Source organism: Heterodontus francisci, chromosome 2 (assembly GCF_036365525.1).
Source record: "Heterodontus francisci isolate sHetFra1 chromosome 2, sHetFra1.hap1, whole genome shotgun sequence".
NCBI classification, from domain to species: Eukaryota; Metazoa; Chordata; class Chondrichthyes; order Heterodontiformes; family Heterodontidae; genus Heterodontus; species Heterodontus francisci.
Window position 1 is genome coordinate 84,283,123 of NC_090372.1, and position 288,358 is coordinate 84,571,480.

The 288,358-nt window shown below is 44.0% G+C and overlaps 3 protein-coding genes across 7 annotated transcripts in view; 2 read left to right on the plus strand and 1 right to left on the minus strand.

Moving 5' to 3' along the window:
* Positions 1-95,213: 95,213 nt before the first annotated feature.
* On the minus strand, positions 95,214-116,617 carry oxsm (3-oxoacyl-ACP synthase, mitochondrial). 4 transcript variants are annotated; one of them, XM_068059897.1, is made up of 4 exons: positions 116,140-116,617; positions 115,019-115,390; positions 111,382-112,448; positions 95,214-97,198 (listed from the first exon to the last, which is right to left on the minus strand). In XM_068059897.1, exons 3-4 carry the CDS (start codon positions 112,362-112,364, stop codon positions 96,796-96,798), a joined length of 1,386 nt encoding a protein of 461 aa, XP_067915998.1. In that variant the 5' UTR covers positions 112,365-112,448; positions 115,019-115,390; positions 116,140-116,617; the 3' UTR covers positions 95,214-96,795. The 4 variants fall into 4 exon arrangements, with proteins under 4 accessions (XP_067915998.1, XP_067915988.1, XP_067915971.1 ...); XM_068059887.1 differs by lacking the exon at positions 116,140-116,617 and having other exon boundaries at positions 115,019-115,773; XM_068059870.1 differs by lacking the exon at positions 115,019-115,390 and having other exon boundaries at positions 95,215-97,198.
* Positions 116,010-222,905, plus strand: ngly1 (N-glycanase 1). Its single transcript, XM_068059858.1, has 12 exons — positions 116,010-116,660; positions 121,112-121,226; positions 136,738-136,980; positions 159,894-160,056; positions 167,336-167,555; positions 186,657-186,778; positions 189,333-189,478; positions 207,500-207,610; positions 213,045-213,218; positions 221,198-221,383; positions 222,168-222,345; positions 222,466-222,905. Exons 1-12 carry the CDS (start codon positions 116,563-116,565, stop codon positions 222,639-222,641), a joined length of 1,932 nt encoding a protein of 643 aa, XP_067915959.1. The 5' UTR covers positions 116,010-116,562; the 3' UTR covers positions 222,642-222,905.
* Positions 222,906-261,415: 38,510 nt separating this feature from the next.
* Positions 261,416-288,358, plus strand: part of top2b (DNA topoisomerase II beta) — a 251,137-nt gene continuing 224,194 nt past the window's right edge. For both annotated transcript variants that reach the window (XM_068059910.1, XM_068059917.1), the window contains exon 1: positions 261,416-262,198. In XM_068059910.1, the coding sequence (XP_067916011.1) occupies positions 262,157-262,198 (42 nt within the window). In that variant the 5' untranslated portion in view covers positions 261,416-262,156. The remainder of the gene's footprint in view (positions 262,199-288,358) is intronic.

Genomic DNA, 288,358 nt, shown 5'->3' on the forward strand with positions numbered 1-288,358 from the left:
TGATGGGCGTGCGCACCAAGGTGTTTGAGGCATTGGCAGGCCTACCAAACAGCCTCCTGTCACAAATACGAAAGCAAACTACTGCGAATGCTTGAAATCTGAAACAAAAACAGAAAATGCTGGAAATACTCAACCGGTCAGGCAACATCTGTGGAAAGAAAAACAGAGTTATCGTTTCAGGTCTGTGATCTTTCATCATCATAGTTCTGAGTCGCATTCTTCAGTTTTGTCTCGGCACCTTGCAACAAACTGGTCAATGGACTCGTCTTGCCTTTGGCAGTAGAACATAAGCTCAAGCTTGTGTAAATGGAAATTTAACCACCTTGCATTGCTGCTCCAGGAATATCCATAGCTTGCTAAGGTCCTTCTGATCCTCAGCTGACAATCCTGCTGTGTTGATCCATTGCAGGCTTTTGTTGCCCAGTGCGATCTTGATTTTTATAGCTTGTTTCTCTGGTTCGCTCACTTCTTGTTCCAGGAAGAACAATTCCATTCGCTGTCGGAACAGGTTAAATTCAGATGCTATTTCTGACTCTTTCCAATCTACAACTGCTTATTTGAAAGCCATTGTCTTAATGATTCTGCTTTTTGGCAAATATAGGACTTTTTACAGGTTTTTGTTTTTACAGGCATACTTCTTTTTTCTTATTTGGACAGATTTGTTTTCTTTAGGCCTGTCCCTTTAAGAGTGAGACGCTGCAGCTGCTTCCTGTTTGCACAGCTCATTTTTTAAACTGGAGCTGCTTTTGTTAAACTGAGCTTTTTTTTAAAGAGGGCTGCAGCTTGCAGTACTGGGAGCTGCCCCAACCAGCCTTTTACTTTGTGCTGGACCTCCAGTGGCAGTGTTGGGTTCTTCCTGCTTGTTTCCCACAAAGCACAAAAACCGTAATGGCTTCAGCTACTGCTTTTCAGATTTTTCGACCCACTGCTAGACCAGTTAAAAGCTCTGATCCCCTGGTAAATTGCCTGCTGTACGCATAGAGTTTCAACACATCCCGGGGCCCTGTCAGTGATCCTAGCTCACTGCACTGTTGTGGGGACTCCTGCCAACTCCTCTCCAGGATCATCAGCCACTCCAGGTAGGCAACCTGCTGTTCTTTGTTCTCTCTCTTAGTGCGTTCTTCGGAAAAAAAGTAAATGTTACCACAATAGAATATGTGGTGGTCTTCAGAAAAAATAAATCCCAAATGTCACCACTATATAATATCACTTGTTCCTTTGGAATGTGAACTATTGTAAGACTCACAGACTACAGGTAATATCAAAAGAAAACATGGGTTTTTATTATAAATTAATAGAACATATATATACAAACAGTTACGGCAGGAGCCACATCTAAACACATCTCACTCTGTCGGGCTACACCCATAACTCCATGGTGATGTGTGAGGCAACATCATTTTCTCCAGGGGACCTTTACTTACAGCTTCTTAAAGTGGTCTGCTCTTAAGGTCGTCCCACAACACCTTCCACTAGCTGTGCTGCAGTCGCTGGGGTAGCACTGCATAGGAGAACTAAGATGGGCAAAGGCACCCTCAGACAGGCATTAAGGAATGAACAAGGTTGATTAATTCATTGTTGTTTGTATCGTTGCACCACTGGGAAGCATCACTCGAGGCAGCACTATGTGAATCAATTTCTAGCCCATCATGTTCACACAATATTAATTTGAACATAATGTGAAATTATGTTATATTCTAGGGAAAGTATTTATTAAGTAGCAGTATGGCTTTTAATAAATAAGTGATCAAACAATTGTTTCTCTCTGATAAGTTAACCTATTCATTCTAATCACTTAAAACTGTAAGTTGTGCCTCTAACTAGAATTAAAGTAAATTAGTTGGAGAAAATGCTGAATCCCCATTTGTAACTTGGTCTGAGAATCATCTGAATACCCAACATAGACTTCCTCTGAATGCCAGTGGGGATATCGCCAATGTTGGTGGATGGGACTCAAAATTATCGGGGCGGAGCGGGGTGGCGGGGTGGCGGGGGCTCAGATCAATCCCAGGAAACACACGGGATAAATGAGGTGCGGTGTCGTTAAGGTTTATAATCGGGGGAGGGGAGAGGCCTAGGGCAGCAGAGGCCCAACATATCCTTGGGGACATTAAATGCAATCCTGTACATCTGGGCCACAAGAACCACATAAAAAGTGAATGAAAATGATCTTACCTCGGCCTCCCACCCACCACCAGAATTTGCTGATCCGTTAGAGACTGTGTGGGTCTTCTATGGTCTGCATTTAAAATGTCATGCAGATCCCAGTGATGTCATTGCATACCTGGAAACAGGCATGTTATGGTTGTGGGGCAGTGAAGGGGGAGGGTGTGGGAGGAGGTGGGAATGCATCAAGAATGCAACACAAATACCTCCACCACTTCCGTCCCCCCCCCCCACTGCAACCCCTGCCACCTTAACCGTCACCTATACAATACCAGCGGAGCCAGAGGGTTAGGGGGCTTGGTGGTTAAAATCACATGGCCCAAACACTATTTGGGACATTGGCTTTTATAAATCATTTTCAATAAGAGGTCATTCTGGGAAGGGACGTTACAGAGGATAACAAGATTGAGGATATCAAACGAATCGAGAAACATCTGTCAGTGACAACAGGCAGAATTTTTGTTCCTAGATCCCGATCCTGCCGTCAGGATGAAATGCGGGTGGGGAACCTGGAAATGCTGGCGGCAGGACACCAAGGGAGTATTTGGAGGAGGCAGCTAATTGAGATGTCGCTTCCGGGAGCCCGGTCCAGTTACAGTTGGTGGGCAGGCTCCCAGGTCTGGAGGGACAATGGGAGCACCCGATGCTCTGGGTGGCTGCTCACCCCACCAGGAGAGGTAGGCGCTGCCGCCATAGGTGGGGGACCGAGACGGTGTCTCCACAGGAAGGCCTGCAGCCCCAGCTGTGGCCCTTGGGCAATTGCGGCTGTGGGAGTGGGGGTAATTCAAATGAAGTATCACTAGCCCCCTGGCCTATCGCTAGGAGTCCGCCTCTTGATGGGCATGGTTATGGTTATACAACAAAGAACAAAGAACAAAGATAATTACAGCACAGGAACAGGCCCTTCGGCCCTCCAAGCCTGCGCCGATCCAGATCCTCTCTCTAAACATGTCGCCTATTTTCTAAGGTTCTGTATCTCTTTTCTTCCTGCCCATTCATGTATCTGTCTAGATACATCTTAAAAGACTCCATCGTGCCCGCATCTACCACCTCCGCTGGCAATGCGTTCCAGGTGCCCACCACCCTCTGCGTAAAGAACTTTCCACGCATATCCCCCCTAAACTTTTCCCCTTTCACTTTGAACTCGTGTCCTCTAGTAATTGAAACCCCCACTCTGGGAAAAAGCCTCTTGCTATCCACCCTGTCTATACCTCTCATGATTTTGTACACCTCAATCAGGTCCCCCCTCAACCTCCGTCTTTCTAATGAAAATAATCCTAATCTGCTCAACCTCTCTTCATAGCTAGCGCCCTCCATACCAGGCAACATCCTGGTGAACCTCCTCTGCACCCTCTCCAAAGCATCCACATCCTTTTGATAATGTGGCGACCAGAACTGTACGCAGTATTCCAAATGTGGCCGAACCAAAGTCCTATACAACTGTAACATGACCTGCCAACTCTTGTACTCAATGCCCCGTCCGATGAAGGAAAGCATGCCGTATGCCTTCTTGACCACTCTATTTACCTGCGTTGCCACCTTCAGGGAACAGTGGACCTGAACACCCAAATCTCTCTGGACATCAATTTTCCCCAGGACTTTTCCATTTACTGTATAGTTCACTCTTGAATTGGATCTTCCAAAATGCATCACCTCGCATTTGCCCTGATTGAACTCCATCTGCCATTTCTCTGCCCAACTCTCCAATCTATCTATATTCTGCTGTATTCTCTGACAGTCCCCTTCACTATCTGCTACTCCACCAATCTTAGTGTCGTCTGCAAATTTGCTAATCAGTCCACCTATACTTTCCTCCAAATCATTAATGTATATCACAAACAACAGTGGTCCCAGCACGGATCCCTGTGGAACACCACTGGTCACACGTCTCCATGTTTGTTTCCCGTGACTCCCGACAAAATTGCCATCCTACAACGAGCACTCAAGTGGCTCGTTAGCAGTTTTGGGCATTTCCATCAAAATTGCAGGACCATGTGGGAAGCTGGCACACCACTCGGGGTGCAAAATTCCCAGCATGCCTCTCTCCAGTCCTGCCTCCTCAGCCGAACGAAAATTCAGCCCAACGTTTGTCAATCATGGAAGAAAATCTTTCCAGATATTGAAAACTTGCAGTTTCAGGATATGAACTTTCTGTGAATTTATTCTCTGATTCAAGGTGCTGTTAAAATGAATGAGTATGAAAGTTCTGGCTCTATGACCTGACGCACTTGCACCCTTTGCCTCATAACAGCAGATGAAATAATATATATCGTACATTGAATAAACCAAATTTTATGGTTTACACCATGTGAATTTGCTCTGAAAAGAGTAGTTGTTACCTTAAAGGAGAGGAGTTCTTCGAAGCACTGGCAGCCTCGACGTTTCGGGCAGTATTCTGTTTTTCAGAGCAAATTCACATGGTGTTAATTGTAAAAATTGTCTCACTCAAGATATACTGCTCTCACCATGAAAACCTTTAAACAACATTTAATACACACCATACTGGCCGAATAGAAAGAACTGAGCCCTGGTGTTTGGCAAAGCATACTCGGTTGTTTAGTCTAACAAGACACCTACTTGAGCAGGAAAATTAATAAAGCATTCCATTTTGCAGAAAATACACATCATGCGGATCATTGCGCTGTTGGTAGCTGAATCAAAGATGCTGAATTAATGCTGTTTTTTTTGTCAGACTCTACAGCACAGCATTTGAAAAACACTGTCATTCCCATTTTTAAAAATGAAATAGATGAATAAATTTCTTAGGTTAATCGCTTAGGTGGGAAAAGATTTTCCTTGTGCCTGGGATTCCAACTTAATTCATCAAATAGCCATTGACAACATCACCACGAATGTAGAGGCCAAGATGCCATGCACTGTATTAATGCACACCTCCAAAAGGGAATTATTGAGGCAAGAATGATTTCTTAATTTCCCAACAAAACCTATTTTGTTCCGAAAACACTGTCACATATATTTATACCAATTAATGGCCACTTAAGGGCAGCTTCCCACCTCCAGTCCCATTTTACTGAAGTCGGAGGGGCTTGCCGCTGTGTGGAAGCACTGGCAGATGAGACCTGGCCAACTCCTAGCGGGCTTGGGTGGGGGGTGTGGGTCCCTCATCCAAAGGAAATCCATGGCCCCCAGAGGGCCTTCCCGGAGGCAACAGCTGTCCCCACAGCAAGACCACACCCCACCCTTACCAACCACCCACACCCCTCACTGGGGCCTGCCTGACTAACACGTGCAACCGAAACCCCACTTACCTGCATTCCAGGGTCTCTGACATCACCACAACAGGACCTCCTACAATAACAGCACTGGCCACTGGTCCTGGTGGCACTGCTGGTGCTGCAGTGCTGCCAGCCTTCTGATTGGCCAGCAGCTCTGGAGATGGGAGCTCATCCCTTAAAGTGAAGGTGTCCCCGACAGTGGACAGTTTATTGGCTGCCAGTCGTGCAATTCCACCAGGGGTCCAACAGAAGGCCGAAGCAGGTCTCCCCTGGCCTTGCGGCCCACTGCCGGGATCCCCATCACCGGGATAAAATCCGGCCCATAGAAATAACATTTCTGGCTAAAGATACAGGAGTACCATTCTACTTGATTATTAAACTTTAATTATATAGGTGCTTGACTTGCGAAGTATTGATAGCATAATTACAATATTAACTGTTTTACCTGAAACAATGTTAATTAAAGAATGCCAGTGGTTTAGGGAAGTTTTGGTAACTAGTCCAGTCACACATCTGGCAAACCTTTACATTGGTCTACACCTGTAAATCCATGCTGACTATCTTTTATCATCCTGTGGGCAGGATTTCATTGTGAAGGCACTGGTCCTGTCGTCAGGACCAGAAATGGGTTTGCGGCACATCGGGGGCAGGTGCAGTTGGCCAATTCAGAGCCTTGAGGCGCAGAACCCGACCAGTTGTGTGGTCGGAGTCGGTTTCGGAGGCGGAGAGTCCAGCATCAGCTGACACCTTGGCAGGTGCTGGTGCCAGTTTTAAAGGGCTGCGAGTCCTGCACATAATCTTGCAGTTTGTAGGTCTGGGAGAGGAGGAGGTCATAGACACTGCAGACTGATGATGGAGAGTACACTCTGGGCAGCCCCACGCTTCACTGATGCCTCCCTCCAGGTGCTCCTGCAGGCTGCCAGGGAAAGGAGGCACATTCTATTCCCGAGGGACAGGAGGAGGAAACCTGGCAGCCTCACCAAACAGGCCATGCTGCAGACAGCTGAGGAGGTCAGTAACTGTGGGGTAACCAAAAGGAACTGATATAGTGCCATAAGCGGCTCAATGACCACATCCAGGCAGCAAAGGTGAGTATCTCTTAAAGCCTTCAGCTCTTGGGTCTTGCATCTTACCAAGAGGTCTGGCAATATCTGACAGAGATGCCTGACGCAAAGCATACCCAAGTGTGGATGATGGAGGAGTCCATCCAGGCCTTGAGCTCGGCGTTGGCTCTGACTGGAACACGAGTGGTGTCCTCCATTGAGAGATTGGTAGCTCTCCTGGAGAGCCACATCCAGCAGAGTGCTCAGTGTCTGCAGGACATTCGTGCAGATCTGCATACCCTTGTCTTTGATGTAGTATACACTTAAGTTGGTGTGGTTATGTTTTCTGAATACATTGCTGGAGGGGAACTGATGCAATGTATCATGTGACTCAGACTCTGTCTCAGTCTGCTGTGAGGGAGCGACCAGATCAGACATGTGTACATATTCTCCTACTTTGCAATGCTGCTACCAACTCTTCAACTCCTTAATAAATGAACCGACATATTTGTGTATTAACCAATCCCTTATGCATCGTTGCTGCCTTGGTGTTTATTTGTTTAAAGCACAAGAAGAAGAAATCACAACAGTCGACAATGGGTGCAAGGCAGCAGTGACAAGGCGGTAGGGTGATAAGGAAACCGCAGTCATCACCAGCTGTTCTCCACTCTCAGGTCAGCAGGGAGGCAGAGGTTTGCCTCGCTAGGGTAGAGCAACAGCTGCTTCCCGCAACTGGAGGCCCCTCTCAAAGTGCTCCTAGTGCAGGCAGCTGCTGCTCTGCCCCTCTGCCAGTGACACCAGATCCTCCTTCATCCCAGATGACAGAAGGTGGTACTGCTTCTGTGCAGGAGACCCTCAGCATGTCAGGGACTACCAGCCTAGGCATCCAGAGGACAACCGCCAAGGTCATCCCTAGCCAAGGGGCAGCAGGTAAGCAGCCAGCCTCAACCTCAGCTGACTGCGCAGGGGGAGCACCTCATAGGAGTTCTCGTAAGAAAATAAAGAAGTGCACTTAGAGTTATCACAGGTGAGTGTGTGCTTCTCTTGCAAAGGGGATGGTCTGCTGTAATGTTGAATAAGTAATTTCTCTAAAGCATAGATGACCTCCCTCCTCTTCTGTTAGGCCTTTGGCCCTTCGTTGCAACCCAGCCCCTATGAAGAGGCTGGAGGTGAGGGGTCAACTCTGGAGCATGGCCAGCAGAGTTCTGTGCCAGCGTTCAATGAACAAGTGCCTCCTGAAGGAAGGAAGGCAACAACATGGCTGCATAAAGGTAACTCTTTACAGGTCAAGCTACAATTGGCAGTACGATCTAAGAAAACACTAATGTATAAGGGCATCGCAAACCTCCCTTGCACGTATCTCATGACTATTCTCCTGTTGTCCCTGGGATCCTTCATTTGGCCTGGCTTGCTCATCTTCCCTTCCACATCCTCATCATCTGAGGAGGCAGTCCACTCCTCACTATCCTCGTTGCTCATTGGTTCCCCCTCTGAAAAGCCAGGTTATGCAGTGCACAGCAGACGACTACGATATGTGAGACCCTCAGTAAGGCATACTGAAAGGCTGCACCAGACTGATCTAGGAACCTGAATCTCATCTTCAGCAGAACAATGGCCTGCTCTATGGTCGCTCAAGTTGTCTCATGGCAAGTGTTGTAGCTCTCCTCTACATCTGTGTGTGGGCTCCTCACAAGCGTCAGTAGCCATGTCATCGGTGGGTAGCTCTTGTCTCCAAAGATTCATCCCTGAAAGCAGGAAGGCGGAAAAGCTCTGACACCTGGGACTGCCTCAAAATGTAGGCATCATGGCAACTGCCCAGGAAGCATGCACAGACCTGCAGAATCTGTTTACAGTAGTTGTAGACCAGGTGTACATTGACGGAGTGGAAATCCTTCCTGTTGATGAAGCCACTGGCTGGTATTCAGGAGCCTTGATGGCCACATGCAATGACACCCTGCACCTGGAGGAATCCAGTGATGGCCCCGAAACCAATGGTCCTCTCAGCCTGAGAATTGGGATCTGTCCAGAAGCGCGCATAGTCTCTGGCCCTCCTGAAAACGGTATTGGTGACCTCCTTGATGCACCAATGGGCCACAGACTGTGAGATCCCACATGTGTCCCCTGTGGATCCCTTGAATGATCCGGTTCAGTGCCACGCTGATCTTCAGCGCCACTAGCATTGGATTTTCGCCAAGTTCCCTGGGGCACAGCTCGCCCTACATCATAGCACATAGGTCAGTGACAGCCTCCCTGGAGAGCCGGAGTCTTCATTGGCACTGCCTCTCAGACATCTGCAGGTAGTTGAGCCTCAACCTGTAGACCCTCTCTGGAAGGTACCTCCTTCTACGTAGGGCAGCTCCCTCTCTCTCTCCTCTGTGCCCTTTTCCACTCCTGTCACCTCACAGATCATTGTGGTACCACTGCAGGTGCCTGGCTCTCCCTCCCACTCTGCTGCACGTCCACTTCAATAGAGTCCCCAAAACCTGGATGAATGAGGCTCATGATAGGCGGCCTCTCCCTAAATGCTAGTCCTTCACTGCCAGTGGCCCCCCTCCTTCCCCCCCACTTGTGAGCTCTGATGTGGCAATTGCCCATTGCCCCCCTTGCAATGGCCCCCCCTCCGCAGTTCTGAGACCCTTGCCCTCACTCTTCACACAAATGTGTGATGCCCTCTCTTCGCCATCCTGCCTGGCAGTCGATGGTTGCTCTCCCGATGGCCTCCCCTTGCAGCCATGGAAGTGCCGCCGCCAAGCCCCCATGGTATTATGCACGGGACCTATTTAAATGGACGGGGCGGAGCGGCTGCCCCGATGACATAGAGGGGGCAGCCGCCGCGCAGGCACCAGTGCCATTTTTAACGGGGTTTAAGCCCTTCAGTGACATTTAAATGTTTAAAGGACCCAGTCTCCAGAAAATAAAAATAAAATTTTAATTCAACTTTAAAACCCGTCTCCCACCCTGCAATGGGTAATCTATATACAAATTGCTCTCTCCCCCAGAAACAACTTCTATTGATAGCCCAAACTCCCTCAACAAAATTTGTTCCCTTTGACCCTCAATCCCTTTCCACCATTCCTGCAACCAATATTAAATGTTTTCCCCGCTTCCCCTCCCCCACCCTCGCCCTGATAATTTTATTCCTCCCCCCTCCCAACCTGTGTCTCGCCTCGGAACTCCAATGGCGTGCGAGTCATGTCCGGTTAGCCGTAAAATCTACGTGGGACGGCCGCCGTCAGCAGGCAAGTTTATTTGAATATTATCCTCATTTTAATATTGTAATGAAGGCCCTGCTGGGTATTAGCAGCAGTGGCAGCAAGGCCTCGGTGCGGCTCCTCTGCCGCCAAGCGGCATCATGGGTCGAGGTGGGCCGCTCCCACTAGCATTTTACAGGCCTCCCCGCCGCGACCTGCGCCATCGAGGGGCTGATAAAATTCAGCCCAGTGATAGGAAGCGGAACAGTGGACCAGGATGGTCAACAAGTTAGCATCTGGTATTTTACAGCAACTACCTCTTTTTCTGGTGGGGGTGGGGATGGTCTTGTTTACAACAAACTGTTGTCATGTCATAACGAATCATCTAGGACTGTATGCATAACTTGAGGCCTATGAAGATCCTGAGCTTTCCTTCATGGTTTTTAGAGAAGAGACAAGAACAAAAGATTCAATTAATGTGAGATCTTTACCCAGAGGGAAAATGTAATTGAGTTTATTTCTCTGTATCACTACTGCTTAGAGACACTGGCCAGGAAACTATCCGGGCAGTGGAGGTCTCGAAGTCCGGAAAAGGCGATGCTGAGAACCTTGTGTCACCACCTCTGTGGGAGGCCCGCCAAATCTAGCACCAATTGGGCACTTAGGTGTACAGTGGTGGGCCTTCCGCATGATCAAGGACCCCGGTGATGGAAGTCCCGCCCTTGTGGAGCTGTCGGCCAATCAGAGAAGGGCAGCGCTTTAACTGAGCAGTGCCACCACGGAGGCAGTGGTTGTTGCCGGTGGAGCACCTACTCGAGGCCCAGGAACAGCACTGAACCCAGGCCACTGGTAGGTCAGGGCAAGAAGGATCTCAAGGGGTTGGGGTCACGGGGGAGGGGGGGGGGTAGGGGAGTAAGTAGCATGGGTAGAGGGGTGGCTCTCAGCAGGCTACCCCCCTTCTCAATGCCAGGTCCCTTGTTCAGACACTAAGTGCCTTTTAATGAGGCACACTCCCCCCATCCCCCCCCCCCGCAACCTGGAACCGGCAAGCAACCCGCACAGTTTATCATGCCGTGCTTCCCATGTGGTGACAGGGCTGCCCCCTGCACAGCTAATGGTGGCGGCAGCAAGATGAAGCCCTTAATTGGGCATTAATTTCTCAGTTAATGGCCTCAATTGGCAGCTGGGCGGAAGTAGGAAGTTGGCTGGGTCCCCTTCCTGCCACCATCCCACATGATTATATGCTCTCCCCACCTCCAAACCCACCACTAGGGAGAGCATAAGTGTGTTAAGACTTGGTGGAACACAATAAAAGATTTACATTGCAAAAATATTTGGTGACAGATTCAAATTCTCTTATATGTGTTACTTCCTTATTCTCTATATAGAAAATAGAATCTTGTAGCCTTTGATAGGTATTGATGTGCCACATTGTAGTGTATCTCAAATGGAAAATAATGAATCTACCTGTGCAACAATGATCTTCGCAAATATAATTCAGCAGCATCTTATGTAGATAATTGGTTTCTTCCTGCCAGAATGGAAGAGAGGTATTGGAGAAATATGCTGTGGTCAGTCATATCAGAGGTTGCAGGGAGGTTGAGAAGACAGGGAGAGATAGTGTACTATGGTCACAGTCATAGAGGATGTAATTTGTGACCTGGACTTGTCTGGGGATTTGGGGCTTTCCTAAAGTACAGCCTTGAAAGAGTATCAAAGACCATGGTGGAGTTCCGGCACCTGATGACGATCCAGTGACACCCCTACCCCAGGTTGAAAGTTGACCAGCTTTATAGTAAGTTATGTTGAGGGAAAAATAAATATCACCATGATCATAGAAAACCAAGTTTATTGGAAGCAGTTTCAGCATTGTAGGAAATGTGAAATTTTCTTCTGATATAAGAGAAGACAGTAAGGCCTAGAAAGGTAATGGGTGAAGGAGGATTAAGGATGCAAGCTGTTGGTTAGACTTGTGAGAGGCATGAAGCTACTGAATCTGATGAATTAAAAGAAATACAATTGTCCTTGCTCTATTCAAGGACATGGAGGACAGCAACATGCACTGACTCAGTCATTGCATTGTGAAAGGACTGGAGGATGTGAGCACTGAGGATGTGTGAGCTGAAGGAAGTTAACAAATGTAGAATGAAACACCAGCAAAAGAGTAGTGGGACAGTAGATGTCACTGATATGAAGAAAGAACAGAAGGAATAGGAGGAGAGAGCTCTAGAGAACCCCTGAATTTATGGGAAACTTACTGCTCTAGAAAGCCAACACGCATACATTCCAAGAATTCGTCCTCGCTAGTACTAATTAGGTTTACCTAGTCTATATGTAGATTGAAATCCCCCATGATTACTGTATTAGTCTTATTATATGGGCCTCTGATTTCTTGATTTATACCATGATTTACTTACCACTGCTGTTTGGTGACCTATAAACTTCAATATTTTCTGCCCCTTGCTGTTTCTTAGTTCTACCCAAACTGATTCTACGTTGTGATGAAAACCCCACATGCCAAATGGAAATATTAATTTCATCATATGGAACTTTGCCCGAGACTTTTACTGGAAATTGTTACAAATAACTTTTAAAACAGAACAACTAGCAGCCACACACAATTTGCATATGAAAGAACCAAAGGATTAGGCTGGAGACAGATGTGATTTATTCAGCCAAGCCAGAACAATGGGGTGCTCTCTGATTCACTTGTCAATGTTGGTCATCAAAAGCCATCGACACTCATTGACTTTGAAAGAGCCAAACACCTCCAAGTGTGACTGAACAGCTTAAGATGTGGCTCCTTAAATCTCAAAGAATTTTCCAGAAGGGCCTCACTAACCCAACAAAGAGGTTTAGGAATATCATGACTACTGTGCAGCTTTGGAGATGCTAAGTTTTGTCAGTCAGAGGCAGACAGTAACTGAGATCCAGCAAGGGAACATCTCTCTCCTCTCTCCCTCCCTCCAGAAAAGACCCAGAGAAGCCTCAGCTGCAACTACTAAGCCTAAAACCTACAGCTCAGCACAGCCAGCAACTATGGGACAAGGACAAAGCCCCTTTTCTGCTTCTGGAACCTGAGAAGCAAGCCTGAACTGTGCATATGGCCCAGTGAGGACTTCAGAACTACGATTTCAACCAAGAACTCTGGGATTAAGATTTAGTATTTGAACTCCATTTATTGCAGCCTCTACTCCATCCTCCAAATTCTGTTTTTCCCCTCTGTAATCTATTTGTGTGTGTGTGTGTGGGAGGGGGGGGGAGGGTGGGGGGCTCTTGTGTGAATGTGGAGCATGGATGCGTTGCATATTTAAGTAATTTTAACCTATTTAGAGTGGTAAGGTTAATAAATTTACATCTTTCTTGTTTAAACTCAAGAAAACCTGTTTGATTGGTTTATTTGCAATTATTTTAGAGGAACAGGAGCAAGTGCTCACTGAGGTGGTAAGCTAAATCACTGTGTTAAAAAAAGATAAACCTTGTCACGATCAAACCAGAGAAGGGGCGAAAAGGGAGACTTACCTGGAAGGAGTGCCTGAGATGCCTCCTCACCAGATCGTAACAATGTCTTGATCTTTAGAACTAAGGTCATCGCTCACTACAGTACTAATGCCCTCTTTTATTAACAGAGCTAACCTACCTTTTCCCACCTTCCTGTCCTTCCTGAATGTCATGTATACTTGGATATTCAGGTCCCAGCTTTGGTTTCCTTGTAGCCACATCTCTGTAATGGCTATCAAGTTGTACATATGAATTTATATTTGAGCTGACAATTCATCTGTTTTATTGCAAATGCTTAAACAGTGCCCCATGTTCTAGATTCTCCAGCCAGGGGAAACAACCTCCCAGTGTCTACCCTGTCAAGTCCCTTCAGAATCTTGTACGTTTCAATGAGATCACTTCTTCTTCTTCTAAACTCCAAAGAATACAGACCCAATTTGTTCAGCCTCTCATCATAGGATAACCCTCTCTTCCCAAGAACTAATCTAGTGAGCTTTGCTGCACTGCCTCCAATTGAAGTATATCCTTCCTTAAATATGGAGCCAAAACTGTGCACAGTACTCCAGGTGTGGAATCACCAAAGCCCTGTACAATTCTAGTTACACTTCCTTATTCTTGTACTCCGATTCCCCTTGAAATAAAGGCCAACATGCATTTGTCTCCCTAATTGCTTGCTTTGCCTGAATGTTAACTTTCTATGTTACCTGTACGAATACACCAAAGTGCCTCTGACCATCAACATTTACAAGTTTCACACCTTTCAAAAAATATTCTGCTTTTCTATTCTTACTACCAAAGTGAATAAGCTCACACTTCCCCACAATATACTCCATCTGCCACCTTGTCGCCCACTCAATCAGCCTGTCTATATCTCTTTGCAGCCTTTTTATGTCCTCCTCACAGCTTAATTCCCACTTAGCTTTGTATCGTCAGGAAACTTAGATACATTATTCTCGGTTTCTTGTCGAAGTCATTAATATAGATTGTAAATAGATAAGGCCCCAGCACTGATCCTGAGCTTTCTACTAGTCACAGCCTGCCAACTTGAAAATGCCCCATTTATCCCTACTCTCTGTTTCTTGTCCATTAACTAATCTTATTTCCATGCTAATATATTACCCCCAACTCCATGAGCCCTTATCTTGCGTGTTAACCTTTTGTGTGGCACGTTATCAAATGCCTTTTGGAAATACAACTATACTACAAAAACCGGTTCCCCTTTATCTGCCCTACTCGTTACATCCCCAAAAAATTCTAATAAATTTGTTAAACACAATTTCCCTTTCATAATTCCATGTTGACTCTGTCTGATCATACTCTGATGTTCTAAATGCATTGTTAAGACTTCCTTAATAATAGCTTCCCGCATTTTCCTGACTACTGATGTCAGGCTAACTGGCCTGTAGTTTCCTGTTTTCTCTCTCTCTCTCCTTTCTTGAATAACTGTGTTACATTTGCTAACCTCCAATCTGCTGAGACCGTTCTAAAATCTAGGGAATTTTGGAAAATCATAACCAGCGCATCCAATATTTCTGAAGCTACCTCTTTTACAACCCTAGGATGTAGGACATCAGGTCCTGGGGATTTGTTGGATTTTAGTCCCTTAAGTTTCTCCAATACTTTTTCGCTACTGATAATAATTACCTTAAGTTCCTCACTCTTATTAACCCCTTGGTTACCCTTTAATTTTGTCATGTAATTTATGGAGGCTAAGTCATTGAATGTATTCAAGGCCGAGTTGAACAGGTTTTGAACTACAGCGGAGTCAATGGTTACGGGGAACAGGCAGAAAAATGAAGTTGAGGCCAAGATCAGATCAGCTATGATCTAATTAAATGACGGAACAGGCCCGAGGGGCCAAATAGCCTATTCCTGCTCCTATTTCTTATGCTCTTTGTAAAGGAAGCCAGCTTTATATGTTCAAAGGAAAAGTGATGCAGCTTTTGAAAGTTGAAAATACATCCCATTACTGAAAAGTTGAAATTAATTTGAGTGTTTTAAGTCCCAAAAGAATTCAAAGTAACCCTGTCAGAACAGAACACTTACTGCATTTCACATTGTGTGGTTTCCCTTGAGGACTGCAATAGCTTCCAAAGCAAAATAAATATACACAAGCACAATGTCAGCATTCCTTTATCCTTAGAAGCCTGTAAATCAATAAATGTTGCCCAATTCTCTGCATTTCTGATCATTTTCAGCTGTAGAAATGCAGTACAAAATGATTTTACAGGTTCTAGGTGACATAAAAAATGTAATTTCTTAAAAACTGCAAAGGACCATCCACTTCTTACAAACAATTGCACACACTCAGTGCATGCTGAGCAAGTATTCTTCAAAAAAAAATTTTTTAATTGCCTTCCTCTATTATGTTGGAGCCATATTGGGCAGAATTTTATCAGCCCTCTAGGGATGGGCAGGTTGGTGTGGGGGCCCATAAAATAGTCAGGGAAGGCATCACCATGGTGGAGTACCCATCACCTTCCCAACGCCATTCAATTTTTTCAGGGGCGGGGCAGGCAAGGCCAAGGACAGCCTGCCCACCCAGAGTCCAATTGAGGACCTTAAGTGGTCAATTAATTGCCACTTAAGGGCCTCTTCCTGCCACCGTTGGTATTTTACCAGCAGCTGGTGGGAGCCCTACCACATGGGAGACTGCTATGTCACACCAGGTGGCCTCCCTGTGGGCTGGGGGCTGGGAGCCCTCCTGCTTGGACAATCTGTGGCTCATGGAGGACCTCCCAGTGGCAAAGGCCATCCCTAGGTCAACACTCACCCTTCCACCCTCAACAACCCACCTGCCTCACCTCTCGCAGAGGCCTGTCAGACTGGCCCTGGCAAGCCCGTTCCCACTTATCAGCAGTCCGAGGCTCCAGCTCTGCACCTGGCCCCAGGCCTCCTGCAGTACCAGCGGTGCCCAATACTCCCAGTGGAGTTGCTGGGACTGCTAGGCTACTGTCCCACTGATTGGCCGGCAGCTCTTGGAGGCAGGACACCTGTCCTTAAAGGCATGGGGACCCTGGCGCCAGGCAGTTAATTGCCTGAACACCATTAAATATGGTCGAGGATTTCTCAGAACAGCCATGGCAGGGATTCCACTCTCATTTTTGGCCCGGTATCAGGACTCCCGTCACCTGCATAAAATCCAGCCACTATGTACAAATTAACCAAACATGCTCCTGGATAAACAAAGCAAGCAGATGAAGCCCTGCAATGAAAATACCAATATTCAATTCCTTGGCTTTTGTATGTGAGGAAGTTCCTTGCTGTGCTCAGTCTGGTAAATTGCTGCCACCTTTACGGGAAAGCATTTGGAAGCAAACATAAAGAATTGACAAATACGCAAAGCGGTTATGTAAAGCACATCAAATCACTTGCATGTGATCTGATTGTGATGGAAGCACTTCTTGCTTTTTTATCTCCCCAATTAGTAAAAAAATTGCCAAGCATTTTTATACCTTGGTGGATCCATTCTTTACAAGAGAGGTGTTCACAGTCACCTGTTCAGCAGAAGGTAGCCCTCCATTATCACTCATCAGAAAAAAATAAGGATGATTGGTTAACAGAGCATCTCACAAGTCAGAGTTCTCCTGAGGATGCCTTCAATTATGGGCCTGATTTTGGTCAGTTAACCATGAAAATGCAACATTCATCCAATCAGCAGTCTGTACTTTCAAACACCATATTCAAATTATAAGAATGCAGCTTCTGGATTAATCTAAGATGTCAGCCTTGCCATAGTGGTGGCATTCTTGCCTTTGAGTAAGAAGAATGTGGATTCTAAATCCCACTTGGAGACTTCTTCAAAAGCTGTACGATTCCACCACCTGAACAGCTGAGAGATCAATCGGATTGGGTCTTAAGTTGGATCACAGATATCCTGGAACCTGCTCTCCTGACAAGCCCAAGTGGCAAAAGAATTGCCAAACATTTTTATACCTTGGAGATCCTTTCTTCATGATAGAGGTGTTCGCAGGTGGTAACCGCCAGCTTAGAGGTGAGGGTGGTGTGGGGGGGTTGGTTGGGGGGGTGGGGTTTGGGTGCAGTTGTGCATGGGGAATGGAACATTTTGCCATACTATATGATAGCAACACTTCTGTACCCTTGTGATTCCCTGAATCAATGCATACCTTCAGGTAAAAAACATTTCAGATAGGAAGTAGGGGAATACCTAGTATGTAGGCATTTCTGTAAACCAATAAAACTATAATGCTATTTGAAATCTTGTGGGCAGAGAATTCTTCTGTAGTAGCTGGTGATCCTGCAGTGTGAGTTCACATGAATGTCAATTTTGGTATTTGGACAGATGCTGTTGATTTTAGAAAGGACTGGAACAGATGTGAACATGATTGTTAATGATGGAGAACACAGATTGTTCAGGTGCAGTTCTATTCAATGAATTCTGGTTGAAGGCACCTGTTGGCCCCCTCCCTCTTCCTCACCTTCCTCTATGTCCTCTTCCTCATCATGCTGAAGTTTCTCATTGAATCATGGCTTCACATCTTGTCTTGGTTGCAGAGCTGTATTACAGGAAGCCACCAGACCTGTCCAGACATCTGAATTATTGCTTGACTGGATCTACTTTTAGAGGAGTTCAGCAGCTGAGTGTGGCTTCCTGGAAGGAATCATCAGTCCAATGTGCAGGAGATACCTCTATCTCCAAACATCCAGCCTTTAACTTGCTGTGCAGAGAAGAACAGTCAAGTAATGGATGACTGATGCAATATAAAAGCACCATGGCAACTACAGGAAAGCAGGGAGACAGATCTGCATGATGCACTGCTGGTCGTCACACACCAATTTCACAGTCATAGAATGGGAGCCTAGCGTATCAGGAAGGCAGTCACACTTTGTGAAGAAGCTTGCAGGTTGATATGGTTGCAGTCAATGATACCCTGGGGTTGGGGGAATCCTGAAATCTGCGCAAACCCTATCCTGCAGCTTCCAGATGTTCATGGAGATAGTGATGAATGTGATTTCTGTAGGCATCAGTCAATTGCTTAATACAATACTGGACTTGTTGATATCCCTTATGGCAGCTTAGAATGAGCTGCAGTGGCCTTGACTGTAACAGATAATACTGTATTAGTTGCAGCAGTTGGCTGCAGGATGTGACACTCTCTGTAACTATCTCCTTACAGAATCAAAGCCTTCTGATACAGTGCTCCTCAGAGAGATGTTCTCCTGGGCTATAAACTCTGTTGGGAAGGTAAGGATTCGTCTGAGCATGCTTCCTTCTATCTGTTCCACTGGCAACTGCATTTGTTCTTTTCTTTTCCTCCCTGAGGAAGATTCCTGGAAGGATCCCTGTCAACTGCAATGCCAGAAGTCCCTTATCAATTCAGAACCTAAAGTAGTGACTATAAGCACTTCAAAACCTTTGAGATCAAAACCCCAGAGGCTACTGCAAGGAAAATGTCTCAAAAATCCTATACAGTTTTACCTGAGCAGCTGAGGATCCCTTTAAAAAGTGTTTGAAATGGTTGCCTCAGGACTTGAAATGCCCATGGTTGGTGGGTGAGAGCAGGAAGTGACATTAGGTGGTAAGGTCAGCGTTGTAATGGCAGCACTTGACCATGATTCGAATGTATTGATAAGACTCCCACCTGCTTCACATAGCAGCTCCAGCTACCAGGATTAGTATCTTCAGAAAGTCAGAATATCTGTAAAAGCAGCAACAACTGAAAGGAACAGGGTTGTTATGTTCCGCCTCCTACCTCCTCATTTTTTTAGCACAAGCGAGGCAGTGATGAGACAAAAAAACATACCCAACATCTTCATGTCAGGGGCACAATTGGTGACAAAAATATTGCAAACACTTAGCTGGAGTCTGGGCCAACCAAAAAACAATCCCATTCTATTCCATGAGGAAAAATAATTATTTAAAATATAGAGATGTAGTGATGAGGGCTATTATTTTCTTCATTGCTGCACCTGTGCTATCTCCCTGACTTAACATCCATCTTGCAGTAAAACATAAGCACAAAGTATACGTGTGAACTTCTTGCAAAATTAGTCAATAAGCTAATATCCAGTCTAAAATTCAGAATTAAGTTACCTACGTGATTTTATTGCAAAAAAATGAGCAGTGGTTCAATAAATCTACACTGGCAGATATTATAATGAGCAGATACTGGAAATATTATTTTTTTTACTTATATATATTTTTAAGTTATTAGGAGAGTGAAGAGGGAGCGTGAAAAATTGCTGGCGGGCAAGATAAAGGAAAATCCGAAGGCGTTTTTATAAGTATATTAAGAGCAAGAGGATAACCAAGGAACAAATAGAGCCCTTTAGGGACCAAAGCGGCAATCTTTGTGTGGAGCTGGAGGGCATAGGTGAGGTTTTAAATGATTACTTTTCATCTGTGTTCATTACTGAGAAGGACGATGTAGGTGTAGAGATCAGAGAGGGGGTTGTGATATACTTGAACAAATTAGCATTGAAAGGGAGGAGGTATTAGCGGTTTTAGCAGGTTTAAAAGTAGATAAATCCCCAGGCCCAGATGAGATGTATCCCAGGCTTTCATGTGAGGCAAGGGAGAAGATAGCAGGAGCTCTGACACAAATTTTCAAATCTTCTCTGGCCACAGGAGGGGTGCCAGAGGATTGGAGGACAGCGAATATGGTACCATTATTGAAGAAGGGTAGCAGGGATAAACCAGATAATTACAGGCCAGTGAGTCTAAAATAAAGTGGTTGGGAAACTATTGGGAAAATTCTGAGGGACAGGATTAATCTCCACTTGGAGAGGCAGGGATTAATCAAGGATAGTCAGCATGGCTTTGTCAGGGGGAGATCATGTCTAACAAACTCGATAGAATTTTTCGAGGAGGTGACTAGATGTGTAGATGAGGGTAAAGCAGTTGATGTAGTCTACATGGTCTTCAGTAAGGCTTTCGATAAGGTTCCGCATAGGAGATTGGTTAAGAAGGTAAGAGTCCATGGTATCCAGGGCAATTTGGCAAATTGGATCCAAAATTGGCTTCGTGGCAGGAGGCAGAGGGTGATGGTCGAAGGCTGTTGTTGCGACTGGAATACTGTGACCAGTGGTGTACTGCAGTGATCAGTGCAGAGACCCTTGCTGTTTGTAGTGTACATTAATGATTTAGTCATGATTATAGGAGGTATGATCAGTAAGTTCGCAGATGACACGAAAATTGGTGGTGTCGTAAATAGTGAGGAAGAAAGCCTTAGATTACAGCACGATATAGATGGGCTGGTAAGATGGGCGGAGCAGTGGCAAATGGAATTTAATCCTGAGAAGTGTGAGGTGATGCATTTTGGAAGGAAAGGGAATATACAATGGATGGTAAGACTCTAGGAAATACAGAGGGTCAAAGGGACCTTGGTGTACTTGTCCATAGATCACTGAAGGCAGCAGCACAGGTAGATAAGGTGGTTAGGAGGTATATGGGATACTTGCCTTTATTAGCTGAGGCATAGAATATAAGAGCAGGGAGGTTATGATGGAGCTGTATAAAATGCAAGTTAGGCCACAGCTGGAGTACTGTGTACAGTTCTGGTCGCCACACTATAGGAAGGATGTGACTGCACTGGAGAGGGTGCAGAGGAGATTCACCAGGATGTTGCCTGGGCTGGAGCATTTCAGTTATGAAGAGAGAATGGATAGGCTAGGGTTGTTTTCCTTAGAGCAGAGAAGGCTGAAGGGGGACCTGATTGAGGTATACAAAATTATGAAGGGCATAGATAGGGTAGATCGGAAGAAGCTTTTTCCCTTAGCGGAGGTGTCAATAACCAGGAGGCATAGATTTAAGGTAAGGGGCAGGAGGTTTAGAGGGGATTTGAGGAAAAAGGTTTTCACCCAGAGGGTGCTTGGAATCAGGAACACACTGCTTGAAGGGGTGGAAGAGGCAGGAACACTCACAACATTTAAGAAATATTTAGATGAGCACTTGAAACACCATAGCATACAAGGCTACGGGCCAAGTGCTGGAAAATGGGATTAGAATAGACAGGTGCTTGATGGCCGGCACGGACACGATGGGCCATAGGAGCTGTTTCTGTGCTGTATAACTCTATGACTCTATGACTATAATCTTTAAAAGCAAAAGTAATTAATTCAATTATAGTTTTGGAAATAAAGATAACAAGTCTGGTTCCACCAGCAATTTGATCTGCAAATTTACAAAGATTGCAAATGACACAAAAGTTCAAATATATTGTGAACTGGAAAGATTATGTGCAAAGAAAATGTCGCACTGTGAACAGGCCTTCAAAATCCAAATTACTGATGTGAATTGCCCAATAGACATCCATCACTTCTTTCCCCTCTCCCTCACCCTACCAACTCTCCATCTAAATTATTCCATATAGCCCTGACAGCCAGACGAGCTCAAGCCTAAAATCACACACCAGAGGCTCCTGTGATGGATTAAAAAAATAATCGTTTTAAAATGGAAAATTTAAGGTAGCCAATCAAAATTTAAAACCCAATTAAAATGTAGAACCTATTATACAATGTAACGGAGACAAATATAGAACTCTACCTAACCTGGCCATTTTTAGCTACGAAAAAGGAGTATTTTATTAAAAGTTTCTAAAAATGTGTGATCATATATCTTAAAGCTGCAGGTAATTCATTTCCCATTTTAGATTCTTGAAAGCAGAGGAAGATTTAAGAACCTGTTTCCTAATAGCAGACAGTAAACATCCAGATTTTGTGAATCAATCTTGTGAATGCTCTGTGAGGTTCTGTTGCCTTAAGCATTTTGTTTGCTAAATTATCTGGTGCTGCGTTATTGCAACATTAATGAAACAAAATTGAGGTCTGATGTTTTACCAGGTTACTAAACAATACCACTTGCAATTGTTTGAACACACTAGTGATAGGAATTTGCATATAAATTCAGCAGCATCTTACATCCCTTTAGAATTGCACTATTTCTTTCACTAAAGTTTGTCATGGCCTGGAAACTCTATCGGGGTTCTCCTGATCTCATGTCATACCTTTGGTGGGAAATAAGCAGAACTCCCAGAGAAATGGCAGAAACAGTGGTTTTCAGCCATTTGGCCACAGGTTCTGTTGATTTCCTACTAAAGTTACAACTTGAAATTAGTGTGGAATTTTAGGGCCCATATAAGTGTTGTCAAAGCCAAATCAGTGCAAAAGGTCAGGGAATTTTAAATCTATGAGTTACAACTTCTCTGATCGAGAAAGGGAACAATTGAACCTGTGGAGTTTCATTCCTACAGGTAGCAAATTGTTCTTAGAGATTTTTAAAATTTAAGATTTAAATTTTTACATTTTTTTCTTCCTTTTCCCTTCTGGCTCTTTTTTTTCTTTATTAAAATTCTAAGCTCAAGAAAAAAATAAAGGCAACACTTCATTAAAGAGGTAACTGGAGCCCTGTTTCATCAACACTCATCTACATCCATTTCGCAGTGACTAGCAGCAGCAATATGACATTGAAGACATTTTTTAAGGAATAATTAATGGAGATAGAGTGCAGGATTTTCCCTGCAGACTTCAGAACCCTGCCGTCAGGCTGAAATGTGGCTCAGAAGCCCACACTTTGGTCTGAATCTTGTAGTCCCGCCACCACTCCCGGCAGCGGGTATAAAAAATGGCAGCTAGCCGCACGCCGTCACGCCGCCGCGACCTTAACCTCTGCGGCTCATTATCATATGCAGGGCGGCCACCACCATCCCCCCCAATCACGTGGTGGGGGCAGCCTCAGCGATGCCGTGAACGACGTCAATTGTTTCTGCGCAGGTGCCATTTTTAAAGGGCTGCCACCCCTGCGAAGAAACTGCAAAGTTGCCCCCGTCTTCCCCAACTACAGTACCACTGCAGAGTTGACCCCTTCTCCCCTCACTACTACACTACAAATGCAGAGATCTCCCCTTCCCCACCTTGGTGGTGCCAGCTTTCCCTGGACGGGAAAGCGAAGGCACGTTAATGCCACACATCATGCTGAAGATCCGGAACTGCAGGTAAGATCACTCCGGTTTTCATTTTAATTCATGCAAACAGGTAATTTAAATATGTAAAGTCGGGTCCTGTCGCAGAGCAGTGGAGGGCCCGCCACGCAGCTTCCCCGCTGCCGGGAACAGCAGGCCCAGCAATCCTGGCATCGGGTCCCGTGGCAGACCTCTGTCACTCTGATCCTCTGGCCCCGGCCACCCCCACCACCCCCCCAACCCCCACCCCCCACCACGAAGCCCGATGTTGGGAGGAGAACAAGATCCTTGCCGTGGTGGGAAATAGTCACATCTTGTGATTTTCCCTGGGGCGGTCAGTTAATGATCAGAGGGCAGGCTTGTCATCCAATTAAGGATGGCAAGTGGGCTCTATAAGCTGGAGGGCCAATCAGAGGCCTTCCAGCTTGAAAGGAGCGGCAGACTGTGATGGCAGGTGAGTAAGGGAGAGGGCGCTTCAAAATGGAAATGCCAATCTTCTTAATATTTTAAAATTTAAAACATCAGTTTTGCAGGAAGGCCACTAAGTTGGGTGGTTGAGGTCGGGTGGGGTGGGGGGGGAACCTCTATACAGGTGGCCAGTGGCTGCTGCTCTACCCCGCAGGCAGGGAGTGACTCTAGACCTGCCTGGAGCACTGGCCTCCCGGCCTGTCAACTGAAGGCTACCTCCAGGCACCGAAATTAGTCCCACTGCCTCCGGGAACTTGGAGGCCACTTGGAAAATCCCAGTTAGCCTCCTTTAATTTGCTTTAAGTGGCCCTTACTGAGCCGTGTTGACTACCAGCTGCATGTGGGTGGGTAGCCGAACTGCCCGCGACCCCTCCAACCTATCTCTGCAAAAATGGCTCAGGATGGGATGGAGTCGGGGAACCTGCACGCTGACCAGCAGGGCTGTTTTTAACTCCTGACCGCCTCCAATCCCAGCCAGGGCGAAAAATCCAGCCCACATAATTGCTTACCCTGTTCACTCAGATTCCAAATGCCCTGTTTATATTTCACACTTCCAGCAATTTTCAGTGAATAATATCGTCAATATTAAACAGGCAAGGGCAAGTTTAACAAACAATAGGTGCTCTTTGTTGGCCTGCCACACCAATTTTTGTTCAATTAAAGCATCATTGAGATAGAAATAAAATTTATTTCTGGAGAAAGTCTCTTTAACTTCTTTCATTCAGATTTTCAACATTAAACTGAAAATGGGAGAAAAGATATTTTTGCCTGTAATTAGCAACCTACTGCAAAATTGAAAGAACTTGCAGCTTTGAAATGAGGAATCTCTGAGAGTGTGATTTTGTTAATGGGTCTTTACACTTCAGGGCAGCACAGTGGCGCAGCGGTAAGCACCGCAGCCTTACGGCTCCAGCAACCCACGTTCGGTTCTGGGTACTGCCTGTGTGGAGTTTGCAACTTCTCCCTGTGACTGTGTGGGTTTCCGCCGGGTGCTCCGGTTTCCTCCCACAGCCAAAGACTTGCAGGTTGATAGGTAAATTGGCCATTGTAAATTGCCCCTACTGTAGGTAGATGGTAGGAGAATTGAGGGAAGGTGGGGATGTGGTAGGGAATATGGGATTAATGTTGGATTAGTATAAATGGGTAAAAGCAAAATACTGTGGATGCTGGAAATCTGAAATAAAAACAAGAAATGCTGGCAATACACAGCAGGTCTGGCAGCATCTATGGAGAGAGAAGCAGAGTTAACATTTCAGGTCAGTGACCTTTCACCAGAACTGAAGGGTCACTGACCTGAAACATTAACTCTGCTTCTCTCTCCACAGATACTGCCAGACCTGCTGAGTATTTCCAGCATTTCTTGTTTTTATTATAGTATAAATGGGTGGTTGATGGTCAGCACAGACTCGGTGGGCCAAAGGGCCTGTTTCAGTGCTGCATCTCTCCATGACTAGATATTTCTATTATTTCAGCGTGACCACTACTTCCAGAAGCAGACCTCGCATTTCCTACAATGTGGAATATAGCTTCACCTGCCCAATTTCTAAGTAAACGGTGGAGAGATCAAACAGAGATCTCTTACCATTGTTCAGCAGCTTATTTCACAAACTTTGCAATATACACTCATATATATCTAAAATATACATATGTACCCATATGCATATCTGACACAGTTCCTCCATTGGTTGGAGACTACCTGCAGACCTCACTCAGGCCCTACTGCAGTAAGTCAAGGACTACAGCCACGGACTGACACTCCTCCCTCTTCACTGACCTACTTCAGGATCCTTTGAAGGCATATCAGAGTAAAAGGGCCCAATAAATTAGCATCCTTCATTACTTAAAATTGGATTTCTATTCATTGACAATAGCATTCCTACCAGTTGATACATCTGTGATAAATGGAACTAATGGCCTCTTTCAACCAGTCATGAAAAATGTTATAGTACAGATAACAGTCAGTGGGCTAAAAATTCGATAAGGCCCATTAGCATGTGGGAATCGCAATGCGTAGTTACACTGCACCTGATCAGCGTAGTGCAGGCCACACACAAACTTTGTGCAGCCTGCTCTTTACCATGACTGTGATGTGCAACCCAGTACATTCATTCTCAAACACTCGATTCTCAAATTCACAATGCCATTGCTAGGCTCTGGTTTAATTTTTATTTTGGGATGATTCTGTGTTGAGTTAGACTCTGGACAATGCATTAGCCATCACATTGTTTTTTCTTGCAATGTGGGTAGTTTTTAAGTGGTAGGGTTGTAAAAGCAGGCTCCATTGAAATAGCCTTGCATTTTGTTTTTTGAAATCAAGGTGAACCCAAAGATGTTTTATCAATATATTAAGAGTAAGAGGATAGCTAGGGAAAGAGTAGGGCCCATAAAAGACCAAAAAGGTAACACATGTGTAGTGCGGAAGATGTTGGTATTGTTCTTAATGAATACTTAGGGTCTGTCTTCACAAAAGAGGGGTATGATGCAGATATTGTAGTGAAGGAAGAGGGGTGTGAAGTATTGGATGTGATCAACATAGGGAGAGAGGACGTATTAATGGGATTAGTGTCCTTGAAAGTTGGTAAATCACCAGGGTCAGATGAAATGTACCTCAGGCTGTTAAAAGAAGCAAGAGAGGAAATAGTGGAAGGTCCGAACATCATTTTTCAGTCCTCACTGGACATAGCTGTGGTGCCAGAGGATTGGAGGACTGTTAACATTGTACCTCTGTTTAAAATGGGAGCGAGGGATTGACCGAATAATTACAGACCAGTCAGTCTAACCTCAGTAGTGGGCAAATTATTGGAATCAATTCTGAGAGAGAGGATAAACTGTCACTTAGAAAGGCACAGATTAATCAAGGACAGCAGCATGGATTTGTTAAGGGAAGATCTTGTCTGACCAAGTTGATTGAATTTTTTGCAGAAGTAACAAGGAAGATAGATGAGGGTAGTGCAGTTGATGTGGTCTACATGGATTTTAGCAAGGCTTTTGACAAGGTCCCACATGGCAGACTGGTTAAAAAGATTCCCATGAGATCCAGGGAAATGTAGCAAGGTGGATATAAAATTGGTTCAGTGGCAGGAAACAGGGTAATTGTTGACGGGTATTTTCGCGACTGGAGGGCTGTTTTCAGTGGCCTTCCACAGGGCTCAGTACTGGGTCCCCTGCTTTTTGTTCGGGTTCTGAATGAATGAGAGAGATGTATATGCATGTTCCTTTCCTTATCTTCTGTCTAGTCCCTTTTAATGAAATGTTTTTTTTTAACAAGTCCTTTCTTCACTCCAACAAAAGTTTAAAATCAATGTTCATATGACAAAATTAATATGCGTCATTCTTGGCAGGTGGGGTCTGCATGACACCTCCACACCCAGCGGAATGAAATGCTCTTTTTCAAAAAACCCTCTCACCTGATCGTAACAGAAGGCATCTGGAATCCTTTCCTTTATTAGCCGAGGTGTATAAGAGCAGGGATGTTAGCTGGAACTGTATAAATCATTGGTTAGGCCTCAACTTGAGTACTGTGTGCAATTCTGGTCACCTCATTACAGAAAGGATGTAATTGCTCTAGAGAGAGTACAGAGGAGATTTACGAGGATGTTGCCAGGACTGGAAAAATGCAGCTATGAGAAAAGATTGGATAGGCTGGGGTTGTTCTCCTTGGAACAGACGACGCTGAGGGAGATCTGGTTAAAATGGACAAAAGTTTGAGGGGCCTGGATAGAGTGGAGGTGAAGGGCCTATTTACCTTAGCAGAGAGGTCAGTGACCTGGGGGCATAGATTTAAAGTGATTGGTAGAAAGATTAGAGGAGAGATGAGATGACTGTCCTTTTTGTCCTCTTTGTGCTAACTGCCAATGCTTGTCTGTCCCCTTGCCGGCTGTGATACCTTTTTAACATGTTAGTGTGGCACAGCCTTTACTTTTTCCTTCGGCCTGGGGTTTTAATTAAATAATTTACCTGGCTAATCCTTTTTGCTACTCGGTATGGGCCACTGAACCGGGATTTCAGGGGTTCACCCTAAATTGGGAGTAGTACTAGCATATGATCTCCAGACCCAAATGTTCTGGCCTTGGCATGTTTATCTGCCTGCCTTTTCATAGCTGTCTGGGAGGTTTTTAGATGTTCCTGCAACGCTGCACAGGCTTTCGTGAGCCACTCCCAGAACTTGGAGATGTAGTCTAACATGGAAAGCATTTATTACCCATCCCTAATTCCCCTTTAGAAGGTGGTGGTGAGCTGCCTTCTTGAACCACTGCAGTCCTTGAGGTGTAGGTACACCAACAGTGCTGTTAGGATGGGTGTTCCAGGATTTTGACTCAGCAACAGCGAAGGAATGGCGATATAATTCCAAGTCAGGATGATGTGTGGCTTGGAGAGGAACATGCAGGTGGTGGTGTTCCCATGCATCTGCTGTCCTTGCCCTTTTAGGTGGTAGAGGTCACCAAGTTGAAAGGTGCTGTTGAAGGAGCCTTGGTGCTTTGCTACAGTACATCTTGTAGATGGTACACACTGCTGCCACTGTGCGTTGGTGGTGGAGGGGGTGAATGTTTGTCGATGGGGTGCCAATCAAGCGGGCTGCTTTGTTCTGGATGGTGTCAAGCTTCTTGAGTGTTGTTGGACCTGCACCCATCCAGGCAAATGGAGAATATTCCATCACACTCCTGACCTGTGCCTTGTAGATGGTGGGACAGGCATTGGGGAGACAGGAGGTGAGTTGCAGAATTCCTAGCCTCTGACCTGCTCTTGTAGCCACAATTCTTATATGGCTACTCCAGTTCAGTTTCTGCTCAATGGTGACCTCCCAGGATGTTAATAGTGGGGGATTCAGCGATGGTAAGGCCATTGAAGGTCAAGGGGAGATGGTTAGATTCTCTCTTGTTGGAGATGGCCATTACCTGGCACATGTGTGGTGCGAATGTTATTTGCCACTTAACAGCCCAAGCCTGGATGTTGTCCAGGTCTTGCTGCATATGAACATGGGCTGCTTCAGTATCTGAGGAGTCACGAATGGTGCTGAACATTGTGCAATCATTAGCAAACATCCCCATTTCTGACCTTATGATGGAGGGAAGGTCATTGATGGAGCAGCTGAAGATGGTTGGGCCTAGGACACTACCCGGAGGAACTCATGCAGTGATGTTTTGGGACTGAGATGATTGACCTCCAACAACCACAACCATCTTCCTTTGTGCTAGATATGACTCCAACCAATGGAAAGATTTCCCCTGGACTCCTATTGACTCCACTTTTGCTAGGGCTCCTTGATGCCATACTAGGTCAAATGCTGCCTTGATGTCAAGGGCAGTCACTCTCATCTCACCTCTGGAGTTCAGCTCTTTTGTCTATGTTTGGACCAAGGCTGTAATGAGGTCAGGAGCTGAGTAGCCCTGGAGGAACCCAAACTGAGCATCAGTGAGCAGGTTATTGCTGAGCAAGTGCCGCTTGATAGCACTGTCGACGACACCTTCCATCACTTTACTGATGATTGAGAGTAGACTTATAGGGCGGTAACTGTCCAGCTTGGATTTGTCCTGCTTTTTGTGGGCAGGGCATACCTGGGCAATTTTCCACATTGCTGGGCAGATGCCTGTGTTGTAGCTATACTGGAACAGCTTGGTTGGAGGGTACAGCTAGTTCTGGAGCACAAGTCTTCAGTACTATTACCAGGATATTGTCAGGGCCCATAGCCTTTGCAGTATCCAGTGCCTTCGGACATTTCTTGATATCACGTGGAGCGAATCGGATTGGCTGAAGACTGGCATTTGTGATGCTGGGAACCTCATTAGGAGGTCAGGATGGATCATCCACTTGGCATTTCTGGCTGAAGATGGTTGCAAATGCTTCAGTCTTGTCTTTTCCACTAATGTGCTGGGCTCCCCCATCATTGAGGATGGGGATATTTGTGGAGCCTCCTCCTCCTGTCAGTTGTTTAATTGTCCACCACCATTCACGACAGGATGTTGCAGGACTGCAGACCTTAGATCTGATCCGTTGGTTGTGGGATTGCTTAGCCCTGTCCAATGCATGCTGCTTCTGCTGTTTAGCATGCAAGTAGTCCTGTTTTACAGCTTCACTAGGCTGACACCTCATTTTTAGGTATGCCTGGTGCTGCTCCTGGCAATACCCTCCTGCGCTCCTCATTGAACCAGGATTGGTCCTCCGGCTTGATGGTAATGGTAGAATGGGGGCTATGCCAGGCCATGAAGTTATAGATTGTGGTTGAATACAATTCTGCTGCTGCTAATGGCCCGCAGCACCAGTTTTAAGTTGCTAGATCTGTTTGAAATCTATCCCATTTAGCACGGTGGTAGTGCCACACAGCACAATGGTGGTGATCCCTAACTGCCCAATTACATTCCTCAACTCTTCAATCGATAGAGCATTTAGCCTGACCCAAGTTACTTCACTCTGGTGTAGGAAGGTACTGACCTCGAATGTGGACATGTTCATACTCTAGCAGCAAAATCACGTAAAAACTTGTGTTGAAGTTTTTTAATTTTTGATAGGGATCAATTTGGTTTCCCACGTCCAATTCCTTGTTTCTCTTTGGGTAACGACCACAGACTCAAGCCCCCAAATTCCTGTTATGATCAGGTGAGGAGGGGTCACAAGGCTCCCCTCTTGTCCTTCTCCCTGTTTGACCACAACAGGGCTTATTCCTTTTAAAACAGTGGGTGTACTCACTACTTAAGTGAGTGTTTTACCTTCTTCCTTTGTTGTGATTGTAAAATAACCAATCAGACAGGTTTTCTTGAGTTTAAACAAGAAAGAGGTGAGTTTATTTTACTTAAAAGAACTAAACCCGATCTAGATAAAATAATAAAACTGTGCTACACTTTCACTCACACACACACACGAGAACCACATGCACAGATAGAGTACAGAGTGATAAGAAATAGTCTGGGTTGGATTAGAGTCCAGAACAAGTAAAAAATAATGTACAATCTGTGGGGTTGGGTAATTCCATTGTCTTCCGACTGAAATTGTGATCTTGAAGTCTTTGGCTGGAGGAAGTGCACTTTGTGGCTGGCTCACCTGGTTCAGGATTTTTCTTGGAGGCAGGCTTGTAGGTGGCTTTCCTCCCTGGGGTCTCTGTCTGTAGCAATGATAGACTTGGTGGTTTTACAGATTCAGACAGGTTTCAAACTTGCAATGTTTTCTGGAGGGGTCTTGCCTGGTTAGCACTCAAATCTTGTCTCCTTCAAGGTCTCAAGAGCTTGTCTTTTTGCAAAAGACTGCTAGTTTTTTCACAGATTGGGGGGTAGTCACATGATTGTCCTGTCTCCTTGTTTGCAATTTTATTAGATTTGAGTCTAGGTATTTTCAATCTCTCTTGCGTCTCGTTGTTTCAATGTTCACCCCCTGGAGACATGACTCCACTGTTAATGTTCCAAGATGGCTTTGAATGTTTTGCCATTAGAAGGGAAGCTGTTAGCTGTTTCCAAATTCAGGAGACATTTTCCTGGATGCAATCTCATTAGACATGTGACTGCAATTCAATGTCCTGGAATGTTAGGTATTTCAATGCAAATTGTGGTGACCACCTTGGCTGCCAGCTTTTTAAAAGTTAACTGTAGGATCCCATCTCTTTTTAAAAGTTTAATGTAGTTTTCCAACTGATGAATTAAAAATCCTCATTTGGTATGGCATGTCTTCTTGACAGTCATAAAGTCTTTCTCCCATTTCTTTGGTAAAAGAACAATTTTAATTATTATGTCTTATAATTTAGACATTTTGTTTCAAATAGGATGGAACCAAAATAGACCAGTCCTTCGCCTGGATATAAAAAATGGATAAAAAGCTCTGCTCTTGATTTTAGTGTAGTTGTGTAAGTCTGACATTGAAATCTGCTTTCGAACTTACTAAAACTGACAGACCAGTCAGCTATAAAAATCCATAACCTGCAACAACTGATGAAAGTCTAATAATCAATCTTACACAGTTGACTGTATTAAATTTATGAAAGGATTTCTAATATCAATATTCACAGGAAATGTAAGCTCCTTTCTGCTGCAAAATCTTCTGACATTGTTACTAACCTTTTACTGATATAATTGTGGAGTAGGTCAATCTTCCAGTTTTAGTTTGCAGCAAAGATAATTTCCTGCTAGCATTACATAAAGCCTGTCACAAGTATGTGACAGAGTATATTAAATATGCAGAATCTGGAGTTTATGAAAGAATGTGTGCTGCAAGGCCATGGCACACACAAAGGGTTTGAATGTCATCATTAATTGTAATTTCAGTGGTCCTGAGCTTTTCTGTGTAGTTTTATGTCATGTATGGGGAAAGTATTTTCTATTAGGAATCAAACCGAATCATTGCTATGAGTTGTACTAAGTTAGCTGATCTCAGCCTGTTGGCAGAAGCACCATGGCAGCTGGCCTCACCGTTGCTAATCTAAGAAAAGAGAAAATCCACCAGGATTCCTGCCCTCGATCATGATCCAGTGGTAAAGATTTGAACTCACACTGTGAATGACCTGCCATTATATATCGGTCGATAGCATTTAAGGGCAAGCTTGATAAATATACAAGGGAGAAAGGAATAGGAGGATATGTTGATAGGGTGTTGCTGACGTAGGGTGGGAGGAGGCTCATGTGGAGCATAAACACTAACATGGACCTGTTGGGCCAAATGGCCTGTTTCTGTGCTGTAAATTCTACATAATTGTAGAAACTGCATGACTTTCTTTTCCGTTGATTTCATCTTCCCTCTTGACTCTTGCTGGAAAGTGCACGTGCTTCGACATCATGTGAGGGCAGGAGTGGGGTTTGATGCGATGGCCCCCTGGTGAATTAGTCTCAGATCAGACATTAAAAAATGACAAGATGTCAGCTGGCATTCACGGAACAGAGATGACTCAGCACTTTCAGAGGAGGAGAGAACTGAGTCACTTGAGAGGAAGGTGCAGTAATTTTTAGTCTCCTGGCACAGAGCTTCAGCCCCAGGAGAATACATTGGGAATTTGGAGCAAACAAAGCTCTACATTGGGAGTGCTAAAGATGAAAATTTATTTCAACAAGTTTTTATTGAGAAATTAAGTAGATAGATAGACAGACAGGTAGACAGTTATTCATACCTAAGTTGTAAACCCTTGCGCCTTCCAATGGACTCCCACTGTTACTCCATAAGGCATGCAGACAGATATGTCAGGTGCTGACATTGCCCAGAAGTTTCCTGTAGCTTTCGGTGGAGGTGGAGACTCTACCTGCCCCAAACAAGGCCATTGATGCAGAGAGGCAGGGCCAGAGTAAAGGACCTCCTAAACCTGGGAGTTCTTGAATGCCTGGCCTCTCAGAGGCCTGGCAGGTCATTGGTGACTGGCAAACCTAGTAAAAATAGGTATACTGGCTAATGTAATAATACATTTGGGGACCGGTTGACTGTCCAAGACTGAACTGTGGCTTGGAAGTGGCAAATTGCAGTCCCCTTACAAAAGGAGATGAAGGAGGCACTTTTAATTCCTTTCTTTGGAGTCCCAACACACATCTATCCAGTGTCAGCAACAGTGAGTCATTTTCTGGCCTCTTTACCAAAGTGAGCACCTGAGCTATGTCCTTGGGTTGTGGGCACTTGCGGGGCCTATTTAAATACGATGGTGCCCAGCAAATTCTGCAAGAGTCAACACGGGGTTCACCAATGAGAAGGATCCCAGCATTGTTTCCAGGATTGCTGGCCAACACATTTACTGGGTCATAATAAAGATTTTACAATTCAGTGTGTTGTCACAATTTCCTGTAACATGTTTTTGTAACACTTCCTGTAATACTATTCTGTAACGCTCCTTAGTCATAATAAATCACAGGTAACATTTATTCTAATGTAGGAAAATTTATTCTGTGACACCTGATTGAGTCATTCTTCCCATGTTGTTGATTCCAGCCCAAGTCCTCCTAATCCTGACCTTCAGTTTCTGAACAGATTCAGAAGACTGCAGAGAAGTAAATTAAGACAAACTAAAACAATTGGTGTCAGGTCAAGTGTAAATATTGGGTGTGACGCGAGACACATGTTGGTTGTAAGTGTCTGGTGTATGAGTCATGGGATTCATCATGTGACTGATTAGATGATTCCTTTGTTCTTTCTCCTCTGGTGTGATTCAGTACACAGCAAACACTTGCAGTTCCTGAAACTACTGTGAGTTCACTTGTTATTCTAGGTGCCTAAATAAAACACTGATGCTCTTTACAAAAAATCACAGCTACGTCTCCTATGTTAAAGAGGTATCAACACAGGGCAATTTAATTTTTTTAAACAACGATTCAAGTTACACTTTCAACTACTTGCACAATGTTGTCTTTCTTACAGATGCAAGACAGCCATAAAGTACTCTATGTTTCAGCTCCCTACCTCCAAGGACAGAAGATTTTTTTAATGATAAGAAGGGCAGTGAGAAACCTAATTGCACCAAATCAGCTGATAGCGGAAACATAAGAATGTGCACATACAGGCAGCCAGCAGTACATTCCAGACATAGAGTTACAGCCTTTAACGTTCTTTGATGGGTAAGGACGTAAGTGTTCCACAGAGTCGACAAATTCTTAACTGACCTTCCAATCAAACAAAGCTAGAATTCTGACCTTTGGCCTGACCTGTAACTGATCCCAAGCTTTCATTGGAAACATGCAAAACAGTTACAGCTCCTATCCTTAAAGAGACGCACACCTACATTCCATTTTACATGGTATAACCTTCCTAAAAAACAGAGCATAAGAGATCCACCAAAGTGCATAATTTCTGAATCATCCTGATTGCCTCTAAATTGAAGTTCATATCACTGAAATTCCTATTGCGTCTTGGTGCCAAAACTGTGCAGTTTGGATGGGAGGGTGGGGAGGGGGATGGACTCACTGGTGAGAAAAGTTCAGGTTCCAGTGGGTATCCACCTCTTTCTGTCTCCGATGCATAAATGAGACAAGACAGGGGAAGAAGTATATGCCCCATTGTCATGGATGTGATGGTACTGGTGGAATGTCATTCCCCACCAGTTTTGTCTATCATATGGCTGACATCATATGCTTACCTGACATAAATACACCTGCCACACAACAGGTACAAGCGTAGCCCACATTGCTGTTTCCCCAGAGCAACTGATTTCAAAGAAGCCAATTCCCACTTTGAAAGCAGCAACTAAACCACAGCAGACTCAAGGAATGACTACAATCACCAACCTCCCGCTCGCTGCCCCCAATAGAGTGAACACCCAGGATACACTGTAAATAGCACAGACTTTTATGCTAATGACCCCATGTCAAGGATTTGGAATGAGGCTCGGTACTAGGGCAGACAGATGGACAAAAGTCCTGTCCCACCACACTACTGGTGGTACCGGGTAGGAATATCCAGGCTATTTCAAACATTTGACTCCTAACATTGTCAACAGTGGGGGTAAAATTCAGCTTGGGTGAAAGTGCAAAATGGGTACCAGTGAACCAGCCCCTGTTATACACCCTGGCCAATTTTTCTTTCAATTTGAGGTCAATACCCTCACAAGGAAGTATGGGAAGTGCCAGCGCAGACCAGGGCCTGATATATTGGAGTCCTGAACTTGTACCCAATCCTTGCACCACACTCCTGCCAGTTGCAGTGGGAATGCAAAGGCAAGACCAAACATTTTAGTCCCAACAGTTCCACAACCTCTGTCGCACATGAATTACTCTATTCTATAGAGTATTTTATCATCTTCATCTATATTTGTCTTCATTTTTAACATTTATTTGCCTAACTGTTTTTAAAGGAGTTAATCAACAAAACATTGGCCTGTTTTTACAGCAAATTTATTGTACATATAAGTGTTACTCTGCAGGGGGAACATTTCATGTAATTTCTGATCTCGCTTGAGGCTTTTTAATTTTGTGCTGATGTCCTTTAACTCCACGACAGCAGTTTAAAATTAAATACCAGTTTTACTTTACATTACACATGCTTTTCATGTTAAAGGCCTGAATCATATTCCTCCCAATTATCTTTTTTCTAATGAAAATAACTTTAGTTCTATGAGTCTGCCTTCATAAATTATAACCATATAGGTCATATCTTCCAAAAGGGTGGTCGGGCGGAATTTTATCTACCCACCCGAATGAAGATTCCTCCAAAATTTCGAAGGTCAGCTTAATTGTCATATTGATGGTATTGTCAATGCTTCTCACTGGGAATGGCCAGTTGGGAATGTGCTGCTGGAAGACTTAAACTCCTGCAATATCTTAACTCCTGCAATACCATAAAGGGTCAGGCACATTGAAAACAGGCTTGAACCAAAAAAAACTTCTGTTAGTGCTGCAGATTGGTACTGAGACAGGAGACTCTGTTTGAGATCAGTGTAGAGAAAAACCTCAAATAGATCTGTTCAGGCTCAGCAGAAGGAAGTGACCTGGGCAATCAATGCCAACTCCACAACCCCACAATTCAGCAGCTCAGTGATGCAGTGCGGCTTTATTGTGTCAAGCAAAGCAAATGTTGCCAGTGACAACTTCTGACAATGGACTTTACTAAGTATAAGAACATAAGAGCATAAGATATAGGAGCTGGAGTAGGCCATTTGGCCCTATAAACCTGCTCCACTATTCAACATGATCATGGCTGATCTATCTTTCAACTTTCCCCATATCCCCTAATTCCCATATTACCCAAAATTCTATTGATCTTTGTCTCGAATATACTCAATGACTGAGCATCCACAGCTCTTAGGGGTAGAGAATTCTGAAATCCACAACGCTTTGAGTGTAGAAATCTCTCCTCATCTCGATCGTAAATGGCCGACCCCTAATTCTGAGTCTGTGATCCCAAGTTCTAGACAACCCAGCCAGGGGATGCATCTTCCCAGCATCAACCCTATGAAGTCCTTTCAGAATTTTATATGTTTCATTCTTCTAAATTCCAGGCAATATAGGGCCAATCTACTCAGTCTCACCTCATTGGACAATCCCCTTATCCCAGGAATCAGTCTAGTGAAACTTCATTACACTCCCTCAAAGGCAAGCATATCCTTCCTTAGGTAAGGAGAACAAAACTATAACCAGGTGTGGTCTCATCAAGACCCTATACAATTGCATTACTCTTGTATGCAATCCCCTTGTATTAAAGGCTAACATACCATTTGCCACTTACAATCACATCCCCCTTGTAATGAGCTTAGACTTGCAAATTGAGTGCTTTTCGTACTTGATTTTTCAGGTCTGATTTCCACCAGTTCTGAACCACTTAGAACTTGCTGAGACCTGAAAATGAAAACCAACTGCTTAGCTTTCCTAGTGCAAAAGCAAATTACTGTGAATGCTGGAAATCTGAAATAAAGTTTTCATCTCTCCTACTTAACAGCATACAAACTCAGAGCAGGAGTAGGCTATTCGGCCCCTTTAGCCTGCTCCGGCATTCTATAAAATCATGGACTCAACTTCACTTTCCTGCCTACCCCCGATATCCTTTGACTCCCTTGTTTGTCAAGAATCTGTCTACTTCTGCCATAAAAATATTCAATGACCCTGCCTCCACCAGTCTCTGGGAAGGGAATTCCACAGATGCACGACCCTCTGAGAGAAAAAATTTCTCCTCACATTTAATGTCTTAAATGGGAGACCCCTTATATTAAACTGTGCACCCTAGTTTTAGTCTCTCCCACAAGGGGCAACATCCTTTCAACATTCACCCTATCAAGTCACCTCAGGATCTTATAGCTTTCAATAAGATCACATCTCTAAACTCCAATGAATACAGACCCAACATGTCTAACCATTCATCATAAGATAACCCTCTCATCACAAGAATCAGTCAAGTGAACCTTCTCTGAACTGCTTCCAATGCAATTATATATTTTCTTAAGTAAGGAGACCAAAAGTGTACACAATACTCTAGATGTGGTCTCACCAATGCCCTGTACAACTTTAGCAAAACATCTCTACTTTTATATTCCCATTCCCCTTGCAATAAATGACAACATTACATTTGCCTTCTTAAATCACTTGCTGAAACTGCATACTAACTTTTTGTGTTTCGTGTACTAGAACACCCAGATCCCTCTGCATCTCAGAGTTCTGCAATCTCTCTCCATTTAAATAATATGTTACTTTTCTACTCTTCTGGCCAAAGTGGACAAGTTCACACTTTCCCACATTATACTCCATCTGCCAAATCTTTGCCCATTCGCTTAATTTATCTATATCCCTTTGCAAACTCCTTATGTCCTCTTCACAACTTACTCTCCTACCTATGTTTGTGTCATCAGCAAATTTAGCTACCATGCATTCTGTTCCTTCATCCAAATCATTGATATAGATTGTAAATAGTTGAAGCCCCAGCACTGATTCCTGTGGGTCTCCACTAGTTGCAGTTTGCCAACCTGAAAATGACCCATTTATGCCAACTGTCTATTTCCTGTTAGCTAACCAATCCTCTATCCATGCTAATATGTCACCTCCTATACCATGGGCTCTTAGTTTGTTTAATAACTTTTGATGTGGCACCTTGTCAAATGCCATCTGGAAATCCAAGTACACCACATGCACAGGTTCCCCTTTATCCACGTTGCTTGTTACTTCCGCAAAGAACACTAATAAATTAGTAATCCTGCCTTCCACCCTATCACAGAACATTCCTGGTGTTCTTTTTCCCACCCTTCTTCTTTGACTGCCTCTGTACTTGCTTAAAATCTGTTACATCTCTAACTTTTGCCCAGTTCTAATGAAAGGTCACAGTCCTGGAATGTTGGGCTGGATTTTGTGCATTCGGAGGGGTTCCTGGTGCTGGACTGAAAAGGCTGGGAAAATCCTGCCTCAACCTTTCGAGCCCTCCACAGCCCCCTCCCTCCCCCCACTCCCGGTGCAATCCTTCGTTGTTCTGGAGGCGAGTTTACAGCGCCGGGATCTCTGTCCTTTTAAAGATAGAGATCCCTCCTCCAAGAGCTGCTGGCCACTCACAGGACCGACAGCTCAGCAATATCGGCAGCGCCACCAGAAACAGTGGCCACTGCCAGTATTGTAGAGGTCTTAGACCCAGGCCCAGCGCTGGAACCACAGACCTCAGGTAAGTGACGCGGGGTCGCCGGGGTTGATCCGGATGACCCCAGTGAGGGGGGTGGGAGGGTGGGCATTTAGTACAGGGATAGAGGGTCCGTGGAGCTGGAGGTTTTGCCAGCAGGCATCCTAAGTGGGCCACAGATTGCCCACTGAGGAGGGACACCCCCCAACCCCACAGGAAGGATATCTCGTATGCCAAGGCACCCTCCCCACGTGGTAGAAGAACCCTCCTCCACTACTGGTTAAAGCCCAGTGGCATTTAGAAGAGGCCCTTAAGTGGCCGTTAATAGGCCGCGTAAGGGTCTCCATTGGGCCTGTGCCCTACAGAGGACCACCAGGAGCACAAGCCACCCCCACTGGAGCACCTCCCCCCGCCCTCCTGAACAATTCCCAACCCCCTCACCAGGGCCCATCCAATTGTCCCCGATGAGTCCTAAAACCTCACATCTTTATGGAGGCCAACACCCAAGGTCCTCTTCTGGCGGGGTGCAGTGGCAGCAGAGCCCACTGCTTCCGGTGGCGCTGCTGGGACTGAGGAGCTGCCGGCCCACTGATTGGCCAGCAGCTCTTGGAGGCAGGACTTCCTGCCTCAGGTGGTGGAATTTCCACCCAGGGCAAATTAAGGACCTGGGCCACACAAAATTATGGCATGGCTTCCAGGCCCGGCGGAGGCGGGCTCACCCCCAACTTTTTGGCCAGTGGGCAGGACCTCCACCAGAAGCAGACATAAAAGTCTGGCCCATGGCTCCATGTTTTTGGATACATGAAACTTCTCCAAAGCTCTAACTTGGCATCAACGCAAAACATAGCTTTGACGTGTGTCTGTTTATTTGTTTCAACTTGATCTTTACAACTTTTCTGCTTTTTGCTAAACATTCCATAGACTTAAATGTATTTTTCACCAGTGACAGTTTATCTGTAATGGAAATAGCTTGCAGCTGTTAACTGGTTACTTTAGCTTGAAAATCCCTTTTGGTCTTCGCAATGCATTCAGTCAGTTTTCTGTACACCTGTATACAGCATTGTTTCCTGTATTTCATTTAAACTATTGACACTGCTGGGTTAGACAGTCTCACAAGTCCCAAACTCAAATTTCAATTAAAATAATATTACCGTCTCTTACAAAGTGGAAACATTCTTTCTGTGTCCACTCTATTAAAATCTTTCATAATTTTAAAGACCTCTATCAGCCCTTCTTTTTTCAAGAGTAAAGAGACCCAGCCTGTTTATCCTTTCCTGTTACGTGTACACTTGCATTTCTGGTATTAGTCTTGCAAATCTTCTCTGCACCCTCTCCAGTGCCTCGATATCCTTTTTATAATATGCCTACCAGAACTGCACGCAGTACTCTAAGTGCAGGCGAACCAAGTTTCGATACAGATTTAGCATAACATCCCTACTTTTCAATTCCATCCCTCTAGAAATAAAACCAAGTGCTCATTTTTTTTTACAATGATGGAAACAAAAGACATGGCCACATTTAATGGTAAAGAGCTTGTAGAGCAGGGAGGCATATCCCATGATAAGCTAAATCAATTATGTACTGAAGATTGAAAAGCTCTAGCTGCCCAGGTGTGAGTCAGGTTCAAACAAAAAACAAAGAAACCTGCAATCCTTAAGAATCGAGCTAGCCATTTTAATTTTGCCTCAGACCAGAAGAAGCAAGCATGGAATCTGAAACCAAAAATATCGCTTTAGCTAATATTTAATTGGAAACCCAGAAACTGAAATGACAAAAGGAAAAAGAAGAAAGAGAATTGCAGATTCAACAGGAAAAAGAGGAGTTTCAGATTCACAAGGAAAGAGAGGAAAGAGAGTTTGAGTCAAAAGGGGAGGAGATACAATTGCAAAGAGAGGAAGAGGTGGAAAGAGGTTAGAAAGGCTACAAGCACAAGGTGAGAGTGCCACCAGCCACTCAAACCTTATCCACAATTCAGAGAAAATCTTTGATGTAGTAGGACACTCAAGGTTAGTGTTAAAATTTAATGAGGAAGAGGTCAAGAGGTCTATTGAATGGAGTGATGCAATAGTTGTGCCATGTGCAGGAAAAACTAATGGCAAATTTAAATATTGGTTGAATACTCATGATGATGGTCAAGAAGTGAGGTCCAGAGACTGGCAGAATGGGGTGAATGCATAGAGTGTAAGAAAGTGCAGTGCAAGTATTGATAGTGAGTCTGGAAGTGACTCTTGCATCAAGAAAACAGACATGTACCAGAGAAAAACCATCTGATCGAGCAAGAGGGTGATCTCGCAGTCATAGTCCCAACAGACATCGAAGTGCTAGTAGAGACCACAGCTTGAATAAATTAGATGATGAAATAAAGGCCACAGAATACTCTCAGAACAGAACTAGAAGTGTTGATGCTTGTGAAGTTTTGGTTGCTGCCAATACCCTGAGGATAAACTAACAAGAGAGGCAAAACAAAAAGAATTAGATAGAGAGTTCAAAGTTTATTCTGAGGTATCAGATAAGGGGCAACCAGTTTTGTCGCATAGGTGGATTTGTACTGAAAAGGTCCTTGCAGATGGGACTTATAAAGCTAAAGCAAAGCTAGTTGCTAGGGGTGTGGAAGAGCGACTGGATAATTGGAAAAGTAATCTTGACAATATTTTTAGCTCTTTTGGCCACATATTCATGGGAATGTAGATCAATCAACACAAAAGCCGTGTTTCTGCAGAGCAATACTTTTCAGAGAGAAGTGTTCCTGAAACCGCCCAAAGAGGCAGCAGGTTCAAAAGCAAAACTATGGAAACTAAATAAATGTGTATATGGCTTGCATGATGTTTCCAGTATTTGGTATTTTTCAGTGAGAATTGTTTTGCTGAAAATAGGTTGTGTTCAACTAAAAGCAGATCCACAATGTTTGATTGTATCTTAAGGGAAACTTTCAGACATCTTCATGATGCATGTTGATGATGTCTTATGGGGTAGTACTGCGGAATTTGAGAAATGTGTTATTAATAAGATCAGAGTAGAATTTAAAATAAGGAGTCAGGCTTTTAAATATATTGCTTTAAATATTAAGCAGAGTAGGTCTGGAATAACTTTAAATCAGCAATTCCATTTAGAGATAAAAACAGTAACTGGTGGAAATACTCAGCAGGTCTGGCAGCACCTATGGAGACAGAAGCACAGTTAACGTTTCAGGTCTGTCACCTTTCATCAGAACTGGCAAAGGTTAGAAATGTAATAGATTTTAAGCAAGTGAAGCGGGGGTGGGGGAGGAAGAGAAAAAAAGGGAAGGTTTATGATAAGACAGAGGGCAGGAAAGATTACCTGACAAGGAGGTCATGGGGCAAAGGCAAAGGAAGTGTGCTAATGGTGTGGTGAAAGACAAAGCATTAGTGCAGAGAGAGTGTTAATAAATAACATCTTGCAATGTAATGCTTTGTCACACTCACAGGAAGTTCAGTGATGGAAATACAAAATAAGCTAAAGAGTTACAAAAATAGAACACTTTAAAAAGACTGGTACACTTGCCTTCAACATGATGGAGGACCTAGTCACAGGACAAATGCCATCTCCTGCACAAAAATACACATCCGTGTCTGCTAAGAATTCAAACTCATTAACCCCATCTGCATGGAAACAAAACAGCTCATCACACATGGATGTGAGCTATCCACAAAACAAGCTGAAACAAAGATATTCACAGACTCTACGTCTCCAGCTACACTTACCACAATAGTGTGTGAACAGCCCTCAACTTATCAAAATGGGCTGAGATCAGAAGCCATTGCATAACCCCTCAGGAACCAAAAACCTAAAGTCACATGGGTGAAACTACCACTTTATGAATTTACCTTTAAAGGTAACCTTTTTGGAGAACAAAGGAAGTCACCAGTCATTCAAGGCACCAGAACATCAAGATCATCAGTCTGGGATCTCCAGCCACAGAGAGAACATCAAAAGCCATCTTTAATTCCAGCACAAGGCAGAGAGCATGGGAGAGATCAATTCCAGCTAAGACATTTGAACCCTGCTGAGACAAGTTGGCAACCAACAGCAGCAGAGAAGTAAGAGGATGCCTTTTGAACAACCCTTCCACCTGTTAAAATTGAACTAGGCGATACCAGTACCATCTTCAACCTGAAGTGTTGTCTACCAGGAGACTTCAGCAACCCAGCAAGGCCAAGGCCAACACACAGGCCTGCAACTTTAAAACTCACCTTCTAAGAGGATCACACAGGTTTTTCCTCAAAACAGCAGACTTTTACACCTTGAACTCTTACCCTCTACCTTCTATCTATCCTATCTTGAGTAGGCATGAGAGAGAGTGAGTGCATGCATGGCTGGTGTTGCAAATATTCTGGATGATTATTGTTTAATAAATACTTAATCTTCTTTTAAACTCATGAGAAAACCTGTCACTATCTGTGTATTTGGACAACAAAACAGGGGCTGAAACACTCATTTAAAACAAAACATTAGCTGTGGTCAGTTGGGAGGTGGCCAGTAGAAACCAGCCATGTCACCAGTAGAAACCAGTCATGTCATTTCCCAATTATCCATTACATTTTGTACACAATATGGAGGCTTTCAATTTAATTTGCATTGAAATTTTGCTTGTGCATAGTGTCAAGAAAACCTGCTATGCCAAAGGGGGATTTTTTTAATTCATCAATTGGAAACCTACATTAAACGTTTAATGAAATAGAAAGAGCTGGAATTCTAAAGTTAACATTTTTTTTTTTAAATGCTGGCAGGCAAGATGGTTACAACAATTTGCATTTGAACACCTTGTATATTCCAAGGCCTCAAAGAGGAGACATATGTCTGATGACCCTGTACCCAAAACAATGGCTTACTCTATTGAGTGAACCACAGGAGCTTGCTTTCATTAGCAAGACATTCAAAGCCATCTTGAAACATTAACCTTGGAAGGACCAACCCTTCCAGGTGTAAACAATAACATCCTGAGGCCTGAGGGACTGAAATTCCTAAACTTGAATCGCATTAGAAGGTTCCAGACAATACACTGAGGCAGTCATGTGACTGTCTGTCCATCTCTGTGAAAGCTGGGAGTTTTCCCTTGGACAAGACAGACAAGCCAGTGACTCATTCTGTGCAGAAGCCAGAAGAGGTGTCTCTCTCTCTCTCTCCAGACGACCTCATGTGGGGACGTGCGAAACCTAGCTGCTGGTTGCTGGATCCAAGACAAAGACACCAAGGGAAGAAAGCCACCTGCAATTCTGCCTACAAGAAAAGCCTGAACCAGGTGGGCCAGCCAAAAACTGCACATTTACCAGCCAAAGACTTCAGGAACACAACTTCAGCTGGAAGACAACAGAATCATCCAACCCCACAGACTGTGTATCAATTTTTATTTGTTCTGGAATCTAATCCAACCACAAATCTACCCCTCATCACTATGTAATCTATTTGTGTGTGTGTGATTCTCGTATAATTTTATTATGTTTTTTAGATCAGGTTTAGATTATTAAGTATAATAAATTCACCTTTTTCTTGTTTAAACTCAGGAAAACCTGTCTGATTTGTTCTTTTACAATCACAACAAAGGTAAAAGGTAAAACACTCACTCAAGTGGTAAACACATCCACTGTTTAAAAAGAAATAAACTCTGTTGTGGTCAAGTAAGAGGAAGGACAAGAGGGGAGCCTTGTGACCTCTCCTCACCTGATTGTAACAATATTAACTCTAACTTTTATTTAAAGAGAGAGAAGGGAATCAGTTAATTGTATATTAATTGCATTTAAATGTAGGCATGTTGTGGGAATTATCTGGGGATTTACTCACACCCCTATAAATAGAGAATAAAACTGGTTGTTGGATTTGGAGGTGTATACTTGTAATGTGTAACTCCGTAAATAAATATAAAAGATTGGCTCCAGTTCTATCCTTCACCAACTAGCTTTGTAGTAGAACATCCACAGGTTCTTCTCTCTGGGCTCCTGCCCTCCCCAGGTTCCTGCACGCTCTGTGACCCTGCCAAGGATAATGCAGACTTTGCAGTGAGATGCAGACACACCCATATCACTAATATCTATAAGTAAATGCCTGTTTTCCTAAAAACATTAGTAAAGTACTTCACGTGCAGCACTTTCATATTAGGAGTAGTAGACAGTATTGTAATTTAGATAGGGGCTCCGTGATTCCTAATCCATTTGAAAAGGGGCCCATCAACCAAAAAGTTTGGGAGCCACTATCAAAGGCCACCATTCATCCTCTGCCTCCCAAGCATCAACATTGAGACATCTACCTGGGGACAATTGATAGTGTACCAGAGAAAATTGCATAGAATGATGTACAGAACATAGTGGACAGGAGGAAGCATGCAAGAAGGAAAGCGAGTGTGTCAAGTTGCATGGCCCCCTCAGCTGAACAGGCTGGAAACCCAGATCTCACAGATCTTGCTTTTAAAAGAAGAATTCTTTCAGAGCAATATACATGCAGTGGAGGCTATCTACGTCTGAGTGCAACAGGTGACCCTAATGGATGACTCTGTAGTACTGCCCTGGGCAATGTGGAACCTGCAGGCTAATCTACAGCGGATGCCTTCAATGGCCCAAAAGACAGCTAACACTTCTTCTATGTGTGTTCATACTGCTACTGTAGAGTCTATTTGACTCCAGATTGTCTCTTTCAGCAGCTGAGTGATATGGATAAAAACAGAAAGTGCTGGAAATACTAAGCAGGTCTGGCAGCATCTGGCAGCATTCATCTAAGAAAGGTCACAGACCTGAAACGGTAACTCTGTTTTTCTCTCCACAGATGCTGTCAGACCTGCTGACTATTTCCAGCACTTTCTGTTTTTATCCCAATCATTCAGCTGGAGGGTAGAATAGATAATAGATTACAGCTAGAGTTGTTTGGAGGGGGATAAAAGAGAGGATTGGGGTAGAGGGATGGTACAAGAGGGGGGGGGGGACGGATCAAGAAGGTACATTGACCAGGGTGACCGAACCTGGGGGTGGGAACCACAGCCCAACGCTCGCCCACACCATCCAAGGGCATTGATCCAGCTCCCAGGATAGCCACACAGCTTGGCTCTGGCCACCACTCATTAGTCTGGCTACCACAGCCCCCATTACATAGAACATAGAACATAGAACAGTACAGCACAGTACAGGCCCTTCGGCCCACGATGTTGTGCCGAACCTTTAACCTACTCTAAGATCAAACTAACTACATACCCTTCATTCTACGATCATCCATGTACCTATCCAAGAGTCACTTAAATGCCCCTAATGTATCTGCTTCTACTACCAACACTGGCAGCGCATTCCACGCACCCAACACGCTCTGTGTAAAGAACCTACCTCTGACATCTCCCCGAAACCTTCCTCCAATCACCTTAAAATTATGCCCCCTGGCGATAGCCCTTTCCACCCTGGGAAAAAGTCTCTGACTATCCACTCTATCTATGCCTCTCATCATCTTGTACCCCTCTATCAAGTCACCTCTCATCCTTCTTCGCTCCAATGAGAAAAGCCCTAGCTCCCTCAATCTTTCTTCGTAGGACACGCCCTCCAGTCCAGGCAGCATCCTGGTAAATCTCCTCTGCATCCTCTCTAAAGCTTCCACACCCTTCCTATAATGAGGCGACCAGAACTGAACACAATATTCCAAGCGTGGTCGAACCAGGGCCTTATAGAGCTGCAGCATAACCTCACAGCTCTTAAACTCAATCCCCCTGTTAATGAAAGCCAACACACCATACGCCTTCTTAACAACCCTATCAACTTGGGTGGCAACTTTGAGGGATCTATGGACATGGACCCCAAGATCCCTCTGTTCCTCCACACTACCAAGAATCCTGTCTTCAAGCCTGTATTCTGCATTCAAATTCGACCTTCCAAAATGAATCACTTCACACTTTTCCAGGTTGAACTCCATCTGCCACTTCTCAGCCCAGCTCTGCATCCTGTCAATGTCCCGTTGCAACCTACAACAGCCTTCCACACTATCCACAACTCCAGCAACCTTCGTGTCATCGGCAAGCTTGCTAACCCAGCTTTCCACTTCCTCATCCAAGTCATTTATAAAAATCACAAAGAGCAGAGGTCCCAGAACAGATCCTTGTGGAACACCACTGGTCACCGAGCTCCATGCTGAATACTTTCCATCTACTACCACCCTCTGACTTCTATGGACCAGCCAATTTTGTATCCAGACAGCCAACTTTCCCTGAATCCCATGCCTCCTTACTTTCTGAATGAGCCTACCATGGGGAACCTTATCAAATGCCTTGCTAAAATCCATATACACCACATCCACTGCTCTTCCTTCATCAATGTGTTTTGTCACATCTTCAAAGAATTCAATAAGGCTTGTGAGGCATGACCTGCCCCTCACAAAGCCATGCTGACTGTCTCTAATCAAACCATGCTTTTCCAAATAATCATAAATCCTGTCTCTCAGAATCCTCTCCAATAATTTGCCCACTACCGACGTAAGACTGACTGGTCTATAATTCCCAGGTTTTCCCTATTCCCTTTCTTGAACAAGGGAACAACATTTGCCACCCTCCAATCATCCGGTACTACTCCAGTGGACAGTGAAGACGCAAAGATCATCGCCAAAGGCGCAGCAATCTCTTCCCTCGCTTCCCGTAATATCCTTGGGTATATCCCGTCTGGCCTCGGGGACTTATCTGTCCTCATATAATTCAAAATTTCCAGCACATCCTCCCTCTTAACCTCAACCTGTTCGAGCATATCAGCCTGTTTCACGCTGTCCTCACAAACGACCAGGTCCCTCTCACTAGTGAATACTGAAGCAAAGTATTCATTTAGGACCTCCCCTACCTCCTCTGACTCCAGGCACAAGTTCCCTCGACTATCCCTGATCGGCCCTACCCTCACTCTGGCCATCCTCTTGTTCCTCACATAAGTGTAGAACGCCTTGGGATTTTCCTTAATCCTACCCGCCAAGACTTTTTCATGTCCCCTTCCAGCTCTCTAAGTCCATTCTTCAGTTCCTTCCTGGCTACCTTGTAAACCTCTAGAGCCCTGTCTGATCCTTGCTTCCTCAACCTTAAGTAAGCTTCCTTCTTCCTCTTGACTAGCTGTTCCACATCTCTTGTCATCCAAGGTTCCTTCACCCTACCATCCCTTCCCTGCCTCATCGGGACAAACCTATCCAGCAGTCGCAGCAAGTGCTCCCTAAACAACCTCCACATTTCTGTCGTGCATTTCCCTGAGAACATCTGTTCCCAATTTATGCTCCCCAGTTCCTGCCTAACAGCGTTGTAATTCCCCCTCCCCCAATTAAATATTTTCCCATCCCGTCTGCTCCTGTCCCTCTCCATGACTATAGTAAAGGTCAGGGTGTTGTGATCACTATCACCGAAATGCTCTCCCACCGAGAGATCTGTCACCTGGCCTAGTTCGTTGCCAAGCACCAAGTCCAACATAGTCTCCCCTCTAGTCGGCCTATCTACATATTGAGTCAGGAAACCTTCCTGGACACACCTGACAAAAACTGCTCCATCCAAACTATTTGCACTAAGGAGGTTCCAATCAATATTAGGGAAGTTGAAGTCACCCATGACAACAACCTTGTTACTTCTGCACCTTTCCAAAATCTGCCTCCCAATCTGTTCCTCCATGTCTCTGTTGCTATTGGGGGGTCTATAGAAAACTCCCAACAAAGTGACTGCTCCTTTCCTGTTTCTGACTTCCACCCATAATGACTCAGTAGTCAAACCCTCCTCGACGACCTCCCTTTCTGCAGCTGTGATACTATCCCTGATTAACAATGCTACTCCCTTGGACATTTCGGCTGAGCAGCCATTTTCCCTTCAACCAACTATCACAGGATAACTGTGTGCAATCCAAGGACAATCCAGGAATGTTTGGGGCTGGGGAGGGGGTGTTGGGGGTTGGAGTTGGGGGCAGAGCATGTGCACTGTGGCCACAGAGCACGATCTCTGCAAAAGTTAAAGTTCTGCAGTGAGTCCACTGCTTCTACTAATTGAAAAGAGAAGGTTGACGTCCCTCCCACCAATCAAAACCTGCCCCGCTGCACAGCCTCGCCCACTTTATTGACCAACTGCAGGGTAGCTTGGGTTCACATGGCTTATGATTTGAACCTGCACTGTTGTTAATAGGGTATTCTTCGGGGATGAGTTTCATGAACCGGCGACTCTTCCAGGAACATGCAGGGGAATTTTAACCTGCCAGGGTAAGCAGATGTCAGTACGTGGGGGAGGTTAAAGAAACAAAAATGCCAGCGTGTTAGGAAGCAGGAGGATCCCACGCTTAACTCACCATAAACACAAGTTAAACTCTCATGGGACAGGCATGTCTGTGGTTAACATATGCTAAAACTACATCTTTAAACTTGGATTCTGGGCTTTAACAGCCAGCACAGGGTATCCCTGACTGTCTAAACAGGTTGAACAAGGGGAGAGGACAGTGGAGCTTGATGGAGCTGAGCAATTGACAGGCTGGACAGCCTTTAAATACTGAGATCTGACAGCTGCTTTTTTGCCTTATTGAAAGGCTTTTGTTCACAGAACTTATTCTGCTTTTCACTGCTTTGTAAGCTATTTCCAAGTGTCATGCAGGCCCCCACCTTCCAAGAATGAGGCACATTAATTTCTCCGCATAGACATTAAATTTCAAATTGCTGCTGGGAAGAAGAGAAGGCCTGTTACAAGGGGTTGCCAGGCCCCTGGCTGGAAAAAACATTTTTGCATATTAACAGACAGTTTTTGGAACAAAGAAGCTGTCCCCTGCTCCAATACAATCCACAAACAGACATGGTCAAACCAGTTAATCACATGACTAACCTGCTTGGCAGTCTGGGTTTTTTCTGAACTGTGCAGTTTGAACTGAGAGTCTGCAGAAAGCAGCATGCTCCTGGACTGAAGAAGACCATCTATCTCCTGCCTGCTCCCATCTCTTTCTCACAAGCCTCTGAATCCACTGAAGACACATGAACCCCAAGAGAGAAAAGTCTCCTACAGCGCACAAGGTTTAAGAAGAATACTGGGCCCCACGAAAATCAAGATCTACCTGCAATCAAGGGCTCTGCAGTGATCTCGAAGAACCGTAACAACAACTCTTCAGATATTGCCTCAAACCTTTCCACTTTATTTCTCTTCTGCTCTTTTCTGTCTCTATTTGCATGTGTGTATCACGTATGCAGGCTCGCGAGGGGCATGGCGTGTATCTATAGGCGTTAATCGAATTAGAGTTTAAGTTTAATAAATTTCAACTTTTCTTCTTTAAACCTAAGAAAGCCTGTTTGTGCTGGTTTCTTTGCCTTATAATTGGAAAGCGGGGAACAAGGATTCACCAAGGGGGAGCTAAAAACACGGTGTCTTTAAAAATTAAACCCTGTTACAGTAAGACCAGGTGACGGCTGAAAGGGACCCCTAAACCTCTTTCTCACCTGGTCATAACACCACGACTGATGACACCTGCGAGGGGCCCAGGAAAGGTACAACAGAAGCTACATGAGCACAAGAGTGGTCATTGAGCAGGACATTGGGATGCTGAAGAATCGATTCGGGTGCCTGAACAGATCTGGGGGTGCCCTTCAGTCTGCACCAGCAAGGGTGCCCAGACTGGTTGTGGTCTGCTGAACCTTGCACAGCATAGCGCAGCAGAGAGGACTGGAGCTGCAGGAGGATGAAGGAGAAAGAGGAGGGAGCGGAGGAGCAACAGGAAGAAGAGAAGAAGGAGGAGAAGTCTGATGTGGCCAGGGTACCTGCCGCTACAAACTTAGCTGTCAGGCATGCACAGGATGGACTCTTTCAGGCAAGCTTCAGCTGATCTGAGGCTATGCAGCCATAGGTAACACCAATGCTGAACCCACTGTGCCCACCAGTCTGAAGGCCACTTGAGAGGTGACAGGCAACGACAGGGATGACTGGACAATGGAGCTTTGAAATAAAGTTTATGATGCATAAACATTGACAATAAAAGTGAGAATGTAACAAACTTCTGAACACCCAAGTCATTTCCCATGTGAAACTACAAGGTCTTTGGGCTGAATCTTGTGCTCATGGTGGGACTCTCAGTGCCAGGCTGAAAAGGCGGGGAATACTGCCTTGGCCAGCAGGAGCCCCTCCCAGAGCAATTCTACAGTGCCAGGCCAGTTAACAGCCCGGCTCCAAGATCCCCGTTCTATTAAAGATGGGGATCCCATCTTCAAGAGCTGCTGGCCAATCACAGGGCCGGCTGTTCAGTATTAATCGGCAGTGCCTAAAGAAGAAGTAGCTACTGCTGGTACTGCAAGAGGCCTTGGACCCAGGCCCAGTGCTGGAGACCCAGACCTCAGGTAAATGAGGCGAGGTCGTGGGGCCAGACTGGCAGGTCCTGGCAAGAGGAGTGAGGGTGAGCGTTTAGTGCAGGGGGAAGGGGGAGTTCAGGTTTGATGCAGGTTTTCCCGGAGGGGGCCCTCCATGGGCCACAGATTACCCACAGAGAAGGGCCACCCTCATTTTACTGGGCAACCTCCCCATGTGGCAGAGGCCCTCCCCACCCCCGCCACAGATTAAATCCCAGCGGCAGCAGGAAAGGCCCTTGACTGGCCATTAATAGGCCACTTAAAGGACGCAATTGACCACTGGTGAGAAGGCCGTTATCAGCCTATCCCACACTTGCCAAAATTGCGTTACAACTGGGAGGCTACAGGCCCTCCCCCACCACCTCCCCTCACAATTCTATGGGCCCCCCCCCACCTCCGAATCTCTGAAGCCATCTCAGGGGGGCCCACACATTTCAGCCCTTTCTGTTCCTTTTCCTATTACTGTCACATGATGCTAGCCCTGTGGCTTCAGCAAAGCTAAAGGCAGGCTTTTTCCACCTGTCCGCTGGGAACAGTATTTCTCTACAGACCTTTAAAGCTCGCAGCATGATGTCCAGGGGTGCCTCAGAGAACTGGGGGTGGAGCAACTTTCCCTCATTGAGACTCCATCACTTGAGTTGTTATCTCTCACTTGCCAGTTGTAGAATGGTTTCATTCTGTCCATCGCCAGGGTCCCTTTAAATGCTGCAGCTTCAATAGTCATGTGCAGGTTGTGATCATGCCCACTTGCTCCAATTGGTCAGGAAACCCGGAAGTGGGGTGTTAATGCCATGGCTGAGTTAAAGACCCACCGAAAAACCTGCTCCATGAACTTTCAGATTTCCGGCCCTCTGCCAGCTTCCCTAGCAGCGAGAAGATCCAAACGTTAAAATTCAACCTATTGTTTGCCCAGGGCACAGTACCTTATCCAGGGACTGTCTCCAGAAAGCTGGGACATATGATCACCTGAACATTGGGGTTAGGGGTCGGGGAAGGTAAAGTAGAGTTTGAGTGGAGGCAATTAAAGGCAGCAGACTTAGAGGTTGTAGAACAGGGTGAAGGGAAAAAGGGAGACAGTGAGAGTGGAGATGAATGGTGTCAAAAAATGGGACCAAGGAGACTAGAAGAGGGAAAACATCAGAGAATATGTTTAAAAACAACCTGAAAATTTATCTAAAGGAAATGGATAAGAAAGTAAATAAACAATTGAAGAATCTTACTATATAATCGCTGTATGAAAGCAAATCTGTGACTGGCAAGATGTGGCAGAAGACTCTATCACAGCACCACCTACAGGATTAACAGCCACTATAATGGGTTCCAATATGATGAGCAAGCTTCAGTGAAACATGTGCCTCACATAGTGAATATACATATTTCCCAAACATTTAAACATATTGCAAATGATAGAGGTCCCAGACAAACCTCTGTATAATCGCAATAGTCATTTCCCCAAGCAGAGATGTTTGATGATTTTCTTTGAAGTAAGATATTCTTTAAAACAGATTTTCTTTGATGAACAGGGAATGTTATATATGTGAAACCCATCACTATGTTTACAGATTACAAAATCAAGGTGCTGCAAAATGGACACAGATTCTGCTTGTCCAACATGGAGTGCACATTCGCTGGCTGTAGGGATACATGTCAATTACCTAAGCCCAAAAAACTTAAACAGAAGTTGTCAACAGGCAAATCTTAGGGACCCCAAGTGTGCACAGCCATACAGCTTGAGTTTAACCTGCTAAAACCATGCAGCAGTAGAGCTGGTTGTTCCTGCTTAGGGTATTGGTTTGTAGAAGAATAAGAAGAATCAAAACCTGCAGTGACAAATCTATCCCTTTAGATGTTATTAACAATGCAGACAGGCTGGTAAGCTATTAACAATGTCCTGTAGTACTACAGAGCTGCGTCGTTTACCCATTCAATTGTTGAGTCTGCTGTGGAGAATTGACTAGTTTCCACTTTCCCAGGTTACTAATATGGAGCCAAATTAGCTGCAAAGTGACCCCATTTACCTTTGTGCACCATGGAGAATAGTCACAATAAGTTATTAGAATACTGAGAAATGCAGGTTTGAGCATAAAGCAAATACTAGAAACTGCCCAGGAGTGATATGATGAAGAGCACAACTCTTTAATTCATTTGTGAGTGCAATGTCAGCAGCCTCTTGACTATGTCATGAGTGTACATCACACACCAATCAACAGTGGCACTATGAATTGGAGGTGCAGAATTTCAGCCCCTGTTGCATGCTTCCCTGGCATTAACCATTGGAACCATGAACACAGTCTCATAAGCAACTGCCACAAAATGCTTTCCACCAGCTATGGTACCCAGCCTTACGAGTTTACCCATCAGCAAGACATCAGATATTTGCTTTCAGCATGATGCAAGGACCTGCATAGGACAACTGACATCTGTCAGCCATCTTGTTCAATGTTGCATACCAGACTTATTCATCACCAACAGCTTAATTTAGGTCTTCATAGACTTCGTTGCTAAAGAGACCTGGCCACAGGACTTCACACCCATTGGATAGCCATCACTCACTGAGTTTTTCACTTCATCAACGAATTTGAATAGACTTGTGAGTCGTGACAGTCTGACTACTTCTTACTTCCTTTGTGCTCATTACCAAACAGAAAATAATATATTTTCAATCAAACACTGATGCACTGTCACACAGGCCAGCAACAGAAGTATTGTGAAACCTTAGTTTCCTGTGATATGTTCAATGTTGTCAACTTCAAAAACACAACCACCGTCATTTGGCACATCAAAAAGCATATTCATTTTCAATAAGATATTGGTATTTCTGAAAAAACGCTGAATAGTAGTTTAGGCACGGTGATTGAAAAGATTCCAGGACACAGCAATTTTTTTTATTTGTTCATGGGATGTGGGCGTCGCTGACTAGACCAGCATTTGTTGCTCATCCCTAACTGCCCTTGAACTGAGTGGCTTGCTAGGCCATTTCAGAGGGCATTTAAGAGTTAACCACATTGCTGTGGGTCTGGAGTCACATGTAGGCCAGACCAAGTGAGGACAGCACATTTCCTTCCCTGGAGGATATTAGTGAACCAGATGGGTTTTTACAAAGATCGGCATGGTTTCATGGTCACCATTAGACTAGCTTTTTTTAAATTCCAGATTTATTAATTAAGTTCAAATTTCACCATCTGCCGTGGTGAGATTTAAACCCATATCCCCAGAGCATTAGCCTAGGGGTCTAGATTATTAGTCCAGTGACATTACCACAACACCACGGCCTGCCCTTATGTTACGTCAATTTAAAATTGTTCACTAGTATTACATGTTTGATTCTGTATTCTGCCACTTTACTGAATCTACCAGAGAGGTCCTTAGACTCTAGCATTTAAATATTAATATTTATTTCATAAAAACTACATACACTCCACACTAACCTGTGTATCTCCTTCAAAAGCCACACTGTATCTGTTCTCGAGTCTGTCCCACATGATCTCTTACATTATCACGGTGAGCGGTGATCTTTACAATCTCTCACAAGATTAACCCTATCATACCCTTATACTACAACTAGAATAAGTTCAAACTTAACAGTTGAACTTTCACACTTCTTCCAGTAAAGCCTACTAATGTAATGAAATGTAATGCAAACAAAAAAAATCAAGGCATCTGCAAGGTAGGATAATGCGATAATAAATGCAAAATACTGTTGTTTCCAGCACTTTCAGTTTTTATTTAGGATAATGGTATCTTGGGGAAGGGTGGCAGTTCCCCTTTGCAATTGATGGCATTATCAGAACCTTTAGATTATGATTTATTCTTCTTGCAACTGAGCAAAGACACCTGCTTTGCATTTGATTCCAGATTTCATCTCAGCTGAATTCAAGTCAGAACTTCTATTATTTGCCATTGTGAGTTTTGTTATTGTTTAATCGGATGCTTATATTCCTAATGAGGAGTTTAAGATGATATAATTTCAACCTTGAACTGCATAAGATGGATACTTCTCTGCGATGTTAAATTGATTTCACCATCACCATTGCTAAGCACGTTCATTAACTATAATGATATGAATGGATGAAGTGACAATGTGGTACTATAAATGTCAGACAGTCCTAAGTACACCCAGACTTCATTTTAGTCTCTTGGATATTTTGGAGTCAAGGAATTCTCTCTTAGCATGGGTCACTTAGCTGTAATAGAAATTGGACTGATGGAAGGGAATCCAAGGAACAAGAAATGTGACATTATCAGAGATATTATTTCCTCACAGAGGAGCACTGATTAAACCAAAACGTTAGCAGGACCTTGCTGGGTCTGAAGTGGGGCTTTAATTAGGTATTCAATGTATTCTGCTCAAGAAGCAGTTACAGAAGACATTTTATTTAAGATTAAATAAAAAATTTTAAAAATGATTTAAATGCTGATTGCCTTATGGTACTTTTATATCCCCTTGCTGCTGCTTACCTAGGTCGTGTGTTATTTTCAACTTTTCACTGCTAGAAGCTAAATTCACGCAGTCCGTGGTTCCTTTATCATCCTCCAATGTGTTGAAATCAATCATGCTTTCTGTTCTGATGATTTTGTGCTTTCTGTTCTGGTGATTTTGTGCTTTCTGTTTGGGGAATCGTGCTTATAGCTTTCTCGTTCATTTTCAGTTGTTCTTATGTTGGTAGTTTCAATCAATAATGCAACCAGTTTTTCCTCATTACAGTTTGTGACTGCAAAAGCTGAGAAACAAAGTTTCATCTTCAGGTGCTCCTGATACTGGGTCTCAGACCTTATTTATATAAGCTGCAGATACCTGTTGGCCCACCCCAGGTAGCTCGCCAGTGAAGAGTATTTACATTTTTGGCTGTTGGCTCTTGGAAGGGAAGAGAGTGATCAGGATGGAGAAGGGCGACTGAGAGAGGGAAGGAGGTATCAGGAGAGACAGGGGGGTAATCAGGAGGGAGGGAGGGAAACATAGATGGGAAAAGCAATCAGGAGGGAGGGGGGGTGACTGGGAAAGGAGGGAAGAGATTGCAAGGGAGGGAACCCAGGAGCAAGGGACTGGGATGGCCTTGATGGACCAGCTGATCTTTTCATATCCCTCTTCTCATCTGTTTATGTGTATGCTTGAGTGCTACATTGTCAAAGGAGTTGTCTTTTGGATGAGATCAAGTGAAGTCTTGTCTGTTGGTTCAGATGCAGATTAAAGAAACCATGGCACTATTCCTGTGAAATTTAATTGTTTCAGTGTTCTGGCCAACATTTCCCTCAATCAATGTCACTTAAAGCAGATTATTTGGCCAAGTATTATCATAGTCTTGGTATTGTTAATTCTCAGAGTAGCTGTAGCTAGTTAATTAAATAGCTAGCTTGAACTGGTTTCTGATATCCAGCATAGCTGATGCATCATTGTTTACAGAGAATATAAATTCAGGGGTCTCAGAGTGATGCTTGAGTGCACAGAGTGTGAAGAAGGGGGTTTGCTAAGTGAGGGAGTTCGGTAAGGAGAACTATAAATTAATTAAGAAAGATCGATTTAATTTAATTGAGAGAGAGAGAGCGAGCAGGAATCAGCGAGAGAGGAGCAGGGCTAGCTGCTTCTGCTGCTGCGGCCAGTCTGCCGGCATTCGGAAAGAAAATTCGAGGTGTGACATCAGGGGGAAGAGGGTAGGTGTTTGGCTGGGTGAGAATGCGGAGCTACAAACAGCACGAAAGGGGGTAAGAGAACAGCAAGGCACAGGGAAATAGTTGGTGAGTATTTGTTGGCTATTTTCTTACTTTCTTTTTCTGCTGATTTTTATTTTTTCTATAACATCCAAAGCCTATCTACTAAGCAGAAGCTAAAACACCAGTAGTTGGTAGGTGGTTACTCATTTGTTTGTTCTATTTATAACCATTTTATTGTGTTTATGTAACTTCCAATTTTAGTGCAGCAAATAAATAATTCGAGGTATGGCAGGGCTCCTCACACCTGTCGAATGCACATCCTGTGCCATGTGGGGACTCCAGGACCCTACCCATATCCTGGACATCTACATGTGCAGAAAGTGCCACCAAATGCAAAAACTCAAGCACCTGAATCTTGGAACTCGAGAAGCAGCTAGTATCACTGAAGTGCATTCATGAGGATGAGAGATACGTGGGTACTAAATTTCAGGGGGTGGTCAACCCGCAGCTTAAGAGAGCGCAGGCAGACAGGGACTTGGAACTGCCAGACAGACAAGAAGGACAAGGCAGGTAGTGCAGGAGTCCCCGGAGGACATCCTACTTTCTAACCTGTATTCAGTTCTGAGTACTGATGGGACAGAGGGCTCCTCTGGAGAGTACAGCAAGAGTCATGACCAGAGCACCATGGGTGGCTCAGCTGTGCAGGGAGGGAGGAGAAAAGACAGGAGAGCAATAGTGGTCGGGGATTCTATAGTTAGGGGAACAGACAGTCATTTCTGTGGTCGCAGGTGTGATTCCAGGATGGTATGTTGCCTCCCTGGTGCAAGGGTCATGGATATCACCGAGCAGCTACAGAGCATTCTGGAGGGCAAGGGTACACAGCCAGAGGTCGTGGTCCACATTGGTACCAACGATATTGGTAAAAAAAGGGATGACATCCTGCAGGCTGAGTTTAGGGAGTTAGGAAAGAGATTAGCAAGCAGGACCTCAAAGGTAGTAATCTCTAGATTACTCCCAAGGCCATGTGCTAGTGAGTACAGAAATAGGAAAATACACCATATGAATGTGTGGCTGGGAAGATGGTGCAGGAGGGAGGGCTTCAGATTTCTGGGGCATTGGGACCGGTTCTGGGGAAGGAGGGACCTGCACAAGCCAGACAGTCTACATCTGAACAGGACCGGGATGAATATCGTTGCAGAAAAGTTTGCTAGTGCTGTTGGGGATAGTTTAAACTGGATTGGCAGGGGGATCGGAAACTGAGGTCAGTTTCAGATAAGACAAATTCAGAGCAAGGAACAGGAGGTTTTATGAGCGAGGAAAATTAGCGAATGACTCTGAAAGACAGAAGAAGCAAAGGTTAAAAAGTGTGCAGCACAGGAATTTGGCAGTGTTAAAAGGTGTTTATTTAAATGCAAGGAGCATAGCAAAAAAGTCGATGAGCTGAGGACACAGGTAGACACATAGCAATGTTATCATGCTGCCATAATGGAAACTTGGCTTAAAGGGGGGCAAAAATGGCAGCTCAACATCCCTGGATATAGAGTTTTCAGGCAGAATAGAAAGGGGGATAAAAAAGGTGGTAATTCTAGATTTAGTCTTAGGAAATGAAGCTGGCCAAGTGGATGAAGTAGCAATGGGTGACTATTTTGGAGATACTGATCAAAATACAGTTAGATTTAGCATTATTATGGAAAAGAACAAAAATAGAACAGGAGTAAAAGTCCTAAATTGTGGGAAGGCAAATTTTACGAAGCTGAGAGGTGATCTAGCGAAAGTGGACTGGATACAGTTACTTGAAGGAAAATTAGTAGCAAACCGATGGAGGCATTCAAAAGCAAGATTCTACGGGCACAGTGTAGACATGTCCCCATAAAGAAAAAGGGTGGTACTGCAAAATCTAGAGCCGCCTGGTTACCTAGAAGCATGCTGGGTAAGGTAAAGCCAGAAAAAGAAAGATTATGACAGTCACAAAAAAATTAATACTTTAGAAAGCCTTGAGGAGTATAGAAAGTGCAGGGGTGAAGTAAAAAAAGGAAATTAGGAAAGCAAAGAGAGGATATGTAAAAGTATTGGCAGGTAAAATCAAGGAAAACCCAGAGATGTTTTATCAACACATTAAGAGCAAGAGGATAACTAAGGAAAGGGTAGGGCCTATCAGAGATGTACAAGGTAACTTATGCGTGGATGCAGAAGATGTGGGCAGGGTTCTTAATTAGTACTTTATCTCTGTCTTCACAAAGGAGAGGGATGGTGCAGAGATTGTAGTTAAAGAGGAGGAGCGAAATAACCCCCTGCTTCAATATAGAGTCAATTTCCTTCTTTACCTTTAGCAAGAGTGGGTGATGAACTTTTCTTGGTGTAAACAGGTACACTGGCTTCGCTCCTGGATGTAGAGTTATTTGGTCTGTTGTCTTCAGCTTTCCTAGTCCTGCAAACAGCTGTAGGAATTCAGCTCTGAAGCTTTTGCGTTGATCTACTCGGCTTTCCAGTTCCTCTACTCTGCAAATCAAATGCAAGTTGGTCCAGGCCTTCCTGCTCAAAAGTGAGCATCTCTGGTTCTGTGATTTCTGTGATTTCTTTTTCTCGATATTGGAGGGTTGACTTCAGTTCTCCTCTAACCTTGAGTTCTATCCCTCCTGGCCCGTATATGACTGAAGAGATCTTTTCTCTAACCACGGTTCAGCATCAGGAAGAACTGAAACTGCTGCACCGGTGTCCAACTTAAAGTGCATCTTTTTTCCCTCTACTCGGATCTCAGCACTCCAGCAACTTCTGCTTGGTTCCTGGATCTCTCCAAGGAAAGCCACCTCCATATCATGGATATCATCTATTTCATGGATCTTGCCATCTTTCACAGGCTTCCCTTTGTGTGTATTCTATACAGGCTTCTTGCTATAGCACACAGTCTGGAATTGGCCCACCTTTCCACGTAAATGGCATTCAGCCTTTTTGGCAGGGCAGTTTTCCCGCCTGTGTTTTTCTCTACACACCAATTACAGTTAAGCTGTTGATGGATGCTCTTCCAGTCTCCCCTGCTTTCTTACGATAGCTTTCCCTTTTTTATATCAAAGTGTCTCTTGAGAACGCAGAACGATCGCCAATGTCAGTGCATCCGAACATTTGCCAGCTTGCCAGTATGAATCCCCACATGCACACGGCAATGCCACCATGTAGTGATGTCAGATGTATTGATCTCCGAGCATTGCCTCCCACTCCCTCCCTCAATCGCCGCCTCAATCACTGCTTCTTATCCCCGCGATCGCTGTTCCAAACTACCGTTTCCTCCTGCCACTCCAGACTGCTCGCCACTCACTCCCCACCTCACCACACCCCCGCATAACCGCTCACATCCACTCGCTCTCTCCTCCCTGCCACTTCTCCAGGCAGCGAGGTGGGGACCGAGCGGCAGGAAGGAACAGCAAGCAGACAGGAGCGGCGGGAGGGAATGGCAAACTGAATGCAGCGATTGCGGGAGGGAGCAGGGTACTGTTAGGAGGGATGGAGGCGATGATCGCAGCCATTGGGGATGGGCGGCTTGGGTTCAATTCATTTTTGTGTGTCAAATTGAGCAGCTCCATCTTTATTACTGGCGGCTGCCTGAGACGTTGCAGACAGTGATGTTTCAGTCGATGAGGCTGCATTTATGCATCTGCCAGTACTGCACCACCTAGTGGTTGTGTCATCAGCAAATGCAGCCTTTTTAAATTTGACATAAGCTACTGAGTCAACTGCTTTTGAGATGGGACTCTCCCTGTCACCTTGAACCACAGATCGATTCTGTTTCCTGACCTCAGCATGTCTGCTCAGTTGGATTGCCTTTTCTAAGGTTAGATCATCTCTTGACTGCAAGTGGTCAGACAAGGCACCATCCAACACTTCCACAATGATTCTGTCTCTGATCAGTTCATCTTTCAAGCTGCAAACTCAAAGTCCTCTGCAAGTCTATCCAGGTCAATTATGAATGTATCAACACTTTCCCCTTGACGCCGGGTATGTTTGTTAAATTTAGCCCACACAACAATGGTATTCTTTCTCAGATTGAAATATGTATCAATTGCTTTGATTACTTCATCATACATAGTTTTCTCCTCATCGATACTCTGCGTGACGAGGAAATCAATCACACAGTCACCCATCGTATATAACAGCATAATGTCCTGCTCGCTGCTCGCCTTCGCAGCGAGGCCTGACATGGTGCGATATCAGGCAAATCTCCGATACCATTTCAACCATGTTCTCAAAGCTTTCAGGCAATGGTAGAGACTTCCCCATCACTATTTTCCACCAGCTGCCACCATATAATATTCTCGGTATTGTTAGACTAATACGGGATACTTAATGAGTCTGCAGAGGTATATGAAACAGGAGTTTTATTGGAACACAACTTACAGCTCTGGCTTACATTTTCCACGAGGCTGTACGAAAGACCAAAATGTTGCATCACTTCCTCTGATGATGTACACAGTATATGATTAGCATATTAAACAATTAGAATTAACCCATTAACAACTTAATATCCAATATAACACATCGTACTACAGTTATCTAATTTATTTTTTGTAGGACCTTGTTTTATGCAAATTGTCTTCCATGCTTACCTAAACCAGAACAGTGGCTAATTCTTAAAAAAAGGTAATGTCTTGGGTGGGGATGTCTTTAGGATTTGCTATGTTTCTTTGAGTGTAATTTATTTATTCTGAATTTGCTAAATTAAATTATTTGGCAATGTCATTTGATGAAATCTACATAAAATAGAGAAGCTCAAGATTCTTCAGCCGAGGTGCATAACAATTAAGCTGCTGGGCACAGGTTACAAGTTATTGAAACTAGTGCCCACTTTGATAGGGTTCCATGAAAAAACTGGCTCAACATTGGCTGGGATTTTCCAGGCCCTTTGAGGATGGGGGTGGGAGACAGGGATGGTTGGGGGAGGGGGGGTGCAGCTTGGCGGGGGTGGCGGGGGTGGCGGGGGTGAAGTGGGTGGGATGACAGAATATTGCGACAGAAGACTTCGGAATGGAAGTCCATCGTCTTTACGTCAGATCTAGATTTTCCAAGGTGTGGAAAGCATGGTAGGATGGCAGCACACCTTGACACTTCAAACAGGTAATTGAGGCAATTAATTTGCCAACTGAAAGCGATTTTAAGCAGTTTTTGAATTTTGCCAACGGTGCATAGGGTCCATGGGCTGTCAGAATCCTGGCAGGTATATGAAGGCAGCAAGCAAGCAGAAGGTGAGGGCTGGCTTCAATCAGCAGCCATCGAGTGAGCTAGTGTGCTTTGGAAGGGAGGATAGAACAACACGGGTGTCAGATTTTGCTGCCAGGGCTAAGGCTAAGATGCCTGCACAGTGGGTGGAAGCTGCCAGAGTGCCATCTGGGAACTGGCACTTGTGTGCTTCAAACAGGGAGGAAGAGAGGGTGCGTGGTGTAGATGGAGGACATGCCAGGGTCATAGACCTTGTCAATTCAAGAGTGCCCACCTGCCATGGGCATCGTGTACTCAGGAGGCGGATACTCTGGTGAGGAGGATGAGCAGAGAGGGAGAGAGCTGCAAACACAGGCAGTGGGACTGCAGCAACCTGAGGGTGGGGACGAAGGAGAAGGGCGCAGAGAGCACCGCAAGCAGCCTCCTGCATGCAGAAGAAGGTACCCTGTTGGGAGGGTCTACTGTCGGAGGATGAACTACCTTCAGTGCAGTGCCGCCAAAGACTGCGTCTCTCCAGAGGCCCAGCCAGTACATCCATTGTCGCACTGATCCGGATAGTCAGGCTGAGAGAGCCATTGGGTTTGGGGCCATTGCAGGATTTCCCCAGGTGCAGGGTATGATCAACTGCATGTGTGTGGCCATCAAGGCTTCCGCAGGCCAACCAGAGACCTTCAAAAGGAAGGGATTCCACTCGCTAAACGTACAACTGGTCTGCGACGATTGCAAATTGATCCTGTAGGTGTGCACGGTTCCCGGGAAGCAGCCACGATGCCTACATACTAAAGCAGTCCCAAATGGCGGACCTTTTCACGCACCCCCGTGCACCTTCAAGGATGGATTCTGGGAGACTGGAGCTACCACAGATGGCTACTTGCTCCTGTGAGGATTCCAAGCACGAATGCAGAGGAAAGGTACTACGCATGCCTTGGGGCAACCCAAGCGACCTTTGAGAAGGCCAGTGGTGTACTGAAGATGCAATGCCATATAAGTACTGTAGCTACAAGAGCAGGTCAGAGGCTACAAATTCTGTGGTGTGTTGCTCACCTCCAGACTCCCTGTACCATTTAGTCTATTTTGTCTCGCCCTTTCCCTTTTGCCAAAATGCATCACCTCATATTTCTCTGTAATAAATTCCATCTGCCACTTGTCTGCCAATTCTGCTAACTTATCTATGTCCTGTTACAGTTGATTGGTGTCATCCTCACTGTCAGACTTCCAAGTTTGGTATCATTGGAAAATTTTGAAATTTTGTAATTTTACTCTGTATTCCAATATCCAAGTAATTTATGTTTATCAAAAAAAAAGTAGTGTTCCCAGCACTGAACCTTGGGGAACACCACTGCCTACCATCCTCCAGTCTGAAAAATGACCATTTACCACAACTTACTGTTTTCTGTCCTTAAGACAATTTTTTTATCCATGGCAACACTGACCCTCCTATTACATGAGCCTCAATTTTGGTAACCAGCCTTTTATGTGATTTTTTCAAAGGCTTTCTTAAAATCCATATAAACAGCATTCATTACTTTCCCTTAATCAACCTTCTCCGTTACTTCATCAAAAAAATCAATTAGGTTAGTCAAGCATGATCTGCCTTTTACAAATCTGTGCTGGCTATCCTTAATTAACCCAAACCTCTCCAAGTGTCTTTTGATTTTTTTCCTGATTTATTGTTCATAAAACCTTCCCACCACTGATGTTAAACTGGCCAGCCTGTAGTTACTAGGAATATCCTTATACCCTTTCTTGAATAAGGGTGTCACATTTGCCACTCTCCAATCCTGTGGCACTTCCCTGTATCTAGGGAAGATTGGAAGATTATGGCAAGCCCTTCCACTATCTTCACTCCCACTTCCTTTAGCAACCTTGGATGGAAGCCATCCAGACCAGGCAACTTATCTACTCTAAGCATAGCAAGCCTTTCTAGTCCATCCTCTCTATCAATTTTCACCTCATCCATTACCTCTACCATCTCTGCTTCTGCCAAGATTTTGTCAGCATTCTCTTCCTTAGTAAACACCCATATAAAGTACTCTTTAAGTATTCGAGCCTTGCCCTGCACCTCTAAGCATATATCACCCTCTTTGTCCCTAATACACAACATCCCACCTCTTACGACCCGCTTACTATATACATGCCAGTACAAGATTTTTGAGTTCTCTTTTATGTGATCTGCCATTCTATTCTCATATTCTCTCTTTACCAGTCAAATTTTCCTCTTCACTTCCGTTCTCAACTTATTATATTTGGCCTGTTTCTCGCTTGAAGAATTCACCTGACATGCATCTTACACCCTGTTTCTTTGTTTCATCATATTCTCTATTTCCCTTGTCATCCGGGAGTCCTGGCTTTGGTTCCCTTAGCATTTGCCCTTGTTGGAATGTCCCTAGCCGGTATCTGAAACATCACGTCCTTAAAGATCACCCATTGTTCCGTTACAATTTTTCTTGTCAATCTTTGGTTCCATTTTACCCTGGCTAGATCCCCTCTCATCCCATTGATGTTAGCCCTCTTCCAATTTAGAAGTTCTACTTTAGATTGTTCCTTGCTCTTCTCCATTGCTAATCTAAACCATATGATACAATGATCACTCTTATCTATGTGTTTCCCCACAGACACTTGGTCCACTTGCCCCCCTCATTCCCCAGCATCAGATCCAGCAATGCAGCTTTCCTAGTTGGACCGAGACATACCAGTAAAGGAAGTTATTCTGAACACATTTCAGAAATTCCTTACCTTCCTTTCCCTTTTCTCTAACTATATCCCATTCGATATTTGGGTAAAGTCCACCAATATCACCACTCTATATTTCTTGCACATCTCTGTCATTTCCCTGCAGATTTGCTCCTCTATCTCTCCCTCTCTCACTCTTTGGTGGCCTACAGTATACCCCAAGTAAAGTGATCATCCTTTTTTTGCATCTCAACTCTAACCAAATGGATTCTGGCTTTGCCCCCTCAAGGACATCCTCTCTTTTCAACACGACAATGTCTTCCCTAATCAGTACTGCCACCCCACCTTCCTTTTTTTCTTCCCTATCTTTTCTAAATACTTTGTATTCTTGAATATTAAGCACCCAGTCCACCTTTTCAAAGCCATGTTTCCATTACTGCCACTACATCATATTCCCACACGGCTATTTGTGCTTGTGGCTCACCAATCTTATTCACCACACTTTGTGTGGTGTTGTTTAGGGAAGGAAATCTGCTGTCCTTACCTGTCTGGCCTACGTATGATTCCAGACCCACAACAATGTGGTTGACTCTTATGTGCCCTCTGAAATGGCCTAGCAAGCCACTCAGTTGTATCCAACCACTACAAAGTCAATAAAAAATGAAACCGGATGGACCACCCGGCATCGACCTAGGCATTGGAAATGACAACGGCAAACCCAACCTCGTCGACCCTGCAAAGTCCTCCTTACTAACATCTGGGGGCTTGTGCCAAAGTTGGGAGAGCTGTCCCACAGACAAGTCAAGCAACAGCCTGACATAGTCATACTCATGGAATCATACCTCACAGACAATATCACGGACACTGCCATCACCATCCTCGGGTATGTCCTGTCCCACTGGCAGGACAGACTTAGCAGAGGTGGCGGCACAGTGGTATATAGTCGGGAGGGAGTTCAACATCGACTCCGGACCCCATGAAGTCTCATGGCATCAGGCCAAACAGTGAAACATAGAAACATAGAAAATAGGAGCAGGAGTAGGCCATTCGGCCCTTCGAGCCTGCTCCGCCATTCATTATGATCCTGGCTGATCATCCAACTCAGTAACCTGTTCCCGCTTTCCCCCCATACCCTTTGATCCCTTTAGACCCAAACTCCTTCTTGAAAACATACAATGTTTTGGCCTCAACTGCTTTCTGTGGTAGCAAATTCCACAGGCTCACCACTCTCTGGATAAAGAAATTTCTCCTCATCTCAGTCCTGAAAGGTTTACCCCGTATCCTTAGACTATGACCCCTGGTTATGGACTCCCCCACCATCGGGAACATCCTTCCTGCATCTACCCTGTCAAGTTCTGTTAGAATGTTATAGGTTTCTATGAGATTCCCCCCTCACTCTTCTGAACTCCAGCGAATATAATCCTAACCTACTCAATCTCTCCTCATACGTCAGTCCTGCCATCCCAGGAATCAGTCCGGTGACCCTTTGCTGCACACCCTCCATAGCAAGAACAACCTTCCTCAGATAAGGAGACCAAAACTGCACACAATATTCCAGGTGTGGCCTCACCAAGGCCCTGTATAATTGCAGCAAGACATCCCTGCTTCTGTACTCGAATCCTCTCACTATGAAGGCCAACATACCATTTGCCTTTTTTACCGCCTGTTGGACCTGCATGCTTACCTTCAGCAACTGGTGTACGAGAACACCCAGGTCTCGCTGTATATTCCCCTCTCTCAGTTTATAGCCGTTCAGATAATAAGCTGCCTTCCTGTTTTTGCTACCAAGGTGGATAACCTCACATTTATCCACATTATACTGCATCTGCCATGCATTAGCCCACTCACTCAACTTGTCCAAATCACCCTGAAGCCTCTCTGCATCCTCCTCACAACTCACCCTCCCACCCAGTTTTGTGTCATCTGCAAATTTGGAGATATTACATTTAGTTCCCTCATCTAAATCATTAATATGGGCGGCACAGTGGCACAGTGGTTAGCACCGCAGCCTCACAGCTCCAGTGACCCGGGTTCAATTCTGGGTACTGCCTGTGTGGAGTTTGGAAGTTCTCCCTGTGTCTGTGTGGGTTTTCTCCGGGTACTCCGGTTTTCTCCCACCACCAAAAGACTTGCAGGTTGATAGGTTAATTGGCCATTATAAATTGCCCCTAGTATAGGTAGGTGGTAGGGAAATATAGGGACAGGTGGGGATGTGGTAGGAATATGGGATTAGTGTAGGATTGGTATAAATGGGAGGTTGATAGTCGGCACAGACTCGGTGGGCCGAAGGGCCTGTTTCAGAGCTGTATCTCTAAATAAATAAAATAAATAAATAATATATTGTGATCCTTGCAGTACCCCACTAGTCACTGCCTGCCATTTGGAAAAAGACCCATTTATCCCTACTCTTTGTTCCCTGTTTGCCAACCAATTTTCTATCCATCGCAATACACTATCCCCAATCCCATGCGCTTTAATTTTACATGCTAATCTCTTAAGTGGGACTTTGTCGAAAGCCTTTTGAAAGTCCAAATAAACCACATCCACTGGCTCCCTATCATCAACTCTACTAGTTACATCCTCGAAGAGTTCTAGTAGATTTGTCAAGCATGATTTCCCTTTCGTAAATCCATGCTGACTCTGCCCGATTCTACCACTGTTCTCTAAGTGCTCTGCTACAAAATCTTTGATAATGTACTCTAGAATTTTCCCCACTACCAACGTCAGGCTGACTGGTCTATAATTCCCTGCTTTCTCTCTGCCTCCCTTTTTAAATAGTGGGGTTACATTAGCTACCCTCCAATCTGTAGGAACTGTTCCAGAGTCTATAGAATCTTGGAAGATGACCAACAATGAACCCACTATTTCTAGGGCCACTTCATTAAGTACTCTGGGATGCAGACCATCAGACCCTGGGGATTTATCAGCCTTCAATCCCATCAATTTTCCCAACACCATTTCTCTACTAATACTGATTTCTTTCAGTTCCTCTCTCTCACTAAGCCCTGTGTTCCCCAACATTTCTGGTATGATATTTGTGTCCTCCTTTGTGAAGACAGAACCAAAGTATGCATTTAGTTGGTCAGCCATTTCTTTGTTCCCCATAATAAATTCCCCTGTTTCTGACTGTAAGGGACCTACATTTGTCTTCACCAATCTTTTTCTCTTCACTTACCTATAGAAATTTTTACAGTCAGTTTTTGTTCCCCGCAAGCTTGCTCTCGTACTCTATTTTCCCCTTCTTAATCAATCCCTTGGTCCTCCTTTGCTGAATTCTAAACTGCTCCCAATCCTCAGGTCTTTTGTTTTTTCTAGAAGATTTATATGCCTCTTCCTTGGATCTAATGCTATCTCTAATTTCCCCTGTAAGCCATGGTTTGGCTACCTTCCCCGTTTTACTTTTGCGCCAGACAGGGATAAACAATTGTTGCAGTTCATCCATGCGCTCTTTAAATGTTTGCCATTGCCTATCCACTGTCATCCCTTTAAGTAACGTTTCCCAATTCATCATAGCTAACTCACGCCTCATACCTTCTTAGTTTCCATTACTAAGATTCAGGACCCTAGTCTCAGAATCAACTACGTCACTCTCCATCTTGATGAAGAATTCAATCAAATTATGGTCGCTCATCCCCAAGGGTCTCGCACCATTAGATTGTCAATTATTCCTCTCTCATTACACAATACCCAGTCTAGGATGGCCTGTTCTCGAGTTGGTTCCTCAACGTATTGGTCCAGAAAAACATACCGTATACACTCCAAGAATTCCTCCTCTACGGTATTATGACTAATTTGATTTGCCCAATCTATATGCAGATTAAAATCACCCATAATTACAGATGTTCCTTTATCGCATGCATCTCTAATTTCCTCTTTAATGCCATTCCCAACATCACCACTACAGTTTGGGCGTCTATATACAACCCCCACTCAAGTTTTTTGCCCCTTAGTGTTTCTCAGCTCTACCCATACAGATTCCACATGGTTAGAGCTAAAATCTTTCCTCACTATTGCGTTAATTTCCTCTTTAACCAGCAATGCAACTCCACCGCCTTTTGCTTTTTGTCTGTCCTTCCTAAATACTGAATACCCCTGGATGTTCATTTCCCATCCCTGGTCACCTTGCAGCCATGTGTACGTAATCCCAACTATATCATACATGGGCAAGGAAACCTCCTGCTGATTACTACCTACCGCTCTCCCTCAGCTGATGAATCAGTACTCCTCCATGTTGAACACCACTTGAAGGAAGCACTGAGGGTGGCAAGGGCGCAGAATGTAATCTGGGTGGGGGATTTCAAAGTCCATCACCAAGAGTGGCTCAGTAGCACCACTATTGACCGGGCTGGCTGAGTCCTAAAGGACATAGCTGCTCGACTGGGTATGCAGCAGGTGGTGAGGGAACAAACGAGAGGGAAAAACATACTTGACCTCGTCCTCACCAATCTGCCTGCCGCAGATGCATCTGTCCATGACAGTATTGGTAGGAGTAACCACCACACAGTCCTTGTGGAGACGAAGTCCCACCTTCACATTGACGATACTCTCCATCGTGTAGTGTGACACTACCACTGTGCTAAATGGGATAGATTTCAAACAGATCTAACAATGCAAAACTGGGCATCCATGAGGCACTGTGGGCCATCAGCAGCAGCAGAACTGTACTCAACCACAATCTGTAACCTCATGGCCCGGCATATCCCCAAATCTACCATTACCATTAAGCCAAGAGACCAACCCTGGTTCAATGAAGAGTGCAGGAGGGCATGCCAGGAGCAGCACCAGGCATACCTCAAAATGAGGTATCAACCTGGTGAAGCTACAACACAGGCCTATCTGCGTGCCAAACTGCATAAGCAGCATGCGATAGACAGAGCTAAGTGATCCCATAACCAACGAATCAGATCTAAGCTCTGCAGTCCTGCCACATCCAGCCGTAAATGGTGGTGGACAATTAAACAACTAACTGGAGGAGGTAGCTCCACAAATATCCCCATCCTCAATGATGGGAGAGCCCAGCACATCAGTGTGAAAGATAAAGCTGAAGCATTTGCAACAATCTTCAGCCAGAAGTGCCGAGTTGATGATCCATCTCGGCCTCCTCCTGAAGTTCCCAGCATCACAGATGCCAGACTTCAGTCACTTCAATTCACTCCATGTGATATCAAGAAACGACTGAAGGCACAGGATATTGCAAAGGCTATGGGACCTGACAATATTCCGGCAATAGTACTGAAGACCTGTGCTCCAGAACTTGCTGCACCCCTAGCCAAGCTGCTCCAGTACAGCTACAACACCGGCATCTAGCCGGCAATGTTGGAGATTGCCCAGGTATATTCTGTACACAAAAAGCAGGACAAGTCCAACCCGGCCAATTACCACCCCATCAGTCTACTTTCAATCATCAGTAAAGTGATGGAAGGTGTTGTCGACAGTGCTATCAAGCCGCACTTGCTTAGCAATAACCCACTCACTGATGCTCAGTTTGGGTTCTGCCAGGGCCACTCAGCTCCTGACCTCATTACAGTCTTGGTTCAAACATGGACAAAAGAGCTGAGCTCAAGAGGTGAGAGTGACTGCCCTTGACATCAAGGCAGCATTTGACCGAGTATGGCATCAAGGAGCCCTCGCAAAACTGAAGTCAATGGGAACCAGGGGAGAAACTCTTTGCTGGTTGGAGTCATACCTAGCGCAAAGGAAGATGGTTGTGGTTGTTGGAGGCCAATCATCTGAGCTCCAGGACATCACTGCAGGAGTTCCTCAGGGTAGTGTCCTAGGCCCAACCATCTTCAGCTGCTTCATCAATGACTTTCCTTCAATCATAAGGCCAGAAATGGGGATGTTTGCTGAAGATTGCATAATGTTCAGCACCATTCGCAACTCCTCAGATACTGAAGCAGTCCATGTAGAAATGCAGCAAGACCTGGACAATATCCAAGCTTGGGCTGATAAGTGGCAAGTAACATTCGTGCCACACAAATGCCAGGCAATGACCATTCCCATCAAGAAAGACTCTAGCCATCTCCCCTTGGCATTCAATGGCATTACCATCGCTGAATCCCCCACTATCAACATCCTAGGGGTTACCATTGACCAGAAACTGAACTGGAGTAGCCATATACAGACCGTGGCTACAAGAGCAGGTCAGAGGCTAGGAATCCTGCAGTGAGTAACGCACCTCCTGACTCCCCAAAGCCTGTCCACCATCTACAAGGCACAAGTCAGGAGTGTGATGGACTTTTCTCCACTTGCCTGGATGGGTGCAGCTCCAACAACACTCAAGAAACTCAACACCATCCAGGACAAAGCAGCTCACTTGATTGGCACCCTATTCACAAACATTCACTCCCTCCACCACCGACGCACAGTGGCAGCAGTGCGTACCATCTACAAGATGCACTGCAGCAACGCACCAAGGCTTCTTAGACAGCACCTTCCAAACCCACGACTTCTACCAACTAGAAGGAAAAGGGCAGCAAATGTAAGGGAACACCACCACCTGCAAGTTCCCCTCCAAGTCACACACTATCCTGACTTGGAACTATATTGCCGTTCCTTCACTGTCACTGGGTCAAAATCCTGAAACTCCCTTCCTAACAGCACTGTGGGTGTACCTACCTCACACGGACTGCAGCGGTTCAAGAAGGCAGTTCACCACCCCCTGCTGAAGGGCAATTAGGGATGGGCAATAAATGCTGGCCTAGCCAGCGATGCCCACATTGCATGAATAAATTTTAAAAAACACATATGCATTGTAAACCTGTCTTTGTATTCCTTGTAGTCCTTCTTAGTTCGCTCCCATCTAATATGATACTACTTCCTTCTCTAGTATTATTCAACATTTTCACTCCTTTATATACCTTATTCCTCTTTCCTGCTTCTATATGCTGGTGTCCATCCCCCTCCAACCTAGTGACCCTCCCCTCGAGGCCATTGGTCCCAGTCCTGTTGAGGTGCAACCCGTCCCTTTTGAATAGTTGCCTCCTGCCACAGAACTGGTCTCAATGACCCAAGAATCTGAAGCCTTCCCTCTTGCCCCATGCTTCAGGCCACACATTGATCCTCCCTATCATCCTATTTCTGCTCTTGCTTGCATGTGGCACTGGGAGTAATCCAGAGATTACAACCTTCAAGGTCCAACTTTTTAACTTCTTCCCTAGCTCTTGAAAATCTGACTGTAGGACCTCAATACCTGCTCTCTCTATGTCGTTGGTACCAATGTGTACCACAACTTCTGGATCACTCCCTTTCCCCTGCAGAATATGATGAACCCTCTTCATGCTGTCCTTTAACCTGTCTCCAGGAAGGCAACACACCATATGGGACTCACAATGACAGTTACAGAAATGCCTGTGTGTCCCCCTGATGACAGATCTCCAATAACAACTGCATTGCTACTCTTTGCTGTTCGCTCCTATGCAGTCTGTTGCCCATTGGTGCCATGTTCTGGACTGCACTCCTTCAAGGTCTCATCATTCCCAGCAGTCTCCAATGCTGAGTACCAGTTTGAGAGTGTCACACATCCCAAAGATTCCTGCACTTTCTGCCTCTTCCTAGTCTTCCGGATGGCCACCCATCTATTATCCTGAACTCTCACTGCCTGTGGGGTGACCACCTCCTGGAACATATGATCCAGGAATCTCTCCTGCTCCACAGTGATTCCAGCTGCCCCTCAAGCTTGGAAATCCTGAGCTCAAGCTCTAGCAGCTGGAGACACTTCCTACACACATTGTTTCCTAAGCAACATGAAGTGTCCTAAAGTTCCCATATGACACAGGAATTGCAAGCAACAGATCTCTGCTGCCCATCCATGATCTAAGAAAAATATCCCTCTCACCTCTTTTATAATCTGGTTACTACTTTGCATAAACTTAATTTTAATGAAAATGCCTCTAGATCTGCTCTGTGCTAATACACATTAATTTAGTTACTGTTATACCTACCCTGATTGAAATTCAGTTAATTAATCTAAGCTGTAAATTTAATACAGTACTTTATAGTTTCCCAGTGCTAGTTTAAACAACTACCCTAGATTAGAGAGAAAAAAAACCTTAAAAACTCACCAACCAATCACTTACCTGCTATCCCCGACATCACTCCTCACTTTTTCTGGAAAACACTGTGGAAGGTCCACTCTTTCCCCGCTGTAATGTATCAGCCACTGCCGCTGCTGCTGCTGCCGGCTCTCGCTGTCTCCCACTCCCTCACTCGGATCACTCCTTGTTTTGTAAAAGTCGAGTGCAGAACCTCTTTCCTCACTGCGCCGAATTTCCTCACTGGCCAAATTCCCTGAGTTACATACTCTGATGCAGCAGTACTCCATCAAGCTGGACTTCATGTGTGAGCAAAAAACCTCCTGTATTTATACTAGCAGAAATTCCAAGACCTGAGTCAGTCCTGCTGACCAGGTAACCAGTTCTAACTAGCCACCTAATTAACTAACTGTGCAGCTGCCACTTGCAGGCAGCATTTTTACCTCTAACACTGTGGCAGAAACTACAAGTTAAGGTTAAAGTTAAGTGCTAAATGCAAAACTTGACTAGATTTTGAGTTACATACTATGTTGCAGCAATACTCCATTGAACTGGACTCTGTGCTGCTTACTTAATAGATTTTTAGGTACTAAGGGAATTAAGGGATACGGCAGAGTGGAGTTGAGGTAGATGATCACCCATGATCTTATGGATCAGCAGAGTAGGCTCGAAGGGCTGAAAGGCCTACTCCTGCTCCCATTTCTTATCTTGTGTTCTGAATCAGACAAAAATTGACACCAAGCCAAAGAGAAAGATATTAGGATGGGCATATTAGGACAGTCTAGCATCTTTTAGCCTGTTGGTTCCCTAGGTATATGCACCTTCTGTTGCATGATTGCCTTTAAGAGTAATGTCCCCTTAAGATTTCAGTATGCTAATGAACTAAGTACCAGGATGCAGTCATTTAACTACAAGCCAGAGTCACTCTGCAACTATAACACCCAGATGAAGGTTCTGTAGATAGTTTGCTCTGTACTGTATATAATAGTTTCGCTGTAATAACCCTGTTAGAGATCTTCAGCATAATTGGACTCCATGCATCTCATTTATGTTGCACAAGACAAAATAAAGAACTCCAGTGTAGTACTGGGCCACCCAGAGCCCACAGCTCTCAGTTTCAATCTATGATTTATTCTTTGTTAACTTCTAAACCACTACAATTAGTCTTAATGACCCTGGTCAAGGTAGGGAGAAAATTTGGCTTGGATTTCCACTTTCACCATTGCTGGAAAATGAGGTCAAACTGCACATCTTTGATGACTTTTTTAATACTGAGAGGGATAAAAACCGAAAGAGTTGCATGCAATTTTTTGCAGTGATGTTATCCCATGTAAATAGCAGAATGATATATTTCAATGTGATTTACATTTCTGGAATCTGTGCTTGCAAGCAAATGAAAAGCAGTTTGCACATTTGTGAAAACAGCCATTTGTGCCATTTCTCCAGCATTTCAACCAATCTGCTGCCAAAGTTACACAAGAAATTTAAACTTTACACTGAGAGCCCACAGAAAAATGGGTACCACGGCTTTTTTTTCTCTCTGATGGATTAATGGGTGCAAAATTTAAATGAGTTAAGTGAATATCTGGTTAAGAACCAACTGAAGGTTATAAAATATGTATCGGTTTAGATAATGAAATACTGTGCAACATTATGGTTTATATTTTGGAAAAATTAAATGTAATTTGAGGATTGCAGCAGGTCAGTTTTAAATAATATGAAGTAATTCTAATATAACATTGATATCCTGACGTTCTTGCTGAATTGCTGCAATGGGTCAAGAATATTTACTCCTGGTTATTCACATCCCTCAGGAATTCAGTAGGTTGAGGCTTATTGATAGCCATTTAGATTAGCCATGAGCTGTTGGCAGAAGTAGACCAAAAGGGCTTTTCCTGTTCCATGGGCAGGATTTTACATCAGGTGGATGGGAGCTGACCACCGACGTAAAAGTCGGTGATGAACCCACTTCGGCCAGGCCCGGGGATCCGACCCGCATAGTATGGGTCCCGGGGCTTTAATTGTTCCGAGGTGGACCTCCACCCGCTTGAGGGAGGAAGTCCCACCTCATTGAGCTGCCGGCCAATCATTGGACCAGCAGCTCTTAGTCGCAGCAGCACCACCGGAAGCGGTGGCCACTGCTGGGACTGCAGCCCAGCCGAGGACGTGCAGCCAGGACTGCAGGTAAGTTTGGGTTGCCTCACTGGGCTAATTTGTCGCGCCCCGGCAAGGCAATGATGGTCATTTGGGGGGAAGGGGGGGCGGCTCAGGTCCTGGGGGTGGTTGGGAAAGCAGGGGTGGCTCTCAATCGGGCACCCTGGGCCCGTTTATCCAGGACCACCCCCCACCCCCCACCCCCGGTGCGCTGAGATGCCGCCAGGTTTCACTGGGCAGCCTTTCACATCTCCTGGATGCCTGTTTGCCACGGGTAAAATCCCCGTGGAGGCAGGTAAAGGCCCTTAAATGGCTGTTAAGTGGCCACTTAAGGGCCTTGATTGGCCTGGTGCAGGCGGCCCGTTTCTCACCCGTACCCCCCCACCCCCCGCCCCTGCCCACATAAAGTGGGGCGGAGGTGGGAGCAGGTCGGGAAGTCCTCCTGGACCCTCCCGCTCAATGTTATGCCACCACCCCACCACCATCCGGCTCGCTGGTGTGGCGTAAAATTCTGGCCCATGTTTTGTTCCATTCTCACTTATGCTCTTGTACCGTATTAGTCACAAGGTCAAAGCATCCTTTCCTCCATTCAACCAAGGTAAGCACAATTGATCAACTTATCAGTCAAATCTTGATGCATTTTACTCTTTTAAATTCTATATCCACAAAACTAAAGATATTTTTGCCTATTTTAATGAGTTCTTCATTTTAATGAAAACCCCAGAATTTATAAAAATGCAAACTAAAATTATAGGAGGTTGTACAATTTTAAGTTTAAGCATCAGCAGCAGATACCTTCTATTTGCTGCTTGGGTCAACCAAGGCTTCATTGTGCAGACAGCATATACTTAATTAATTGATTAATTATTGGCATTAAAATTTCTTCAAGCTAAATGCTGTGAAACATTGTTTCAATTTTTAAACTTTGACAAAGCAAAAATTTCCTACTACCTAACTTAGTGAACAAGTAGCTTTATTGGCTATGGCCAGAATTTTACGACCCCCACCCCCTCCCCCACCGCCCAACAAGCGGGCTGGTGGCGGGGGAGCTGCAAAATTGATTGGGAGGTGGGGGGGGGGAGCCATTCTCGATGCCTTCCCACCCCCGCTGCAATTTTACGCGGGGCGGCAGTGGCTAGAAATGGCCCGCCCACAGTAGGCCAATCATAGAACCATAGAAAGGTTACAGCAGAGAAAGAGGCCATTGTGTCCATGCCGGCTGAAAAAACTAGCCAACCAATCTAATCCCACCTTCCAGCACCTGGTCCATATCCTTGCAAGTTACAGCACTTCAGATGCAGATCCAGGTACCTTTTAAATGAGTTGAGGGTTTCCGCCTCCACCACCGTTCCTGGCAAAGAATTCCAAACATCCACCACCCTCTGGGTGGAAAGGTTTTTCCTCATATCCCCTCTAATCTTTCTACCATTCACTTTAAATCTGTGCCCCCTGATAATTGACCTGTCTGCTGGGGGAAACAGGTCCTTCCTGTCTACTCTATCTAGGCCCCTCATAATTTTATACACCTCAATTAAGTCACTCCTCAGCCTCCTCTGTTCTAAGGAAAACAACCCTATCCTATCCAGTCTTTCCTCATCACTGCAATTTTCAAATCCTGGCAATATTTTTGGTAATCTCCTCTGTATTCTTTCCAGAGCAATTATGTCCTTCCTGTAATGTGGTGACCAAAACTGTGCGCAATACTCCAGCTGTGGCCTAACCAGGGTTTTATACAGTTCCAGCAATACATCCCTGCTTTTGTATTCTATACCTCAGCCAATAAAGGAAAGCATTCCATATGCCTTCTTCACCACTTTATCTACCTGTCCTGCCACCTTCAGGGACCTGTGGACATGCACTTCAAGGTCTCTCACTTCCTCTACCCCTCTCAATATCCTCCTGTTTATCGTGTATTCCCTTGCTTTGTTTGCCCTCCCCAAATGCATTACCTCACACTTCTCCACATTGAATTCCATTTGCCACTTTTTCACCCATTCAACTAAACCATTGATATCATTTTGGAGTCTACAGCTATCCTCTTCACCATCAATTACATGGCCAATTTTTGTGTCATCTGCAAATTTCCCAAACATGCCTCCCACATTTAAGTCCAAATCATGAATATATATACCACAAACAGCAAGGGATCCAACACTGAGCCCTGTGGAATGCCGCTGGAAACTGCTTTCTATTCACAAAAACATCTGTCGACCATTACCTTTTGGTTCCTGTCACTGAGCCAATTTTGGATCCAACTCACCACATCCCCCTGTATCCCATGGGCTTTTACTTCTCTGATCAGCCTACCATGTGGGATTTTGTCAAATGCCTTACTAATATCCATGTAGACAACATCCACTGCACTACCCTCATCAATCCTCCTTGTTACGTCCTCAAAAGATTCAAATAAGTTAGTAAGACACGACCTTCCCTTAACAAATCCATGCTGACTATCCCTGATTAATCCATGCCTTTCTAATCTCTATCCTATCTCTCAGAATTGATTCTAATTATTTGCCCACCACCAAGGTCAGATAGACTGGCCTATAATTATTTGGTCTGTCCCTCGCAGCATTTTTAAACAATGGTACAACATCCAAGACCTCCAATCCTCTGGTACCTCATCTGTATTTAATGAAGATTTGAAAACGATCCTCAGAGTATCTGTTATTTTCTCCCTGGCTTCCTTTAACAGCCTGGGACACAATCCATCTGGCCCTGGTGATTTCTCCACTTTCAAGGATGTCAGACCCTCTAGTACTTCCTGTCTCATGCTTAAAGTATCGAATATTTCACACTCCTCCTCTTAAACTAAAATATCTGCATCATCCCTTTCCTTTGTGAAGACAGAGACAAAGTACTCATTAAAAACCCTGCCCACATCTTCTGCATCCAGGCATAAGTTACCTTGTACATCTCTGTTAGGCCCTACCCTTTCCTTAGTTATCCTCTTGCTCTTAAGGTACTGGATAAAACATCTTTGGGTTTTCCTTGATTTTACCTGCCAATATTTTTACATATCCTCTCTTTGCTTTCCTAATTTCCTTTTTTTACTTCACCCCTGCACTTTCTATACTCCTCAAGGCTTTCTAAAGTATTAATTTTTTTGTGACTGTCATAATCTTTCTTTTTCTGGCTTTATCTTACCCTGTATGCTTCTAGATACCCAGGGGGCTCTAGATTTGGCAGCACCACCCTTTTTCTTTGTGGGGACATGTCTACACTGTAGAATCTCACTTTTGAATGCCTCCCACTGGTTTCCCATTGATTTTCCTTCAAGCAGCTGTATCCAGTCCACTTTCATCAGATCACCTCCCAGCTTTGTAAAATTTGCCTTCTCCCAATATAGAACTTTTACTCCTGTTTTATCTTTGTCCTTTTCCATAATAATGCTAAAATTAACTGTATTATGGTCATTATCTCCAAAATGGTCACCCACCGCTACTTCATCCACTTGGCCAGCTTCACTTCCTAAGAGTAAATTGAGAATTGTGCCCCCTCTCGTTGGGCTTGTTATGTGCTGGCTAAAAAAGTTCTCTTGAATGCAGTTCAAAACTTTCGTGCCCTCTGTGCCCTTCACACTGTTTGTGTCCCAGTTGATATTACAGTAGTTGAAATCCCCAACTATTATTGCCCTATTGTTTTTGTACTCAGAAATTTGCCTACGTATTTGTTCTTCTATCTCCCTCTCACTATTTGGGGTCTGCAGTACACTCCTAGTAGTGGGGCTGCCCCTTTTTTACCTTTCTGAGCTCAACTCATATTGGCCTCATCTGATGATTCATTTAACATATTATCCCTCCTCCTGGCTGTAATTGATTCTTTAACCAATAATGCTACACCCCCTCCTTTTTATCCCTCTCTCTATCCTGCCAGTAAACTCTATATCCAGGGATGTTGAGCTGCATGTTTGCCCTTCTTTAAGCCAAGTTTCTGTTATAGCAATGACATCATTGCTATGTCTCTATCTGTGCCCTCAGCTCATCGGCTCCTTGCATTTAAATTAATACCTTTTAACACTGCCAAATTCCTGTGCTGTACACCTTTTAGCCTTAGCTTTCTTCTGTCTTTCAAGAGATACTTGCTAATTTTTTGCCTCCCGTTCCTTGCTCTGAATTTGTCCTATCTGAAACTGCCCTCAGATTCTCAACTCCTGACAATCTAGTTTAAACCATCCCCACAACACTAGCAAACCTTTCTGCAAAGATATTTGTCCTGGTCCTGTTCCGGTGTAGACCATCTGGCTTGTACAGGTCCCACCTTCCCCAGAACCAGTCCCAATGCCCCAGAAATATGAAACCCTCCCTCCTGCAGCATCTTTCCAGCCACACATTCATCTGGTGCATTTTCCTATTCCTATACTCACTAGCACGTGGCCTTGGGAGTAATCCAGAGATTACTAGCTTTGAGGTCCTGCTTGATAATCTCTTTCCTAACTCCCTAAACTCAGCCTGCGGGACCTCATCCCTGTTTCTACCTATATCATTGGTACCAATGTGGACCACGACCTCTGGCTGTGCACCCTTGCCCTCCAGAATGCTCTGCAGCTGCTCGATGATATCCATGACCCTTGCACCAGGGAGGCTACATACCATTCTGGAATCACGTCTGCAACCACAGAAACGCCTGTCTGTTCCCCTAACTATAGAATCCCCGACCATTATTGTTCTCCTGTTTTTTCTCCTCCCTCCCTGCACAGCTGAGCCACCCATGGTGCTCTGGTCATGACTAACGCTACACTGTCCAGAGTATCCCTCTCTCCCATCAGTACTCAGAACTGAATACTGGTTAGAAAATGGGAGGCCCTCCAGGGCCTCCTGCACTTCCTGCCTTGTCCTTTTTGTCTGTCTGGCAGTCACCGGGTCCCTCTCTACCTGCACCCTCTTAAGCTACATGGTGACCACCTCCTGAAACATGCTATCCACGTATCTTTCATCTTTGCGATTGCACCTCAGTGACACCAGCTGCTCCTTGAGAACCAAGATTTGATGCTCAAATTTTTGCATTTGATGGCACTTTCTGCACATGTAGTTGTCCAGCACATGGATGGGGTCCTGGAGTCCCCACATGGCACAGGAAGTTCATTCAAAGGGTGTGAGCAGAGCTGTCTTGCCTTGAATTATTTATTTGCTGCACTAAAATTGGAAACCAGCTCCTTCCACTGCACCGAAGAACCAAATGCTGGAGGGTTAAAAAAGTAGAAAAAAGGAGCACCTGCTCCTCACTTCACCGAATTCGCCATTCACCAAACTCGTATCTCCACACTCTGCTTGCAGTCTGCACACCGTTTGCAGGCTGCACCCAGACCTCTGTATTGATACTTTTTGAAGCTGAAACAGATCAACGTTTTCTCGAAGCCGTATTCCATAGAAAACATTGGGAAAATTCGCTGCTGGATCTGAACCACACGATCAGATCAATGATAGTTAATATTTTTATTGATATCAATTGGAAGGTTTCAGGCCGGAATTTTATGTTGGGCAGGAGGCTCCACCCACTGGCCAAAAGGTCGGTGGCGAGCCCGCCTCCGCCGGGCCTGGGGAGCCACACCAGGATTTTACAGCCCTCAGGCCCTTAATTGGCCTTGGGGGAGACTTCTCACCCTCTGAAGCAGGAAGTCCCGCCTCCAAGAGCTGCTGGCCAATCAGTGGGCCAACAAGTCTCAGTCCCAGCAGCGCCACTGGGAGCGGTGGCCACTGCTGGGACTGCACCCAACTTCAGCAGCAAGAGCGACACCGGCACAGGAAATATGGTAAGTATCTGGAGCCTTGCCATGCCATGGGGGGGGTGGGGACGATTGTGTAGTGGGAGCAGGTGGGCTGTCCTGCGGGCCCTCCATGGGGCACAGGGTGCCCAATCAGGGGGGCCACCCCCAACCTGCAAGGAGACCGCCAGGTTTTAATTGGCGGCCTCCTGGGGGGCCTTAGCTGCCCACCTGCCGCTGGTAAAATACCAGCGGCAGCAGGTGGAGGCCCTTAAGTGGCAGTTAATTGGCCACTTAAGGAGCCTTGATTGGCTTGGGGCAGGTGGGCTGTTTCACGCCGCTGCTGCCCCTCATAAATTTGCAGTGGGGGCGGGAAGGTGTCGGGTAAGGTACCCCCGCCTCTCGCTCAATTTTAGGCACCCCACCCCAATGCCACCAGCCTGCTCCTGTGGGTGGTGTAAAATTCTGGCCCTAGTTGCTAATAGTGAGGGGGTGCTGGTAAAATGACATGAGCCTGTGTTGGGTTGTTTCCCCAATGCCTTCCTGCCACCAAACAATTTTACCAGGTGCAGGCGGTGGGACAGATCAGTGGTTGACAGATCGCCGGCAGGCAGGTAATTAAAGTAATTAAACAACCAGTTGATTTTACTGACAGTGTACGGGATGCACAGTCACCACTGTCTCAATGGAGGTCGCCACCATTGGGATAGGGTGCATGTGAACTGGGCACCTCAATGTGGATACTGGTGCTGCCTCATGCATGGGTCTACCACATCTCATATTTCATGGGTGCCTTTTAATTTTGTTGGGCTTCGATTTTCCAACTCTACACTCCACTCACCTTTCCAGAACACGGCAGGTCATTAAATCTCTTACTGCACTGGATCCGGGTTCTTGTAACAATCCCTCAACTGCTTACAATATCTGGCACCTCCAACCATGCCTTCTAAGTCAGGCTTCCTGGCCTTCTCCTCCCGTCTGCAGGACGTAGGACCTCTCTCCTTTCTCTGACTGCTTGCAGGAGCGCCTCCAGAAAGGCACTGCTGGATCATAAAGCAACTGTTCCTCATTCTGCTGCCATTCCTTCACTGCTTTTTTTGCTGTTAACCCCCTATTTCTTTCCTGTGTCTTCAGTCTGGCTGACTGCTGCACATGTGCTTTTGAAAATGGCACCTCCCTCATCTGCCAGCCTTTAATTGGCTCCTGCTGGTAAAATCAAGTAGGAAGTCCCGCCACCCACATTTCTGCCCGAAGTCAGACATCCACTGGATCGGTAAAATTCAGGCTAATAATTTTGATAAATTCCACCAGGAGCCATAATAATGAAATCAGATTACAGTGATGTTGTTTCAATGAATAGTTACTTTTTTGGTTATATTTCCCACAGCTACTGTTTTGAGCATATTCCTTGCAATAGCTTAATCCAGCAGTAAATAATTCCCCACTGAGAATTGAAATATCAAGTCATTTTTTTTTAATTTATTAAAACGACCTAGATGTTCACATTTAAATTATCCACTAAGATGTTTAAAGTTTTCTATACTGACTGTCAAGGAATACATGGCTCGAATGATCAAAAGATTTGTACAGTGTGACTCAATTCAACAGTTTAGAAAGCTTTCTATACGTACCTGTTGGTGCAACATGACCTTATATATATATATAGATATATGTAATATATGTAATATATATCAGACTTTGTAGGCGACCATATAAAAAAATAAAAGGAAGCCTAAATCAGTGGTCATCGAACTAGGATCCATGGACTCCTGGGGGTCCATAGAGAACTTCCGGTGGCGGGGAGGTCTGTGAAATAATTGACTGGCAGCTGGAGATGCAAGCCTGGAAGCAGAAGCAAATTGTGACTGCAAATTGTGCAATGGGCTGGCTGTCTTACCTAGGAGGGGAGCACATATGGGGGAGTGCTGACAGCAGCACAAAGATCGCCAGCTGGGTGTGCAGCTACCAAGCCTGGTGGTGGGCATTTGGTAAGTTCTGCCTTGTTCAAGAGAAGGGAGTTATTCAAATATTTATGTACTACATACCATACAATGAGAAGCAGTCATACTCAGTGACATCTGTAAGTAAATATCTGTTTTCTTAAAAGCATTATTAAAACAGTATTATAATTTACATTGAGGGCTCCGTGATTACTAATCCAGTTGAAAAGGGGCCCTTCAACTAAACCATTGGCATAACCAAACTCCATCATATGAAAGACAAATACTGTAGCTATCAATTAGTAAAATTAAATATGAATTAAAAAAATTTTAATATTACTCTTCAAAATATAAGCATTCACATTTTGAAGTTTCCTCCGTGTAACTCCATATTTTCTACTTTTAATCAGTGGCGCAGTGGTTAGCACCGCAGCCTCACAGCTCCAGCGACCCGGGTTCAATTCCGGGTACTGCCTGTGTGGAGTTTGCAAGTTCTCCCTGTGTCTGCGTGGGTTTCCTCCGGGTGCTCCGGCTTCCTCCCACATGCCAAAGACTTGCAGATTGATAGGTTAATTGGCCATTAGCAATTGCCCCTAGTATAGGTAGGTGGTAGGGAAATATAGGGACAGGTGGGGATGTGGTAGGAATATGGAATTAGTGTAGTGTAAATGGGTGGTTGATGGTCGGCACAGACTCGGTAGGCCGAAGGGCCTGTTTCAGTGCTGTATCTCTAAACTAAACTAATCAGATAAATACTTGAAGGGAAAAGGTTTGCAGGGCTGTGGAGTAAGAGCAGGGGAGTGAGACTAATTGGACGGCCAAAAGGGTTGAATGGCCTCCTTCTGTGCTGTATCATTTTATGATTCTATTCTATGAGGAAAAGCAAGTGCTAACTGGTCTGAACACAGTGCCATCAAACTGACATCCAGTGATAGGAAACATTCCCATAGGGAGTATTTGGTCTATAACAGCTCAAGACATCTACTTCATTGTTGGCTGATGAAATTCAGAACAACTGGAACATTTATGCAGGAGCCCTTCAAATATGGATATTCTGAAAATAATTTTTTCAGTAAGCACCCATAGGCAAACTATTTGAATGTGGCTAATGAGTTATTTCAGTAATGTTTGAATCTATCATAGAAGGAAGTTCTTCCACATGAATGATTTTCAAAAGTGAGCAGACATTACTCCATGCACAACAAAGTTTCAGAAAACTCTTTACTAAATGCTTTAGACCCCAGTAGGATTCTCTAATCAAACAATGTTTTTCTTTCAACCACTTATGCATGCATTATTCTGTTCTAATATATCAAAAAAGCTCCCCAATTTTGTAAATTATTTTCTCTCCTGTTTTAGGCCCCCACACAAAGTTCTGGCTAATTGTGTGACAACTATTGAGTGGCAGAATATTCGTTTGTACCTGTGATCCAGTCATAGTGAGTAAATGATCCTAGACATGTTGCCATAGGGAGGTATAGAGCTGATGTGAGGCACTTTCCCACATATAGCAAGAGACGACTGGAGTGAAAGATCCCAGGCTGAGCCTTTTACAGGATGGTGCAAGAGTGACACCGATGTAAGCTTAGGAATGGGTCACCCTTCTGCTCACTTAATTAATTGTGGTGTAGGGAGACTCAAGAAATGGGAAAAGGAAATGAAGAGATCAGTTAGTGCAGCCAGGTCTCACTGCCTGTGCCACTCTTCAAACAGATATTAGATGAAGTGGGAGAGTGTTATTAGTTAATTCACTCCTTGATTTTCCTTCCATCGTCCTCATAACCACTTATTAGTTACCCCAGCATGAGGAACTCAAATATGTTGAATTGCAGTGGAAAAAATATACCTACAACTTGCAATTCACTCAGTTGTCACTTTTAACGACATCAAGCTGTTTTTCCCAAGATGTGATGCAACCCAACATTCCCCACAAAAAAAAATGGGCTGCAAGTCAATGCCCCTCCTGGGGGTGGTGTGGTGTGAAATTGGGTAGAATGGCAGGGGTGCATTCCTATCGCCTACCCACCCCCAAGGGTATCTTACCAGTGGCAGGGTAGGTGGCAGTTGGTTAATTGAGACTTTTAAGTGGCCAATTAGTGGTATTTTACTAGCGGCGGATGGGCACTTCATGAGCTGAGGAGGCTACCCAGTAATAGCTGGTGGCCTCCTTGTAGGCTGGGCGGTGGGGCGAGGCCTCCTGATTGAGACCCCTGTGCCCCTCGGAGGAACCCCCAGCAGCACGGGCCACCCCACTGGAACAACCCCCCGCCCTCTCCCCCGCCCTCTCCATCGACCTTCCCCCCTCGCCGGAGCCTAGCCGATTGGCCCTGGCGAGCCCCAACCCCACTTACGTGTTCCGAGTCCAGCGTCCATGGTGGCTGTTTCACTGGGCTTAGTCCCAGCAGTGGTCATCGCTCCTGGTGGCGATGCTGGACTGAAGAGCTGCCAACCCTCTGATTGGCGGAAGCCATGACTGCAAGCAATTAATTGCCTGACCCATTCAAAATAGCAGTGTGGCTTCCAGGGCTGGTGGAGGCGGACTCACCCCTGGCTTTCCAGCCGGTGGGTGGGGCAACCACTTCAATGTGAAATTCTGGCTATGAACCTGGCATCTGTGGAAAACCTACCTTTCTGACCAAGTTAGCAATGTACTGTGCTTATAAGTGGAAAGCACTAACAGATGTGAATCCATTTCTGTTGGTTCATTCTATCCAGGCCTCTCCTATAAATTCCAGCAATCCTCCACCTTCTCATTACCAAATTGTAGAATCACTGAATGAACAAAAAGGCTCTAGCAAACCTTGCCCATATAAACGACTGCAAGGACCACAGGCTGCCCAAACTTTACAAAGGCCCAGTGACTATCTAGGCCCTTGACAAATACCCACCCACTTGTCCTAAGCCTCCTGCCAAGGAAAAACCTTTGTCCAAATGTACAGAACTGTATAAGATCCTTAATGTACATATTTGCAAGTAATGTACCTTCCACCCAGAAATGTAGAATGAAGCAGGAAAGTGTGTAACTTTGCTCCATTTACTTAAAGAGTGTTGTAAGCAAAATAAACAGTAATGCCTTGGTCCTATGTCTTGCGACCTTTTCACTGTTCAGTATGTATTGTATAATATAAAGTAACAAACTACCAAGGAGTGAATTAAAGCTCCCAGAAAAGCATTTTTTCTTTGTCAAGGAACACAAAGCACTGCGTTATTTCCAGTACAAAAATATCATATCGAAAATGCATTTTTGTATTGTTTTCGTGTAAAATTATCAGAACCCTTTCCAAATTTCCAAATTCACTAATTCCTTCCAGGTTTTATCCTCAAAACAAGAATTCCCCTTTAATTCCCATAGAATCATGGTTTTAATAACATTCAAAGATTGTCTGAATCTCGCCACATGGTTTAGGAAAAAAATTCAGCATAAGAATCTATTCTGGGACTTGAGAATTAGGATTCCATCTGTATTCTTTGATATGAAGCACTCTGTATTACATTTACACATAACTAAATTATAAAAAAAGATTATTTCCACATGGGAGTGTGTGCAGATTATCAAAAATCAAGAATGTATTTCATCAATCATTTTTGTCCTTTCTCATTTTGTAGACTTTCACTTACTTTTGAAAGTCATGTGGGGAATTTGCCATTTTTAATATATGATCTTATGGAATAATCAATTAAATCTGCTCTTTTCATAATTTCTGCACCAATATTGATAGATTGGAGACCTTGGTAAACTTTGTTCAGCTCAGACCATGGTTACCTAAGCTGCCATGTTGGCCTGGGAAAAGACAAATGCATAACTTACCAGAATGTTTTAGAAAACCTAATCTCAGAATGAGACGGCAAAAGGTCATTAAGCTGAAATGTTAACTGTTTCTGTCTCCACAGATGCTGCCTGATCTGCTGAGTGTTTCCAGCATTTTCCATTTTTATTTCAGATTTCCAGCATCTACAGTGTTTTGCATTAAGCTTTAGTGTTATGCTTCTTTGTTGCCTGAATCCTGCGTTACCTGTCGACCTAACAAAATTACATTATTCCACATTTATATTATCCTGCCTACCCAGCTCCAGGTGCTGCAAGGTTTCTATGTGATTCATCCACTGATAACTTTTACTCCCTCACTCCCCTCTCTGTCTCCCAACAGCATGACCATAGAATTTTCCTGGTGGAGGAAGTCATAGACTGGATATGCATAAGATTTCAGTACATTTTTCCGATGCAGACACTTTTTTATCTTCTAAAATTCTGGCAGTGACATAAAAAGAGGAATTGGCCTCCACAGTCCGAGCAAATATTTGGGGCTGGACTATAGTGTGGAATGTTGGAAAATTTGATCCTTGAGGCATACTATTGTCTCATCACCTGACTGAGAATTCCCTTTCCCTTCTTCCCCAAACCACCATGTAAATGGTGGTGAGGGGCCTGGGGTCCTAGTGGACATATCTGCTCTCTGCCACACATACCACCACTTCCGGTGACTGCTGTGTGGAGGTGGCACCAGGAAACAGGAAAAACTGCCCAAATGAAGAGCGAGGGCCTCTTGGTGGCCTCCTCCCTGCTTATTGCACCAGGTACTAAAGTTTTAGTCGAGGCCTTGTTTCAATCTACAATGTTCTCCTGATGCTTTAAGTCTCTTGTTGGATCTTTGGTGCTGCATCGCTATTGTTCGAATTTCTTGGTTGTTTCTGGCAGACTCCCTATTGATGGCTGGAATCCCACTGGGATTCTTATGAGCTGGAATGCAAAGATAAGCGTTGGCTTCTTTTCTGTACTGCAAACTGTCTTCTTAAATACTCCCCTTTCTCCTCCACCCTTACCTCCAACAATAATTGCAAGGAGCTCATGGACTTCTTTGTCACTAAGATCGAGACCATCCAAACAGCTGCCTCGACCGTGTTGTTCCCTTCCACTAGCCGACTGGACCAAACTTCCTCTAAAGATCCCCCTGCCCCTCCCCAGCCCTGAACTTGCATTTTTCTCCAGTGTCTCTCCTATCTCCCTTCATGTCTCTCTGAGCTCATCTTGTCCATGATACTCACCTCATTCTCCCTCAATGCTATTCCCACTAAATTGATGAACCACCCAACATCCCCTCCTGGTCCCCACGTTAGCCAATATCGTTAATGGTTATCTCTCTTCAGGTGTTATCTTTCTCTCCTTTAAATCTGCCATCATCACCCTCTCCTAAAAAAAAAACCAACCCTTGATCCCACCATCCTTGCAAACTACTGTCCCATCTCCAACCTCCCTTTCCTCTCCAAAGTCCTTGACCATCTTGTCACTGTGCCCATCTTTCCCGGAACTCCATGTTTGAATCCCTCCAATCAGGTTTCCGCCCCACTCTTATCAAAGTCACAAATAACATCATGTGACTGTGGCAAAGGTAAACTTTCCCTCCTCGTCCTTCTCAACCTGTCTGCAGCCTTTGACAGGGTTGACCACACCATCCTCCTCCAATGCCTGCCCACTGTTGTCCAGCTAGATGGAACTGCTTTCACTTCGTTCCATACTTATCTATCTAATCATAGCCAGAGAAACACTTGCAATGTCTTCTCTTCCCACTCCCACACCAACTCTAGTGTCCTCCAAGGATCTATCCTTGGCCCCTCCTATTTCTTGTCTACGTGCCACCCCTCGGTGACATCATCCGAATGCCCAGCACTAGTTTTCACAAGTACGCTGACAGTACCCAGCTCTACCTCACCACCACCTCTCCAGACTCCTCCACTGTTGCTAAATTATCAGACTGCTTAGCTGACATCCAGTACTGGATGGGCAGAAATTTCCTCCAACTAAATATTGGGAAGACTGAAGCCATTGTTTCTGGTCCCGTACCAAACTCCATTCCATAGCTACTGACACCATGTTTCTCCCTGGCAGTTGTCTGAGACTAAACCAGACTATTCACAACCTTGGTGTCATATTTGACCCTGAGATGAACTTCTGACCACATATTCACGCCATCACGAAAGACCCCCTATTTCCAATTCTGTAACATTGCCCAATTTCATCCCTTCCTCAGCTCATCTGCTGCTGAAACCCTCATTCATGTCTTTGTAACCTCTAGATTTGACTATTCCAAAGCTCTTCTAGCTGGCCTTCCACATTATACCCTCCATAAGCTTGAGGCCTGTGTCCTGACTTGCACCAAGCCCCATTCACCGTTCACCCCTCTGTTCATTCACCTACATCAGCTCCAAGTCAAGCAACATCTTGATTTTAAAATTCTCAACCTTGTTTTCAAATGGTTTCATGGCCTCACTCTCTTTACCTGCATAATCTCCTCCACCCCCACAACCCTCTATGATATCTGCGCTCATCTAATTCTGCCCTCTTGAGCATCCCCAATTTTAATCACCACCATTTGTGGCCTTCTGTTGCATAGGCCCTCAGCTCTAGAATTCCCTCCCTACACCTCAGCATCTCCACCTCATTTTCCTCCTTTAAGACACTCCTTAAAACCTATCTCTTTGACCAAGCTTTTGGTCATCTAACCTAAAGGCTGGAATTTTATCAGCCCCTTGGTGATAGGCTGGAAGGTTGGCAAAATCGGAGGGCATGCCTGATGTCTTCCTGCTGTCATGTCTTTTTGTCAATGGCAGGAAAGCTGGCAGACATCCCACCAGCCAGGAGCCCAACTGAGCCACATGAGTGGACAATTAAGGGCCTCTTCTCTCCTCTGCGGGCATTTTACCAGTGGTGGAGAGGGTTTGCCGCTGTGTGAGGAGACCATCCAGTGCAACCTGGCAGCCTGCCATTGGGCTCCAGGGGGTGGGTGGGGGGGAATCTCTCCTTTTTGGCCACTCCATAGCTCACAGAGGAACCCTCCGGTGGTAGTGCCCACACCCCCCCAACCCACCCCACCCATGGCAATGACGCAGCCTGCCCTCAGTGATCCTCCCACCTACCCACTGATCTCCAGGGCCTGCCTGCCTGGCCCCTGGTTCTGGCATACTCAGATCCCACTTACCTGACTTTGAAGGTGCATATGGCCATTTATGTGTGCTCATCCTGCAAGTGCAGCCCCAGCAAAGGTCACCACTAACAGTGGCGCTACTGAGGCTGCTGAGCTGCTGGCCCTCTGGTTAGGCTGGCAGCTCTTGGGGGCAGGCCGCAGTCCTTAATTGGGATGACTGCCCCAGTGGCAGCCCCTTAATCGGCCAATTAATATGCCTCCCTGGGTCCCACCGCCAGCTGAAGCGGGCTTGCTTCCCGCTTTAGGTCCCAGCAGTGGGACTTCAGCTGCCATCATGAAATTCAGCCCAATATCTTCTGATGTGGCTCGGTGCCATATTTTGTTTTATAATGTTCCTGTTTAACACCTTGGGAAGTTTTATTACGGTAAAGGTGGTATATAAATATAAGTTGTTGTTGAGCCTCGACCAAGGAAAATGCTGCAGCAACTTTTGCCTTACCAAGCCCTTCTGTCCAATCTCTAGAGAGGAAAATCTGTCCCCAGAAGTTCATACATATTCATTCTGCTCACTGCTACATATACACTCAGAAGGTATCCTGTTAGAGGACTAATAGTGCTCACTTCAACATCAAAGATTTTACTTCCAGGACAGTGTGCACTGCTCGGCCATCTTCAGACAGTGAGCTTTTTCGGCTTTTCTTTGAGTTCCTAACTGGAGTAGTAACTGGAAGTATGCTAGGTCCTCTTAGGTTGGGGAAGATGGAATGGAAAAGACAGAAAAAAATTAAACTCCTAGCTTTCTCCACTTCATTTCTGATGTTTATAAAAAAAAGTCCATGCCCCCAATTTTCTACCCTTGTCGAAAGTAAAGTATTACATCTGAGGAAGAGAGGGAGCTGAGACATTTCCTTCTCTCAAAACTTGGATTGCTCTGGTTATTCAATTTGCAGTTGTGAAGAGGCCCATGGCATATAATGTACCACCCTTTTAGCCAAAAACTTATTGAAAAGTGCGGTGTTGATACCTCCATCATAAAGGTATGTTTCAATCTTGTTCAGAAAAGGTGGTTAGAATATAAAATTCCCTGTCACAAACCATTGTTGGCGCAAAGTCTATCAATTATTTGAAGTTGGAATTAGATACCTGCTTGAAAAAGGGGACTATTAAATTGTCTGGGGAGCACACAGGAGTGTGGAATTAAAATAGGCGGCTCATGCAGAGAAAAGCACCAGCATAGATTTAATGGGCTAAATTATCCATTTCTGGACTGTAACATTTGATGATCCTATATAACCATTTAGAAGATGGATAGTGACCACCGGGTAAGATATATTATAAAGTAGACTACAATGGGATCTATCTTTACCAACCCTTTCTCCTCCAAGTCAATTGCCACTATATTGGAAATCCCCAAAGTGGAGATTTAGGTCAAAATATTTTGGTTCAGTCAATCCAATGTGCAGCATAACTCTGCAGTTTGTCTCAGAGGTAGATAGCTCTGGTGACCCAATGGAAACAGATACATATATTGACTGAAAGTGACTTTTGGTTCAGTGGACACAATTTCCTTTCTCTGTGCAAGAACTACTGCTTCAATTTTAACAGAACAAAACCCTGTCAGATTGATCGTCACTACCACAGTTTACAATAGCCACATTTTGCTGCCACTGTTTTGCAGCCAGTGAAATGCAGGTGCAGGAATGTCAGTAGCAAAAATGTGAAGCAGAACTTTTTGTCACTGAGACATTTGAGCTGAAATTGTGTGGCTCCTCTGGTCTTCTCCAGCCATAACTCAGATGGCAGTCCAGTGGAAAGCCCACAAACTCTACATACTCTTGGCCTTGGACAGGAGTTCCCATGGGTTCTAGTAAGGGAATAAACCTCCCTTTGGCCCTTACTTGTACACCCACATCAGAAAGCATGGAGTTTTATATATCGAACCAGAATCGGATGCTGATGCCAAGGGACAGCATGTAGATGAGAAACTGGAGGAGGCTTTGGGGATACCACAGGAAATAGTGCAGAAGCAGGAAGCGAAGCATTGCAGATTTTCTGACTACAACTGGATAGATAAGAATGGAACCAGTTGAGTATAGTCCCATCCAGCTGGATGACAGTGAAGAAATCTGCATTCCTCCAATTCTGGCCTCTTGTTCATCCCCAATTTTAATTGCTTCACCATTGGCAGCCAGATCTTTGGCTGCTGAGGCTGTAAGCTCTGCAATTGCCTCCCTATATCTCACCACACCTCTACCTCCTTTATCCTCCTCTAAGATGCTCCTTAAGCTTTGACTATGCTTTTGGCCATTTTCCCTCGAATCCTCTTATGTGACTCAGTGCCAAATTTTGTTTGATAACGCTCCAGTGAAGCGCCTTGACTTTTTAACTACGTTAAAGGTGATATATAAATGCAATGTTATAGTAGATATCTCAAAATTTTGAACACACAACGCTGAGGAAAAGCTTATATGTGCACTGGGATAATCACAGAGATTCCCACCCCAGCTTATTCAACTGCCTGATGAAGTAGTTTCAATAATCAATACTAATAAACAGTAATCAATATGAACTACTTCTAACTGAACTTTGCTAATTAAAATAGTTCACTTGGAAAGAGGTATTTAATCTTCCTCCAAACTGGCAATCTGCATATTCATATATAGAGATCGGCTGACCTCAGCAAGCAGTAACCAATTTAAAATGAGCATCAGTTGTCCAGCTGCCAAAAGTTCACATTATAAAGAGAGAACCTTATACACTGACCATTTAACATCAGTCGGGATCAGTGCTACTGACTCATATTTAATGGCTCCATATGATAACAGGGAGACTAAACTCCAACAATGTAATGTAATAAAGGTGGTAATGTTCCAAACTTCTATCGATTCTGGAACAGTTCCTGCAGATTGGAAGGTAGCAATGTAACCTCACTATTTAAGAAAGGAGGGAGAGAGAAAACGGGGATCCACAGATCTGTTAGCCTGACATCAGCAGTAGGGAAAATGCTAGAATCTATTATAAAGGATGTGATAACTGGACACTTAGAAAATAATGGTAGAATTGGGCAGTCAACATGGATTTATGAATTGGAAATCATGTTTGACAAACCTTTTAGAGTTTTTTGAGGATATAACTAGCAGGATAGATAAGGGGAAATCAGTGGATGTGGTGTATTTGGATTTTCAGAAAGCTTTGGATAAGGTCCCACACAGGAGGTTAGTAAGCAAAATTAGAGCACATGGGATTGGGGGTAATTTACTGGCATGGATTGAGAATTGGTTAACGGGCAGAAAACAGAGTAGGAATAAACAGGTCGTTCTCAGGTTGGCAGGCTGTGACTAGTGGGGTACCGCAAGGATCAGTGCTTGGGCCCCAGCTGTTCACAATATATATCAATGATTTGGATGTGGGGACCAAATGTAATATTTTCAAGTTTGCTGATGACACAAAACTAGGTGGAAATGTGAGCTGTGAGAAAGATGCAAAGAGGCTTCAAAGAGATTTAGACAAGCTAAGTGAGTGGGCAAGAACATGGCAGCTGGAATATAATGTGGAAAATGTGAAGTTATGCACTTTGGTAGGAAAAACAGAAAGGCAGAATATGTCTTAAATGGTGAGAGATTAGGAAGTGTTAATGTCCAAAGGGTCCTGGGTGTCCTTGTTCATGAGTCACTGAAAGCTAACATGCAGGTGCAGAAGGCAATTAGGAAGGCAAATTGTATGTTGGCCTTTATTGGAAGAGCATTTGAGTACAGAAGAGGTCTTGCTGCAATTGTATAGAGCCTTGGTGAGACTGCACCTGGAGTATTGTGTACAGTTTTGGTCACCTTACCTAAGGAAGGATATACTTGCTATAGAGGGAGTGCAATGAAGGTTCATCAGACTGATCTCTGGGATGGCAGGATTGCCCTATGAGCAGAGATTGAGGAGACTGGGCCTATATTCTCTAGAATTTGGAAGAATGAGAGGTGTTTTCATTGAAGGATACAAAATTCTTACAGGGCTCAACAAGGTTGATGCAGGAAGGATGTTTCCCCTGGCTGGGGGTGTCTAGAACCAGGGGACAGTCTCAGAATAACAGGTCCCGCGATCACCGCCTTTCTTCCCCACACTGGGGAAGTGGGGGAGAATGACGATAGGCAGTGGAGGGGAGGGAGACCACGAGCAGGAGGGAACAGGGAGCAGAAGTGGGAGGGAGCGGGGAGCGAGTGGCCAAGGGGGGGGAGAAGTGGCGAGGTGGGGAGTGAGCGGCGAGCAGACGGGTGCGGGAGGCAGCAGCGCAGATAAGCGCAATGGCAGGAGGGAGCGGGGTGCTGTTGGGAATGGGATGGAGGCAGCGATCGCAGTCACTGTGGGGATTTGAGTTTCCTTTGTTTTTGTTTTTGTGATAAATTGAACAGCGTCATCTTTACTACCGGCAGCTGCCAAAAATATCGCAGACAGTAATATTTCAGTGCATGAGGCTGCATTTGTGCATGTACAAGTACTGAGCCAACTAGTGGTTGTGTTGTCAGCAAACACAGCCTATTTAAAAGGCTGTCAGCCCTGCATATCGTCTCTCTGAGCATTCAGCAGCAGTGTATTACAGAAATGCCTGTGTTTTGAATTAAATAGCTCAATCAACAAGCAAGCCGCCAGGCAACCATGTCAGATGTAAGAGTAAGGGTGGCCCCATGGTTCAATGATGCCTCCCTGATATTTGTCAATTTTTGCTCTGCAAGATTGCTGCAGTGGCTCTATAGTTGGCATTAATGTTAATCTAACAACTTTTCCAAAAGTGTGAGCCGTCACAACCATGCCGACATTATTTAAACTACCCTCTAATGGCCCCACAGACAAACATTGACGGAGGTCCCCCTCTTTCACACCCAGACCCCTTGCAGAATTGCCAGCCCCCCATCCCACCACACACACAATTCCCTTGCAGCTTCAGCATGGCACAATGTCTGCTGCAAACCCTACTTCCCCTAAAAAACTACTGTGAATTTACCTTCCCTTTTGAGGCACTAAGGACTCTTGTCTCAGTGGCACCAGCTTTTAAAATTTGAGAAAATTAAGGCATGTGAGTGCCATATGTCAAACACAAAATTGAGAAAGCTTCATTGGATCACAATGAATAAATTCCAATGCATTTAAATCAGTATGTAAAACATTTAAATGATGATGCTGTTGCGTTGGGGCATCAGTGCCACCATGGTACTTCCCTGCCTCCGACAAAATCGGAAAAAAGCATTATGGCACCAGGTTTGATGGTGGACAGCTCCATGGGGATTCTCTGGCCCTCCATGCCAATGATCCTACCTTCAACAGGAGCATAATATTCTGCCCTTGTGTGTAGGAAGTGTCTCCAGCTGCTTGAGCTCAAGCTCAGGATTTCCAAGCTTGAGGGGCAGCTGTAGTCAATACAGAGCATCAGGGAGCAGGTGAGTTTCCTGGATCATACGTTTCAGGAGGTGGTCACCCCAAAGGGAGTGAGAGTTCAGGATAATAGATAGGTGGCCATTCGGAAGAGTAGGAAGAGGCAGGAAGTGCAGGAGTCTTCAGGGTATGCGCCACTAGCAAATTGGAGACTGCTGGGAGTGATGACATCTTGAATGAGTGCAGTCCAGACCATAGCACCAATGGGCAAGGGATTGCACGGGAGGGAACAGCAAAGAGTAGCTTTGCAGTCATTATAGAAGATTCCATAGTTAGGGGGGCAGACAGGCATTTCTGTAACTGCCATCATGAGCATGGTGTGTTGCCTCCCTGGTGCCAGGGTAAAGGACATCATGGAGAGGGTGCAAGGGTGCATAATATTCTGCTGGGGAAAGGAGTAAGCCAGAGATTGTTGTACATGTCAGTATCAATGACATAGAGAGCACAGGTATTGAGGTCCAATGGACAGATTTTCAGGAGCAAGGAAGGAAGTTAAAAAGTAAGACCTCGAAGGTTGTAATCTTTGGATTACTTCCAGTGCCACATGCTAGTGAGAGTAGAAATAGGAAGATAGGGTTCAGACAAGTATTTTCCCTTAAAGAAAAAGGGTGGAGCTAACAAATCTGGAGCCCCCTGGATGTCAAGGGGCTTAAAGGAGAAGATAAAGAAAAACCATGGAAGCTTATGACATATACTGAGAGCTCAACACTGCAGAAAACCTAGAGGAGTATATATCAATGATTTGAACTTGAATGTACAGAGTATGATTAAGAAGTTTGCAGATGATACAAAGATTGGCTGTGTGGTTGATAATGACAAAAAAGCTGGTGACTGCAGGAGGATACCAATGGACTAGTCAGGTGGACGGAACAGCGGCAGATGGAGTTCAGTACGGAGAAGTGTGATGTAATGCATTTGGGGAAGGCTAACAAGGCCAGGGAATACACAATTAATGGTAGTATACTGAGAAGTGTAGAGGAACAGAGGGACCTTGGCGTGCATGTCCACAGATCCCTGAAGGTGACTGAACAGGTATAAAAGGTGGTCAAGAAGGCATACGTGATACTTACCTTTATTAGCCAATGCATAGAATACAGCAGCAGAGAGATTATCCTGGAACTGTATAAAATATTAGTTAGGCTAAAGCTAGAGTGCTGCATTCAGTTCTGGTCACTGCCCTATAGGAAAGATGTAATTGCACTCGAGAGGGTACAGAGGAGGTTTATGAGGGTGTTGCCTGGACTGGAGAATCTTAGGTATGAGAAACAATTGGATAGGCTAGGGCTGATTTCTTTGGAACAGACCTAATTGAAATTTATAAAATTATGAGAGGTCTAGAGTGGATAGGCAGACACAATTCCCCTTGATTCAGGGGCCATAGATTTAGAGTAAGAGATAGGTTTCGAGGGGATTCAATGGGAATTTTTTTCACCCAGAGGGTGAGATGATAGGAATTTGGAACCCATTACCTGAAAGGATGTTAAAGGCAGAAACCCTCATAACATTTAAAAAGTACTTGGATATGCACTTGGAAGTGCCATAACCTAAAAGGGTACGGACTAAGAGCCGGAAAGTGGGATTTAGGCTGGATGGCTCATTGTCGGCTGCCACAGATGTGATTAGCCAAATGGCCTCCATCTGTACTGTAAATTTCTATGATTCTATGTAACTACCTCCTAAGTGGGTGTATTCCTACAACATAAAGCTGATTTGGTACTAAATTGGCAATCTGTCTGACAAGGATAAAGAGTCATGATGGCTGATGGAGGAGTTGAAATGTCTTGATCTCATGCAGCTGGATGGCTCCTCTGAGTTTGAGGCAGCAGCACATTACTGAGCAGAGCTAAAGTTGCTTTACTGTGGCTGCAGATACAATATACTTGACCTGAAAGTGCTTGATGCTAGAGTAAGATCCAGAACGTGTTTCATTTCTCAGATCAGACATCCCTTACTCTCAAGACAATAAAATTCATTATTGAATAAAAAGGTATCTTTTTTTTTAACTACAAATTTCACCAATTGCTTTGAATAAAAATACCCTTAATGAATACAGTTTTAGCATTCTTGGTTCATAGCTGAAGATTTCTGCCTTTATCAATGAGACAATAAATGAAGATATACAGTATAGCATTGCTAATCAGTGCCATTAACAAGTCTTTCTGTCATGATGGTGGAGCTCCTTTGGTAGACACTTTTGTACTGGCCACTTGCAGCTTTTTCAGATGTGATGTGCTTCCCCAAATGTATAGCCAGACAACACAAGCTTTCAATTATTTATTATAGAAATGATGACTAGACACTCCCCAAGCAAAGTGTTGCATTCGTGCCTCCAAATCCAAATGAATTAGACAATGCAATACGTCTTTTTGAAGTTTTCCACTCTTGAGCTGTTATAGGAACGTAATTCAAATCAAAATCAGGGTCTGTCTTGTCAAGATTTACAGTAGGGGGAAAGATCCCATGAAAGCAGGCGAGTGCTGTAAATGCAGTTTCAATGGCCCCAGCTGCCCCCAGGAGGTGACCAGTGGCTCCTTTAGTGGAAGAAACAGCAAGAGAATGTGAGTGTTCTTTGAATAATCTCTTGATGGCTTGATTTTCAGCTGCATCCCCTAGTGGTGTGGATGTGGCATGGGCATTGATGTATGTAACATCCTCTGGTATGACTCCAGCATCATTCATTGCAGCAGACATAGACCTGAGAAAAATCACAGATAATGCAAAATTATATTCATACAAGCCTGAACTCAGATTAAACAAAATATTAACCTACAAAGAAATACATGCAATGGTATGCATTTGATAAAGGCTCACTATTGGAATGCTAACCTGTTTTTTTCCACTCCAATATGCCGTTGGACCTGCAATGTTTTCCTAGCAGTTGTGCTTTTTGTTTATATTAAGCACTGTATTGTAGGTGGTAAACTGTACTACTAGCTGATGTACTGTACTTTAGTGCCTCCTTAAAATTCTACTCTTAGTTTAATTGGCACTGCGAAAGGATTGTGACTGTCACAATTTGGGCTCTCACCAGACATTTTTCCTCATACCCAATACAAAAGGCCACTCACATTGGCAGTCCTTGGTTCCCACAAACCAGTATCCCATAATATAGTGTGTCTAGGGTAAACAATTAACCTCTTAGGCTACTGATAAATGGAAATAATACAAGCTGCCTCATAGTCTCTCTGACAAAAAAATCTGTCAGAGTAGTGGGGATGTTACTAGGTACCTAGAATAATGATCCAGGAGGCAGGAGTTCAAATCCCACTGTGATTTTGAACTGAGTTGTTCATCTCATTAAAACAAATAAATGTTTTAGAAGACTTGACAGGATAGATGCTGAAAGGCTGTTTGCCCTAGCTGCAGAGTCCAGAACAAGTGTTGGCCAATTAAGACTGAGACGCGTAGATGTTTCTCCACTCAAAGGGATGTAAAACTTTTGGAATTGTGAATGTTTAGAAGACGAGTATATTTAAGACTGTGATCAATAGATTTTTCAGCAGTAAGGGGTGTAGGTATTCAGCCGTGATCTTATTGAATGGCGGAGCAAGCTCATTGGGCCATGTGGCCTACTCCTGCACCTATTTCTTACGTTCTTAAATAACAATTTGACAGAGTCTGCATCTCAGGCTATAAGCAATTGAGTAAAATTAAACAACTGGAGCAAACACAGACAACTTAAAATTCTCCTCATGGTTTCCAGCCCTATCTCTGAAGTCTCCGCCAGACCTACACCAAAAACATTAGAATTAAAACATTACAGCGCCGTACAGGCCCTTCGGCCCTCGATGTTGCGCCGACCTGTGAAACCATCTGACCTACACTATTCCATTTTCATCCATATGTCTATCCAATGACCACTTAAATGCCCTTAAAGTTGGCGAGTCTACTACTGTTGCAGGCAGGGCGTTCCACGCCCCTACTACTCTCTGAGTAAAGAAACTACCTCTGACATCTGTCCTATATCTATCACCCCTCAACTTAAAGCTATGTCCCCTCGTGTTTGCCATCACCATCCAAGGAAAAAGACTCTCACTATCCACCCTATCTAACCCTCTGATTATCTTATATGTCTCTATTAAGTCACCTCTCCTCCTCCTTCTCTCCAACGAAAACAACCTCAAGTCCCTCAGCCTTTCCTCGTAAGACCTTCCCTCCATACCAGGCAACATCCTAGTAAATCTCCTCCGCACCCTTTCCAAAGCTTCCACATCCTTCCTATAATGCGGTGACCAGAACTGCACGCAATACTCCAGGTGCGGTCTCACCAGAGTTTTGTACAGCTGCATCATGACCTCGTGGCTCCGAAACTCGATCCCCCTACTAATAAAAGCTAACACACCATATGCCTTCTTAACAGCCCTATTAACCTGGGTAGCAACCTTCAGGGATTTATGCACCTGGACACCAAGATCTCTCTGTTCATCTACACTACCAAGAATCTTCCCATTAGCCCAGTACTCTGCATTCCTGTTACTCCTTCCAAAGTGAATCACCTCGCACTTTTCCGCATTAAACTCCATTTGCCATCTCTCAGCCCAGCTCTGCAGCCTACCTATGTCACTCTGTACCCTACAACATCCTTCGGCACTATCCACAACTCCACCAACCTTAGTGTCATCCGCAAATTTACTAACCCACCCTTCTACACCCTCTTCCAGGTCATTTATAAAAATGACAAACAGCAGTGGCCCCAAAACAGATCCTTGCGGTACACCACTAGTAACTAAACTCCAGGATGAACATTTGCCATCAACCACCACCCTCTGTCTTCTTTCAGCTAGCCAATTTCTGATCCAAAGCTCTAAATCACCTTCAACCCCATACTTCCGTATTTTCTGCAATAGCCTACCATGGGGAACCTTATCAAACGCCTTACTGAAATCCATATACACCACATCCACTGCTTTACCCTCATCCACCTGTTTGGTCACCTTCTCGAAAAACTCAATAAGGTTTGTGAGGCACGACCTACCCGTCACAAAACCGTGCTGACTATCGCTAATGAACTTATTCTTTTCAAGATGATTATACATCCTGTCTCTTATAACCTTTTCCAACATTTTACCCACAACCGAAGTAAGGCTCACAGGTCTATAATTACCAGGGCTGTCTCTACTCCCCTTCTTGAACAAGGGGACAACATTTGCTATCCTCCAGTCTTCCGGCACTATTCCTGTCGACAATGACGACATAAAGATCAAGGACAAAGGCTCTGCAATCTCCTCCCTAGCTTCCCAGAGAATCCTAGGGTAAATCCCATTTGGCCCAGGGGACTTATCTATTTTCACACTTTCCAAAATTGATAACACCTCCTCCTTGTGAACCTCAATCCCATCTAGCCTAGTAGCCTGAATCTCTGTATTCTCCTCGACAACATTTTCTTTCTCTACTGTAAATACTGACGCAAAATATTCATTTAACACTTCCCCTATCTCCTCTGATTCCACACACAACTTCCCACTACTATCCTTGATTGGCCCTAATCTAACTCTAGTCATTCTTTTATTCCTGATATACCTATAGAAAGCCTTAGGGTTTTCCCTGATCCTATCCGCCAATGACTTCTCGTGTTCTCTCCTTGCTCTTCTTAGCTCTCCCTTTAGATCCTTCCTGGCTAGCTTGTAACTCTCAAGCGCCCGAACTGAGCCTACATGTCTCATCCTAACATAAGCCTTTTTCTTCCTCTTGACAAGCGCTTCAAATTCTTTAGGATACCACGGCTCCCTCGCTCGACAACATCCTCCCTGCCTCACAGGTACATACTTATCAAGGACACGCAGTAGCTGCTCCTTGAATAAGCTCCACATTTCGATTGTGCCCATCCCCTGCAGTTTCCTTCCCCATCCTAAATCTTGCCTAATCGCATCATAATTTCCTTTCCCCCAGCTATAATTCTTGCCCTGCGGTATATACCTGTCCCTGCCCATCGCTAAGGTAAACCTAACCGAATTGTGATCACTATCACCAAAGTGCTCACCTACATCTAAATCTAACACCTGGCCGGGTTCATTACCCAGTACCAAATCCAATGTGGCATCGCCCCTGGTTGGCCTGTCTACATACTGTGTCAGAAAACCCTCCTGCACACACTGGACAAAAACTGACCCATCTAAAGTACTCGAACTATAGTATTTCCAGTCGATATTTGGAAAGTTAAAGTCCCCCATAACAACTACCCTGTTACTCTCGCCCCTGTCGAGAATCATCTTCGCTATCCTTTCCTCTACATCTCTGGAACTATTTGGAGGTCTATAAAAGACTCCCAACAGGGTGACCTCACCTCTCCTGTTTCTAACCTCGGCCCATACTACCTCAGTAGACGAGTCCTCAAACGTCCTTTCTGTCGCTGTAATACTCTCCTTGATTAACAATGCCACCACCCCCCCCCCCCCTCTTTTACCATCTTCTCTGTTCTTACTGAAACATCTAAATCCCAGAACCTGCAACATCCATTCCTGCCCCTGCTCTACCCATGTCTCCGAAATGGCCATTTCCCAGGTACCAACCCATGCTGCAAGCTCACCCACCTTATTCCGGATGCTCCTGGCGTTGAAGTAGACACACTTTAAACCAGGTTCTTGCTTGCCAGTGCCCTCTTGCGTCCTTGTAACCTTATCCCTGACCTCACTACTCTCAACATCCTGTACACTGGAACTACAATTTAGGTTCCCATCCCCCTGCTGAATTAGTTTAAACCCCTCCGATATACATCTTGTATATTGGACCTTTGATGCAATAAAACATCCCAATGTGTTTCACAGGAATGTTATCAAACAAACTTTGACACTGAGCTACATTAAGAGATATTAGGACAGATGACCAAAACCTTGGTAAAAGAAAGAGGTTTAAGGAGCGTCTTAAAAGAGGGAAGAGAGGCAGAGAGGTTTAGGAAGGGAAGTCCAGCGCTTAGGGCCTCAGCAGCTGAAAGCACAGCCGCATATGGTGGAGTGATTAAAATCAGGAATGCTCAAGAGGCCAGAATTGGAGGAGTGCAGATATCTGAGGGTTGTAGTACTCGAGGAGACTACAGACATAGGGTGGAGTGAGGCCACAGAGATATCTGAAAACAAGGAAGTGAATTTTAAAATTGAGACCTTGCTTAATCGGGAGGGCAACGAGCTCAGGATTGGTGTGTGAACAGGGCTTGGTGCGAAATTAGGACATGGACAGCACAGTTTTGGATGACCTTAAGTTTATGAAGGGTGGAAGATGGAAGGCCAGCTAGGAATGCATTGGAATAATTAAATCTAGTGGCAACAAAGACATGGATGAGTATTTCAGCACAGATGAGCTGAGACACAGCAGAATCAAGCTATGTTACAGAAATAGGCGGACTTAGAGATGGTACGGATACACGCTCGGAGACTCATCGAGTCAAATATGACACCAAGATTGTGAACAGACAGGTTTAGTCTCAGACAGTTGCCAGGAGGTGGGATGGAGTTGATAGCTATGGAACGGAGCTTGTGGATTGTGAAGATAATGGCCTCAGCCTTCCAATATTGCTGCTCTTCCAGTACAAGATGTCAGACAATTTAGAGACAATGGAGGGGGGAGGGGGGGGGGGTCAAGAGATGGTGGTAAGGTACAGGGTACAGCTGGGTGTCGTCAGTGTGGAATCTAACTCAGTTTTTAGATTCAAAGCGATTCTTGACAACGCAGCCGGCGGGGACGTCATCAGAGTCCACCAACCTGCGCACATGTGCAAACGGGCCCCTGCTCTCTGCACGTGCGTTGCGTTCCGCATTGCCAGGAATGGTACACGCATGCCCAGATGACGTCATCGCATAACGCGGGAGAGCGTGGGGGGGTGGAAGTGGGGTGTGGGGGAGAAGCGGGGTGCGGGGGAGAAGCGGGGTGCGGGAAAGAGAGCGGCGGGGGAAAGCGGGGTGTGGGAGAGAGAGCGGGGGATGGGAAGCAGGGAGAGAGCAGGTGGGGGAGAATTACCCCCACCCTCGCTCTCTCCGGCCATTCCCCACCCTCACCCCCCGCCTGCTCTCTCTGGCCATTCCCCACTACCCCCCCCCCCCATCTGCCCACTCTCTCCGGCCATTCCCCACGCCCCTCCCCCCCACCCGCTCGCTCTCTCCGGCCATTCCCCACCACCCCCCGCGCCTGCTCTCTCCGGCCATTCCCCGCCACCCCCCGATCTCTCCGGCCATACTCCAGCCAGCTGATCTCTCCGGCTATTGTGTGCTGCCTTGTGTTTACATTGTCTTTGTGTGATTATTTGAGCACTGTGACGTTTTAGGCGAACAGGCTGCATTTGCGCATGTACCAGTGCAGCGCTATCCAATGGCTGCATTGTCAGCAAATGCAGCCTTTCAGATTATGTTGCCAAGGGGCAGCACGTAGATGAGAAACAGGAGGGAGTCAAAGATGATTATGTTTTTGATTGGTTCTTGGGGGGGTGTGTCACAGGCAAGGCCAGCATTTATTGCCCATCCCTAATTTCCTTGAGAAGGTGGTGGTGAGCCATGTTGTGTAGGTATACCCATAGTGTTGGTAGGGAAAGAGTTTCAGGCTTTTGACCAAGTGATAGGGAAGGAATGGCAATATAGTTCCAAGTCAGGGTGGCGAGTAGCCAGTAAGGGAATTTGCAGGTAGTGGTGTTCCCATGCATCTCCTGCCCTTGTCTTTTTAGGTGGTAGAAGTCACAGGATTGGAAAATGCTGTTGAAGGAACCTTGGCGAGTTGCTGCAGTGCATCTTGTAGGTGGTACACACTGCTGCTACTGTGCACTGGTGGTGGAGGAAGTGAATGTTTAAGGCAAGTGGGCTGTTTTATCTTCACTGGTGTCAAGCTTCTCGAGTGTTGTTGGAGCTGCACTCATCCAAGCAAATGGAGAATATTTCATCACACTCCTGACTTATGCCATATAGATGATGGAAAGGCTTTAGGGAGTCAGGAGGTCAGTTATCACAGAATTCCTGGCCTCTGACCTGTCCTTGTAGCCACAGTATTTATATGACTGGTCCAGTCAAGTTGCTGGTCAGTGGTAACCCCCAGGATGTCGATGGTGGAGGATTCAGCAATGGTAATGCTGTTGAATACCAAGGGGAGATGGTTAGATTCTCTCTTGTTGGAGATCATCATTACCTGCTTGTGTGGCTTGCATATTACTTGCCATCAGCCAACCCTGAATGTTGTTCAGGTCTTGCTGCATACAGGCACAGACTGCTTCAGTATCTGAGGAGATGCAAATGATACTGAATATTGTAGAATCATCAGCTAACATCCCCACTTCTGATCTTATGTTGGAGGAAAGATCATTGGAGATGCAGCTGAAGGTGGTTGGACTTAGGATACTAAACTGAGGAACTCCTGCAGCAATATCCTGGGGCTTTGTGCTAGGTATGACTAACTAGTGGACAATTTCCCCCGATTCCCATTGACTTCAATTTTGCTCTGGTTCCTTGATGCCACACTTGGTCACATGCTGCCTTGAGGTCAATGGCAGTCACTCACCTCACCTCTTGAATTCAGCTCTTTTGTCCAATTTTGAACCAAGGCTATAATGAGCCCTGGAGCAGAGTGGCCCTCGCAGAACTCAAACTGAGCATCGGTGAGCAAGTTGTTGCTAAGTAAGTGCCACTTATACCACGGTCAACGACACCTTCCATCACTTGGCTGATGATTGACAGTAGACTGATGAAACAGTAATTGGCCTGATTGGATTGGTCCTGCTTTTTGCGGACAGGACATACTTGGGCAATTTGCCACATGGTTGGGTCGATGCCTTTGTTGTAGCTGTACTGAAACAGCTTGGCTATGGGTGCAGCTAGTTCTTGGGGAACATCAGAGGTAACTAAGACAGCAGGAAGATAGGCCCCTGCTGTTAATTCTCTGGCTACAATGGTAACAATGGAACCAGGTGAGTGTGACCTAGCTAGACAACAGGGGAGGCATCTGCACTCCTCTAATCTGGCCTCTTGCAAATCCCTGATTTGAATCACTTCACCATTGGTGGCCATAACTTTAGCGACAATGGCCCTAATCTTGGAAATTCCCTCCCTAAACCTCTACATATGTTTACCTTTTAAGGAGATGCTCCTTAAAATCGACATCTTTTTTCACGTTTTTGGTCATCCGCCCTAATGTCCCCTTATGCAGCTCGGTATTACATTTTGTTCGATAATGCTCCTGTGAAGCACCTTGGGACCTTTTACTGCATTAAAAAGTGCTACATAAATGTAAACTTGTGTTGTAGATATCTCAAATTTGAACATACAACTCTGAGGAAAAGTTTATATCTGAACTGGAATAATCACAGTTCCCCACCTGAGCTCATTCAACTGCCCAGAGAAGAAGTTTCAATAATCAATAATAAACAATAATCAATACAAACTATCTGTAACTGAACTTTGTGCCTAACACTAATTAAAACAGTTCACCTGGACAGAGATGATTAATCTTTCACGGAACTGGCAGTCTGCATATTCATATTCAGAGATATGCTGATCTCAGCAAGCAGTAACCAAATTTAAATGGTCATCAGCTATCCAGCTACTAAACACTCACTTTATAAAGAGAGAACCTTATACACTGACCATTTAACATTAGTGCTACTGAATACTTGAACCCCTCTGGACAACTTGTTTGATACATGTTACACTTTCAGACAAGATGGCTCCATATAATAACAGGGAGACTAAATTCCATTAAGGTAATCACTCCTTTCCAAATATTAATCATGAGCCCTTTTCTCATGTCATTCAGCCGTTTCCAATTTCTCTAATCAAATAACTTATGCTCAGTTACATAGGTAACTTCAGTAAAAGTGATGCAGAACTCAAAAGAACTACTCAGGCAATTTTTTTTCCTGCTCAAACTATCAAATATGTAGAACAAATTCCTGGCAAAGGCAAATAGTACTGCATTAATTAACTAGTTCTAACAAGAGCTGGATTCATGCCTCGTCAGGAATGGAACTGAAGGTTATAACGGTGTTTACATCTTTAGAGAATGGTTCTTCTGCCAGTTGCTGAGTGGATACAGGAAAGGCTGAGTGTCCCAAAAACAGACAGCTACAATGCTGAGGACTTGTGCTCCAGAACTAGCCGGACCTCTGGCCAAGCTGTTCCAGTACAGCTACAACACTGTCATCTACCTGACAATGTGAAAAATTGCCCAGGTATGTCCTGTCCACAAAAAGCAGGACAAAATCCAATCCGGCCAATAACTACCCCATCAGCCTACTCTCATTCTCAGCAAATTGATGGGATGGTGCGTCAACAGTGCTATCAAGCGGCACTTACTCAGCAATATCTGCTCACCAATGCTCAGTTTCAGTTCCATTAGGACCACTTGACTCCAGACCTCATTGCAGCCTTGGTCCAAACATAGACCAAAGAGCTGAATTCCTCGGGTGAGAGTGACTGCCCTTGACAACAAGGCAGCATTTGACCAAGTTTGGCATCAAGAGCCCGAGCAAAATTGAAGTCAATGGGAATCAGGAAGAAAAATCTTCACTAGTTGAAGTCATACCTGGCAACAAAGGAAGATGGTTGTGGTCATTGGAGGCAAATGATCTCAGCTCCAGGACATTGCTACAGAGCTCCTAAGTCAATGTCCTAGGCCCAACCATCTTCACTTGCTTCGTCGATGACCTTCCGTCCTTAAGGTCATAAGCGTGGATGTTCACTGATGATTGCACAGTATTCAGTTCCATTCCTAACTCCACAGAAAATGAAGCAGTCCATGCCCATATGCAGCATTTAGATATGGGCAGGTAAGTGGCAAGTAATATTCGTGCCACGTAAGTGCCAAGTAATGACTATCTCCAACAAGAGAGACTCTAACCATCTCCCTTGATGTTCAACAGCATTACCATTATCAAACCCCCTATCATCAACATTCAGAGGGGTTACCGTTAACCAGAAATTAACTGGACCAGCCATATAAATACTGTGGCTACAAGAGCAGGTTAGAGACTGGACATTCTGTGGTGAGTGACTCACCTCCTAATTCCCCAAAGCCTTTCCACTATCTATATGGCACAAGGCAAGAGTGTGATGGAATGCTCTCCACTTGCCTGGGTGAATGCAGCTCCAACACTCAAGAAGCTCGACACCATCCAGGACAAAGCAGCCTGCTTGACTAGCATCCCATCCACCATCTTGAACATTCACTCCTTCCACCACCGGCGTACAGTGGCTGCAATGTGTACCATCTCGAAAATAAACTGTTGTAGCTCACCAAATCTTTTTCGACAACACCTCCCAAACCCGCAACCTCTACCGTCTAGAAGAACAAGAGCAGCAGGCGCAAGGGACCACCACCTGCCAGTTCCCACCAAGTCATAAACCATCCTGACTTTGAAATATATTGCTCTTCCTTCATCTCGCTGGGTCAAAATCCTGGAACTCCCTACCTAACAGCACTGTGGAATACTTGAACCACACAGATTGCAGCGGTTCAAGAAGGAAGCCCATTACCACGTTCACAAGGGCAATTAAGGGTGGGTAATAAATGTAGGCCTTTCAGCGGCACCCACATTTATTTTTTATTTTATTTATTTAGAGATACAGCACAGAAACAGGCCCTTTGACCCACCAAGTCTGTGCAGACCAACAACCACCCATTTATACTAACCCAACAGTAATCCCATATTCCCTACCACCTACCTACACTAGGGGCAATTTACAATGGCCAATTTACCTATCACCTGCAAGTCTTTGGCTGTGGGAGGAAACCGGAGCACCCGGCGAAAACCCACGCGGTCACAGGGAGAACTTGCAAACTCCGCACAGGCAGTACCCAGAATCGAACCCGGGTCTCTGGAGCTGTGAGGCTGCAGTGCTAACCACTGCGCCACTGTGCCTGAGAATGAATAAACAAAAAAAATCAAGAAACACTGTGGAAATTCATCTCCAATGTGTGTAAACTGCATCCCATCATGCTCAAAGGCCTTGAGCTTATATGTGTAAAGTTAAGCATATAAATGCTTAATGTGCTCAAATTCCTTCACCTGCTACTTTAATTGGCATATTATAATAGGTTATTGCTTGCTATATGAACAGAATATATGAATGCATTAATAATTCATACACGAATCTTCTCAGTGTATTTTCAAACCGCAATGATTTCTGTAACAGCTTTATTACCTAAATGAGAATGAAGTTGTTGGGAGCGCAGTCTCTCTTGCACATAGACTGGTACTCATCCTTTCACACCAGATGAAATGTTGGTTGCTCAGTGGGATGCATTTCATGCAGCATATTTATACTGAAAGCCTCTGTTTTTTTTTTTAAAAAGGTGAAGGTTGTTCCTGATTAATAAGTGAAAATCTGTGGTCCAGTCAATCTGAATGGTTTCACTTGCCATGAGGAACTGGCCCTCCTAATTATTGGGGTGGAGAGGGAAAATTGAGGAATCGTGGCAACTGAACTGAACAAGTCATCCTCTTGCTCGCCCTTAAAATTCAAGCAGAGAGTCACATACAGGGAAATTAGCCCCAGCACACAGCATTGTAGCAACGCAAAATACTGCAGATGCTGAGAATTAGAGATTAAAAACAGAAAATGCTGGAAAGTTTCAAGTCGACCAAAGTATTTGTATAAGTTGAAAATGAAGTGCTATCAGATTATACTGTTGTGCATGTACCTATTTGTCATAAAACATTGAGGGAAGACAAAATTATGTGGAACAGTGTGAGCAACAGGGATACTAGATGTTAAAAAAAAAATGGCTTTATACACGGAAGCTAATTTGAGGCTCTCCAGGTGCGGTCCCACTAATGCCTTGTACAGTTGCAGCAACACTTCCCTACTTTTATACTCTTCCTTTAGCAATAAATGCCAAAATTCCATTTGCCTTCTTTATTACCTGCTGTACCTGCAAACTAGTTGGCTGCGATTCATGCACGAGGACACCCAAATCCCTCTGCACCGAAGCACTCTGAAGTTTCTCTCCATTTAGATAATTTGCCTTTCTCGTCTTCTATTCCATTTGTAAATTTCTTATTTCTTTATTGCAACTTACTATCCCACCTATTTTAGTGTCATCTGCAAATCTGACTATGGTACCTTCTATCCCTGCATCCAAGTCATTAATATAGATTGTAAATAGTTAGCATTAAATGTGGCCATTTCTTTTGTTCCTAGCACTGTAGAGGAAAACAGAAGAGTACAAGAAAACCTGTTTGTTTACCCTTTCACAATTTAGAGGTCAATTTTCCCTCCCGTTTTCCAAATTTCCCGTTTGTCTGGCAGTTCAGATCCCAGACAAGCCCCCAATTGGTTACGGCCACCTGGTGAGGGTGGTTTGCACTGTTCAACTCCCACCTGACTGCAGCAAGTATTTTTTGGTTATGAGGGTATAACCCTAACTTGTTTTATTTGTCAAATGAACAGCTGCCTTGTGGGCGTCTCGGGAGAGACCACGGCTAAGGGAGTAAACCCTAACAGAAAATCCGGAGTGGAACCCCGTAGGCGGTCATGTGTCACCTTTGGCATGTTTCCGGCAGTTCCTGCAGCCATACCGGTGCCAAACGTCGTGCTCTGCACTCCTTTGGACCCCACCAGAAAGGCCGAGAGGGGGGTTTTGACGCTTGGGCAACTCTCAACCTCCATACATTCGCCCAGGCATGCGCCATGGAGAGGTCACTCCATAGTTGCCTCACAGCGACTGACACCACTGACCACCTCTAGGCGCTTACCCATTGTCTCTCGAGACAAGGAGGCCAAAGAAGAAAGATCCTTGTGTTCGTTCTGCACCTCTGCTAGATATTATGTTCCAGGAACAAAAAAAAAGACTTGCACTGCTCCAGGATTTTGAAGTCTGATACAACTGTAACATTTGTCTTCATAGCCAGGCACTCACCGTTAAGTACAAACATCCCTTTAATTTTGATTGGAAGCCAAAAATTTTGCTTGCAACATTGGGCTTATGTCTCTGCTCAGGTCAACACTGAGCAGATAAATAGGCATAATGATACTACAAATTTGAGGGCAGTTTGGTCAGGCTATTGTGTCAAGAGTACAATTTCAGGGCCTTAATGCCCACTACCTGTAAAACATTTTAATTAATTAAATCATTGGGGTCAATTTTAACCTCCTTTGGACGGAAACAGCGTGCGAGCGGAATTAAAACCAGTCAGGTCCACTTAACAGCCCTAGGTTACACTATACCACTACAGGCAGGCAAATGCCGAATTAAATTGGATCAGTCACTGCCCAATGTTCTTAGTGACACAACGCTACTTGTGCTGCAACTTAGAGGGCAGTCCAGCCTGGTGGCAAAGCTGCCAGAAGAGGCCATGTTACATTTTCGTTTTATCATTTATGAGGTTCCTTGGGGACCCAGAGGAGCACTTGTGCTTCTACAGGTCCCAGCAGGAATTCTTGGGCCTCCCCTCCCCACACTAGGGTTATGAAACTCCCCCAGTACCATTCTTATGCCAGGTATCATACCTTTTGGTCCCCAATTAGAAAAATGTGAAAGGCCCCAAAAAGTTGGAGCTGAACCCTGGATGTTTCCCACAGCACTGTAAATAGAATGCAATGATCATGTACATGTGATCCACAACTTGCACAACAGGTAGTATGGAAGTAATAAATACAACATCCATTTTATATAGAAGTGAAGCTCATTTTACAGTTTAAAAAATGCCAACAGGCCAAATCTAGAGGCTCCAAAACCTCTGTTAGGATTCCCTAGAGGATCATATCCAGAAACCATCACAAATAAGGAATCCCTTCTATATGTTCACTGACAATACACAACTTTACCTCTCCACCATGCTGATCACTGTTATGCTAACTGACACCAACCTGTAAACGATTCACAATTTATTCTGGCTCAACACTGGTAGTAGAACCTTCAGCCCCTACACTCCTGGACTTCTCTTTATTCACTCCTACCCACCCCCCCCCCCCCCCACCCTTCTCTATATTTTCTCACTCTTCCTTGGCTCCCCTGCAAGTGTCACTAGACATTTTAAGTGAAAGGTGCTATAAAAATGCAAATAGTTCTTGTTGCAGTAGAGATCCAAATCACAGATGAGGACTCACTAGATATACATGAGGAAGACAATGTGACTCATCAAATTTGTCCACCTGGAAAGATCCTAGTTACCTATCATGGCTCCCAACTGTTTTTTTTACATTATTTCAGAATTATTGCTTCCATTACCCAATCCAGAAGTCCTAGCCACCTGTTGCTCGCTCCATGTGTCAACAACTTCCTGACATCAGTGCTAAATTTATTTTTACAACTTTGAACCTGGGATCCACTTGCCCTAATATTATGAATTAGTTTGAGATGATGTTCTGCATTTTACCTTTTCTATACCTTTCACTATCTTGTGCACTTCTATAAAATCGGCTTTCAGATGCCAAATTTCAAACTGAAAAACCCAGGTTTCTCCAGGCTTTCCTCATAATTCAATCCTCTGAAGCTCTCCTAGGGGATCGAACCAGAAAACCCCAAACCTGCACTGTAGAATCTTTAAAATAACAGGGGGGTGAGTTTCCGCTGCGTTCTCCTGATCGTCTGCTGCAATTTCAGCAGAACCACAGAAACCCTATGGTGTTTATGTAATTTTCAAGGTTTCTGTGATCCCCCACTGATGTTACATCATGTGAGCAGGAGAACCCCTACAAAAATTTACCACCAATATTTAGGGCTACTGATTAAAAGTAATTAAGTCAAATTCTATTTCTTTATATGGATGCTGGGAGTTTCAGTATTTTGGCAATCAATTTCCACATTTCCATCCATAAATCATCAATCATTTTGATTTATATCCATATGCCTAAACCATCTGGTGAGGAAGAGAGGGTTTCAAATCTGTTTCCAAACCTGCAGTTTGGTACCTCTAGTCCCGATCCTGATAAATTTGCTCATATCCTTCATCAGATAACAAAAATTTACCTAAATGCTCCATCTCCTCCAGCGCTGGGAGCAGTTATATGAGTGGCATCCCCACAGAGTCCATAACCTAGTATTTCTGCATAGATTCGTGCTCCTCTCGTTACAGCATGTGTATATTCCTCCAGTAGCAGCACTGATGCCCCCTCTCCCATTACAAACCCTTCTCTGTCAGGGTGGAATGGACGTGAAGCCAGTTTGGGAGTAGAATTGCAGCTGGTGCAGAGAGCATGTGCCCTTGCAAAGCCTGCGATAGATAAGGGGGTGACAGAAGCCTCGACTCCACCAGCCAGCATCACCTCCGCGTCGCCATGGAGGATAAATCTTGAAGCATCCCCTATAGCATGCATTCCAGTGGCACATGCAGTCGATACTGCATGATTCGGGCCTTTAAGTTTATATTTAATACTGATCTGTCCAGTTGCCATGTTGGAAAGAATTCTAGGAATAAAAAAGGGACTCACTTTTTTATAACCTTTTGTTCTAAATGTCAAAGCAGTGTTGGTAATTTCATCGAGTGGGACCATACCCATACCAATAGCTACTCCAGTGGTGACCTGGTCCTTTTCAGACTGTGGGTACCAGTCGGAATCTTTAAGCGCAAGATTTGCTGCTCCTATTGCCATTATTGTAGCAGACGACATAGACTTTGCCTCAGATTTTGAAACAAATTTTTCTTCATTGAACTCTCCCTCCCCATCACCACGAGGCACACAGGCAGCTACTGTACAAGGCAAGTCTCTGTATTTTGATTCGTCTAAAGATATAACACCACTGTCTCCTTTCAAGATTCGGTTCCATGTGAGCTGAGTGCCGACTCCAAGTGGAGACACTAAGCCAATCCCAGTAATGACAACTCGCCTTAGATGTTTTGGAAGGGTTGTGCTAGTGAAACAGCGGGTGTTTAATTCTGTATTTATATATTTAAGATTGAACAGCCGATACTTGAAAATCTTCATGAGCAGCTGCTTCCTTTGTGGCAACATATTACCGGATCATCACTTTAGAAGGAAAAGGCACTTGGTTTCACCTTGAACAGTAAAGATGCATAGGAAAATCCTAAAACATACCTGTAAGAGGTAAGCATATATTTTTTAATGAAAAATTGACTTTAAACTTCTTGTACTATAACTTTGCTGGAGGACAAAATGCATACTCACAGCAATAATGTCTAACTACAAAGGAACTCACAGAATGGTCATTCATTCCATTTTAAAGTGCAATTTACCATTTAAAAAGAGGCCACAAATTCAGCTCTAACCAATAGATTCTGTCCTTGACTCTCTAGAACATCCTCTCTCTCCAGCACTGTAATATTTTCCTTAATCAATACTGCTACCCCAACTCCTTTCTTTCCTTCCCTACCTTTCCTCAACACCTTGTATCCAGGAATATTTAGTTTCCAGTCCTGCCCTTTTTTGAGTGAGTTATCGCCAGGACATCATATTTCCACGTGGCTATCTGTACCTGCAGCTCACCAACCTTACTGACCACATTCTGCACGTTCACATACACGTGCAGTAAACCTAACTTAGACCATATTACATTCAGTCTTCCTCCTCCCCCATCTAATACCTTACTATTTCCTACTCTAGTGCTAACAGTCTCTCCCAATTCTCTGTGCACCTTGGTTTTCCTCTCTATCATCTCCTGGTTCCCACACCCCTGTAGTTTAAACCCTCCCCAATAGCACTAGCAAATTGCCCCGCAAGGACATTGGTCCCAACTCTGTTCAGGTGCAACCCATCTGGCTTGTACAGGTCCCATCTTCCTCAGAACCAGTCCCAATATGCCAGGAATCTAATGCCCTCCCTTCCTGCACCATCTCTCCAGCAACGCATTCATCTGCTCTATCCTCCTGTTTCTACACTTACTTGCACATGGTACTGGGAGCAATCTGGAGATGATTACCTTTGAGGTCTTGCTTACTAGTCTCGTTTCTAGCTCCCTAAACTCTGCCTAAAAGACCTCATCTCTCTTTCTATCTAACGTTGGTACCGCTATGCACCACTACCACTGGATGAACCCTCCCTCCTCAGAGTGCTCGGCAGCCAGTGACATCCTTGACCCTGGCACCAGGGAGGGAACATAACATCCTGGATTTGTCTGCGGCCACAGAAACGTCCGTCTGTTCCCTTACCGAATCCCCAATCACTATTGTTTTTCTAATCTTCCTCTTCCCCCACACAGTATCACTGAGCCAGCCAGGGTGGCATAGACTAGGCTCTGGTTGCATACCTCAGAGGAACCATCACTCTCACCAGTATTCAGAACAGCATTCTGGTTGGAGAATGCAATCCACTTAAGGGATTCCTGGATGACTTGCCTGGTCCTGCTTGACTGCCTAGCTGTCACAAATTCCTTCTCTACCTACACAGCTTTAAGCTGTGGGTGACCACATCTATAAACATGTTATTGACAAAACACTCAACCTCACAGATATGTTACGGTGATGCCAGCTGCTGCTGAAGCTCTGAAACCCGGAGCTCAAGCTACTGCAGCTGATGACACTGCCTGCACGTGATTATCCAGGACATGAGAAACGTCCTGGAGTTTCCACACGGAAACAGTGGGCGGCACAGTGGCGACCGCAGCCTCACAGCTCCAGTGACCCGGGTTCAATTCTGGGTACTGCCTGTGTGGAGTTTGCAAGTTCTCCCTGTGTCTGCGTGGGTTTCCTCCGGGTGCTCCGGTTTCCTCCCACAGCCAAAAGACTTGCAGGTTGGTAGGTAAATTGGCCATTATAAATTGCCACTAGTATAGGTAGGTGGTAGGGTAATATAGGGACAGGTGGGGATGTGGTAGGAATATGGGATTAGTGTAGGATTAGTATAAATGGGTGGTTGATGGTCGGCACAGACTCGGTGGGCCGAAGGGCCTGTTTCAGTGCTGTATCTCTAAATAAATAAAAAATAAATAAGAAATAGGAGGAGTAGGCCATTTGGCCCCTCAAGCCTGCCCCGTCATTCAATAAAATCATGGCTGATTTGCCACAGACCTCAATTCCTCTTTCATGCCAGCTCCTCATAGCCCTCAATTCCCTGATATTTCAAAAATCTATCTACCTCCTCTTTAAATACTTTGTGATCTAGCCTCCACAACTCTCTGGGGTAGAGAATTCCAGACATTCACTCCCCTCAGAGAAGAAATTCCCTCACAACTCAGTTTTAAATTAGTGTCCCCTTATTCTGTAACTATGCGCCCTAGTTCGAGATTCCCCCACTAGTGGAAACATCTTCTCAACATCTACCCTGTTAAGCCTCCTCAGGAACAGGATGCACATGTCACAGGTCTGAGCTGCCCTGCCATGCCTTGATTTATTAGACTATTAAACTTACTACTTAAAAATAAAGACTCACTCAGAGCTGCTTCTCCTGTGCATTATCACATTATTTTATAGGAAGGTTAACTGAAATATCTTTACTTAGCTATTGTCTGAAAATCTTAGATTTTAATTTCCTAAAAAATTCAGACTTCTTTCATTTTACTATTCTCTATTAATTAGAACTTTATCCCCTAGATCTTACTGATAATTGAGCACTGATTTTAATTATATCAAATTGGCTTTAGTTTTTATACTATTTAATCCATCCAAGTCTTACTGTATTGTAAATGAATTTAGATGAAATTAAAAGCTTACCAGAAAATTCACAAGTGACTCCTACTCCTGTGACATCACTTCCTAACTTTTTTTCTCCCCTCTCGTTCGGTTCAGACTCACAGATCACAGCCTGATCTACTGCTGGTCTACTTCGCACAGCTCCACTCCCAGCCCGCTTTGTACTGCTCCACTCTTCTCCCGGCCTGCTGCGCACTGCTCTTGGCCTGCCTCATACATCTCTGCCCCGCTGCGGGCCCGCTCCGCACTGCCCCGTTTCGCTTTGAATGGCCCCGCCTCGCACGGCTCCGCCCCACACCGCGCCCACTTGGCACAGCTCCACCCCACGGCCCCTTTCCGGGCCTGCTTCGCACAGTTCCTGGTCTCATAAATCAAGTGGAGAAACAGCCGTCGCTTTGATGAAATATAAATACAGTGTGAGAGAGGGACTGAAAGAACAGAAAATGCTAGACATACTCAGCAAATCAGGCAGCATCTGTCAAGAGAGAAACAGAGTTAATGGCTGGAATTCTACATCCCCCCAAACGAGCAAGTTGGTGGCAGGGGCGTTACATTGAGTGGGAGGTGCAGACCCCCTCTCACCCCGCTGCCCTGCAATTTTGCACTGGGTGACAGCAGCAAGAAACGGCCCAGCCACCCCAGGCCAATCAAGGCCTTTAAATGGCCAAGTAACTGTCACTTAAGAGGCTCCTCCAGCCTCCGTGAGTATTTTACCATGGGCAGCCAGATGGCAATGGCCCAAGAAACCCACCAAGGGCCGCTCCCGAAGCCCCAACCGCCCAACACCCTCCAACCATACCCTCCTTGCCTCACCGGGGCCTGGCCAATTGTCTCCTGGGGCCGAGCCTCCAGTTGCCTCCGATGGCTGGGTGTAGTCCCAACAGTGGCCACCTCGCCCATTGGCGCTACTGGGACAAAGAGCTGCCAGCCCTCTGATTGGCCGGCAGGACTTGCTGCGTCAAGCCGGTTGGAAGTCCCACCCAAGAGAAATTAAGGGCCTGAGGAGCGAAAAATCCCAGCCTGCCTCTCCAGCTCCGGCCGAGGCGGGCTCGCCACCGACTTTTCAGCCGGCCAGTTTGCCGAACGTAAAATTCCAGCCGATACTCCAGGTCTGTGGCCTTTCAGCAGAGCAAGAGACCTACCAGTTGCCAAAAGCGCAGACGCAAGTCACCGACGAGTCAGTTTTAACCCGCCCCACCTCCCATAACGTCACAGGGTGGGCGGAGTCGGAGACAGCACCCAATAACAAAGAGCACCGGCGATCGATACCAAGAGCGGCGCTGTAAAGCTCGCGTCATCATTTTCCTGTCTTGTGTTGCCCTCTCTCCCAGGATTGCTGGCGTGATTCTGTTAGCTTATTATTAAAATATCCAGCGCATCATTGGCTTTCCGGTTATTTTTTTTGCCAGCCAATTCGGAATTGTGAATTGCGGGCTGATTGAGCCGGTGTGACTGGCAGCCGTGCCTGCGATTCACCGAAGAAGGAGAGATAAACCAGCGCAAACCCGGCCCTGCTCTTGGGCTCAATATCCAGGGCTGTGTGGCCCGTCCTCCACTGATCCGCCATGGCATCAGCGGCTGTGACCGAGTTGAGCCAGAACCCGGAGCAGATCTTCCTGGACGCTTCCGAGCTGCTGCTGAGATATGCCGACAACATCCTGCGGTAAGGACTCAGCCCAGGGCGGGGGTGAAGGAGGAGGTTCAGCCGCCGGCTTCGCTTAGATTGGCACAAAACTCGGGGGGGAGGGGGGACGGTGAGAATGATTATTAAAGGTTAAAGAAAATATTCCCCCCCACTCCCTTGTTGGTCTACCCACCCTCTATCTCGGTGCGTCAATTCAGTCCCCGAAACACTGACTTTATTATAAATACTAAAAATCGGCCATCGTGCCTGTGTGGCTCTTTGAAAGAGATGTTCAATTTAGTCCCACATCCCAGCTTTTTTCCAGGACCCTACAAATTAATCTTTCCTCAAATACATGTCCAGTTTCCTTTTGAGACTTGCCATGGAATTTGATGATTTCATCACAGTTTCAGGAAGTGTATTCCCGATCTCAACTCCTCTCTGCGTAAAGAAGTTTCTCCTCATTTCTCTAGTTCTCTTACCGATCATTTTAAATCGATGGCCTTTGGTTACAGACCGACTTGCTAGAAGAAATCGTTTCTCCCTATTTGCTCTATACAAACCCCTCATAATTTTCAATACCTCAATTAAGTCCCCCTTTATCAAGAAAGCAAATGCACATGGGATACAGGGTAACTTGATAAGTTGGATTCAAAATTGGCTTAGCGGTAGGAGACAGAATGTGATGACAGACGGTTGTTTTAGTGACTGGAAGCCAGTGTCCAGTGGCGTACCACAGGGATCTGTGCTGGGTCCCCTATTGTTTGTCATTTATATAAACCACATAGATGACTATGTGGAGGGTAGGATCAGTAAGTTCGCGGATGACACAAAGATTGGCCAAGATATAAACGGGATGGTCAAATGGGCAGAAAAGTGGCAGATGGAATTTAACCCTGAAAGTGTGAGGTGATACACTTTGGAAGGAGTAATGTGACACGGAAGTATTCAATGAATGGCCTGACACAGGGAAGTTCTGAGGAACAAAGGGACCTTGGCGTGTTTGTCCATAGATCTCTGAAGTCGGAAGGGCAGGTTAATAGGGTGGTGAAAAAGGCATATGGGACACTTGCCTTTATCAATCGAGGCATAGATTACAAAAGCAGGGAGGTCATGTTGGAGTTGTACAGAACTTTGGTAAGGCCACAGCTGGAGTACTGTGTGCAATTCTGGTCGCCACATTATAGGAAGGATGTGATTGCATTGGAGGGGGTGCAGAGGCGATTCACCAGGATGTTGCCTGGGATGGAACATTTAAGCTATGGAGAGAGGCTGGATAGGCTTGGGTTGTTTTCGCTGGAGCAGAGAAGACTGAGGGGGTGACCTGATCGAGGTGTACAGGATTATGAGGGGCATGGACAGGGTGGATAGGGAGCAGCTGTTCCCCTTAGTTGAAGGGTCAGTTACGAGGGGTCACAAGTTTAAGGTGAGGGGCGGGAGGTTTAAGGGGGATTTGAGGAAGAACTTTTTTACCCAGAGGGTGGTGACGGTCTGGAATGCCATGCCTGGGAGGGTGGTGGAGGCGGGTTGCCTCACATCCTTTAAAAAGTACCTGCATGAGCACTTGGCATGTCATAACATTCAAGGCTATGGGCCAGGTGCTGGCAAATGGGATTAGGTTGACAGGTCAGGTGTCTTTAATGCATTGGTGCAGACTCGATGGGCCAAAGGGCCTCTTCTGCACTGTATTATTCTATGATTCTCTGCTCGAAGAACAGTCCCAGCTTCTCCAATCTCTCCACATAATTGAAGTCTCTCATCTCTGTTGATGTCCTGGTAAACCTCTTTACCCTTTCCAGGGCCTTGAACTCCTTCCTAAAGTATGCCCAGAACAGTCCACAATATTCCAGCTGAGGCTTCTATCCCTTAGCCAATTTCATACCTAAGTTATCATCGTCCCTTTATTATTGTGTGCTTCTATTCCCCAAACAAGTCTGTTATGTGGTACTTTTGAAATTTCATTTATAACATTTGTTGTACTAGTGTCATCAACTCTCTTACTTCAGACAATTTGATCAGGTCAGTTGGACAAGACTTGACTTTAACAGATCTGTGCTAGTTGTCCCTTTGTTAACCCATGCTGCTTCAAGTGAATAATAGTTTTGTCGCTGGTAGTTTTCCCACCCCTGATTGACCTGTAGTTACCAAGTTTATCCCCCTCACCTTTTTTGAATCGGGGGAGGTGAATAACAATGGTAATCCTCCAACCCTCTGTCACCACTCGCCATATCCAAGGAGGATTGAAAGATTGTGCTGTCTCCACCCTAATTGCCTACATGATGGGCTGCATCCAAGGGTTTTAAAAGATGTAGATGCAGAGGTGGTGGATACTGGTTATGATTTTCCAAAATTCCCTCGATTCTAGAACCGTCTTAATGGATTGAAAGTTAGCAAATGTAACTCCGCTATTCAAGAAAGCAGGGAGAGAGAAAACGGGGAACTACAGGCCAGTTAGCCTGACATCAGTCATCAGGAAAATGCTGGAATCTATTATTAAGGAAATCTTAAATGTATTTAGAACATCACGGTATGATCAGACAGAGTCAACATGGTTTTATGAAAGGGAAATTGTGTTTGATAAATTTATTTTTGAGGATGCAACTAGTAACATAGATGAAGGGGAACCACTAAACGTAGTACACTTGAATTTCCAAAAGGAGTTCAATAAGGTGCCACACAAAAGTACGCAAGATAAGGGCTCATGGAGTTGGGGTTAATATATCAACATGGATAAAGGATTGGTTAATGGAGAGGAAGCAGAGAGGGGATAAACGGGGCATTTTCAAGTTGGCAGCTGTAACTAGTGGAGGGCCACAAGGATCAGTGCTGATGCCACAGCTATTTACAAAGAGACTGGAGGCAGTACAGTGAAGGTTCACTAGAATGGTTACTGGGATGAGAGGGTTCTATGATGAGAGGCTGAATAAATTAAGCCATACTCTTTGAAGTTTAGAAGAATGATTCTGAAGGATAGACACTGAGAATTTGTTTTCCCCGGCTGAGAAATCTAGAACACAGGAGCACATCCTCAGGATAAGGGTGTCGATCATTTAAGACTAAGATGAAGAGTAATTTATTCACTCAGGGTTGAGTCTTTAGAATTCTCGACCCCAGAGAGTTGTGGATGCTCCATCATTGAGTATATTCAAGACTGAGATTGATAAATTTTGATCTCTCAGGGTATTCCAGGAATATGGGGAGTAAGCAGGAAAGTGGAGTTGAGACTGAGAATTAGTCATGATCGTATTGATTGACAGAGCAGGTGTGAGGGGCCAAATGGTCTAGTCCTGATCCTGTTTCTTACATCCTTATGTTAACTTACCTCAGCAACCTAGGATACATCCCATCTGAACCAGGTGACTTGTTAACTTTACCAACTTATTTAGCACCACTTTTCTACCTATTTTTAACACATCCAATATCTCTACTGCCCCCTCCTCTACTGCAACTTTAACTTTATCTCCTTTTGAGAAGATAGATGCAAAGTACTCATTCAGTACCTCAGCATGCTCTCTGCCTCCAGAAGAGGAAGATTTGTCCTTAATTGGTCCCATCATCCCTTTAACTAGCCTTTTTTATATGTTGGTAAAAGATTTTTGTGTTTCATTTTGTTACCTGCTAATCTTTTCTTGTACTATCTCTTTTGCCTTCTTGCATCCTTTTTCAATTTTCCCCTGCACACTTCATGTTCTGGCTAATTTTCAGTTGTATTCGGTATCTGCCATTTGTCATAAACCTTTTTCTGTTTTATTTTAACCCCTATTTCTTTTGTCATCCAGGGAGTTCTAGCTTTGGATGCCCCATCTTTCCTCTTTATGGAAATATGTTTGATTAGTACCGAAAATATCTCTGCCTTGAAGGCCTGCTATTGCTCACTTACTGTTTCCCTGGTGAATCTTTTTTTCCAGTCCACCTGTGTTAGATCCCCTCTCAAATCACCAAAATTGGCTTACTTCCAGTTGGATATTTTCTCTTGATTTTTCATAGTCATGTTAAACAGTGTCCCTAATATGTTGTGCATTACATGGCATAACACCCTTACATCGCATTCCAGATGTTATACTTGTATAAAATACCAACAAATCTCAATTGAACAATCCTTAAAAACAAAATACATGACAAATACGCAGTTGGTTCCTGCTGTTTTTTTCCAGCGTGGGGATAATTTTTCCAAAAAAAGGCAAACTGCTATCAATCCAGAGAAACTTTCAACAATAATAATGGCTTCTAATTGAATTCAGGTCCTGACCACAGGGAGTACAGGAGCAGGAGTGCAGTTGCCTTAAAAAGGCAGGCTGGGTTAGCAGATGCACATTGCAGCCATGTTCCCTACCCTAGGCAACGTAAGAAATGACACAAAAGATCAGTTGCTCTACCAAGAATAAATGCTGTGTGATCTCTTTGAAAAAACATCTTTTCGTCAGTCAAATGAGGAATATTCTGTTCAATACTTTAGTACTTTGTCATGTGATGCTCTCCGTCTTTAACAGGAACCCAAATGAAGACAAATACAAATCAATTAAGATTGGAAATCAAGCTTTTTCAAACAGACTGCTGCCAGTCAAGGGAGCTGTTGAGTGTCTCTTTGAAATGGGATTTCAAGAGGTACAGTAATTTTTGATTAAAGTAAAGCTAATCACTTCTTAAATAGTTGCATTAGTGATGCAATAGAATAATTTGATGGGAGGAGGTCAAGATGTTGGTGTGATATGCAATATTTTCCTACACTTTTCATCTAGTGTTAACCTCACATACCAGGCACATTTGGGATAAAGTTTCTTCTCTGTTCCAACAATGTGATTCAACCCCAGTCTCAGATAAGCACCCTCAACTGATTAAATCCCATCAATAATGGGATAGTTCAAGTTAAAAGAATCTACCTGTAATAGTTTCAGGTTTTTCTCTCTATAAGATTTACATATCTGGTCTAGATCTATTCACAGATTAACAGTTATTAATGGAGGCTAGGCCAATTCTGGCTGGTTGGTAGGCTCCATCATAATGGACTTGCTTCTGCACGAGTCTTTCCCCTGTGGTAACATCGTTTTAATGTTTTCTGACCCACCTGTGTCCCATTTTCAATCATTTTTGCCGTCTTACTTTTATGCCATATGCCCCGATTTACGTCTCCAGAAATGCAACTAATTGTTTCAAATGTATTAAGAGACTTTGTACCTAGTGTATACTTTAAATATCCCAGCCATGTTTACAAGATAAAGTTCATCCACTATCCCAACAATGTGTTTTTGCTTCAGTAATCTTCCCTAGTAACTTGAACAAATCCATTATCCTTTGTATGATAATAAAAGATTTGCCTGAGATCCTGTTTAATTTTTAATTGAACCTTTTTATCAAAGTGAATAATTTGCCTAATCAATTCCCTTCGTGACCATCTAGGCATCATTTTTTCCAAAAAGCACAAATTCAACTTGTTTAACCTTTAGGGATAGTTTTTTGCAACAATACGTCCGAGAACCAACAAGGGGGCATGCCCTTATTCGATTTAGTAATGAGCAAAATTTAGTTAACAGCCTAATGGGCATGAATATTTATCAAGCAGCGATCATAATATGATTGTATTTGACGTAGTGTTTGAAAGGGAGAAACATGAAACAGATCAGATTCTATATTTAGGTAAGCCTGACTTCAGTGGAATGTAACAGTCTTCCACAGTAAACTGGTAAACTTAAACGACAGAAGATCAGTGGGAGGTGTTCCAAAAAGAAGTTGTTATGGAGCCAATTAATACCTTTAAAGGGCAAGAGATCTACTTCTAAAATATGGATGGACAACTAAAGAGGTAACAAACAGCTGTCAAGAAAACATGCTATGCTAAATGAGGACTTTTTAATTCATCGACTGGAAACCTACATTAAATTTTTTAAAAGGAGCTGGAATCCAACATTTACCTTTTAAAAAGCTGGAAGCCAAGATGGCCACCACAATTTGCATTGAAATACCTCACATTCCAGGACATCGAATTGGAGATGCATGTCTAACGAGGCTCCCATCCAGGACAATGACTTGGACAGCCGAGTAGATTATCCAGTATCAACCTCAGTGGGGCATTCAAAGCCATCTTGGAGCTTTCACGAGTGGAGACGTACCTCCAGGCAGTAAACACTGACAATACAACCTGAGAGAGATTTGGGTTTTAGACTTTGGACATCATTTAAAACAAAAGGTATGGAGAGAACCATGTGACAATCTCCCCAGTTTGTGTAAAATTTGGTGTTTTGTTACACACAGACAAGCCTTTGAGGCTAATGTGCAAGACATCATTGGGGGGCGTCCGCCCGCTCCTTCCTTGGCGCACCTGCCTGCTTCATTGGCACACCTGCCTGCTCTCCCCAGATAACATTGCAAGTTCAAAGTCTGTCTGCCTGTGGAACATCCAAGCCTACCATTGCTACAGACAAAGACCCCGGGGGAGAAAGCTACCTATATCACAGTCTCCAAGAAAACCCTGAGCCAGGTGGACCAGCGACAAGTGCGCTTCTACCAGCCTGGTACTTCGGAACCACGAATTTAGCCGGAAGACAACTGAATTAGTTGACCCCACAGACTATATTATTTTTACTTGCTCTTGGTGTGTGTGTGCTGGATCGTAGTTTTATTATTTTACTTAGGGTTTAGATATTAAGTACAATAATCTCAGCACTACATGAACTGCTATGCCTGTGCTGGGACGAGGGAGCAGTACCCCAGGACATGCGCGATGCCACTATCATCACCCTCTATAAAAACAAAGGTGACCGCGGTGACTGCAACAACTACCGTGGAATCTCCCTGCTCAGCATAGTGGGGAAAGTCTTTGCTCGAGTCGCTCTGAACAGGCTCCAGAAGCTGGCCGAGCGCGTCTACCCTGACGCACAGTGTGGCTTTCGTGCAAAGAGATCGACCGTTGACATGCTGTTCTCCCTTCGTCAGATACAGGAGAAATGCCGTGAGCAACAGATGCCCCTCTACATTGCTTTCATTGATCTCACCAAAGCCTTTGACCTCGTCAGCAGACGTGGTCTCTTCAGACTACTAGAAAAGATTGGATGCTCACCAAAGCTACTAAGTATCATCACCTCATTCCATGACAATATGAAAGGCACAATTCAACATGGTGGCTCCTCATCAGAGCCCTTTCCTATCCTGAGTGTCGTGAAACAGGGCTGTGTTCTCGCACCCACACTTTTTGGGATTTTCTTCTCCCTGCTGCTTTCACATGCGCTCAAGTCCTCTGAAGAAGGAATTTTCCTCCACACAAGATCAGGGGGCAGGTTGTTCAACCTTGCCCGTCTAAGAGCGAAGTCCAAAGTACGGAAAGTCCTCATCAGGGAACTCCTCTTTGCTGACGATGCTGCTTTAACATCTCACACTGAAGAGTGCCTGCAGAGTCTCATCGACAGGTTTGCGGCTACCTGCAATGAATTTGGCCTAACCATCAGCCTCAAGAAAACGAACATCATGGGGCAGGATGTCAGAAATGCTCCATCCATCAATATTGGCGACCACGCTCTGGAAGTGGTTCAAGAGTTCACCTACCTAGGCTCAACTATCACCAGTAACCTGTCTGTAGATGCAGAAATCAACAAGCGCATGGGAAAGGCTTCCACTGCTATGTCCAGACTGGCCAAGAGAGTGTGGGAAAATGGCGCACTGACACGGAACACAAAAGTCCGAGTGTATCAGGCCTGTGTCCTCAGTACCTTGCTGTATGGCAGCGAGGCCTGGACAACGTATGTCAGCCAAGAGCGACGTCTCAATTCATTCCATCTTCGCTGCCTCCGGAGAATACTTGGCATCAGGTGGCAGGACCGTATCTCCAACACAGAAGTCCTCGAGGCGGCCAACATCCCCGCTTATACACACTACTGAGTCAGCGGCGCTTGAGATGGTTTGGCCATGTGAGCCGCGTGGAAGATGGCAGGATCCCCAAAGACACATTGTACAGCGAGCTCGCCACTGGTATCAGACCCACCGGCCGTCCATGTCTCAGCTTTAAAGACGTCTGCAAACGCGACATGAAATCGTGTGACATTGATCACAAGTCGTGGGAGTCAGTTGCCAGCGTTCGCCAGAGCTGGCGGGCAGCCATAAAGACGGGGCTAAAATGTGGCGAGTCGAAGAGACTTAGTAGTTGGCAGGAAAAAAGACAGAGGCGCAAGGGGAGAGCCAACTGTGCAACAGCCCTGACAAACAAATTTCTCTGCAGCACCTGTGGAAGAGTCTGTCACTCTAGAATTGGCCTTTATAGCCATTCCAGGCGCTGCTTCACAAACCACTGACCACCTCCAGGCGCGTATCCATTGTCTCTCGTGATAAGGAGGCCCAAAAGAACAATAATCTAACCTCTTTCATATTTAAACTCAAGACAATCTGTCTGGTTATTTTATGATGGCAGATACTATCTAAATTGGTAAGCACATTCACTGTTTAAGAGAAATAAACCCTATTGCGGTCAAACAAGGAGCAGGATAAGAGGGGAGCCTTTCAACCCCCTCCTCTCCTGATCGTAACACAGCATAAAACCAAAAGAACAAAGCATAGAAAAATGCCAAAAATACCCCAAATCCTGGCAAATGGGAAAGATACAAAGAGCAGCAAAGGATGATTGAGCAGATAAAACATTCAAAAAAGGAGTATGAAAGGAAACTTGCAAGGGATATCAAAATTAACATACAACATTTTTACAATTAGGAAAAAGAGGGTGGTGTTACGGCCATGTGGTGCGATGTGGGTGGTTCCCATTGCTCAACTCCCCACCTGACTGCAAGTTTTTTTTTATTGGTGTTTCATTTTTCACAGACAGGCAGTGACAGGTTTTCTTGTAGATTTAAAAAAACAGAAAATCAATTGTTTATTCTTCAGTGGCTAATTTGGATCATTATTCATTTTTTAAGATAAAGGTTCATTTTTAAAAGACAAAGTCGGTTTTTCATAACTCTTCAGAGTTAGCCCATAATTTATATTATCGCACTTCCGGTGTGCGTGACAGTGGTCGTAAGCAATGTGGGCACCTTGAAGACTTAAGTGTTGTCAATGAAGGCAAGGAAATGGGGGACATGCTGAATAATTACTTTGTGTCAGTATTTAGCGTAGAAAGAGGTCAGCATGCCAGATATCCCAAGGAACCTATTATTGAATCAAGGACTCAACAGAATTAACATAAGCAAGATAACAGTAATGAAGAAATTAAGGGCATTAAAGCGACAAAGCCCCAGGTTTCCATCCCAGGGTTTTTGAAGAACTAGGTGAAAACATTGCAGATATCCTAACTATAATCTTCGAACGTTTTCTAGATTTGGAACCGTTCCTTTAGATTGAAAAGTTGTGCATGTCACTCCACTATTTGAGTGGTGAGAGATGGGGAAATGAGGGAATTGTAGGCCAGTTAGCTTAACATCTCTTGTCAGGAAATTGCTAGAGTCTATAATTATGATAGGGTGATTGAACACAAATTTTCAGCTGATCGGAGGGAGGCAGCATGGAATTAAGAGCAGTTTATACCAGAGGAATATGAATTTTTTGAAGAGGTGACTAATGTAGCGGACAGGGGAACGTAGGCGCAAGAGTAACCCATTCAGCTCATCAAGCCACGACATTCAATAAGATAATGGCTGATTATCCACTTCAGTGTAAGGCACTGCAACGCCCTGTTGGATATCCTTATAGGTGTGGTAAAAGTCGGCAAAGGAAACCCGACCGAGCTCGAATGCTGGACCCGGAAGTGCGACCTGACCTGACCCGAACAGACTCGTCGTCTGGTCCCGTTGTGTCGGGTAGCAGGCCTTTACCCATTTACTGATGTAAAGGCCTGCTGCCTGACCCCGACGACGTGTTGGGCTCGGTCGGGTTTCCTTTGCAGATCTTTACTTCAATGCCTTTTTCCACACTATCCTCATATTCCCTTATGTCATTTGTATTTTTAGAAATCTGTCAATCTCTGCTTTAACCATACTCAATGACTGAGCTTCCACAGCCCTCGGGTAGAGAATTCCAAAGATTCACAACCCTCTGAGAAAAGAAATTTCTCCTCATCTCTGTCCTAAGTGGCTTCCCCCTTATTTTGAAATTGTGTCCCCTGGTCCTAGACTTGCAAACCAGGGGAAACATCTTAGCTGCACCTACCCTATCCATCCCTTTAAGTATTTTGTAGGTTTCAATGAGATCATCGCTCATTCTTTGAAACTCTGGGGAAACTGGGCCAGTATTCTGTAATCTCTCTTCATAGGACAGTCCCGTCATCCCAGGAACAAGTCTGGTGAACCTTTGTTGCATTCCCTCCGTGGCAATAATATCCTCCCTAAGGTAAAGGGACCAAAACTGTATGCAGTACTCCAGGTACAATCTAACCAAGGTTCCATAAAATCGAAGCAAGACTTCACAACTCCTGAACTTGCATCCTCTTGCGATAAAGGTGAACATACCATTAGCCTTCCTAATTGCTTGCTGCACCTGCTTGTTGGCTTTCAGTGACTTATTGAAAAGGACACCCAGGTCCCTTTCATAAATCCATATTGACTGTGCCTAATCAGATCATTATTATCCAAGTGTCCATTTATTATGTCCTTTAGAATAGATCCTCTCATTTTTCCAAACCACTGAAGTAAGGCTAGCAAGTCTGTAATTCCCGGTTTTCTCTCTCCCTCCCTTCATAAATAGTGGGATGACATTTGCTACCTTCCATAGGAACCCTTCCAGGATCTATAGAATTTTGGAAGGTGACCACCAATGCATCCACTGTCTCCATAACTACATCTTTCAACACTCTGGGATGGAGAATATCAGGTCCTGGGGACGTATCAATCTTCAGCCCCATTAATTTCTCCAATACAACCTTCTTACTGATACTAATTTCCTTCAATTCCTCATTCTCCCTAATCCCTTGGATCTCTAATTCTGGGAGATTTCTTGTCTGTCTCCACTAAGGAAGGTACACCAAGTAATCATTTAGCTTCTCTGCCATTTCTCTATTCCCCATTATAAATTCTCCTGACTCTGCCTGTAATGGACCCACATTTCCATTTTACATACCTATAGAAGCTATTACAGTCTGTTTTTTAGTGTTTTTTGCTAGTTTACATTCATATTCTATTCCTTTCTTCATCAGTTTCTTCATCCTCCTTTGTATTCTAAAATCCTTCCAATCCTCAGGTTTACTACTATTTCTGGCAACTTTATAGGCCTTTTAATATTATACAATCCTTAACTTTCTTTCTGATCCACTTTTTGGGTTTTTGTGCCTTAAAGGAATGCATAGTTGCTGTAAACTATGTAATATTTCTTTAAAAGCTATCCATTGCCTATGTACTGTCATTACCCTTTAATGTATTTTCCCAATCCTCCCCTGCCAATTTGCCCCTCATACCGTCATAATTTCCTTTGTTCAAATTTAACACCCTGGCTTCAGATTGAGCTACCTCACTTTCAAACATCATGTAAAATTCTATCATATTATGGTCACATCCCTAAAGTTTCTTTTACAACAATTATTAATTAGCTTTTCTCATTACGTAATACTAGATCTAAAATAGCCTGTTCTGTAGTCGGTTTCTCAACATACTGCTCTAGAAAACCATCCCCAACACTCCAGAAACTCGTCCTCCACAACATTAGTGCTCATTAGGTTTACCCAGTCTATATGCAGATTGAAATCACCCAGGATTACTGTATTACCTATGCTACATGCTTCTCATCTCCTGATTAATACCATGCCCCTTGCTGTTTCTTGGCTCCACCTAACCAGATTCCACATTTTGTTCTTCTGATCTGAGATCCCCTCTTACTAATGTACTGGTCCCATCCCTGATTATCAGCGCAACAGGACCTCCTTTTCCTTTTTGCCTGTCCTTTCTACATGTCGAAAATCCTTGAATATTCAGTTCCCAGTCTTGGTCACCTTGTAGCTATGTTTCCATAATAGCAATTAGATGATACCCATTTACCTCTATTTTTGCCTTTTAATCATCTACCTTGTTGCGAGTGCTGCATGCATTCAGGTAGAGTGCCCTTAACCTTGTCATCTTGAAATTATTCTGCATTTTAAACCTAGTTGATGTTCGCCTTTGTTTCGCCTGCCTTCTAATATCGCTTGCTACTATTCTACTTCCTGTTACCAGCTTTACTTTCTTCCAATTCGAGCTACCCCTCAGGTTCCCTCCCCGCTGACAAGCTAGCTTAAACTCTCCAACAGCACTAGCAAATCTTGCTGCGAGGATATTAGTTCCGGTCCTGTTAAGGTGCAGCTCATCCATCTTGTACAGGCCCCACTTGCCCAAGAACCGGTCCTAATGCCGCAGAAGTTTGATTCCCTCCCTCTTACACGAATTCTGCAGCCACATGTTCAATTGATCAGTCCTTTCATTCCTATGTTCACTAGCACGTGGCACTGGGAGTGATCCTGAGATTACTGCTCTTGAGGGCCTGCTTTTTAATTTCCTTCCTAACTCCCTAAAATCTGCTTTCAGGACCTCATCCCTCTTCCTACCTATGCCATTGGTACCAGGGAGGATCACAACCTCTGGCTGTTCACCTTCCCCCAGAAGGATGTCCTGCAGCCACTCCGTGACATCCTTGACCCTGGCACCAGGGAGGCAACAAACCATCCTGGAGTCACGTTTACTGCCACGGAAACACCTGTCTGATCCCCTGACTATAGAATCTCCTTTCACTATTGCTCTTCCACTCCTCTTCCCTCCCTCCTGTGTAGCTGAGCCACCCGTGGTGCCACAGACGTTGCTCTGGTTGCATTCCCCTGAGGAACCATCGCCCTCACCAGTATCCAAAATGGAAAACAGATTAACAAGCAAGATAGACTCAGGAGACTGCTGCACTGCCTGCCTGGTTCTCTTAGATTGCCTAGCCATCACCCATTCCCTCTCTTCCTGCATGCTCCTAACCTGTGGTGTGACCACCTCCCTAAATGTGCTATCGACGTCTTCTGCCTCGCAATGCACAACAGTGACTCCAGCTGCCGCTCGAGTTCCAAAATCCGGAGCTCAAGCTTCTGCATCCGGTGACACTTCCTGCAGATGTGTTCGTCTAGGACACATGGTGCGTCCATGACTTATCACATGCCACAGGACATACGTTCCACTTGGCCGAGCTGACCTGCCATACCGTAACTATAAAAACTATTTATCACAATTAGAAGTAGAAAAACTTACCAGTTACTCATCAATCAGCCTCTTCCCCTTTTACTGAAGAGAGAGGCAGCTACTGGAGGATGAAAAAGATAAAAGAAAGAAAGGAGCCCCTCCCTCAGGCACCAAACTCCCACTTTACACTCTGTGCACTCAGAGCAGCTCTCAGTCCAGTCAAATTAACTTTTTTCTTAATTTATGGTGACCCTCCTTACTGAACTCCCTTCACACACTCTGTCCTCCAGCAGCACTCAATTCAGCCAAGCAGCACTGAGTCCCTGAATTTATACTCCGAAAACAATGCTGTGTCAGCTCGTATAGAGCTCAGAAACCAGTTTAAGCTAGCTTCTTGATTAACTAGTTACAGCTACTCTGTTTCTATACCCCTGTTTAAAAACTGCAAGAAACCTAACTTACCTGTTAACTGAAACAGAAATTTCAATTTGCTTCTCTCTCCACAGATGCTGCCAGACCTGCTGAGTATTTCCAGCACTTTTTGTTTTCACTTCAGAAATTTCAATTAATTGTAAACAAAACAAAAACTAGTCTTGAGAGATTAACCCTTAAAATCCTCTCACTTGCCAAACTCCCTCCTTCACACTCTGTGCCCTCCAGCAGCACTCAGTGGATGTTATTTATGTGGACTTTCGGAAGGTATTGATAAAGTCCCTGATAAGAGACTATTAGCTAAAGTTGAAGCTCATGGAATTGAAGGCAAATTATTGACCTGGTCAGGAAATTGGCTGACTGGCAGGAGGTAGGGTAGAGATATTGGGCAGGTACTCTAATTGGTAGAATGTAACTAGTGGTGTCCCACAGGGATCTGTTTGGCCTCAACTGTTCACTGTATTTACTAACAACTTTTGGGATAAAGCCATGTAAGCAAATTTGACACACAAGCTAGGTAGCATTATAAGCAGTGTAGATAGAAGGATACAATTAGGGATATTGATAGTGTATAGGCAAAACTGTAGGCAAATGTGAGGTTATCTATTTTGGACCTTAGAAGGATAGAAGAGGCTACTTTCTAAATAGAGTCATAGAGTTATACAACACAGAAATAGGTCCTTCGGCCCATCGTGTCCGTGCCGGCCATCAAACACCTAACTATTCTAATCCCATTTTCCAGCACTTGGCCCGTAGCCTTGTATGCTATGGCTTTTCAAGTGCTCATCTAAATACTTCTTAAATGTTGTGAGGGTTCCTGCCTCTACCACCTCTTCAGGCAGTGTATTCCAGATTCCAACCACCCTCCGGGTGAAATTTTTTTTCCTCAAATCCCCTCTAAACTCCCTGCCCTTTAACTTAAATCTATGCCCCCTGGTATTGAACCCTCCGCTAAGGGAAAAAGTTTCTTCCTATCTACCCTATCAACGCCCCTCATAATTTTGTGTACCTCAATCATATCTCCCCTCAGCCTCCACTGCTCTAAGGAAAACAACCCTAGCTTTTTCAGTCTCTCTTCATACCTGAAATGCTCCAGCCCAGGCAACATCCTGGTGAATCTCCTCTGCACCCTCTCCAGTGCAATCACCAGCTTCCTATAGTGTGGTGCCCAGAACTGTACACAGTACTCCAGCTGTGGCCTAACTCGCATTTTATACAGCTCCATCGTAACCTCCCTGCTCTTATATTCTATGCCTCAATTAATAAAGGCAAGTATCCCATAAGACTTCCTAACTACCTTACCTACCTGTGTTACTGCCTTCAGTGATCAATGGACAAGTACACCAAGGTCCCTCTGACCTTCTGTACTTCCTAGGGTCCGACCATCCATTGTATATTCCCATGCCTTGTTAGTCATCCCAAAATGCATCACCTCACACCTCTCAGGATTAAATTCTATTTGCCGCAGATCCGCCCATCTATATCGTCCTGTAATCTAAAGATTTCCTCCTCACTATTTACGACGCCACCAATTTTTGTGTCATCTGCGAACTTACTGATCATACCTCCTGTATTCACGTTTAAATCATTAATGTACACTACAAACAGCAAAGGTCCCAGCACCGATCCCTGCAGTACACCACTGGTCACAGGCTTCCACTGGCAAAAACAACCCTCGGCCATCACCCTCTGCCTCCTGCCACGAAGCCAATTTTGGAACCAATTTGCCAAATTGACCTGGATCCCATGGGCTTTTACCTTCTTAACCAATCTCCCATGCGGGACCTTATCAAAAGTCTTACTGAATTCCATGTAGACTACGTCAACTGCATTACCCGCATCTATGCATCTAGTCACCGCCTCAAAAAATTCAATCAAGTTAGTTCGATACGATCTCCCCTTGACAAAGCCATGCTGACTATCCCTGTTTAATCCCTGCCTCTCCAAGTGGAGATTAATCCTGTCCCTCAGAATTTTTTCCAATGGTTTCCCTACCACTGATGTTAGACTCACCAGCCTGTAATTACCCTGTTTATCCTTGCTATCATTTTTGAATAATGGTACTATTCACTGTCCTGCAGTCCTCTGGTACCTCTCCTGTGGCCAGAGAGGATTTGAAAATTTGTGGCAGAACCTCTGCTATCTCCTCCCTTGCCTCACATAACAGTGTGGGATACATCTCATCTGGGCCTGGGGATTTATCCACTTTTACACCTGCTAAAAAAGCTAATACTTCCTTTCAATACTAATATGTTCCAGTATATCACAATCCCCCTCCCTGATCTCTGCACCTACATCGTCCTCCATAGTGAACACAGATGAAAAGTAATCATTTAAAACCTCACCTGTGTCCTCCGGCTCCACACACTGATTGCCACTTTGGTCCCTCATGGGCCCTACTCTTTCCCTGGTTATCCTCTTGCCCTTAATATACTTATAAAACGCCTTAGGATTTTCCTTTTATCTTGCCTGTCAGTGTTTTTTCATGTCCCCTCTTCGCTCTCCTAATTACTTTTTTATGTACACTTTCTATACTCCTCTAGTGCCTCTGCTGTTTTTAGCACTCTGAATCTGCCATAAGCCTCCTTTTTTTTTTCATGATCCAATCCTCTATATCCCTTGACATCCAGGGTTCCCTGGGCTTGTTGGTCCTACCCTTCACCTTAACGGGTACATGTTGGCTCTGAACTCTCACAATTTCCTCTTTGATTCCCACTGGTCTGATGTAGACTTTCCTACAAGTTGCAGCTCCCAGTCAATTTTGGCCAGATCCTGTTTTATCATATTAAAATTGGCCTTCCCCCAATTCAGTTCCTTTATTTCTGGTCCATCTTTGTCCTTTTCCATAACTACCTTAAATCTTAGAGTTATGGTCACTATCCCCGAAATTCTCCCCCACTGATGCTTCTACCACTTGTCCAGCTTCATTTCCTAGGATTAGGTCCAGTACTGCCCCTTCTCTTGTAGGACCTTCTATGTGCTGGCTCAAAAAGTTCTCCTGTATGCATTTTAAGAATTCCGCCCCCTTTAAGCCCTTTGTACTAAGACTATCCCAGTTGATATTGGGGAAGTTGGAATCTCCGACTATTATTTGTCTATTATTTTTACACCTCTCTGAGATTTGCTTACATATCTGTTCCTCTATCTCTTCCTGACTGTTTGTTTGGAGGTCTGTAGTACACTCCCCGCCAAGTGATTGCCCCCATTTTGTTTTCAAGTTCTACCCATATGGCGTCATTATTGGAACCTTCTAAGATGTCATCATTCCTTATTGCAGTAATTGACTCCTTGATCCACAGTGCAATGCCACCTCCTCTTTTATGCTCTCCCCTGTCACGCCTGAAGATTCTATACCCTGGAATATTGAGCTGCCAGTCCTGCCCCTCCCTCAACCATGTCTCCGATAGCAATAATATCATAATGCCATGTACTAATCAACACCCTCAATTCATCTACCTTACTAGTAAGACTCCTTGCATTAAAATACATGCAATCCAGCCTTGCATTTTTAACTTGGGCCTTAACAGGTCTATATTTGCTCTGCCTTCCAGATTGATTCAGTTTCTCTTCTATATTTGACTGTGCATCACTCCCTACTGTACCTCCGCTCTGTATCCCATCCCCATGCCAAATTAGTTTAAACCCTCTCCCCCAAACAGCACTAGAAAAGCTCCAAGCAAGGATGTTGGTCCCATTCCTGTTCAGGTGCAACCTGTCCAACTTGTACAGGTCCCACCTTTGCCAGAAACAGACCCAGTGATCCAGGAAACCAAAGCCCTCCCTCCTGCACCATCTCTTTAGCCACGCATTCATCTGCTCTATCCTCCCATTCCTATACTCACTAGCACGTGGCACCAGGAGTAATCCTTACAACCTTTTGAGGTCCTGCTTTTTAAACTGCTGTTTAGCTCCCTAAATTCTTGTTGCAGGACCTCATCCCTCTTTCCACCTATGTCGTTAGTACCAATGTGTACCACGACCTCTGACTGTTCACCCTCCCCCTTCAGAATGTCCTGCAGCCACTCCGAGACATCCTTGACCCTAGCACCAGGGAGGCAACACACCATCCTAGAGTCTCGTTTGCAGCCACAGAAACGCCTATCTGCTCCCTTTACAATTGAATCTCCTATCACTATGGCTCTCCCAGTCTTTCCTCCCCCCACCCCCGCTGTACAGCAGAGCCATTTGTGGTGCCACAAACTTGGCTGCTGCTGCTTTCCCCTGAGAGGCCATTCTCCCCCCCCCCCCCCCCCCGCCCCCCACAACAGTATCCAAAGCAGTATATCTGTTTGAGAGGGGGATGGCCACAGGGAACTCCTGCACTACCTGCCTGCGCCTACTACTCCGCCTGGTGGTCACCCATCCCTTTTCTGCCTCTGCAGCCATTACCTGCAGTGTGACCACCTCGCTAAACGTGCTATCCACGACATCCTCAGCATCGCGGATGCTCCATAGTGAATCCACCCACAGCTCCAGCTGCGCAATGCGGTCAGTCAGTAGCTGCAACTGGACACACGTCCTGCACACATGGTCATCAGGGACACTGGAAGCGTCCCTGATTTCCCACATAGCGCAGGAGGAGCTCTCTTGCCACGACTTGCCCTTAGATTAAGCTCCTTAGTTACTCCCTTTAATATAGAGTACTAATTACGCTAGGGACTTTATTCCACTCCAAACACTACCTACTACAATCGAAATTCCCGACATTTACTTTTACTTCGGCTATTGAAAGTAGTAAAAAAGGGTAGAAATACTCACTGCTACTTACCAATCAGCTGCCTCCCCTTGCAATGCATCACTTTCTGAGCTATGACATCAGTCCTGAAACACTCTCACTGTCCCTGTGAGAGTGTGTGAGAGTATGCCTCTTTCCCTGGCCTCTCGCAGCCTCTTTTAAGATGCTGGAACTCCGGCTCACCGGTGCCTGTCTCCTCGCAGGTCCGCTTGGTCTTGCTCTTTCCCTGGTCTCTCGCAGCCTATTTTAAACTGCTGGAACTCCCACTCGCCGGTGCCTATCTCCTCGTAGGTCCGCTCGGTGAAAAGTTTGAAACAGTGGCTGTCCAAAGAGAATTGGAGTTTGGGGGAGAGGGGGGGTGGGTAGTGGGAGATGGGAAGGGTCCAGATAGACGGATCATTAAATTGCCATGAGCAGGTGCAGAAAATAATCAAAAACCCTAATGAAATACTGGCCTTCGTATCTAGAGGAATGGAATACAAGAAAGTAGAAGTCATGCATCAACTATACAAAGTCCTGATTAAATTACACCTGGAGGACCATGAGCAGTTCTGGCACCACACCTTGGGAAGCATCTTGGAGGGTGTGCGGTGTAGATTTACTAGAATGATACCTGGAATCCAAGGGTTAAGTTACAAGGAGAGATTAAACAAACTAGTGTTATATTCACTAGAATTTAAAAGGTTATGGAGTGATTTTGAAGCCAACAACATATTCAAGGACTTTGGAGAAGGAAGTTAGATTGAAGATGGGACAGTAGTTTGCAAGGGCAGGGATCAACAACAGGCTGTTTGAGGAGGTAGTGATGGTGGCTTTGAAAGAGAGGAATTCATTACCTGAGGAGAGCGAACCATTCACAAAGTCAGCTAGTATGAGGACCAGGAAGGGAAGTTGGGTGGTCAACAATTTAGTGACAATGGGGTCAAGGACCAGGAAGTCCGTGTTATAGACAATATGAACCCTGAGAAGGCATGAAGGGGGACATAGGAGAGAAACTATGCCCTAGGCTTTAGGGCATAGAGGGAGCTTGATGTGGTGCAGCCACCTCTAGTAATGGATAACTAAAGCAATTGTCTGCTAAATGTGCTCGCTATAATGGCTAATGCGTCCAACCTGGGCCAAAGCATTTCGAACTCTTGAGTCTCGTGAATTAAAAAAAAACTTGCTTTCCTTTCCCACCACCAATGTTGGTACACACCAAGACTATTTAGAAGGTCATAAGTGAATTTTGCTCTGTACTAGCTAGGTCTGAGCACTACATAAAATCCCTATAGTCACTGAGGAGCTTTTGTTTAAAAGCAGCATTAGCTGTTTCTCGGTTACATAAACAAATGAAGCGTGGCATTTTCCCAGTCCAAGATGCAGAGAGTATGTTAAATGGGAATTGTGATATACCAAACTACTAGCTCAACTTTGGAAGTGCTGCAAATCAGGCTAGTCATGACAGTTGACTTGTTATTGTAATCAACATCATATAGACTGCACAATGCTGGCTAAAGTATGTGTTTGTGTTCCTTGCCACCTACTGTGCATTGTTGTCTAGAGTATCATGTGCTGTGATTTAGAAGAATTAAATTAATTTGAGTGGTGAAAAAGGCTTTGATAAGTAATAATTTTAAAATCAGTTAATCTTTCAAAATCCATAAATAGTATTGTTCAATGCAGCAGCCATATTTTTATTTAAAGGGGTCATCTTAAAGGGGTGACGTGGAACTTTTTTGTATACATACCTACCCTTGGAGAGTGGTGTGAGTAAACGGGTAAATTGCGTATACCAGCATCTCTGGTAAAATCTAATTTCATATTCTTAAGAAAAGATTAGAATTGTATTTATGGTTAATTGTTTTTAAATCTGCAGGAGGAAGCCCATCTTGTATTTCCTAAAAATGCTTCGGTAGAAAAGCTGCAAAAAATTAGAGACCTGATTGCTGCTGAAAGACGTCAGAGGACAACCGCCAATAAATCTGTCCCAATATCGCAACCACTTTCAGCTTCTGCACAGGTTCAGCCAAGAGAGCCTGAAACCTCTTTCCGTGCATTACCATTTTTCAATGAAACTCCTAGGCAGACACCCGCTCAGATATTCAGGCCCGTGACTACGGTAAGATTTTTAAACAAAATTATATAATATAGGTAAAATAATTGTGTAACCGGTTAGAACTGAAGAATGGAGTAACTTAAAACCAGTGATTGAGGGTTGCCGGATGAGTCTCAATAGGCAAAACAGGTTCATAAGTCATCTGAACAATTTGTAAAGTTGCCCTACAAAATCTGTTTCTGTGTATGTTTCAGTGTGTGTATCTTTTTTAATCGCAGTGGCTATTAATGTAGACCTCAAAGTACATGCACTCCATAGCTGTGGTGCCTGATGGCATCCTTTGAAAGGTTTAACAGTTGTCAAAGGTTGCAGAGAGATAGAGAAGAACATGGTGGAATAATAAATCATGTTCACAGTCAGAGAGGGTGCCCTTTGTGACTTTGATTAGGGCCATTGATGTGGCAAGGTGGAAATGACAGAAGTTCAACATAATATGCTGTAAGATGTGTCTTTAATGCATCGGTGCAGACTCGATGGGCCGAAGGGCACTGTATTATTAGGTGAAGATGTCTCTTAAATCAACAAAGTGGCAAGCTGCATTTTTGTAAATAAAAAAAAAGAGATCACAAGTTGTACAAAGTCATATAGCTCATCATAGTGATAAATGAAAGACAATTATTCTGCTTTTTTCCTGAGCCAAAGAAAATGTTAGATATTTTCAAGAATCATGTCTTCAGTCTGAAGCAAAAAAAATCATTCGTTACCTAATCTTCAGCATGTAGATCTAGAGAACAAAACTTCGTATCCAGTATCTAGTGACTCAGATTGACATGTTGGGCCAATGAGTAGTCAAATGTGATGTACCTTAGAAGCTTCAGCATCATAAAGCATTCTGAATTTCCTAATGCTTTCAATATAGAATACTCAACTATGCACATGTTCTGAACAGCAGCAGCAACTAGCGTTTGTGTCGTGCCTTTAACAGGAAAAGCTAGTTCACAGGACCGTAAATAGGAAAAAATTGACAGAGCCAATCAAGGAGATATTAGAATCACAAATCTGTACCATCAATAAGACCACCTATTTCCACCTCTAATATTGCCTGACTCTGTCCCTGCCTCAGCTCATCTGTTGTTGAAATCCTCATCCATGCCTTTGTTACTTCTAGACTTGACTATTCCAGTGCACTCCTGGCCTCCGATATCCTACCCTACATAAATTTGGGGTCATCTAAAAGTTTGCTGCCCATGTTTTAACTCGCACCAAGTCCTGTTTACCCATCACGCCTGTCCTCGCTGACCTATATTGACTCCCGGTAAAGCAATTCTCATCCTTATTTTCAAATCCCTCCATGGCCTTGCTTCCCCCAATCTTTGTAATCTCTTCCAGCTCTACAACCCTTAGAGATATCTGCACTGCTCTAATACTGGCCTCTTTAGCATCCTCGATTTTTAATTACTCTACCATTGCTGACCATAGCTTCAGCTGCCAAGGCCCTAAACTCTATCTCCGTCCCTAAACCTGTTCACCTCTCTTTCCTCCTTCAAGATGCTACTTAAAACCCAGCTCTTTGACCAAGCTTTTGGCCACCTGCTGTAATGTCAGAATTTGCTTTATACTGCTCCTGTGAAGCACCATGGGAGATTTTAAGTTAAGGGCTCTATATAAATACAAGTTGTTGTTGAAGTGACTAAGTGGTTAGTCAGAGGGAGGTTTTAGTGAGTGTCTTAAAGAAGGAGACAAGTGGAGAGGCAGGGAGATTTAGGGAGGGAATTCCAGAGCTTGGAGCCTAGACAACTGAAGGCATGGCTGCCAAAAGTGAGGAATGTGTAAGAGGCCAGAGTTGGAGCAATTCAGTTTTAGAAAAAGTTGGCCAATTCAACCCTTTGAGCCTGCTCTGCCATTCAGTTACATCATGGCTGATCTGCACCTCAACTCCATGTTGCTACCGTTACTCCATTTTCCTTGATGCTCTTACCAAAAAAGAAATCATTCATCTTGATTTTGAAAGTTCCAATTGTCCTAGCCTTTTGGAGAGAGTTCCAGATTTCTACTATGGTGAAAATGTGCTTCCTGACTTCACTTCTGAATGGTCTCGCTCTAATTTTAAGTTTTGCCTCCTAGTTCCCGATTCCTCCACCAGAGGAAATAGGGTATGTATGGAGAAACTATCAAATCCTTTTGACATTTTAAACACCATGATTAGATCACTCGTCAATCTCCTACATTCAAGGGAATACAAGCAATGCTTGGGTAACCAGTGCTCATTTCATAACCCTCTTAAGCCCCAGTATCATTCCAGTGAATCTGCACTGTATGCTTTCCAAGACCTTGAATGCCCAAAACTGAATGCAGTACTCCAGATGGGGTCTAACAAAGGGCTTATAAAACACAGCTTTGGGCACTTAGGAAAGAAGGTTGATGAAGGACATAGAACTATATAATGATTACAGCACAGAGCATGCTGGTTCCATCCCTGCTAAGCCAGCATTGCATCTTCAGCCTGCCGGCACCGAGCAGCTGCTCATTCACCTGATCAACTCGCTGCAGTGGACCAGGGAGTGCAAGCGGCTGAGCCTCCGCCCGATGGCTCAGGAGAAGATGGAGTTGGAGCTCCCGGTGCCACTGGCTCCAAGTGATGGCGGTGGCCTGCGGAGATCCAACAGCGCGCCCATGATCAATGGCTTGAGTAACAACGCTCAGGTTTTTCAGCCAGATGCCCTGCGCAATCGGTGGAACAGCACCACTGTTCTGAACCGCCACAGTCGGGGATCAGCATCAAAGAGGCAGGGAAATCAAGCTGCCAATCCTGATCTCAAAGATCTTCAAAGGTCTGGCAGCCGACAAGACCGAGGCTCTATATGTGCAGGATGCCATCGTAACACCCTAGATACCCCTTCCCAGCTCTCCCCTCGCATCCCCTCCTCCTCGCACCCCCTTCCCCTGCACCCCCTCCCCTACCTCCCTGCAGCCCCCCTCGCACCTCCTTCCCTCCAGCCACTTACCTCCACCCCCTTCCCCCCACCAACCAGCATCCACCTATCCCTGAGCAGGGGCCCTAACATCCCCACTGCCTTGTGGGCATCTCTGGAGAGACCAAGGATAAGGGAGTAAACCCTAACAGAAAATCCGGAGCGGAACCCCGAAGGCGGTCATGTGTCACCTTTGGCATGTTTCCAGCAGTTCCTGTAACCATACCGGTGCCAAACGCCGTGCTCGGCACTCCTTTGGACCCCACCAGGAAGGCCGAGACGGGGGTTTTGACGCTTGGGCAACTCACAACCTCCATACATCCGCCCAGGCATGCGTCATGGAGAGGTCACTCCATAGTCGCCTCACAGTGACCAAAACAACACGGAAGGCAGCAGTTACAGGTTATAAGCCCAGCTCAGTTGGCGTAGAGATTGGGTGCCACGGGTTACCTTTGTCAGTGGGAGAGGTCATCACATCTCACTGGACAGCTACTGCCCGCCTCAAACCGGGCAGCGCCCAGTCAGTAAGGTTCTGTCCCATCACAGTCCACCTGCTTCAGTGGGTGCTTGGAGCTCAGGGTCATTGCCCGACAAGTGGACTGTAACACTGCACCAAACAGCACGACAAAAAAGGAAAGAAGGTACCACACTTCGTTTTGCAAGCTGGAACGTCAGAACTATGTGTCCTGGCCTGTCGGAAGACCCTACACAAACCAACGATTCTCGGAAGATCGCCATCACCAACAATGAGCTCAGTAGACTCGATGTGGACATTGCAGCACTTCAGGAGACACGCCTCCCTGCGAGCGGATCTCTAAGGGAGCAAGACGACACCTTCTTCTGGCAGGGTAGGGATCCTGAAGAACCAAGACAGCATGGAGTGGGCTTCGCCATCAGAAACTCCTTACTCAGTATGATAGAGCCACCTTCAAATGGCTCGGAACGCATACTGTCCATTCAACTGCTGACCCCCTCTGGTCCAGTACACCTACTCATCATCTATGCTCCAACACTCTGCTCCCCACCTGAAGTTAAAGACCAGTTCTACAAGGAACTCCATAATATCATTAGTAGCATCCCCAATACCGAACATCTGTTCCTGCTGGGGGACTTTAATGCCAGGGTTGGGGCCGACCATGACTCCTGGCCCTCCTGCCTTGGGCGCTATGGCATTGGAAGGATGAATGAGAATGGACAGAGACTCCTTGAGTTGTGTTCCTATCACAACCTCTGCATCACCAACTCATTCTTTCATATTGAACCCTGTCACCAGGTTTCTTGGAGGCACCCAAGATCACGTCGTTGGCACCAGCTGGACCTCATCATCACAAGGTGAGCCTCTTTAAACAGCGTTCAAATCACACGCAGCTTCCACAGTGCGGACTGCGACACCGACCACTCCCTGGTGTGCAGCAAGGTTAGACTCAAACCAAAGAAGTTGCATCACTCCAAGCAGAAGGGCTGCTCGCGCATCAACATTAGCAGAATTTCTTATCCACAGCCGTTATGCAAGTTTCTAAATTCACTTGAAAAAGCCCTTCAAAACACTCCTGCAGGGGATTAGGAGACGAAGTGGGCCCACATCAGAGACGCCATCTATGACTCAGCAATAACCACCTATGGCAAACGTGTGAAGCAGAATGCAGATTGGTTTCAATCTCACTTTGAAGAGCTGGAACCTGTCATAGCCGCTAAGCACATTGCACTGTTGAACTACAAGAAAGCCCCCAGCGAGTTAACATCTGAAGGACTTAAAGCAGCCAGAAGCGCTGCACAAAGAACAGCCAGGCGCTGTGCAAATGACTACTGGCAACATCTATGCAGTCGTATTCAGCTGGCCTCCGACACCGGAAACATCAGAGGAATATATGATGGCATTAAGAGAGCTTTTAGGCCAACCATCAGGAAGATCGCCCCCCTCAAGTCTAAATCAGGGGACACAATCACTGACCAACACAAGCAAATGGACCGTTGGGTGGAGCACTACCTAAAACTGTACTCCAGGGAAAATGTTGTCACTGAGACCGCCCTCAATGCAGCCCAGTCTCTGCCTGTCATGGATGAGCTGGACGAACAGCCAACAAAATCGGAACTCAGTAATACCATTGATTCTCTAGACAGTGGAAAAGCCCCTGGGAAGGATGGCATTACCCCTGAAATAATCAAGAGTGCCAAGCCTGCTATACTTTCAGCACTCTACGAACTGCTTTGCCTGTGCTGGGATGAGGGAGCAGTACCACAGGACATGCGCGATGCCAATATCATCACCCTCGATAAGAACAAGGGTGACAGCGGTGACTGTAACAACTACCGTGGAATCTCCCTGCTCAGCATAGTGGGGAAAGTCTTCACTCGAGTCGTTGTAAACAGGCTCCAGAAGCTGGCTGAGCGTGTCTACCTTGAGGCACAGTGTTGCTTTCGAGCAGAGAGATCCACCATTGACATGCTGTTCTCCCTTCGCCAGCTACAGGAGAAATGCCGAGAACAACAGATGCCCCTCTACGTTGCTTTCATAGATCTCACCAAAGCCTTTGACCGCGTCAGCAGACGTGGTCTCTTCAGACTACTAGCAAAGATCGGATGTCCACCAAAGCTACTAAGTATCATCACCTCATTCCATGACAATATGAAAGGCACAATTCAACATAGCGGCGCCTCATCAGACCCCTTTCCTATCCTGAGTGGCGTGAAACAGGCCTGTGTTCCCGCCCTACGCTGTTTGGGATCTTCTCCTTCCCCCTGCTGCTCTCACATGCGTTCAAGTCTTCAGAAGAAGGAATTTTCCTCCACACAAGATCAGGTGGCAAGTTGTTCAACCTTGCCTGTCTAAGAATGAAGACCAAAGTATGGAAAGTCCTCCTCAGGGAACTCCTCTTTGCTGACGATGCTGCATTAACATCCCACACAGAAGAGCGTCTGCAGAGACTCATCGACAGGATTGCGGCTGCCTGCAATGAATTTGGCCTAACCATCAGCCTCAAGAAAACGAACATCGTGGGACAGGGCGTCAGAAATGCTCCATCCATCAAGATCGGCACCACGCTCTGGAAGTAGTTCAAGAGTTCACATACCTAGGCTCAACTATCACCAGTAACCTGTCTCTCAATGCAGAAATCAACAAGCGTATGGGAAAGGCATCCACTGCTATGTCCATACTGGCCAAGAGGGTGTGGGAAAATGGCACACTGACACTGAACACAAAGTCTAAGTGCATCAAGCCTGTGTCCTCAGTACCTTGCTCTACGGCAGCGAGGCCTGGACAACGTATGTCAGCCAAGAGCGATGTCTCAATTCATTCCATCTTCGCTGCCTCCGGAGAATCCTTGGCATCAGGTGGCTGGACCGTATCTCCAACATAGAAGTCCTCGAGGCGGCCAACATCCCCAGCATATACACGCTTCTGAGCCAGCGGTGCTTGAGATGGCTTGGCCATGTGAGTCGCATGGCAGATGGCAGGATTCCCAAGGACACATTGTACAGCGAGCTCGTCACTGGTATCAGACCCACTGGCCGTCCATGTCTCAGCTTTAAAGACGTCTGCAATTACGACATGAAGTCCTGTGACATTGATCACAAGTCATGGGAGTCAGTTGCCAGTGATCGCCAGAGCTGGCGGACAGCCATAAAGGCGGGGCTAAAGTGTGGCGAGTCGAAGAGACTTAGCAGTTGGCAGGAAAAAAAGACAGAAGCGCAAGGCGAGAGCCAACTGTGTAACAGCCCCGACAACCAATTTTATCTGCAGTGCCTGTGGAAGAGTCTGTCACTCTAGAATTGGACTTTATAGCCACTCCAGGCGCTGCTTCACAAACCACTGACCACCTCCAGGCACTTACCCATTGTCTCTCAAGACAAGGAGGCCAAAGAAGAAGAAGATACAACTGAAGTATAACTTCCTCCCCTTTGTATGCCAACCCCCTTGAGAGAAAGGCCAGCATTATATTAGCCTTTTTGATTGTTTCCTCTGACTTTACTGGCTTTTAATGATTTGTGTATTCAGACTCCCAAATCACTTTGCTTCTCTACAGTTCCTAGTTTCACGCCATTTAGAAAATGCTCTGATTTATCTTTCTTGGATCCAGAGTGGATGATTTCACACTTGCCCACATTGAATTTCATTTGCCATAGTTTTATGTACTCATTTAATTTGCTTAGGTCCCTTCTGTGCTATTTGTTGTCCCTCCTAACTTAGTGTCATGTGCAGACTTAGATATGGAACTCTCTCTTTTAATTCTGTGAAGCTATCAGTTACCGAGGTCAAGCTACATAGAAGTTACAGCACAGAAATAGGGCATTCAACCCAACTCATCCACGCTAGTGTTTATGTTCCACATGGGCCTCCTCCAACCCCTCTTTATTGAACCCTATCAGCATAACTTTCTATTCCTTTCTCCCTTGGTTTTCTCGAGCCTCCCCTTAAATGCATCTCTGCTGTTTGCCTCAACTAGGCCACGTGGTAGCGCGTTCCACGTTCTAACCACTCCTGGTTAGAGAAGTCTTTCTGAAATTCCTTATTAGATTTATTAGTGAATGTCTTTTATTTATGTGTGCAGGTGTTAGATTCCCTCACAATAGGAAACATCATGGAAACATAGAAAATAGGAGCAGGAGTAGGCCATTCAGTCCTTTGAGCCTGCTCCGCCATACCACTTTGTAACCTATTCCTTCTTTCACCCCATACCCTTTGATCCCTTTAGACCCAAGAGCTATATCTAACTCCTTCTTGAAAACATACAATGTTTTGGCCTCAACTGCTTTCTGTGGTAGCGAATTCCACAGGCTCACCATTCTCTGGGTGAAGGAATTTCTCCTCATCTCAGTCCTGAAAGGTTTACCCCGTATCCTTAAACTATGACCCCTGGTTTTGGACTCCCCCACCACCAGGAACATCCTTCCTGCATCTACCCTGTCAAGTCCTGTTAGAATTTTATAGGTTTCTATGAGATTCCCCTTCACTCTTCTGAACTCCAGCGAATATAATCCTAACCGACTCAATCTCTCCTCATACATCAGGCCCGCCATCCCAGGAATCAGTCTGGTAAATCTTCGCTGCACACCCTCTATAGCAAGAACATCCTTCCTCAGATAAGGAGACCAAAACTGCGCACACTATTCCAGGTGTGGCCTCACCAAGGCCCTGTATAATTGCAGCAAGGAATCCCTGCTCCTGTACTCTAATCCTCTCTCTATGAAGGCCAACATACCATTTGCCTTTTTTACCACCTGTTGGACCTGCATGCTTACCTTCAGCGACTGGTGTACGAGAACACCCAGATCTCGCTGCCTATTCCTCTCTTTCAGGTTATAGCCATTCAGGTAATAATCTGCCTTCCTGTTTTTGCTACCAAAGTGGATAACCTCACATTTATCCACATTATACTGCATCTGCCATGCATTTGCCCACTCACTCAACTTGTCCAAATCACCCTGAAGCCTCTCTGCATCCTCCTCACAACTCACCCTCCCACCCAGTTTTGTGTCATCTGCAAATTTAGAGATATTACATTTAGTTCCCTCATCTAAATCATTAATATATATTGTGAATAGTTGGGGTCCGAGGACCGATCCTTGTGGTACCCCACTAGTCACTGCTGCTATTCGGAAAAAGACCCATTTATCCCTACTCTTTGTTTCCTGTCTGCCAACCAATTTTCTATCCATCGCAATACACTATTCCCAATCCCATGCGATTTAATTTTGCACGCTAATCTCTTATGTGGGACTTTGTCGAAAGCCTTCTGAAAGTCCAAATAAACCACATCCACTGGCTCCCTATCATCAACTCTGCTAGTTACATTCTCGAAGAATTCTAATAGATTTGTCAAGCATGATTTCCCTTTCGTAAATCCATGCTGACTCTGCCCGATTCTACCACTGTTCTCTAAGTGCTCTGCTATAAAATCTTTGATAATGGACTCTAGAATTTTCCCCACTTCCGACGTCAGGCTGACTGGTCTATAATTCCCTGCTTTCTCTCCACCTCCCTTTTTAAATAGTGGGGTTACATTAGCTGCGCTGCAATCTGTAGGAACTGTTCCAGAGTATATAGAATCTTGGAAGATGATCACCAATGCATCCACTATTTCTAGGGCCACTTCCTTAAGTACTCTGGAATGCATACCATAAGGCCCTGGGGATTTATTGGCCTTCAATCCCATCAATTTCCCCAACACCATTTCTCTACTAATACTGATTTCCTTCAGTTCCTCTCTCTCACTAAGCCCCTCATCTGTACATCTACCCGATAAAATTATGAAAGCATTTATAGACCTCTATTAGATAATCCCTCAGCCTGTTTAGTCTTTTCTGATCATTACAATCTCTCAGTTCTGGTAACATCCTTGGAAATCTTTTTTGCATCTTCTATAGTGCCACTTCTTGCTGAGAGTTCTCTCAATTGCTCAGTGGACAAACAATATGCTGTAATAGAACATTGAGCCTTACAGACTGAGGAGGTTGGACATAGGAAAAGTCTAATAAGAAGAGGTCATTGAGCCCATTACTCCCCATTATTCTGGAACAATTTAAATATGTTTTAAACAATCCCAGTGTTTCCATCACCCTAAGATGCAGGTCATGTCAAATATTTGTTATGAAATAGTCATCTGTGCTGATAGATGTAAGTTTACATTCAACTAACTTCCATTTATGTCCTCTTTTTTTTCCTGGCCTACTTTGAATTAGCAATCTGTGTTTGATCAACACCATTTAATATAGTCTCTTCTCCCACACACAGAGTGCTGGACCTTTGGAACTCTTTTTCTCCCTCAAAAGGGTTGTTGATGCTGGGTCAATTGAAACTTTATATGGAGCAAAAGGGGATAAATGGAGTTGAGGTACAGATCAGCCATCATTTGAATTAGACTCGAGGGACTGTATGGTCTACTCTGTTCCTATCTTCATTAAGGTCTACACTTCACTATGGTCTTTGTAGGTTGTAAACTGAAGCTGATCACCATTTATACTTGGGATCATTCTGTACCCTTTGTAATGCTGCACGGTGACCAGTGTTCCAAATGCAGTCTGACCACTGGATTAGGTTTTAACCTCTAATTGGGTTGTTTAAGTTGATGAAAGGAATTCAACAGGTAGACAGAAAATATTTTGTCTAGTGGAGTGGTTCAGAACAAGGGAGCACAACCCCAAAGCCAGTGCTATGCTGTTCTGGGGTGACATCAGGAAGCTCTTCACACAAAAATCAATGGAAACCTGGAACCCTCTTCTCTCAATAAGCTGTTGAGGCTAGGAGTCAGTTGACAAGTTTAAAAAGGAAAGGGAGATTTTTGTTAGACAAGGGAACAACTGGCTATGGAACTAAGGTGAGGAGTTGGAGTTAAGTTACAGATCAACCATGATCCGACTGAATGGTAGAACAGGTTAGCTAATAATTAGATCTTGGGACAAAGGAATGTGGATCTCTTTCAGAAGGCAGTTTCCTCCCCCTGCAACCTGGTTCTTTCAATTTCAGCCTTCTGCTGATTACCACCTACTGCCCTCCCTCAACTGATGAATCAGTACACTTCCATGTTGAACACTACTTTGAAGAAACACCGAGGGTAGCAAGGGCACAGACTGTACTCTGGGTGGGAAGTTTCAATGTTGATCACCCAAGAGTGGTTTGGTAGCAACACGACTGACCGAGCTGGCCAAGTCCTGAAGGAGATGGGTGCCAAAGTGGGCTTGCAGAATGCGATGAGAGAACTAACAGGAGAGAAAACACTACATGGAGCGGAGCAGCGGCAGTCAGGAGCCGGGAACGCCATAAATACAGCCAGGGGATCGGAGCGCAACCTCGCCTACCTGGAGCGGAGCAGAGGCAATCGGGAGACGGGAGTGCCATAAATACAGCCCGGGGTTTGGAGCACGGCCTTGCCTACCTGGAGTGGAGCAGAGGCAATCGGGAGCTGGCAGTGCCATAAATACAGCCCGGGGATTGGAGCGTGGCCTTGCCTTTCTGGAGCGGAGCAGAGGCAGTCGCCTGGAGCCATTTCAGCTGCTGAAGAATGGAGTGAAAAAACAACTGTGACATCACAGGAAACTAGTAAGTTGATTGGCTGCTAAGTGCTTCGTGTAAGGGACAGTGTGAATTGCTAGCTTAGGACACTGGAGTTAAGGTAGATCACAGTGGCGCAGTGGTTAGCACCGCAGCCTCATAGCTGCAGCGACCCAGGTTCAATTCTGGGTACTGCCTGTGTGGAGTTTGCAAGTTCTCCCTGTGTCTGCTTGGGTTTCCTCCGGGTGCTCCGGTTTCCTCCCACAGCCAAAAGACTTGCAGGTTGATCGGTAAATTGGCCATTATAAATTGCCCCTAGTATAGGTAGGTGGTAGGGGAATATAGGGACAGGTGGGGATGTGGTAGGAATATGGGATTAGTGTAGGATTAGTATAATATGGGTGGTTAATGGTCGGCACAGATTCGGTGGGCCGAAGGGCCTGTTTCAGTGCTGTATCTCTAAATCTAAAAAAAAATCTATAAAAACTAAAACTTTTAAAATAAATAAAATATAAAATAAAGAAAAGATAAAAATTAAAATAAATACCTAAAACACATATGTGTGATTAAGAAAAAGTATAACGCTAGTTGTAGGTGGTACTAGCATTTAATAAGCACAGTAAATTCTATTATACATAGGAATTATTCTAAGTTAATTAAGAAAGTAATTAAAGTAAATTAACTGGTAGTATAAGTAACAATGGCAGGACAGGTGTTATGTTGCAACTGTGGTATATGGGAGCTTTTGGATGCCACGGTGATCCAGGACAAACATGTCTGCAGAAAGTGTAAGCAGCTAGAGGAATTCCAGATCAGGATTGTTGATTTGGAAGCCGAACTGCAAACACAGCGCAACATAAGGGAGGGGTAGAAACACTTGGACACTTTGTTCTGGAAAATGGCCACATCTCTTAGAACAGGATCATCTGTTTTTGTCAGCAGTGAGGGACAGGACGATGTGACCTTGAGTGAGAGAATGGGACCGAGCAGGCAGTAGTGGAGGAGCCTCAGACTTTGACAATTGCCAACAGGTTTGAGGTACTTTCAACCTGTGTCGATGAAAGTGAGGTCTGCAAGGTGGATGAGCAGACTGGCCATTCAAGGGTGCGGGGGGAACAAAAAGGAATGTACTGGTAGTAGGAGATAGTATAGTGAGGGAGATTGACACTATTCTGTGCGGCCGAGAGCGAAGGCTGTGTTGCCCAGGGTTCGGGACATGCGCTCAGGGCTGGACAGGAACTGGGAGGGGGAGGATCCAGCTGCTGTCCTTGTAGGTACCAACGACAGGACTAGGAAAGAGGTTCTGCTTAGACAGTATGAGGAGCTAGGTACAAAATTGAAGAGCAGAGCCTCAAAGGTAATAATCTCTGGATTGTTACCTGAGCCATGTGCCAATTGGCAGAGGACACATTAGATTAGTGAAATGAATGCGTGGTTCAAAGACTGGTGTGGGAGAAGTGGGTTTTGGTTCGTGGGGCACTGGCACCAGTACTGAGGAAAGTGGGGGCTGTACCATTGGACCCATCCGCACCTGAAACTGGGACCAGTGTTCTAGCAAACCGTATAACTAGGGAAGTCAAAACGGCTTTAAACTAAATAAGTGGGGGTAGTGGCGGTGGGGGATCAAGCTTGAGTAGATGTAGCAAATCAAGGGGTAGAGTCATGGCAAGAGAGCAGAAGAGTAATATGGGAATGAAGGTCCGAGAATTGAAGGCCTGCTTGGGTCTGCAAATGAGACCCAATCCGAGCCTGACAGAACCCCATCCGACCCAAGCCCGAACTGGCCCGAGTCCTTCCATTTTTTTTCCCCCGCCCGACCCGACCATCAACTAACTTGCCTTCCACTTTCCACTTTGTTCCTTACCTGCACAAGCTTAAAATAACTGTAACAAAACCACCTTTAAAGTCCAAAAAGTAAATTAACGATTAGAGTCACTTACCTGAGGTGGTGATAGTGTGTCCGATCCGGCCCGGCCCGACCCGAACCCGCCACGTGTTGGGTCCCGTCGGGTTCGGGTTGGGTAGCAGGCCTTTACAGAGAAAAAATCTAAAAACACACTAGCAGTCGAGACTAGATGTTACAAAGATAACAAAAAGAAAAACTAAAGGCTCTGTATCTGAATGCACATAGCATTCATAACAAAGTAGAAAAACTGAGCACACACTGAAGTAAATAACTATGATCTGATAGCCATTAGGGAGACGTGGCTGCAGAATGACAAGGATTGGGTCCTGAATATTGAGGGGTATGTGACAATCAAGAGGAATACGAAACTAGTTAAAGGTGGAGGGGTAGCACTGTTAATCAAGGATGGCATTGGAGCAATAGTTAGAGATGACCTTGGTTCAGGAGATCAGAATGTAAAATCTGTTTGGGAGGAATAGTAGGGGAAAGAAGTCACCAGTGGGAGTGGTCTGCAGGCCCCTGAACAGTAATCACAATGTCGGACGTAGTATACAAGGAATATTGGGTGCTTGTGATAAAGGGACGGCAATAATCATGAGTGATACTGCATGTAAACTGGAAAAATCAGATTGGCAATAGTAGGCTGGATGAGGAATTTATAGAATGCTTTTGAGAGAGTTTCTTGGAGCAGCATGTTCTGGAACCAACCAGAGAGCAGGTTATATTGGATTTGGTATTGTGTAATGTGACAGTATTAATTAATAACCTCAGAGTAAAGGCACCTGTAGGGAGCAGCGACCACAATATGATTGAATTTTACATCCAGTTTGAGAGAAGAGTGGGTCTAAGACTAGTATTTTAAACTTGAATAAGGGAAACTATGTGGGCATGAAAGCTAACGCGAATGAAGTGCACTGGGTTACTAGGCTAGGAAATAGATCAATAGCGAAGTAATGGCAGACATTTAAGGGGATATTTCAGAATACTCAATAAGTATATTCTGACTAGCAAGAAAAATTCCAAAGGGAGGACCCACCATCTGTGGTTAACTAAAGAAGTTAAGGAAAGCATCAACCTTAAGGAAAAGGCATATAATTGCGCAAAGATGAGTGACAGTTCAGATAATTGGTCAGAATATAAAGAACAGCAGAGAATGACTAATTTCTTTCTCCTGATTAACGTTTTAGAGTATGAGGGGAAGCCAGCTCAAAATGTAAAAACTGATAGCAAGAGTTTCTACAGGTATTTAAGAAGGAAAAGGGTAAGTAAAATGAGTGTTGGTCCTCCAGAAAGTGAGAATGGGGAGCTAATAGATGGTAAGGAAATGGTGGATGAAATGAACAACAATTTTGCTTCTGTCTTCACTGCAGAAGATACGAAAAACAGTAATAGCTGTAAATCAGGAGGTGGAAGGAAGAGAGGAACTTGGTGAAATTACAATCACCAGGGAAGCGGTACTGACCAAACTGATGGAGGGCTGACAAGTCCCCAGGTCCCAATGGCCTTCATCCTAGGGTCTTAAAAGATGTGGCTAATGAGGTAGTAGATGCATTGGTGTCAATTTTTCAAAATTCGCTAGATTCTGGAAAGGTTCCATCAGAATAGAAAGTAGCAAATATAACCCCTCTATTCAAGAAGGAGGGGAGGCAGAAAACTGGTAACTATAGGCTAGTTAGCTTGACGTCTGTCATGGGAAAGGTGTTAAAATCGATCATTAAGGAGGTTGTAGCTGGCCGCTTAGAAAAACTCAATGTGATCAGGAATAGGCAGCATGGTTTTGTGAAAGAAAAATCATGTTTAACCAATTTGTTGGAGTTCTTTGAAGGAGTGGCGTGCACTGTGGATAAAGGGGAACCTGTTGACGCACTGTACTTGGATTTCCAAAAGGCATTTGACAAGGTGTCACATAAAAGGTTATTGTGCAAGGTAGGAGCTCATGGTGTAGGGGGTGACATATTAGCATGGTAGAAGATTAGCTGGCTGGTAAAAAGCAGAGAGTATGCATAAATGGGTCCTTTTTTCTGATTGGCAGGATGTGACGAGTAGAGCCCTGCAGGGATCTGTGCTGGGGCCCCAACTTTTTATAATTTATATCAATGACTTAGATGAGGGGAGCAATGGCTGGTAGCTAAATTTGCAGATGATCCTTTCCTACCTATCTTCGTATGTTGTGAAGAGGACATAAGGAGAGGTTGTAGACTGACATAGATAGGTTGAGTGGGCAAAAATCTGGCAGATGGAGTATAATGTGGGAAATTGTGAAGTTATTCACTTTAGTAGGAAGAATAAAAAAAGCAGAGTATTACTTAAACAGAGACTGCAGAGTTCGGAGGTGCAGAAGGATCTAGGTTCCACTGCATGAGTCACAAAACGTTAGTATGCAGGTACAGCAAGTAATAAAGAAGGCTAATGGAATGCTATCATTTATTACTAGAGGAATTGAAAATAAAAGTAAGGATGTTATGCTTCAGTGATACAGGGCATTGGTGAGACCACATCTCGAATACGGTGTGCAGTTTTGGTCTCCTTATTTAAGGAAGGATGTGAATGCTTTGGAAGCGGTTCAGACAAGGTTTACTAGATTGATACCTGGAATGAGCGGGTTGTCTTATGAGGAAAGGTTGGACAGACTGGGCTTGTTTTCACTGGAGTTTAGAAGAGTGATGGGAGACTTGATTGAAGTTTATAAGGTCCTGAACGGTCTTGACAAGGTGGATGTGGAGAGGATGTTTCCTCTTGTGGGTGAGTCCAGAACTAGGGGACACTGTTTTAAAATTAGGGGTCGCCCTTTGAGGACAGAGATGAGAAATTTTTTCTGAGGGTTGTGCGCCTTAAGAACTCTCCGCCTCAGAAGGTGGTGAGGCAGGGTCATAAAATATTTTGATGGCAGAGGTAGGTAGATTCTTGTTAGGCAAGGGAATCAAAGGTTATCGGGGGTAGATGGGAGAGTGGAATTCGAGACACGAACAGATCAGCCATGATCTTATTGAATGGTGGAGCAGGCTCAACGGGCCAGGTGGCATGCTTCTGCTCCTATGTGCCACTCAAATATATATAATCAGGCTGAAACTGTGGTGGTTGGATTGGAGTTGCATGATATGTGATATCTGTCTCTGTTAATAAAAGCTTGTAAGTGTGTAAAGATGAGGCTCCAGTTCTATCCTTCACATCTGGCCATCCGAGTTGTAACATCTGTAACTTAATGGCCTGGCATATGATAGAAATCACAAATATCTTCTCTGGTTTCCTCCCACAGCCTCTGCACCAAATGACATCTCATCCTCAATGATTTCAACCTCCATCTCAACTCAGCTTTTTCTCCTCTGAGTGCACTGCCCTCTTATCCTCCCTTCATCTCTCCCTATATGTAAATGCCCCAACCTATATGCACAGCACCCTCTTGACCTTGCCATCTCACGTTGTCTTGCGAGTCCCATGGTTTTTTTAAATTCGTTCGGGTGATATGGGAGTCGCTGGCTAGGCCAGTATTTATTTCCCATTCCCAATTGCCCTTTAGAAGGTGGTGGTGAGCTGCCTTCTTGAACCGCTGCAGTCCTTGGGGTGTAAGTACACCCCTAGTGCTATTGGGGAGTTCCAGGATTTTGACCCAGCAACAGTGAAGGGACGGCAATATAGTTCCAAGTCAGGATGGTGTATGGCTTGGAGGGGATCTTGCAGGTGGTGGCGTTCCCATGCATCTGCTGCCCTTGTCCTTCTAAGTGGTAGAGGTTGTGGGTTTGGAAGGTGCTGTCGAAGGAGCCTTGGTGAGTTGCTGCACTGCATCTTGTAGATGGTACACACTACTGCCACTTTGCATCGGTGGTGGAGAGAGCGAATGTTGAAGGTGGTGGATGGGGTTCCAGTCAGGCAGGCTGCTTTGTCCTGGATGGTGTTGAGCTTCTTGAGTGTTGTTGGAGCTGCATCCATCCAGGCAAGTGGAGAGTATTCCATCACACTCCTGACTTATGCCTTGTAGATGGTGGACAGGCATTGCTGAGGCAGTAGGTGAGTTATTCGCCACAGAATTTCTAGCCTCTGACCTGCACTTGTAGCCACAATATTTATGTGACTGGTCCACTTCAGTTTCTGGTCAACAGTAACCCCCCAGGATGTTGCTAGTCGGGGATTCAGTGATGGTAATGCCATTGACCATCAAGGGGAGATGGTTAGATTCTCTCTTGTTGTAGATGGCCATTGCCTGGCACTTGTGTGGTGTGAATATTACTTGCCACTTATCAGCCCAAGCCTGGATGTTGTCCAGGTCTTGCTGCATCTGGACACGGGCTGCATCAGGATCTGAGGAGTCACGAATGATGTTGAACAATATTCAATCATCAGCTAACATTCCCACTTCAGACCTTATGATGGAAGGAACTTCATTGAAGAATCAGCTGAAGATGTTTGGGCCTAGGACACTACCCGGAGGAACTCCTGCAGTGGTGTCCTGGGACTGAGACGATTGACCTCCAGCAACCACAACTTATCTTCCTTTGTGCTAGGTATGACTCCAGCCAGTGGAGAGTTTTCCCCCGATTCCCGTTGACTCCAGTTTTGCTGGGCCCCTTGATTCCATATCTGATCAAATGCTGCCTTGATGTCAAGTTACTCTTGCCTCATCGTGGAGTTTAGCTCCTTTTTCAATTTTTGGACCAAAGCTGTAATGAGGTCAAGAGCTGAATGGCCTTGGCAGAACCCAAATTGAGCGAAAGCGAGCAGGTTATTGCTGAGCAAGTGCCACTTGATAGCACTGTCGAGGACATCGTCCATCACTTTGCTGGTGATCAAGAGTAGACTGATAGGGTGGTAATTGGCCGGGTTAGTTTTGTCATGCTTTTTGTGTACAGGACATACCTGGGCAATTTTCCACATTGCTGGGTACATGTCAGTGTTGTAGCTTTTTTTTTATTTATTCATTCATGGGATGTAGGCGTCACTGGCCAGTCCAGCTTATTGCCCATCTCTAATTGCCCTTGAGAAGGTGGTGGTGAGCTGCCTTCTTGAACCGCTGCAGTCCATTTGGGGTAGGTATACCTTGCTGTAGTGGAACAACTTGCCTAGTGGCACAGCTAGCTCTGGAGCATAATACTTCAGTACTATTGCTGGTATTTTGTCAGGGACCATTGCCTTTGCAGTATCCAGTGCTTTCAGCTGTTTCTTGAGATCATGTTGAGCCAATCAGATTGGCTGAAGACTGGCAGCTGTGATGTTGGGGACCTCAGGAGGAGGCCGAGATGGATCATCCACTCGGTACTTCCAGCTGAAGATGGGTGCCAATGCTTCAACCTTGTCTGATGTGCTGGGCTCCCCCATCTTTGAGGATGGGGATATTTATGGAGCCTCCTCTTCCTGTTAGTTGTTTAATTGTTCACCATCATTCATGACTGGATGTGATGGGACTGCAAAGCTTAGATCTGATCCGTTGGTTGTGGGATCACTTAACTCTGTCTATCGATACTGCTTCCGCTGTTTGGCATGCAAGTAGTCCTGTGTTGTAGCTTCATCAGGCTGGTACCTCATTTTTAGGTATGCCTGTTGCTGCTCCTGGCACGCCCTCCTGCACACTTAATTGAACCAGGGTTGGTCCCTCAGCTTGATAGTAATTGTAGTTTGGGGGATATGCTGGGCCATGAGGGTACAGATTGTGGTTGAATACAATTCTGCTGCTGTTGATGGCCGACAGCGCCTCATGGATGCCCAGTTTTGAGTTTCTAGATCTGTTTGAAGTCTATCGCATTTAGCACAGTGGTATTGCCACTCAACACAATGGTGGGTATCTTCAATGTGAAGATGGGACTTTGTCTCCAGAAGGACTGTGCAGTAGTCACTCCTACCAATACTGTCATGGACAGATGCATCTGCGCCTTATATATTGGTGAGGACAAGGTCAAGTATGTTTTTCCCTCTTGTTGGTTCCATCACCACCTGCCACAGATGCAGTCTAGCAGCTATGTCCTTTAGGATTGGCCAGCTCGGTCAGTAGTGGTGCTACCGAGCCACTCTTGGTGATGGACATTGAAGTCCCGTATCCAGAGTACATTATGTGCCCTTGCTACTTAGATGTTTCTACCAATTGGTGTTCAACATGGAGAAGCACTGATTCATCTGAGGCAGGGGTTGAGGGTAGAGGTATTGGTGGTAATTAGCAGGACATTTCTTTGCCCATGTTTTACCTGATGCCATGAGACTTCATAGGGTCCAGAGTCAATGTTGAGGGCTCACAGGGCAATTCCCTCCCGACTGTATACCACTGTGCCGCCACCTCTGGTGGGTCTGTCCTGCAGGTGGGACAAGACATACTCGAGGATGGTGGTGTCTGGGACATTGTCTATAAGGTATCATTCGGTGAATATGACTATGCCAGGCTGTTGCTTGACTAGTCTGTGGGATAACTCTCCCAATTTTGGCACAAGCTCCCAAATGTTTGTAAGGACTTTGCAGGGTTGGCAGGGCTGGGTGCCTAGGTTGATGCTGGGTGGTCCGTCCGGTTTCATTCCTTTTTCTTAGATTTTGTAGCAGTTTGGCTTGCTAGGCCATTTCAGAGGACATTTTTAAGAGTCAGCCACATTGCTGTGGGTGTGGAGTCACATGTAGGCCAGAGCAGGTCAGGGCGCAGATTTCCTTCCCTAAAGGACAGAAGTGAACCAGATGGGTTTTTACAACAATTGACGATGGTTTCATGGTCACCATTAGACCAGCTTTTTCATTCCAGATTTATTAATTGAATCAATTAATAATTGAATTCAAATTTCACCATCTTTTGTGGTGGGATTTGAACCCATGACCCCCCAGAGCATTAGCCTGGGCCTCTAAATAATTAGTCCAGTGATATTACCACTACGCCACTGCCTCTCCTACAGTACTGAAGTAGCTCTTAACAAAGTTACAAATGACATTCTGTGTGACAGTGACAAAGGTAAACTATCCCTCTTCACCCTTCTTGACTTGTCTGTGCCCTTTGACACTGTTGACCACACCATCCTCCTCCAACACTTCTCCATTGTTGGCTAGCTGAATAGGATTGCTCTCACCTGGTTCTATTCTTATCCATCTAATCATTGTTAGAGTATCACTTGAAATGGCTTCTCTTCCCATTCCCGCACCGTTACTTTTGGTATCCGCATCCGAAAGCATGGCATTAGTTTCCACATGTACACAGACCACACACAGTTCTACCTCACCACCACCTCTCTTGACTCCTCCATTGTTGCTGAATTATCAGATTGCTTGTTGGGAATTCGGTACTCGAGCAGAAATTTCCTCCTATTAAATATTAGGAAGAGTAAAGTTATTGTTTTTGACTTCGCCTGTCTCAGTTCATCTGCTGAAACCATTATTCATGCCTTTGTTACCTCTAGACTTGACTATTCCAAAGCACTCCTGGCTGGTCTTCCACATTCTACCCTCCATAAACTTGAGGCCATCCAAAACTCTGTCACCTGTGACTTAACTCGCCCCAAGTCCTAATGTACCCCTGTGCTCGCTGACTTACATTGGGTCCCAGTCAAGCAAGGTCTTGATTTTAAAGTTCTCACCCTTGTTTTCAAATCCCTCCATGGTCTCATCCATCCTATCTCTATAATCTCCTCCAGCCCCACAACCCTCCGATATATCTGTGCTCCTCTAATTCTGGCCTCTCGAGCATCCCCTATTTTAGTGGCCATCATTGGTGGCCACACCTTCAGTGTCTAGGCGCAAAGCTCTGGAATTCCCTCCCTAAACCTGTGTGCCTCTCTACTTCTCTTGCTTCCTTTCAGACACTCCTTAAAACCTCCTTAGGTCATCTGACCTAATATCTCCTTATGTGGCTCTGTGTTTTATTTTTATAATGCTCCTGTGAAGTACCTTGGGGCATTTTATTACATTAAGTACCCTATATAAATATAAGTTGCTATTCTTCACTCTACCATTACCATCAGCCAGGGGACAAACCCTGGATTCAATGAGGAATGTAGAAGATTATGCCAGGAGCAGCACCAGTAGTACTGAAAAAATTAGGTGCCAACCTGGTGCACTACAACACAGGTCTATATGCATGCTAAACAGTGAAAGCAGAATACTATAGATGGATCAGTTCTAAGCTATGGGGTCCTGTCGAATCCAGTCATGAATGGTCGTGGACAATTAAACAATTTACAGGCGGAGGAGGCTCCATGAAATCCCTTTCCTCCATGATGGCAGAGCCAATCACGTGACTGCAAAAGACAAAGGCTGAAGGATTTGTAAAATCGCCAGCCAGAAGTGCTGAGTAGATGAACCATCAAGGCATCCTCCTGAGGCCCCTCACTACCACCACAAAAGTCAGACTTTAGTCAATTTGATTCACTCCACATCATACCAAGAAATGGCGCACTGGATACAGAAAAGGCTATCGGCTGCAACTACATCCCCTTTCTAATGCTGAAGACTTGTTCTCAGAATTAGCTGCGCCTCCAGCCAAGCTGTTCCAGTATAGCTACAACACTGGTATCTGCCTGACAAAGTGGAAAATTGCCCAAGTATGTCCTGTCCACAAGAGGCAGGAAAAATTCAATCTCGCCAATTACTGCTTCATCAGCCTACTGTAAATCATCAGTCACATGATGAAAGGTGTCATCGACAGTGCTACAAAGCGACACTTATCAGTAACCTGCTCAAATGTTGATAAAGGATTGTGTGAGAGTGACTGTGCTTTTTATCGAGGCAGTATTCGGACCAAGTGAGGAATCAAGGAGCCTTTGTATAATTTGGGTCAATGGGAATTGGGAGGAAAATTGTCCACTGGCTGGAGTCATAACTAGCACAAAGGAAGATGGTTATGGTTGTTGGAGGCCAATCATCTCAGCCCCAGGACATTGCTGCAGAAATTCCTCAGGGAAGTGTCCTTGGCCCAACCATCTTCAGCTGCTTTACTAATCCAGCATAAGGTCAGAAACAGTGAATGTTCACTGCACGGTGTTCAGTTCCATTCACAATTTCTCAGCTAATGAAACAGTCTGTGCCTGCGTGCAGCAAGACCTGGACAACATTCAGGCATAGGCTGATGTGTGGCATGAATGTTACTTGCCGCTTCGATACCAGGCAATGACCATCTCTTTTTAGAGAGGGTCTATCATTCAGCAGCATTACCATTTCCGAATCCCCCACCATCAACTTCCTGGGAGGTCACCATTGACCAGTAAATTAACTGAACCAGCCATATAAATACTGTGGCTGCAAAAGCTGGTCAGAGCTTGTGCATTCTGTGGTGAGTGACTCACCTCCTGATCCCACACGCCCCACCACCCCTCGCCCCGCACTGCCAAAGCCTTTTCACCATCTGAAGGCACAAGTTAGCAGTGTGATGGAATACTCTCTACTTACCTGGATAAGTACAGCTTCAACAACACTCAAGAAGCTTGACACTATCCAGGGCAAAACAACCTGCTTGATTGGCACCCATCCACCACCTTAAACATTCACTCCCTCCACTGCCAACCCACAGTGGCAGCAATGTAGCAACCCATTGAGTAGTCTTTGACAGCACTTCCTAAACGCGCAACCTCTACTGTCTAAAAGAACAAGGACAGCAGGTGTATGAGATAAACACCACCTGCAAGTTCTCCTCCAAATCACACATCATCCTAACTTGGAAACATCGCTGTTCCTTCATCATCACTGGGTCAAAATGCTGGAGCATCCTACCTAACAGCACTGTGGGAGTACCTTCAGCGCAGTGACTTCAGCTGTTTGAGAAGGCAGCTCACCGTCACCTTCCTGAGGGCATTTAGGGATGGGTAATGGAAGTGCCACATCCCAAGAAGGAATGACAAAAAAATTGTAGCGCATTAATAATTTCTAGTTCTCTGTTTCCTAGAAGCTATATTGGTAATGGCAAACTGAAGACCTGTTTTAACTAGAGTCTGTTTAAAATATTAATTGGTGAAACTGTAAACATTATTAAGTTATTTTGGTAACTTATTGGAGGAGAATGGTTTTATCCATCTCCTTCAGTACTTCTGTTACTTATGAAAGTTGGCTAATTGTACAGTAGTCATGTATTATTAATTTGCATATTTTGTAGCATTTTGAGTTTCAGGTATTGGTCCGCAGCATCATTAAATGTTGTCAATTTTTTCTTTTACTCCTAAAGCTTTCTGAGAAGAGTTTATTGGCAACTTTAAGAACACATTTTCAGGATGTCTTGATGTACGAGAACACTACACTTCAACAAAAAGCCCTGGCCTGTATTCCTACCCAAGAACTGAGAAAAAGAGCTGATGAAAAGCTGTCGTGTGCCACAAAACTTGATTCAGGTATATTCTTTTAAAAATTTCAAGTGAATTTTTTTCTCCGCTTTTTTTGTAGGGGCAGAGGGGAAGGATTTCTACCTTATGCAGTTTTCTTTGGGCTGCAAGGATGTGATTGGAAAACAGTTTCTGCAAATGCAGATTTATATCTACTACTATGAAGTATGTATGACAGTGACAGAAGTTTAAGACTTTTATTTTTAAGACTCTTTTAGTTTTAAAGTGCTTGCTGGTATATCTCCATGGTGACAAAACTGAAACTTTACACTTCAGGAGATCATGGGCAAAAACTTGTGTGTTACCATTCCAGTCTGCAGTGTGTTGGCATTCTAATGTGCTGCACCAATATGGTAACTTTAAATGTTTGTAATTAGATCAGTGTGTCAGCCACCAAGTTATAGCTATCATACTTTTGGTTCATGTATCAGTGGTTTCTTTCTTACGTGAGATCATTTATCACAAAGTATGAATGGTTCAATTGTGAGTGAAATTAAGGTTTCTGGCTGTACAATCCTTTTACTAGTCTTGTTAAAGTCTTCACAAAACTGGTTATATTCGAGAAGTTGTTTTTCTGTTCTTAAAAATATATTTGTTTATATTCATCTACATTACATGATTTCACAACCCAAAGTGTTGAAATGTGCTCATTTATTGGAACTGGAATGTGTTTTTTCAAATATAGATTAAGGAAATTAGTTAAATTGGGATGGAAACAAGTAGAAATGAATCAAAAAATGACAACTGGTGGAAATCTGAAGTAAAAATAGAAAATCATAGAAGTATACATCTGATCTACCAGCATTTGTAAAGAGAAAAGACAGATTAATGTTTTGGCTGTAGGCCCTTTTCCTGAACTGAAAAAAGGTGAAAACTGGTAGATTATGTGGCAAAATCATAGTATGATACAGCACAGGAAGAGGCCATTTGGCCCATTGTGCCTATGCTGACTTTTTGAAAGAAGTATCCAATTAGTACTCTTTCCCCATAGCCCTGCAAATTTATCCACTTCCCTTTTGAAAGTTATTACTAAATCTGCTGCTTTTAGGTAGTGCTTTAAAAAATGTTCTCCTAATGTCGTCTCTGGTTTTTTTGCCAATTACCTTAAATCTGTATCATCTGGTAACCAACCCTTCTGCCACTGGAAACCGTTACTATGTGTGACTTTATCAAAACCCTTCATTATTTAGAAACCACTATTAAATCTCCCCATAACATCCTCTGCTCTAAGTAGAACAACCTCAGTTTCTCAAGGTAACTGAAGTCCCTTATCACTGGTATCATTCTAGTAAATCTCTGCATGCTTGCTAAGGCCTTGACATCCTTCCTAAAGTGTGATGCCCCAAAATTGAATTCAGTACTTCAGCTGGGCCCAAACCATTGTTTTGTTGAAGTTTAACATAACTTCCTTGCTTTTGTACTCTATACCTCCCTGTTTATGAAGCTTTTTAACACCATTCTCAACTTGTCCTCCACTTTCAAAGATTTGTGAAGTACACTCCCAAGTCTTTCTGTTCCTGCACCACCTTTAAAATTGTACTGTTTACCTATTTTGCCACTCTTGATTCTTCCTACCAAAATGCATCTTTTTTTATCTTTTCATGGGATGTGGGCATCGCTGGGAAGGTCAGCATTTGTTGTCCATCCCTAATTGCCCTTGACAACTGAGTGGCTTTCTAGGCCATTTCAGAGGGCATTTTAAGAGTCAGCCACATTGCTGTGGGTCTGGAGTCACATGTAGGCCCGACCAGGTAAGGATGGCATATTTCCTTCTCTAAACGGCATTAGTGAACCAGATGGATTTTTATGATAATAGTTTCATGGCACCATTCCAGATTTTTATTAATTAATTGAATTTAAATTCCATCAGCTACCATGATGTAATTTGAACCCATGTACCCAGGACATTCGCCTAGCCTTCTGCATTACCAGTTCAGTGACCTTACCACTATGTCACCACTTCCCCCTCCCCCTCCCACTTAGCATGCACATTATACGTTTACCAAGTTTATAGAATCATGGAATGGTTACAGCACAGAAGGCTATTCAGCCCATCATGTCTGTGATGGCTCTCTGCAACAGCAACTCACCTAGTCCCACTTGAGGTACAAGTTCAGCCATGATCGTATTGAATGGCAGAGCAGGCTCGAGGGGCCGTGTGGTCTACACCTACTCCTATTTTTTATGTTCTTTTGTTGTTATCACAGCGTTCGCTTGGCCACGATGCAAAAATAAAAGTCACCACAAAATAAACATTCCAAACCAAATTTATAAATGAAATTATGCCCTATTGCCTACAAATGTCAACTAATCACTCTTGTACATTCCCTTACTGCCTGTCCTCATGCTCCTATGCAGCAGCACCCCAGGGGCTGCAACATGGGTGGTGGAAGGTTTCTGACTTTCATTGGAGGCGACTGCAGATGGTCTTGGAGGATGACCTCCAGCAGTCACTCAGAGGGTCGTGAATCTTTGTAATTGTCTGCCCCAGAGGGTGTGGATGCTCCATCATTGAGTACATTTAAGGCCGATTTAGACAGATCTATGGCCTCTCAGGGATAAGGGGAACTAGAGGGGAAAGTGGAGTTGAGGCAGATCAGCCATGATTGTATTGAATGGCAGAGCAAGCTCAAGGGGCCATATAGTCTACTCTTGCTCCTATTTCTTATGCTCTTATGGCTCTCTGTTACACTATGTGATATAGAGATGGATCATGAGACTTTGTTAGAGGACTTAGTTATGAGCAAAGGTTAGAAAAACTCAGACTATTTAGTAAGCAAATGAGAGGAGACTTTATAACAGCTTTACAAGATTCTGAATGAAATCAAAACGGTCAATTCTAAACACTCTTTCAAATTAAACCACAACAGCAGAACAAGGGGCGATAGGTACAAACTGGCAAAAGACAAGTTCTGGCTTCATGTTAGGAAGTATTTCTTCACAAAAAATGTGAGTTATACCTGAAGTAGTCTTTCAGTTGAGATAGTGGAGGGGGAAATTGTAGATTTCTGTGGAAGGATGAACAGTAATGGGATGACTGACCTCCATTATCTATACTTGTGTTAGTGAATGTAGGTAAAGGAGAAAGAACACGCGTTGCCTTGCTATGCCCGCAGCAGCATGTAGACTGCATATCCCAATAGTCTGTATACAGTCTGCATGTAGAATGCATAACGTAGAATAGCACAGCACAGAAGGTGGCCATTATATTGCATTTTTTTATTCATTCACAGGATGAAGACATTGCTGGCGAGACCAGCATTTAATGCCCATCCCTAATTGCCCTTGAGAAGGTGGTGGTGAGCCACCTTCAATACAATGGCATGGCTTGCTAGGACATTTCTTCTGGCATGTTTGTCTCCATTTCACCAGTCTGCATCTTACTGAAGTCTGTTACTATCCTCACTGTTTACTACATTTCTGAGTTCTGTGTCATTTGCACTCTTTTAAATAATGCCCTGTTTACCCAAGTCAAGTGGTCCTAATACTGACCCCTGGCAGACACCACTGTATACTTCCTTCCAGTCTGGAAGAACAACTGTTTACCATTACTCTGTTTTTGGGCTCTTAGCCAATTTCGTATCCACCCTGTCACTGCCCCTTTAATTGCTTGGGCTTCAAATTTGCTAACCAGTCTATTATGTGGTTTCAAATGCCTTTTGAAAGTCAATGGATACAACTTTAGCTGCACTACATTTATCAGCCCTCTGTTACTTCAAGAAAGAACGCAAGTTGTTTGCCTTTAACAACTCTGTGCTGGCTGTCATTTATTAACCCATATTTTTTTGAAATGACAATTAATTTTGTCTGATTATTGTCTCGAAAGGTTTCCAACCCACCAACATTAGGCTAACTGACCTGTAATTCCTGGATTTATCCTCTGTTCTTTAATGGGTATGACTTTTGCAATTCTCCAGTCCTCTGGCACAGTACCCATATCTAAGTAAGATAACATCTCAATAACGCAACGAAAAGGCACTAAAAGGACAAAAGCGCATAAAAATATCTAACTAAGGTGCTGTAATTCTGTGTGTACGTGAATGGAGTGCTTGGCCATGTGAGGCCATGTGAGCCGCATGGAAGATGGCAGGATCCCCAAAGACACATTGTACAGCGAGCAGTTGCCAGCATTCGCCAGAGCTGGCGGGCAGCCATAAAGACAGGGCTAAATTGTGGCGAGTCGAAGAGACTTAGTAGTTGGCAGGAAAAAAGACAGAGGCGCAAGGGGAGAGCCAACTGTGCAACAGCCCTGACAAACAAATTTCTCTGCAGCACCTGTGGAAGAGCCTGTCACTCCAGAATTGGCCTTTATAGCCACTCCAGGCGCTGCTTCACAAACCACTGACCACCTCCAGGCGCGTATCCATTGTCTCTCGAGATAAGGAGGCCCAAAAGAAAAGAACGTGAATGGAGTGACGAAGCCTTCAGGGGGCTAGAATTTTTTAGGCATCAGTCACAAAGGTGGTAAATCACCAAGACTGGTGTCACCGCAAACCAATGCTGACTGTAGTTATAAAAACATCCGGGTTTTTGACCAATGCTACATGGGGTTAGTAAGTGAATTTCCTGTGCCAGTGGCGTGAGATAACCCAGCTCTTCCAGAACAAGATATTTTCCCACTAACAAAGTATCATCATGCCTTATATCCAATAAATGGTAATATTCCACAGTTGATCATATTTGCAAATCTGTAACAATCTCTGAGATGTTTCAGTAGCAAAAGACATTTTTATGTGCAACCCCCAACGGGGGACTGGTGAACTGCCTTTTTTCTGGTTTCTACCTTTAGACCTGGGTGGCCCTACCAGGAGTTATGCTCTCACCAGCTTAGCTTTCAGATTCATAGGAGGATGCAAGCCTTCCCATCACGTCAAGATTCCGTCTCTAGGGAAGGAATCCTATATCGGGGATAGTGTTGCAAAAACAGCTTTCAGCTTGTTAAAACCTTTGCTTCTGCATCAGAAATCAGCTAATGGGTCCAGTTAATACTAAGATACTTGTTGGGAACATTTGGCATCTGGTATTGGACATGCATGTGGTTGTGTTAAAGAAGGTCACTGAGAATTCAATGATCAAGAAATTTCTGACAGCCGCTTGGACCTATGATAATTATTGTACCCCTCTTGAAACAAATTTCTGATTTTGTCCCGATGACTTCAGTGCAGCCATAACATCTGGCTTTGGTGCTGGTCCCTTTTAACATTGGCCCAGAATTTCTTGAAAATTTGAGTCATAGTAATGGCTCATTAATAGCATGCACCAGTATAGAAGTTGCAGGAAATAAGAGTGCAAATAAGTTATGCCTTTATTTACATTGTGCCATAAGTTCCTGGGTTTCTGATCTGTCCTGCCAATATCCGAAATGAAACAGAGAAAAGTTCATTATTATAGCTCTGCCCACCATTGCAGTCAATGGTGACTGTGAACTTCCTGGATTTATGCTACTTTTATGCCACAGCTGCTTGGACTGAAAGGTAATGACACACATGACCAGGTATTGACATGATTTATGGCTGTTACATGATTCATAGCCTGAGAGGGAAAAAAAAGGGAACATTAAAGCTGTAGAGTCTGAACCTTTCAGTCTCAAAATTGTTATTAGATTTCCTTTTATGATTCTCTGTTTTGCCATCGACGGTCCCATGAGTGACTGCAGGCAATACTTTTAAGACCGACACCCCTCTATGCTTTAATCTGGTGAACCGATTGCAATGGCCTATCCACTTGCCATTCCTGTGTTCTTGATTATCATGGATGAAAGGGGTCGTTGACAGCGCTGTGAGGCAGCACTTGCTCAGCAATAACCTGCTCACTGACGCTCAGTTTGGGGTCCGCCAGGGCCACTCAGCTCCTGACCTCATTCCAGCCTTGGTCCAAACATGGAAAAAAGAGCTGTACTCCAGAGGTGAGGTGAGTGTGATTGCCCTTGACATCAAGGCAGCATTTGACCGAGTATGGCATCAAAGAGCCCTAGCAAAACTGGAGGCAATGGATATCAGGGGGAAAACTCTCTGCTTGTTTGAGTCATACCAAGCACAAAGGAAGATGGTTGTGGTTGTTGGAGATCAATCATCAGACACAGGACATCACTGCAGGAGTTCCTCAGAGTAGTGTCCGAGGCCCAACCATCTTCAGCTGCTTCATCAATGACCTTCCCTCCATCATAAGGTCAGAAGTGGGGATGTTCACTGATGATTGCACAGTGTTCTGCACCATTCGTGACTCCTCGGATACTGAAGCAGCTCATGTCCAGGTGCAGCAAGACCTGGACAATATTCAGGCTTGGGCTGATAAGTGGCAAATAACATTTGTGCCACACAAGGGCCAGGCAATGACTATCTCAAACAAGAGAGAAACCAACCATCTCTGCTTGATGTTCAATGGCATTACCATCACTGAATCCTCCACTATTAACATCATGGGGCTACCATTGACCAGAAACCGAACTGGATCAGCCACACAAATACTGTGGATACAAGAGCAGGTCAGAGGCTGGGACTGCTGCTGCAAGTAACTCGCCTCCTGTTTCCCCAAAGCCTGTCCACCATCTACAAGGCACAAGTCAGGAGTGTGATGGAATACTCTCTACTTGCCTGGATGGATGCAGCTCCAACAACACTCAAGAAGCTTGACACCATCCAGGACAAAGCAGCCCGCTTGATTGGCATCCCATCCACCACCTTCAACGTTCACTCCCTTCACCACCGACGCACAGTGGCAGCAGTATGTACCATCTACAAGATGCAGTGCAGCAACTCACCAAGGCTCCTTCAACAGCACCTTCCAAACCCACAACCTCTGTCATCTAGAAGGACAAGGGAAGCAGATGCATAGGAACGCCACCTGCAAGTTACCCTCCAAACAGCCCATTGTCCTGACTTGAAACTGTATAGCCATTCCTTCATAGTCGCTGGGTCGAAATCCTGGAACTCCCTTCCTAACAGCACTGTAGATGTACCTACACCCCAAGGACTGCAGCAGTTCAAGAAGGCAGCTCATCACAACCTTCTCGAGGGCAATTAGGGATGGGCAATAAATGCTGGCTTAGTCAGTGATGCCCACATTCCATGAGTGAATTTTTAAAAAATGGACAACCTGGAAGGGGTAGAGGCACCAATGTGGTGCTCAAGACCTCTGCCACTTCTGACTTAGATCGCAGGGAAATCTCCTCCTTGGTGTCTCCTGTAGCTGATCCTGTCTCTTGCTCTAGGAATATATTGCAAAAGTACTGAAATGCTTTGATATCATGAAAGGGGCTATATAAATGCAAGTTTTCTCTTTCTTACAGGGGCCACAGTAAACCTGGAGGACTTTTTGTTGTTGGAACTTCTACGGTGGTTTAAACAAGATTTTTTCCAATGGGTAGATTCTCTCCCCTGCAACAGCTGTGGAGAAGCAACACAGCCATCGGGTTCACTTCCACCATCCAGTGAAGATCTAAAATGGAGTGCTCAAAGAGTTGAAAATCATATCTGCAATAAATGTTATACCAGCAATAGATTTCCAAGGTATGCACCATCATAAAGCTACACAATTCACTTTTGGGCTTGTATGTTGCAATCCTGTAGTTGATTAGTAAGTCACTGTGTACTTTCTTTAAAGCTACTTTTGGACAGTAATTTCTCAAACTCATTCCTAACCATTCACGTCCTCAGCTAAAAAGTGCAGTGCTTAGTAATTTTTAAACATAAATACTTGAAGTCAGACTTATTTACCTCTGTTTCCTTTCTTTTTGCTATTTCAATTAAGGAAGGGTGATGTACCCTTGAGAGGATTGTTTTCATGGTCGAAGTAGTTTGTTACCCTTCACTAGTGTATGTTGTGACTTCCTTAATTGTTGGACTGGATATAAATGGCTCCCAGTAGTTCCAGAGAAACCAAGCGAGGAGAATATATATTTTTAAACCATGTGTATCTTTTGCCAGAGCTCTTCATTTTCTGCTGCATTATGCACTACTTTAATAGATCTGTGCTTATTTCAAAGGTACTCTCAGCATTCCAATTACCAATTTCATCACAACGCTGGGAATCTGAAATAAAAACAGAAAATGCTGGCAATACTCTGCAGGTCTGACAGAATCTGTGGAGAGAGAAATTGATGCTGCTAGACCTTTTGAGTATTTCCAGCATGTTCTGTTTATATGCCAACAATTTCATGGTGGTCTTAGATTTTTAAGTGTATAAAGTCTCAATTATCGTGCTCACCATCTAAAATGCTATTAACGTACGCACATACATGCATTTAGTGCAGAAATGTACTTTGTTCAAAAGTAAATGAAAGGTTTCATAGTTCACACAACTTTTTAAATGAGCAACTATTAAACCAGTTTTTTTTAAAAACTTACCAGCACAAGCAACAATTGAAGCAAAATTTTCTAACCCATTGCATTCTTCATCATAAACTTGAAAATCCTGGCCCCAAGCAGACTACATTTTACTGAGTTGGTGATACCATATGAACCAGAGCCAAGATATCATGATTAGGAAGACTGTACTGACAACTTTGCTCTCAGTATATTGTAATTTGCTATTTCACAACGGGATCATAAAGTTAATACTTATCAGTTGTTGAGTTGCTTCTACTTGTACAAATTCACTCACAATGATCATATATTGGAAGCTTCTGTATAGCAAGTGCAGACATTACAGTGGGACTCCACCCTACGAAGGTAAAGCAAATGAGCATCCATTCAGTAGATCATACAATCTGTAGTACATTTTTCAATTTTTCTCTTTTTTTTTTCCAGTTCATATATAGAAAGAACAGGAAATGCTGGCATCAGCCTTTGATAAATCTAGTGGGTGCTACTATATTGTGTTGCTAAATTGTAGAAAAAGTATAAATGTTGAATAAACTGTAGGAGTTCTCATGTATTAAGTAGTAATGACCAGCTGATGAGCATATGAAAGTGAACATAAGAAATAGGAGCAAGAGTAGGCCATTTAGCCCTTCGAGGCTTCTCCACCATTCACTAAAATCATGACTGATCATCTACTTCAATTCCACCTTCCTGCACTATCCCCTTATCCCTTGATTCCCTTAGTATCCAAAAATATATTGATCTGTCTTGAGCACACTCAATGCCTGAGCATCCACAGCTCTCTGGGTAGGGAATTCCAAAGATTCACAACCCTTTGAGTGAAGAAATTTCTCCTCAATCTCTGTCCTAAATAGCTGATCCCTGGTCCTGATTCTATAAGCCCTAGTTCGAGCCAGCGGAAACAATCTCTCAGCATCTACCCTGTCAAGCCCTCTTTTCTTTTTTTTTAAAAAAGTAAAAATTGGCATTTCAATGAGATCACACATTCTTAACTCCAGAGAATATTGGCCCATTCTACTCAGTTTCCTCATAGGACAGCCCTCTCATCCCATAAACCAAGAGATGAGTCTAGTGAAACTTTATTGAATGCCCTCTAAGGCAAATGTATATTTCCTTGGGTAAGGAGGCCAAAACTGTACACAGGCTTTGGTCTCTCAAAAGCCTTATATAATTATAGAAAGACTTTCTTATTCTTACTCCAAACCCCTTGCAATAAAGGCTACCATAACATTTGCATTCCTAATTGCCTGCTGTTCCTGCATGTTAACTTTTTATGACTTGTGTACAGATACCCAAATCCTTTTGAATACTAGCACTTAGTAGTTTCCTTTATTAAAAAAAATCCTCCTTTTCCATTCTTCCTACCAAAGTGGATTACATCACATTTCCCAACATAATTCTCAGTCTGCCATGTTCTTTCCCACTCATTTAACCAGTCTATGTTCCTTTGCAGCTTCTTTGTGTCCTCTTCATAGCATGCTTTCCCACCTAGTTTTGTATCTCAGCAAACTTGGATATGTTGCACTCTGGTCCTTCAGCTGAGTCATTGATATAGATTGTGAATATCTGAGGCCCAAGCACTGACCCTTGTGACACTTCACTAGTTATACCCTGCCATCCCAAAAATGTCCCGTTTGTTTATACTTCGTTTTCCGTCTGTTAACCAATCATCGCTAATATATTACCCCCAATCCCATGAGCACTAATCTTGTGTAAGAACCTCTTGTGTGGCACCTTATCAAATACCCTCTGAAAATCCAGATACATTATATCCAGTGGTTCCCCCTTATCTACCCTGCTAGATACAGTTCAAAAGAAACTGATATGTTAGTCAAAAACACTATTTTTCCTTTCATAAAACTTCAGATTCTGCCTAATTATATTGTGATTTTTCAAGTACCATGTTATCCTGTCCCTAATATATTCTAGCATTTTCCCTACTATTGATGATAGGCTAACTAGTCTATAGTTCCCTTTTTTTTCTTTCTCCCTCACATCTTGAACAGCGAGGTTCATTTGCTACCTTCCAATCTAGGGAGACTGTTCTAGAATCTAGGGAATTCTGGAAGATCAAGATCAATGTATGCATTATCTCTGAAGCCATCTCTTTTTTTAAACCCTAAGATTTAGGCCATATTGTTTTGGGGATTAGTCAGCTTTTAGCCCCGTTAATTTCTCCAATACTTTTTATTTACTAATATTCATTACTTTAAGTTCCTCACTCTCCATTAGACCCTTGGTTCCCACGATTTCTGGTATGTGCTTTGTGTCTTCTAGTGTGAAGACTGATACAAAATATTTGTTTAACATCTTTGCCATTTCCCTACTCCCCATTATAATTTCTCCTCTCTTTGCCACTAAGGGGCTCAAATTGCTATTCTTTTCCTTATTACAGGATTGTAAAAGCTCTTGCAATGTTTTTATATTTACTCTCATTCTATTTTCTCCCACTATTAATTTCTTGACCATCCTTTGCTGATTTTTTTTAAAACCTTCCCAAACCTCAGGCTTACTATGGCAAAATTGTAAGCCTGTTTTTAATCCAATACTATCCTTAACTTCTCTAGTTAACCATGGTTGTACCACTTTTCCAGTGGAATTTGCATTCCTTAAATGAATAAGGAATAAGAATAATGAATAAGGCGCAGTGGTTAGCACTGCTGCCTCACAGCTCCAGCGACCCGGGTTCGATTCCGGGTGCTGCCTGTGTGGAGTTTGCAAGTTCTCCCTGTGTCTGCGTGGGTTTTCTCCGGGTGCTCCGGTTTCCTCCCACAAGCCAAAAGACTTGCAGGTTGGTAGGTAAATTGGCCATTATAAATTGCCACTAGTATAGGTAGGTGGTAGGGAAATATAGGGACAGGTGGGGATGTTTGGTAGGAATATGGGATTAGTGTAGGATTAGTATAAATGGGTGGTTGATGGTCGGCACAGACTCGGTGGGCTGAAGGGCCTGTTTCAGTGCTGTATCTCTAAACTAAACTAAACTAAAACATATATTTGTTGAGAATTATGAGTTATTTCTTTCAATGCTTAAATACTTTCATGTCTTTTAATCTAATTTCCCAATCTACCTTGGCCATCTTGCCCCTCTTAGCTCCTTAATTGGCTTTTTTTTCAGGCTAGTTTCAGACTTAACTACATCCCTTTCAAACTCTATGAAATTTATCATATAATGATCAGTCTTCCTCTGAGAATCCATGACTATAAAATTACTAATTAACCTTGTCTCATTACAGAATACCAGACCTAAAAGAGCCTGTTCGCTAGTTAGTTGCTCAATGTATTGTTTTACTCATCACGGCTATTTCTTCACACATTTATCTTCACCCTTGCTCTCAAAAAAACTATCACTGTCGTTCCCTGAGACAACCCCCCATATTTGCTCCCTTACATCTGATGGTTACAAGCTTGAGCATCCTCGCTTTCTACTTGGCCCCTTAAAGTTCATTTTGTCCATGAGATCTACCTCCTCCTCTTGGTTTCCACTTCCCAATCAACTGGTAACTATCCAGTTAATTTTTCTGCTCCCCATGTTGGTAGATAATTGTCAGTGGTTGCATATCAAGAGACACTTGTAAGGGCACTCCCCTTCAAAACTGCATTTATCACCCACCTTTAGGATTTTTTTTTAAAGCCTCAAACCTTCAAAACCCTTCTGTTATGAGCAACTCCACAGCCAGGGGAAACATCCTGTAACCTGTTGAGCCCCTTAAGAATTTTGTATGTTTCAATGAGATCACCACTCATTCTTAAACTCTGGGAATATAGGCCTAGTCTACTCAATCTCTCCTCCTCAGACAATCCCCTCATCATAAGAATCAGTCTAATGAACCTTTGCATTCCCTCCAGGCAAGTATATTCTTCCTTAAGTAAGGAGACCAAAACTACACAGTACTCCAGTTGTGCTCTCACCAAGGCCCCATGTAATTACAATTAGACTCCTTTACTCTTGTATTCGCAAACATTTTGATGAACATACCATTTGTTTTCCTAATTGCTTGCTGTACCAGCATGTTCACTTTCTGTGATTAGTGTACAAAGATACCCCAGTATCCACATAACACGATTTCCCTTTCATACAACGTTTTGACTCTGCTCAATCATATGATTTTCTAAGTGCTCTGTTACCATGTCCTTCAGAATAGATTCTAAAATTTTCCTTTCTTTGAATAGCAGGGTTATTTGCTATCTTCGAATCCACAGGGGCTGTTCCAGAATTTAGGGAATTCGGGAAGATCAAAAACACAACATTCACTATTTCTGTAGCCACCTCTTTTAAAACCCTGGGATGTAGGCCATCAGGTTATGGGGATTTATCAGCAAGTTCAGAACGGGATAATTATTAACATTTTTAAGACTTACTCACTAAATAATGAATAATTGTCGTTATTTTGGAAGCAGAAATCAAAACTGGGAATTCTTATAGTAGTGATGTTTGTGATTTCAGTTTATTTTTGCATTTTATTTAAGATAGTTTAACTTGGTTTGAGTTATTCTGTAGTTGTATGCAAATTGATTCAATTTTAAAAAAAATACTGCAACGTCAGCAGGAATGGTGTTTAAACGGTTTTGTAGTATAAGGGTATCAAAGGGTAAGTATGGCTTTTGAAGGAGACACACAGGCTAATGTAGTGTGTGTATATAGTAACTATACAATAAAGATTAATATTTAAACAATACAGTCCAAGAACCTGTCTGGCTAGACTCTATACGGTGGCAACATAAAGAACCAAATATATAACATGGTGAACAGCACTGGGATTGAAGTCCTATAGCCAGAAGAGAAAATTTGAAGCAGCAATCATTGTTCAGCCAGAAGAGAAGAAACTTTAGAACAAGTAGCTAAAGAGAAAAAAAACAAACTTCATACAGTAGAAGGCAGAGGAAAGCTCCATAGAATGTAAGCAATCGGTTGAGTCATTGTGCTGCCGATCAAGAAATCTCGCTTTGAAAGAAAAGCCTTTGAAAAGCTGAAAAAATTTATTTTCTAAAGACTCCGTGTGTGAGCGAGAGAGAGAGAAAGAAAGGGGAAAACCTAATCCCTCACTCAGGTTGAACGCAAGGGCAAAGAACGGGAAAACCCTGAAAAGTGCATGAACTGGAAAAAAAGTTAGGTAGTTAAGAGAAAAAAGCGCGGGAATCCACTGGACACAGCAGAATCTCCATTCATGTAGCTAAGGTGAAGAGAAAAAAAATTAAAGCAGTCAAGCTTGAACAAAATAAATAAACTCTAGCTTAAAAAAAGCAACTGGAACTGTCTATCGAACAACTCTGTCAAGTCGAATAGGCAGCTGTGTAAACATTTCAGTGAACTGCAGAAAGAAAGGGGAAGTCCCTACTAGAAACCTATAAAACAAACAGAGAACACTGTCAAGCATCTGCTATACTCCATCAAAGCAAGCTAGCCTGAAAAAAAATTTCTTAAAGGGGAACACTCTTAAAAAGCTCCTAATTTTTTTTTAATGGATCAAAATTTGGGAGTGTTAGAGAGTTTCAAAAGTCACGAGGGATCCAATCAGACTCAAAACAGTGTACTATGGAGGAAAAGGTTCCTCGGATATAGAATTTCATCGATATTGGACAGCAAGTTCAAAACGGAACAAGTGAATACATTTATATTTAATTGGTGCTGTAGCTGATATAATAAGACAATGTATTGGTGAAACATCAGCCAAATTTGACAAAGTCTTAAAAGCTTGTGATTCCTACTTCAATTTACACAGCAATAACAGACCAATCCTGTGAAGTGAGAAAAGACCTTGGTTGAGGAAACATCCTGTAATTGTGCAGTTCCTTCACCAGAGGCCTTGGCAAGAGGCACCAGGAAAAAAGGTGCACTGAGGGGGGGAGAGCGAAAGAACCCTTAAACCCTGCCAGCACTGTGGTACAAAAACTTCCCACATGCGTGAACAATCTCCCGCCAATAGAGCAGAATGCTTTTATTGCAGAAAAATAGGACATACAAAGAACAAAGAAAATTACAGCACAGGAACAGGCCCTTCGACCCTCCAAGCCTGCACCAATCCAGATCCTCCATCTAAACATGTCGCCTATTTTCTAAGGGTCTGTATCTCTTTTCTTCCTGCCCATTCGTGTATCTGTCTAGATACATCTTAAAAGACGCCATCGTGCCCGCATCTACCACCTCCGCTGGCAACGCGTTCCAGGCACCCACCACCCTCTGCGTAAAGAACTTTCCATGCATATCCCCCCTAAACTTTTCCCCTTTCACTTTGAACTTGTGTCCTCTAGTAATTGAATCCCCCACTCTGGGGGAAAAAGCCTCTTGCTAGTCACCCTGTCTATACCTCTCATGATTTTGTACACCTCAATCAGGTCCCCCCTCAACCTCCGTCTTTCTAATGAAAATAATCCTAATCTACTCAACCTCTCTTCATAGCTAGCGCCCTCCATACCAGGCAACATCCTGGTGAACCTCCTCTGCACCCTCTCCAAAGCATCCACATCCTTTTGGTAATGTGGCGACCAGAACTGCACGCAGTATTCCAAATGTGGCCGAACCAAAGTCCTATACAACTGTAACATGACCTGCCAACTCTTGTACTCAATACCCCGTCCGATGAAGGAAAGCATGCCGTATGCCTTCTTGACCACTCTATTGACCTGCGTTGCCACCTTCAGGGAACAATGGACCTGAACACCCAAATCTCTCTGTACATCAATTTTCCCCAGGACTTTTCCATTTACTGTATAGTTCACTCTTGAATTGGATCTTCCAAAATGCATCACCTCGCATTTGCCCTGATTGAATTCCATCTGCCATTTCTCTGCCCAATTCTCCAATCTATCTATATTCTGCTGTATTCTCTGACAGTCCCCTTCACTATCTGCTACTCCACCAATCTTAGTGTCGTCTGCAAACTTGCTAATCAGACCACCTATACTTTCCTCCAAATCCTTTATGTATATCACAAACAACAGTGGTCCCAGCACGGATCCCTGTGGAACACCACTGGTCACACGTCTCCATTTTGAGAAACTCCCTTCTACTGCTACTCTCTGTCTCCTGTTGCCCAGCCAGTTCTTTATCCATCTAGCTAGTACACCTTGGACCCCATGCGCCTTCACTTTCTCCATCAGCCTACTATGGGGAACCTTATCAAACGCCTTACTGAAGTCCATGTATATGACATCTACAGCCCTTCCCTCATCAATCAACTTTGTCACTTCCTCAAAGAATTCTATTAAGTTGGTAAGACATGACCTTCCCTGCACAAAACCATGTTGCCTATCACTGATAAGCCCATTTTCTTCCAAATGGGAATAGATCCTATCCCTCAGTATCTTCTCCAGCAGCTTCCCTACCACTGACGTCAGGCTCACCGGTCTATAATTACCTGGATTATCCCTGCTACCCTTCTTAAACAAGGGGACAACATTAGCAATTCTCCAGTCCTCCGGGACCTCACCCATGTTTAAGGATGCTGCAAAGATATCTGTTAAGGCCCCAGCTATTTCCTCTCTCGCTTCCCTCAGTAACCTGGGATAGATCCCATCCGGACCTGGGGACTTGTCCACCTTAATGCCCTTTAGAATACCCAACACTTCCTCCCTCCTTATGTCGACTTGACCTAGAGTAATCAAACATCTGTTCCTAACCTCAACATCCGTCATGTCCCTCTCCTCGGTGAATACCGATGCAAAGTACTCGTTTAGAATCTCACCCATTTTCTCTGACTCCAAGCATAACATTCCTCCTTTGTCCTTTAGTGGGCCAATCCTTTCTCTAGTTACCCTCTTTCTCCTTATATATGAATAAAAGGCTTTGGGGTTTTCTTTAACCCTGTTTGCTAAAGATATTTCATGACCCCTTTTAGCCCTCTTAATTCCTCGTTTCAGATTGGTCCTACATTCCCAATATTCTTTCAAAGCTTCGTCATTCATCAGCAGCCTAGACCTTATGTATGCTTCCTTTTTCCTCTTAGCTAGTCTCACAATTTCACCTGTCATCCATGGTTCCCTAATCTTGCCATTTCTATCCCTCATTTTCACAGGAACATGTCTCTCCTGCACGCTAATCAACCTTTCTTTAAAAGCCTCCCACATATCACATGTGGATTTACCTTCAAACAGCTGCTCCCAATCTACATTCCCCAGCTCCTGCCGAATTTTGGTATAGTTGGCCTTCCCCCAATTTAGCACTCTTCCTTGCGGACCACTCTCGTCTTTGTCCATGAGTATTTTAAAGCTTACGGAATTATGATCACTATTCCCAAAGTAGTCCCCTACTGAAACTTCAAACACCTGGCCGGGCTCATTCCCCAACACCAGGTCCAGTATGGCCCCTTCCCGAGTTGGACTATTTACATACTGCTCTAGAAAACCCTCCTGGATGCTCCTTACAAATTCTGCTCCATCTAGACCTCTAACACTAAGTGAATCCCAGTCAATGTTGGGAAAATTAAAATCCCCTATCACCACCACCCTGTTGCTCCTACATCTTTCCATAATCTGTTTACATATTTGTACCTCTATCTCACGCTCGCTGTTGGGAGGCCTGTAGTACAGCCCCAACATTGTTACTGCACCCTTCCTATTTCTGAGTTCTGTCCATATTGCCTCACTGCTCGAGTCCTCCATAGTGCCCTCCTTCAGCACAGCTGTGATATCCTCTTTGACCAGTAATGCAACTCCTCCACCCCTTTTACCTCCCTCTCTATCCCGCCTGAAGCATCGATATCCTGGGATATTTAGTTGCCAATCATGCCCTTCCCTCAACCAAGTCTCAGTAATAGCAATAACATCATACTCCCAGGTACTAATCCAAGCCCTAAGTTCATCTGCCTTACCTACTACACTTCTTGCATTAAAACAAATGCACCTCAGACCACCAGTCCCTTTACATTCATCATCTGCTCCCTGCCTGCTCTTCCCCTTAGTCACACTGACTTCATTATCTAGTTCCTTACAGGCTTTTGTTACTACCTCCTTACTGTCAACTGACCTCCTCAATTGGTTCCCATCCCCCTGCCATATTAGTTTAAACCCTCCCCAACAGCGTTAGCAAAAGCACCCCCAAGGACATTGGTTCCAGTCCGGCCCAGGTGTAGACCGTCCAACTTGTAATAGTCCCACCTCCCCCAGAACCGGTCCCGATGTCCCAAAAATCTGAACCCCTCCTTCCTGCACCATCTCTCAAGCCACGCATTCATCCTGACTATTCTTTCATTTTTACTCTGACTATCACGTGGCACTGGTAGCAATCCTGAGATTACTACCTCTGAGGTCCTACTTTTTAACTTGGCTCCTAACTCCCTAAACTCTGCTTGTAGGACCTCATCCCGTTTTTTACCTATATCATTGGTGCCTATGTGCACAACGACAACTGGCTGTTCACCCTCCCCCTTTAGAATGTTCTGCAGCCGATCTGAGACATCCCTGACCCGTGCACCTGGGAGGCAACATACCATTCGGGAGCCTTGTTTTCGACCACAGAACCGCCTATCTACTCCCCTTACAATCGAATCCCCTACGACTATAGCCCTTCCAGAAAGATGTGTTAAAATAAAAGCTCGACTACCTCAACCGCTAAAGGAAAAGTCATTAAGAATAGAAAGGTAAATGTAGTTATGCAACCTCCTGCAGCAGACCAATCGAAATATTCTTGAGCGAAATCAGTGATCCGAAACCAGCATTTTGGTCAGCGGACATGTATGTTAACGGACATGTCACTAATTTCAAAGGCGACACCGGAGCAAGTGGTCCTGTTAGGTAAAGAACCGTGGCTATCCACACGCATTATGCAACCAACAGAAACTCAGTTATGTGGCCCAGAAGGTGTTGTACTTGAAGTAAAGGGGAAGTTACAAGTGACGCTTCAATATGAGGATAAGCAGATATTCGAAACACTGTCCTAAGCAATCAGGAGTTCACTCTTAAGTAGAAGGGCTTGTATTGAGCTTCATATTGTAAAGAAAGTTGAAGAAGATAAACAAGAAGAATCCAGGAACTAGGACAGAGGGAGAGCCCCCCCAACCTGACCTGAGCACTGCATAAAGTCTGGATTCCGCCAGAAAGCCCGCACAATACGGAGAGAACCCACGCAACACAGAACAGCCTGCCATGCCACTCAGACTACCAAAGCGCAAGAGAGAAATCCAGCAAGTTCCTACAGGAGTGCGACATAGACAGAGACATGTGAAGAAGCAAGTCCAACAAATATGTCAGGTACACAGACAAGATCAAAGAGAGCCACTATTTTTGACCCAATTCTCAACTAGACCGTGGGAACGGTTGGTGATGGATTTATTCTTTGAGGGAAGATCCTATCTAATTATTGTTGTTTGCTTTTCAAGATGGATTGAAGTTAAGCAGATATACGCAACAACTGCAGCAGTCATCACAGTTTTACAAGAAGTTTTCACAACACATGGTATACCTGATCAGATAGTTTCTGATAATGGACCACAATTTGCAATCGATTACTTCACACTTTGCAGAAGAATGTAGATTTGTTCACCTAACAAGGTCTCCTAAATATCCATAATCAAATGGAGAAGCTGAGTGAGCAGTTAGAACCATTAAAACTATGTTGATGAGAAATCAAGATTTCCAATTGGGATTACTCTCACACAGAACTACCCCATTATTGTGCAGATTAGTGTCATCAGCACTCTTAATGGCTTCGAACACAACTTCCAATTTTACTCAAGAAATTACTTCCAGGATTGCAAAACAAGGATTATCAGAAAGTACAAGATAAGAAAAGTCAAATCCAAACAAACAGATCCATAATTATAACAAAAGATACCGTACAGAAACCTGCCAAAGTTGTCAGAAGGCAAAAGGTATAAGTATGAGACCAAAATAGAGAAGGGGCAATTCTCCAGAAAGACGAGAATCAACAGCGATCTTATCTAGTGCAAACTCAAAAAGGCTGTATACGGAGAAGTGGAAGGAATCTTATTCCTTTTACATCAAAGACGTCAATCAGTCATACATTTAGACAGCTCAGATGATGTACCAAAAATTCAAAATGTACAAACCTCAAAGAAGGCTGTCCAAGTCAAGAAACAAGGGACCAGAGAAAGACCACCAATCTTACACATCTGGCGACAAGATCAGGGAGAGTTGTGAAGCCTCCTGATCGGTAGAATCTATGAAGCCAGAGGCTTGGGGGAAGATGGTGTCGCATGTAAATAAAAAAAGGTGAATGTATGTAAATATATATTGGGATAAATACCTGGGAGATGTTGTATAAGGGTATAAAAGGGTTAATCGTGAGAATGAAAGATTACTGCCCATCATGAACATTTACAGCGTCGCTTTTGAAGGGGACGTACAGGGTCGTGTGGAGTGTGTATAGTTACTATAAAGTAGAGATTAATGTTTAAATAATACAGTCTAAGAACTTGACTCTATATGGTGGCAGCATACACACCAGATGTTTAGAATTAGTTAATTTTTGGCCCACTTGAAAGGTTTTGAGGGCAGAACAGGATAGAATATGTACTACCAACATCACCACCTTATTTCACTGCTTGTGTATAGTCTTAACATGATTGCTATTGTAATTACAAAGATTCAATTCAAAATGTAGGGTAAGTTCAGAATTACAGCATTGCAGCCTCAGTTAGGTTCATCTATTTAGCAATGCATTTGTATTCAATATTTAGTACTACAATAGACTTGATAAAGTCAGCCCAATATATGTGCAGCTTCTTTTAAGTCAATACTTGAACAATGCTAACGTAAAAACATACAACCTCTGATAAAGTAACTGGAGTCCTTACAATTGTTTGACTACCCTGTAGTAATTTAAGCATGTTTTCTACAACAACAACTTACATTTATATAGCATCTTAAAGGAAAATGTCCCAAGGCATTTCACACCAGGCCAAAGATGGAGACATTAGATTGGGTGACTAAGAGTGACTATCAGAGGTGATAGATGTAGGCAGGGAACTGCAGAACTAGGGGCCTAAACAATTGAAGGCACTGCTGATGGGGAGAAAGGAGTGGGGGTGTCCAAGAGGCCAGAGGTGGAGGAATATCAAATTCTGTAGGTTATAGGGGTGAGGAGGTTACATGTATAGAGAGGGTTGAGACCATGGACAGATTTGAACATGATAATTTTAAAATCGAGGCAGGTTAGCGAGCATAGGAGTGATGGGTGATTAGGATATGTGCAGTAGAGTTTTGGATGAACTCAAGTTTATGAAGGGTGGAATATGGGAGGCCAGCCAGGCAAGCCTTGAAAGAGTCAAGTCTGGAAATGATATTAGCATGGATGAGGGTTTCAGCAGTGGATGGGATGAGGCGGGGGTAGAGATAGATGACAGAGCTGGAAGTAGGCACTTTTTTGTGATGGAGAGGCTATGTGGTCAGAAGCTCAGCTCAGACTCAAATAGGATGTTGAGGTTGCAAATAGGTCTTGTTCAGCCCAAGCGAGCTAACAGTTTATAGTGGTTCCGATGACAGTAGCTTTTCTTTTGCCTCTGTTTAACTGAAGAAAATTGCAGCCTGTCCACGATTGAATGTCAGACATATAAACTGACAAAGTAGAGTTAGAGAAGTAGAGCTAGGTTTTATCAGGGTGCATATGAAACCTGACATGTCTTCAGATGATGTCACCAAGGATTAGCTGTAGATAAGGAATGGGATAGACCTTTGGCAGTCTTCAAAGGTAATGAAGCTGGAATTGAATCATTGAAAGAGATTTTGACTATAATTGGTTTGGTTTGAGTTGAACTAAGTGAGGGCAGTCCTACTAAGGTGGACAATGGAGGAGGAATGTTGTAAGAGGATTACAAAGAATTAGGTAGAATATGCAGCACAGAAACAGGCTATTCGCCCAGCCAGTCCATGCTGGTGTTTATGCTCCACATGTGCCTCCTTCTGCCTTTCCTCATCTAACTCTTGCAAACATAAACCTCTCTTTCCTTCTCCCTTTTTGCTTGTCTAGCTTCCCCTTAAATGCACATATAGTACCTAAGAACATAGGAGCAGAGTGGGCCATTCTGCCTTTCGAGCCTGCTCTGCCATTCAATAAGATCATGGCTGATTTGGTTGTAGTCTCGACTCCACTTTCCTGTCTGCCCCCATAATCCTTGACTCCCTTGTCTATTAAAAATCTATCCAACTCAGCCTTGAATAAATTCAATGACCCAGCCTCCCCTGCTTTCTGGGGAAGTGAATTCTACAGACTAACGACCCTTTGAGAAAAAAAAAAATTCCTTATCTCTGTCTTAAAAGGGAGACCTCATACTCTTAAACTGTGCATTAGTTCTAGTCTCCACCACAAGAGAGTGTCATGCTAGGCCCCCACGTGCCAATGGTGAACATTGGTTTTAAACTGTTACTGGAGTGAAGAAAGGACTTGTTAAACAGATCCGCTGTGGCTGGCAAAGACATTTGCATGTTAACGGACGCTGATTGGAAGGACAAAGCACCATTCCTACAATGGACCTTGATCACCAGGTATTGTGTGTGAGAGGAGTATTCCAGAGACTGCTAAGGTGATGCAACCCAAGACGTGGTCAGACCAGTTAGTCACATGACTAACCTGCTTGGCAACCTGGGTTTTTCTGAATTGTACAAACAGTTTGAACTGATCTGTTTGCTCTTGGTCTGAGAAGATCTCTCCTGTCTTCTCCCCTGTCTTTCTCAAGCCTCTGAATCCACTGAAGATATATGAACCCTAAGAGAGAAAAGTTTCCTACAGCGAACAAGGTTTAAGAAGAATACTGGACCCAATGAAAAGTAAGATCTACTGACAATCAAGGACTATACAGTCAGCTCGAAGAACCGTAACAAAAACTCTTCAGATATTGTCTCAAACTTTCGACTTTATTTTTCTTCTCTTTTCTGTCTCTATTTGCATGCATATTGCATATGCATGCTTGCATGGGCGTGTCGTGTATCCATAGCCGTTAACCGAATTAAACTTAAATAAATTTCAACTTTTCTTCTTTAAACCTAAGAAAGCCTGTTTGTGCTGGTTTCTTTGCCTTATAATTGGAAAGTGATGAACAAGGATTCACCAAGGGGGAGCTAAAAACACGGTGTGTTTAAATTAAACATGTTACGGTAAGACTAGGTGAAGGCTGAAAGGGAACTCCAGACCTCTTTCTCACTTAGTTGTAACAAGGGAAACATTCTCCTGTCCCCTCAGGATCTTGTATCTTTCAATAAGATCACCTCTCATTCTTCTAAACTCCAATGGGTATAGGCCCAACCTGTTCACTCTTTCTTTACAAGATAAGTTCTTCATCCCCAGAATTAGACGAACGAACCTTCTCTGAACAGCTTCTAACGCAGTTATATCCTTTTTTGGATAAGGAGACTAAAACTGTACACAGTATTAAGATGTGATCTCACCAATATCCTGTACAGCTGGAGTAAAACTTCCCCACTTTCATATTCCATTCCCCTTACAATAAACGGCAACATTCCATTTGCCTTCCTAATCACATGCTGTACTTGCATACTGATCACCCAACTACTCCCTGTGGTAGTGAGTTCCACATTCTCACTATTCCCTGGATAAAAAAAGTTTCTTCTGAATTCCCTTTTTTATTCCTGGTGAATCTTTTTTGTATTGATGATCTCTAGTTTTCCTCTTCCCCCACTGGAAACGCACATGATCAAAACCTTTCATAATTTTAAACGTCTCTATTTAGGTAACCCCTAACACTTCTGTTTTCAAGAGAAAAGAGACCCAGGCTGTTGATACTTTACTAATGAGTATAACCCCACATCTCAAGGTATTATTCTTGTATATCTTTTTTGCAACCTCTCCAATGCCACTATATCCTTTTTATAATATGGCGACCAGAACTGCACTCCAGTATAGTCTTAACTGTGGTTCCAGGCAAGTTTAGATAACTTTCTACTTTTCAATTCTATCCCCCGAGAAATAGGATGGTGTGGTTGACTGTGTTGCAGTGAGGTTGAGGAAGGATAGCGCACTGTGATCACAGTCACAGAGGATGTCCTCTGTCACTTTTATTAAGGACATCCCAGTGCTGTTGGCAGGCTATGAAATGTGATTGAACAAAGAACAGTACAGCACAGGAACAGGCCATTCGGCCCTCCAAGCCTGCGCCAATCTTGATGCCTGCCTAAACTAAAACCTTCTGCACTTCCGGAGACCGTATCCCTCTATTCCCATCCTATTCATGTATTTGTCAAGATGCCTCTTAAACATCATTATCGTACCTGCTTCCACCATCTCCCCTGGCAGCAAGTTCCAGGCACTCACCACCCTCTGTGTAAAGAACTTGCCTCGCACATCCCCTCTAAACTTTGCCCCTCTCACCTTAAACCTATGTCCCCTAGTAACTGACTCTTCCACCCTGGGAAAAAGTTTCTCACTATCCACTCTGTCCATGCCGCTCATAACTTTGTAAACCTCTATCATGTCACCCCTCCACCTCCGTCGTTCCAGTGAAAACAATACGAGTTTATCCAACCTCTCCTCATAGTTAATGCCCTCCAGACCAGGCAACATTCTGGTAAACCTCTTCTGTACCCTCACCAAAGCCTCCACGTCCTTCTGGTAGTGTGGCGACCAGAATTGCACGCAATATTCTAAGTGTGGCCTAACTAAAGTTCTGTACAGCTGCAGCATGACTTGCCAATTTTTATACTCTATGCCCCGACCGATGAAGGCAAGCATGCCGAATGCCTTCTTGACTACCTTATCCACCTGCGTTGCCACTTTCAGTGACCTGTGGACCTGTACGCCCAGATCTCTCTGCCTGTCAATACTCCTAAGGGTTCTGCCATTTACTGTATACTTCCCACCTGCATTCGATCTTCCAAAATGCATTACCTCACATTTGTCCGGATTAAACTCCATCTGCCATTTCTCCGCCCAAGTCTCCAACCAATCTATATCCTGCTGTATCCTCTGACAATCCTCATCACTATCCGCAACTCCACCAACCTTTGTGTCGTCCGCAAACTTACTAATCAGACCAGCTACATTTTCCTCCAAATCATTTATATATACTACAAACAGCAAAGGTCCCAGCACTGATCCCTGCGGAACACCACTAGTCACATCCCTACATTCAGAAAAGCACCCTTCCACTGCTACCCTCTGTCTTCTGTGACAGAGCCAGTTCTGTATCCATCTTGCCAGCTCACCTCTGATCCCGTGTGACTTCACCTTTTGTACCAGTCTGCCATGAGGGACCTTGTCAAAGGCTTTACTGAAGTCCATATAGATAACATCCACTGCCCTTCCTTCATCAATCATCTTTGTCACTTCCTCAAAAAACTCAATCTAATTAGTGAGACACGACCTCCCCTTCACAAAACCATGCTGCCTTTTACTAAGAAGTTTGTTTGTTTCCAAATGGGAGTAAATCCTGTCCCGAAGGATCCTCTCTAATAATTTCCCTACCACTGATGTAAGGCTCACTGGCCTATGATTTCCTGGATTATCCTTGCTACCCTTCTTAAACAAAGGAACAACACTGGCTATTCTCCAGTCCTCTGGGACATCACCTGTAGCCAATGAGGATGGACAAGTTCAAAATAGAATTGCAAGAAAGCTGGGCATGGATTTGCAAGGCGACAACGCATTCAAGAATTTTGGAGAAGTTTGTAGATGGATGGTAATTTACAGGACAGAAGGATCAAGATTTTTTTGAGGAAGGGGCGACAATGGCAGTTTTAAAAGTGAAGGGAACAGTATCTGAGGAGAAGGAACAGTTTACAATGATAAGTTATGTGGTAGGATTGGAAATTGATCAGCGGTTTGGGAATAGAGTCGAGAGGACAGGAGGTTGATCCCATGAATGGAGGAGCTCAGATGGCTTTAAGGGAGATAGGAGAAAAGCTGGAGATGGGCGTGGATTCATGATTCGGGAAGGGGAGCCTTGTGGGAAATTTGGCTTGATGAGTAATGGAAAGGTGGGATTGTGGTAGAGGCAGCTGAACGGATGGTCTTCATCTTAGTAACAAAGAAATCTATTGAGTTGCATTTATTGGAAGGGCAGGGTTGATGGTGGTGAAGAGATGTCGGGTGTGATATTTGCATACCAGATGATACTGGAACAGTGAGCAGTTTTTGATGGGAATAGGGCTCAATAGTCCTTGATGTGGCCCAGCCAAATATCACTATGAATAATCAAACCAATTGTGTGCTAGATATATTGAGGTCTGTGTCCCTTAGGCTTGAGAGAGTAACCAGGATTTTTCTTGGGGTCAAGAGCATCAATAGCATAGGACAGGAAAAGGGCATCAGTGGCATAGGTGAGGGAGAGAATGAGATGATCATCAGCTACAGGAGTATCATTCTAAATGGAAGGACAAAGATGCGATGGTTGGGAGTAAATTATTTGGAGGGACTTTATTCTGGGTTGGAGGGAAGAATTGGAACATGAGGGATGCAAGGAAGTGATGAGAGTTGGCCTTGACTATGATTGAGACGATAGGAATGGAAATTATATCAGATAGCAAGGCTGAGGAAGTAGCCTTGAATAATGTTAAAGTTTTATAGGGAGGGTGAGGTTAAGGGAGGACAGCAAGACAGTTGAGATGAAGGTTGAAATCACAGAGGATGAGGAGTTGCTCAATGCATCCACATACTAATTTACTCCTTGTGTTTCTCCTAACACACTAAATCAAATACTGATATACAATGAAATGTACCAACTATTGTTGGATCACTTCACTAAAACAGATACAAAGCTTGCAGTCATCAATCTACCTTTGGTTTTTTCTCCTATTTATAAATTATCATTCCTTTTATTTAAGTATGTAAAAATATTAAGGTGCCATGTCTCAGAATTGTCCTAATAATAAAAGATGCCAGTTTCTGAATGAATCTTTGTTTCATCATAATTCAGAGAGGCCTTAAGCTTTGTTAGCTGCTTATACGTTACAGATGCACAAGAGATTGTGCAAGGGAGCCTTTCTGTCTCCATGCCAAAAACAGAAAATTTCAGGAAATAGCTCTAACCATATAAAAATTGTACCTAAAAGTTGAAGTGGTTAAAAACAAATTGGAAAAAATTCAAATTGAGGGCTTGGGCAATCTTGGGGACCCTGGTCAATGTCTGGGACTCAAGTTATAAGCAGGCTCATCAACGAATTTAGCTTTTGAGGCTGCTCTGTTCCAATGTTTCTTGCTTTGTCTGAGTAACTCTATGGGAAGTTAACTAGTACTACAGAGCAACACTTTACTATAGTCTGCTATTGTGTGTATTAAAAGCATTTTTCTTGGAAAGTTCTGGTTTCTCTTTTTGTATCAAAATTATTTACACAAATTGTCATTATATTAAATTTGACATTTTTATGCTCTGAAATATGTAGGTATAATCATGCAGAGAAGCTACTGGAAACCAGGAGAGGACGTTGTGGAGAGTGGGCCAACTGCTTCACACTTTGCTGCAGAGCTATGGGGTTTGAAGCAAGATATGTCTGGTGTACAACAGGTAAAATACTGTACACCTTCCAACCCCATGACCTCTACTACCTTGAAGGACAAGGGCAGCAGATGCATGGGAACACCACCACCGACAAGTTCCCCTCCAAGCCACACACCATCCTGACTTGGAACTATATCGCCGTTCCTTCACTGTCGTTGGGTCAAAATCCTGGAACTCCCTTCCTAACAGCAACAGTACCTACACCCCAAGAACTACAGTGGTTCAAGAAGGCAGCTCACCACCACCTTCTCAAGGGCAATTAGGGATGGGCAATAAATGCAGGCCTAGCTAACGACGCCCTCCTCCCACGAACAAATTTTTAAAAAAGGTGGTATCTGAATAGAGCACTACTGTGCTTTTTATTTTTCAGAATTGCACACGTTTACACTGATTTCAAGAATGATATCAGAATAATCAGCATTTTTCCTATATTCGTCCAGTTCATCGGCAGGACGGTAGAAATATTGTAGCGGTGTTTCAATTTTCTGCATAACATGCCAGTTCAACCTGTTCAGTATTTGGATATATACGCATTTTGCTGAAAAATGCGCAGTGGTTAGCACCGCAGCCTCACAGCTCCAGCGACCCGGGTTTAATTCTGGGTACTGCCTGTGTGGAGTTTGCAAGTTCTCCCTGCGTCTGCGTGGGTTTCCTCCGGGTGCTCCGGTTTCCTCCCACAAGCCAAAGACTTGCAGGTTGATAGGTAAATTGGCCATTATAAATTGTCACTAGTATAGGTAGGTGGTAGGGGAATATAGGGACAGGTGAGGATGTGATAGGAATATGGGATTAGTGTAGGTTTAGTATAAATGGGTGGTTAATGGTCGGCACAGACTCGGTGGGCCGAAGGGCCTGTTTCAGTGCTGTATCTAAAAATCTTGCTAAGTAAATTGAAAAATCAAATACTTATGTTTTAATTGAAAAAAACTAATATATGCCAATGCAGAAAGGATCATTACAACTATATCACTCACAATTAATTTATAACCTCCCCAAAAAGGAAATTGTAACACAATCCCTACTTTCCTCATTTTGCAAGTCTTGCCATCTGCAGACTGCACTAGATAATTGCAAATTCTTAGCCAAACAGCCCTCTTTGTATAACAATATGTAAGTCATAGACTTGCTATAGTATCTGCTTAGCTTGACCCTGTCCTACATATGAATGTCTAGTACCAATTGTTATTTCCATCCTTTGGACATGGGTTGTAGTATGTATGTTCAGACTTGAATTAGTAATAGTACTCTTGCCTCTGAATCAAAACTGGGTTTAAACTCTACTTCAGAGACTTGAGCACATAATCTAAGCTAAATGCTTCAGTGGAGTACTATCTTAGATTATGTGCCCAAGTTAAACCAATGCCCTGTGTGCCCTTTCAGATGGACATAAAAGAGCCAATGGCACCTTTGGTAGAAGAGCAGGGAGTTCTACTGGTATCTGGTCGAACATTTATCCCTTCACCACCATCACTAAAACAGATTATCTGGTCATTTTTCTGATTGCCAAGTTGTGGTGCCTTTTTGCAGGAAACTGGCTTCCATGTTTCCCTACATTACAACAGTGACAAGGTTTCAAGAAGTAATTCATTGGCTGTAAAGCACTTTGGGGCATCTTTAGGCTATAAAAGGCACTATGTAAATGCAAATGTTCACATTCAAAGTAACACACTGATACCAGTTGTTTACAGGTATCTAATGCAAAATCTATTTTAACTGTGTTGCTGCAACTCCGTTTTAATGTAACTCATGAAGTTTTTGTTTTGTGAATTTGAAACACACTATTACCAAGTCTATTTGTAACTTCTTTATTCTTGGAATATGGGCAACATGAATAAGACAGTGTTTATTGCCCATCTCTAGGTGCCCTTGAGAGCATTGAGTCAACCATGTAGTATGAAACTGGAGTCATGTGTAGACTAGACAAGTAGGGGTGGCAGGTTCCCTTACCTAAAGGAAAGGCGTTACTGAACCATTTGGGTCTTTGTGCAATCTTAACAGTTTTCATTGTCACTGCTCACAAATGACCAGATTTATTGAATTCACTTTCACAACTTGCCATGGCAGCTCTTAACTCCTGACACCACTAGGTTACTAATCCAGTAGGATAACTGTTAAGCTACCACAATGCCAGTTATTCAACAAGTAAAGCAATTGACTTGAAAAGTTAATTCAGGACCTTGTCAAGATTTTTTTTTTAATTAAAAATATTTGTTTGGTTCTTATTCTCAAGCCCTGGTGCAATGCAATCCTGGCATCAGGCCTGTGTAATATAAGCAAAATCAGATCCTATTAAAACGTTGCTCAACAACTAACTGCTTTAAATGCAGTATAAATTATATCGGATGTGGATAGTTAGGGTTTTTTAAGTAACATTGTTCTGCCAACTGTACTGGTGAGGTCATCCATAATGTAGATTGATCGACATGTAATGTCATGTATGTAATGTAAGGGAACAGTGGGAGTGCATGCTGTACTAAAATGCTTTCAGCAGTTCAAGTAGTTATTACTGGTGTAACCAGAAGGCTAGTTTTAATAATGTAATTATTGGTTGTCTTTTCAGATCATGTGTGGACGGAGGTGTACTCAACCTCCCAGAAAAGGTGGCTACATTGTGATCCCTGTGAAAATGTCTGCGACAAACCACTCCTGTATGAAATTGGATGGGGAAAGAAGCTGTCTTACATTTTTGCATTTTCAAAGGATGAGGTAAAATTTGTACTTGTGTAAATCCTAATTGGGGGGGCTGGTTAGCTAAGGTGGCTAAATGGCTAGCATGTGCTTCAGAAAGAATAATGCCAACAGTGCTTGTTCAATTCCTATTCCGGCTGAGGTATTCTTGGGAGTCTACCTCTTTGCCCTGCCACTGTTGGCGGAATGCGGGTGTTAGTCTGTGATGCTGACAAAACCGAAGCAGAGTCCATTGAACGGGTTGCTGACTTTAAAGGATTTGTGTATTGTGGTTTACAGTCAGAGAGAGGAAATGTGCTTCGCACAGAGCACAGATTCTGCGAATGAGTAGTAGACACCCAGTAACAAAATGCCAGTGAGCATCATTTGAATCCTATTAAGATCTCAATTATGCAGTTAATATGTAATACACTTGAGTCCCAAAGAATGTTGCTTATTTCTATTTTTGTTTTTGTTCTTATTTGGAGCCTATTCTGTTCTGGCAGTATTTCTAAACTGTTCCATATGCTGTACCATACTGGGTTGACTTTTCTCACCCAGACTTTAAAGAATTAGAAAAGTTTTTTTTTAACAATTTGTTGTCTGGATGTGAGTGGAGCTGGCTAGTCTGCACATGTTGCCTATCTTTAGTTGCCCTGAGAAGTTAGTGGTCCGCTTTCCTGAGCTGCTGCAATCCTACATCGATGATGCTGCCACAGTGGTATTGGGTGGGAAATTCTAGGGGTGATGAGGAATGTTGATGTGTTAAGTCAGGATAGTGTTGGCTTAGAGATGGTGTGTTCCCGCAACATCAATGTTCTTGCCCTTTTAATAGAGGTTCCAATATAGGAAGGTAATGTTGAAGTGGCTGCATTGTATTCTGTAGTTAATATACTGCAATCAGAGTACATCAGTGATAGAGGGTCCAATGGCAAAGGCACGAATCAGGCGAGCTGTTCTATTTGGGATGGTTTTGAGGTTCTGGAATGTTGCAGTTGTACCCATGCAGCAAATGGTGAGTATCCCATCACCCAAATTGAGCATTGTAGATGATTGAGGTGCTTTGCGGAGAAATGAGCCACTCTTTGCAGAGAATCCAGCTTCTGCCCTGCTTTTGGTAGCCACCATGTTGATATGGTTTGTGCATTTAAGCTTCTGGTCACGAGGGACTGTCAAGATGTTAATGGTGGCGGACTCAGTGACCTTGGTGCTATTGAATGTCAGGGGAGATGTCTGGGCTTTTCTTTATTGGAGTTGGTCATTACCTTTCACTCATGGCGTGAATGTTGCCTCTTAATTTCAGCCCAAATCTAGGTTTTGTCCAGGTGTGGGCAGCTTCATTGTTGGAAAAATGAATAGAACTGAACAGTGTGGAATCATCAGTGGATAGCCATAACTCTGATCTTACGGAGAGAATGTCATTGATGAAGCAGCTGAAGATGGTTGGGCCAAGAACATTTTCTTAACTGACTGTAAGGGCTGCAGGGTGGATGAGCAAACTGATCATGGCACTGTGCTACAGGAAGCCATTCGAGCAGGTTGAGTAAATAGGAATGTAGTGGTAGTTCAGGACAGTATAGTCAGGGGGATAGACACAGTTCTCTGCAGCCAAGAGCGAGAGTCCAGAAGGCTGTGTTGCCTGCCTGATGCCAGGGTTCGGAACATCTGCTCAGGGTTGGAGAGCAACTTGCAGTGGGAGGGGGAGGATCCAGTTGTCATGGCCCACTTGGGTACCAACGACATAGATAAGACTAGGAAAGAGGTTCTGCATAGAGAGTATGAGCAGCTAGGGCTAAGTTTAAAAAGAAGAACCTCAAAGGTAATAATCTCTGGATTATTAACCTGAGCCACGAGCAAATTTGCATAGGGTAAATAAGATTAGAGAGTTAAATGCGTGGCTCAAAGATTGGTTTGGGAGAAATGGGTTTCAATTCATGGGGCACTGGCACCAGTAGTGTGAAAAGTGGGAGCTGTACTGCTGGGACGGTCTTAACCTGAACTATGCTGGAACCAGTGTTCTGGCGAGTTGTATAACTAGGGCGATAGAGAGGGCTTTAAACTAAATAGTGGGGGCGAGGGATCAAGTGAGGGAAAATGTGGTGATTTAAAGAGAGAGGAGAAGGCAAAGGAGCAATAAAGGTAATGATCAGAGTGTGGCAGGAAGGGACCAAATGTACAAACTTAAGTGTGTGCCAGCAGTTAAGGTGAGAGGTTGAGAAAATAATAAAAAGACAGAATTAAGTAGTGATAATTCAGTAAGTTTTAACATAATTATGGAAAAGGACAGAGATGGAACAGGAGTTAGAGTTCTCAATTGGAGCAAGGCCAATTTTACTAAACTGAAGTGTGATTTAGTGAAAGGGGACTGGAAACAGCTACTTGAAGGTAACTCAGTGTCAGAACAGTGAGGTATTTAAAGGGGAGATTCAAGGGGTTCAGAATAAACATGTTCCTACAAAGAAGGGTGAGATGGCCAAATCTAGAGCCCCCTGGATGTCAAGGAGCGCACAGGGTAAGATAAGGGCGGTGCAGTGGTTAGCACCGCAGCCTCACAGCTCCAGCGACCCGGGTTCAATTCTGGGTACTGCCTGTGTGGAGTTTGCAAGTTCTCCCTGTGTCTGCGTGGGTTTCCTCCGGGTGCTCCGGTTTCCTCCCACATGCCAAAGACTTGCAGGTTGATAGGTTAATTGGCCATTATAAATTGCCCCTAGTATAGGTAGGTGGTAGGGAAATATAGGGACAGGTGGGGATGTGGTAGGAATATGGAATTAGTGTAGGATTAGTATAAATGGGTGGTTGATGGTCGGCACAGACTCGGTGGGCCGAAGGGCCTGTTTCAGTGTTGTACCTCTAAACTAAACTAAACTATAAGGCAGAAAAGGAAAGCTTATGTCCGACACAGAGAACTAAATACTACAGAAAGCCGAGAGGAGTATAGAAAGTGGAGGGGTGAAATCAAAAAGGAAATTAGGAAAGCAAAGAGAGGGCATGAAAGAACATTGGCAAGCAAAATCAAGGTGAACCCAAAGATGTTTCATCAATACATTCAGAGTAAGAGGATAACTAAGGAGAGAGTAGGGCCCATAAAAGACCAAAAAGGTAACCTGTGTAGGGGCAGAAGATATTGGTATGGTTTTTAATGAATACTTTGCATCTGGCTTCACAAAAGCGGGGGACGATGCAGATATTGTAGTTAAAGAAGAAGAGTGTGAAGTATTGGATGTGATAAATATAGGGAGAGAGGAAGTCTTAATGGGATTAGCATCCTTGAAAGTTGATAAATCACCAGCGCCAGATGAAAGGTATCCCGGGCTATTAAAAGAAGCAAGAGAGGAAATAGCAGAGGGTCTGACCATCATTTTCCAGTCCTCGTTAGATACAGGTGTGGTGCCGGAGGATTGGAGAACTGCTAACATTGTACCTCTGTTTAAAAAGGGAGCAAAGGATAGATAATTACAGGCCAGTCAGTCTAACCTCAGTAGTGGGCAAATTATTGGAATCTATTCTGAGAGACAGGATAAGCTGTCACTTAGAAAGGCAGGTTAATCTAGGATAGTCAGCATGGATTTGTTAAGGGAGGATCTTGTTTGACCAACTTGATCGAATTTTTTGAAGAAGTAGCAATGAAGATAGATGAGTTAGTGCAGTTGATGTGGTCTGTGTGGATTTTAGCAAGGCTTTTGACAAGGTCCCACATGGCAGACTGGTTTAAAAAAAATAAAATAAAATCCCACGGGATCCAGGGAAATGCAGCAAAGTGGATACAAAATTGGCTCAGTGGCAGGAAGCAGAGGGTAATTGTTGACGGCTGTTATAGCACCTGGACGGCTGTTTCCAGTGGCGTTTCGCAGGACTCAGGACTGGGTCCCCTGCTTTTTCTGGTATATATTAACGATTTGGATGTAAATGTAGGGGGAACGATCAAGAAGTTTGCAGACGACACAAAGGTTGACTGTGTGGTAGATCGCGAGTAGAATAGCTGTAGGCTGCAGAAAAATGTTGATGGTCTGGTCAGAAGGGCAGAAAAGTGGCAAATGGAATTCAGCTTGGAGAAGTGTAAGATGATGCATTTGGGGAGGTCAAACAGGGCAAAGGAATACACGATTAATGGGAAAAGTGCAGAGGAAGTGAGGGACCTTGGAGTGAATGTCCACAGATCCCTGAAGGTAGCAGGACAGGTTGATAAGTTGGTTACGAAGGCACATGGGATCCTTTATTAGCCGAGGTATAGAATATATGAGCAGGGAGGTTATGTTGGAACTGTATAACTCATTGTTAGGCCACAACTTGAGTACTGTGTGCAGTTCTGGTCACCTCATTACAGAAAGGATGTTGTCATCTGGGCCCCTACCTGCCAAGAATGAGGCACATTAATTTTGCCAGATGGACATTAAACTTCAAATTCTGGGAAGAGGAGAAGGCCTGTTACGAGGAATTGCCAGGCCCTGGCCAGAAAGACATTTTTGCATATTAGCAGACAGTGTTGTAACAAAGGAGCAAGCCCCTGCTCCCAATACACGGAACAGACATGGTCGAACCAGTCAGACACATGACCACCCTGCTGGCCAACTAGGGGAGTTTTAAGTTGTAAAGACAGTGTTTGAACTGGCAGAAAGCTCTTGGCTCCTGGATTGAAAAGAGCCTCTTCTGTCTGCTCCCATCTCTTTCTCACCAGCTTCGGAATCCATTGAAGGCACATGAACCCTAAGAGAAAAATTCTCCTACAGTAAACAAGGTTTAAGAAGAATACTGGGCCCCAACAAAAATCAAGATCTACCTACAAGCACGGATTATACAGTGAGCTCGAAGACCTGTAACAAAAATCTCTTCAGATATTGCCTCAAACCTTCCCCCTTTATTTTTCTTCTCTTTTCTGTCTCTATTTGCATGAGTATCGCGTATGATGCTAGTGTGGGGCACGGCGTGTATCCATAGGCATTAACCAAATTAGAGGTTTAAGTTTAAATAAATTTCACTTTTCTTCTTTAAACCCAAGAAAGCCTGTTTGTGCTCATTTCTTTGCCTTATAATTGGAAAGCAGTGAACAAGGATTCACCAAGGAGCAGCTAAAAACAGTGTGTTTAAAAATAAAACCCTGTTACAATAAGACCAGGTGAAGGCAAAAAGAGAACCCTAGACCTCTTTCTCACCTGGTCGTAACAATGTAATTGCACTAGAGAGGGTACAGAGGAGATTTACGAGGATGTTGCCAGGACTGGAAAAATGCAGCTGTGAGCAAAGATTGGATAGGTTGGGATTGTTCTCCTTCGAACAGAGAAGGCTGAGGGGAGATCTGATTGAAATGTACAAAATGTTGAGGGGCCTGGATAGAGTGGAGGTGAAGGGTCTATTCACCTTAGCAGAGAGGTCAGTGACAAGGGGGCATAGACTTAGTGATTGGTAGAAAGATTAAAGGGGAGATGAGGAAAAGCTTTTTCACTCAGAGGGTGCTAGGGGTCTGGAACTCTCTGCCTGAAAGGGTAGTTGAGGCAGAGACCCTCAACTCATTGAAAAGGAGTCTGGATATGCACCTCAAGTGCCATAATCTGCAGGGCTACAGACAAACTGCTGGAAGGTGGGATTAGAATACGTTGATCGTTTTTCGGCCAGCACAGACACAATGGGCCAAGTGGCCTCTTTCTGTGCCTTAAACGTTCTATGATTCTAAATGCACTCTATCTGAATGTACACAGCATTCGGAACAAGGTGGATGAATTGACGGCACAAATAGAAGTTAAACAGGGACGATCTAACTGCCATTATAGAGACGTGGCTGCAGGGGGACCAAGGCTGGGAACTGAACGTTCAAGGGTATTTGACATTTAGGAGGGCTAGGCAAAAAGGAGAAAGAGGTAGGGTAGCGCTATTAATAAAGGATGAGAGCACACATTAGTGAAAAAGAATCTTAGATTGAAAGATCAAGATGTAGCATCAGTTTGGGTAGAGCTGAGAAACAGCAAGGGCAGCAAACATTGGTAGGATTTGTTTATAGGCCACCAAACAGTAGTGGTAATGTAGGACATGGTATAAATAAAGAAATTAGAGGTGCATGTAACAAGGGTAATACAGTAATCATGGGGACTTCAGTCTACATCTAGACTGGGTAAACCTAATTAGTACTAATGCTGTGGAGAACGGATTCCTGGAATGTATACGAGCTGGTTTCTCAACATACTGTTCTAGAAAACCAACTATGAATGGGCTGTTTTAAATCTGGTATTGTGCAATGAAAAAGGCCTAACAAATTAATTTCATTGTAAAGGAGTCTTTAGGGAAGAGTGACCATAATATGATAGAATTTTACTTTAAGCTTGAAAGTGATGTAGGAAAGTACGAAGGTATGAGGGGCAAGTTGGCTGTGGTAGTTTGGGAAACTACATTAAAAGTTATGACTAGCATTTAAAGAATTGATGCATGGTTTACAACAAATTTACATTCCTCTGAGGAACAAAAACCCAGCAGGAAAAGTGATGCAATCATGGCTAACGAGAAGTTAATGATTGTATGAGATCAAAGGAAGAGGCTTATAAAGTTGCCCAAAAAAGTAGTAAGCCTGAGGATTGGGAGCATTTTCGAATTCAGCAAAGAAGGACCAAGAAACTCATTTAGAAAAAAAAAATAAAATAGAATATTGAAGTAAACTAGCAAGAAACATAAAAACAGACTGTAAAAGATTCTATAGGTATGAAAAAAGGAAAAGATTAGCAAAGACAAATGTGGGCCTATTACAGGCTGGGACAGGGGAATTTATAATGGGGAATAAGAAAATGGTAGAGAAACTAAACAAATACTTTGTGTCTGTCTTCATGGAGGAAGATACAAAAACCTCCCAGAAATACTCCAGAACCAAGGGATGAGCAATAATGAGGAGAAATTGGTATTTGTTTTAAAAAAAAAAGTAGCACTGTGAAATTAATGGGACTGAAAGTTGATAAATCCCCTGGACCTGATGATCTACATCCCAAAGTGTTGAAAGAGATGGCTGTAGAGATAATGGATGCATTGGTGATCAACTTCCACAATTCTGAAGATTGGAAGGTAGCAAATGTAACCCTGCTGCTCAAGAAAGGAGGGAGAGAGAAAACTGGGAACCACAGACCTGTTAGCCAGACATCAATAATAGATTCTAGCATTTCCCCTATCATAAAGGATGTTTAACTGGACACTTAGAAAATAATGGTAGGATTGGACAGAGTCAGCATGGATTTATGAAAGGGAAATCATGTTTGCCAAACCAGTTGGAATTTTTTGAGGATGTCACTAGCAGAATAGATATTCTATTCTGGGGAACCAGTGGATATGGTGTATTTGGATTTTCAGAAGGCTTTCAATAAGGTCCCACACAAGAGGTTAGTAAGCAAAATTAGAACATGTGGGATTGGGGGTAATATACTGGCATGGATTGAGAATTGGTTAACAGACAGAAAAGAGAGAGTAGGAATAAACGGGTCATTCTCAGGTTGGCAGGCTGCGATTAGTGGGGTACCGCAAGGATTAGTGCTTGGGCCCCGACTATTCATAATCTATATCAATGATTTGGATGTGGGGACTAAATGTAATATTTCGTTTGTTGATGAAACAAAACTAGGTGGGAACGTGAGTTATGAGGAGGATGCAATGAGGCTTCAAGGGGTTTTAGACAGGCTAAGTGAGCGGCAGATGGAATATAATGTGGAAAAATGTGAAGTTATCCACTTTGGTAGGAAAAAGATGCAGAGTATTTCTTAAATCATGAGAGATTGGGAAGTGTTGATGTCCAAAGGTGTCCCTGTTCATAAGTCACTAAAAGTTAACATGCAGGTGCAGCAGGCAATTAAGAAGGCAAATGGTATGTTGGGCTTTATTGCAAGAGAATTTGACTACAGGAGCAAAGAAGTCTTGCTGCAATTGCATTGGGCCTCGATGAGACCGCACCTGGAGTGTTGTGTACAGTTTTGGCCATCTCTCCTAAGGAAGGATATACTTGCCATAGAGGGAGTGCAACGAAGGTTCACCAGACTGACTCCTGGGATGGTGGGATTGTCCTATGAGGAGAGATTGAGGAGACTGAGCCTGTATTCTCTAGAGTTTAGAAGAATGAGAGGTGATCTCATTGAAGCATACAAAATTCTTACAGGGCTTGACAGGATAGATGCAGGAAGGATGTTTTCCCTGGCTGGGGCGGGGGTTGTGGGGGGCCTGGTGGTCTGAAACCAGAGGACACATTCTCCGAATAAGAGGTAGGCCATTTAAAACTGAGATGAGGAGGGTGGTGAATCTTTGGAATTCTCTACCCCAGACGGCTGTGGAGGCTCAGTCATTGAATATGTTCAGGACAGAGGTTGATAGATTTCTAGATATTAAAGATATAAAGGGATATGGGGATAGTGTGGGAAAATGGCATTGAGGTAAAAGATCAGCCATGATCTAGTTGAATGGCAGAGCAGGCTCGAGGAGCCGAATGGCCTACTCCTCCTATTTCCTTTGTTCTTGCAGTGATGTCCTGGGGCTGTGATGACTGACCAACAACCACCTTCCTTTTTTGACTATAGTTTTGTTGTATTTTGCCTTGATGTTCAGGGCAGCTCCTGTCACTTCTGATTGGGGGAAGCTGATGGAATAGTATTAGTCAGGATTGAATTATCCTGTTTTTTGTGGATAGAGCTTATCTGGGCAATCTTCACATTGTCGGGCAGCTGCCAGTGTCATTAGCAATACTGGAACGCTATATATTTTGGATGTTGGGAGGGTGTGGAACAACTTTGTAGATATAGAAATGTGACATTTGAATTTTGACCCACAGCACCCTCCTTGTTTATATGAACTTGAACAGAATTTATGTCACCACACAGCAACATTCTACCCACAATAGCTATTCACTGGGGGCCAGTATTGAGCAGTTTTCATTCATTAAAACCCAAAAACAAGGGAAGATTGAAACAACAGCTAGCAGTCTATTGAGGGATTTAAACATGAGGATGAACATTTTGAAATCGAGACATTGGTGGACAGGGAACCAATGTGGGTCAACAGGACTTGTTGCAAGTTAGGATATGGGGCAGCAGAGTTTTGGATGAGCTTAAGTTTATGGTGGGTAGAAAATAGGATTTGAGAAATGATTGAAGGATCAATATTTGGCACACACAACAGCTCATGCACTGCTGTCCAGAAACAGCTCATTCTGCAAAGAACAGTGTGGAGCCTCCAGATTCTCACACCATTCTTCCTTCCATCTACAACTCCTGCAATGAAAACTTGGGAGAGAAGCAGTGAGAGAGGAGCAGGAGGTTCGGAGGCAAATCGAAAAGTGACGTCACAATCAACAAGGAGCGCGGGGAAACAGAAAGCAGGCCGGGGTGAGTATACAGGTAAGCTTTTTAATTTAATCTAAGTTAATCGAATATAAAATAAGACTTGATCGATTCATTAGTATAAAAACTAAGGCTGATTTTATAATCTAGCATGTATATAGGGAGAGAGAGAGACCAGGAGGGAGGGTATTGGTTCAAATTAGGAGCTGGGTAATTTAAAAGTTTTTCAATCGTGGTAGTGTAACACTAAGTGTTATGATAAGAGTATAAACACAGAGCAGGACTAGAGGTATTAATTACAGTTGATTGTTTAAACAGGTACTTTTAATTTAAATCAAACATAGCTTCAGACATCCAAATATTTAACATGCAAATTAATTAATTAAATAGAATAGAGATGGCCGGGCGGGCGATGTGTTGCAGCTGTAGTATGTGGGAGCTAGAGGACGCTGGTGCGATCCACGGTGGCAATATTTTTTTTAATTCATTCATGGGATGTGGGCGTTGCTGGCCAGGCCAGCATTTATTGCCCATCCCTAATTGCCCTTAAGAAGGTGGTGGTGGTGAGCTGCCTTCTTGAACCGCTGCAGTCCATGTGGGGTAGGTACATCCACAGTGCTGTTAGGAAGGGAGTTCCAGGATTTTGACCCAGTGACAGTGAAGGAACGGTGATATAGTTCGAAGTCAGGATGGTGTGTGACTTGAAGGTGAACTTACTGTAGGTGGTGTTCCCATGTATTTGCTGCCCTTGTTCTTCTAGTTAGTAGAGGTCACGAGTTTAGAAGGTACTGTCTAAGGAGCCTTGGTGCATTGCTGCAGTGCATCTTGTAGATGGTACACACTGTTGCCACTGTGCGTCGGTGGTGGAGAGAGTGAATGTTTGTAGATGGGGTGCCAATCCATCGGGCTGCTTTGTCCTGGATGGTGTTAAGCTTCTTGAGTGTTGTTGGAGCTGCACCCATTCAGGCAAGTGCACCCATCACACTCCTGACTTGTGCCTTGTAGATGGTGGACAGTCTTTGGGGAGCCAGGAGGTGAGTTACTCGCCGCAGGATTCCTAGCCTCTGACCTGCTCTTGTAGCCACGGTATTTATATGGCTACTCCAGTTCAGTTTCTGGTCAGTGGTAGCCCCTATGATGTTGATAGTGGGGGATTCAGCGATCATAATGCCATTAAATGTCATGGGGAGATGGTTAGATTCTCTCTTGTTGGAGATGGTCATTGCCCAACACTTGTGTGGTGCGAATGTTGCTTGCCACTTATCAGCCCAAGCCTGGATATTGTACAGTTCTGCACCAAGTGATTGCTGCTCGAGGACCTTCGGCTCTGGAGTTGGAGTCTGAGCTGCGGACACTGCGACACATCAGAAAGGGGCAGAGTTACCTGGACACTGTGTTTCAGGAGACAGTCACATCCCTTAGATTAATTACATCAAATTTGGACTGTGATCAGGGACAGGAGGGTGTGACTGCAAGTGAGGCAGGTCTGGGGATCCAGAATTTAACTTTGGAGGAGCCTCAGCCAGTGCCATTATCCAATAGGTACGAGGTTCTTGCTCCCGGTGTGGACGAGACTGCCGAGAGGATGAGCGAACTGACCACAGCACCGTCCTTCTGAGTGCCATTCAAGTGGAGGGAGAAAAGAGAAATGTAGTAGTAATAGGGGATAGCATAGTTAAGGGAGTAGATACTGTTCTCTGCAGCAAAGACAGGGAGTCCCGAAGGCTGTGTTGCCTACCTGGTGCCAAGGTTAAGGACATCTCTTCTGGGCTGGCGCGGAACTTGGAGTGGGAGGGGAAGGATCCAGTTGTCGTGGTCCACGTAGGTACCAATGACATAAGTAGGACGAGGAAAGAGGTTCTGCTGAGGGACTATGAGCAGCTCGGGGCTAAATTAAAACGCGGAGCGTCAAAGGTAATCTCTGGTTTACTATCTGAGCCATGTGCAAATTGGCGTAGGGTAAATAAGATTAGAATGGTAAATGCCTGGCTCAAAGATTGGTGTGGGAGAAATGGGTTCCCATTCATGGGGCACTAGCACCAGTACTGGGAAAGGAGAGAGCTGTTCCGTTGGGAAGGACTTCATTTGAACCATGCTGGGACCAATGTCCTGACGAATCGTGTAACTAGGGTTGTAGTTAGGACTTTCAACTAATTAGTGGGGGGGCGGGGGGAGGATTCAATTGAAGGGAAGTTTAAAAAGTCAAAAAGAAATGAGAGAACAGAGGTGCAGGGTAGTGAAGAGGCTAACGGTAATCAAAGTGTGACATGAAGGGGCAGAAAATATAAGCAGAGGAGTGCAGCAGAAATTAGAACCAGAATGATTAATAATGGTAAAAAGTCAAAGCTTAAGGCTTTGAATGCACACAGCATTTGTAACAAAATAGATGAGTTGGCTGCACAAATAGAAATAAATGAATATGACTTGATAGCTATTACAGAGATGTGGTTGTAGGATGACCAAGACTGGGAACTCAATATTCAAGGGTATTTGACGTTTTGGAAATATAGGCAAAAAGGAAAAGGAGGTGGTGTAGCTTTGTTGATAAAGTAAGGTATCAGTGAGGTGGCGAGTATCGATTATAGGTGCAATAGATCGTGATGTGGAATCAGTTTGGGTGGAAATAAGGAATAGCAAGGAGAAGATGTCATGTGGGCATCGTCTGTAGGCTCCCGAAGAGTTGCCTCACTGTAGGACAAAGTATAAATCGGGAAATAATGGAGATGTGTAAGAAGGGCGCTATATTTGTCATGGGTGATTTTAATCTGCATATTGACTGAGCAAATCAGATTGGCAGAGGTAACATGGAAGACGAATTTGTAGAGTGCATCAGGGATTGTTACTTGGAGCAAAACTTTGCAGAACCTACCCGAGGCCAGGCTATTTTAAATCTAGTAATGTGTAATGAGGTAGGATTAATAAGAGGTATCATAGTTAAGGATCCTCTATGCGGTAGCAATCAACACACGGTAGAATTTCAAATTCAGTTTGAGGGCGAGCAACTCTGGTCTCAAGCCAGTGTCCTCAACTTAAACAAGGGCAATTACGGAGATATGAAGAAAGAGTTGTCTAAAGCGGGCTGGAAAAATAGACTAAGAGGATGAGCAGTGGCAGACATTTAAACAGATATTTCATAACGCTCAGCAAAAATTTATCCCGGTCAAAAAGAAGGACTCGATGAGAAGGACAAACCACCTGTGGTTAACAAAGGCGGTCAAGGAGAGTATCCAATCAAAAATTAAGGTGTACAAAGCGGCAAAAACTAGTGGTAGGCCAGAGGATTGGAAATATTTTAGGAACCAGCAGCAGATGACTTAAAAGCTAATAAAGAGGGAGAAAATTGATTATGAAAGTAAATTGGCAAGAAATATAAAAACAAACAGCACGAGCTTCTATGGGTATATAAAAAGAGAGTAGCTAAAGTGAGCGTGGGACCCTTGGAGAATTGATAACGGGGAACAGGGAAATGGCAGATCATTTAAACCAATATTTTGCATCGGTCTTCACGGTGGAGGACACTATAAACATCCCACAGATATCAGATAAGCAAGGAGCTAATGGGAGGAAAGGTCTTGTAACAGTCTCTATGACGAGGGACAAAATATTTGACAAACTAATGGGACTAAAGGCAGACAAGTCACCAGGACCTGATGGCCTGCATCCAAGCGTTTTAAAGGAAGTGGCTGCAGAGATAGTGGAGGCATTGGTCGAAATATTCCAGAACTCGCTGTATTCCGGCAGGGTTCCAGCAGATTGGAAAACCGCTAATGTGACACCCTTGTTCAAGAAGGGAGGGAGACAAAAAACAGGAAACTATAGGCCAGTCAGCCTAACATCAGTCGTTGGGAAAATGTTAGAGTCCATTATTAAGGAAGAAATAGCAAGACATTTAGAAAAGCTTACCGCAATCCAACAGAGTCAACATTGTTATAGTGAAAGGGAAATCATGTTTGACAAATTTGCTCGAATTTTTTGAGGATATAACAAGCAGAGTTGATAAAGGGGAACCGGTAGATGTATTTGGATTTCCAGGAGGCATTCGATAAGGTGCCGCATAAAATATTATTGCACAAGAAAGGAGCTCACAGTATTGCGGGTAATGTATTAGCATGGATTGAGGATTGGTTAACACACAGAAGACAGAGAGTTGGGATTAATGGGTCTTTTTCAGGTTGGACAGATGTAACTAGTGGAGTGCCACAAGGATCAGTCCTAGGGCCTCAATTATTTACTAGCTATATTAATGACTTGGAGGAGGGGACAAAGTGTAATATATACACATTTGCTGACGATACAAAAATAGGTGGAAGGGCATATTGTGATTAGGACATACGGAATTTGCAAGATTTAGATAGGTTGAGTGAGTGGGCAAAAACTTGGCAGATGGAGTTTAATGTAGGAAAGTGTGAGGTCATGCACTTTGGTAGGAAGAATCAATAGGCAGACTATTATTTAAATGGAGAGAGACTCCAAAAAAGTGCAGCACAGAGGGATCTGGGTGTTTAGTTTAGTTTAGAGATACAGCGCTGAAACAGGCCCTTCGGCCCACCGAGTCTGTGCCGACCATCAACCACCCATTTATACTAATCCTATATTAATTCCATATTCCTACCACATCCCCACCTGTCCCTATATTTTCCCTACCACCTACCTACACTAGGGGCAATTTCTAATGGCCAATTTACCTATCAACCTGCAAGTCTTTAGCATGTGGGAGGAAACCGGAGCACCCGGAGGAAACTCACGCAGACACAGGGAGAACTTGCAAACTCCACACAGGCAGTACCTGGAATTGAACCCGGGTCGCTGGAGCTGTGAGGCTGTGGTGCTAACCACTGCGCCACTGTGCCGCCATGTTCTTGTGCATGAAACAAAAAATTAGCATGCAGGTGCAGCAAGTAATTAAGGCAAATGGAATTTTGGCCTTTATTTCTAGGGGGTTGGAGTTTAAAAATAGGGAAGTCTTGTTAAAACTGTACAGGGTGTTGGTGAGGCCACACTTGTACTGTGTCCAGTTATGGTTCTTGTACTTAAGAAAGGATATACTGGCATTGGAGGCACTTCTAAAGAGATTCACTAGGCTGATTCCTGAGATGAAGGGGTTGACTTATCAAGAACGGCTAACCCGTTAAGCCTTTATTCATTAGAGTTTAGAAGAATGAGGGGTGATTTTATTGAAACGTACAAGATTCTGAGGGGGTTTGACAGGGTAGGTTTTGAGGAGATGTTTCCACTAGTGGGGGAATCTCGAACTAGGGGACATAGTTACAGAATAAGGGGACACTCATTTAGAACTGAGATGCGAAGGGATTTCTTCTGAGGGTGGTGAATGTGTGGAATTATCTACCCCAGAGAGTTGTGGAGGCTAGATCACTGATGGTGTTTAAAGAGGAGGTAGATAGATTTTTGAAATATCGGAGAGTTGAGGGCTATGAGGAGCTGGCACAAAAGAGGAGTTAATGTCTGGGGCAGATCAGCCACGATCTTATTGAATGGAAAGGCAGGCTTGAGGGGTCGAATGGTCTACTGCTGCTCCTATTTCTTATGTTCTTATAAGTTGGGCATGAAACCAGTGGCAGCAATCCCATTCCATGCTGGCTCGTGCAGGACAGGTTCATCGGTGTCACTTATTCATTCAATTTGTGCTGTCAAAATGTGCCTCGACTTAGGAGCCCTTCATTGTGGAAATTGTAAAATGTGAGTTTCGTACAACATACCAAGAGGGGAGGGGGTTAAAGTTGTTAGTTTGGGAGAGGTTTCACCCTAGAGAACACTGGTAACTTTAAAATGACTCGAGCATTAAAGTGCAAGAAAAATAGGAATGGCAGTTCTGATGAAAGGTCACAAACCTGAAACGTTAACTCTGCTTCTCGCTCCACAGATGCTGCCTGACCTGCTGAGTATTTCCAGGACTTTCTGTTTTTATTTCGGATTTCCAGCATCTGCAGTATTTCGCTTTTATGTTATAGGAAAATAGGAGACTTGATTGTCAGACTGTTCCTTGGTATCTTTTCCCTTTGGTGGCATGCCTCAGTAGCTATTTTTTTTTCCACCCTACACCCCACAATCCCTTGTCAATATGACCTTGGTGCAATGCATATTAAATGTAGTATTAAGTTAAATTTAGCTCTTGAGTGATTAAATTCACAGGACTGCACAATTAGGAGATTATGATTTAAACAGACAGCGTTGTCTGAATAAGCATGCTTCAGACAATGAAAATTACTTGGGACGCTTTGGTAATCATGTACACTTATTCTGGGTGAGTTGGCTCAATTTATGAACAAAAAAAATTCAAGGTCACTCAAATAAAAGCAAAATACTGCGGATGCTGGAAATCTGAAATAAAAATGAAGTGCTGGAAATACTCAGGTCTAGCAGCATCTGTAGAGAGAGAAACAGAGTTAACATTTCAGATTGATGATCTTTTGACCTGAAGTATTAGCTCTCTTTCTCTTTCCACAACTGCTGTCAGATCTGTTGAGTATTTCCAGCACTTTCTTCTTTTATGTTCAGGTTCAGTTCAGTTCAACAAAGGCTGTGAGAAGGCAGATCTTGATCTCAGCTGGGAGTTAAAATGTAACAAGTTGGTTTTCCTAGCTTGTAGCTAACCCAAAAGGAAATGTATTTTTTTTTTTAAATTCCATCCTGTATTCAGGCGGAGTGTCTTTATCTGAACATCCATGGGAAGAATCCTAGCATCAACCAACAGATTTATCGCTTCATTTTGGATAAGTGAGTCAATCATTAGCAATACTCTGCATCACTATGAACTATCTTATTCAGACATCAGATCATTGAGATTATTGCAAACAGGTTACTTAATTCCAAACTTTCACCACAACATCTGTGATCTTGGAGGCACCTCAAACCTAGCTCTGTCAGTTGGGACTTGGATTCTTCTCATGCAGCTTCAGATAATCAAATACCCAGAATAATAGCATGTTCATAACTAGGTAATCGTTGGGGAACTTGCTCGAGCTCCGTCCTGGTATAACACTTACTCTCTTGCACTCTGGTCATTCCTCCTACTACAGACCCAACTTCACTCCCTTAAATCTAAGGGGTGCAGACTTCAACGTATATGGCACAGACCATTCATTCAGGTCTAGCTGGACCACATCAAGTACTATCGGGCCATGTACTCCTCTGCTAAAACTGCTCACTACTCCAGGGTCATCCTGGAACACAAAGTTAACCCCTGGTTTCTTTTATCCACTACATATGTTGCCTTAAAACTCCGTTTCCTTTCACCCCCACCTCCAAAAACATGGCACTAAGATTAAGATCATATGTTCTGTGGCATCAACCTGCATCTTTCTCTACCTGTGTTCCTATCTGCCCTTTCTAAGCTCATTTTGTTCATGAGACCTACCTCCTGCTCTCTCGACACTACTCCCATTCAACTGGTGACCACCCAACTTCTATTCCTGGCACTCATGTGAGGTGACATTGCAAACGGTTCCCTCTCTTCTAGTATTGCCCCCTTCCTTTTAAATCTGCAGTCATCAGCCCTTCCTCAAAAAATCCATCCTTGCAAACTACCACTCCATGTCCAAATTATTTTTTTTCCTCAAATCTTTGAAAGTGTTTTTGCTTCCCAAGTCCTTGACCATCTTTCCCACAACTCCATGTTTCAACCCCTCCAAGTTTTTTCCCCATTAGAGCACTGATACAGCAAATATGAAGGTCACAAATGACTTCCTCTGTGACTTTGGTTGTCCTCCTTGTCCTTCTCAACCTCTCTGCAACCTTTGACATGGTCAGCCATGCCTTTAATGTCTCTTCTCAGTTGTCCAGCTGAGTGGGACTGTCCTTGCCTAGTTTCACTCTTACCTATCCAGCAATAGCCAGAGAATCTAATGCAGTGGCTTCTCTTCCTGCTCCCACACCTGTTCCTTCTGGCAATGACCCCAACAATCTATTCCTGGCCTCCCTCCTATTTCACATCTACATGTTTCTGCTTGCCAACATCATCCAAAGACATGATGCCAGGTTCCACGTGTACTCTCATGACATTCAGCTCACCCTCACCACCCCCTTTCTCAACTCCTCGTCTGCCTCTGTCTGACATCTGGACCTGAATGAGCTGCAGTTTCCTTCACTGAAATATTGGAAAGCTCTTCAGTCCCTGTCACAAATTAGCTGTTCTTTCCACCGAATCCATGCCCCACCCTGACCACACTCTCACTGTCTGAACCAGACCGTTTGCAACCTAGAGTCCTATGCGACCTCCAAACCCTTATCTTCTCCATCTCCAGGACCTTCACTTCCACCTCCGTAATATTGCTGGTCTCGGCCCCTATCTAAGCTTATCTACTACTGAAACTATCATTCATGTTTGTTACCTATTCTTAGGCTCTGCTGGTAACCCTCCCATCTTCCACCCTCCATAAACCTGAGCTTATCCAAAACTACTACCCTCTCCCACTTCGCTCTGTCCACCAGTCCAACAACATCTCAAATTTAAAATTCTCATCTTCCTGCTTAAATTCCTCTTTGGCCTTGCCCTTCCCTATTTCTGTAACCTTCTCCAGTCCTACAATATCTCAAAGATCTCTGTATTCCTCCTCTCTAGATCTCTTGCGCAAGCCCACTTTCTTTGCCCTAATCATTGGTGGTCGTGCTTTTAGCCATCTAGGCCCTAAGTTCTAGGATTCCTCCCTAAATCTCTCCATTTCTCTCCTTTTTAAGACACTCAAGAAAACTTCCCTCTTTGATCACCAGGGGCTGTGTAACATTTATCATGGTGATCCCATTATCATTTCAGGTGGTTGATGTTAGCTGGAGATATTCATGCAAGCATGCGGAGCTTCTGACTCGCAGAACTAAAGTCCGGGAAGGATTGCTTCGAGAAACTATTAATAAATTAAATGCTGAGGTCAGTGTATAACTTTGTTTATGAACTAGTTGGAATACTACATGTGAATACCTATTCGCAAATGACTTTCCTATTGAAAAAGTTAGTGATTTAGAAATGTTGTATGTAAAAGTTAGTATGCTCACCTACTGATTCATTGCCTTAATATGTACAATCTATTCCTTATTCAAAGTCACTTAATTAGAATTACCTGATTTTGAATTTTTGAACACCAAATTCCAATTTTGCTGTTTATATTGCTTAATGCAAGTTAGTACATGGTTTGAAATTGGCACAGAAATTTGCTTTGAATTATCAGGAGTAGACTTTGTGTTTAAGAATGTGAAAATGTAATGTTACTAATATTTACATTGTTTATGCATTCTTCTGGGGGGAAAAAAACTTCCCCAACATCCACCATGTCCCTTACAGCAGCGATTCTCAAAGTTTGGTCTGCAAGGGGCCTCCCGGTGGTCCCTGGGCTGGTCCAAAATGCATGTCACTGACATGCAATGTCACGGCCGAGGCCATGTGAGATAACAGGGCCGAACCCTCATCCCCACCACTCGTGACATCACACAACCAGACCAGCTCCCATGTGCGCTGCACGAGTCATTGTAAGCGTGAGCAACAACTCTAGTTTTATAAGCAAGAACTAATGTTACTGTTGATTTTGTTTATTAATATGGATGCAAGATAAGTATTAGTTTCTCAGAAGATTGTTGTGATTTTATAACATTTCAGAATATTTAAAATAAAAGTGTTCTCTTGTATTAACGTTTATAATATGAAAATGTTTATACTTTTGCTTCTGATACAAATTAATTTGCTTTTATTAAATAAATGCACATAAATTTATTACATTTAGTTAAAGAGCAGCAAAATATTTATAGTTTCCATAAGTTCCCATTAATTCTAATTAGTTTTTTTGCGGTGGCAAGTGAAAGCAGGTGGGGTAGATGGTCCGCAAGGTCCTTTGCCCTTCCTAAGTGGTCCGTGGATGAAAAGTTTCAGAACCACTGCCTTACAGTTACATTCCCAAATCCCACAACTTTGCTCTTCTACATAAGATATAAGAAATAAGAGCAGGAGTAGGCCATGTCGCTCCTTGAGCTTGCTCTGCCATTCAATAAGATGGTGGCTGAGCTATTACATCAACTCCACTTTCCTGCTCTATCCCCATATCCCTCAATTCCCTTGGTGCCCAAAAATCTACCAAACTCAGTCTTGATTATACTCATTAACTGTGCATCCACAGCTATCTGGTGTAGAAAATCCCAAAGATTCACAACCCTTTTGAGTGGGGCGGCACAGTAGCGCAGTGGTTAGCACCGCAGCCTCACAGCTCCAGCGACCCGGGTTCAATTCTGGGTACTGCCTGTGCGGAGTTTGCAAGTTCTCCCTGTGACCGCGTGGGTTTTCACCGGGTGCTCCGGCTTCCTCCCACAGCCAAAGACTTGCAGGTTGATAGGTAAATTGGCCATTATAAATTGCCCCTAGTATAGATAGGTGGTTGGGGAATTGTGGGGATGGGATAGGAATATGGGATTAATGTAGGATTAGTATAAATGGGTCGAAGAGACTTAGTAGTTGGCAGGAAAAAAGACAGAGGCGCAAGGGGAGAGCCAACTGTGCAACAGCCCCAACAAACAAATTTCTCTGCAGCACCTGTGGAAGAGCCTGTCACTCCAGAATTGGCCTTTATAGCCACTCCAGGCGCTGCTTCACAAACCACTGACCACCTCCAGGCGCGTATCCATTGTCTCTCGAGATAAGGAGGCCCAAAAGAAAGAGTATAAATGGGTGGTTGATGGTCGGCACAGACTCGGTGGGCTGAAGGGCCTATTTCAGTGCTGTATCTTTAAATTAAAATAAAATAAATAAATAGCCAACCCCCTTATCCTGAGACTATAACACCTAGTTTCAGCCAGCGGAAACAACCTCTCAGCATCTATCCTGTCAAGCCCTCTTTTCAGAAATAAATTAGATGTTTCAATGAGATCATCTTCTGAACTCGAGGAAAATATAGGCCCATTCTACTCGATCTCTCCTCATAGGACAGCCCTCTGATCCCAGTGAACATTTATTGCACCCCTTCTAAGGCAGAAATAGCTTTCCTTAGGTAAGGAGACCAAAACTGTACACTTTGGTCTCATGAAAGCTCGATGTAACTGAATCAAGATTTCCTTATTCTTACTCCAACCCCCTTGCAATAAAGGCTAATATACCATTTGCATTCCTAGTTGTTTGCTTTACCTGCATGTTCATTTTCTGTGACTTGTGTACAGAAACACCCAAATCCTTCTGAATGCCAGCATTTACCAGTCTCTCACCTTTATAATAGAGTATTCTGCTTTTTCATTCTTCCTATCAAAGTGGATAATTTCACATTTCCCCACATAATTCTCAATCTGTCATGTTCTTGCCCACTTACTTAACAAGTCTATATACCTTTGCATCCTCCTCGTAGTTTACTTTCTCATCTAGCTTTGTATTGTCAGCAAACTTGAATATATTACTCAGTTCCTTCAGCTGAGTCATCGATATAAATCGTAAATAGCTGAAGTCCAAACATTGACCCTTTTTTTTTATTGGCAAGCTCGTTTTATTTACAAAAATGGAGCATCACAAAAATTTCCTTCTCCCATGTGAAGACAGTAGAAAGTTGTTCAACAGTTGAGTACTTCCATTTCACTGCATTAGATTGCACTCCTGCTCCTTTTGTAATTTAGTCCAACTTGAAGAAGCCGATGTCTTTGGCGTATTGTCTAAAACATTGGCGGCACATATTTAGGCCGTACTTCCGGATCAGGCCGTGTCGATTCGCACAGACTCGACATGAACGGGAGCCCTGGCCGAATTTCCTGGGATCCTTGGGGCACTCTACTAGTTACACCCTGCCACCCTAAAAATGTCCTTTTATTCGTACTCGTTTTCTGTCCATTAACCAGTCCTTAACCCAGGCTAATATTACCCTGAATCCCATGAGCAGTAATCTTGTTTAACAGCCTCTTCTGTGGCACCTTATCAAATATCCTCCGAAAATCCAAGTATATTACATCCACTGGTTCCCCTTTATCTACCCTGTTAGTTACAGTCTCAAAAAAAAACTCTGGGTGGTCAGACCCAGTTTTCCTTTCATAAAATTGTGCTGACTATGCCTAATTATATTGTGATTTTACAAGTATCCTGTTAAGTCTCTAATAATATATTCTAGAATTTTCCCTACTACTGATGTCAGGCTAACTAGCCTATAGTTCTGTTTTCTCGTTCTCCCTCATTTCTTGAACAGCAAGGTTACATTTGCTACCTTCCAATCGAGAGAGACTATTCTAGAATCTAGGGAATTCTGGAAGATCAAGACCAATGTATACACTATCTCTGAAGCCACCTCTTTTAAAACCATAGGATTTAGGCCATATTGTTTTGGGGATTTGCCATCTTCTAGCCCCATTAAGTTCTCCAATACTTTTTATTTACTAATATTAATTACTTTAAGTTCCTCACTCTCCATTAGACCCTTGGCTCCCACTATTTTTGGTATATGCTTTGTGCCTTCTAGTGTGAAAACTGATACAAAATATTTGTTTAACATCTTTGCCATTTCCCTACTCCCCATTGTAATTTCTCTTGTATTTGCCTCTAAGGGACCCACATTTACTTTCGCTAATTTTCCTTCTTATATGATTATAAATGCTCTTACAATCTGCTTTTAGATTTCTTGATAGTTTACTCTCGTTCTGTTTTCTCCCTCTGTCAATTTCTTGATCTTACTTTGCTGATTTTTGTTTTTTAAAACCAGTTCTGTCCTCAGGCTTACCTACTTTTCGATAACATTGTAAATGGCTTTGAATCCAGTACAACCTTAACTTCTCTAGTTAGCCGTGGTTAGATCTCTTTTCCAGTGGAATTTTTATTCCTTAAGGGAATGTATATTTTTTGAGAATTGTGAATTATTTCTTTAAATACCATCATATCATTTAATTTCCCAATCTACCTTGGCCAACTTGCCCCTTATAACCTCCATAAATTGCTTAAATTTAAGATCCTACTTTCAGACTTAACCATATCACGCTCCAACTCTATGAAATTTATCATATAATGATCACGCTTCCTCAGAGAATCCTTGACTATAAAATTACTAATTAACCTTATCTCATGACACAATTCTAGACCTGAAATATCCTGTTCGCTAGTTGGTTGCTCGACGTATTGTTTTACTTATGACTGTTTCTTCACCTTTATCTTTACCTTTGTTCCCAGAAAAACTATTACTGTCTTCTTTCCCTGAGACAATCCCCATATTTGCTCCCTCAAGTCTGATTGTTACAAACTCGAGCATCCCTTGTCTTCTACTTGGCCTTCTCAAAGTTCGTCTTGTCCCTGAGAACCACTTCCTACTCTTGGTTTCCTCTTCTCAATCAACTGATAACTATTCAATTTATTTTTCTGTTCCCCTTGCTAGTAGATAACTATCAGTAGTTGCATATCAAGAGACATCCTCTTTCTCCTTCAAAACTGTTGTTATCACCCTCCTTTTTTAGAAAAAAAAATTTTTTTAAACACCATACCTTCAAAACCTTCTGATATGGGTAACCCTCACCCAGCCTCTAACCTCTCTTTCCTCTCAAGGGATGACCGTTCCCGCCCCCAACAACTTCATCCCCATTTCTTCAGTAGCTCCCTATTCTAAACATCCCCAGTCCAGCTTCCAGTCTCGCGCCACTAAAATGACCCTGATGAGAGTCACAAACAGCATTCCCTGTGATAGTGGTGCATTATTTCTCTACTGTGCCTGATGTGGTTGATCACGCCATCCTCCTCCAATGCTTTTTCAGTGCCATTCACGTTTTTGGAAGTGGCTTAATCATAGTGACTAATCTAATCTGCAGGGTGGGTTCAACATCAGTGGGAATTTGTGGATGAGAGAAGATTATGTCTCTGTACTTAGATTATTAACGTGTCTTCAGTGTTGATTTGGATGTGAACATTTTGCATGTGTGGAGTTAATGCAAATTGTATTGATGATGCTCATGGTCTGAAAACCCTTTGTTAAAGGTAAGCACATTAGCATGCTGAGAACACCCTAACATTGTCAGAAGTAAAGTCAGACTGCTTAACTGACTCCTGGCCAGACCTCAGAAGAAGGGGAATTCAACCTCTGAGTGTCAGCTGAATCTGTAATGTCATTCTAGTCAGAAGCAGTGAGATAATTCCAAATAGATTTTGCTCTCGCTTGCAAGTGCATCTGGTGATTTATACTGCATGGTTGCTGACATAAAGGGGAGAACATTAAAATTAATCAATCAAGAAGATATTTTTTGAGTGGGACCTAAATAGTTTCATGCTTGAGTTTTAGTATAATATGAATGGAACAGAAAGACCCTAACATGGTGTATAAACCTGTCTGATTAAGCTGAAACTTGGTTTCATATGGATTGTTTTATAATTTCAGAGAAAGCACTTCCTTCCACAAAACAGGAAACAAGAGCTTTTGGAGAGGTATATTGTCGAACTTGTAGAATTCATTTCACCCAAGACTCCAATTCCAGGAGAACTTGGTGGGAGGACATCAGGATCAATAATATGGAGAGTAGCTAGAGGAGAAAGTGGAGCCCTTGCTCAGGTGGTAAGATCAATTAAACTTGGCTTTTTCAGGCCAACTTCTTTTTCAGGGTATTGTATTCTGATTATTAGAAGCTTTCCATTGATTTTCAAGATCTTTTGTACATTGTGGAATTCAGGATTCTTGCAAATAAATTATTTTTTCCATTGTAAACATTTCATGTTTTAAGCATGATAAACGAAACATTTCACCAAGTTTGCAAAACTATGGCTGTCACCTGTTCCAGCTGAAAGTACAAATTCCTGTAGGGCCATGACATTATAAACTCTGAATGACTTGGTTGGGTAAATGCATCATTAGTGATGTAGGTATGAACCCGTGATATTCTGGATTTGATCCCTGACATGTGCCGAGTTATTTGCTTTCAGCTAGGATGAAGCTAGGGTTGCTGTAATTGGCCACAGTGCCTCTGGACTGTGGAAGGGAAAAAATCAACAGGGTTCCATTCTTTATTGGCACCTGCTGGAAAGTCCACTTGTGAGTACATCCCTTAACAGGATCAACCTCATCTTTCCTGCCCCCTCTCTCACATGATCTATTTGCCTACTGGCCTTCCTATCCAGAGTTGTGCATGAGAAATGGCAGTTGTAGTAATGCAAATTTCACAGCCCCCCTTGCTGTCCCTGAGCTACAAGTTTCATGGGTAATATGGTACTTGCATAGAAACATAGAAAAGTTACAACACATTATTAGGCCATTCAGCCCATCGTGTCTGTGCCGGCTTAAAAATATGTCTATCCAACCCCGCTCACTTTCCAGCTCTTTGTCCATAGACGTCCTAGGTTACGACATTTCAAGTGCATATCTAAGTAGGCGCAGGCTTGGAAGGCCAAATGGCCTGTTCCTGTGCTGTATTGTTCTTTGTTCTTTGTACTTTCCAAATGCAGTGAGGGTTTCTGACAGTGAGTTCCAGACCCCTGCCACCCTCTGGGTAAAAAGATTTCTCCACTCCCCTCTAGTCATTCTACCAACTACTTTAAATATATGGTCCCTGGTTATTGACCTCTTTGCTAACAGGAATAGGCCCTTCCTACCCTCTCTATCTAGGCCCCTCGTAATTTTATATGATTCAATTAAATTTCCCCTCCGCATCCTGTGTTCAAAAAAATCCTCAGCCTGCCCAATCTTTCTTAGCTAAAATTCTCCATTCCTAGCAACATTCTTGCAAACGTCCTCAGTACCCTCTCTAATGCGGTCATATCCTTCCTGTAATGCAGTGACCAGAACTTTATGTAGTACTCTAGCTGTGGCTTAACTAGTTTTATACAGTTCGGGGATAACTTCCCTGCTTTTTTATTCTTCTTCTCCTCTTTGGCCTCCTTGTCGCGAGAGACGATGGGTAAGCGCCTAGAGGTGGTCAGTGGTTTGTGGAGCAGCGCCTGGAGTGGCTATAATGGCCAATTCTAGAGTGACAGACTCTTCCACAGGCACTGCAGATAAAATTGGTTGTCGGGGCTGTTACACAGTTGGCTCTCTCCTTGCACTTCTGTCTTTTTGCCTGCCAACTGCTAAGTCTCTTCGACTCGCCATTCTTTAGCCCCGCCTTTATGGCTGTCCGCCAGCTGTAGCGATCACTGGCAACTGACTCCCACGACTTGTGGTCAGTGTCACAGGACTTCATGTCGCATTTGCAGATGTCTTTAAAGCAGAGACATGGACAGCCGGTGGGTCTGATACCAGTGACGAGCTCGCTGTACAATGCGTCCTTGGGGATCCTGCCATCTTCCATGCGGCTCACATGGCCAAACCATCTCAAGCACCGCTGGCTCAGTAGGATGTATATGCTGGGGATGTTGGCTGTCTCAAGGATTTCTGCATTGGCGATACGGTCCTGCCACCTGATGCCAAGGTGCCACCTGATGCCAAGGATTTTCCGGAGGCAGCGAAGATGGAATGAGTTGAGACGTCGCTCTTGGCTGACATACGTTGTCCAGGCCTCACTGCCATAGAACAAGGTACGGAGGACACAGGCTTGAAACACTTGGACTTTTGTGTTCCGTGTCAGTGCGCCGTTTTCCCACACCCTCTTGGCCAGTATGGACATAGCAGTGGATGCCTTTCCCATGCGCTTGTTGATTTCTGCATCAAGAGACAGGTTACTGGTGATAGTTGAGCCTAGGTAGGTGAACTTTTGAACCACTTCCAGAGCGTGGTCGCCGATATTGATGGATGGAGCATTTCTGACGTCCTGTCCCATGATGTTCGTTTTCTTGAGGCTGATGGTTAGGCCAAATTCTTTGCAGGCAGCTGCAATCTTGTTGATGAGTCTCTGCAGACACTCTTCTGTGTGGGATGTTAATGCAGCATCGTCAGCAAAGTGGAGTTCCCCGAAGAGGACTTTCCATACTTTGTTCTTTGCTCTAAGACGGGCAAGGTTGAACAACCTGCCACCTGATCTTGTGTGGAGGAAAATTCCTCCTTCCGAAGACTTGAACGTATGTGAGAGCAGCAGTGAGAAGATCCCAAACAGTGTAGGTGCGAAAACACAGCCCTGTTTCACGCCACTCAGGATAGGAAAGGGGTCTGATGAGGCACCGCTATGCTGAATTGTGCCTTTCATATTGTCATGGAATGAGGTGATGATACTTAGTAGCTTTGGTGGACATCCAATCTTATCTCGTAGTCTGAAGAGACCACGTCTGCTGACGAGGTCAAAGGCTTTGGTGAGATCTGTGAAAGCAACGTAGAGGGGCATCTGTTGGTCGCGGCATTTCTCCTGTAGCTGACGAAGGCAGAACAGCATGTGTGCGGATCTCTCTGCTCAAAAACCGCACTGTGCCTCAGGGTAGACACGCTCAGCCAACATCCGGAGTCTGTTTACAATGACTCGAGCGAAGACTTTCCCCAATATGCTTAGCAGGGAGATTCCACGGTAGTTGTCGCAGTCACCACAGTCACCCCTGTTCTTACAGAGGGTGATGATATTGGCATCGAGCATGTCCTGTGGCACTGCTCCCTCATCCCAGCAGAGGCAAAGCAGTTCATGGAGTGCTGAGAGTATAGCAGGCTTGGCACTCTTGATTATTTCAGGGGTAATGCCGTCCTTTCCAGGGGCTTTTCCACTGTCTAGAGAATCAATGGCATCACTGAGTTCTGATTTTGTTGGCTGTTCGTCCAGCTCATCCATGACTGGCAGAGACTGGGCTGCATTGAGGGTGGTATCAGTGACAACATTTTCCCTGGAGTACAGTTCTAGGTAGTGTTCCACCCAGCGGTCCATTTGCTTGTGTTGGTCAGTGATCGATTCCCCTGATTTAGACTTGAAGGGGGGGGCGATCTTCTTGATGGTTGGCCTAAAAGCTCTCTTAATGCCATCATATATTCCTCTGATGTTTCCGGTGTCGGAGGCCAGCTGAATACGACTGCACAGCTGTTGCCAGTAGTCATTTGCACAGCACCTGGCAGCGCTTCTGGCTACTTTAAGTGCTACGGATGTTAGCTCGCTGGGGGCTTTCTTGTAGTTTAGCAGTGCAATGCGCTTAGCAGCTATGACAGGTTCCAGCTGTTCAAAGTGAGATTGAAACCAGTCTGCGTTCTGCTTCTCACGTTTGCCAAAGTTGGTCATTGCTGAGTCATAGATGGCGTCTCTGATGTTGGCCCACTTTGTCTCTCTGCATCCCCTGCAGGAGTGTTTTGAAGAGCTTTCTCAAGTGAAATAAGAAACTTGTGTAATAGCTGTGGATAAGAAATTCTGCTAGTGTTAATGCGCGGGCAGCCCTTCTGCTTGGAGTGATGTAGCTTCTTTGGTTTGAGTCTAACTTTGCTGCAAACCAGGGAGTGGTCGGTGTCGCAGTCCGCACTGTGGAAGCTGCGTGTGATTTGGACACCTGCTTATAGAGGCTCGCCGTGTGACGATGAGGTCCAGCTGGTGCCAACGACGTGATCTTGGATGTCTCCATGAAACCTGGTGACTGGGTTTAGTATGAAAGAACGAGTTGGTGTTGCAGAGGTTGTGATAGGTACAGAACTCCAGCAGTCTCTGTCCATTCTCATTCATCCTTCCAATGCCATAGCACCCAAGGCAGGAGGGCCATGAGTCAAGGTCGGTCCCAACCCTGACGTTAATGTCCCCCAGCAGGAACAAATGTTGGGTATTAGGAGTGCTACTAATGATATTATGGAGTTCCAGTTCTACAAGGTCTTTAACTTCAGATGGGGAGCAGAGTGTTGGAGCATATTTGCTGAGTAGCTGTACTGGACCAGAGGCGGTGAGCAGTCGGATGGATAGTATGCATTCCGAGCCATTTGAAGGTTGCTCTATCATGCTGAGCAAAGAGTTTCTGATGGCGAAGCCCACTCCATCAGGATCTCTACCTTGCCAGTCGAAGGTGTAGTCTTGCTCTTTTAGAGATCCACTCGCAGGGAGGCGTGTCTCCTGAAGTGCTGCAATGTCCATTTGAGTCCACTGAGCTCGTTGTTAATGATGGCGGTCTTCCGAGAGTCGTTGATTTGTGTAAGGCCAGGACACATAGTTCTGATGTTCCAGCTTGCAAACGAAGGGCTGGTACCTTCTTTCCTTTTTTTGTCATGCTGTTTGGTGCGGTGTTACAGTCCACTTGTCGGGCAATGGCCCGAAGGTCCAAGCACCCGTTGAAGCAGGTGGGCTGTGGCGGTACAGAACCTTTCTGACTGGGGGCTGCCCAATTTGAGGCGGGCGGTAGCTGTCTAGTGGGATGCGATGACCTCTCCCACCAACAAAGGCAACCCACGGCACCCAATCTCTACGCCAATTGAGCTGGACTTAAACCCGTAACTGCTGCCTTCGTTGTTGTTTTGGTCGCTGTGAGGTGACTATGGAGTGACCTCTCCATGGCGCATGCCTGGGCGGAATGTATGGAGGTTGTGAGTTGCCCACGCGTCAAAACCCCCCTCTTGGCCTTCCTAGTGGGGTCTAAAGGAGTGCAGAGCACGACATTTGGCACCGGTATGGCTGCAGGAACTGCCGGAAACATGCCAAAGGTGACACATGGTCTTTGGGGGTTCCGCTCCTGATTTTCTGTTATAGGTTTGCTCCCTTAGCCTTGGTCTCTCCCGAGGCGCCCACAAGGTAGTGGGGTTGTTAGGGCCCCTGCTCAGGGATAGGAGCTAACAAGTAAACTGTGCGATTTCATGGGGGAAGGAGATGCAGAGGGGTGCGTAGAGGAAGGGGGTGGGAGGGGGCAAGGTGGTGGGAGGGTTGTCAGTGCTATGGCCGGCCGCGATGTGGAGCTTCTCCTCCCGGGATCTGATCAAGGATTTTCTGTACAAGACCAGTGGGGGGCCTAGGCCTCGCTGGGCCTTTGGCATGCGCTCGTCGTCGCCCCAGTCCGGGCACTGCGGCTCAGGTTCCGACGCGACCCCGTAGTAGCTCCAGCATTAAATGAGCAGCAGGAGTTTGAGCTCTCTGCGCACAACCCCTGGCGAGCGGGCCAGCCCACAGCCTGCACGGCCTCCTCGATGTTGGCGTCCTCCAGGCTGACGCTGCGCTCGTGGTCGCCATCCAGCTCCACCAGATCATCCCAACCTCATTGTCATAAATCCTTTAGTGACAAAGGCAGTCTTCCTCTTTGCTCCTCCCCAGCCCTTCACAAATAGCTAGCGGTAACTAAGTCTACTTGAGGGGGTGGTGGGGGGCAGAAAGAAAGATACTAGTCAGTGTCTGGGCCTGCAGAAAGCCTGTACTAGTTGGGATCCCATGTGATTCTCTCCTTCAACGTCTTCAGCCTGAGTTAATAAAATAGCCGAATGTATTATCAGCATTTTCCTCATACCTTAGACTCAGATCTTTGTATTCATGGCCACTCTCTTTTATTCTATGCCTCGGCTAATAAAGGAAAGTGTCCCGTTTAATCATCTTAACCACCTTACCTACCTGTCCTGTTACCTTCAGGGATCTGTGGGCATGCACTGCAAGGTCCCTCTGTTTCTCTACCCTTCTCAGCATCTGACCATTTATTGTGTATTCCCTTGCATTTGGGGAGGCCACATAAAATATTACCTACACTTATAGAATCATAGGAGGGTTACAACACAGAAGGAGGCTGTTTGGCCTTTTGTGTCTGTGCCAGCTCTCTGCAAGAGCAACTCGCCTAGTCCCACTCCCCTGCCTTTTCCCCGTAACATTGCAATTTTTTTCTCGTCAGATAATTGTCCAATTCTCTTCTGAAAGTCACAATTGAATCTGCCTTCACCACACGCTCAGGCAGTGCATTCTAGATCCTAACTACTTTCTGCATAAATAAGATTTTCCTCATGTCGCCATTACTTATTTTGCCAATCACCTTAAATCGATGCCCTCTGGTTCTTGATTGTTCCACCAAAGGGAATAGTTTCTCCCGATGTACTCTGTCCAGACCCCTCATGATTTTGAACCTCTATCAAATTTCCTGTTAATTTTCATAGCTCCAAGGAGAACAGTCCCAGCTTCTCCACTCTATCCATGTAACTGAAGTTCCTCATCCCTGGAACCATTCTATCTAATCTTTTCTGCACCCTCTAATGCCTTCACATCCTTTCTAAATTTTGGTGCCCAGAACTGGACATAATACTCCAGTTAAGGCCAAACCAGTGTTTTATACAGGTTTATAATAACTTCCTTGCTTTTGTACACTATGCACCTACTTACACAGCACAGGATTCCATATGCTTTATTAACCACTTTTCTGGATTGAATTCCATTTGCCACATTTCTGCCCACCTTACTGATCCATTGATATCTTCCTACAGATGACGGCTTTATTCCTCCAAATCAACCATGTGGTTAATTTTCATATCATCTGCAAACTTCTTAACCATGCCCCCTACAATTAAGTTGAGAGAAACAGCACTGAAACAGGCCCTTCAGCCCACCGAGTCTATGCTGATCATCAACCACCCATTTATACTAATCCTACACTAATCCCATATTCCTACCACATCCCCACCTGTCCCTATATTTCCCTACCACCTACCTATACTAGGGGCAATTGCTAATGGCCAATTTACCTATCAACCTGCAAGTCTTTGGCATGTGGGAAGAAACCGGAGCACCCGGAGGAAACCCACGCAGACACAGGGAGAACTTGCAAACTCCACACAGGCAGTACCCAGAATTGAACCCGGGTCGCTGGAGCTGTGAGGCTGCGGTGCTAACCACTGCGCCACATAGGGCGGCACAGTGGCGCAGTGGTTAGCACCGCAGCCTCACAGCTCCAGTGACCCGGGTTCAATTCTGGGTACTGCCTGTGTGGAGTTTGCAAGTTCTCCCTGTGTCTTTGTGGGTTTTCTCCGGGTGCTCCGGTTTCCTCCCACAAGCCAAAAGACTTGCAGGTAGGTGGGTAAATTGGCCATTATAAATTGCCACTAGTATAGGTAGGTGGTAGGGAAATATAGGGACAGGTGGGGATGTGGTAGGAATATGGGATTAGTGTAGGATTAGTATAAATGGGTGGTTGATGGTCGGCACAGACTCGGTGGGCCGAAGGGCCTGTTTCAGTGCTGTATCTCTTCAAAAAAAAAGTCTAAATCATCGATAAATATCACGAACAGCAGGGGACCCAGTACTGCAGAACCCCAGACTTTGGAAACAGTCATCCAGTCACAAAAACACCTGTCAACGATTAACTTTTGCTTGCTGCCACTGAGCCAATTTTGGATCCAACTTGCCACTTTCCCTTGGATTTTCTGACAGTCTGCCATGTGGAACCTTGTCAAAAGCCTTCCTAAAGTTCATGTAAATGACGTCAAACGCACTACCCTCATCTATCCTCCTTGTTATCTCCTCAAAAAAAATTCAATCAAGTTAGTCAGTCATGGCCTTCCCTCAACAAATCCATGCCATACTTATTCACATACATGTTAATTTACCGTATGTAAAACACTTTCCGAAGTTTGAGAAACTGACGAAGGCAATGTTTTTCATTTTTTTTCTTTCCACTCAGTAAATTTTCTAAGTTCCCCCAATAATGTAAGTCTTTTGTGGTACCAGGCATGATTTTTCACCTTATCATTTTCTTTCTGCACAGAACACAGGATGCAGTTTTGTAGCTACTGAAAAAGAAAAAGCAGCAAAGTTGTTTCATCTCAAATACAATGTAGTAGAAAATCACTATATTCGAGTCTCCAACAACGATGAAATCATTAATGACTGGGAAAAAGGTGTGTGGAAAATGGATTCTGTGGTTCGAAAAGTGGAACAAGACTGGAAAATGGTATGGGTTTGCAGCAAGGTTTTGTACATGTCTTCATAGTTCCAAGAGGAATTCTGATAAATTTCAAATACAGTACAAGGGACATGCCCAATGCAGGTAGCAGTTTAGAGTCTGCTAGAGATGATTAACTTAGTTCTGAACATTGCCAGTCTGTCATGGGAATTCAACAATTAATATTTTTGATTACATATTTGCATAAGGATGTCTTTGAATGTATTTGCGTGTATTCGAGTTTTCTGCTAAAATTCCCCGGCACAAAGTGTCTGATTGTAGCAGCGTTGTGGAGTGGAGGGTGGGTGGGATGAACAAGAAGGAACTTCCCCATACGAGCTTGGCTGAGATCTGAAACTCATCAGTGTGAGGATTGCAGTGTGTATCCTGACTTTTTTTGTAGCAGAATGTGTTGTCATGCTATTTGGAAAGGGAGCATATAATTTAGAGACTCGATAGACATTTCTAATCTTAATAAAGAAAAGGAATGTGTATTTACTAGTTGCATTTCCCTATAATCCATTTTAAATAATTCAGCTTCATCAAAGGAGTATTAAAGTTTTCAAATGGAACTTCATAAAAGTTGACTTCTTTTCATTTACAAATGCAGGGCAAAGGTATAAATTGGTGAAAATATTTTTGAATCATTTGGCCAAACAGTTGATGCTTATCACTTTCGTACAGCTGAATATGACTCCCTTAAATTTGTTTTATAATATAAACATTATCCGATTAGTTGTACAAAAGTTTTACTAGATACAACTTGTTGCAGTGTAATTTTTTTCTTGCACAGGTGTACATTGCTCGCACAGAAGGATCATCATACGCCAAAGTCACTTGGAAGTTTGAATGTGGTTCAGTGGGTCTGAAGATTGACAATGTTTCTGTTCGATCCAGCAGCCAGACATTTCAAACTGGAAATGTTCGTTGGCATCTAAATTCAAACTTAGTCAGCATAGATCTAAGTGGAGGTGAGTATTGCTATGTTATTGAATTTGACAATCTTTTCCTCTTGATAAACACAATTTAGGGGAAATAGCAGTACAGTAACATAATGGTCTTAATATTTACACATCTTTCTTTTAAATTAGATCAAGGTACTCATTCATTCCCTAATTTTAATGGATCTACCGAATTAATTTTGGAAGCTGAGCTAAGTGGTGGAGAAGGAGATGTTGCATGGCAGCACACCCAACTCTTCAGACAAAGTTTGAATGATCGTCAGGATTATCCCATGGAGATCATAATAACTCTTCAGGATATTTAGATTAAGTGTGAATTATCAATAGCCTAAATAGAAGTTTTCAAATTTTCTCAAACCATGTATTTTTATATTAATGTATTCAATAGGCATTTGCACTAAAAAAAATATTTTCAGTACCATACTCTGGATGCAGTTGAGACTTGCAGTGAAACTTTTGTGAAGGCCTTGACAGGAGCACTTGTGTACAATGCAGAACATCAATAAAATATAAGATAGCTTTACTTTCTTGTACCATATGGTGAATAAAGATTGGATGTTTGTACTGTTTTCTCAATGTGTTGTAAAATATTCAATATGGCTTCTCACACTAAAAATGCCTTCAACACAAATTGGTTGCCACATTGTCTCATGAGTGACTACACGTCAAAAATTAATTGGATGTTGAGTGTGATTAGATGTCTTCAGACCATGATTAGCTGCTATACAAGTGCACAGTTTTATTCAGTATTAGTTTTTTAAATGATTATTAAACTAACATACTTTTGATAACTTATGGGTTAAATATAATTAATGCTCTATTGTATTTTTGGTCTTTGGATTTTTTTCTGTGTTCAGCATCTCAGATCCGTACTTTTTGGTGAGCTTTTTCTCCACATAGCCTGGGTTGTATCTTTATCTGCCCATTATCTAGGTAATTTGTAGAGATCCCAGGAGTCAAACAGAAAGTCTCCATTATTATTGCATACTGGTAATATCACATGGCCTTCCTTGACTTTAGAAAGTAGCAGAATAAACATTTTCACCAGACAATACCTTAGGCTAAATACTGCTAATTTTATTAAACAGTAACTGCATAAGTGTTGCCTTCCCCATTCAGACTAAAACTAAAGATTTGATATTTGTAAGTGCTGCAAATGCTGTGCTGCATTTATTCCTAATGTGTCAGGTCAGTGACCTTCATGTTTTTCTAACCATAGTGATGTTGAATTATGTTGCACCTATACAGGGTGATGCTTCTTTCAAATAGACATGTATTTTAGTCGGAACCTGAATGCAACAAAGTACAAAAAGACATTAACAAACTGCAGAACAGGCATACAAACTTCAATGTAATGAGTGTGAGGTGATGCATTTTTGTAGGAAGAATAAGGAGGCCACATACTGCTTGAATACTAAGAGTCTTAATGGGGGTAGAGGAGAGTAGAGGAACGGACTCTATGAAGTTTCAAACATGGGCAAGGAAACCTCATGCTAATTACCACCTAACGCCCTCCTTCAACTGATGAATGAAGAAGTCCTCCATGTAGAACACCACTTGGAAGAAGCACAGAGAGTAGCAAAGACACAGAATCTGCTCTGGGTGGGGGACTTCACTGTCCATCACCAAGAGTGGCTCAGTAGCACCACTACTGAACCAGCTGGCCAAATCGTGAAGGACATAGCTGCCAGACCGAGTGAACCAACATGAGGGGAAAACCTACTTGACATTGCCCTCACCAATCTACCAGTCACAGATGCGTGTGTCCATAGCAGTATTGGTAGGAGTGACCACCGCACAGTTCTTGTGGAGACTCCCAACTTCACACAGAACATCCTACATTGTGTTGTGTGACAAACCACTGTGCTAAATGGGATAGACTCAGAATATATCTAGCCGCTCCAAACTGGGCATCCATGAGACGTCGTGAACCTTCAGCATCAGCAGAATTGTATTCTACCATAATCTGTAACCTCATTGCCTGGCATATCCCTCACTCTACCATTACCATTAAGACGGGACGAACCCTGGTTCAATGCGTGTAGGAGAGCACTCCAGAAGCAGCAGCAGGCAAACCTAGAAATAAGATGCCAACCTGGTAAAGCTACAACACAATGCATGCTAAACAGCGAAAGCAGCATACAATAGACAGGGCTAAGTGATCCCACAACGAACGGGTCAGATCAAAGCTCTGCAGTCCTACCACATCCAGTCATGAATGATGGTGGACAATTAAACAACCAAGCAGGAAGAGGAGGCTTCAAACAAAGCCCCATCCTCACTGAGGGAGGAGCCCTGCACATAAGTGCAAAAGACAAAGCTGAAGCATTGCAACCATCTTCAGCCAGAAGCGTTGAACAAAGACCAGTACAGCACAGGAACAGGCCATTCGGCCTTCCAAGCCTGCGCCGATCTTGATGCCTGTCTAAACTAAAACCTGCACTTCCGGGGACCGTATCCCTCTATTCCCATCCTATTCATGTATTTGTCAAGATGCCTCTTAAATGTTGCTATCGTACCTGCTTCCACCACCTCCCCCGGCAGCAAGTTCCAGGCACTCACCACCCTCTGTAAAGAACTTGCCTCGCACATCCCCTCTAAACTTTGCCAGGAGTCAAACAGAAAGTCTCCATTATTATTGCATACTGGTAATATCACATGTTCTCTGATGTGTCTCTCCCTCCTTTCTTAAATAGTGGGGCTATGTTTGCTACCTTCCAATCCTTGGGAACTTTGAGAATCAAAGGGAGCAAAGGAATTTATGGGTACAGATACATAAATAAATCACTTATGGTGTTGCAGGTTAATAAGGCCATTCCTAAATAATAAAATAAGCACTTGGTTTCATTGCTAAAGGGATAGAATTGAAAACCAGAGAAGAATGTTAAACTTGTTTAGAACCTTGGTTAGACCACACGGTCAGTACTGTGCAGTTTTATTCTCCATATTATAGTAAGGAGATAGGGGTACTAGAGAAGGTGAAAAAATATTCATAATGATGATACAAGAACCAAGAGGATATATTTGCCAGCAAAGGTTGAACAGGCTGGGGCTCTTTTCTCCAGAAAAACAATAGGCTGAGGAGTTACCTGATAGAGGTCTTTTAAGATTATGAAAGAGTTTGATAGTTTAGCATAGAGAAAATGATTCCAATTGTGGGGAATCCAGAACTAGAGGTAGTCACTAATAAATCCAATAGGGAATTCATGAGAAATTTCATTATCCAAACAGTGGTAGAATATAGAATGTGTTATCACAAATAATGATTAAGGTAAATGCTACAGAGGATGCAGAAGAGATTTACGAGCATGGTAATAGTTACGTGAAGAATCTGGAGAAAGTGGAGTTGTCCTCCTTAGAGCAAAAAAAGTTGAGATTTGACAGTGCTGTTTAAAATCATGAATGGTTTTCTTAGAATAAATAAGGAGAAACTGTTTCCAATGGCAGAAGTTTCGGTAACCAGAGGACACAAATTTAAGGTAATTGGGAAAAGAATCAGCAGTGACATAAGGACAACATTTTTTATGTGGTGAGTTGTGATCTGGAATGTACCACTTGAAAGGGTGATGGAAGTAGATCGATAACTTTCAAAAGGGAAGTGGATAAGTATTTGGAGAGAATTTTACCCGCTATAGAAACATAGAAAATAGGAGCAGGAGTAGGCCATTCGGCCCTTCAGGCCTGCTCCGCCGTTCAAAAAAGATCATGGCTGATCGTCTAATTCAGTACCCTGTTCCTGCTTTTTTCCCATATCCCTTGATCCCGTTGGCATTACGAAATTTATCTATCTCCTTCTTGAATATACTTAATGATTTGGCCTCCACTGCCTTCTACGGTAGAGAATTTCGTAGGTTCACCACCCTCTGAGTGAAGAAATTTCTCCTCATCTCGGTTCTAAATGGCATACCCCTTATCCTGAGACTGTGACCCCTGATTCTGGACACCCCAGCCATTGGGAACATTCTCCCTGCATCTAGCCTGTCTAGTCCTGTTAGAATTTTATAGGTTTCTATGAGATCCTCTCTCATTCCTCTGAACGCTAGTGAATATAGAAGCAAAATACTGCGGATGCTGGAAATCTGAAATAAAAACAAGAAATGCTGGAAATACTCAGCAGGTCTGGCAGCATCTGTGGAGAGAGAAGCAGAGTTAACGTTTCGGGTCAGTGACCCTTCTTCGGAACTGGCAAATATTAGAAATGTCAAAGGTTATAAGCAAGTAAAGCGGGGGTGGGGCAAGATATAACAAAGGAGAAGGTGTAGATTGGCAAGGCCACAGAATAGCTGACCAGAAGGTCATGGAGCAAAGGCAAACAATATGTTAATGATGTGTTGAAAGACAAAGCATTAGTACAGATAGGGTGTTAACGGACTGAAGATTGAACAGCAGCAAGTACAAACATGAAAAAAACAGTGGGTAAGCAAACTGAACAAACTAAGATGAAATAAAATAAACATACAAAAAAATAGTAAAAAAAGAAAAAATAACTAAAAATAAAAGTAAAATGGGGGGTCCGTTAAGCTCTGAAATTATGGAACTCAATGTTCAGTCCAGCAGGCTGTAGTGTGCCTAATCGGTAAATGAGATGCTGTTCCTCGAGCTTGCGTTGATGTTCACTGGAACACTGCAGCAAGCCCAGGATAGAGATGTGAGCAAGAGATGTGGCAAGCAACCGGAGGTCCTGCTTGCGGACTGAGCGGAGGTGTTCTGCAAAGCGGTCACCCAGTCTGCATTTGGTCTCCCCAATGTAGAGGAGACCACATTGTGAGCAGCAAATACAGTATACTACATTGAAATAAGTACAAGTAAATCGCTGCTTCACCTGAAAGGAGTGTTCGGGGCCTGGGATAATGAGGAGAGAGGAGGTAAATGGGCAGGTATTACACCTCCTGCGATTGCAGGTGAGGGTGCCATGGGAAGGAGACGTGTTGGTGGAGGTAATGCAGGAGTGGACCAGGGTGGCGCAGAAGGAATGATCCCTTCGGATTGCTGACAGGGGAAGGGAGGGGAAGATGCATTTGGTAGTGGCATCACGCTGGATGTGGTGGAAATGGCGGAGGATGATCCTTTGGATATGGAGGCTGATGGGGTAGAAAGTGAGGACAAGGGAACCCTGTCATGGTTCTGGGAGGGTGGGGAAGGGGTGAGGGTAGAGGTGCGGGAAATGGACTGGACACGGTTGAGGGCCCTGTCAACAACAGTGGGGGGGAATCCTCGGTTGAGGAAAAAGGACGACCTATCAGAAGCGCTGTCGTGGAAGGTAGCACCAAGAGAGTAGATGCATCGGGGATGGAGAAACTGGGAGAATGGAATGGAATCCTTGCAGGAGGCAGGGTGTGAAGAAGTGTAGTCGAGGTAGCTGTGGGAGTTGGTGGGCTTATAATGGATATTAGTAGACAACCTATCCCCAGAGATGGAGACAGAGAAGTCGAGGAAGGGAAGGGAAGTGTCAGAGATGGACCACGTAAAGGTGAGAGAAGGGTGGAAATTGGAAGCAAAGTTGATAACGTTTTCCAGTTCGGGGTGGGAGCAGGAAACGGCACCAATACAGTCATCAATGTACTGGAAAAAGAATTGGGGGAGGGGGTCTGAGTAGGACTGGAACAAAGAATGCTCGACAGATCCCACAAAAAGACAGGCATAACTAAGACCCAAGCGGGTACCCATAGCAACACCTTTTACTTGAAGGAAGTGAGTGGACTTGAAGGAGAAGTTGTTCAATGTGAGAACAAGTTCAGCCAGGCAGAAGAGGGTGGTGGTGGATGGGGATTGGTTGGGCCTCTGTTCAAAGAAGAAGCGGAGAGCCCTCAAACCGTCCTGGTGGGGGATGGAAGTGTAGAGAGATTGGACGTCCATAGTGAAGAGGAGGCGGTTGGGGCCAGGAAACTGGAAATTGTCAAAATGACATAGGGCGTCAGAAGAGTCATGGATGTAGGTGGGAAGAGACTGGACCAGCGGAGAAAAGATAGAGTCAAGATATGAAGAAATAAGTTCAGTGGGGCAGGAGCAGGCTGACACAATAGGTCTGCTGGGACAGTCCCATTTGTGGATTTTGGGAAGGAGGTAGAAGCGGGCTGTCCGGGGTTGTGGGACTATGAGGTTGGAAGCTGTAGAGGGAAGATCTCCAGAGGAGATGAGGTCAGTGTCAGTCCTGTGGACAGTGGCTTGATGTTCGGTGGTGGGGTCATGGTCCAGAGGGAGGTAGGAAGAAGTGTCTGTGAGTTGGCGTTGAGCCTCTGCAAGGCAGAGATCGGTACACCATACAACAACAGCACCACCCTTGTCTGCAGGTTTGATGACCATGTCGGGGTTGGACCTGAGAGAACGGAGTGCCTCAAGTTCAGAGGGGGACAGGTTAGAGTGAGTGAGTGAGGGGGGCAGAGAAATTGAGATGACCAATGGCTCGCCAAGAGTTTTCAATGAAGAGATCAAAAGTGGGTAAGTGGCCAGGGGGAGGGATTCAGGTAGAGGGAGAATGCTGGAGGCAGGTGAATGGGTCTGCTGGTTGGGGGGAGGACTCCTGGTCAAAGAAGTGAGCCCGGAGGCGGAGGCAATGGAAGAAGAGCTCAACGTCATGCCGAGCACAAAATTTGAGGTGGGGACGTAAGGGGATAAAACTGAGACCTTTGCTGAGTACAGAACATTCAGCATCAGAGAGGGGGAGGTCAGAGGGTATAGTGAATACATGGCAAGGGGGTCAGATCAGAAGGGGTGGGATCAGAGAGAAGTGAAGGGGAAGGAAGATCTGGAGGAGCATTCGTCCCCATCAGCTGCAGGAGCTTGTGTTCCTTGGCATCTGAAAGGAAGAAAAAAAGTTTTTGGTTCATGTGTCGGATGAGACGAAGGATGAAATGAAACTGCGGAGTAGAACAGCTCTGAGATAAGGTGAGGCGGTGCTGCTGGAGAGAGAGGTTCCGTGTGTGCATGTGGCGGCGCATAGCACTGAGTGTGGATCTCAGGATGCGGTGAGAACAGCAGTCCGAGGAACATTGTATTTCTCGGAGATACCTGTAGTCCTGGGTGGATTCAAAACATGACAGGTGAAACTGCAATTGGAATCCACGTGGAATAAGGCTGAGCCGGAGACAGTCACTGAGGAAGAAGATGTGGCTGTGAAAACTAGTGAATATAGGCCTAGTCGACCCAATCTCTCCTCATACGTCAAGCTTGCCATCGCAGGAATCAACCTAGTAAATCTTCTTTGCACTCCCTCCTTAGCAAGAACATCCTTCCTCAGATAAGGATATCAAAATTTCACACAGTGGCGCAGTGGTTAGCTCCGCAGCCTCACAGCTCCAGCAACCCGGGTTCGGTTCTGGGTGCTGCCTGTGCGGAGTTTGCAAGTTCTCCCTGTGACCGCGTGGGTTTCCTCCGGGTGCTCCGGTTTCCTCCCACATGCCAAAGACTTGCAGGTTGATAGGTAAATTGGCCATTCTAAATTGCCCCTAGTGTAGGTAGGTGGTATGAGAATTGAGGGAAGGTGGGGATGTGAGAGGGAAATGGGATTAATGTAGTAGAATTAGTATAAATGAGTGGTTGCTGGTCGGCGTGGACTTGTTGGGCCAAAGGGCCTATTTCGGTGCTGTATCTCTCGATGACTCTATGACAATACTCCAGATGTGGTCTCACCCAGGCACTGTATAACTGCAGTAAGACATCCTTGCTCCTGTACTCAAATCCTCTTGCAATGAAGGCCAACATACCATTCGCCTTCCTAATTGCTTGCTGCACCTGAATGCTTGCTTTCAGCAACTGGTGTACAAGGACACCAAGGTCTCGTTGCACCTCCCCCTTTCCCAAATCTATCACCATTCAGATAATAATCTGCCTTTCTGTTTTTACAACCAAAGTGGATAACCTCACATTTATCCACATTGTACTGCATCTGCCATGCATTTGCCCACTCACCCAACTTGTCCAAATCACATTGGAGCCTCTTTGCATCTACCTCACAGCTCACTTACCCCTCTTCCCACCTCCCCCCACCCCGCCCCCAGCTTTGTGTTATCTGCAAACTTGGAAATGTTACATTTAGTTCCCTCACCCAAGTCATTAATATATATTGTGAATAGCTGGGACCCAAGCACTGATCCCCGCGGTACCCCAGTAGTCACTGCCTGCTACCTGGAAAAAAGACCCATTTATTCCTACTCTCTGTTTCCTGTCTGTCAACCAATTCTCAATCCATGCCAGTATTGTATTCCCAATCCCATGTGCACACTAACCTCTTACGTGGGACCTTATCAAAAGCTTTCTGAAAATCCAAATACACCACATCCACTGGTTCTCCCTTACCTATTCTACTAGTTACATCCTCATAAAACTCCAGTAGATTTGTTAAGCATGATTTCCCTTTCGTAAACCCGTGCTGACTTTGCCCAATCCCTTTTATGCTTTCCAGGTGTTCTGCTATCACATCCTTTATAATAGACTCTAGCATTTTCCCCACTACTGATGTAAGGCTCACTGGTGCATAGTTCCCCGTTTTCTCTCTCCCTCAAAGAACAAAGAACAGTACAGCACAGGAACAGGCCATTCGGCCCTCCAAGCCTGCGCCGATCTTGATGCCTGCCTAAACTAAAACCTTCTGCACTTCCGGGGTCCGTATCCCTCTATTCCCATCCTATTCATGTATTTGTCAAGATGCCTCTTAAACATCTCTATGGTACCTGCTTCCACCTCCCACGGCAACAAGTTCCATGCACTCACCACCCTCTGTGTAAAGAATTTGCCTCGCACATCCCCTCTAAACTTTGCCCCTCTCACCTTAAGCCTATGTCCCCTAGTAACTGACTCTTCCACCCTGGGAAAAAGCTTCTCACTATCCACTCTGTCCATGCCACTCATAACTTTGTAAACCTCTATCATGTCGCCCCTCCACCTCCGTCGTTCCAGTGAAAACAATCCGCGTTTATCCAACCTCTCCTCATAGCTAATGCCCTCCAGACCAGGCAACATCCTGGTAAACCTCTTCTGTACCCTCTCCAAAGCCTCCACATCCTTCTGGTAGTGTGGCGATCAGAATTGCACGCAATATTCTAAGTGTGGCCTAACTAAAGTTCTGTACAGCTGCAGCATGACTTGCCTATTTTTATACTCTATGCCCCGACCGATGAAGGCAAGCATGTTGTATGCCTTCTTGACTACCTTATCCACCTGCGTTGCCACTTTCAGTGACCTGTGGACCTGTACGCCCAAATCTCTCTGCCTGTCAATACTCCTAAGGGTTCTGCCATTTACTGTATACTTCCCACCTGCATTAGACCTTCCAAAATGCATTACCTCACATTTGTCCGAATTAAACTCCATCTGCCATTTCTCCGCCCAAGTCTCCAACCAATCTATATCCTGCTGTATCCTCTGACAATCCTCATCACTGTCCGTAACTCCACCAATCTTTGTGTCGTCCGCAAACTTACTAATCAGACCAGCTACATTTTCCTCCAAATCATTTATATATACTACAAACAGCAAAGGTCCCAGCACTGATCCCTGCAGAACACCACTAGTCACATCCCTCCATTCAGAAAAGCACCCTTCCACTGCTACCCTCTGTCTTCTATGACCGAGCCAGTTCCGTATCCATCTTGCCAGCTCCCCTCTGATCCCATGTGACTTCACCTTTTGTATCAGTCTGCCATGAGGGATCTTGTCAAAGGTTTTACTGAAGTCCATATAGATAACATCCACTGCCCTTCCTTCATCAATCATCTTTGTCACTTCCTCAAAAAACTCAATCTAATTAGTGAGACATGACCTCCCCTTCACAAAACCATGCTGCCTCTCACTAAGAAGTTTGTTTGTTTCCAAATGGGAGTAAATTCTGTCCCGAAGAATCCTCTCTAATAATTTCCCTACCACTGACGTAAGGCTCACTGGCCTATAATTTCCTGGATTATCCTTGCCACCCTTCTTAAACAAAGGAACAACATTGGCTATTCTCCAGTCCTCTGGGACCTCACCTATAGCCAATGAGGATGCAAAGATTTCTGTCAAGGCCCCAGCAATTTCTTCCCTTGCCTCCCTCAGTATTCTGGGGTAGATCCCATCAGGCCCTGGGGACTTATCTACCTTAATGCTTTGCAAGACACCCAACACCTCCTCCTTTTTGATAATGAGATGACTGAGACTATCTGCACTCCCTTCCCTCGGCTCATCATCCACCAAGTCCTTCTCCTTGGTAAATACTGATGCAAAGTACTCATTTAGTACCTCACCCATTTCCTCTGGCTCCACACATAGATTCCCTTCTCTGTCTTTGAGTGGGCCAACCCTTTCCCTGGTTACCCTCTTGCTCTTTATATATGTATAAAAAGCCTTGGGATTTTCCTTAATCCTGTTTGCCAATGACTTCTCATAACCCCTTTTAGCCCTCCTGACTCCTGCTTAAGTTCCTTCTTCCTGTCTTTATAGTCCACAAGGGATTTGTCTGTTCCTGGCCTTCCAGCCCTTACGAATGCTTCTTTTTTCTTTTTGACGAGGCTCACAATATCCCGCGTTATCGAAGGTTCCCGAAACTTGCCAAACTTATCCTTCTTCCTCACAGGAACATGCTGGTCCTGGATGTGAATCAACTAACATTTGAAAGACTCCCACATGTCAGATGTTGATTTACCCTCAAACAGCCGTCCCCAATCTAAATTTTTCAGTTCCTGCCTAATATTGTTATAATTAGCCTTCCCCCAATTTAGCACCTTCACCCGAGGACTACTCTTATCCTTATCCACAAGTACCTTAAAACTTATGGAATTATGGTCACTGTTCCTGAAATTCTCCCCTACTGAAACTTCGACCACCTGGCCGGGCTCATTCCCCAATACCAGGTCCAGTACGGCCCTATCCCTAGTTGGACTATCTACGTATTGTTTCAAGAAGCCCTCCTGGATGCTCCTTACAAATTCTGCCCCATCCAAGCCCCTAGCACTAAGTGAGTCCCAGTCAATATAAGGGAAGTTAAAATCACCCACCACTACAACCCTGTTACCTTTACATCTTTCCAAAATCTGTCTACATACCTGCTCCTCTACCTCCTGCTGGCTGTTGGGAGGCCTGTAGTAAACCCCCAACATCGTGACTGCACCCTTCCTATTCCTGAGCTCCACCCATATTGCCTCGCTGCATGACCCCTCCGAGGTGTCCTCCCGCAGTACAGCTGTGATATTCTCCTTAACCAGTAATGCAACTCCCCCACCCCTTTTACATCCCCCTCTATCCCGCCTGAAGCTTCTAAATCCTGGAATATTTAGCTGCCAATCCTGTCCTTCCCTCAACCAAGTCTCTGTAATAGCAACAACATCATAGTTCCAAGTACTAATCCAAGCTCTAAGTTCATCTGCCTTACCTGTTATACTTCTTGCATTGAAACAAATGCACTTCAGACCACCAGTCCCGCTGTTCTCCGCAACATCTCCCTGCCTGCTCTTCCTCTTAGTTTTACTGGCCTTATTTACTAGTTCCCCTTCATTTATTTCACTTGCTGTCCTACTGCTCTGGTTGCCACCCCCCTGCCACACTAGTTTAAACACTCCCGAGTGACACTAGCAAACCTCGCAGCCAGGATATTTGTACCCCTCCAGTTTAGATGTAACCCGTCCTTCTTGTACAGGTCCCATCTGTCCCTGAAGAGATCCTAATGGTCCAGATATCTGAAACCCTCCCTTCTACACCAACTGTTCAGCCACCTGTTTAGCTGCACTATCTTCCTATTTCTAGCCTCACTGGCACGTGGCACAGGGAGTAATCCTGAGATTACAACCCCAGTGGTCCTGTTTTTTAACTTTCTGCCTAACTCCCTAAACTCCCCCTACAGGACCTCATCACTCTTCCTGCCTATGTCGTTGGTACCGATGTGTACCACAACCTCTGGCTGTTCACCCTCCCCCTTCAGAATGCACCCTGTCCGTTCAGAGACATCCTTGACCCTGGCACCAGGGAGGCAACATACCATCCTGGAGTCTCTTTCATGTCCACAGAAGCGCCTATGTGCCCCTGACTATAGAGTCCCCTATAACTTGCTCTTCTGCGCTTTGTCCCTCCCTGCTGAACAACAGTGCCAGCCATGGTGCCACTGCTCTGGCTGCTGCTGTTTTCCCCTGATAGGCCATCCCCCCCCAACAGTATCCAAAACGGTATACTTGTTAGAGAGGGGGATAGCCACAGGGGATTCCTGCACTGACTGCCTGCCCCTTCTAGCGGTCACCCATCTATCTGCCTGCATCTTCGGTGTAACCACTTCTCGAAAACTCCTGTCTATGACACTTTCTGCCACTTGCATGCTCCTAAGTGCATCCAGTTGCCGCTCCAACCAATCCATGCGGTCTGTGAGGAGCTGCAACTGGGTACACTTCCTGCAGATGTAGTTGCCCGGAACGCTGGAAGTTTCACGGACTTCCCACATCTCACAGGTGAAGCACTTCACCCCTCTAACTGACATTTCTATCACTAATTAGTTAATTAATATAAAATAAATAAATACTTCTTAAATCCTTACTAAATTATGATACACTTAACTATATGGTCCCTAGTGCTAGATTCCTACAATAAATATTAAATGCTAACTAAATACAGTAATCTCCTCCCTCTGGTTTAGTTAATCTACTTATTAATTAGTTAATTAGTGTTTTAATCAATTTTTATCAGTTTTATTTTCAAATTCGGTACAGATTCCCTACCAGCCAATCAGGTCACAGCTTTCCTGTGACGTCACTTTTTCAGTTTTTTTTCCCACCCGAGGTAACTTACCGGTCTGGAACTCCGCCCTCCGAGTCTGCTCCGAGAATCTCCAAGGTAGGTTTTTTATACCTACCGGTCTGGAACTCCGCCCTCCGAGTCTGCTCCGAGAATCCCAACGGTAAGTTTTTTAGACTTACTGCTCTGGAACTCCGCCCTCCGAGTCTGCTCCGAGAATCCCAACGGTAAGTTTTTTATACTTACCGCTCTGGAACTCCGCCCTCCGAGTCTGCTCCGAGAATTCCCGAGGTAAGTTTTTTATACTTACCGCTCTGGAACTCCGCCCTCCGAGTCTGCACCGAGAATCCCCGAGGTAAGTTTTTTATACTTACCAGTGTGGAACTCCGCCCTCCGAGTCTGCTCCGAGAATCTCCGAGGTAAGTTTTTTATACTTACCGCTCTGGAACTCCGCCCTCCGAGTCTGCTCCGAGAATCCCCGAGGTAAGTTTTTTATACTTACCGCTCTGGAACTCCGCCCTCCGAGTCTGCTCCGAGAATCACCAAGGTAAGTTTTTTATACTTACCGGTCTGGAACTCCGCCCTCCGAGTCTGCTCCGAGAATCTCCGAGGTAAGTTTTTTATACTTACCGCTCTGGAACTCCGCCCTCCGAGTCTGCTCCGAGAATCACCAAGGTAAGTTTTTTATACTTACCGGTCTGGAACTCCGCCCTCCGAGTCTGCTCCGAGAATCCCCGAGGTAAGTTTTTTATACTTACCGCTCTGGAACTCCGCCCTCCAAGTCTGCTCCGAGAATCCCCGAGGTAAGTTTTTTATACTTACCGCTCTGGAACTCCGCCCTCCAAGTCTGCTCCGAGAATCCCCGAGGTAAGTTTTTTATACTTACCGCTCTGGAACTCCGCCCTCCAAGTCTGCTCCAAGAATCCCCGAGGTAAGTTTTTTATACTTACCGCTCTGGAACTCCGCCCTCCAAGTCTGCTCCGAGAATCCCCGAGGTAAGTTTTTTATACTTACCGCTCTGGAACTCCGCCCTCCAAGTCTGCTCCGAGAATCCCCGAGGTAAGTTTTTTATACTTACCGCTCTGGAACTCCGCCCTCCAAGTCTGTTCCGAGAATCCCCGAGGTAAGTTTTTTATACTTACCGCTCTGGAACTCCGCCCTCCGAGTCTGCTCCGAGAATCCCCGAGGTAAGTTTTTTATACTTACCGCTCTGGAACTCCGCCCTCCGAGTCTGCTCCGAGAATCCCCGAGGTAAGTTTTTTATACTTACCGGTCTGGAACTCCGCCCTCCGAGTCTGCTCCGAGAATCCCCGAGGTAAGTTTTTATACTTACCACTCTGGAACTCCGCCCTCCGAGTCTGCATTTTTAAAGTAGTGTGGTTACATTTGCCACCCTCCAATCTGTAGGAACTGTTCCAGAGTCCATAGAATTTTGGAAGATGACCACCAATGCATACACCATTTCAGGGCCACTTCCTCTGGTACTCTGGGATGTAGATTATCAGGCCCAGGGGATTTGTCAGCCTTTAACCCCATTAATTTCCCGAACACTATTTTTTTACCAATACTGATTTCCTTCAGTTCCTCCCTCTCATTAGACCCTTGGTTCCCTAACATTTCTGGGAGGTTATTTGTGTCTTTTGTGAAGACAAAACCAAAGTATGTGTTTCATTGTTCTGCCATTTCTTTGTTCCCCATTATAATTTCCCCTGTTTCTGACTGTAAGGGACCTACATTTGTCTTCACTAATCTTTTTCTCTTCATATATTTATAGATGCTTTTACAGTCAGTTTTTATGTTCCAAGCAAGTTTATTCTCATAATCTATTTTCCCCTGCTTAACCAACCTCTTTGTCCTCCTTTGCTGAATGCTAAACTGCTCCCAATCCTCAGACTTGCTGCTTTTCCTGGCAATTTTATATGCCTCCTCTTTGGATCTAATACTATCCCTAATTTCTTTTGTAAGCCACTGTTGAGCCACCTTTCCGGTTTTATCTTTGCGCCAGACAGGAATGAATAATTGTTGTAATTCATGCACATGTTCTTCAAATATTATCCATTGCCTATCCACCGTCAGCCCTTTTAGTAAAGTTCCCTAATCTACAATGGCCAACTCGCGCCTCAGATCTTCGTAGTTTCCTTTATTTAGATTCAGGACCCTAGTTTTGGATTCAACTACTTCACTCTCCATCTTAATGAAGAATTCTATCATGTTATGGTCGCTCCTCCCCAAGGGACCTCGCACAACAAGATTGTTAATTAATCCTTTCTCATTGCACAACACCCAGTCTAGGATAGCCTGTTCTCTAGTTGATTCCTCAACGTATTGGTCTAAAAAATCATCACATACACACTCCAGGACATCCTCCTCCACATTATTACTGCTAATTTGGTTTGACCAGTCTGTCAGTAGATTAAACTCCCCCATGATTACAGTTGTACCCTTATTGCATGCGTCTCTAATTTCCTGTTTAATGCCACCCCTTACATCTCCACTACTGTTTGGGGGCCTATAGAAAACCCCCACCAATGTTTTCTGTCCCTTGGTGTTTCTTAGCTCCACCCATACAGATTCCACATCATTATTTTCTGAGCCAGTATCCTTCCTCACTATTGCATTGATTTCCTCCTTTACTAACAATCCTATCCCACCTCCTTTCCCTTTTTGCCTGTCCTTCCTAAATACTGATTACCCCTGGATGCTGTTCCCATCCTTGGTCACTTTGCAGCTATGTCTCTTTAATCGCTACTAAATCATAACCGTTTATATCTATTTGCGCTGTTAATTCAGCTATCTTATTGTGAATGCTCCACGCATTAAGACACAATGCCTTTTGACTTGTCTTTTTAACATTGTTAGTCAATGGAGAAAGGGCAGGGAAGTGGGTTAATTAGATAGGCATGATGGGCTGAATGGCCTCCTGTGCTCTATCACTCTATGATTCTATAAATCATATGCAAAACACTATCTGTGCTGTGCTGCAGGATTCATTCAGTGCAAGTGAAGATGCAAAATCAGCTGAGGTTTGATTCTGCCAGACAGATCCAGCAAATGACAAACTGATGGCTCAATTATAGCTTTTAAATTTTCTGCAGCATGTGGTTTCTAATTTTCAGTTCATAGTTCTTCAGTAAAGTGTCCATAACTGTCACCAGAAACGCTTTCACCACTCTTCCATCTTTTCTTGCACCAGAATTCAACCAGTTTTGGAACTGGTAAAGTTACATTCTGAAGAGTAGAAAAAGAGCTTCTGATTAAAAGTTGATTCTAGTTCAGAAACTTTATGCAGTCTTTTCTTCAAACCAATTGGAAAATTTCTATCAAATTCTGAATAAACATCTGCAAAATATTTCTTCAAGTTATCCATCTTATTCTCAACAAACCACTTTGTGCACCTGTAAATTAAATTTTCCATTGATCATGAAATTTTAATCCAATTTTTTCCCATTCTAGGTCTCCACTACTGCATTAGGCAGTGCTCTAAATGTATTCTTAGAAATTTCATCATTTCCTGCTTTCTTATACAAAAATCATTACTTTTCTTCATGAGATGCATCAGCCCCGCCCCTGAACTCAATCCAGATGTGTTGAATGCCATGATGTACCCTGTTGGAGCTCACTGAGTGGTGCTTGCTTACTCCTGGTCTGGAGCTGTTATTCTGATTAGTTGAGCTGTCCACAATGACAGTTGCCCACTCCATGCAATGTTGCTGGTGTTTTCACCCATCTTGCATATCATTTTAGCAGATAATCAATAGGCAGTACAATAGGCAGTAATCAAGGAATGAAAGCACTCAATGATAAAAATTGTCACACTCTGCTTATCTTACCATTTTACCAGCAAACACACAAAAAAGTTAAAAGTGCAAATGTGAGTTGAGATTACATGCCCAACAATGGTGTCGATTACTCTATATTTCTGCTGAGGCAATAAAAATTATCAGTCGTTTGGCAGTACAGAACTTGAGTATTGATGAAAATAGAGAAATTTTGTAGAAGCTTTTCATCTTGCACTCATTAGGACAATTTGCAAGAATACCAATGTAAGGGAAAGCAACAAATTTATACTGTATGAGAAGAGAGTGCTGATTGGTTAGCAAGTGGACTCTGATTGGTAGAAGTGTTGCCATGGAGAATGCACCAGTTTATGGTGACTGACAGTATGCCAAGCTTTGTTTGAAATTTAAACCAGGCAGCTTGACTCTGATTGGTCAAGGGCATTGCCCTGAGGAATGAACCAGCGAATGGCTGTCACTTATTTTGTTTAGCTGAAACAAGCGCAATGTGTGTACATGTTCTTTCTGTCTGCAAAGAACAGGGCCCTGTGTATTAATATATGTAGCTTCCAGTGCACGCAAATGCACCACACTGCGAGCCCTACTGACAATCTTAAATTGGTTGTCAACATAATTCTTGGCACACTGAGGATTATTTAGCAAATCGTCCAATCTCAGAATCACATCTAATGTTGGACACTGTTTTGAGTTTTGCAAACATGGACTGGTTGTGTACAGCCTGTACCTTGCCTTCGCAAACAGCAGAAGGGACATTTTGTTTGATACAATACGCCAGTCTTTGGGACGTATGGCCTTGAAATGGCATTGAAATTCATACATCACATTATTCATTTCTCTGATAGGCAGAATGTCTTTTTGGCTTGACAGTAGCATCCTGTTAGTGGTGAATACCACACATGTTGCTACTGCATAGCAGTAGCGTGAAACAGCTAGCTTCACCTGTTGCTCAAGTTTTTGGGATACATTACCCTTCTAGGGTAATCTGAGATAGACTGGACACTTTTCAGGGCCTAAAATGACGGCCTTAGGGCCGTTCATAAGTTTGCGTGATATACAGCGAGCAATGATCAGATCAGGATAGCCATTGTCACACAGGATGCCTTTGATTTGCCCTATTTCAGCATCTGGGGGCAGTGGGTAGGAGCACATGATGGGCTACAAACACCTTTAGTGAGAATATTGAAGCTAAACTGCCACCCTCTGCCCCATCACAGCTATCAGAAGAGCTCATTGACATTTCATCAGACATCTCCCTCATATACAATACTTAAAAATTGTTGTGCATTGTATTTCTGTTAACGAGACAGTAGGTAGCAAAGTTTAAGTGAGATTATAGAAACAAAGAAAATAGGAGCAGGAGTAGGCCATTCGGCCCTTCGAGCCTGCTCCGCCATTCATTATGATCATGGCTCATCATCCAACTCAGTAGCCTGTTCCCGCTTTCGCCATAGAAACAATTATGTTTCTCCGGTTTCCTCCCATGGCCAAAGACTTGCAGGTTGATAGGTAAATTGGCCATTATAAATTGCCCCTAGTGTAGGTAGGTGGTAGGGAATATGGGATTACTGTAGGGTTAGTATAAATGGGTGGTTGTTGGTCAGCACAGACTCGGTGGGCCGAAGGGCCTGTTTCAGTGCTGTATCTCTAAATTAAAAAAATAAAACAAAAAAAAATCAACTCATTTGCATATGATACACAAGCGAAATGGTACAACCTACTTGTTCATAGCACTCTTCGTGTACAAAAAGATATCTGAAAGTGTTTTACAGGGGGAGCAGGAAACTCCAGTTGAAATCCAGCAGAACTTTGAGGAGGCTGATGAGACAGATAACAGTTATGTGCTGATGAAATGAATGTATTTGGTTTTGCAGATTCTAAGCTGTAGGTGATTTCAGCTTATCCATGTCTGAGTGTCGGAGACTGAAGCTTGGGAGCAATGGGGGTGAGATGGTGTAGACTTAAAGCTAAGGGACTTTGGCATAAGATGAAGAAACTGGCTTCCTGCAATTGGGCTATGTCACTGAAGGGTTGCATATAAACAATGAGAAAGGGGCCGATGTTCATGTCCTGAGGTATGTAGCTCACATTGGTCCATTGGGGAAACTGTATAATGTCAATATACATTAAAATAATTAGTACAGAATATTTAAAATGCATTTTGTAGAACTTTTTTGCCAGTGTGTCACAAGCGCAACAAGAGAAGGAGCAATTTTGGATTTAGTTTTAGGAAGTGAAGCTGGGCAGGTGGAAGGGCTATCAGTAGGAGAGCATTTTGTTAGTCTTGATCTCACTTCAGTTAGATTTAGCCTAATTATGGAAAAGGACATAGATAGACCAAGAGTAAATGTTTTAAATTGGGGAAAAGCTAATTTTGTTAAGCTGAGATGTGATATGGCAAAAATGTACTGGAAACAACTACTTGAAGGTAAATCAGTGTCAGAGCAGTGGGAGGTATTCAAGATAGAGATGGTTCAGAACAAATATGTTTCCCCAAAGAAAAAGGGTGAGACATCTGTAGATGTCAAAGAGCATACAGAGTGGGATAAGGCAAAAAAGGGAAACTTAAGTCAGATAGCAAGAACTCAATGCTTCAGAAACCTAGAGGAGTATAGAAAGTGCAGGGGTGAAATTAAAAAGGAAATTAGGAAAGCAAAAAGAGGGCATAAAAAATACTGACAAGTAAAATGGGGGAAAATTATTGGGAAAAGTTCTGAGGGACATTTAGAAAGGCATGGATTAATTAAGGACACTCTGTATGGATTTGCTAAGGGAAGGTTGATGAGGATAGCATGTTTGATGTAGTCTACATGGATTTTAGCAAGTCTTTGACAAGGTTGCATATGGTGGACTGATCAGAAAAGTCAGAGCTCATGGAATTCAAGGACAAGTGGCAAGTTGCATTCAAAATTGGCTCAATGACAGGAAGCAAAGTGTAATGGTCGATGGATGTTTTTGTGACTGAAAGGCTGTTTACACGGGGCTCAGTACTAGGTCCGTTGCTGTTTGTGGTATATATTAATAATTTCCATTTAAATGTCGGGGGCATGACTAAGAAGTTGCAGATGATACAAAAATTGGTTGTGTGTTTGGTAGTGAGGAAGAATGCTGTTGACTGCAAGAAGTTATCAATGGACTGATCAGGTGGGCAGAAACATGGCAAGTGAAATTCAATCTGGAGAAATATCAGGTAATGCACATGAAGTGTGAGGGAAAATAAGGCAAGGGAATACACAATAAATGACAGGATACTGTGAAGTGTAGAGGAACAGAGGGACATTAGAGTTCATGTCCACAGATCACTGAAGGTAGCAGGACAGGTAGGTAAGGTGGTTCGGAAGGCAGACAGGATACTTTCCTTTATTGGCATGGAATAAAAGCAGGGAGGTTAGGCTAGAACAGTATAAAACACTAGTTAAGACATAGCTGGGGTACTGCATACACTTCTGGTTATCACATTACAGGAAAGATGTGATTGCACTAGAGAAGGTACAGAGGAGATTTACAAGGATGCTGCCAGGAGTGGAAAATTTTAGCCATGAGGACAAGTTGGATAGGCTGGGGCTGTTTTTGTTGAAATGTAGGAGTTTGAGGGAAGATTTAATTGAGGTATATAAAATTGAGGAGCTTAGATAGAATGGACCTATTTCCCTTAGCAGAGAGGTCATTAATGAGGATGCGTAGATTTAAAGTAATTGGCAGTGGGATTGGAGCTAGTCTCAGTAATACTAACCATGAAACTACCAGATTGTTGTAAAATACCATCTGGTTTACTAATGTCCTTTAGGGAAGGAAACCCTTACCTGATCTGGCCGATATGTGAATCCGATCCCACTGCAATGTGGTTGACCCTTAACTGCCCTCTGAAGTGGCCTACCAAGCCAATCAGTTGTACCATACTGCAACAGAGGAGTCGAATAAGAATAAAGCCAGACCTAGACACCGGAAACGACAATGGCACACCCTGCCCTGTCAACCCTGCAAAGTCCTCCACACGAACATCTGGGGACGTGTGCCAAAATTTGGAGAGCTGTTGCACAGACTAGTCATAATCACCAAATCATACCTTACAGCCAGTGTCCCAGACACCTCCATCACCATCCCTGGGTATGTCCTGTCCCACCGGCTGTCCCACTGATAGGACAAACACACCAGAGATGGCAGCACAGTGGTGTACAGTTGGGAGGGAACTACCCTGGGAGTCCTCAACATGACTCCGGATCCCATGAAATCTCATAGCACCAGGTTAAAAATGGGCAAGGAAACCCCCTGCTGATTACCATCTACCGCTCTCCCTCAGCTGATGAATCAGTACTGCTGCTTGTTGAACACCATTTGGAAGAAGCCCTGAGGTTAGCCAGGGCACAGACTTCAGTGCCTATCACCAAGAGTAGCTCAGTAGCACTACTACTGGCTGAATCCTGAAGTACAAAGCTGCCAGACTGGGTCTGTGGCAGATGGTGAGAAAACCAACAACAGGTAAAACCTATTTGACCTCACCCTCACCAATCTACCTGTCGCAGTTGCACCTGTCCATGACAGCACTGGTAGGAGTGACCACCACACAGTCCTTGTGAAGACGAAGACCCGACTTCACGCTGACAATACCGTCCATCATGTTGTGTGGCACCACCACCCGTGCTGAATAGGATAAATTCAGAACAGAAACCTGGGCATCCACATGAAGTGCTGTGGAACATCAGCAGCAGCAGAATTGTATTCAACCACAATCTGTAACCTCATGGCTCGGCATATCCCTCGGTCTACCATTACCATCAAGCCATGGGATCAACTCTGGTTTAATGAGGAGTGCAAGAGAGCATGTCAGGAGCAGTACCAGGCTTACCTGGTGAAGCTACAACAGAGGATTACATGCATGCTAAACAGCGGAAGCAGCATGTGAGAGACAGAGCTAAGTGATCCTACAACCAACAGATCAGATCAAAGCTCTCCACTCCAGCCACATCCAGTCGTGAATGGTGGCAGGCAATTAAACAACTAACCAGAGGAGGAGGCTCCACAAATATCCCCATCCTTAATGATGGGGGAGCCCAGGACGTCAGTGCAAAAGACAAAGCTGAAACATTTGCCACCATCTTCAGCCAGAAGTGCTGCTTGGCAGGCAAAACTGTAACAGAACAATGGGTTGCCTTTAAAGTGGAAATTGGTTTGGGTACAGTCAAGGTACATTCCCATGAGGGGGATAGGTAGGACAACCAAAGCCATAGTTCCCTGGATGATGAGAGAGAGAAAAAGTAAGATGAAGCAGAAAAAGGGGTATATGACAGATGTCATGTTGATAATACAATTAAGAACCAGGCTAAATATAGAAAGTTCTGAGGGGAAATGAAAAAGGAAATCAGAAAAGCAAAGAGAGAATGAGAAGAGACTGGCAGCTAACATAAAACATAATGCAAAAGTCTTCTATAAGCATATAAATAGTAAACAGGTAGCAAAAGGAGGGGTGGGGCCAATTAGAGATCCAAAATGGAATCTATGCATCGAGGCTGAGGTACAAAATGCATACTTTGCATCTGTCTTTGCCAAGAAAGAAGATACTGCCAAAATCAGAGTGAAAGGGGAAGTAGTTGAGATACTGGATGGGCTAAAAATTGATAAAGAGGAAGTATGAGAAAGGCTGGCTGTACTTAAAGTTGATACGTCACCAGGACTGGGTGGGATGCATCCAAGGATGCTAAGGGAAGTAAGGGTGGAAATTACAGAGGTACTGGCCATAATCATCAGATGAAAGGTCACAGACCTGAAATGTTAACTCTCTTTCCCTCTCCACAGATGCTGCCAGACCTGCTGAGTAAATCCAGCACTTTTTGTTTTTATTTCAGATTTCCAGCATCCGCAGTATTTTGCTTTTATGGATTTATTGAAGGCAAATTTTGTTTAACGAACCTGATTGCGTTTTTTTTATAAGGTAACAGAGATGGTTGATGAGGGTAATGCGATTGATATGGTGTATATGGACTTCCATATGGCATTTGATAATAGACGTGACAACAAAGTTGAAGCCCATGGAATAAAAGGGAAAGTGGCAGCATGGATACAAAGTTGACTGAGTGACAGGAAACAGAGTAGTAGTGAATGGTTGTTTTTCAGACAGAAGGAAGGTATACAGTGTGATTCCCGAGGGGTCAGTACTAGGACCACTACTTTTCTTGATGCATATTAAAGATGCTGGACTTAGGCGTACAGGGCACAATTTCAAAAGTTGCAGATGACAGAAAACTTGAAAATATTGTTGTCAAGAAAATGTTATATGTCAAACAAGAAATATTAATTAATCGGCTGGAAACTTACATTAAACTTTTTATGGAAAAAATCCTACAGTTAACTTAAAAAAACCTGACAACCAAGACGGCCACCGCAATCGGCATCTGAAATATCAGGAGATCAAATCAGAGACACATGTCTAACAAGAAGCCCAGCCAGGGCAATGCTTTGGCTAGCTGAGTAGATTATCCAGATCATGCTCATTAGCGGGACATTCAAAGCCATCTCGAGGCATTCATGAATGGAGACGTCCCTCCGGAGGTGGGGGGGGGGGGGGGGGTGGGGGGTCAACACTGAGAATACCACCTGAGAGAGGTTTTGGATTTTAGACTTTGGACCTCATTATAAACAAAGGGGATTGAGAAAACCATGCCAGGCTGTGTAAAACTAGTTTTGTTACATACAAAGAGACAAGCAGTAACTGAGTGTGCAGCAGCAGAGAAGCTGTGTGCTTCCCTTTCCCTCTCTCTCTCCAGAAAACATCAAGTTTGAAAAATGTCTGCGACTGTGGACCCTCCAAGCTGACAGACTGCTACAGCTAGAGACCAGGGGAAGAGAACCAACTACAATTCTGCCTCCAAGAAAACCTTGAGCAAAGCGGGCCTGTCATAAAGTGCACTTTGACCAGCCTAAGACTTCAAGAATACAACTCCTGCTGGAATCACTGAATCATCCAACCTCAGACTGTGTATTTAACTTTTATTTATTCTGGATTTTAATCGAACCAAAAAACCTACTTTCCAATTTGTAATCTATTTGTGTGTGTGTGTGATCCTCGTGTGAATGTGTGCATGAACATGTCGTGGATTTTTTATTATTTCAGATTGGGTTTAGCTTGTTGAGTATAATAAACTTACTTCTTTCTTGTTTAAACTCAAGAAAACCTGTCTGATTCTTTCAGGATCACATTAAAGGTAAAAAGTAAAACACTCACTGAAGTGGTAAGCACAACCACTGTTTAAAAGGAATAAACCCTGTTGTGGTCAGATAAGTGAAAGGGAAAGAGGGGCGACTGTGACACCGTCTTCACCTGGCCGTAACAGAAATTTGGGGGCTCTAGTCCATGATCGTAACCCAATGACAAACGGAATATTGTAAGTGGGAAACCAAATTGATCCCTAGTAAAAAAAAGTTTTTAAACTTCAATACAGGTTTTCTTGTGGTTTTCACTGCTAAAATACTAACAGTATTCTGCATTTGAGGCCAGTAACTTCCTAAGCCAGGGTGAAGTTGTGGTGAAATATAGGTATAATAGGCTTAATTAGGTAGAATTTAGATATAATTAATATATTATACCTTTTAGAATTAAAGATTGAATAAATGGTAAGTTTTCAAGACTCACTGAAATTCCCTTTAAGGGCAGAGTTAAAAATCCATGAACATCCCTGTTACAATGGAATGTGCACCAGAAACACCTTTTAAGTTAAATGAGGCAGGCTATACATGGTCCGTACTGATAATTATAATCGTAATTCGTTGACAATGTTAATGATATAGACAGACTGACTTAAGGAGATGGTACAAGATACCATCTAAGAACCATCACAGATGAGCAATCACAAAATGGAATATTACAAAAACAGTTACTGCACAAATTTAACGAAAAATCTTTTAAGTATAAAACACATTTGTAAAGTTAGGTCTTAGGGTTACTATAAAACACTACAAACATTTTGATCAGATAAAAGCTCACAACTTCATGAGATAATTAATTGAGAATAAGTAGCTAATGATATTACCATATATGGAGCACAAAAGCGGGAAAACATGCTCAGAATGGTAATACCTATATTCCAAAAGATGAGTTAATAGAGTAGAAACAGTATAAATGTGAGAGTTTTGAATCGAAAAATCAGGGGTATTGAAATTCCTCATCAATGCTTCTCAACCTATGGTAAGAACGGCTGATTGCTTGACAAGAGAATTCTGCTCTTAACCAAGAGTGTTTTGTCTTGTTAAGCAGGAGGCTTACTTGGGGAATTTAAGGTAACAGTTTACCTTGAATTTTGATGGATATTCTGAAATATTTTGCTGTAACATTGTCAAGGTTGAACTTTTGGGTTCTATTTTGGAAATAAGATTATGTTTTACATTTCTTAGTAATCTTTGATATTGTAGTATACTTATCCACTTAAAAGTGTATTGCATGTTAAATTCTTTAATAAATATATAAAAGTTAATAAATCGTCTCATGTATACAACTACAAGAACCCCCTCTCTGTGTCTATTTAAGTGGAGAGATATGTATTGAAGAGTGTTTCCCAGACCCTTATAATATCTGGGATATTTATGACTTAGCCGTTATTATTTTTTAAAATATCTGAAAGATAGTAATATTTTCTGTTAGTTTTCTTTCTTTGATGGAAAGCTAGTTCAATTCTTTGGACCCAAATAAGTATCTATAAGAGTTTGTCTGGTTTGAACTTAATTAAGGGAGCTTCATAGGGATGTACTCCTGATTTGGTTTAGTCCCTATAAGGGGTTAAAGTCATAAATCACTTCAGTTGGCACCCAAAACGTGTCTTGTTGTTTACGGAATCCTGTACTTATCTATTTGTCTGTAATGTTTATTTTAGATTTGTAAGTACGGAAGAAGTGTTTTACTGCCAGTGGTACTAAGACCCCGATTTAAGTATCTAGAGACGGCAAACTCTTGATCACGGTTTGTGGATCTTAAATCAGAACTGCCTTTTGAGGTTTGGAAATTTCCTTTAAAGTTCACTTTAACTCCTATCTGCGACTAGGTCCTGACACATTCTAACTCCTAGTTCCAGTTCCATTCAGACATAACAGCTAATGTTGAAGGGATTAGCTTAATTTTGCTGTTGGGTGATCCATCAACTTGTCTCAGTAGATTACAGAATCCCATTCTGCTGCCTCAGGCAAATCAGATAGTTGTCTTTGAGACAGATAATTTTGATGCCGATGGTTCAGTTAGAGCTCATGGTACTATTGTGGCTGACTCCCAGGCGGAAGGGATAGAACGTATCCGGTGGGTTAATCGGACTGATATCCCAGACCCACAACATTCCTTAATGACGAAGTGCACGTCTGCAAAATTGGGTGGCCTAATGACTGGTGCATGGCAGGGTTGGGGAATCTATAGTAGAATAGTTGGTCCTGAGTCTCCCTATGTGTGTGGTGGCCATGGGTTCTGGATCAGATGACTTCCTCGCAATAAGGTTCATGATCAGAATTTGTGAAAGGATTATAGACAGCTACTGATACATCACTTTCAAATGAAACAGGCCCTTGTTCAGGCTTTTGCTAATGATGATGCTGCAGGCTTTCCTCTGTTTGTGCGACAGCCTGTGCAGTCTCAAATTAAGCCCCTAGGCAATGTGAATCTTAACTCTATATAAGCCATGTGTAGCAAGCCCGGTCTCAGCAACCAAGATAAAACAAGATGGATTTTAAACAACCTTGATAGACTTGATATGTGCTGTCAAGGCTGGAGTGCTGCACATTTACAGCAGCTCCTCTCCACGATGCTAAACTCTGATCTAGTCCCCCCAATCAATAGGTGCAACAACTGGATTCAAATTTATGCCCACCTCCTGACCGCAACCCAGGTTGGGCATGTTATGGGCTCAAACAAAGAAATCCTTCAAAATACAGTCAAATCGAATGGTTTGGTAGCTGCCTATTGATTAGGCAAGGACCTTACACATGGAAACTGGGAAATTGTTCACGGTTGTCTGGCTAACCAGTATCAGAATTCTGCACTTAGACTAGCTTGTGAAGATGCATTATCTGCTTATCCTGATGGCCAGCAGTAGTGGGATTGGTACCTGATTTAGTTTGCCCTCTTATTATAAGACAGCCTGATATTAAATGCTTTCTTAAGATCATGTTCAGGCCTGTGGAGGCGTCCATGGACCAGGATGACTGACCGATATATATTCAGGCACAGCTAGACTGCACCTGCCTAGAGCAGGGGGATAAGGGTCTTTTGGAACAGCTTCTACACAAGTACTACCCTTATCTACAGCGTCATCCGAATCAATGTGGCAAGGTAGATATAAAACCTCGCTCTCTTGATGCAGGCTGGCACAAGCCCAGGAAACAGTGCCCTATTCAGGATCATAAAGGGAAATTAGATATACTTGACACTATTAGGGATTTAGAGGAATAAAGTGTCCTTATAAAAATGCCCGCTAGAACTAATTCACCATTGTTTGATGTCCCTAAACTTGATGGCAGATGGAGATTAGTGGTTGATTACACATCCCTCAATAAAGTCTCAGCGCTGAACATTGCTCAGCAGCTGAATTCCACTGCCCTTCTTTCCAGCATAAAAAGAGAAAAATTTAAATCTTGTATTGACTTGGCTAATGGTTTTTGGTCTCACCCACTTAAAGAAAGACTGTGATGACCACCCCTGACGGCTTTCAATACTGTTGGACTAGATTACCCCTGGGATTTCAAAACAGTCCCGTTCTTTTTTCTGCTCATGTTATCAATCTTTTAAAAGACCAGCCCAATACCAACTCTTACGTGGATGACATTTGTGTTTCACATAATGGCCTCCAAGAACACTTTCAGGCTGTTGATACAGTTTTATCCTGGCTCACTGCTGTTGGATTCCTGAACAACATTAAAAAGAGTCAGTTCATTCGAGAGAAAGTAGCTTTCTTAGGCCTCTGTATAACTGGAAGTGGTAGGGGATTAAATTAGTCCTATAAAGAGAAACTAGACACAATTCAATATCCCCGAACCTTGAAAAATTTTCAGGCAAGTTTAGGACGCTTGAACTTTGCTAGATCTTTTACATCGACTTTTGCTGAGCTCTCATGCTAGAGTATGAGTCTATATGCTAGAGTAGGTGAGGCAGCAAAAGGCCCATTCAATTTTTCCCTCGATGATTACTTGAAATTACAGCAACTGTGCCACGATGTACAGAAGGTTATAGATCTGGAGCAAAGGGACTTGCAGGTCCCACTTAATCTTCATGTTAAAACATCTCCTAAAGTAGCAGTTGCAGGTTTTTACAATGAAAATCCCATTGTGCCAGTTCAGTTTCATTCTTATAATTTTTTCAATGTTGAAAGACGGTACAACAATAAAGAAAGTCATGACAATGATAGTTCAGTATCTCATTAAAGCACGACCCCTTCAAGGGATACACTCCATTACAATTTATACTGAAATACCAGACTGAGATCAGCTTTGCGAATGGCCTCTGATGAGAGAAGAGCCACTCAAATCCGATACAACAAATGGGCCTCCTTTTTGAATGAGCTTGTGAAAGAAGCTCACGAGGGTATAGGTGAGGCACATAGTGGTACCTGAACAACATTCTGTAAATTGACTCCTTTATATTGGTGGCCTGGTATGCTTAAAGCCTGTAAAACATATGTGGCAAATTGTGAGCCATGTAATTTAACAACAAATCATCACTTATTAAACTGCCACTGTTGGCCCCTGTGAAGCCTAATAAATCAATGGAGAAATTTTTTGTTGATGTCATTGAACCACTTCCCCCATCAATAGGGTATAAACATGTTCTCATTTGTGTTGATGGCTGCACTTCTTTCTGCTGGCACGTCCCCACAAAAACTGTTTCAGAAACCGCACTTGTCAATGCTGTTGCTGCCATCATTACTGTAGCTGGTGCACCCAAAGTCCCACACTCTGATCAAGGCAGAGCCTTTGTTTCAAAGGTTTTCAAAGACTATTGTGTGCAAAGGGGGATTGGGTTAGAGCACACCACACTACGTCATCCGCAGTCAGCGGGCCTGGTGGAACGTAAAAACCAGGAAGTAAAAAATCTATTGACCAAACTGTTGAGAATCAGAGGGAATAAGTGGGCCGCCATCATTCCGGAGGTGCAACTATTACTAAATAATGTGCCCACATGTGCATCAGGGACAGTGTTCCCTAGAACACTGTATTATTTAATGTATAGTGTTGAAATGCATACACCATTTACGGTTCTTTTATTGCCTCTACGCTTTCTGACTCCTTGACCCGACAGCAACAATTAGATTTGAAACAAGAAATAACAGATCAAATTCATAAAATTGATCAGAGGATCAGAGAGAAGAATAGACAAAAACAGGTAACTAACAAGGCTTGGCAACCTGTAACCGGGAAGTGGTTTCAGGAGAAAAAGTTTGAACAGAAACCTGGTTTGAGACCTAAGTGGAAGAAACCTGTTCAAATACATTCTGTTATTAATGAAAGAACTGTCAAAATATTTGCTAAGCAGCCGAATGGCAAGCAATCTCTTAAAATTGTCTCTGTAGACAACCTGAAGAGGTGTCCTGAAGGGTACAGGAATGGAGGAACAGTACAAGGCACAGTTGTACACTGTCTTTTAGGACACAGCCTGAAGAACAGCATCGGAAACTACACTAATCGAACTACAACCAACTGCATCAATAACTGTTCCTCCCCCACGCAGACCTTCGCAGCGCCTCAAGGGTTGGTTTCACTGGAAACCATACCTGACGCAACGAGCAATAGTCAAGCCACAGCAACAGATGATGGAGAAACTGTGGGAAAGGAACAAAGCATCAGTCTTTTAGTGATGGGACTTGCTCTCGAGTACAGAATGTATTGAGATACTGTTGTTTTACTTCAGCCTTGATTATTCTTCTGTTTGTTCCTTTAGTTACTATTTTATGGACTATTATTAAATATGGTGCTTATACTCAGACTCAAATTACAGAAGATTTATTTCCAGACCTTCCTATCAACCAGAGCAGTAAAAATTCCTGCTGTGGCTTCCACGCTCGCTTCTAGACAACATCGTTCTCTTACAATTTCTAATAACAGATCCATGATGTCTAAGGTACCGCTTCCTTCTGGTACCTCAGCCTCAACCAATTGTGCTATCATATGGCTTTATAAATCACCTACACAAGTTGAATTCGATACCACAATTTTGGCAAAGACTCTTAAAATTCAGTCGATTCGAAAAGAAACTGAACAGGTTAACTGACTTAATGTTAGGGATGAAAATCTGACTTTTCAGATGTCAGCTGGTGACCTAGGTGAAAAAACACACAATGAGCAATGCTTTGAACAGGTGGGACATTGCTACTTTATTGAATGGGGTAAACAGAAAACTTATCCTCATACTGATGGGGTTGGACAACATCCTACATCAAATTTCGCACCCACTGACTTTCCCCTCAACCTAATATTTTCAATTGCAAAAACAGATCCCCATAAGGGCATGATGTGGAATCATTGTGAGTCATCTCAAGAATCAGGTGTATTTAGCTCCACTTCTCCTATTCGTCAGTATGTTCTTAAAATGAGCTCATCAGTTCATCTCTGGCACCATAATAAACCTATGGTTTTACTCCCTGTGGATGGTGGCTTTCCCTATTCAACAGTTTTTTGCTCCTCAAAATTCTACTCTGAATCTTTTAAGAATTCATGGACTTATGACAGGATGGCTGATGTTTGCTGATGTTTGCAGAAAGAAGCACCCCAGCTCGTCAGACAACAAGTATCGCCTAGCATCATCTTACCTGCCTCAAGATTGGCATCTGAAAGGTACTGCTGGATTCTTTGTTAAAAGTCTTCTGGATGCAAGCAGTGCATGTGACATGCCAGAAATGTCTTTCTACTTGAACATCTCACACTATGCGATTTCCTGCAGAGATGCAGAGATCAAACATTTTACTGCATTTAACCTAAGTGACATATGGAGGGGAGGTAATGCATGTGATGGTCCCATTCATTATAACATTGGAAGATTGCGATGGCACAAAAGAAAACATGGTGGAAAGGCTCTTGTTTGTATCGCCAAGTTAGCTTCTGATGGAACATACACCTGCTTTAAAGATAATCAAGTTCCGAATGGCACTTTTATCCAGGACACATCAGAATTTCCTGATATTAAAGCCTATTCATTTTATTCCTGGTGTAGAGACATTTTTACTTTTCATTTAATTATTTTTTTTAATTTAGAGATACAGCACTTAAACAGGTCCTTCAGCCCACCGAGTCTGTGCCGACCAACAACCACCCATTTATACTAATTCTACATTAACCCCATATTCCCTACCACATCCCCACCATTCTTCTACCACCTACCTATACTAGGGGCAATTTACAATGGCCAATTTACCTATCAACCTGCAAGTCTTTGGCTGTGGGAGGAAACCGGAGCACCCGGCGGAAACCCAAGTGGTCACTGGCAGAACTTTCAAACTCCTCACAGGCAGTACCCAGAACTGAACCCGGGTCGCTGGAGCTGTGAGGCTTCGGTGCTAACCACTGCGCCACTATGCTGCCCATTGGCTGGAATATGACTAAAAATAGACTAAAGCACATTTTAGTTTTGCCAACAGGACTTTATCGATTCAAGATCGAGCGGCAGCTACAGAGCCTTACTTCTCTACGAACAAGTCCTCTAGAGAGGCGTTTGACAACACTTCTCTTCCAATATATCAATCTGATGTTTATAGAGCGGAGATACCCTTAAATCAATCTTTTGCAGATTTCATCAAATTAGCTGATCTTTCCCGACATCGTATGAAGCGTTCTACGTTAATGAACACTTGCTCACTCCAAAGGTCTTCTCTACTGTTAGCAGAATCGGTTCTTATGTTAGATCAATGGAACCGAGATCAAGACTACAGCCTCAAAAAGATTGGGGACTTTATTAAATTACAGAAATCACTTGTTGGCACTGGTCTGTAAACTATTCACAAATAACTTCTCTCCACAGATGAGGGTATTAGAATTAATAAACTTATGACATCTATTCATATGTCCCTATTGAAACTTCAGTCTAATCAAGTCATGGTATAAGGATTCCTTTTTAGATGGTCTCGGTCTTAATATAGAGCGTGAAAAAGCCCTGGGTAGACTTACCTCTCAAGCCATCCTACATAATATTACTTCCCTTCCCACAGACAGAACTATACTAGGGGATACTGTTTGGGTTAGCTGAATCTATTGAATGGAGACTAGATATCCTTCCTACGGTCCCTTTAATAAAACAAATGGAGATTTACTATAAGCAATGGAAAATCCTTAACTTGGGCCTCATTAAGTCTTCAGGATCATTTCGGGCCTTAGTGACAGCATCGTATGACAGGGTAGCTTGTCCGCATTTGCAGTTTAATTCCACTCTTAACTCTCCCTCAACGATGTATGATTTTATTCAGGTGAGTGAATGCACTGATCAGGGATTCCGAAACTGTCACACTTGGCAAAAATGTAACCCTTGTGGCACTGGTTCAGGTAAGGCAAATTGCTCTGTTACCTCTACTCCTGTTTAACTGGATTATTGGCAACATTTCTCATTGGGAAATGGCTCTTATACGGTTGTTACAGCCTCTGGGTGTTCCGACTGTGGTCTGGATATTGGCACCTGGGTGATAACACCCTCTGAGGATGTTACTTGCTGTGGTCACACTTTCCAACAAATTAAATCCTCTAGATCTGGAAATTCCTATGCTCCTTGTGTTATTTATATGCCTGTTAAACATAGAAAGCTTAGTACTGTTCGTAGCCAGTTACAGGGCATAGAACTGATTCTTACCTTTACCAATTATTCAGTTGAGGAAACTATTAAAAGGGCACAACACTTGCTGTCGCAGGTTAAATTGACTAATATTTGGCAAGCTCCAGATTGGCTACAGGCTATTGGTCAAGGGGTTGTTTATGCAGTCTTTTATATTATTGCACTGTTTAAAAAAAAAGTAGTAGCACTCTATTGCATGTTTAAATTTTAGACATTACTTGGTGTTACGACCGACCGCTCCAGTCAAAGCCCCCAATCAAAATATATGATTCTGATTGTGGTGGGAGAAACACACTGTTAATTCAATCCCATCTCTCCATAGGTTGCCTAACATATAATTTTAAACATTCCAAATTAAAGAAAGACCCAGCCAAATTGTACCATCTATTAACCCCTGAATGAGGCTAACCAAATCAGGTGTCTTTAAATCAACAAATTAACTTTTTAATTAGAAAAACTAAATTCTTAAACACTATGAAGCTATAAACAACATTTAAAATAGAAAAAAAATAGAGTCCTTGCAAACTTACAGCCCAATGTTGCTTGACATCCTCACAGCCGTCTGATGGGGGAAAAAAGTATCCTCAACAGTAGAACAGTCCATAGTCTAATTCCAGCAGTAAGTGATGCTTTCCTTCTCCAGCGATGGATTTCAACGATAACAACTTGCGAACACTTTTAATAGAATCAATCTGACTTTAGAGTTTTTGAGGGATAAAAGATTGTCACAGTCTAACTTCCTTTCCTTCAGTTTAAATTATCAGAGATCTCTGTTTTGTCTTGACCTTTTTAGAATTTTGAGAGATAATAATAAATAAACAGACTAAATTCTCTTCCTTCAGTTTAAATGGCTGAGAGCTCTCCTTTCAGGTGTTAACACCAGCTGTCTGTCTGTGTTCTGTTAGAACAGACTGTCTTCAAACTAAAAAGCCAGTTCAGAATTGAATTGTAACAATGTATTGCTTGATGCTCAGTCCAAGTGGCTGTATCCAAGGTAACAAGAATGCACACTTTGAATTGTAGTCTTCAAATGGCTATATCCAACAGCAACCAAAATGCACTTTCTCCAACTCCTGAGGCTTGCTTGTTCTTAAAGCAATTCTGATCCTTTGCCAGCCTTAAAGACACACCACATATTCCCCAGAGGAAAAAACCTACAGGACCATGACACTTGGTCAAAACTACCTATCTTTGCTATTGGCCTTTATACTGGTCGAGAGGGGGATGCTATGAAATATAGGTATTATAGGCTTAATTAGGTAGAATTTAGATATAATTAATACATTATACCTTTTAGAATTAAAGATTGAATAAATGGTCAGTTTTCAAGGTTAACTTCTGCTGCTAAATCTGCCTTTGAATGGCCTACTGATGCTGTTACAGGAGTATTTGAATGCACTTTTGGTATATTCTCATACCTAGTTCCAGTGCTCACTGTAATTGGGATTGTTATCCTCATTCTTAATTCTTAAGTGATTTTTTTTCAAATTATGTTCAGTGATATTGTCTTTGCAGGGTTTTTTCTTTTATTCTCTTTTGTTGCTATAAGTTTTTCTAACTCCGCAAATAGAATCTCAGACCAGCGCTGAACACCTTATTGTCCATCTCATCAAAGACGTGTCTACCTCGCTTCATCAGACTTCTCTAGCTCATCATATGGTTTCATCGATTGAAGACTGATGTTTGACATGTCAAGATACAGTCATTTCATTAAACATTTTGCAATCCTCAGATCACCGACACTTTTCATAGTATTGTTCTGAACTTTGTGATAAAATCTATATGATCCATGTAAGAACACGAACTATGATGATTGTAGATACAGCCTTCTATATTATTGCACTGTTTTTAAAAAAAGTAGTAACACTCTATTGCATGTTTAAATTTTAGACTTTACTTGTTAAAACTACCTATCTTCACTGCTCGCCTTTATACTGGTCAGGAGGGGTGGTGGGGGGGGGGGGGGTGATGAAATATAGGTATAATAGGCTTAATTTGGTAGAATTTAGATATAATTAATACATTATACCTTTTAGAATTAAAGATTGAAAAAATGATAAGTTTTTAAGACTCACTGAAATTCCCTTTAAGGGCAGAAATCCGTGAACATCCCTGTTACAATGAAATGTGTACCAGAAATGCCTTTTAAGTTAAATGAGACATGGTCAGTGCTGATAACTATAATCGTAATTAGTTGATAATGTTACTGATATAGACAGACTAACTTAAGGATTAGCCAAGTAAATTATTTGATTGACACCCCAGACCGAAGGAAAAAACAAAGGCTATGCCACATTTACATGTTAAAAAATATCACAGCTGGAAGGGGACAGACAAACACAGGTCTGTCAGATAGTCAGGCAGCGAGGGCATATGAGGGACAGTGATGAAGAGCTAAAGGAAGGCCTGGGAGAATTCCCAAATTGAACCACTACTGCCCGGTTAGCCAACACCAAAGTGTTGAATAGCCTAGACACAAACACTCTCCTATTTAGATGCGGAACAAACTGAAGCCTTAGCAAGGCTGCTCAGAGCATTTAAAGAAGTCTGCAAAGACAAACCAGGGTGCAAAACCCTAGCCCTACATGATGTGGAGGTAGGGGGGACCCCTCCCATAAAACAGAACCCCCATCGCCTAGGTCCCAAGAAACTGGCTCAGGTTTGCAAGGAAATACAGTACATGCTGGAGAACAAACTGATTGAGCCCAGCCGGAGTAGCTGGAGTTCCCCAGCTGTGCTGGTGCCCATGTCTGACGGCTCAATAAGGCTCTGCATTGATTACATGAATGTTAATGCAGTGAGCAGAGCTGATTCTTACCTGATTCCCTGGCTGGAAGACTGTATTGATAGAGTAGGAAATGCCACATTACTAAAATAGACTTGCTAAAAGGATATTGGCAGGTTCCCTTAACACCCCGAGCCAGATCTCTGCTTTTGTTACCCCAGATGGCCTATTTCAGTGCCGAGTGATGCCCTTTGGTTTAAGGAATGCCTCAGCCACCTTCCAAAGGCTGATGAACCAGTTAGTGGCTAGTCTCCCCAACTGTGTAGTATACCTTAATGATTTGCTGGTATACAGTGAGACCTGGGGGAACCACCTAGCCCAATTAGATGCCCTTTTCCAATGGTTATAGTCAGCTAACCAGTAGCAAAGCTTGCAAAACGTGAGTTTGCTAAAGCTCAAGTGGGTATGTATAGCCTTTGTTTTTTCCTTCGGTCTGGGGCATGTTGTAGGTCAGGTGCGAGAGCTGACCAGGGTAGCAAAAGTACAAGCACTGATGGATTTTCCCGTTCTCACAACAAAAAGGGAAATCATGCATTTTCAGGGGATGTGCGCGTTTTACCACAAGTTTGTTCCAAACTTCAGCACTATAGCCGCCCCACTGACAGACCTACTGCAGAAAAGAGCCAAGGTAATGTGGTCAGAGAGGTGCCAAACCGCTTTTGATAGGTTAAAAGCCACACTAACAAACAAACCGGTTGTGGCAGCTCCCAACTTTAAAAAAACATTTAAAGTGGCAGTTGATGCTGGTGATCTAGAAGTAGGTGCTGTCTTGCTTCAAGACGATGAGGCAGGCATTGAGAAACTAGTAGGGTACTTCTCCAAAAAGTTAAACCGACACCAAAAGAGATATTCCACTTTGGAAAGGGAGATGCTGGGAATGTTGCTAGCTCTCCAGCACTTTGACATATATGTGCAAAATGGGTATAGGGAGATGGATACAATCATAATCCTCTAACTTCTGTAGAGAAATTCAAAAATCAAAATGCAAGGTTATTCTGACGGAGCCTGCTTTTACAGCCCTACCATTTAAAAATTACCCACATTTCAGGGAAAAACAATTTAATCACTGACGCATTGTCCAGGGTCTAACCTGACACATAACCACCCCCGACAAACTCCAAAAAAAATAATAATAAATCAGCATAGCTGTTGCAGACAAAGCCAGATGCAGAAAATCTAAGATTAATGAGTGAACTTGAGGAGTGAGTGTTGAGAATGAATGTGTGTTTTCTTTTATTTTTCTTTTCCACAACTAATGAAATGCTCCTATCGTCACATTTCTTCCGCATTCATAAATGGAGATGTCCCTCCAGGGGGGTAAACACTGAGAATACCACCTGAGAGAGGTTTTGGGTTTTAGACTTTGGACTCATTAAAAACAAAGGGGATTAAGAGAACCATGCCAGGCTGAGTAAAACTAGGAGTTTTGTTACAAAGAGACAAGCAGTAACTGAGTGCGCACCAGCAGAGAAGCTGTGTGCTTCCCTCTCTCTGGCCGGAATTTTACGTCAGCCCAGCAAGCCGGATAGTGGCGGGGGTGGGGTGGCGTAAAATAGAGCGGGAGGCTCTGGGAGGCGTTCCCAACCCGCTCCCACCTCCGCTCCACTTTACATATGGCTGGGGGACAAAAACTGTCTGCCTGCACCAGGCCAATCAAGGCCCTTAATTTGTCAATTAACGGCCATTTAAGGGCCTTTGCCCGCCTCCACAGGGATTTTACCCGTGGCAAGCAGGCATCCTGGAGCTGGGCAAGGCTGCCCAGTGAAAGTTGGTGGCCTCTCAGCGCCCCTTGGGGGTCCCTGACATTCGGGCACAGGGTAGCTCAATGAGGTGGGACTTCCTCCCTCAAGTGTGTGGAAATCCCACCTTGGAACAATTAAAGCCTGGAGACCCGTAAAATATGGGACTGATCTCCAAGCTAGGCAGAAGCAGATTTGTCACCAACTTTTACGTCGGTGGCCAGCTCCCGTCCGTCTGACATAAAATCCAGCCCTCTGTCTCTCTCTCTCCAGAAAACATCAAGTTTGAAAACTGTCTGTGACTGCGGACCCTCCAAGCTGACAAACTGCTACAGCCAGAGACCAGGGGAAGAGAGTCAACTACAATTCTGCCTTCAAGAAAACCTTGAGCAAAGCGGGCCAGCCACAAAGTGCACTTTGACCAACCTAAGATTTCAAGAATACAACTCCAGCTGGACAATCACCGAATCATCCAACCTCAGACTGTGTATTTAACTTTTATTTATTCTGGACTTTAATCCAACCAAAAAACCTACTTTCCACTTTGTAATCGATTTGTGTGTGTGTGTGTGAGATCCTCATTTAAATTGTGTGTGTGAATGTGTAGCATTTTAAAAATTATTTTTGATTGGGTTTAGCTTGTTGAATATAATACTTACCTCTTTCCTGTTTAAAATCAAGAAAAGCTGTCCGATTGGTTCTTTCAGAATCACATTAAAGGTAAAAGATAAAACACTCACTGAGGTGGTTAGCACAACCACTGTTTAAAAGGAATAAACCTTGTGACAGTCAGATAAGAAAGGCAAGGAGGGGAGGAGGGGAGGAGGGGAGGAGGGGAGGAGGGGAGGAGGGGAGGAGGGGGGGAGGGGGGGAGGGGGGTGACTGTGAAACCTCCCCCTCACCTGGCCCTGACATTGTGAACTGTGACGAGGATAGCGATAGACTTCAGGAGGACATGGACAGGCCAGTGGAATAGGTGGACAATTGGCAAATGAAATTTAATGCAGGGAAGTGAGAAGAAGTACATCTTAGTAGGAGAACGAGGAGAGGCAACAAAGGGCACAATTCTAAAGTGGGTGCTGGAACAGAGAGACCTCGGGGTATATGTGCAGTTTGAGAAAGTGGTTAATAAGGCATATGGGATCCTGGGCTTTATAAATAGAGGCATAGAGTACAAAAGCAAGGAACTTATGCTGAACCATTATAAAGCTTTGTTGCGGCCTCAACTGGAGTATTTTATCTAATTCTAGGCACTGTAGTTTAGAAAGAATGCGAAGGCATTAGAGAGGGTGCAGAAAAGATGAGAGCAAATGATGATCATCCACCTGAAAGGTTAACTATGTCTTTCCACAGATGCTGTCAGACCTGAGTATTTCCAGCATTGTGTTTTTATTTGAGTGGTTCCAGACATGAGGGACTCATTACAAGGATAGATTGCAGAAGCGGGGGTTGTTCTCTTTAAAAGAAGTTTAGGAGGAGGTTTGATAGAGGTGTCTAAATTAAGTAGATACAGATAAACTATAAAATAAAAGAAAAATACTGCGGATGCTGGAAATCTGAAACAAAAAGAAGAAATGCTGGAACCACTCAGCAGGTCCGGCAGCATCCACGAAAAGAGAAGCAGAGTCAACGCCCCGGGTCAGTGACCCCTCCTCGGTTCCAGCTGCCGGACCTGCTGAGTGGTTCCAGCATTTCTTGTTTTTGTTATAGATAAACTATACTCATTGGCAAAGGGATTAAGGAGCAGAGGACACTTATTTAAGGTGAATGTTAAAAGAACTAACAGCAACTTGAGAAAAAACTTTTTATACCTAGCGAGTGGTTAGAATCTGGAATGATATGCCTGATTGTGGTGGAGGCAGATTCAATCACGGCTTATAAAAGGGGATTGGATAAGCACCGTAAGAGAAAAAAATGCAGCTCTATGGCGAAAGGGCGGGGCAATGAGACTAGTTGCTCCAGAAAACAGCCGGCACGGATACGACGGGCTGAAGAGCTTCCTTCTGTGCCGTGAACTTTCTATGTTTTTCCACAGACTCCTAGTATGCTTTGTAAGAAATTGTACATTGTAAGAAATAAATAAGGGACACCCCTCCGCACTATAAACCCTAAACCAACTCAAACACCTTGCCCGCAACACCAGTTACCACGACTCCCAACTGCCATCATTGCTCGCGCAACCGCACCAGATCCTTTAAAAAAAATTAAAGACGTCACGCCGTAACGGCCTTGCCGATTGGTGCCACTGGTAGATGGTGAAGACGGAAGCAGGCAATTGGACGATGCTGCCGGCTGTCAGTCGGTCGGCCTGCCTGCCTGGAGCGGGAGTGTGCGCGGACAGGGCTGTCAGCTTCCTCCGACTCCCATTGTTTGGGGTCGGTGCGTGAGCGCGCGCGGGCAGCGGGAGAGCGCGAGCCCCCCCCTTTTAAATATAAAAATTAACGGCTCTCTCGCCTAATGATTTTAACGCTGTTTTCAACGTTTGATGATGCTCCATTTTATTGTCAAGAGGCAGTAGCGGCAGAGTGCTTTCAATACGGGAATTTTGTTTACGTGTTTTTAGATCTCGGCCTCGGCTCGAAGGCGACGACCCAGAACGAAGAATAAAGCGGGGCTGCTTGTTACCCATTTCCCTAACCTTGGCTGCACCGTCGCTGCTCAAAGTCTCCATACGGCCCCGGGGTTTGTGGAAACCAGCAGGAGTTGTGGCTGCAGCACAGTGAGGAGGAGAGCTGCCGCCTCCGTCCCGGATCCCGGCACAGGCAGACAAACGGGAGGCCGCTCCGGTGCAGGAGGCACCGCCATCCTCCCCTCACCTCACTGCTTTTAAATACTCGCGTTAAACCGGGGTTTCACGGATCTGCGGAGAGCGAGTGTGCGGACTGGCAGGGCGGGCGAGCATCCATGTGACGGCCAGGGATCGGAACAGCCGACGGTTTGGAGGAGCCGGTAACCCCGTATAGCGAGATCATTGAAATCCCTTTTCGAGCACAACTGCCAGACACCAACAATCCGCGGAGGGACGGGAACCTTCGTAAAGATGTCCAAGGGAGACGGAGAGTCCGGAGGTTTGACTTGGGTGGTAAGTGTCCCCTGTGAGGAAAGGCATTTAAACGGGAAAGGGGGTGGAGGTGATTACCCTTGTCGGCAGAAGAAGCGGATTGGCGATCTCCCTCCCCTCGATCTATCACAGCCAGGCTCAGCCTGCACATTAGGCCGGCAGAGCTCTCTTTATAAAGTCGGAGGTGAATGGAGGTAGGGGCTGTTTCAAAACTGTCATCGTTTTTGTCGTCTGGATTTTTTTTAAACCTTCATAAATCGATAAAGTTTCTAAGTAAAGTTTTAATGTGTCTAAAGTTGTGTTTTATTGTTTTGAGATCCACACTGTCTCCGGCCTTGACCCATTCCTGCTCGCAGTTGAGTTTTGCAAAAACATTAATTCCCTTCATGTCAATGAGAGCTTGCAAACGACAGGAGGAAGAAGTAAACTTTATGGCTGTGTAAAGCCCTGTGTAAAACTGCTTTTGCAGTTCAAGATTTGAACTTCGTCTGAGACCTTTAGAAAGTGTAGTTATTGCTAGCTTTAAAATTTAAAATTTTTAAAAATTGTGTTCTGTGAAGTTACACCATTTTCTTTAGGTCGGTGCTCTCTACGTTCCTATTTATGCAGTGTACATCTTGAATTGTGCTGTATATGAAATATGGTGCTCCTACTTTTTCCACAACCCTTAATTTCTTTAATGTAATTTTAACTTTACAGCTAATTCTCGATTTTAAGTTGGTTGCTTCACTTCAATGTATTCAAGTTTGGATGAACATGGTTTTACTTTTTATATACTCACTGAATTGATGAACAGTTTCAGTCTGTTCCTATTTATAGGAGTACAAGTGAATCCCCAGTTAATGCCCACTACCTGCACACAATTAATATGCAAATAACAGCTTCCTTCTCTTCCTAAATCAAAATTAGAGTTTATATGTACAATCAAAATTTCAAAACAAATTAAATCAAATACCTCCTTATTCTCTACAAAGCGTTACGTTGCAAGATGTCGCACTTCTTCGGACCCCTAACAATTTCTTTATATATGCATTTTTTGCAGAAAAAAGACAGTTGCTTACTAATATCCACCCATTTAATTTTAGAGATTTCCTTTCTTTCCAGCATTTGTTTCAAGCCAGCAAGGTCAATCTGTACCTTTTCTCATTCACACTTCTTGTAGAGTGTATATTGTCCCACAAGGAAAGATTAGCTACATAACATTGAATGGGTAATCTTAATACACCTATTGTACAAAATATTTGACAAAAAGAATCCATGTCCACTGTCTCCACAAGACCCACTGTTTTGGCAGCTAGAATGCTTTTAACAACCTTTTTTAATTTTCTTCCAAAGCTAAAGACAACATTTCCAATTCTCAAATGTCAAATACTATGAAACCAATTGAAGCATTGCTAACAATGACCAGCTTCATCATCTTTGGGTCACCTAAGGATGGGAACTTAAGTATGCATTTATCCAGTTTTTTAATGTTTTGTTGGCCTTTAAAATAATCTCTAGGGTGTTTCATCATGGTACTTAACTCCAACACATTAAAGCCAGCATCTGGTCTAGTCTGAGTGCACAACCAAGTTTTGCAATTGTTCTATCTCATCTTTAGATACAACTTCATCTTTGTGTTGACCTAGTACGATTAACTGGAATGGGAGTAACACTTTCTAAATAGGATTGTTGATTTAAAGTTATTCCAGACCTACTGTGCTTGATATCTAAACCAATATATTTCAAAGCCACACAAGCCTGACTGCCTATTTTAAATTCAATCCTAATCTTATAAGAACACATTTCTCAAATATTGCATTACCACCCCATAAGAAATCATCAACATACATCATGAAGATGCTTGTAAGTTTTTCTTTAAGACAGCAATAAAACTTTGTGGGATCTGCTTTTAGTTGAACACAACCTATTTTTGGCAAAACTGATCTCACCAAAAATTGCCGTACCCTGGAAGCATTGTTCAGGCTGTAGACACATTTGTTTAGTTTCCATAGTTTTCCTTTTGCATCTAACGCCTCTTTGGGAAGTTTCAGGAACACTTCTCTCTGAACAATATCGCCTTAGAGAAATGGGCCTTTTATGTCAATTGACCTACACTCCCATGAATATGTGACCAGAAGAACAAAAAAGATTTCTAAGATTACTTTTCCAGCTTTGGCAGAATCCACTTTAACATCTGTATCACCCAGTCACTGTTCAAAACCCCTAGCAATTAGCCTCACCTTTAGCCTTATAAGTCCCATCTGCAAGGACTTTCTCGGTACAAATCCACCGATGCGATAAGGCAGGTTGACCCTTATCTGGTACCTCAATAAATTCCAAACTCTCTCCAAGTATCTCTAACTCCCTTTGTTTTGTCCCTCTTATTAGTTTATCCTCAAGTTTATTGGCAGCTCCAAAATTCCACAATGATGAGGACTTCTGTTTCTAGTTCTGTTACAAGACTGTTTTGTGACCTTTATTTCATCATCTCATCTATTCAAGTTACAGCCTGTCCTCGCACTTTTATGTCTGTCGAGACTACTACTGTGATATATCTCTCTTGTACAATCGCAGGTTCCTTCTTCGGTACGGATCGTTTTCTGATGCAAGAGTCATTTCTTATTCTCTACACTTTCACCCCATTCAGCCAGTCCATGGACCTTAATTCTTGTCCATCATCCTATACATTCGACCAATATTCAAACTTACTCATAGCTTTTCCTGCATGTCCCACAATTGTCGCATCCTTTCATTTACCCGACCCCTCTGGAATATATTTCACCTGAGTACCCACTCTGGGAAATTGACCTGTGGATGTGATAACTCTGTCATGTGTATCATGACACTCACATTACCACTATCCAGCCCTTGATCAGTCGCATTCTGTTTTTCAGGGCCCTCATCACGAAACACATGAGCATTTGAGCTACAAGCTGCCTCGTTTACTTCTATCAGCTGCTCAGAGTTTGAGATTTTTAAATTAATTCCAATTAATTGTGAGGAATCAACTTTAAGTTTGATTGCCATGTTTGGTTAGTACTGTCTTACCATCACGACTTATTACCGTACCAGGGTCTTTCCATTCCCTAGGATTCTCTCTTTTATAGCACACTAAATCTCCTGAATTGAAATCTGTCTCAGATAGTTTTATATGATGCCTCAGCGCTCTCAGAATTTTCTCTGAGACTTCAGCTCTGATGAAAGCCCATCTCCCTGTATGCAAAGCATTCAGATGTGCAGAAAAATTGGAACTATTTGTAGTACCTTCTGGAACAGGAGGACTATCTCACAGAACAGAAGGCAATTTGGGATTTCGCGCATGGACGAATTGTTAGGGACTATATTCACCAACCATTTGGAGTGAATTCTTTGAAACACCCATCCATGTCAGTGTAGTTGTCAACTTGCAGTCTGGTTGCAGCTAAGATTTTATGTAGCATTTCAGTTGATCACTGCATGATTCCTTTCACAAAGTCTATTCTGAAAGGACTTTAAGCTGCGGTATTCATGACCATGGTGTCGTATTTTCACACATGTCTCTGAACTCGCCTTTGACAAATGCCCCTCCATTATCAGTCAGAAACTTTGCTGGCGTTCCTATCCATTTGTCCATGATTTTGTCTATAATAACCCTTTTCGTCCTTACTTTACTTTGTATTTTTGTAGAAAGACTAAATCTAGTTGCCAGGTCTGTAAAATGCAGGATGAAAATATTTGTCTTTGTCCCATACCTTTAGATCCATAGCAACTACCTCGTTAAAGTCATGTGCCAATGGAAGACTTGCAGTAGGATCTGCCAGTGTCCTTTGATGCTTTTTGCAGATTTCACACTTCTCACTAATCTCTTATCAGAGTCATATACTTTCCATCAACCACACCTCTTCCCTTTTATCATGAGTTTTAGCTTTGACATGTATGGTGAGCAAATTGTCTATGTAACTTTAAGGCAATTTTTCCCATCTGATTCTTATCACCTGATGCCATGAATACTTGTCTACCACTCTGATGAGAAACACCAGGTTTTGTTAAGGGGATCCAGTAATGTTCTGATGGGTACACTGCAGATCAATGCACTTTGCAAAAATAATTGCCTTATTGTACCCATGTCAAGTTTTATTTGTGCCTCTTGCATAGAAAGTTTATTCTACAGCATATGTATCTCACTAGAGGCAACGTAAGTATTTATAAAATGGCTTATTCCAGCTATTTTGCAAGGAATTACAACTCTCTTTAGTGGCCTCAATGTGTTGTCATTGCCATTTCTAAAGAAAGTAGTACTTTTATATTCTTTAACATTGCATTGATCCTCACTACTTAGTGAATCAAGGTAACATTTTAACCAATCTGCCCACATGCTGTTGAAGAAGAGGTACTATCCAGTACTGCACGGTTAAAGGAGTCTGTGACTAACGCATTCATCACAGGACTAAAGGTTCTTGTGGCCAGCATAATTTGTTCAGATTTATCATTTTCTTCATTCTCTTCTTCAGAATTCTCTTCATCTGTCATCTCGAGGACCCTGCAGTTAACTGCATAATGATACTTCGAGTCACATCTGAAGCACCTATTAACTGTTCCTTGGGCATTCCTGGAATTCATTCACCCATTATTGTTTCAATTTTGTTTTCTCTAATAGCTGGATCTGCTAAGGATACTTTCATCCTCATTCTACCTGTCTTTAATCCTTCTGTTGTATTAGTGCCTGCATCCAGTATCTGAATTATTTTGAAATCTGGCGATCATTGAGTCTTCAATTCTTTGTGTCACTGTCGAGTTTTTCATTTGTTCCATGAAGGCTGAGGGAAATGATTGTGGTCACAGGAATTTTTTTAAGGTAGCAGACATCTGATCCAACAGGGTCTCCCTCTCTGACAGAATCAGTAGCCTGCCCATATGCGACACCTTAACGCAATCCAGTAATTTAAATGCTAGTACTGATCTAGGGTTCCCAAAATTGAATTTTGTCAATCTCTTATACAATCTGTTAAAGTCCACAATTATGTTCTTCCAGGGAATGACTGTCTGTTTTCTGGAATCTATCAAATTCTGGCCATACCTCATAGGCATTTAACAGATCATCTTTCTTGCAGATTTTATCCAGGAGAACTCTGAAGGTCCAAACCTTCATTATCCAACTGACTGGCATCTATCCCTCAAAATGCTTCTGCCTTTACTGCTTGTAGAAAGTGACAATGCCAAAGTCATACCTTGTTTTCTCCTTGACCACATATCTACTTCATTCTTCCACTCGTCATATGGTTCAGATTCTGAGAACATCAGAGAGGATAATCATACCCTGACAATTCACACTTGCTTTCTGCCATTTTCCACCATGGTCATTAGGATTTAAGTTTCATGTCTAAAAATGTTTGTTTTTTGTTGTTGTTTCTAACAATCATCTTTAGTCAACCATTCTATGTTACCATTCCAGAAAGTTTGTTGGTGAAGGATAGTACTGGGGACGATCTTTACACATTTTCATAGGCTTTTATTTAAATAGATGCACATTACAACCATGCATATCCTAACCTAACCACCACATTTTCAGTTGGTTCCTATTTATAGGAGCACAAGTGAATCCCCAATAATGTCCACCACCTGCATACAATTGAACACAATTAATACATAATTAACATCCCTTGCTACCTTTTTGCAAGAGAGCAAGAAAAGAAGCAACATTTTTGAATTCCAGCCTCACTCCACAGCTGAGCTGGCTAAGATTGGAGGTCCAAAAGCATATGGAACAGGAAGTATAGTAAAAAATTTGGGTGGGGTAAAGAAAGGAGTTTTGGCCTGAACCAGAGATAGAGGTACTCTGCAACAGGGCTCTTATAATAACCATATCCCTGACTATTTGTCCATAAAATACAGATCTGTTTCACTGAAACATGAGCAAATCGTGGTTGGACTCCTTGTTGGTCCTTGCAGCACTTCTAAGGCTCAGTACTGAAACCTGAATTCAGTGGAAAAGCAGGGAGGATGTTAGAAGCAGAAACTAACTCAAGGCTCTTTGAGGACATCTGTCTTGATCAGGAAGGCATCTTTCTTGAAAAGTTCTTTTCAGTTTTGCTTTTAAATCCACACATCAGTCTTTCATACTGTAATAGCCTTATTTTCAAATATTAATGACAAAACTATTAATTCAGCATATGATCAACAAAGTACAAGTAGTTCCATGTACCTGCTTGAACAAAATTTATCTCCAGTTTTTTTTCTGTTTCATATTTGTCCCCCAGTTCTGTTTCCCCCCCCCCCTTCCCCCCCCCCCCCAAAAAAAGCTACACTGTGACATCACTAAAGGAATGGTGCATTGAGGCATTTGTGCTTCAGTTGCTTGTGCATCTTTGCTGTTGAGTAGGGTAAAGCAGAGCTTTGTGCACGGAATACAGCTCATTGGTTTCTTGCCTGCCAGTGACAAGTCTAATGAACGAGCTTAGAGGGTTGTCAATTATGTTCATTTCAATCATGCAATATGATTCCTGAGCTTTTCTTTAAAATGGAAGGAGCATCTCGGGGAGTACCTCTTGTTCAAAGTGATTTCTCCATGTTCAAAATATTTAGTTAATGTCTAATCAAAGAAAATGGCTGAATTTTATTAGCGCGGCGGCGTGCTTTGAAGTTAGCGGCATGCCCCCACTGAGCGGCCATTACAGAGCCCCTGCGATATTACCGGTGGGGGCTCATTGAAATGGAGGGGCAGAGCGGCCACCCCGGTGCCATTTTTAAAGGGCTTCAAGCCCTTCAGAGAGATTTAAATATTTAAAGGTGCCGGTTTGATAACAATTTCAATAAAAGTTTAATTTAACTTTGAATCTCCTCTACCACCCCCCCCACCCCACTGAGTACTCAATACATAAATTGACCTATCCCCCCCCCCCTCCAAAAAAAAACACTTCTTGAAATTCTGAACTTTCCCCCCTGAACTTCAGCATCTTTGACCTTCAACCCCTTTCCACCATCCCCACAACCAATAGGAATAGTTCTCCCCGCTCTCCCCTCCCTCCTGCCCTGATAATTTTAGTCCTCCCTTCCCACCAGTGTCTCGCCTCGGAACTTCGTATGGAATTCTGAAGGCGCGAGAGTTGCAGCCAGTGGCTGTAAAATTGGCATGGGATGGCCGATGGTGACAGGTAAGTTCATTTGCAAGCTTATTACCCTCATTTGAATATTTTAATAAAGGCGCTGCCGCCGCCAAGTGGCTGCGGGGTGGGGGGGGGGCGGGCTGCACCGAGGCCTTGCCGCCACTGCTAATATCCAGCAGGGTCTTTTCGGTGTTGTGGGCCATGGCGGGCTGCTTCCGCTTGCATTTTATGGGCCTGCCTGCCACGACCCACGGCGTCGAGGGGCTGGTAAAATCCTGCCCAATATGTCATGTAAAAAAAAAAAAGTGTCCTGCCTCAGCAGAGGCCCACTTTACCCTATGTCCAGAAACCCGACATGCTCCATTAATTGCAACTCTGGGTCAGGACTTTGGGCTCACCATAGGGGCAGTCTGGTGCTGTCTGGCCTTTCTAAAACATCCCTGTGGTTGAGTATGCTGAAGACTTAGTGCATTTTTCATTGGTAGGAAATTTGGCAAATAAAATTGTTGCACCATTTTTCCAAATAACATTCAGATCTATAAATTTCTGAATGACTAACTTCTGAATATTGCTAAATGGTGAAAAAAATATAATTAATTCTCTATTTGAAATTGAATGTGGTAGCAGTCCTATGCAAACAATATTTTTATGTTGTAAACTGCTCCTGTTTGTTGAATTCTTTCACATAGTATAATCTGAAATTATATGTTGCTCATACATACCTCTACCACATCTACATCACCACCACCTATCTTGACCCCCCCCCCCTTATTGTTTTCTAAATTGTCAGACTGCTTGTCCGACATCCAATACCGGATACGCAGAAATTTCCTCCAACGACATGTTGGGAAGACGGCAGCCATTGTCTTCAGTCCTCAGCACAAACTCCGTTCCCTTGCCACTGACTCCATCCACCCCCTGGCAACTGTCTCAAGCTGAACCAGACTGCTCACTACCTTGGTGTCATATTTGACCCCAAGATGAGCCTCAAATCCCATATCCACACTATCACTAAGACCACCTATTTCCACCCCCGTAACACGGCCTGACTGTGCATCTGCTTTAGCTCATCTGCTGAAATACTTCTCCATGTCTTTTTTACCTCCAGACTTGACTGTTCTAACGCACTCCTGGCTGTCCTCCCACTTTCTACTCTCTAAACTTGATGTCATCCAAAACTCTGCCCATGTTCTAACTTGCACCAAGTCCTGTTCACCCATCACCCCTATGCTCGCTGACTTACGTTGGATCCTAGTTAAGCAACTGTTCTGAAAATCTCTGTCCTCATTTTCAAATCCTTCCATGGCCTCACATCTTACCTCTAATTTTCTCCAGCTCCACAATCCTCCGAGATATCTGCGCACTCCTGATTCTGGCCTTGAGCAGCCCCAATTTAATTGCTCCACCATTGGAGACAGGGCCTTCAGCTCCCTGGGCCCTAAACTCTGGAATTCCTTCCTAGGCCTCTGTACTTCTCTTTTCTCCTTTAAGACGCTCTTAAAACCTACCTCTTTTACTAAGCTTTTTGTCACTTGCCCTAATATCTCTTTATTTTATACCACTGCTGTGAAGTGCCTTGGGATGTCTTACCACATTAAAAACACTATATAAATATGAATTGTTAACATTGCGGTTTCAACTAAATCCATCATAACTTGCTGGAGCATGGATTGGGCACTGGTTATTCTGATACAGCTCCTGGTCTATCTGTCTTCTTGACCACTGGGATTGGCTTTCTGTAATGTATGTCTATCTTAGAATTATCTGGCATCATCATGTTACGCTACCGAAAATAATATAGAAGTGAAAGAACATGTTCTGCTTCAAACCCAAAGTATCCTTTTATAACCTGCTCCACTCCTTTCCAGTTTAAGAGCCATTCCATATGGAATGTTGAGATGGTCCTATGGTCATGGATCCAAGCAATTATTTTTATGCATTAATTGCACATTGGTTAACCAAAAATAGATTGCATCTTTATTTTCCTAGATTTTATTTTCCGAAAGCTTGCTTATTTTTCCTCATCATTTGAGCTTCATAGAAACATAGAAAATTTGCAGCACACAAGGCGGCCATTTGGCCCATCATGTCTGTGTCGGCCAAAAAAGAACTGTCCAGCTATTGGCACGTAGCCCTGCAGGTTACAACACTTCAAGTGTGTAACAAAGTATTTTTTAAATGCGATGAGGGTTTTCTACCTCTTCCACCCTTTCAGGCAATGAGTTCCAGACCCCCATCATTCAGTGGGTGAAAGTATTTCTCACTGGTTTGGAGGGCAAAGAGAGATTGGATAGGCTGGGTCTGTTTTCCCTGGAGCGAAGGAGGCTGAGAGGGGACATGATAGAGGTATATAAAATTATGAGAGGCATAGATAGGGTAGATGGCCAGAGTCTGTTTCCCATGGTAGGGGTGACTAAAACTAGAGGGCATAGATTTAAGGTGAGAGGGAGGAGGTTTAAAGGGGATCAAAGGGGTAAGTTTTTCACACAAAGAATAGTGGGTATCTGGAATGAGCTGCCTGAGGAGGTGGTGGAGGCAGGAACAGTAGCAACATTTAAGAGGCATCTGGACAGGTACTTGAATGAGCAAAGCATAGAGGGATATGGAATTAATGCAGGCAGGTGGGATTAGTACAGATAGGCGTTATGGTTGGCATGAACGCGGTGGGCCGAAGGGCCTGTTTCTATGCTGTACGACTCTATGACTCTATAACTGCCCTCTAATCCTTCTACCAATTAGTTTAAATCTATGCCCCCTGATTATTGACCTCCCTGCTAAGGGGAATAGGTCCTTCCAATACACTCTATCTAGGCCTCTCAATTTTATATACTTCAATTAAATATCCCCTTAGCCTCCTGTGTTCCAAAGAAAACACTCCCAGCCTATCCAATCCTCCTTCATAACTACAATTCTCCATTCTTGGCAACATCCTCATGAATCTCCTCTGTACCCTGTCTAATGCGATCACATCCTTCCTGTAATGTGGTGACCAGAACCTTATACAGTACTCTAGCAGTGACACAACTACCGTTTTATACAGTTCTCTCAGAACCTCCTTGCTCTTGTGTTCTGTACCTCAGCCAATAATGGAAAGTATGCCTTATGCCTTCTTAACCATATTATCTACCTGCCCTGTTACCTTCAGGGATCTGTGGACATGCATTCCAAGATCCCTCTGTTGTTCTACACTTCTCAGTATCCTACCCTTTATTATATATTCCCTTGGCTTAGTATACCATGTTGTGGATGACTTCCACTTTTCACCTCTCAACTGACCGTAGACAGTGTTTTTTAAGAGAATATGGTTTTAGTCCCCGAGTGTTTAGCGGTCAAATAAACAGATAAATGACAGATTTTCTCATAGGATTAAAAAAGATTAATTATTTATTAAACATACCTGAAAAATATTCGCATGCGCACACACGCAAGAAGAGGTAGAGATGAGAGGATAGCATGCATTTAAGTCCAATTGTTGTAAAAAGAGTTCACTTTGAAACCTTTTTGGTCTTCCGGGAGGAATTTTTTAACAGCGGTGCAGGCCTGCTGTTCCTTTTCTTGGTTTATTGAAGTATTGCAGACTCCTTTGGTTAAGATTCAGTCAAAGTCGGTGGTGAGAATCCTGTTACGATTTTTCAGGTAGAGAGTTTTCAAGGTCACCTTGCAGCCTCTGCCTCTGAGTGGTTTTTTAGATGTTATAAGCAGGATCGTCTTCTTGGCTGAAATGTATTTTTCAGCTTCCTGGCTGGTTGGCTTTCTGAGTCTGTCTTTCAGAGTTCTTTTTTTAAGGAGAAAAACCTGATCAGATTTGGATTTGGTCAGCTGATTCTCACCTGGTGTGTTCATACAATGGCTTTGAACGTGAGGCCATTGCTACACAATGGGGTCAGAATGTGGCCTATCTTGATAAAGTGGTGTTATGTCCCATCTATTATCGTGACTTTGAATCTGGAGTCTCCCTGTCTGCAAAGGCCTTTGTCAACGCAATTCTTGGAGATAGGGGTCATGTAGCATTGAATGGGCTGTTTAGCATTTTAATCTGCCTTTCCTAGGACTAGTCAAGACGTGATGATGGTTTTAGTCTCCAGCATTCCCTATGGGTATTTGCAGTACAGGAGAGGTCACCTGACCTCTTACTCCATCTTGTCTGCAGCAAAAGTGTGTCCTTTTTTTTGGAGTTCAGTTCATCAGTTTATTTATATAGCTCATAATTGCTCCAGTTCACTTATGTTTACGAAAGGGACAATTATGAACTAGACAACCAAAAAATAACTTCTGCAAGGGAAACATTCCTCTTCCCTGAAGGGCTCTTGCTAGAGTATGAACTCTAAAGGTGCTAGCTATCTGCCACTAGCTCACCCAAATGGCCGTTATTTCTGTGTGAAGATAGACAGTGGGCATCAGCAGGCTATTGAACTGGGGGTGGTCGTGACAGTTGAGGCCAATTTTGTCCACTTTCAGCATCCAGCACCTGCACTTTGCCGGGTTCACTGACATTGCACCTCGAGTGAGGTAAGACTAACTCAAATGAAACACAAGGCTCAGCATTACACCACAACTGGGTCAAGGAGGACATTCTGATGAAATCACCCAGTCTCCAGCCCCAGTAAAGCTAGTTTTTTCACAAGTGGGATTGGACTCAGCATCAGTGGCCTCCACAACCTGGCAGTTATTAGGAAAGACCAATGTGCACGCACAAAACAAAAAGTGTGTGCTACCTGGTGGCAAAGCAATACTGCAGTGCTGGTAACTGCTACTCTTCTCTGATTCCTGGCATCGATGGTGGTAATTACAGCCTCTGGATTCCTTGGGCAGATTTCCTTCCCGAAAGGACAGTAGAGACTATATGGGTTTTTACGACAATCTGGTAGGTACAGTGTCACTGTTATTGATATTAACTTTTTATTCCAGATTTATTTATTTAATTAACTGAATTTAAATTCTCCAGCTGCCCGTGATGGGATTTAAACTCCTGTCTCTGGGTCATTAGTCCAGGCCTCTGGATTACTAGTCTAGAACACTGTTCCCTCTATCTTCATTATCAGTTTCCCTTAATCACTTGAAAGCTCGGACCAAATCATCCCTTAACCTTCTAAATTCCAGGGAATACAGCCCTAGTTTGTGCAATACAAACTTGTAATTTAACCCTTGGAGTCTAGGTATCATTTTAGCATGTCTTGTATGGTGCACAGAACTCCTCATAATACTGTAACCAGGGTTTTGTATAGCTGTAGCATAACTTCCACCTTTTTGTATTCTGGTCCTCCTAGATATAAAGGCCACTATTGTATTAGTCTTTTTGATCATTTTATGTGACATTTCGATGATCAATGTACATGGACCCCCAAGTTCCTTTGGATGTCCACTGTTTCTAACTTTTCAGCATTTAAAAAGTATTCTGATTTGTTCTTTTTAGGTCCAACTTGGATGATCTCACATTTGCCTACATTGAAATCCATTTGTCACACTTTTGCCCACTTACTTAATTATCATCAGTTTGGAATTTTATGCTTCCATCTACACTGCTTACAATGCCGCCTATTAGTTGTGTTGCCGGCAAACTTGGGTATGTAGCTTTCTATTTCAGCATCTAAATCGTTAATAAATGGTGAAAAGACACTAGTCACATCCTCCCGATTAGAATACCTGTCCACTATCCCTACTCTCTGCCTCCTGCCACTCAGCCAATTTCCTAAGCAGGTCTCTAATTTGCTTTCAATTCCATGAGCTTCAACTTTAGCGAACAGTCTCTTGTGAGGAACTTTATCAAATGTCTCCTGGAAGTCCATATAAATAACACCGATAGACCTTTCCTGAACGACTACATTAGTCACCTCTTCAAAAGAAAATTCAGTCAGGTTCATCAGGCATGCCCTATCTTTACAAGCCCATGGTGGCTCGCCCTGATCAGCTGAAATTTTTCAAGGTGTTCATTATAGTAATTTCCTGACAACAGATGTTGTGCTACATGGTCTATAATTCCCTGGTTTCCCCTCTCTGGTCTCCTTCAAATAGTGGAGTGACGTGTGCAGCTTCCCAGGCTAAAAGAACTGTTCGCAAATCGGCAGAACTTTGGAAGATTCCAGTTAGGGTATCTGCATTGTTCTCTCTTCCTTACTTTCAACTATGGGATGGAAACCATATCTGGTCCTGGAGATGTGTCACTCTTCTCTTCAAGCTATTATTTTACTGTAATTTTGGTAAGTCCTGTCCCTGATTCAATATTGATTTCTTGGGATGTTTGGAATGCTGAACTCTTCCTCAATTGTAAATACTGACAAAGTAATGTGTTCATTATTTCTTTGCTTTCATTGACAATATCATCGCTGTCCGTTTTTAAGGGGCCACATTGCTCCTAATCAATATAACATAATTGAAAATTCTTTGTGTTGGTTTTTGATATCCCTTGCAAGTTTCTTTTCATACTCCCTTTTTGTAGCTCTTACTATCTGCTTTGTCACCCTTTGCTGCTCTTTGTATCTCTTTTTTTGCATTTTTCTATGCTTTTTCTTTTGCTTTTATATTGTCTCTTACCGCTTTAGTTGTCCATGGCTTTTATTTTGGCCAAGTCGAGCTCTTGCCCCTTAGGAGTATAAACTGTATCAAATAGTCATTTGGCGGTACAGGACTTGAGTGTTGCTGAAAATAGATATATTGTCAAAGCTTTTGTCTTGCACTCATTAGGACAATTCGCAAGAATACCAATGTAAGGGAAAGCAACAAATTTATACTGTATGAGAAGAGAGTGCTGATTGGTTGGTTGGCAAGTAAACTCTGATTGGTAGAAGCATTGCCATGGAGAATGTACCAGTTTATGGTGACTGGCAGTTAACTGCCAAGCTTTATTTGAAATTTAAACCAGGCAGCTTGACTGTGATTGGTCAAGGCAATGACCTGAGGAATGAACCAGCGAATGGCTGTCACTTATTTTGTTAGCTGAAACAAGCGCAATGTGTGTACATATTCTTTCTGTCTACATAGAACAGGGCCTTGTGTATTAATATATGTAGCTTCCAGTACACACAAATGCGCCACACTGCGAGCCCGACTGACTATCTTAAATTGGTTGTCAGCATAATTCTTGGCACAGTGAGCATTACTTGGCAAATGTTGTCCAATCGCGGAATCACATCTAATGTTGGACATTGTACTTTGAGTTTTGAAAGCATGGGCTGGTTGGGTACAGCCTGTACCTTGCCCGTTGCGAACAGCAGAAGGGACACGATGTTTGATACGATCCACCAGCCTGTGGGACGTACGGCCTATATATCTAGCATCACACTGGCATTGGAGTTCATATATCACATTACTCATTTGTGTGATAGGCAGAATGTCTTTTTGGTTTGATCGCAGCATCCTGTTGGTGGCAAACGCCACATGTGTTGCTACTGCATAGTAGCAGCATGAAACAGCTAGTTTTAACTGCTTCGGTGAATCTTCAGGGTAATCTGAGGTAGACTGGACACTTTTCAGGGCCGATAATGATGGCCATAGGCCGTTCATAAGTTTGCACGATAAACAGCAAGAAATGATCAGATCAGGGTAGCCATTGTCACGCAGCATGCTTTCATTCGTCCTATTTCAACATCAAGCTTGCATGGTGAGCAAACGGTTCAGACCCAATTTTGAGGGTTATTTTTTAATCATTCATGGGACGTGGGCGTCGCTGGCCAGGCTAGCATTTATTGCCCATCCCTAATTGCCCTTGAGAAGGTGGTGGTGAGCTTCCTTCTTGAACCAGTGCAGGCCATGTGGGGTAGTTACACCCACAGTGCTGTTAGGAAGGGAGTTCCAGGATTTTGACCCAGCGACAGTGAAGGAATGGCGATATAGTTCCAAGTCAGGATGGTGTGTGACTTGGAGGGGAACTTGCAGGTGGTGGTGTTCCCATGCATTTGCTGCCCTTGTCCTTCTAGTTGGTAGAGGTCGCAGGTTTAGCAGGTGCTGTCTAAGGAGCCTTGGTGCGTTGCTGCAGTGCATCTTGTAGATGGTACACACTGCTGCCACTGTGCTTAGGTGGTGCAGGGAGTGAATGGCATCCCATCCACAAACAATCAAGCAGGCTGCTTTGTCCTGGATGGTGTCCAGCTTCTTGAGTGTTGTTGGAGCTGCACCCATCCAGGCAAGTAGAGAGTATTCCATCACACTCCTGACTTGTGCCTTGTAGATGGTGGACAGGCTTTGGGGAATCAAGAGGTGAGTTACTCGCTGCAATGTTCCTAGCCTCTGACCTGCTCTTGTCGTAATGCCATTGAATGTCAGGGGGAGATGGTTAGATTCTGTCTTGTTGGAGATGGTCATCGCCTGGCACTTGTGTGGCATGAATGTTACTTGCCACTTATCAGCCCAAGCTTGGATATTGTCCAAGTCTTGCTGCATTTCTACACGGACTGCTTCAGTATCTGAGGAGTCACGAATGGTGCTGAACATTGTGCAATCATCAGCGAACATCCCCACTTCTGACCTTATGAGTGAAGGAAGGTCATTGATGAGTGAAGGAAGCAGCTGAAGATGGTTGGGCCCAGGACACTACCCTGATGAACTCCTGCAGTGATGTCCTGGAGCTCAAATGATTGACCTCCAACAACCACAACCATCTTCCTTTGCCCTAGGTATGACTCCAGCCAGCGGAGAGTTTTCCCCCTGATTCCCATTGACCTCAGTTTTGCTGGGGCTCCTTGATGCCATACTCGGTCAAATACTGCCTTGATGTCAAGGGCAGTTACTCTCACCTCACCTCTTGAGTTCAGCTTTTTTGTCCATGTTTGAACCAATGCTGTAATGAGGTCAGGAGCTGAGTGGCCCTGGCGGAACCCAAACTGAGCATCAGTGAGCAGGTTATTGCTAAGCAAGTGCCGCTTGATGGCACTGTTGATGACACCTTCCATCACTTTACTGATGATTGAGAGTAGGCTGATGGGGCGGTAATTGGCTGGGTTGGGCTTGTCCTGCTTTTAGTGTACAGGGCATAGGACCTGGGCAATTTTCCACATTGCAGGGTAGATGCCAGTGTTGTAGCTGTACTGGTGCGGCAAGTTCTGGAGCACAGGTCTTCAGTACTATTGCCAGAATATTGTCAGGGCCCATAACTTTTGCAGTATACAGTGCCTTCAGTCGTTTCTTGATATCACGCAGAGTGAATCGAATTGGCTGAAGTCTGGCATCTGTGATGCTGGGGACTTCAGGAGGAGGCTGAGATGGATCATCAACTCGGCACTTCTGGCTGAAGATTGTTGCAAATGCTTCAGCCTTATCTTTTGCGCTGATGTGTTGCACTCCCCCACCATTGAGGATGGGGATATTTGTGGAGCCACCTCCTCCAGTTATTGTCTAATTGTCCATCACCATTCCAGGCTGAGTGTGGCAGGACTGCAGAGCTTGGATCTGATCAGTTGGTTATGGGATTGCTTAGCTCTGTCCATTGTATGCTGCTTACGCAGTTGGGCACACTGATAGTCCTGTGTTGTAGCTTCACCAGGTTGACACCTCATTTTGAGCTATGCCTCGTGCTGTTGCTGGTATGCTCTCCTGCACTCTTCATTGAACCAGGGTTGGTCTCCTGGCTTGATGGTAATGGTAGAGTGGGGGATATGCCGGGCCATGAGGTTACAGATTGTGGTGAGTACAGTTCTGCTGCTGCTGATGGCCCACGGCGCTTCATGGATGCCCAGTTTTACATTGCTAGATCTGTATGTAATCTATCCCATTTAGCACGGTGGTAGTGCCACACAACACGATGGAGGGTATCCTCAATGTGAAGGCGGGACTTAGTCTCCACAAAGACTGTGCGGTGGTCACTCCTACCAATACTGTCATGGACAGATGCATCTGCAGCAGGCAGATTGGTGAGGACGAGGTCAAGTATGTATTTCCCTCTTGTTGGTTCCCTCACCACCTGCCACATACCCAGTCTAGCACCTATGTCAGCTCGGTCAGTAGCAGTGCTACCGAGCCACTCTTGGTGATGGACATTGAAGTCATTACCCAGAGTACGTTCTGTGCCCTTGCCACCTTCAGTGCTTCCTCCAAGTGCTGTTCAACATGGAGGAGTACTGACTCATCAGCTGTATGAGGGCGGTAGGTGGTAATCAGCAGGAGGTTTCCTTGTCTATGTTTGACCTGATGCCATGAGACTGCATGGGGTCCGGAGTCGATGTTGAGGACTCCCAGTGCGACTCCCTCCCGACTGTATACCATTATGCCGCCACCTCTGGTGGGTCTGTCCTGCCAGTAGGACAGGACATATCGGGGAATGGTGATGGCAGCGTCTGGGTCATTGTTTGTCAGGTATGATTCTGTGAGTATGACTATGTCAGATGTTGCTTGACTCGTCTGTGGGACAGCTGTCCCCAACTTTGGCACAAGCAACCAGATGTTAGTAAGGAGGACTTTGCAGGGCCGACAGGGCTGGGTTTGCCGTTGTCGTTTCCGGTGCCTAGGTCGATGCCGGGTTGTCCGTCCGGTTGCCTTTGTTTTTATTGACTTTGTTGCGGTTTGGTACAACTGAGTGGCTTGCTGGGCCATTTCAGAGGGCATGTAAGAGTCAACCACATTGCTGTGGGTCTGGAATCACATGTAGGCCAAACCAGGTAAGGACAGCAGATTTCCTTCCCTAAAGGACATTAGTGAACCAGCTGGGTTTTTACAACAATTGACAATGGTTTCATGGCCATCATTAGACTAGTTTTTCAATTCCAAATTTATTAATTAAATTCAAATTCCACCTTCTGCTGTGATGGGGTTTGAATCCATGCCCTTAGAGCAATACCCTGGGTCTCTGGGTTAGTAGTCCAGTGACAATACCGCTATGCCACCGCCTCCCCATAAGGCAAGCCATCGTGGAACTGTAAGAATCCCAATGTGTCTATTGACCAGTGAAAGTAGGCTTTCTGTAGAGAACCCCTTAGCAGATTTCTCAACTAGTGTGTCAAGGGAAGGGAGCTCATTTGACTGCTCCATTTCAAAGGTGAATTTGAGCGCAGGATGGAGCCGATTAAGATGTGTAAGGAAATCATTACATGCAGCTGTGGATTCAAATATAGCAAACGTATCATCTACACATTGGAAATATGCAAGAGGTAGGAGGTTAGGTGTCATTCCCTCGAAGTCGCGTTTCTCGTGGAACCCAACAAAGATGTTTGCGAGAGCTAGGCCTAGAGGGGATTCCATGGCAATACCATTTATTTAGGCATACAAGGTGTCATTGCTGAGTTCATAAGTTCAATGAATACTGATTCATGTAACGGGAACGGATCTAGATCGCCATGATGCTGTGCAGCAGCGCAAATATCTATGGTTTCCTTAAGTGGTACGTTGGTGAATAGGCTAGCAATGTCAAATGAGCGCATGGACATGGCATTGCTATCGATATGCAAGAACTGTATGGTCTTCACAAATGTGAAGGAATCCTTCACTGTGTGTGTGAAGAACTTGCTCAAAACTGTTTGTAACAATTCGCCCAACCATTTGTCCAATTCATGTTGTGCAGAACCAGTCATTGATAAGATTGGGCATAGAGGGCCATCACTTTTTGTGTGTCTTGGGCAGCCCATACATATGAGGACGCAGCGAGCTGTGAGGACGAACCCTGTCATATATATTACCTGGCAGCTCAATGCTTTTACACAAGTCTAGCAAGCGTTTTTTTTTAGCTTATTTTCGAGTAAGGCTGTCCAGTCATGTGGAGCGGCAGACCCAATCGATACGAATTTGGACCCATCATTAAGAATGGCATGCATTTTATTGATATATTCATGCTTGTTAAGGATGACTATTCCTGTCCCTTTGTCAGCTTTACTGATGAGTATGTCTGGGTCGGTCTTTTGGCCTTGCAACGCTGTCAGACATTTACTTTGCATGTGGAAATCAGACACGTTGTTCGGAATCCCGCAATATGCGGCACCAGATCAGCTTGGCGTGCTTTCAAGAATTGGCCTGATGAGTGCAAGACGAAACGCTTTGACAATATCTCTATTTTCAGCAATATTCAAACTGTATTACATTAAGTTTTTTTTGAAGACCTCCCAATGATCTTTCAGTTTATCCATTAACAGATTTGCCTAGTTTACTCTGGACAATCTGTCTCATCACATGAAGTCAGCCTGACTGAAATTGAAACCCTTAGCAGCTGTTTCATGTTTCTACTTTTCGGACACTACGTTAAAGTTGATCATCTTTTGATCACTAAGAAATAAATGTTCACGCACTGTAAGGAGGTATTGGCGCAGATGATCAAAAGCTTGGTTTTAAAAAAAAAGGTTTTTAGAAGCATTTTAGAGAGGTGGAGAGGCAGAGGGGCTCAGGGGGGGAGTTCTAGAGCTTAGGGCCTACACAGCTGTAGGCACAGCAGCAAATGGTGCAGCCATATAAGTCAGGCATGTGCATGAGGCCAGAATTGGTGGAGCACAGATATCTTGCAGGTTGTAGAGCGGGAGGAGGTAAGATAGAGAGGGCTGAGGCAATGGAGGAATTTGAAAATATGGGTAAGAATTTTAAAATTGAGGTGTTGTAAGACCAAGGGCAGGATTTTTCCTTTTCGATTGGGACCCTGACATCTGGGTCAAATGGGGGTCCCAACCCTGCATTGTGTTAGTCACCTGGCAGTGATGTTTCCTTGAATTGGCCAATTAGTGGCCAAAGGGTGCGCTTGCTGTCCAGTTAAGAATGGCTGGTGGGCTCTCTAAGCTGGAGGGCTGGTAGGCCCTCTGGCCTGAAGGAGCTGCAGCCTGCCATTGCAGGTAAGGGAGAGAGAGGGCACCTCCATCTTGAGGTGTCTTCTCATCAACTTTTAAAACTTTTTATAATTAGATAATGGCCTCAGTTGCCAGGCCCCACCATTGTGGAGCTATGACTAAGTCGGCAGGGAGTCCTCAAAGCCTCCTTGGAGCAATGTTGATCCTGGTCTGCCGCCGGGAAGCCGCCTCCAGGCTGTTGGCCTGTACCCTAATACCACGGGTGGCCTACAAGCTGACTGGAAAATTCCAGTTGGCCTGTGATAATTGGCCTTAATTGGTCAAAAACCCAACCTTAATTGGCTATTTGCTGCTTGTGGGCAGGCAGCTCTACCGTTCCCACCTCCTGAAAAATGACTTGGAGGTGGGATGGTGCCGGCAAACTGGCATGCCAGCTGGTGGTGTGAACTTTCATGCCCGCCTGCCTCTGATTTCACCCCCATATGGGGGCAACAAATTCTGCCCCAGAAGTCAATGTAGATTGTGAGCACAGGCGTAAAGGGTGAACAGGATATGTGTAAATTAGGATATTGTCAACTGAGGTTTGGATGAGCTCAAGTTTCCCGGAGGTTTAAGATGCGAAGTCGGCCAGGAGATCATTGGAATAGTCAAGTCTAGAGGTAACAGAGGCATGAGGTCCCTGTCCTTTTGTTCAGCCAATCCACAGGTCAGAGTAGCATTTGAATGAGTATGACTTCAAGTTGCCCTGGAAAAAACTGAGATCAGTTGGAATGAAAGGGAAATCCCTCCAGTACATGGAGTCATACCTGATCAAAGGCGTTAGTGCTTGAACGATGACTATCATTGCAGCCCGAGACATCGACTCAGGAAGCATACTTGGCCCAACCATCTTAACTTGCTTCATCATTGACCTCCTCTGCATCATAAGGTGAGGAGTAGGGCTGTTTACTGATGATTCCACACTGTGTAGCTCCATTTACAACTCCTCAGATAATAAATCAGCCAATGCTGGCCTACAGTAGGATATGACCAACATTCAAGCTTGGGCTGACAAGTGGAAGGTAATGTTAACAACAGCAAGAAAAAGCCAAACCACCTTCACCTGGCCTTCAATGGCGCAACCATTGCTGAGAAGTTCTCTAACATCATGGCAATCTCCGGTGACCAGAAACTTAACTGGACCAGCCATATCAGCACCATGACTAAAAGAGCTGGGCTGAGGCTGGGTACACTGAAGGGTGGCTCATTTCCAGACCATTAAAGTGTGTCTACCATTTATAAAGCTAAAGTCAATTGTGATGGAATACTCACCAATTGATGGATGGTTACAGCTGGTCTATCTGAACTTCACAGAGTGAAGCTCTCATGGCGAGTATTTCACCACTAACCTGCTTAAATGTCTCAGCAGTACTGATAGTGTCAATGGAGACAATTTGACACTTATTGAGTATTACCAGTCTTCAGTGTGAATATGTCTAGATGCTGTTGATTGTTGTATAGTTGCTGGAATTCTCCAGAGAATCAGCCATGCCAGCTAACACTTTGTAGCTTGATGTTTGAAGATGTGCAGAAAAGGCTGCTCTTCTCGTCGTGGAGAGGATCTTAGTGGATTTAATACAAGGAAGGAAATGGTAATGGTGCAAATCATAGGTTTATGTTTAAATAAGCAAATCTCCAGGATTTGATGGCTTCTGCCCCAGGGTACTAGAAGAAACGGAAGAAGAAATTGCACATATGTTGGTCATAATTTTCTAAAGTACTCTAGCTTCCAGAATTGTGCTTCTGGATTAGAAAATTACAAGCAGCTCTCCTTTTTTTAAAGAAGGGAGGGAGAAACTGGGTAACTACAGACCTATCAGTTTAACATCAAGTGTGGGGAAGTTACTGGAAAATAGCAGAGTTATTGACTGAGCACTCGGGCAAATATAAACTAATCAAAGAGAACATGGATTTTTGAAGAGTATGTCATATCTGATTAATTTAGTTGAATTTTGAGGAGGTCACTGGCATGATGGATAAGGGAGTGTCTATGTTGAATTTCAGAAGGCGTTTAATATATTTTCATAATGGAAGTGCAAGAAATTTGTGGCCACCTTGTGACCTGGGTTGGCAGTTGGTTGGAAAGTGGGAGAAAGGTGGAATAAAGGAAACAATCTCTAACTAGTTGGAGGTGACCATTGGTGTTTCCCAGGAATTTCAGCTTTTCACCATATATATGTAAATGATTTGAATGAAGGAAAAAAGTTGTATTTTCAAGTTTGTAGATGGCACAACATCAGTACAGTAAGTTGTATGGATGGAAGCATAAAACTACAAAGGGGGACATAGGCAGGTTAAATGAGTGAAAAAACTGTGGCAGATGGAGTTCAATGTGGGGAAGTGTGGTGTCATCCACTTTGCATCCAATAAAGACAAATTAATATATTCTGAATGGTAAGAGGCTAAGAGGTGTGGAGGAGCAAAGGATTTAGATGTCCATGTACACAAATCACTAAAAGAGAGTGGACAAGTACAAAAAGTAATGAAAAAGGCGAATGGTGCGTGGCGTTTATCTCAAGGATGTTGGAATACAACAGTGAGGAAGTGATATTTCATTTGTACGGAGTCTGGGCCAAGTTCTGGAGTACTACATTGAGTTTGGGCACTGCATCTTAAAAGGGATGTAGTGCAGATTCAGCAGAATTCTACCAGAGCACCAGTTTCATAAAATAAAAGCAAAATACTGCAGATGCTGGAAATCTGAGATAAAAACAACATGCTGGAAATACACAGCAGGTCAGGCAGCATCTGTGGAGAGAGAAGCAGAGTTAACATTTCAGGTCTGTGACCCTTCATCAGAACTGGCAAAGGTTAGAAATGTAATAGGTTTTAAACAAATAAAGTAAGGGTGGGGCAAGAGATAACAAAAGGCAAGGTGTTGATAGGACAGGGTCACAGAGAATAACTGACCAGAAGGTCATGGAGCAAAGGCAAATGGTATGTTAATGGTGTGTTGAAAGACAAAGCCTTAGTGCAGAGAGGGTGTTAATGGACAGAAAAATGAACAGCCCTAGCCCAAAGCACAAACATGAAGAAAACAGTGGGCAGGCACATGGTAAGAAAAGTGAATGATGAAACTAACTAAAATAAATTAAAAGAAAAAGAAAAAAATAACTAAAAATAAAAAGGGGGTGGGGGGTCTGTCATGCTCTGAAATTATTGAACTCAGTGTTCAGTCCGGCAGGCTGTAGCATGCCGAATCGGTAAATGAGATGCTGTTCCTCGAGCTTGCGTTGATGTTCACTGGAACACTGCAACAAGCCCAGGACAGATATGTGAGCATGAGAGCAGGAGGGTGTGTTGAAATGGCAAGCAACCGGAAGCTCGGAGTCATGCTTTCGGACTGAGTGACATGTTGCGCAAAGTGGTCACCCAGTCTGCGTTTGGTCTCCCCAATGTAGAGAAGACCACATTGTGAGCAGCGAATACAGTATTCCGGCAATAGTACTGAAGACCTGTGCTCCAGAACTTGCCGCGCCCCTAGCCAAGCTGTTCCAGTACAGTTACAACACTAGTATCTACCCTGCAATGTGGAAAGTTGCCCAGGTATGTCCTGTCCACAAAAAGCAGGACAAATCCAACCCAGCCAATTACCGCCCCATCATCAGTAAAGTGATGGAAGGTGTCATCAACAGTGCCATCAAGCGGCACTTGCTTAGCAATAACCTGCTCAGTGATGCTCAGTTTGGGTTCCGCCAGGGCCACCCAGCTCCTGACCTCATTACAGCCTTGGTTCAAACATGGACAAAAGAGCTGAACTCGAGAGGTGAGGTGAGAGTGACTGCCCTTGACATCAAGGCAGCATTTGACCGTATGGCATCAAGGAGCCCTAGCAAAACTGAGGTCAATGGGAATCGGGGAAAACCCTCCGCTGGCTGGAGTCATACCTAGCGCAAAGGAAGATGGTTGTGGTTGTTGGAGGTCAATCATCTGATCTCCAGGACATCGCTGCAGGAGTTCCTCAGGGTAGTGTCCTAGGCCCAACCATCTTCAGCTGCTTCATCAATGACCTTCCTTCAATCATAAGGTCAGAAGTGGGGATGTTCGCTGATGATTGCACAATGTTCAGCACCATTCGTGACTCCTCAAATACTGAAGCAGTCAGTGTAGAAATGCAGCAAGATTTGGACAATATCCAAGCTTGGGCTGATAATTGGCAAGTAACATTTGCGCCACACAAGTGCCAGGCGATGACCATCTCCAACAAGAGAGAATCTAACCATCTCCCCTTGACATTCAACAGCATTACCAATGCTGAATCCCCCACTATCAACATCCTCAACTCACCACCTGATTCCCCAAAGCCTGTCCACCATCTACAAGGCACAAGTCAGGAGTGTGATGGAATACTCTCCACTTGCCTGGATAGGTGCAGCTCCAACAACACTCAAGAAGCTCGACACCATCCAGGACAAAGCAGCCCGCTTGATTGGCACCCCGTCTACAAACATTCACTCCCTCCACCACCAACGCACAGTGGCAGCAGTGTGTACCATCTACAAAATGCACTGCAGCAATGCACCAAGGCTCCTTAAACAGCACCTGCCAAACCTGCGACCTCTACCAACTAGAAGGACAAGGGCAGCAAATACATGGGAACACCACCACCTGCAAGTTACCCTCCAAGTCACACACCATCCTTACTTGGAACTATAATCACCATTCCTTCACTGTCGCTGGGTCAAAATCCTGGAACTCCCTTCCTAACAGCACTGTGATATACCTACCCCAAATGGACTGCAGCGGTTCAAGAAGGCAGCTCACCACCACCTTCTCAATGGCAATTAGGGATGGGCAATAAATGCTGGCCTAGCCAGCGTCGCCCACATCCCATGAATGAATAAAAAAAAACTAAATTGGAAGAAGTTCTAGTAAATTGCTGCTTCACAATGTTAGACCTTAGAGAACGGAGTTTCATGTGGCATATTAATTTTGTCATATGAACACTGATTTGAAAACTGTTGCTGAAGTGAAGAAAGGACTTGTTTAAAAAAAAATCACGAGGTCCTTAGCTGGAAAGACATTTGCATATTAACAGACAGTGGTTGTGGAGACAAAGGGGTTACTTCCCTTATCGAGTTTAAACCATAATGGACTTTGAGCACCAGACATTGAAGGTGAGGGAGCTCAAATTTTATGGTGACTGCCTGGATGGCCAAATTCACAAACAGATGTGGTCAGACCAGCAGGTCACGTGACTAGCCTGCTTGGCAACCTGGTTTTTCTGAATTGTACAAAGAGTTCTGAACAGACAGACTGCAGTATGCTCCTGGGCTGAAGAATACTTCTCCTGTCTGGCTCTCCCTCTCTTTCTCATGGAACTCCAAATCCACTGAAGACACGTGAACCCAAGAGAGAAAGGTCTCCTACAGTGAGCAAGGTTTAAGAAGAATACTGGGTCCCAATGAAGAACAAGATCTACCTACAATCAAGGACTCTAGTGAGCTTGAAGAACTGTAACAAAAACCCTCTTCAGAGATTGCCTCAAACTTTTCCACTTTGTTTTCTTCCGCTTTTTTCTGTCTCTATCTGCATGTGTGTATCACGTATGCATGCCAGCATGGGCGCGTCATGTATCCGTAGGCATTAACCGAATTAAGTTGAAGTTTAATAAATTTCAACCTTTCTTCTTTAAAACTAAGAAAACCTGTTTGTGCTGGTTTCTTTGACTTATAATTGGGAAAGCAGTGAACAAGGATTCACCAAGGGGGAGCTAAAAACGCAGTGTGTTTAAAATTAAACCCTGTTACAGTAAGACCAGGTGAAGGCTGAGTGGGAACCCTAGACCCCTTTCTAATCTGATTGTAACAGAATGCAGCATGTTCGGAGGGGGACAGGTTAGAGTGAGCGAGGGGAGCGGAGAAATTGAGACGGCCGATGTCACGCCAAGAGTTCTCAATGAAAAGATCAAGAGTGGGTAACATGCCAGAGGGAGGGGTCCAGGAGGAGGGAGAATACTGGAGGTGGATGAAAGGGTCTGCTGATCGGGGGAAGGATTCCTTGTCAAAGAAGTGAGCCCGGAGGCGAAGATGTCGGAAGAAGAGCTCAATGTCATGTCGAGAGCAAAATTCATTGAGATGGGGGGTGTAAGGGGATATAACTGAGTCCTTTGTTAAGTACAGATTGTTCAGCGTTGGAGATGGGAAGGTCAGAGTGAATACACAGCAAGGGGTCAGATTAGGAGAAGGGATGGGGTCAGAGTAAAGTGAATGGGAAGGAGGGGCGTTGGTACCCATGAGCTGTTGGAGCTTGCGTTCCTTAACACCTGAAAGGAAGAGACATTTTTTTTAATGCGTCGGATAAGACGAAGGGTGAAATGAAACTGCGGAGCGTAACAGCTTTGCGATAAGGGCCGGAATTTTACCCTCGGCGGACGGGAGCCGTCCACT

What these genes read in the sequence shown, in the direction of transcription:
- oxsm (XM_068059897.1), bottom strand. Translation starts at nt 112,364, where the DNA reads ATGTTGCCACAAAGGAAGCAGCTGCTCATGAAGATTTTCAAGTATCGG. An exon ending in GGAGGAGATGGAGCATTTAG is followed by an intron (nt 97,199 to 111,381) that starts GTAAATTTTTGT and finishes GATTTTTCTCAG; the next exon opens with GTCTATGTCTGCTGCAATGA.
- ngly1 (XM_068059858.1), top strand. Translation starts at nt 116,563, where the DNA reads ATGGCATCAGCGGCTGTGACCGAGTTGAGCCAGAACCCGGAGCAGATC. An exon ending in TGCCACAAAACTTGATTCAG is followed by an intron (nt 160,057 to 167,335) that starts GTATATTCTTTT and finishes TCTTTCTTACAG; the next exon opens with GGGCCACAGTAAACCTGGAG. An exon ending in ACCAGCAATAGATTTCCAAG is followed by an intron (nt 167,556 to 186,656) that starts GTATGCACCATC and finishes TGAAATATGTAG; the next exon opens with GTATAATCATGCAGAGAAGC.